The 280,584-nt window shown below is 40.8% G+C and overlaps 13 protein-coding genes across 22 annotated transcripts; 9 read left to right on the forward strand and 4 right to left on the reverse strand.

Moving 5' to 3' along the window:
• The first annotated feature begins 1,736 nt into the window (after positions 1-1,736).
• On the forward strand, positions 1,737-33,253 carry pdxdc1 (pyridoxal-dependent decarboxylase domain containing 1). 5 transcript variants are annotated; one of them, XM_051073797.1, is made up of 24 exons: positions 1,737-1,984; positions 5,807-5,984; positions 6,204-6,272; positions 7,018-7,101; positions 7,262-7,408; positions 8,212-8,401; positions 8,523-8,591; positions 8,698-8,776; positions 8,956-9,040; positions 9,769-9,817; positions 10,885-10,986; positions 11,304-11,429; positions 12,075-12,125; positions 13,266-13,310; positions 18,534-18,594; positions 19,667-19,737; positions 20,417-20,522; positions 20,655-20,829; positions 21,998-22,116; positions 22,230-22,351; positions 24,410-24,502; positions 24,691-24,787; positions 26,374-26,472; positions 27,597-33,253. In XM_051073797.1, the coding sequence occupies exons 2-24, from the start codon at positions 5,908-5,910 to the stop codon at positions 27,881-27,883; spliced, it is 2,403 nt and encodes an 800-aa protein (XP_050929754.1). In that variant the 5' UTR covers positions 1,737-1,984; positions 5,807-5,907; the 3' UTR covers positions 27,884-33,253. The 5 variants fall into 5 exon arrangements, with proteins under 5 accessions (XP_050929754.1, XP_050929753.1, XP_050929752.1 ...); XM_051073796.1 differs by having other exon boundaries at positions 1,739-2,017; positions 7,259-7,408; XM_051073795.1 differs by having other exon boundaries at positions 1,739-1,984; positions 7,259-7,408.
• A 457-nt stretch (positions 33,254-33,710) lies between these two features.
• Positions 33,711-49,648, forward strand: gspt1l (G1 to S phase transition 1, like). Its single transcript, XM_018697990.2, is given in 16 exon segments — positions 33,711-34,147; positions 35,261-35,305; positions 38,543-38,794; positions 40,200-40,233; positions 40,349-40,426; positions 40,695-40,875; positions 41,113-41,154; positions 41,156-41,268; positions 42,640-42,780; positions 42,898-42,991; positions 43,566-43,646; positions 44,493-44,516; positions 44,518-44,667; positions 46,780-46,869; positions 47,931-48,099; positions 48,976-49,648. Coding segments are annotated over 16 exon segments (1,740 nt in total). The 5' UTR covers positions 33,711-33,954; the 3' UTR covers positions 49,029-49,648.
• Positions 49,649-54,359: 4,711 nt separating this feature from the next.
• si:dkeyp-72e1.6 (transmembrane protein 238-like) lies at positions 54,360-56,794 on the forward strand. The gene is given in 2 exon segments (XM_051073786.1): positions 54,360-54,924; positions 54,927-56,794. Coding segments are annotated over 2 exon segments (528 nt in total). The 5' UTR covers positions 54,360-54,557; the 3' UTR covers positions 55,088-56,794.
• A 2,812-nt stretch (positions 56,795-59,606) lies between these two features.
• On the forward strand, positions 59,607-67,139 carry rrn3 (RRN3 homolog, RNA polymerase I transcription factor). The gene is given in 18 exon segments (XM_018697977.2): positions 59,607-59,949; positions 60,121-60,177; positions 60,264-60,353; positions 61,519-61,648; positions 61,818-61,877; positions 62,123-62,186; positions 62,821-62,890; positions 63,078-63,176; positions 63,313-63,408; positions 63,622-63,745; positions 63,984-64,114; positions 64,359-64,489; positions 64,645-64,801; positions 64,804-64,834; positions 64,977-65,085; positions 65,694-65,846; positions 66,374-66,458; positions 66,807-67,139. Coding segments are annotated over 18 exon segments (1,833 nt in total). The 5' UTR covers positions 59,607-59,853; the 3' UTR covers positions 66,957-67,139.
• A 13-nt stretch (positions 67,140-67,152) lies between these two features.
• On the reverse strand, positions 67,153-133,542 carry si:dkeyp-72e1.9 (syntaxin-binding protein 4). Its single transcript, XM_051074076.1, has 21 exons — positions 133,103-133,542; positions 106,893-106,966; positions 101,113-101,208; positions 96,850-96,919; positions 96,673-96,747; positions 92,812-92,891; positions 91,219-91,342; positions 90,724-90,865; positions 83,771-83,877; positions 83,473-83,614; positions 82,978-83,050; positions 78,656-78,744; positions 76,070-76,166; positions 74,812-74,939; positions 74,544-74,636; positions 73,898-73,963; positions 73,542-73,739; positions 71,332-71,478; positions 70,762-70,811; positions 70,505-70,635; positions 67,153-69,593 (listed from the first exon to the last, which is right to left on the reverse strand). The coding sequence occupies exons 1-21, from the start codon at positions 133,165-133,167 to the stop codon at positions 69,535-69,537; spliced, it is 2,106 nt and encodes a 701-aa protein (XP_050930033.1). The 5' UTR covers positions 133,168-133,542; the 3' UTR covers positions 67,153-69,534.
• Positions 133,543-151,810: 18,268 nt separating this feature from the next.
• On the forward strand, positions 151,811-171,511 carry ppl (periplakin). The gene is made up of 22 exons (XM_018697911.2): positions 151,811-152,094; positions 157,013-157,112; positions 157,748-157,902; positions 158,893-159,013; positions 159,307-159,432; positions 159,683-159,724; positions 161,023-161,184; positions 161,301-161,408; positions 161,719-161,814; positions 161,897-162,019; positions 162,128-162,274; positions 163,212-163,363; positions 163,485-163,594; positions 164,708-164,865; positions 165,002-165,180; positions 165,329-165,467; positions 166,568-166,761; positions 166,884-167,034; positions 167,136-167,219; positions 167,318-167,434; positions 168,202-168,294; positions 168,375-171,511. Exons 1-22 carry the CDS (start codon positions 152,045-152,047, stop codon positions 171,045-171,047), a joined length of 5,280 nt encoding a protein of 1,759 aa, XP_018553427.1. The 5' UTR covers positions 151,811-152,044; the 3' UTR covers positions 171,048-171,511.
• A 1,475-nt stretch (positions 171,512-172,986) lies between these two features.
• Positions 172,987-188,885, forward strand: glyr1 (glyoxylate reductase 1 homolog (Arabidopsis)). Its single transcript, XM_018697898.2, is given in 17 exon segments — positions 172,987-173,106; positions 174,628-174,664; positions 174,767-174,846; positions 174,940-175,078; positions 176,871-176,981; positions 177,685-177,768; positions 179,418-179,471; positions 180,475-180,525; positions 180,634-180,707; positions 180,933-181,032; positions 182,061-182,081; positions 182,083-182,172; positions 182,271-182,372; positions 182,474-182,636; positions 183,452-183,631; positions 184,689-184,813; positions 185,750-188,885. Coding segments are annotated over 17 exon segments (1,524 nt in total). The 5' UTR covers positions 172,987-173,068; the 3' UTR covers positions 185,825-188,885.
• A 2,290-nt stretch (positions 188,886-191,175) lies between these two features.
• rogdi (rogdi atypical leucine zipper) lies at positions 191,176-199,526 on the forward strand. 2 transcript variants are annotated; one of them, XM_018697889.2, is made up of 12 exons: positions 191,176-191,336; positions 191,414-191,494; positions 193,287-193,358; positions 194,220-194,302; positions 194,578-194,632; positions 194,738-194,818; positions 196,270-196,365; positions 196,489-196,587; positions 196,965-197,078; positions 197,169-197,218; positions 197,405-197,531; positions 198,553-199,526. In XM_018697889.2, exons 2-12 carry the CDS (start codon positions 191,420-191,422, stop codon positions 198,592-198,594), a joined length of 894 nt encoding a protein of 297 aa, XP_018553405.1. In that variant the 5' UTR covers positions 191,176-191,336; positions 191,414-191,419; the 3' UTR covers positions 198,595-199,526. The 2 variants fall into 2 exon arrangements, with proteins under 2 accessions (XP_018553405.1, XP_018553398.1); XM_018697882.2 differs by having other exon boundaries at positions 191,288-191,494.
• Positions 199,527-201,273: 1,747 nt separating this feature from the next.
• Positions 201,274-204,823, reverse strand: smim22 (small integral membrane protein 22). The gene is given in 5 exon segments (XM_018697875.2): positions 201,274-201,673; positions 204,181-204,251; positions 204,687-204,717; positions 204,719-204,778; positions 204,780-204,823. Coding segments are annotated over 5 exon segments (249 nt in total). The 5' UTR covers positions 204,819-204,823; the 3' UTR covers positions 201,274-201,625.
• A 3,633-nt stretch (positions 204,824-208,456) lies between these two features.
• cog1 (component of oligomeric golgi complex 1) lies at positions 208,457-220,837 on the forward strand. 2 transcript variants are annotated; one of them, XM_051073787.1, is made up of 16 exons: positions 208,457-208,832; positions 209,482-209,729; positions 209,876-210,057; positions 210,296-210,472; positions 210,812-210,968; positions 211,992-212,202; positions 212,407-212,770; positions 213,478-213,932; positions 214,408-214,554; positions 214,651-214,812; positions 215,423-215,547; positions 216,851-216,959; positions 217,196-217,305; positions 218,114-218,195; positions 218,377-218,400; positions 220,611-220,837. In XM_051073787.1, exons 1-15 carry the CDS (start codon positions 208,527-208,529, stop codon positions 218,383-218,385), a joined length of 2,844 nt encoding a protein of 947 aa, XP_050929744.1. In that variant the 5' UTR covers positions 208,457-208,526; the 3' UTR covers positions 218,386-218,400; positions 220,611-220,837. The 2 variants fall into 2 exon arrangements, with proteins under 2 accessions (XP_050929744.1, XP_018553370.1); XM_018697854.2 differs by lacking the exon at positions 218,377-218,400.
• Positions 220,838-221,425: 588 nt separating this feature from the next.
• Positions 221,426-236,002, reverse strand: rgs9a (regulator of G protein signaling 9a). The gene is made up of 17 exons (XM_018697642.2): positions 235,908-236,002; positions 233,912-234,008; positions 232,554-232,604; positions 232,334-232,440; positions 231,596-231,647; positions 230,891-230,949; positions 230,065-230,141; positions 228,905-228,986; positions 228,714-228,776; positions 226,284-226,313; positions 226,072-226,133; positions 225,730-225,843; positions 225,474-225,589; positions 224,318-224,405; positions 223,467-223,605; positions 223,102-223,184; positions 221,426-222,355 (listed from the first exon to the last, which is right to left on the reverse strand). The coding sequence occupies exons 1-17, from the start codon at positions 235,974-235,976 to the stop codon at positions 222,199-222,201; spliced, it is 1,446 nt and encodes a 481-aa protein (XP_018553158.1). The 5' UTR covers positions 235,977-236,002; the 3' UTR covers positions 221,426-222,198.
• Positions 236,003-237,210: 1,208 nt separating this feature from the next.
• On the forward strand, positions 237,211-262,722 carry gna13b (guanine nucleotide binding protein (G protein), alpha 13b). The gene is made up of 5 exons (XM_018697844.2): positions 237,211-237,546; positions 246,877-247,106; positions 251,498-251,548; positions 254,097-254,297; positions 255,211-262,722. The coding sequence occupies exons 1-5, from the start codon at positions 237,264-237,266 to the stop codon at positions 255,580-255,582; spliced, it is 1,137 nt and encodes a 378-aa protein (XP_018553360.1). The 5' UTR covers positions 237,211-237,263; the 3' UTR covers positions 255,583-262,722.
• A 3,678-nt stretch (positions 262,723-266,400) lies between these two features.
• Positions 266,401-277,786, reverse strand: slc16a6b (solute carrier family 16 member 6b). Of its 4 annotated transcripts, none has more exons than XM_018697792.2 (6): positions 277,724-277,786; positions 272,977-273,215; positions 272,138-272,281; positions 271,190-271,318; positions 268,358-269,281; positions 266,401-268,252 (listed from the first exon to the last, which is right to left on the reverse strand). In XM_018697792.2, exons 2-6 carry the CDS (start codon positions 273,197-273,199, stop codon positions 267,978-267,980), a joined length of 1,695 nt encoding a protein of 564 aa, XP_018553308.1. In that variant the 5' UTR covers positions 273,200-273,215; positions 277,724-277,786; the 3' UTR covers positions 266,401-267,977. The 4 variants fall into 4 exon arrangements, with proteins under 4 accessions (XP_018553308.1, XP_018553299.1, XP_018553341.1 ...); XM_018697783.2 differs by lacking the exon at positions 277,724-277,786 and adding an exon at positions 275,799-276,143; XM_018697825.2 differs by lacking the exons at positions 272,977-273,215; positions 277,724-277,786 and having other exon boundaries at positions 271,190-271,483.
• Positions 277,787-280,584: the final 2,798 nt, after the last annotated feature.

Here is a 280,584-nt window from a genome sequence, read left to right on the forward strand (position 1 = left end):
CTGGTGCATACATGTACTTTTGCTGCTTCAAAAACATTTCTTTTTTTTACATTTAAAAGCAATTCCATACTTGTGTGTCAACCGTGTGTGTCAAGAAGAGACTGTAATAGATGTAAACGATTGCATGGCTTTCTCAGACAGATGATTTGGAATGAGACTACTTCATTGTACCCTGCACAGGTCAGATATTCAGATATTTGACTCAAGTAAAAGTAGCTATATTGCACTATGGAAACACTCCAGAGTAAATGAAGCCCTGTGTTGAAAGTTTATGTAAACGTATATGTTAGCAAAGTGGACTCGTATGGCCTATGCAGTTAATGTGACTGTTTCTGACATTATTGTATTATCATTACAGATGCTACAGATGCACATTTTATAAGATCATTCATCTTCTGTATGTAAAATTGAAATCTGTAAAGAATTAGTACGTTGTCAAATGTTTCTGTTTCCCTCTAAACTGAGGTGGAGTAGACATAGTACCTCAAAACTGTACTTCAGAGCAGTACTTGAATAAATGTACTTAGCTCTTCCAACACTGTCAAAGAGGGGTGGCCACCCCCTGACCTCCCATTGTACCTTTATTTTGACACCCATGACCAGACTAACCCACCAGAGGGCCCGGGGGCAAAAGTTAGCTGTGGGACCAATGACTCCTGTTGATCACATATTTATCAGAACAGACTGACCTGAGGACGCTTCAACATCTGAAGTGTCATGCTGACTCCAACAAGATCAACAAGCTCATCAGGATAGTTGGCTCTGTCCTGGGGGGTGGAGCTTCAGACATGAAAGTAGACAGCAGCACCTACAGCAAGTGGTCCTCCACCAAGACTAGGGATGAGGTTCTCCCAAAGTCCCTCTTCAACAACGACATCTTGCATCATCACAAAGTTAATTTAGGAAACTGTCGTCAACAGAGCAGGTATCTATTAGCAGAGAGCAGAAGTCCTGCTACAAAACGTTGATAGTAAACTATTTGAATCAGCTGATGGGTGACGTTGTCTTTTTGTGCTGTGCTGCTCTTCATCCAGTTTTAAAATGAACCTGTGCTAGCTTGGAGGATCTAGATAATCTTAATAATAACTTTAACATAATTTCAAAATAATTGTAATTTTAATTTACATAATTAACATTGTCTTAAGATGCTGTTGCCAGTTAAAGTTTAAGTTGACTACTGATTTCAACAGTTATAATGACTGTTGCTGCAAGTGGATGAAACAACAATAAAGAAACCTTAAAACATCACTTTTGTATGTCATGGTTGAATTTGAATATTATTGAGTAACATTAACCAGCCTATGTTCCTAACACTTTCAATCTTAATAAAATGAAGCTACATCTTCAGTTTTCAACAGCTGCATAACTTTATGTGAATCTCCTAATTTAAACACCATAAAATGAAAGTAACTGCAATCAAATATTTTAAGAGACTTACAGCAGCTGAAGTGACAGAGAGTGCCTCACAGTTACTAAGTGTACCAATATGGACAGGTAATGGTACACATCTAAACATTTTCCTGTATTAAGCCGTGCACTGTCTTAAACAAAAAAAACTACGATGCTATTTTTAGTCTCTTAATAAGTAAGTTTATTTCTACCGTCGGAATGAGGCTTTTTTTTTAACAGACTAAACATTTCTTACATGTTCGTTGGTATCGTTCCACGTTCAACAAAATAAATCAGTAATTTAAAAAAAAAAAAAAAAAAAAAAAAAAAAAATCCGTCGTCGTCTTCTGTTACCACCTGACTGGCCAGTGAGTGTGACGTCGGCGCTGCCAACGTGGAACGCACGTCGCACGCTGGTTCAGGAAGTAAACTGTCCGGTTCAGACTCCGGGATACGGACACAAGTGAGCAGTAAATACGTGTCAAAGTCACCATTCCAACACGCCGTCCCGAGGCTCTCCGGAGGGACACCGCGGCGATTCCTTGCCACAGATTTCCCGCATCTCCGGTCAGGCTGTCAGTTGTGTGCAGTGTCGGTAAGAGGAACGAGAGCTGCGAGAGCGAGCTTGGTCAGTTGGTGTGAAGCCGTGCGTCTGTTGCTAGCTAGCCGTCTGTGTCATGCTCTTCTCCGCGGCTGTGTGCAAGCTCTGTGAAATGTGTATTTTATTGCAGCTGCTCTTGCCGCATCACTAATAGGAGAGACAGCCGCTAACACTGCGGTTGTGCCAGGCGAGGAGGAGACAGCAGCCTGATGAACAGTCAGAGGATCCTCCTCCATTAGAAAGACAGCAGCAGTGCACCTGCCACAGCCACGTCTGTGGAAATAGGCAGCCTTTATTAGAGGAAAATATGAAATATCTGTAGGCTTACTTTAAACTTAATGCCTTTTCTTGTTGGTGTAACAGGGTCATAAAAACCTTATGATACCCATGACAACATCAACAACAACAATAATAATATTATTATTAATAATAATGATAAATCTGAATTCGTATAGCACTCTTTAAAAAATAAGGTTTGCAAAATAAAGATAAAACATTTTAAAAGTGTAATAAAACTGTTAAATAAACATTCACATGTATACAGTACAGTGCACATTACTGTGAAAAAGACTTTCTTCTTGTGGACAACTAACTAAGTAACTAAGTCCAACTAACTAGATGTTTAGTAAATAAATAAATTAATACTTTATTAGTTTTTCAGCAGCATTTTGGGCAAGTTGTAGACAACCCTTAGACGATTTGCTGTGGTAGTAGGAAGTTACAGCAGTCAGGATGAGAGGGTATAAAAGCATGGATTTATTTTTTTTTAAGCATTTCCACCTCTGAGACATTGTGGGCCTGAGATTTGCCACGTTTCTCAGCAGGAAAAAGCAAGACTAGATCAAAACAAAGACAAACATGTTGGTCCAGAGTCAGAGCCTGGCACCTAGATTTCTTACGGATGATTAGACCAACAAACTGAGAGACCAAGACCATCCATTATTTTAGGGACAAGACCAGGAGGCACAGAAATTCATGGGTTTTTTCAACACTTAGCTGTAAGAAATTAGCATCCATCCAGTCTTCTATCGCATTTAGGCAGTTATTTAAAACTGACAATGTTGCTATATTTTGAGGTCTGAATGAGACATATTTGAATATCATCTGCACAGCAGTGATAGGAGACATCTTTAAAGTGCTCTAGGCACTATTGTGACTGGTGGGATTACATGGGTTAAGTGTCCAAGGGGAAGCATATACTGTACAAGAAACAAACAGAGCAGGACACGGCTGAACCTGAGCACACCACAATACAGAGCTTCAGTTGAGGAGCAAAACTGCCAACAGAAGCCTCCTGAACTTCTATCAGAGAAGTAGGAGGAGAACCAATGCAAAGCTGAACCAGGGAGACCCACTCAATGTCCGAGTCTATCAACCAAGATCCGGAGGTCCACATTATCAAAAGCAGCACTGAGATCCAACAGCACAGACACTAAACATTCTCCTGAATCCTGTCACATGAGGAGGTTTTCAGATCACAGTTCACCAAATTACTAAGATCTTGGAGAGCTATTGGAGAAAACCTCTCCAGGACTGTAGGCTGAGAGGAATGAATGAAAGAAGGAAAGGGACCACTTTATCCAATGCAGAAAGGTGTTTGTTAAAAGAACGTACCAAGTGGTCACCATCACCGTGCATATCAAGGTAAAATAGGGAAATGGCAGAAAAGTTTGTGTCAGAAAGGTGGTTAAGGACACTTGAGCTAATGATATTGCTGCAACATAAAGTAAGGAATCCAGATTACACAAAGTGAATCTACCCACATTTTACATTTTATATCTGTTTAAGTCCAGTTAGATTGACTGATGGAGTTATAGATGGCAGTAAATGAGGGGTCATCCTAGAGATAAAGATAAATGTACTTTATTGATCCCATGAGGGAAGTTCTGGCGTTACAGCAGCAGAGACAGCAACAACAGGTAACAACAGCAAAATGAAAAATCTTTAAAATATATACAGGAAAATTAATTTAAGTTACAAATTTACAAATTCACAGTAACCATCTCAATGATGAATAAATATAGTTGTGTGCAATATTTTCATCTGAGAATGAGAATGAGTGAAGTATGATGAAAATATAGGTAGAAAATATGTAGAAAGAAAGAAGAGAAAAAAAGTATGACATATGTACATTACAACATGTGCAAATCTTATTATTATATTGTTATTATATTATTGATATGACTGTTGTTGCAGCTGCTGTTGTTTTTTGACTGTGAGAACACTCATTGTTCCTACCGAGCTTATAGTTTATAGTTATAATGTAAATATTACCATTATTTTCTTTCATCATTGCCTCATTCCTGCTGTGTGAATTGCAGTACTGTTCTGTGCAAATGAAAGCTGCTTAGTACAGCCCATGTACAGTAGTTCAGCTCATATAGCAATATGAAGATGTGATAGTTTCACTCTTAGCCTATATTGCATTCATTGCATTCCTATTACATTGTCAGACTATCAGTAGGATCAAATTTGATGCAGAGGACTCAGAGATATCCTGTTTGTTGGAGTTTGTGGCTTACAGAGGTCTGGTGAGCTCACTTCTTTCCTAATCCACACCCTCTGATTTATTTACTCACTACACTTATAGTCTTAAGACTCAGCCCATACTGACTCAAGTCACTTCACTTGAGGCCATTTGTCAGACTCCACAGCTCCCTCTGGAGACAATAAAGGCTTCCCAGAAGTTTTCTGGTGTACAGTATGCAGCAAAACACACTTTATGTGTAAAATTGGTGGCGTTCCCCTTTAAGTTCTGGGGAATATTTCATTTTTAGAATTCCTCCTATAATTTATTTGTGTACTGTAGATACCTACCCCTAGGGAAGTCATTCATCTATTTACATTGTGTTACATATCTTGAAGCTCACATTTGCGTAACACAGTAATGATAACAGGTTTCATTAGACCTTATTATATCGGCATCATTATAAAACAGGTGACTGAGTGAAGCAGACAGTAGTCCTGTCCTGTGAAGACAGAAACATGCTGCAGTGTGCCAACACAGGTCAGCAAGAGGAAGACTAAAGTCTGGGATGTAAATTATGCTGCATTTAAATTATTATACATTTTTGGAAATATTTTATGAGGAAGGAAATAAACTCAACACATTTGTTAGATCTCAAGGGTACACACAGTGTGTTTTGGTGACTATACTGATGTAAACAGAACTTTTATTTGTCTACAAGAAAGCAGAGTCCCTTTAACTGCTGGTGAGCCTCCAACACATAAACACTTGGACATTGAAGGATTTTCCATTGTACATAAACAGTACAAAGGATATTTTAAAAAATAATGCCATACTTCTTAGTCATCAGTTAACTTCATACTGAAAAAAAACTAAAACAAATCAACATTTGCTGTGGTCAGCTTTTATTTGTAGACTGATGTGAATGGTGAGTAGCAGGGCTTGTCTTTATAAAACCTCTAAAAGTTGACTTGAAGTGAAAGAAAGCCTTCACTTTTATTCTTCCAGGGTTCATTTGACCATGTTCCCTGTTATTTAATACTAATTTTAACACTACATTTCTGAACTACTCTGTATTAAGAGCCTTGAAGAGATTTTGTGCTGCTACATGCCTGTTCTTCTCTCACAACCCAAGGGTCAGACACAACAGACCCTTGGGTTGTGCTCTGAATAGATCACTTCAAGCTATTCTTTGGTCTTTTTATTGCTTGGGTTTCTCCCTCACTGCCTGCTGCTTATTTAATGCCTTTGTAATTTGAATTCTCTATTACACAACTGAAAGTGTTGTAGCCTATTTAATGATTGATTCCAAAATGATTGTCCTAATATTCTCTTTAACTCTCTCCCAGCACACACGCCCACTCACCCCACACACACACACACACACACACACACACACACACACACACACACACACACACAAAAACATATACACACACATAAACTTTAGATGATGGTGGACTCCACACTGGCTCAAGTGGGCAAGAATCTGAGTGACGCCATGAGGATCCTGGAAGACGGGCAGAGGTAAGACTAGAGCCTGTTGTCCCAACTCACATGCGACAGCGAGGAAGTGACCAAAAGTTATGCTAATGACTTTCTAATGATCTTGTGATTTCAGTGAGTGTTCGTAAAGATACTGAAAAGTACCACAGAGCAAACTTTCAAAACATATAAAGCATCTGTACGTCTGTTTTAGGTTGAATAGTGTAATAGTCGATCTTTGTGTGTTTGCAGTGTGTTTAGAGAGCTGGAGACAGGAACAGAGAGGCGGCGTTTCAGCAGAACCAGCATCCCCGGACCCCTGCAGGGAGAGTAAGACACACACACACACACACACACACACACTCACACGGTCAGTCCAGGTTGAAGTTTAAAGTTTTATGGTGATTCACAGCTGTAGATCTCTGGAGTGATTCTCATCCACTTGGTGATATGAGAAAACTGAGACCATAACAATATTTCATAAAAGAAGCAGGATTTTTTTTCCTCCTTGTACAAAAACTGACCTGAGTCATTGCTAACATTTTCAAACTAATGAAAGCCTGGTAGAGACTTAAAATGACTGAAAATTGATTTTCAAGGTACTTTTACTTTTTAAAAAAAGTACAAGTACATGCACAAAAAACAACTTTGTTACTGTCACGTACTGTACTGTCATTTCTTACTTCCACCCTGTCCACTCCATACACTATGAGTGGTGAAAAACTCCACAATGTAGCTTTAAAATGTTCTCAAGTCAGCCATTACAGTGTATTATTTCCACATAATTAATGGCAGAGTGCTGTGTAGAGGCCACTGATAAGGCTCTGAGCTCTGCATTTTAAGTAGGGACTGATCACAAACTAAGTCAAAATGTATCGGCGTTATTGTTAATTTAATGATTTAAATAATTGATTAAAAATGGTGAGAGCTGGAGAGTTTGTCAGTGATTTTAGGCTGACAGTACATTTTCTGTGGTTTGTGTAAACTGTGGCAGTGGGAAGAGTTTGAAGTTTGTGTTTGGAGAACAGTTGAGGAGCTGAAGCTAATCATTGGTTTCTTTATTTCTCCTGTGCAGTGGTCAGGATGTCACCACTATACTGCACCTAGTTCACAACCTCATTCATGAGGAGGAAGAGAAAGAGGACAAGCCCAGCCAACAGTAAGTACGAGTGATAAAAATGATATAGTACTGTACATAGCATAGTAGTTCCTGAATAATATATAAAAAACACAGAACAGGTAAGGAATGGAGGAAATAGACGGCCCTCAGTATAAAATGCATGATAAAGCTGCTGTTTGTTGTTTGGTGTCTCCAGTAGGATGCAGAATGTGGGTGAACAGGGTCACATGGCTTTGCTGGGTCACAGCCTGGCAGCCTACATCTCAGTGCTGGACAGAGAGCGACTGCGGAAGCTGACCACTCGGATCCTGTCTGACACCACATTGTGGCTCTGCAGACTGTTCAGGTGCGCCTGTGGCTACAACCCTGCAGAAAAGATTTGATTCTGTAGAAATAATCTCTGTTTTGTGTTGGTGACGTGATGACTACACAGTGAAAATGAGTGTCAGCAGGAGCAGAGTAGCTTACTATTAAAGCCGTTATAGAAACACAGCTCAAACATCCTCATTAAAGGGGTTTTCTATTGTGTTAAGTATGAAAATGAACCCTTCTACAAAGACAAGACAGAAGCTGTGTGACTTTACTGCCTCTCTGACTTCCTCATTGCTTGTTTGCATAGTCAGTGACTGTGCAGCGAAGTCTGCATATTTTTGACGCCCGTGCATAGCACAATAATGTTCCAATAATAGGAATCATAAAACAGCATAAAACAGCAGATCAAGCCAGAAATAGAAACACTGCCACAACTACTGCTACTCCTACAGAATAATGCCAAATACACAGCCAAAGAAAGTGCAGCTAGGATAGAGCACTGGTGTTCAGGACTCTTTTAATGAAGAGATTCAGTCTCTTACTGGCTGCAGAAATAAACAAGAGTCTAAAAAAACTAGTAGGCAGAAATAAAGATTAATCAGTCAACCAAAAAAAAAAAAAAAAAAATGCTTTCACATTTTTTTCCTCCACAAAATGTTCATGTTTACTGTAGAACCTCTGGGTCCTGTTTGTTTGGGTAAAAAATAATGTTTTCTCAGATTCTGCGGTTTGACCATTTGTTGGTGGTGGAGCTTGGTTAATGTTACTCTCTGCTTTCAGTGCCTTGTCTTTAAACAAGTCACTGTCTCCTCCATAATAATCTAATCTGTCTCTCAGGTATGAGAACGGCTCAGCTTACTTCCACGAGGACAACAGGGACGGCCTGGTCAAAGTGTGTCGGCTGGTCATAAACGCCCGCTATGAAGAATATGCATCTGAGGGGTATGCAGTCCTGAGCTCTAAACAGCCAGTCATCTACCAGAGTGCGTCCAGCAGGCCGGGTCTGGGACAGCACCTGTGCAGCCAGGTAGGAACAGTTACACACAAAAAACACACACACACTGCAGAAATGATGTGTGTGAACATTTAATGTGATTAACTGCCATTATGATCTTTGAAATATTCATATTCAGTTTCTGTGTCATTAGCTCGGCCTGCCGCTCTCCAGTTTGTGTACAGTCCCATGCAACACCATCTTTGGATCCCAGCACCAAATGGTAGGAGAATATAGATGAGAGAGAGAGAGGGAGAGAGAGACACACATAACTATCAGATAGTTCAAATGAAAAAGATTTTGCTCATACCCTGGTTTGTCACTGTCAGGATGTCGCCCTGCTGGACAAACTAATCAAAGAGGACGTAGAGGCTGGGAAGCTTCCTTTGCTGTTGATTGCCAACGCAGGTGAAGGACAATCACAGTCCAAACACTGCACTTTACACTCTGTATACATGTGGGACATTACATTAAAATAGTATTAATGATAAATCAGTAAATCAGCAACCTCTGAGAATTTGATCTGCACTTTCATATGTTCATTTGGACCTTTTGTGGTAATTTATATGTGTTTTTTTTTTTCCCAGGCACCCCTGGGGCAGGCCATACAGACAAGTTGGGTCGTCTGAAGGACCTGTGTGATCAGTACAGCATGTGGCTTCATGTGGAGGGGTGGGTCAGTTCTCTTCCTCTGCAGTGGATTGTCTTAGTTGAATAGTTGAATGTTTTGGGGGAATGCGCTTTTTTCCTCAGAGTGAATCAGTCAGATGAAAATCAGTCTCATCTCTGTGCGTTAAGTACAGAGCTGGAGTTAAGTCAGCTTAGCTTAGCATAAAGTCTGGAAGCAGTTGGCAAATTGTATCTTGTTTAAGACATTTAACAATGACAAATTCTGGGTTTATGTAAAGTTACATGCTAGAACTGTTTCTTAGTCACCAGTTTTGTTCTTAGTCACCATGAAACCATCTACCTTTTGGTAAGAAAGCAAATATACATTTCCTTAAATGTCAGACTAGACATGTAAAACTAAAACGCTCACCATTTTTAACATCACTTATTCACAATCCTTTGATATCCTTATACATGTAGTTATTACATTGTGTTAGCTTTAGTGCCACAAAACGTTTTTTCTCATTGCCTTAAAGCATTCCAGATGTGAACAGATGGCACAGAATATGCAGTGTGGTACTAGATGCAGTTAGTCTCTGCATTGGTTGTATCTGTTTATGGTAATGATACCAATGTCATAAAATGAACATCATTTAAAATGTTTTTTTAATGATAGACATACAGCATGACTTTTAAATTCTACAAATGCATATGAGCATTACTTTAGTATCTCTAGCATGTCACCACTAGTATAATCTTTATTGCTTATGATGTTGTTTTTCTGTTTGCAGGGTCAACCTGGCAACCCTGGTACTGGGTCAGGTCCCTTCTGCTATCATGGTAATCTTATGTTTAAACTTAACTGTATTTTTTTTTTTTTTCTCCACAAGAAGTAGATGAAGTCAGTTTAATGTAGGGAGAACCAGGTCGAATGTAACAAGTTGATTTTCTTGGAGTCCATAAAAGTCTGAAATGTCTGACTGTGTCAGCAGGTAGAGAATGCAACACTGACCAGAAACATAAAATATTGCATAGATATGTCAAAGTCTTGCTGTGTTTTACCCGGGAAATTGTTTTCAACTGCAAAAAGTAATTTCACTTGAGCTGTAATTTTTTTGAATGACATTGTTTCATGTGTCATAAACATGATCTGTTGACAGATTATTCAGTACTTTGACACCTGAAGTTTGCAGTGTCTTGAGTTTTTCAGTGTGGATGCCAGTCAGGTTTAAATGTCTAGAGTTACTGTTGGGACGATTGTAACAGCTGATTCATTCACCTCCACTGCTAACACAGTCAGACTGTGTGTGTTACAGAATCAATTACATTTATCAAAAAATATCATTTGTAGCAGGAATTTAGGCAAATGCAAAGTGTTAATAGGTATGAAAAAATGCGCATTGATCATTACAAGTACGTTTTCAAAATGAAAACGAAATCGAAATGTATTATTTATTATATATTCATTATACTCATGTTACATCAGTGTTTAAAAAAATATGTTTCCCCTTGTTTTGCCTTGAAGGGTCAAAAAAGCTAAGAAACAAAAGTGATAATCATAGTTTATTATCAACACTATCTAATAAATGATGGAATGTATGGTGGTCATGATGGACAATGGTCTGTAACAGCAAAATAAGTTAGATAGATGAAGCCAACAATGAGATATTCTGTGTTTAAAAATGCTTATAATCACATGTGTACAGTGTAAAAACCTGGAGGAGAAAGATGGAAGAGTTGGAAGAGAAAATTAGACAAACATCTGTGTCTCCATACTCTACACCTGCCAGTGTCAGAGCAAGCCCTCCTGGTGTTATTGTCTCACCTCGTGTTTTTTATCATAGAAGTCAGACACTCAGTAAATGTGAAAATGTCTTTATCTGTGTGTATTATTCTTTTCTCTCTAGGCAGCCACCAGAAGTGATAGTATGACACTGACACCAGGTCAGTGGCTGGGACTGCCTGCTGTAACTGCTGTCACCCTCTACAGACATGAAGACCCAGCACTGGTAGGCTCATATAATTGCATACAAATTGATTAACCACAGAGCGTTGTATGTTTTGGTAGCGTTTTTTAGTGATCCTCTTGATCGCCTGTTAAAGAGATGTATCACCCTTGCTACTGTGACCTTTATGTCAGTCTGAATGTTTTTAAAATTACACCCAGTGGTAGGAGGTGTCATTTTCTGTTCACAGTCAAGACTTTTTTAACTACTCAATATCCACTAGTTAATCTATTCAAGATCATTGCTGTAATTTCATTTAGATCAGTTGTATTCTGTTCAGCTCTCTGCTGCTAACAGACTTGCCTCTCTGTGTCTCTCAGTCTCTGGCAGCAGGTTTGACGTCCAGCCAGCCTGTGGAGAAGCTGCGAGCGCTGCCGCTCTGGCTCTCTCTGCAGTACCTCGGTCACAATGGAATTGTCCAGAAGATCAGACAAGCCACAGCTCTGGTGAGCATCACTTGAACCACAGACCAGCATTTTAACTTTTTAATATTATTATTATTTTTTTGGGCAGTCTTTATTTGATAAAGAGAGACAAGAAATGTGGGGAAAGAGCAAGGGAGAGACAGCAAAGGGTCCGGCTGGACGGGTGTTGAGCTGGGGACCAGCTGCTCAGGGCGTGTTCCCACATGGTCTGCACCTTAACCATTCAGCCAACAGGTTCCCCTCACATTTGTACATCTCTGTTTGTATACGGATTAAACAAACGAGACACAACATGTTAGTTAGGAGTTGTTAAGCGATGGAACAATTTCTTTCAATACTGATAAACTCAGAAATCTCTCGGTCCAGTTATCATTTTGATGTTTCTCTTTGTGTACAGACCAAACAAACAAGATTCTGTGTATCAGTTAATGTACATCAGGTGTTGGTAGATGCTGTTTTGAACAGGCAAACCTTTGGACTAATGGTGTCATGATTTAAATACATATAACCACAAGAAATGTTATCAATCTCAAGAAAGCAAACAAGCACATTTTCCAAAAAGCTGAGCTAGTTAAAATATTTTTTAAGTTTTTAGAAATAAATTTTGGTGCATCATGTCGCAGTCATATTTTACACATTTCATCCTTACCTCTCTCTTCCCTCCAGAGCCAGCAACTCCTGCAGAAACTGAAATCTCTGGCCTCCATCAAAACATCGGTAGGTGGTCTCTTCATGTTCTGCCATTTATAAATACATAATATCTGCCATAATAAAAGATGAACAGGCTGCCTGGTCAGGCTTCAGATATTTTATGAGAAATAGGTCAGGGATACTGCACTGTTAATCAACTGAAAAATACCAGTTAGTAAGAGATAGTGTTTGGTATTTTATCATAAAATATGATGTGAGTAAAAATACAGCTGCAGTCACCTCCTCACAGCACTGCTACATGCTGCCCTGCCTGGTAGCAGTGACTGACAAACTATACTCCTGAAGCCATCCTTCAGAAGAAGATATTAGGTGTGATAATTGAAGTATATATTTGCAACCAAATATTATGAAATACCTGCTATCAAAATAAATCTTGGTCATATTTTTGCTGATATCTGACTATGGCCTCTAGCCTCATGGTGGTAAACTGGTGGTAATGGTGTCTAATGCTGGGTGTGTCCTCTTGTGGTGATCACTCTGTTCACCTCTGAGTGCAGCAGTAGTGCGTTTGACTTCTCTGTTGTGTGAAGAGCCTGTGGACAGAATGCACACACTGACACTCACTCTAATATTAGACTGACATCATATGAAAAAATATAAACTCACTGCTTAGTAGCTGCGACAGAATATCAATATATGCTAAAACTCTGACGGAGCAGGCTGGAGGTAGTTGCTGGTAGTTGTCAGTGTTGAACTGGACTTGGACAGATAAAGTCCTGTGATGAAGTTCATGACATCAGCAGCAGAGACAGCTGGTAAAGGGACAGCCTACTCAGGTCATTATAGTCTTAACTAGCCCTGCCTCATCAGACCCACCATACCACCATGAAACTAGAGACTGTTGTTTGTTCAGACCTTGTTCTAAACACACTAAGTGCAGCATATGTGAAAATTTGATATTTACAACCTGCATATATTAGAGGAAGTGGTTAGATTCTGGTGCAGTTTGACTTAGACCAGTCACATGTAAAATGCCTGTTGAAAAAGAAATACTGGTTAGTTAATTATTTGCATAATGGACAGCTTAGTTGTCATGTTATGTTTGTGGAGAAAGTTTACAGGAGAACAAGGGATCAGAACCTTGCTATGTTTTAATAAATAACATTTGGAACATGCTCAAAGAAAAAAACCCATTTGTGTTTATAGGATGTGCTTGAGACAGAGATCTCTCTCGTCGAGGCTTTGACCATGGTAACATCAGAGTTGTGTTGATACTGAAACAGTGTCAGCTGTTCAGACTTGGCTTAAAGCTTGTTCACTGGCATCCACTAAGACAAACACTGTATCCATACAGTCACTGAGATGTCATACAGGTCTAAACCTAGATTAATAGCATGACACATTAAAACTACTGTAAACAGGATGCAGTGAACAAGAGGGTTTGGGATCAGAATCATGACACAGTGGTACTCAACCTCACTGTAACTTGATAAAAGGATGAATTTCAGTTTTGTCTTAGTTCAGAGACATTCACTGTGGACATGCAGCAGTTTGAGTTTTTAGTACCACTGTGTTAGGAAGATGTGTATGAGCCTGCAGGTGTCTAGTGTGAGTATTTTTCTGTGTGTGTGTATAGCTGTAGTTATAGTCAGTGTGGGTTGCCTTGGTTCCAGGGCGTGGTGTCGCCGATCCCGCCCATCTCCGGGGCTTCACTGCGGGACGTTCTGGGCTCTCTCATGCTCTCTATTGTAGGTGGGACCAAGCCTCTGCCCGTCTCCCTCACTTCCCCCTTCCCCTTCCCCTCTGTCTTCCCTTCTCTTCCTTTTCTTTCTTCCTATCACTCCTGACCATTTTCCTTCACCCACATCAGCTCAGCGGTGTTTGGGTCTCCATTGGCTGATGGACTGTTCACTTCTTCCTAATTGTTTAGGATGTGGACCACTCAGGCATGTTCTTTGAGGTACTTCAGGGAATGCCTCTCCACACTCATTAAGTTTTGTTACCTTTGGAAGAAATACAAGGGTCATGAATAATTAATGAATGTGTCACGTGTTGTTGCATCTCATTACTTCTTTTAGTTCCAAATCCAAACACATGTAAATGTTATTAGACCACTGATGGCACTGAGGTTTCATTTTGACCTAGAAATATCCACAGTCCACTAAACTATGAGTCGATGGAAACTTTGTGTTCCTGATGAAGGGCAAGCTGGTTACTCCACCAAGTATACTGTCCTGTCATGCTCACAGCTTATTAACTGTAGTTATTTGCAGCAGTCAGGGACAGAGTTCATCTTTCTGATTGTTCAGAGTCTTTCTGTGTTAGACTTGTGACTACAAAGGTGTTTACCTGAGTGTAGAAGCAAGAATAGTCAATTGCCAGGGTTGGGAAGATCTTTCATAGTCCTCCTAGTTGTGGTTCTGCACCCTTCTGATTAGGGCAGCACAGTTACTATAAATTATATATTAATATCAATCACAGTCATGATTTGGCTTCCCACAATTAAATGAACCTGATTTCTTGCAATATTGATATTTTAAATGTGTGCTCCACTCATAGAAAGCTCTGCATATCAAACTGCTGCACACACACCCTGCAGCGTCAGTTCAGAGTAGAAGAGTAACAACAGAGAACAGACAGACCAAACAAGAGCGACTGTTGTTAAGTAAGAACAAAGAGAACAAAGAGTGACTGTAACACACAACCTGTTCAGCCACCTGAGAAAAATACCACCTGCAGTAAGGTGTATGCAAATTTAACTTTGCTAAATTTACCTCACTAAATCCCTGTCTTTGTCCAGTCTCACCTCATCCATAACAACAACTTTTGACATGTCACTATCCATCCAGCTCCCAAAGACAGACTGACATAATCAATGCGATCCCATTTCATTTGGCCAGAGGTATGTGTCCAATAAACACTGAGTGACAGCAGTGCTTTGTTGGTTCATTTTTGGGTGAAAGGTTTGGTACAATTATATTTTAAATTAGCAGCAGTGTAACACAACATGGAAGTGAAAGCAGTGCTCAGTTTATTTAATGAGAACGTGCAATGAAAAAATTCTGTCCTCAAAATCAATGAATAATTGCGAAACATAATTGTGATTTCAATCCTGAACAAACTAATCATGATTATCATTTTGGCCATGATTGTGCAGTCCTACCTCTGATATATGTGGCTACATTCAGACTGGCAGTAGCCCTGCATGAAAAAAAATTCACTCCTCTCATTCATTTAAATAGAGTCAGGTCAGCAGCACAGCGACATGCCAGCATAGAGAGCGGCAGCAAAACAACACAGGGTTATCTGGCAAAAGAGTTGAACTTGGCTCAACTTTTGCTGCAGTGCACGTCATCTGGCAAGGTGCACCAGTAACATATTTCCTTCCTAGACCGTGTTTTATTGTCTCAGTGTTACCTTAAACAATATGCCTCCATCAATTCAGCCCCTGTTTTTGGTCTGAGTCCCTCCCTGATGGTAAACCACTCTCTGTAGGTCCCTGCGTAGGGCAATTCATAGACCACACCAGCAAAGTAGAAGGTGCTTAATCTCTGTGGGATGCAGAGCGTCCTGAGCTGGTCTGAAGTGGTTCAGGCATTAATGATTAACGTAGCCTTCTAGCCAGTCACTACAAACATGACAGAGGAGTTAGAGCTGTTTCTGACCGCACAGTTGTGTGCACAAGGAGTACAGTGGACAACCTTGGCGGCATCTGTATTGAGGGATTTAGAGGTGTGAAAGCCCACCCTGACCCCCTGAGTTCAGAAACTTACCCAGGCACAGAGGGAGGTGTTAAGTCCCTGGTCCATCAGCCTAGCAGCTAGCCCAGTGGGGTTAAACTGAAGTTTCTAAACAGTCCACAAATCTTAAAATAATATCTTAGTGTTTTATTTTCTTTCTTTAAACCCTGGTTATTGTCTTTCGAACCACTGTATGTCTGATTTGTTCAGCAATTCAGACTGGTCTGTTGTGCTCATTGGTAGCTATCCTGTTTGGAAAATCAATCAGAGCCTTGTAGGCAGAGTTGAGAATGGAGACATCATCTTTCTGTCTTTCCTGGCTACATCCATGAAAATGGTGACAGAAAAATGGCCACAAGTCTAGATGAGATTTGTATTAACTAGTCAGAGCAATGCTGTTGGGCTGAGTAATGAAGCGAAATGAAACACTTCAGTCTGATTATCAGGCCTTTTTTGAGTCGTTCGTTAACAAACATCCTGTAATATATTGCACATGTAGGCACACTGAACATGTCACTTTCCAGAAAGAGGTGGTTCAAAGCCTTGTCATGAAATTTGGCTCGGACATGTTACTAACAGGATGAGTTATTAGAACTGTGGTGAGCTTTTTTCGTGTGCAGTCAGCATTTCAGTTTGTCTGAGACTTTGGTCTGATTGGTTTTTATATTCAAATTTTAGCACGCTGAAACGTTAGGTTAACATTAACATAACATTATAATGTAGCTCAAACCACAGCGGCACCTTAATACAGCCCTAAGTGCAGCTATTAGTCATTTCCCATGCAGTTATCCTCTTTGGAGGTGGCTGGAAGGCATCCTAATCAGATGCCCCAAAAACATCAACAGGCTCTTTTCAACATGAAGGGGCAATGCTCTTAATCTTACTGGCATCCTCTTGACTTCTAATGAAATTAAATGCAGCTGTAATGACTGTCACCCATTCTCTGTTGTCTGGGTAGTACTGTGGGTTGTGTTTTGTTTGCTACAGCTAGCCCCTAGCAGTTGATGTTGTCAATGTGTGTATGTTTTTGGTATCCAGGAGACCAGGTCCATAGCATCCATTCAATCTTTTGTGTATGTGTTGAGAGATAATAACTTCATTTGGAAGATAATAACAACACAATTGAAACCAACCTCAACTGTGTCGGCACTCGTCTTGAATCTGTGGTTAAAATTTTTTTTTTTTTTTTTATAAAGGTGTTCCCCCTCCTTTACAGTTTGTATCAGCCCTACTTATCTGGTTTTCTAGTTTGTGCTTTACTCTTCTTTGTCTCTTTCTTCTTCCTGCTTGGTTGAAAACATCTTAATAGTTGTATCTATGGGCTTTAGCCTTCTTGAACCTTCACTTATCTGTTTTAGCTCACATTGTTAACTTCTGGGTCCTGTCTGAGTTTGTTGCTTCATCTAGTGCTGGGTTCCTCCGGTGGTTATATACTTAGGATTCCAGTAATGAATTAACTTAACCCCGCTGGTCTGTGGGGTCCAGCACTAAGAGGAGAGAACCCTGGAGAAGAGGCCGTCTGAGCTGGTGCCTGTGCCCTACCAACAGTCTAACTACATTAGATACACTGAAACCCTTAAGGTCTTAGTATGCTTCAGATGAACTTATCGTGTCCAAAGGTAGAAGTCAGTATATCTGTTCCAAATGTCCACACTCAAAGGTGTTGCCTAATAAAGAGGGATGCAACAAATCATACAATCGCACACGAGAGAGAAGTTCAAACCCTGTCTACTTTTACACAGCTACACATTTGACTGTCAGATTTTCTGTTTCGGAAAGTTACAGAAACTGTTGGACACCTCCATTGGGGTGGGGGGGGGTCAGATGCTACTGATGCTGATCCAACAAGACCTTTGTTTGAAGCATACTGAGGCCTTGAGACCTGACTTGGATGAAATAACCTTTTGTGTTTTATTTAGTAAAGCTAATTTTTTTTTTTATAACCACACATGCACGTGAATTATTCATGACCCTCACATCAACACCCCAGAAACAGTAGCCTTTCATTTCAGCTTCACTCAGGCATGATGCTTGCCTTAACCTTTCACCTGGATGTCATCAATGATAGGCTTCACTATGGGTTTTATTTCCTGTCTTAGTGTTATAACACATGTAACTTCACTGAGATCAGTTGTTTGTTGAATCTGATTCAGGGTAAATGACATAGTTCAGTTTGACACAAATACTAAGCTAATGCTAAACAGGAGACAACAACCCCGGGTGATGTACTGAAAAACACAGGTATGTCCAGGTACTGCCTGCATCAAGAACCTGATTGCATGGTTCATAGACTTACTTTTGAAATATTTTACAATGATAATGGAGTAAGTGGCCAGTGCCATATATTAATCTGTTTGCTTAGTTGATTTTAATCAAGTGTCAGGTTGGGCAGTTTGGCAGCCAATTCATCATCCAGCCAAATGTTTTCAACTGAAGCTGTAACTTTGGTTTGGGCTGGTTTGTACCACTGAGAGGCAAGGACCACCACCTCCATACAGAGCAGTTTGACAACTCAAACAAAAACTTGTATGTGACATACAGTTACAGTTACCATGGACATAACACATAGTACTTGCAGTAGGCATGGATGCAGAGCAAACTCGTAAATACATGTTTACATCGCACCCTTTCAGCTTATGATAATTATTTTGCATGTCATAAAGAATATCACTTGATAAGTGTTATAATAATGAATGTCTCAGATGCCTGATTGGTATCTTTGTGTGTCCAACAGGTGGAGGATGAACATAGCTCTCCTGTGGTGCTGTTCAAGTTTTCCCAGGAAATGAGTGCTGGTAAGGGTCTGACCGCTGACTCATCAAACATGATGATGAAAATGTCTTTTAAAACTAAAAGGGATTCATGTAATGATAAATTCTAACCTCAAAGGTCCAATTACTAGTTTTTGGTGCTTTCAACCAAATCTCATGGTTGTCATTACTGACGGGAACTTGCTCAGTTTTCAGCAGATGAACTAAGTACAGAGGTTTGGTCTTTTGGTCATATGTAGGGGGAGGATGGTAACATCTGTCTGGTCATCTGCCGACTTCTGGTCAGTAACCTTTGACCTCTTCCCAGTACATCCAGTGTTAACTGACAGCTGATGTTGTCTGTTTCTGCTGTGATCCTGCATCACCTCAGTTTTCCTGTCAGCATCATCATCTTAGGATAGATCAGGGATTCCCTTGCACTGGTTGACCTGGAGTGCCCCTTGCACCTGCTGCAGCTCCCTCTCTCTATCTTCCTCCTCACTGATAAGATGTGCTTTGTGTAGGAACGTCCTAACAGATCTTTCATGTCGATAAGTTGTTGTGGATTCAAAGGTCTGTGTGAGTGGGTTTACTGTACTGTTATGGTCTTTTGCTGAAGGAGATCATAAGATGCAGTTGAAAGCTCTGAAAATCTAGTAAATTGACCTTTTGAGCTTATATTATTTTGTCACACTTTTCCCAAATGTCAACAAAGAACCTTGTTATTTTAAATGATGATGAGTAATTATTGAGATAATACCAAGATGGTGAATGGATGGACTGCACTTATATGGCACTTTTCTAGTCATTGCGACCACTCAAAGTGCCTCACACTACAGGTCACCCATTCACACACACATTCATACAGTGTTTGTTCTGTCAATACAGAGCTCTCTAGGCACATGCACACACATTCACACACCAATGGTTTTGCCATTGGGGGTAATTATTTAGGGTTCAGTATCTTACCCATGGATACTTCGGTATGTGGACTAGAGGAGCTGGAGATGAAACCACCGACCTTCTGGTTAATGGGCAACCCGCTCTAATAATAATAGTATCATCATCTTAGTGTATTGTTGTATTGTTACTTTATAAATGGATGCTATGTTTTTAGCATCCAGTGGGGGCTCAGTGGAGGGTTACTGTGCTGGGGAGAGAGAGGTCCTCGACGCTTTCAACAGATGGGTGAGTGTTTTTTCCTTCTGGAGCCTGTACTGTAACCAGTATTTTTGTGTCTTTTGTGTTATTTAATGCTGCACCAATCAGTATGTTAGGTATTAACAATTGATCAAATGATTTTGTGTAATGTAAAAGCTCTCCACAGGGAATTGTAACGAGCTGTGCAGTTCCTCTCAGTTTCAGTGAATTTATTTCAGTCAGGCCTGATGCAGGTTATTCATATATACATTACAGATACAGATTTTATTTGTATTTCTTTTCCTAATTTGCATTTTGTATGAAGTTAATTAATATGAAATTAATTAACTAAATTAAATTCAATTGCAGGAGGTTAATTAATAAATCAAATATCCAATATCTGAAAGAATCTCACTAATTAACACTAAACCTTGCTCACAGTTTTGTATCTTCATATCCCAGTGAGATACTTCTGTCTGAGAGCTCTCCCCCATAGTCCATAGCTATGGCTACTTGTGGTTTTGTTGACAGTTTCATCAGCAGGATAGTAGGAGGACATTTTGTAACTTGGCAGCACCTTTCTGTCCCACAACAAACGTTCAAAGAGTCAGAACTAAACCCTTTCTGGACAAAACAGGCAGTTTTGTGGTCAGTATGTACAACACTTAAGTCCCAAGTTGACCAACAACACAATTTAAGTATTCCTTTTCTGTGTTCCTGAGTGTAGCTGGGTGAGCAGCTGGCCCGGTTGGTTCCCTCCAGTGGAGTAGAAGTAGTGGAGCTTGAGGACGAGGGTACCTGTGTTCGCTTCAGCCCCCTCCTGACTGCCGCAGGTAACATGAACACACACAAGCACATAAACACAACACTGCCTCAATGTATTTTTGATATTATTAAATACTACCAGCAAGATTTAGAACATCACCAGGAAACAGTTGTGACTGTAATGTCTCCCTCCCACCCAGTCCTGGGGACCCAGCAGGAGGATGTTGAGGACCTGGTGGAGAAGCTGATGGAGCTTGTGCCTGTGATGAGCTCCACTATGTGCCTCAGACAGGACTTCAGAGAGGAGACCCACCGACACGCAGCCTCGCTCAGATACATAGAGGAGCTCAGTTGGCCTGGTCTGGGAGCTGTCCGGTAAGGCTGATAGGCTTCAGGCTGTTCAGAGCTCTGTAGTAAATCATCTTCTCTGCACATAGGAAATAAAATCAGTTTAATGAACCTTCACCAAACCAAATGTTTTTAACACCAGACCAGCACTCTCCTCTTACATTTTTCATTTTCATTCATGCCAACTGCACAAATGGTTCAGGAAACTATTTGGCAACTTGGAGACGAGGGTTTGAATCCTAGATGAAGCACTTGGGATATGGTCAGTAGGAGTGAAGTTGATTAACTGATGATTAGACTTATTAAAGAAATTCCATAGGTGGTCCAGGTGGATAGATGGTGAGATCAGACAGTTGATGATGGGACCTATGAGGATTGTGGCTCTGGGGGTAGAGTAGACTAATGTTGGATTGACCCCTGGTTTCTCCTGTCCATGTTTCAAAGTCTTCTCCTAAGACACTGACCCTGAAGTTGCTGCCTTGCATGGCAGCACCGCCGTCATCAGTGTGTGAGGGAATGGGGTGAATGAAAGGCAAAAATTGTAAAAGGCGTTGTCCGTTAAGGTAGAAAAGCATTGTATAAGTGTAGTCCATTTGTTTAGGTGATGAGCTGTATTCAGCATGGATAGACCAGGGGTTAGGAATGCTGGGTGATGAAGTTGTGAATAAGATCAGATGGCCAGATGGATGATAAGAAGGTTAAAATCAGGTAATACAAGTGGTTAAGTAAGCAAGGTAAGTAAAACAAGTACAGTAGAAGAATTAGGTAAAGAACAATGATGAGATAGTTGGTAGTTCATAGTGGTGGTTCTGCAGATGGTTAGGTGGCCCAGTTGAGTAATAAACAGGAGCAGCTGGATAGAGTAGGGTTGTAGAACACCACTTGGTACCTGGGTGATGAGGATTTGAATTCTGATCGGAGCACCTCCAGAAGTGAATGAGGTGGCACGTAAGTGAAGGACAGTGACAAGTGAGATAGGTTTGGTGAAAGTGAAACGGGTAAATTAGCTTGAATGTGGGAAGAGCTGATGATAAGGTGAGAAAATGTATTTGTAGATTCACTTTGAGAGGAGGAGGTAAGCATCCATCCCTTTCACAGTGGTTATTAATGATGACATCAACAGCACAATAAGTCCATCACTGATGTGGTCAGTACAGTTCAAACACAGGGTTGTGACAGATGTGCTGATGTTCAGGTATCAGCCACAGACTGAAGGAGTGGATGAGAACAGGAGGAAGCAGGAGCTGGAAAAAATTAACACTGAGCTGCTGAAGAAACTGCAAGAACTTGACACTGACATCGTCTTCTCCACTGGTTAGTACTGCTTCACCTCAGAGAGGCCTCTGAACAATGTGACTTGCAGTGTGTATCTTACTCAACTTTTCTGTCGTTCCTTTCACCTTTTCTATCTCCTCCTCTCTACCCAGGTCCTGAGTTTGGGACAGAGGAGGACTGTATCTTTGTGGGTATGGTGACTGAGGACGTTGACGTTCCAGAGCTGGTGGATACAATAGCTGCCCTGGGGAGGGACATAGAGGAGAGTGGAAGGGTAACTGCTATATTCACTTTAAATGGCACCTGAGGGTCATTAGACAGTTACAAAGAATATTCTCAAAGATTAAATGAATAGTTTAGATAATGTTTTTTACATTTATACATCAGGCTTAAGCTTATTTTATTAGCTTCCAAACAATATTTTCTAAATTAGCAACTTAATCTCATGTGAGCAGTAAAGTTAAAAAAAAAAAACAAACTTAAATTGATTTATAAGGGCACATTTCTAGATCAGATGTCATAAAGTGTTTCACGAAAAAGACTAAAGAAAGACTTAGAATAGAGACTCAATGTAGAAATAATAAAATAGATCATGTTTAAAAACTGATCAAAGGAAAGTCTAAATAGGTTGGGTTTGAGCTGCTTGTTAAATTGTCCAATGGGAGACAGGCCCCAACCAACAAACCCTGATCCGAGGACCTTGGAGATATTTGGATGATGTAAGGCTGCATTTTCTCTAATGTTGTCAGCTTTATAACCTTGTAGAGCTTGAAAGACGTTTCTTGGATTAACTGATTCCAAAAATGATATTTTATTAAGGCTGGTCAATAGGGTGTTAAACAGGAGTGCCTCAGACACTTAACGTTACAGATGTCCTGAGCTGATTCTAAGGATCAGGTCAGTCTGGGCATATTTTAATGTCTAAAATAATTTAAACTTCTTTATCATTCTGATCTCTGCTGTGTTTGTCCACCTCAGCCTGCTGCAGAGCTGTTCTCCTTTACAGTAGCTGGGATCTACACTACAGCATTTCACTGCATGTGAAAGTCAAAATTAGTGTGTGAATGTGAAAAATGATTTGGACACACTGGTGACTAACTCTGAATTCATACACTGAATTTTGGCAAATGCACTGACACATTAAGGTATAACACTAATTATCATTATCAAGATGAGATATTCAGGTAGCAGCTTCTCCTTTTACCCTGCACCACCTGCCACTTTCACTGGTTAGAATAACAAACCTGAGGCAGCAGATCATATCAGCTGTCACTAATTCATTCTGAAAGTAACTTGATAACAGGCCAACATTAACTTGTCCTGTGTCTGGTTAAAGTTCTCTTTACAGTCATGGTCTGTATACAGACCCCTGCTCTGTAACACCACTGTACACTTATGAATTCACTGAGTGTTTTTGTAGTTCCAACTATCTAATAAACTCTTAGTGATACAATATGTCCTCTCTCCAGCTAACTGCTTCACATCAGTTTCAGGAGATGTATACTCCCAGTTATCACTTTTGTTCATATTATATCACCTTTATTTTGTTTAACCAGGACCTCCAGTATTTGGATTAAATATCTTATGTGAGTAGGTTATACAGTAGCTGTTATTTTAATATATCTAATTAACATTTAGGTAAATATGTAAATATAGGATTGGACTTGGATCAAGTACAAAAAAAAAAACATGAACTGGGAGAAAATTGATCTGGTTATTCCTACTTAACACACAGTCAGATAACAACAGTCAGTGTAGAGTCAAAAGTGACATGATGTGTTTGACTAAGGATTTAACTGGTGAAGAGAAAGAACCAAGGCTTTCTTCAGGGAAAAGACCAGCAGCGACACAAATAAGGATCTCTGTTTTATCAGCATTGAACTGTAAAACATTTCAGCCCTCCAATTTAATAGCAATTAAGACAAGTCATGTAAGATACTGTGGTCTACAGTGTCAAAAGCTGTGCTATGAGTGGGTGACACAAGTCCTACCAGAGGAGTTTGACTAAAGGAAAGGCTCAGACTTCTTAACAGTTCAGTTCAATTCAATTCAGTTGTATTTGTATAGCGCTGAATCACAACAAAAGTCATCTCAAGGCACTTTTCATACAGAGCAGGTCTAGACTGTACTCTTTAAATGTCAGATTTTAGTGCTAACTATGTCCATAAGTAATGCAGGGCTTCACACACACAGTAGCACAGAGGTAAATCCATCACAGTGATCCAGGATGTATTAATGATCATAGATTGATCATATATTAGTGAAAAGAAATTATTATCCAGAAAATTATATGTTGTCTTTTTCTAAATGGTTGTTATTCTTTTCTGTGTAGTTGTTGGAGAACATGACGGAGGTGGTGAGGAAAGGCATCCTGGAGGCAGAGCTACAGCTGCAAAAGGCCAATGAGGAGAAACTCATGGAAGAGGTGAGTGAGTGAGTGGGTGATAAATGAATATACTGAGTGATCCTCAGTATAGTAAGACTAAGCCATGTTTGTTTGCTTTCTTGCGTCACTGTGTGAGTGTGGTTTTGGGTGTGTGTGAAAGTCTTTATGTGACTATACAAGTTCATTCCATCTGAATGTGAGACTTGGTTTCTGTGTCTGTGTTATAGGGGGTGCTGAGGCAGCTTCCTCTGGTTGGCTCTGTTTTAAACTGGTTCTCTCCAGTTCAAAGCTCCATAAAGGGAAGGACCTTTAACCTGGCTGCAGGTACTGTGTACTGTGTATATATACAGTACATACATGTGTATGTCTATGTGTTTATTACAATGCAGTGTCCTGCTGAGAAACCTGCACTGCTGAAACCACTCCAGCAGCGCTAAAGAGAGGAGGCCAGTGACTGATCCTGGGTCAGTGTCAGTTTGTTTCAGTAGTGGTAACACCTGGGGAAACGCAGTTGTTACGTCAAGTGATGAACTTGTGTGACTTCTGTGACACTGACCTACAAGGCTGAGGAGGAGTGAACCAGCATGCATTGCGAGGTTGTGACGATATTTATGATCTTTATCTTCCATACTTTGTCTATGTTTTAGACCACTCCACATTTGTTAAGAAAATGTGCAGTGTAAAAAAAATCTTACTGTAGACACTGATGACCTCAGCACATTTTAGAATCATTTACTGAAATCGCATTGGCTCTGAACAGCCATAAGAGGGTTTATAGGCTAACAGTGAGTGAGCGAGGGAGACATTTCAACTCTTTGAACAAGAGGTACTGGATTATGGTGTGTATACATATAGTAGGTCAGCATTCTGGAAAATGTGTCTGTATCTGTGTCATGTCTGTTTACTGTTTACACCAGTGAACCTGCATGTCTGTTTACAGACATGACACAGATACAGATACAGATACAGATACAAATGACCATTCTGGACAGATAAGGTATTTGATGTGCTCTGCACTGCTGGAGAACTGAGGAAAGCTGAAAAATAAGAACACAGCAGAGAAAGAGCCCTGCAGCTGAATGGCTGTTAATGTAACCAACTGTATTCAGAGCTGCAGGTCACCTCCACCAACTGTCAAATCACTGTCCAGTAGATGTCCTGAGGTGCTCTTATTACTTGAGTGATTACGACAATATCTACTGATTGGTTATTTGGCAACTCATCTTCAACTATCTATCCATTCAACCATTATCTATACCACATCCTCAAGGGTTGCAGTGGGCTGAAGCCAGTCATATAGAGGCAAACAACAACTCACACTCACATTCACACCTACGGGCAATTTAGAGTCACCAGTGAACCTGCATGTCTTTGGACTGTGGGAGGAAGCATCTTCAGTTATTGTTAATAAAACTAAATGATTGCTTTTTCATTTTAATTCTGTTAGTCCAGAAAAAAAGTAGTAGTAGTAGTGAGTAAAGAGTTACACACACACACACACCACACACACACACACTGTGGACTGCATGTTTGGGTGGATTGTAGCAGAGTCTGTTTAATGGATGTTTCTCCAGTAATTAGCTTAGAGCCTTCAAAGGTTAACGTTTAGGACTAACCTTAATTCAGATTCCCTTGTTGTTAGCTTATACCAAAAAAATGTATAAAATATATACATGACATACACTAGATACACCTAAATTAAGTTTTTATACACAAGTTCTATACTTAAAATTGTGCAAACTAAGTGCTTGTAAAGAGTACATGTCTAAAAGTGGACATACCAGGTTGTAACCACATCACTGTGTGCTTTATGCAAGTTAACCCTCATAAAACATATATGTAAAAGTATGTGAGTGTTTGTCAGTATATATGTGTACATACAGGTGCATGATAATGGTGTGTGTCCATAGGTTCCCTGGACTCCACAGAAGGGACATATTCCACCAAGGCCCAGACAGACAGGCCATCCCTGCAAGACACTCCCACCTCCTCATCAAAGAGACTGCCAGGTAGGATTGTGTCTGTTGCTGACTACTGTATATTCTCAAATAAAAGCTGGTATTCAAATAGCATCCGGGTCTCAAATAATAGCACATTGTGGAGTTAGCCGTACTCTAATAGCTCAAGTTCAGCAAAATGTCCATTTCTACAGCACAAAGTCCATCAATACAGCAACAGTCATGACATAGTCACTATTCTGCTCCTCTCACTTTCTATCTCTGTTTTCACTCACTGGTATGAGAACTGAACTCCTGCAGATACTGTATGTCAATTTAAATACTTACCAATAAAGAAATGAACCATACTCTTAGAGCCAGTTGACAGCTTTTATATGAAACAGGAAGTAACTTAACAACAATCTAAAAACTGCAAAGCTCCGTTCACAGCAGACGTTAAAAAAGAGAATTTCACCTGTGCCCCCGTGGAAACATTTAAACAGATATTTCCATATACATTTTCATGTTCCTACAGCTACCCCACAGACCAGTCTAGTCCTATGAAAATGACAAAAACAATTCTGTCATGTCTGGTTTTATATTTAACATCTTGTATCATGTGTCCATTAGTGGTAGAGTCCTCAAATATTTGCACAAAATTTTAATGACAGATTTTATTTGAAGAGAATGATGATTGATGCCACATGGTTGCAAAATATGTGTTTGTAATACTCTAAATATCACTGTCATTTTGCACTTCTTTCCCAAATCTAAGGCCTTATAGAAAATTAATAGGCCATGCAGTATAAGTTCTTAATAGTTCATTCAAAGTGAGAACATGTTTGTCCTCCATCCTACAAAGTTTGACAAAGAACAATACTTTTTCAAAATATTAATACTGAAAAACCTGGTATCCCAGAGAAGGTGTTTTTGAGTGTAAAAATTTAAAAAAAAAATCAAGGGTCAAAAACATATAGAAACAAAAATACTTTCTTAATGCCTGTATGTCTTATTTAAAGCACTTTGAATTGCCTTGTTATATAAAAAGTGGATGGTGTAAACACACATAGGCTACCACAGCTTCCTCCAATTTAGACTTTTCAGCTTCTGCAAGTTAAACTTGATGTGTAGATTTTTCACAGATATACTTCACCCCTATCCACTGATTGTCTGACTGTCTTTATGTTTCTTCACAGGTCAGAGGTTATTCCGGCGTTCAGGGGCAAGCTCTGACTCCTTCAGTGAGACCAGCTCCATCGGACAAACTGATGAGACAGCCAGGGAGGAGAGTACCACTGTGAGCAGTAGCACCCTCCCTCCCACTTCTCCAGCTGTACCAGAGGAGGACTCGCACTCTGCAAGTGATGTCTCAGCGGAGAAAATGGAGGAGTCTTCTGAGCAGGTGCTCACACAGGTGGAGACTGAGGAGGCCTTAGAGGAGAGGCAACCTGAAGGCCAAGAGGTGGAGGAGAGCAGGAGATAGGACAGCTCTCTGCACAGGTGTCCTCCAACCGTCCTCTAAATTATACCAGCCTAACAGATGTTTAAGAAAAGCCGTTATTACATTGTGAATCTAACTCTTCCAGTTTTGAAGGGAAAACCAATGGAGCTACTTTGGGCTGTTTGTCTCTGTCTTATGTTTCAGAGCAACAAGGATGTCAAAGTTAATGGGAAAACTCCACCCTTGAATACACTTACATTGTACCCAGTGTAGTACAGTGTACCCATTCTTCTTATTTAGTAGTGTAACGTGATACCTTTCCTCTGCCTGTGGCTGAGAAGTGTGCTTTTCCACATTTTTCAGAATGCCTTTTAATCACTCCTAAAAAGAGGACATGAGCATGTGTATTGGCATACTTGAAACGGTTATGGGTGCATTGCATTATGGTCTGTTGAGGTTACTGGCTTGGGGGGAACAGGTATTCTCTACCTGCCTCTTCTCTGGTCAGTTGCCTCTTGTATGATTGTTGCCTTTATTTTGATGTTGTAGGTTGATGTAGTTCTGCTGTCAAACTACTTTGTAGCTGCACTAAAAATATTTTGACAGTGTAATAACATGACTCATGTCATCTCTGATTTGTCATGTATTCAAGAATACACCTAACAAGAGAATGGAGTGGAAGTGTTTTGGGTGGATTTTTCCTTTAAATGTAGGCTGGCGTTCAGAGTGACATTCAGCCCAGCTTTATGTTGGTTTTAACACTGATCTCTCTGTCAGTTGATGACTTTGGGTGTGCTGTTGGATCATAGAGCAGATGAGTAGCCATATTGCACACAGGCTTTTTTTTTGTTTTTAGATATACAGAGAAATATCATTAGATAATACTCCCTTCACTTGAGCACTCAACTGGAAATAAAGCAGCTCAACATTAAAGCAACAAGTGTTGCTGCAATTAAAATGTTTAGATTCCTCACTGTAAATAGTCTACAGTACACACTATATACAATATGTGTAACTTGCTCAACTAGTCACTAATAATTTATAAAAAGAAATCTGTATAGGAGGAGTAGAATATCATCACCTATTTAATTAAAAATGGCTACTAACAATAGCAGTCTCTTGCTGCCAAGCTTCAAACAGTCCCTTCATGTCTGCCCCACAATACTATGGTGGAGAATTAGAGTCACTGCTGGGGAAAAAAGAAATCTTCAATTAAAAATAAAGGCCAAATATTTTGAGATGTCAGAATGTTATGAAAATGAAATCACTATTTTAAGGGAACAAGTCACAAAATTACAAGAATAAAACCAGAGTTTTCCAATAATAAAGTCATACATTGCAAAAATAAAAAAATAAATTAAAAAAAAAATATATATATATATATATATATATATATAATTTTTCAAGAAAAGGTCACAATGGGACAGGACAAAACCATAATCTTACAAGAAGTTGATGATTTGAGATTTAAATTGTAATTTTATGAGGAAAAACATTATGAAATTAAAATTTTAGGATTTTTTTATGAAAAACAAAAAATTCTGTTACGAAATCAAACTCATTTTACATTAATTGGTCATATTATCAAAATTAAAATGTTATTTTACAAAAATTATAACGTTAGAATATTAATTTTACAAGAAAAAGTTGTGATAATTTGAGATAGAGTTGTAACTTTATGAGTAAAGTAAATAAATGACAGCAACAATCTGAATCTACAGGATAAAACTGTAATTTTCTGTTTAGAATGACTTGTGTTTGGACAGCAGTCATTCTCCTACTGATGCACGGCTGTATGAGTTCCAGATGTCATATAACTAGTTTCATTTCAGTGCCCTAACTATGTGATAAGGTGCTTCATTCCTCATTTTGTAAATGTAAGTACATAAACCATTCTCTGTTTACTATAGTATTAAAGTGGATCTCATAACATTTCTAGCTTATTCTCAATATCATCATCAAAGTTTTTCTTGTCAAATTGCGACATTGTTCCCATAACATTGTGACCTTTTCTTCTAAAATCATGACTTGTAATTTTGTGACTTTTCTCCTTTTCTCTGAAGATTTTGTCAAAATATTAAGATCAAATTCAAAATCTCAGTGGCCCTAATACTCTGTCATACAATATTAGCTCCAGCCGCTGCTTTGTAAATCAGAATCAGACTCCCTTTACGATAACACACACAGTTGAGGTCAGAGTGATATTTAGTTTTTCATTTTTATGTAAGTGTATTTTTATTTTTGTCAGTAATGAAACCTGAGCAAAAAGTAGCCTTGTTTGGTGTTTATTTACTGTATGTGGAATATTTTTTTTCTTTGCCAAAAACATCCTGCCAGACCTCGGTCTCAGTACTTCCTGTTCTGGATTACCCTTTAAATATTTTCAAGTGCCATATTAGACAGCCAAACGGGTGTGTTTTTATTTGTTTTTGCTTTTTTGTTTTGTTTGTGTCTTTTTTTCTTGCACTTTGTCTTTTTGAGAAACTCAGTAGATTCTGCCAGACTTTGAAATCCACCCACCTGGCACTAACATCCCATCTTATCCATCTGATATCCTTTGGTTTAACTAATCACAGGCGGCACAGGCTGATTATGAACGTGTTGTGTGCACTTTATTAATGTTCCTTATAAAACATTCTGTTTTACATGACTGTAGATTACATTTTAGTGTGTTTATCCCACCATGATAATTTGACAGACGTTTTTAGGGGAGATCCTAAAAACCCCTCTACTGTGGTTTTAACCTGTCCCAGATGAAAGTCAGTCAGTCATAAGGTGTTTAGTCCTAGATCTCACTGTGAACTCATCCACTAAAGACTGATTTGAGCTTTAGAAAGACAGCCTGCTTCAAAATCCTGACAGGATCAGAAATACAGGAGCAAATTCTCACCATGTAACTGCTTGTCATGACTCATGCCTACAAACCAACCAATCAGAATACAGTATGACACAAAACACCATTTAAAGTGACACTGTAACCGCCTGTAGACATGCCCTCAGTACTGATATTATGCTGTACTGTCTGACACAGGTTTTGACCAAGATTGTACTGAACCATCTCACACAGTGTAACATGTAACAAACCGCTAAGATCACTGTTAGTGCAGACTGTGTAGGGGACTTCATGTATCACTGACACTGTTGAACATTTTTGGGGAAGAACAGGAAGTGGAAGTGTGTCATGAACATACACTTGATATGAGACTGATGGGAACTTTGAAAACGTGCAAACTTCTGTAAACAACATAATCGAGAGCTTTTCGCCGGTGAGGGATTTTTTATTTTTTTTACTGCCATTTGGAATTGAATGGGAGCGAATGAGCTGAGGTGCAGCAGAAACTGTTTAGAATTTGCCCCCACGGTGCCTGGATGTAAAAACACAGCGTTAAAACAAACAGGAAATGTCTAAGAATGAAAGCCAAAACACAAATTTGGCCGGACTTATCCTTCAGTACTTTGAACTAGGTACTGATGGAACACTTACTGTAAAGAGCTATAAAATGTGGATTAAATACGGTTTAATGAGGAATTAGCACAGTGGGACTGATGATTACAAAAGAATGGATTTAAGCTTTATTGCACTTGTTCTGTAGATAATTACTACTGTATTTAATTTCTTATATGGTGTAAATGAAGCAGAATCTTCTTAATGATTATTTTTGTCATGGAATTAAAATGCAAAGCTAAATCAATAACTTTCTAACCGTACAAGAACATGTTTGATGAAGACCTTTTGATTTGTTCTGAAATGTCCTGGACCGTCCTGCCTCTGCCTCTGTCACTGTCTGAATGACTGATTGTATTTAATCATCAGAGTCCTTTCTCTTGAATGTTTTCTACAATTAGTTTACAGTATAGAAACACACTGACATGTTCTGTGTAAATTCTGTTTCTCAACAAATTAAATTCAAAGTTTTCAAGTCTTAATGTAAAGCCACAGCTTTCTGTAGTTGCTATAATTCTAAAAACATCATTCCATCTGACTTTCAGTCTTCCTCTGTACAATTGTGAGTTGGTCAATCAATGCAGCTGGCATGTTTATGGTTCAGTTAGTCAGCATACACACTCTTAAATACATCTGATTGTAATTGTGCTCGAGCCTCATGTCTGACAAACACAGCAATAAAAGAAAGCCAAAGAAAGCAACAACAATGTCAGGCCTTAATAACAAAAAGCACTTATAACGACAAAATGATAATTACATTATGGAAAAGTGCTTGTGTCTGTATATGTGCTTCAAGACCTTGTAACAGTGTATTTGTAATGGAGCTAGAAACAGACCCAATCTCAAACTAAATCAAGGCATATTCACAGCCTGCCCTCTGTATTTGTGCAGTCTCGGGAATTTGCAACCACAACAGAAGATAAAACTTGAGTCAAATCAGTACAAATACAGATGATTGAAAAATACTGACATGAGTCACATGGCCCAGACTCAAAGCAGATTTGAGTCTTGAATCTCAAGATTTAACAGAATCAAAACAGACCTGCAACAAGGTTTTGACCCATAAATTAACTTGGACCTTAGCCATTGGACTTGATGTCCTCCCCAAACCCAAAGATTAAAAATGATGTGTTATGGAACCTAGCAGCTCATTTTCCTTTGAATCAGTCTGACAGCAGCCAGGACTCACACACCAAGACACGCATGATCAGTTTGCTTTGAAATATTTTGATGTTTGTGTGAAGCACACAATTTAGGACGGGACCTGGTTTGGGATTTGCTGGTCCTGACGTGTGACTTTATAGCCAAGACTTGAGACTTAATTTTGACTTGCAAAACTGTGACTTGTCAATTGTCCCACTTTCTGTACTGCCAGTAACAGTTATTTTCTCACATACACAACAGCGAACACAGCAACACTCGCACTATCTATAATTTGAATTGAACTGTAAGGTGTTCCTGTTATTTTGCCCACCTCTTTTATGCACAGGGAGTGTGTCCTAGGTTGCATCATATTGTAGAAGTGAGTTGCTTTTATCTTAAAACTAAATTAGTAACTAACATTTTTCATATAATAATAGCCATTCATAATAAATGACCCCATCACACTTCATATCCTGCTAACCTAAAAAAGCCTCAGGCACTTCCTTTTATGAATAAACCACTTTCTCTGGTTGATTGGGTAATTTAATGGTTGGAGCACTTTAATGCCTCAGGGCATATTCAAAACCACAAAATATTTGGAGATGATAGATTCATACCATGTATACCACAGCATATGTTCCAGTTGATTTTATAAGACATGATTATCTCAGAGGATTTTTTAATGATTCATTTAGAGTCCCTTAGTGTAGTTTGTATAACCAGTGGATAGAATGAAAAAGGGACTGACTTCAGATAATTAGCAGTGATTGAAACTGGTGTGTGCAAATCCCAACATATTTTTTATTAAATCATGAACTCAGTAAGTTGCTGTTGTATTGTCATCATTTTCCCTATAAGTCTGAGTAACAGGGCAATTGTTAACAACGTTATTGCTGTTGTTAAAATTAGTGAAAAAACTTTCTCAACAAATGCTCATGAAGAGTTTTTCAAATCCCAGAATATGTAGGAGATTCAGTGTGATACTTAAAAATGCTGTACCTAAGTATAATGAGCTTTCCAAACAAAAAATTAGTAGAAATTATATTAGTTGGTGAATTAAATTGTATAATTAAAGCTATAAAAGTCGTTTTATATTTGTTTCAACAAAACCTGTCTCGAATCTGCGGTTCCTGAAAAGGTCAGAAAGTACTGACGTAAACCGTCTGCCACTAGTATGTGGGAAATGTAGTTTTTTGCGCTCAAAATGCGTTCAAAGCAAGTGTTTTCCGTTTTTGAATAAGACTTCATATCCCAGAGGTCACCGCGGGTAGCACGTCGACTGACGGGACGCATTAGCTCACGCGGACTGTCTCTGGGAGTGCTGAGTCGAATATCCTCTCTGGCGTCCGTGCCGATAGAAGCCGGTGGCTTCATTTCACCTGAGTCGGAGATAAAACATTACACTTCGAGTTGGGACGCTCTCGATCGCTCCAAGGGGTGACCTTAATATCGGGTTTTGGGCGGACATATACGTGGACCAAGAACTGCGTAGAAATCACACAGTAGTGAAAATCCAGGACCCACGATGGACCCGAGAGACACTGCCCCTGATTCCTGGGAACAAGAGGACGATGTGGAGGCCACAATCGACGGACAACTTGAACCAGCATTCACAACCCTAAATGTGAATGCTAAACCGTTTGTGCCCAATGTAAACGCCGCCGAATTTGTTCCGGCTTTTGCCATGAAAGCACACTCGGAAAATCTCGATTCCGCTGGTAAGTTCACAGTCACGTTGGGGAGCTACGTTAGCTAGCAGCTAGCTAGCCGCTAACAGGAGCCAGGGTTGGGTAGTTGCTAGCTCACTAGCCACTATACAGACACGCGTTCCTTGAAGCGCGACAAACTAGCTAGCTGCTGTGATGTTTGGTGTGGCACTAATATTCATGGTGCACCTCTCAACTACTACCTGCACATTCTCTTCACGTTACTTAGGGATTCGGGTATAGAATGATATTCTATAGCTTGTTGAGCACTGTCACAACTGACTAAAAAGTCGTCAGCCTAACCGGCATTAGCTTGTGGAAACCAACCGGCGGTAGCCAGTTAGCATGTTCGTTAGTGGTGCGGTTTCACAACTGAGCACCGAGCTCTTGTGTCGCTTAGTGTCTAGGTGATAAGTTCTTATCAAGTACTGTTAATTTTCCATCCAAGACTGAAAATGGAACCAAGAAGGAAGGTGCTTTAGACATCTCTGTTGTCATGCTCTAACACTTCATCTGATGATTAAAGCTAAGCTTGTCTTTAGAAAGAAATTAGTGGGAACGTGAGTGTTTGGTATGACGTGGATATTCTGACGCACTGCTGGTCAAGAGTGGAGCGAAATGTGTCACTGAAAACCGGGTGAAGGCGGACTAGAGACCTGGACGAGGTTGAATGCAGTAATAATACGGCAGTCACCTTAGGAAGCCATCATCATTTTACATTGGCGCGTCCAATATCCACTGAACCTAAATACATTGGTTGAAAGACAGTTTGCCGCTCATACTGAAATCCACTATCGTCCTCAAACACCATCTATAGACTGCATTACCATATAGAAGTTTGTACTTCAGAGTATCGAGAGGTGCTTGACATAAAAACTGTTGGGAGTCCTGCATATGTAACAGTCTCGGGTGTCTCTCTCTGGCCTTGACTTTAGGTGGCCTCTGAGGGCATAATGAAATCTGCCTTAATCTGACATAAAGGAAATAGACTTGTTTTCTTTTTTCTTTAGTCAGTTTTCCTTAAATTCTCACACTTTTAAGTGATTTCAGCCTGCAGCTAGTGGAACAGGTTAGACTTCATGAAAATGAACTGAAACATTGATGAAACCATTGTTTCTTTTTCAGTCGCTGTTGAAAAAATATCCACCATGGAGGTGTCAGAAAGCACTGGTATGTATGGAGTCTGTGTTTAAGATGGGTTCCCTCTATGCCATGTGTCACATACATGCTGTTACTGCTCGCCTCATTGTCCTGACTTTTGTGAGCCCACACGGAACAGATAGGATTAACCAAACCTAAAGTGACTCTCACATCATGACTTACTGAGGCCCAATTACAGAAGTTCAGTTGGTCTGAAAGCCCCATTCCCCCTCTCTGAAGTTTCGTGTCAGTATTGGCTACAGGGTCCCCTTGTGCGAATAAAGAATCCAGTTCACAGTTTGTGTGACCAACTGAATAGTGAGTTTCGTTACAGATTAGCATCAGTTTGTCTTCTGTTTTGTCTCAGGTTGTGTTGGTCTTAATCTGTCACATTCACTAGGGCAGAGTTTCATTATCATTTTAAACAGACATGGTCTTATTTCAGTGTGAGATAACATGACATAATCTACAGGAATATTTTAGAGAGGTTTGCAGTAAACCCACCATTCAGTTGAGTTGTAAACTGGTGAAGTGTGATTGTTATGAATTGAGTTTGTTCTTCTTGCAACAAGCTGTCTTACACGTAGTGGTGTGCAGCTATATTGTATAAAATTGTTAGAAATAGTCAAATATTTAATGGTGATAACCGTGCATGAAAATTTACCATCAGGTGCAACAACACATACAGCAATGGCCAGTCAGGTCTGCAGTCATTCAAACAAATGCACCAGAATGAGTGACTGCAGTATTTGTTTTACACTTTTTCATTTGAAACTATATGGGAAACACAGAAATGTGGTTGGATGTTAACAGCTGATGACTGATGAACAGTTGGGGCGCGGCCACCTTGTCTGGGTTGTAAAGCTTGTTCGCTGTGCATGTATGGAGCTAGTTTATGTAGCAGTCATTATAAATTGGTAGTTCAAAGAAAATATAGTCTTATAAAAGATCCCTAAATGTTTGGAAGTTGTAAAATCTACCATTATAGTGAAGTTCTGTGTTTTTGGTAAAGTAAGGAAACCTCTCGTCGATGGACTAAAGGTCTGTGGTGCTTACAAGACATAAGGTAAAATATGGACAGCACAAAAGTGTTCTCTTGCAAAATATTTAGTTAAAATGTAAAATAATAGACAATGCAATTATATCAGTATATCAATGCAATATAATTTTAAGCGAGTTATCTCCAACATTTGGGTCAGCACCCACCAAAGGGGTTCAGAGGAAGAAATCTGGTGTGTACTGAAAAAGAAAAAAGCAAACAAACTGAGGAGCACAAGTCTTGTTGATGAGCAAAAAATTATTGGTATGGTGAAAAAAAGCAACCCTTTACGAGCGCACAGCAAGTCAAGAATGTTCTTCAAAATGTAGAAGTGTTTCCGTTGTCAAAGATTCACCACTCAATGCAAACCCCTGGTTAGCCTCAGAAACCAAAAGGCCTGGTTCCAGTTTGTATAAACAGAGAAAAAGAAAGCTGTGGACTTCTGGAACACAGTTTGATCAACTGATGAGACAAAAATCATCCTCTATCAAAATGATGGAAAGACGGAAGTGATGGAAAAAAAAGAATAGCTCGTGACCCAAAGCCACCCCTCCTCTGTTGAACATGGTGCTGGGTCTGTTAGGGCTTGGCCCTGTATGGCTGCCATTGGAACTGCCATTTATTGATGATTTCACTGCTGACAGAAGCAATAGAATGAATGCAGAGGTACACAGGAACATTCTGTGATCAGATTCAGCCAAATCATCAAAACTCATCAGACATTTTTTTTTTTACTATTCAGCAGGTCAGTGATTCTAAACACACAGTCAGGGCCTGTTTTAAGATGTGACCATATCAGGTCTGAGTGTGAGCAGTGCATTCATATGAACTCTTGTACTGTTTGTAATTCAGAAGCGCTGTGTGATGTGTGGTTCCTGGGACTGAATAGGTGACATTTTCTGGACTCTGAGATAAACACAAAACAGGAATACATCTTGATCAAACAGAAGACAAATAATCTTTGTCAGAAGTTTGTCCATCGTGTATAGCTAGATTTACTAGTGTCTGCACATGGAAGTACATAACTTAATTTTTTCAAATCAGATTAAATAGATTTGTAAAAAACCCAAACTGGTTACACTCTGGACCAGGATGTGTTCTCTGCAGTACTGCTTAACTGTGTAGGAGGCTTTATGTCAGAGCGCTGTCATTGTTTTCTATTTTGTCTCCTCCTTTGGTGCAAAGTGTTCATTGCTGTGCTGTTGTTGCACTGCGCATCATTGACAGAACTTAGGGTCCCTAACCCATCAGACAGTGTCACAGCACTGTGGTGGCTTTAGCTCTGATTCACTGTTGAAATACATGTTTCTATGGTACTGTTTTTAAAATCATTGCAAGCTATGGTGGGTATCACTGTTTTACTACTCATACAATGGCATTGGAGGTGTAGTGTTTGTCAGGCTGTGTTCAAACAGGAGCATGGACACAAACAAAATTCATAAATCACTTCCTGATTGGATAAAAATTTCATAATCACAAATATGGAAAGCCTCACTGGCAGAGGCTGCAACTACAATACAGTGAGTTATTTAGCAGATATTTATGTTAATGAATGTCCACGTAAACAGTGAAACCTAGCCAAACACTTTTATTTTCCTTTTACAAACTGGAAAACCAGCTGTGGGTTCAGACCTTTTGGTCTCACTGTGGTGGCACAAATCCTGCAGGTTCTCAGGTTTTTTCTCAGCTAGCTGAGAAAACATAGCTTAACTTAGCTTTTATATCCCATCACTGGTAAAACAGGTTGTCATTGCTTTTTGCAGTAGGTACATAGTAAACTACAGCAGTAGTTTGTTTTTCTCGCATTAACTCCGGTGCCTTTAATACAAATCAGGATTTTCTTTTCTCAAGTTTATTTGATTTGCCTGTTGCCTTTCCCTTTGCATCAAGACACCTGTCAGTGTGGTTTACTTTTAATGTGCAGTTTTGTGCCAGATATGGGGAAAATGCAAATATGCTGCAGATCATTGATATTCACCACATGAATAAACACAAAGCTAAGTTAAATGAAGTAAAGCTAACCTTTTCATTAATTAAAGCAAAACCATGTAACTTTTGCTGAGCAACAGCAGCCTCTGCAGCCACAAGTGGTAATAGGGTACAGGGCACTGGCACAGGCGAAAACAATGACCGTGTGCATATTTAACCCAGTTCAGTTGTTGTAAGTGGTTTGTCAAAATGAAGGAAAAGACAGGTGAATAACATACACTGTGTTTATGATTGCCCAGCTCCAGTGGAGAACGGTGACACAGAGATGACCACAGAGGAGCCGTGGGACCAGAAAGAGGCTGAGCCAAATGAGGAGGAACCAGGAGGCGGGTCTTGCGGGGACCGGGGGCCAGCAGTGGCCGCAACAACGGAGGAGACGGCTCCAGAGATGATGGAGGAGGAGGAGGAAATGCCAGTGCCCAAGGTTCCACTCATACAGCCAGACGCCCCCAAGAAGGAACACATCAACGTTGTATTCATCGGACACGTAGGTCAGTGCAGACACCTGTTTGTTATAGTTCTGTTAGTGGATGGTACTATTCACAGGAGGGAGTTTGAAGAAATAAATATGAAGTCAAATTGTACTTGGTGGCATTGCTCTTAAGAAAATTGGACCACAACCACCAATTTGATGATCTGCATTTGTTGGGGGCTACTCTCACTGTGAGGTTAATCTACATTTGGAGCTCTAGTGAGTGTTTCCATCAGGAGAACAGTGTGGGCTTGAGTCAAAATAAACCACAGTGTGTATGCATTTTGTAATGAAGGAGCTTGTCACCCAGTTAAACAGTGTGGCTCAGTGATGTGTTTGGAAAACAACAGAACTCTATGGCTCAGAGGAATCAGATATATCAGGCTTTGAATACACACACAATGTGTGTTAGCAGGATACATTTCATTGTTGGCTTGAATCTGCATTTGCATGTGGCTTTTTACAGAAAGTACAGAATATCAGCCGATGTGCTGTCTGATTTGTAGATCCATTGACTGCCTATGTGGGGACAATCCTATAGACAAAGATTTCCTTTAATATTGATACTGATCATGCTGCTCTCTGTGTGCTAATGTGTGTGTGTGTGTGTATGTGGACTCAGAACATTCAGTTAATTGCATGATGACACCATATCTCTCATCCAGGCTGTTTTATTTAGTATCACAGATGTTTTTATATCATTCCTGTTCTATTGTTACACATTAGGACTTGGGTGATATTCTCTTGTAGATTATCAGCTAAAGATATAGTAGATACAGTTAAGAAACCATATCCACCAGAGGGATATACCACTTGCTGCTACATTGTAGGGGAGGAGACTTTTGTGCCCCTCTGAATACTCACACATGCAGGTCATAGCAAAGAACAGATGGGGCAAAACAATGTACTGATGTTTCAGTCAGGCTCAACTCTTTCAGCTGCCATGTTTATATTCCATGTCCATTGTTGTTTGTTTACTCAGCTGTCCAGTGTGCAGACACTGATGTGTCTGTCACCAGCTGAGAGATTACACTTCACCTTCACACTGTGTCAGCAGCAATGTACCCACTAACAAGTGCACTCATTAAAATCATTCAACGTAGGCTATGGTCTGGTGTTAGCATGGTACCTGCTGGTACACCACAAATGACACTGTCTCACTCAGTGAATAGTTGCCTGATTCATAATAAAACACCAACCTGTCCAGTTGTATACATGTTAGCACAGTCGGTCACTGTGTCTCTGTGTAACAGTTCAACCATGACAAACTGACAGCGTGAATGAGGAAACAACCTGGAAAGTTGATTGTGTTGCTTTAGTCAAAAGGTTTAGGAACTTTCTGCTGATCTGGTGGCACAGACAGTTTAACAAATAATGTCACAGTTTTGGCTGATCTAAAGCCACCCTGTGTGTTTCTTCTCCAGATGCTGGCAAGTCCACCATTGGCGGACAAATCATGTGAGTCTCCCTTTTTTGGTTTTCTGCATTTCCTTATAATGAGCAATCTGTTCACCATATTGGGCATTTGATGTGTTTATATGTGTTTCTTAGTTGTTTCCCTCCTCTCCAACAGGTACCTAACAGGCATGGTAGACAAGAGAACCTTAGAAAAGTACGAGAGAGAGGCCAAGGAAAAGAACCGAGAAACCTGGTGAGTGGACACACTGCTGTGTCTGAACATGAAAAATGCCCTTTGCTGACTGAGTAAAAATTGTGAAGCACATTGTAAGTGTTAAGAAAAGCACTATGTACATAAAGCTAATATAAATGTGTGATGGCCTAACACTATAGCTGTGAAACTGGATTTTTAAAAGATTATTGTAGATATATCAGTACTGTTGTGTATATCAACCCAGGCTGTCTCTGGTTTCCCACTAGTGGCCAGAGCAACAATAGAATATCACTTTTCTTTGCCTCAGGTATCTATCTTGGGCTTTGGACACCAACCAAGAGGAGAGGGACAAAGGCAAGACTGTGGAGGTGGGCCGGGCATACTTTGAGACAGACAAAAAGCACTTTACCATTCTAGACGCTCCAGGCCACAAAAGCTTTGTGCCCAACATGATTGGAGGTGCATCACAAGCAGATTTGGCTGTTCTGGTAAGTTGAAAAAAACAAAAAAAAAAAATCCAGCGTCGTTAAACTGTTGAGTTGAAGTGAAACATCAGTTCAGAACTTAACTAAGCTCTGTTTCTACCAAATACCCATACAAACTAAGAGGACATGATCCTTTTTGTGACATATTTGCTATAGCAAGGAATCACCTCTCTAAACATCTTATGATTTATTAGGCCTTGTAGACTAAACCATTAATGGAATGAATGTGCAATTCCTCAGGTGATCTCTGCCAGGAAAGGCGAGTTTGAAACTGGTTTTGAGAAAGGGTGGGCAGACACGGGAGCACGCCATGTTGGCCAAAACAGCAGGCGTCAAGCACCTGATAGTTCTGGTGAATAAAATGGACGATCCTACAGTCAACTGGAGCCTTGAGAGGTGGGTAGATGGATAATAATAATCAAACAGTTTTGAGTGTAATCCCCCTGATCATACTCCGGAACAGGCCCAGGCAGTGCAGTTGTAGTGTGCATAGTTCACACAGTCACAAATTTTGGTCTGCGTGTGGAACATTGGCACAGGGGTTCACACATACCCTCACATACGAAATTTATGTCACGTGGGCCAGTTGCATATAAACCAGGAATTAGCCTCAACACAGTACACAAAATGGTTTGTCACTTACCTAAACACTAGACACCTGTTTATGGGTCACAACTGTGTGTACACCAAAAACTCAAGCAGGTATGGTACTATGCTCCAACTTAATTACAAAACAATTTGCATGTGACAGAACATTACAACATGCTGGACTCCTGGGTTCCTCCTTAACTGGTGGAGTCACATCCACAGCACAGCTTTCTGTATAATCTGATTTCCTTTAACATGATAGGGTATTAGAGATGCCAAATAACATAAAACTACATTTTACTGCCAGTAACTCAGTTTCTAATTGGCTCTTTACCTGTGCATATGTGCCTAACAAGCTCTTGAGATATGGAAAGCATTGTTGTGAGTGCAGCACAGCAGGATGAAAGGAAGGGTCCTTATATGTAGAGGTGCATCTTTCTTTTTTAACTGTTCAGACATATTTGTTGCACTGTAGAGAAAACTGTGGATCTCACTCCACAGTCTGCCTCACCCCAAAGACTGATCTGCTACTTATATATATATACACACAGATTTTACCAGTAAAATGGTTACTACACTGCATGAAAATATCTAGTCTCATTTCCTGTGTAACCTGATTTCTCTCAGTAGCCTGGTTTAATGTGCAGGTGAACAGTGCCAGTTGTTACTTTAGTCCCTCTTGCGTTAACATGATTTGACTGAAAGTCAAGTTAAAAAAACAGTTACATCCTTTCAGAGGTCAACGTGACATTAAATATCTATTTTGGTACACTTTGAATGCAGGGTGATAGAAAGGTAAGGTAGAAAGGAGTAGTGAGCTAATTTAAAGGGACAGTGTCCTGGGATCAACAGGAAAAACATTGAAGTGGACTGAAGCATGTCAAGGCTAACTGTCCTCTGGTGTCTGTGGCCAGGTGTAATGCACCCTAAGTAAACTGTTTTATAATCTCATCAAAGTTCAGTTCACACAGGCAAAACACTTCCTGTCACTACTTCAAAATGACCCCTTCCCCCAAAAGACCACAGCAAATTGCCAAACACACTTCATTTGCTTCATCTATAACTTGATGTGTGTAAGTCTGTCTGTCTGAAAGTCAGTTCAGTGTTGCAGTAATTGTGCAATAACTTCAGCTCTTGCTTTGAATATGTTGACATCCCCCCTGTTGCCTGAACCCACAGGTATGAAGAGTGTAAGGAGAAACTGGTGCCATTTTTGAAGAAGGTGGGCTTCAACCCGAAGAAAGACATTCACTTCATGCCATGCTCTGGGCTGACAGGAGCCAACCTGAAGGAGCCCACTGACATGTGCTCCTGGTACACGTAAGTCCTTCAGCTTCTTCTCAGCAGCTCTGCTGTCAGTATGTAAACTGCATTGACAGAACTGATTTCACGTGTTTATCCGTCCCTACTGACTGTCCATATCTGATGTCATTGCAGAGGTTTGCCATTCATTCCACATTTGGACAGTTTGCCAAATTTCAACAGATCAAGTGACGGCCCTGTCAGATTGCCCATTGTAGACAAATACAAGGTAAGAATCTGTTGCCCCTCTTCAGATTCAATATTGTCTAAATGTAAGATGTATTAAATAAAGGCCAAGCTGGAGACATGGATAACAGCAGCTTCTAAAACATGTCTAATTGTTGGAATCTGTAGAGAGGTCTGTATTACTGTTATCAGTGCACAGGTTTTGCTTCTAAAATTAGCACAGTTTACTGCCCTGTTTGTTAAAGATTGACTCCCTGAGTTTTGGCTCACTGTTTATGTCTTGATACTGGTTAAGGGAGTGCATGTTTAATGTAAATGTGCTATTACCGAACATTTTCACCTCATATATTTGTGTTTGTACAAAATCTTTAAATCAGTCTTCTCTTAAAACTGACAAACTAAACTAAGCAGTGGGTTAGTTTATGTGACAAATCATTTCTTGCCATGTTACATCTGAAGGTAATTCATTTTCTTTGCAATGGAAACATCAGCTGAGCCTCCCCGGTGACTCGGCTACACAGGAAACCCAACAGACTTCCTGTATGAGATTGACACAAACACATGGGTCCTCTCTCACCTGCTCTGTAACACTCACTGTCAATCTGTCTCATCATCAGGACATGGGTACGGTGATTCTAGGAAAACTAGAGTCCGGCTCCATCAGTAAAGCACAGCAGCTGGTCATGATGCCAAACAGGGTAAGATATCCCACAATCCCTTTCTTCTTTTGATTGAAACCAAGACAGATGAGAGTGAAAACTTAACTGATACTGAATTATAGAATAACTTCAGAATGAAAATGCCTCACACTAGCAGGCAATATTTTTATTTCAGCCATATTTCAACCACATCTTTGTCATTTAGTAGTAAGTCTAACACATTGGCACACATTTGTTTGTAACCCATACAAACCAAAAGTCTTTTTTTCTGCTGAGGTCTCCAAACATTGAGTCTGAGAAACACAGGATCTGTTGTCACTGTTGTCTGCCCTATTATGGATAATGCTTACACTCTGGAATTAACTGATTCATTTGTCTTCCTGATCGCTCCCTAATAGCTGCAGGAATGACTGCTTTTTGCAGGCCAGCCCAGAAGTTAGCATCACCCTGGTTGCCTTGACAAAAAGCCAGTGGGATTTTTTAAATTGACTTTTTGATTAAAAGGACATAAACTCAGACCAACAGAGGTTTATGATACTTGATAAACCAACTACACCACTGTTGCATGACTTTAGCGTCACCACCTCTCAGCTTCCAACTTGTAATTTGATTTAGATCTCTTCTACCAAACCCTTTCTTCTTAGAAAGTTAGTGATAGTTTTAAAGAGTGTGAGTAGAAACACAACAGGGCTGTAAAGGTGGACTGGTGAGATCAGTTTTCATGTGCCACATGGTGACATCAGCACCCTCTGTAGCGAAGTGTGCAGATTTTTCAAAAATCTACTTTACACCGTCAAGCACTACAACTACACATCTTAATCATTTCCTCTGCCTCTCTCCTTGTCTCATCCTGTACTTCCAAACCTTTTGTCTCTCCTTATGCAGCATGTGGTGGAGGTGTTGAGTCTTCCTGTCAGATGATGTGGAGACAGATGATGCTGGGCCAGGTGAAAACCTCAAGCTGAGGCTGAAGGGCATTGAGGAGGAGGAGATCCTGCCAGGCTTTATCCTGTGTAATGCTGAGAACCTCTGCCACTCAGGGCGCACCTTTGACGCCCAGGTCAGTCCACACAGCAGCCCTACACTCCCTTAAATACACTTGGCTGCCTTAATGTTACAGCAGTTACATGTCAGCTAATTGATTAGTGTATTGACAGAATATTCATTTGCATTTCAGTTTATCTGCAACTACATATTTCACATAAGGATGACAAACATCCCAGCTTCTCTAATTTAAGGATCTGATGAATTTCTGATAAATAAAAGAGACATCACCCTGTGCTGTGGGAAATAATTACAGGCATTTTCTGACATTTTATAGACAAAACAATGAATAGAGAAAGTAGTCATCAGATTAATCAATGATTAAAATCAGTTCATATGCATAAGATTTCCCAGAGGTTTTATAATTAATTGTAATGGGTCAAAACAAGAGTAACCAACTCCATGTCACACAGCTGCTCCACAGCCAGGGTGGATCTCCACTGTTCAAATTCACCACTCACATATCAACTGAGGATACATAATTAAAGCTCACACTCAGACTTGGGTGCATATCATGTAGTAGTAAAAAGAATATATAAAATATCATTAACAAGAATTATTAGATGTTGTGTTGGATTTTATGTTAAGATTTTATTTCTGTAAACGATGATCAAATGCTTAAAATGCTAATTAGAAATGTATCTATAAAACCCTTAAAAATGTCCCCCAGACAAGTTTTAGGATATCTAAAAATACTCCTCTGTGAACAGTAGCTTTTGTCCAACAGGTCAACTGCTGCATAAAACATAGTGTTGTAAATACACAGTTAAATGTGCCAGACATTGGGTGAGCGTTCCTGTGGAAGCCCAGCATTTATTCAGCATTGATGTTTTGACCCCACAGCTGTGCCATCATACATCTCCTGTGTCCCATGACAGGCGACATCATTTTCTAGCCCTGAACCCTAAAGTACCTTTAAACTGACCCACTGTACCTTTAAGCTGCTTTTAGCTCCTCCTCCCACCCAGGCAAAGAGCAGGTACTCAGCAGCTCGACTCAGCCTTATACGTGTTCACACCAAGCTGCTGTCACCCCACTAACATCATAGGTAGTTTCACCTGAAAATTATGGCCCGCTCAGTAGTTTGACTCCCATCCATACTTGTCTAGCTCCACTAGTCTCACCAGTGGTTACTAACTGTATCAGAAAATAACCACTGTGACGTAGTGCACCTTTGAAGCCTTCTTGAACCTTTCCTCATCCAAAGAAAGAACTGATACATGGCAGCATGAACGAGCCTTATATCTGCATTATATTTGCTCAGGTAAAGCTATAGTGGCTGGTTTAACACTCTCCATTACACAGCTTCATCTGAGTGCCACGCCCGCTCAGCTATCCATCACTGTGTAATTGATTCAATATCAATATTGAATATATCAATATATCAATATGAATTTGTGTGTGAGAGTGCAGGGGAGTCTACAGTGTCATCAAGTGGGCACCTTCTCAGTAACTGGTATTTTAGTAGTCTGGCTCACGATACTCAAAATGCTCTTCATAATCTTCTGTAACATAGGTATATTCACTTTTGTCTGCAGTACCACTGGCTGGCTACCAGACTGACTACAGCCAGCTAACTCCATGTCAAGTCAGGTTGCTGAACCCATCAAGAATCACATCTGCTCCTTCTCCTTGGTTGAAAAATCTATAATCTGTTATAGTCTGAATAGTCTGTTCCATGTCTGACTAGTTATGGTGTCACAAAGTCATGCTCATAGGCACATACACTGTACAACTTAAACTGAGGCTGAGAACAGAGAAACTGAACAGAGAAGCTCAAACACCCTGATGAACAATTAGTAACAATAGGGAAAACATATTTTGAGTATAGGGGGACTTAAAATGCAGTCAGCCATGTAATGAGCTTACACACCTAAATTGCCAGTGTAGACACCTGGGTTCACTTCCCAACAACAGTGTGCCTGGTAGTGTCGGTGGGTGAGGAACCGTAGGATCTGTTATGTTGGTTCATCCTGCCCATATTACTTCTGTGGAGCTCCCAACAGCTCCTTAGTGGGTAAACAGGGCAGTCAGTGAAGAGGCTGCTGTAGTGGGAGTGCTCATTAAAGTGGCAAATGTTGTCTGTAGATGTGCCCTCATATAATACATGTAACTCTTTTCTCCTCAGATCGTCATCATTGAACACAAATCCATCATCTGTCCAGGTTACAACGCAGTTCTTCACATTCACACCTGCATTGAAGAAGTGCAAATTACGGTAAGACCTCAGACTAACTTAACTGATACTAACTACTAACTGAGACATCCACAGAGTGACACACATCTGCCCTCCAAAGAGATTTCTTGAAGCATGGGAACAGTGTTTGTTTAAAAACTATTTAAACAAACGTAGTGTGGTTTGGTTTTTATAGATGTTGTTCCTGCTCAAAATAGTATTGTACATTAGGGCTGCCCTGTAAAAGTCATTGATGCATCTGCTGGGAAGACCCTGATTTGACTCCCAAAATGTGAATTTTTAGCTGCCTCACTGTTCACACACACAGCACTGCAGGAGCTACATAGTGACAGGTGGTAAACTTCCCAACCCAGTCCAGTCTTAAAAATGGTTGAACCATAAAACTGTGGCAGAAACGGTGATGGAAATGAAGGGCAGAGTGACACCAGACAGGTGGCAAGGCAGGGCAGTGTATGACTGGTTTCTGTCAGCTGCACTGATACTCTCAGCTCTGGTGTCAAGTGTTATGTTGAGTTTTGCTGGTCTGCTGAAAAATGCATGCCTGTCAGGTACACAACTGGTGTAATGGCGAGTAAAAAGTGGCTTACAACTCCCACAGCAGCCTGGCAGGAGAGACGCTCTGCTGTGCAGTAAGATGTCATAACTAAGATATGACCAAGACACCAACTATGTCTGCGTCCCCTATAAAACATAATATATAGTAGACTAAGAATTCTGTCATTGATATCATTGTGTAGAATAGAATATAGCTTTATTGTCATTGTAAGCAGGGCAAGCAATGAAATTATCAAGCAACTCTGTTGGTGTTGGCATAAAAACACAGCGTATAAGTAAGTAAAAGTATAAAATAATAAAATGATAATATAGCAATATTAAAATATGTACATATGTACACTTATAAATACACTATATACACACACACACACACATGGATATGCCATTGTAAAGTGCAGTTTTTAATTTTATTACATTTTTTAAATATTATTAGAATATAGCTGTAATAACTGCTAATTCAAAATGATGGTTAATTCCATTATAACTGTATATGTGCTGAGATTCTGTTCCCATGTTCTCGCCTGCAGGCCTTAATCTGTCTGGTAGACAAGAAGACAGGAGAGAAGAGTAAGACACGACCACGATTTGTCAAACAGGACCAGGTCTGCATCGCCCGTCTGCGCACAGCAGGAACCATTTGCCTCGAGACCTTTAAAGACTTTCCTCAGATGGGACGGTTTACCTTACGGGATGAAGGTACGTGACACCTACAGACACTGCACATAATACATACACAGGAAAATACTGCACACATCTATACTGAAATAAGATAGAATAACTGTAGAGAAAATAAAATAAAGGAAGGGACAAAATCCAAATGAAGGTACAGCATATTAAAGTGCAAAGCACCAGTTATGTTCTGTACAGAGAGGTGTATGTAGGTATTTTGTGTAGGGCTTGATTTAAAAAAAAAAAAAAAAAAAGAAAAGAAAAAAGTGTCGAGATGGGCCCTGACAGCACGCATGCAGTTTGGATTGCTAATCCCCTCTGTTTATTAGTAAAGATCAGTGCACAAAACATTCAGGAAGCAGCTTCTCAGTTTTATCCAACTGTTGCTGTTGCTAAAATGCCATCAGTGGCAGCAGTGGAGATCAGCTGTAGGTAATTAATGTTGGTTGCAGTTTGTGTTCTCTTAATTAGCTGCCTGCTGCTTGTGTCTGTATTCACACAAAGGACACATCACTCTGCAACACCAACTGTGTTTGTGGTGGTGACACCACATGAAGTCAAGAGTCTACCAGATCAACTTAGTTTCATATCACATCAACATGTTAAATAGTTGTGAATCAGGATCCCACAGCTGTCACTGAATGTGTCAGATAAGTTTGATGAAAACATCAGATTTTGCTGCTCATCTCATTCTCAGGTTGTAGCTACAGGTGAATATGAATTAGGCTGTCAGTTAACACTGTAGTTTCTGCCTTCTCAGCTAACAGCAGCTGATTACACATCTTTGAGTTAACTTATCTTTTACATCCAAAAGAATTTGGATTTAACTGGTAGATTTAGTACTGGATATGAATTTTATAAAAGACAGAAGTGTGATTGTTGCTTTTTGTGTGTGTGTCTCAGGTAAGACCATTGCCATCGGTAAGGTGCTGAAGCTGGTTGCTGAGCGGGACTGAAGAGGACGGAGCTGTCTGAGAGTCCTGGTGAGAAGGAACGGGCAGAGCTTGGTCATAACCCGCCCACACTGTTGTCAGCGGCGACGGCACCTCCCTGTCACGCCCCCCTTGTGCGTGCCGAAGATCAGCTTCAGAATAAAAAAACTCATGTGAAAAAGAAAACCTGTTTTTAAGCAAATGACAAACCAAGATGAAGTCCACACGAGTCAGCTTTCTCATATTGAGAGCTCAGCTATGCCATTTCTGGGTTAGCCCTCCCTCCACCTCTCCCCACCTCCCACTCTGGTCTACTCATCATTACATGATATTTTTCTTCTAGTTATTTTTTTTTTCTGTTTTCATAAATGACAATGACAAATGGCAGAAGTTATATCTGTAAACAGATGTGGACCAGGATTTTGCTTGGAGTATAAAAATGATTTTCAGAAGTAAATTGCAAAATAAATTGTTTGAGAGAACTTAACCAGTTGAAACCAAATGTTTATCTTGGGTGTACATGTCTCCCTTTGCTTTTACCCAGTTTTTGGTTTCTCGTGGCGTTCTGGCAGTGTGCTTGAGCGTGTTCAAATGTTATTAAAGCAAACAACTATGACAATAAAATAATAAATTGGGAAAACAAAGTGTGTTCATTTTCAGAGCACGTCCCAGTGGTTGGTTTTATATTTCATTGTTCATTTTAAAGTGGGTTACTTGCTTAACATCGAAGCATCAGGTGGTTACATCAGACTCCCGACAAGTGCTCACTTTTAAATGCACTCTTCAGTTCAAATGTTGTCGGCACATGTTGGTGAATAACTTTATTCTTGACATACTGTTTTACAAATAAAAATGTTTAATATTGTTTTTAATAAACAATTCTTAGCTTTTTCACAAGCTTAGAACAAGTCCCGGGCTGATTCAGTAAACTGGCCTGGTCTATATCATGAGCAGTCTGTGATTTGTCACGGGTACCTTGGTCAGTATGTTTGCCATGTGATTATCAACAGCTGTCAGTACACAAGTGCCAAAGATATGTTTGGGTTCATTTAGAAACACTACACTGTCACTATTACATCTTACTCAGAATTTTTAAATATCAGTATCTGCTTCAAAAATCAAATATTGGTGTGACTGTTAATAAAATGTGCTGTTACTTTTGCATCAGTCTGAGCAACATTCAAGATAAGTGGAGACTTGAATAAGTGACTGTAGTGAAACTGGCAGCCAGCAGGCTCACAAGATTAACATGTTTTTTATTTATTTTTATTATATTTCATACTTACACATCACTCATTTAGGCCTGATTAATTCCATAATAGTAAGAAAATCCACCAGCAGGTGGTGTCTAATCCCTGCTCACTGCCACAGGGAGATATGGAGTGGGTTCACTCGTTCACTGTTATGATTATCATCAGATGCACTCCCTGATTTATATTTTAAATTCCCTCATATTCCAGAAATATTTCCAGCTCATTGTCGACTGTTTTCACCCTCAACCCAGTTCACACTCATGTATGAAATCAGCGTGTATGCCTTTCACCTACAGCACTCAGACCGACCTCACTGTGTGTTAATGACGTGTGAAGGTAAAAGATTTGAATTTTAAAAAAGGATTTTAGCCACTGAGGAGCAAGTTCAAATATTAAAATGAACAGAACCTAGTTCAGATGAAGGTGAGTGCAGCTGTATATGTAAATGAAATGATGATGGCTGGAGGGGGATGGTGGAGGTTGAAGGGTAATGGATGGCGGGGGAGCTCAGAGGAGTGGGCGTGGCTATGATGGGAGCAGTGGTCCAGCAGCAGTCACTCTGGCCAGCCGTCAAACAGGGAGACACACAGAAAGGCTTAAGGTAAGACGGAGACAACTTTTCAACTTTTTTAATGCTTGCATGTATATTTTGTGTACCTGATAATATTTTGGGTTGGTTTAGCTGATGGTTCTGAACTGACTGAATCCATACAAAAATCTGTTTTCTGCCTGTTAAACTGAGAAGATGTTGCAGTTGTTTGTGTATTATATTATAATATAATATTGTAGAGTCCTGGTTTCTTGCAAATGTTACATTTTGCAGAGAGGCTTCCTGAAAACTAAAATAGAAACATGCATTTTAAAGTTTGAATGTACGGTATGTTCTCAGTGATTTTAGTCATAAAATCATACGTAATAACTGCTGCATTATCATTTATTTTTCTTACTGTCAACAAACCCAAACCAACAAGCAGCTAAATGGAATTCAGATGTATTTTCACCTGTGCTTTTTACAGTCCTGGAAAAAAGTCTCAGTGATAAAGTTTCATTGTTTATCAACACATTAATGAGCCACTGGACTGAGCACAAACACTGCACACACTTCTGCTGCCCCTAATTCTACTACTACTTGGTACTGAGCATCACTGAGAGACAGACTAACACATTTTTGGTTTTGGTCTTTTCATAGTCAGAGCTTTCTAACCTGTGGTGTTATCTCACCTCAGCAGTGTTGTCTAGTGTGACAATGCTGTCCACAGATGTCGCCATATCTACCATGGATCCTTCCTCCCAGGACAGGGAGGATGCTGAAGCCTCCACCCCACTCCACCCTCTCCAGGATGGGGAGTCTCCTCACTGTCAGGGTGGTGTGGCTCCATCCTGCTGGCTCCTCTACTTAAAGCCCATCGTGGTCATCAGTGTTGGCGTGCTGCTGTTTGGATCTGGCACAGCCCTGTCCCTGCTCTACTTCACCCAGGTGGGAAATGTCCCTTACCTGCTGGGGCCGCTGTTCCTCTCTGTGGGTCTGATGTTCCTGGCCACCAGCCTGGTCTGGATCTCCATTCTCAGACAGAGTGTGGAGCACAAGGCTTTCACCACAATCAGCCATGGCACAGGGCTGAAGGGGAGCTCAGACTGAAACCACCACCATCGAGTAAATGGCATTAGCTACAAAAGTGCATGACAGTCAAACTTTGGGACAGTGTTTTGATGTAAATGACCACACAGGTTTGACACTGTTGAGTTGCATTATGGGAGGTGTAGGATCCAGTGTATGAGCTCAACCCATAGAGTGGAGGAAAGGTCAAAATATCTGTGTCAGCTGCTTTGACAAAACAATGACCTGCCATTTCTTATATCTTTATTTCTTCATTCACCTGATTGTCCTGTTCTGTGAAAACCTTGTGTCTTAAACATCAGCTTTACATGAGCTGAGAAAAAACACATCTGTTTTCATCCATTTTCACATAAACCAATTGTTTATTTTGCCTGAGAATACATTTTAAAAAATTATCAGCAAAATTGGAAACTGGTTTCAGTCAGAGTTTAATACATTAATCTAAATACTTGTGATGTATATTATATACTTTCCCCAGGTTACTAAAAAATTCAAATAATGAGGAAGTGTCCTCTCAGTTTTAGTTATAGTCTTGTTCAGTCTGCTCAGAGGCTGTGGCAGTGATTAGTGGTATGTAAGTGTATGATCCTCACATCTTTACGTTCCAAATGATCATCCTCACAGGAGAGAAAAAACAGTGTTAAACATTCATTTTCAGAACTGGCAGCCTTGTGATTTGGTGGGAGATCAGTGTGGTAAGACTGGCTCTGGCTTCTGTTGTGTTTCTATGTACCATCTTAGCACTTTATGACTGCCCTCTGCTTCCTGTGTCCTTTACTATTCAAACTTCAAACAATTGCCCAATTCAAACTACGATTGTTATTTTTAATGATACATTTTACAATAGAACATTATAGAACCAGTATGTATGGAAAGCTTATCAGCTGCAGACTGATCGACAGAGATCAATGAATGGATCACTGTTTTCACTCGCATCTTTGGGTTGAACAAACTTAAATCCATCACTGTGGACCACACCTTGTTATCAGCACAGCGGCCATGTTGTCCTCGCTGTTTTTCATCTCGTCTGTCTGTATCTGACTAAATGGATCATTCGCTGAGTTCTCTGTGGTCACAAACACTGGACCTGAACACTGACTGGAGGGAAGTTACACTGTTTTCTACCCTCCATCTTTGTTCATGTCATGGCTCTTTCAAATGGTGAAGCTTGATTCGTTTTTGAATTGGATGTTTTTTTTTTTTTTTTGCTGCTCCATCTGTCTCCCTGTGATCCACAGAAGCTGCTGTGTGTTCTTGTTGTTCACTGTCATTTATTTATCATTTTTTCCCATAAGCTTCTCTGCTCATTGTGGGCTGTGTAATCCTCTAAAACAGGATTATGGAGGCAGAGAAATGTTACTGGATATATCCATCTCTGATTGTTCTGAGATCAGCACGGCCACTGGTTGCAGACCCTCAAAACTCCACCCCTACACACACACACACACACACAGAGAGAGAGCTTTGTGCTGCGGCTCCAGGCCAAAGACAAGCAAATGAACTGATCTGACCTAATCTAACCTGCAGCATGTCCATCTGTCTGTGTGCACTATGCAAATAAACCAGAAAACATCCTGTTAGAGAGCAGCTGTGACGGCACAAAACACTGATGCAAACATGTTTGTAAGTCAGTAAATGTGGCCAGTTTGACTTCACACTCATGCTCCAGCTGAATGACTTGAGATTAAACTTTACTGTCTTCGCTTTGATATGAAATGCAGTTTTGAAAAAGGAAACAGTTCTGTGTAAAGGGATTGGGTGCCTGTGAAGAATGCCTCCAAAAATAATGTCATGAATAGTTTTTAATCAGTGAACTTCATCCAAAGTGCAGTGAGGAGAAAAACCTAAACCAGATCAGTATGTGCTGTGACCATCTTTTGTCTTTTCTCCTCAGTACACCATGCACACAGTGTCTCAGGTGTGTGACAGGTACAGTAGGTTGTTCCACCGTCTTGGAGAAGTTGCCACAGTTGTTTTTCTGTGGATTTCAGCTCAGTGTTTCTTCATGTAGTCCCAGACTGACTCCATAAGAATACAGATATCAGTATTATCTTCAAGAGTTGTGTAAAATAAATGCATTTCAGTTACTGTTTCTGTTACTGTTCCTCATCATTATGTCTTCAGAGTGACTTTAAAATGTGTGTTAGAATACAGATATTCAGAATAATGTTCAAATGTAATAGAATAAACAAATAGATATTGTTTTATATTCAACCATAATGCCGTGTGTGTTCTGTTATTCATACAGGTATGTATTTGTCTATCATTTTTTTGTATGTCTTTTTATTTTGTTGCAGTTTAAGCACTTGGATGCGTTAGCTACTGTTTTCAGTTTGAATAATCATTTCTCTTTAAAACCGTAATAATTTGTTAGTAGTTGTAGATTAAACTGTTGAATTAGCATGTATCATAAACTGCACAGAGTACTGCAGGCTCTGTATTAAAAAAAAAAAAAAGAAAAGAAAGAAAGAAAAAAGCCTACCGGCCAGGTAGTGCTCTCGGCCCCTCCTCCACCACGCCCCTCCTCTGAGAGCCTCAGCCCGGCGACCTGAGCGGGACTGAGCGCCTCACCTGGCTCACCTTACAGCCGCGCTGAAACTTAATGCCACAGAACAAAGGTACCGGGAAATAAGCAGTTATTGTCAGAGACCTCAGGAGTCACATATCCTGCTCTATGTTGACATGGAACCAGTGTACCGGGGTCTGGGTCGCTGTGTGTGCTGTTTCTGGCTCGCAGTAGCCTTTGACATTGTGGGGCTGCTCGTCCTTCTCATCGGGGTGTTTGTCAACGTGTTTTTCTATGACCTGCTCATCTACGCGGGCGCCATCGTCATCTTCCTCAGCCTCATCTGGTGGGTGTTCTGGTACTCTGGGAACATCGAGGTGCCTCCGGCGGAGCTGGAGGATGATGTCGGGCTGCTGAAGAAGGACAAGGGCGGTCTGAGCGGTATCAGCGGCGCGGTGAGGCGCCTCTCCAGCCGCGTGTCCAGCGGCTTCAGGAACTCTTTCCGCAGGAACGGGGGGCCGTCTGGGACCAGCGGCCGCGCTCAGGGTCAGCCGCCGGGCCGCCGGTGGCCCCACAGGCGGAACAGGTGGTCGTTGCTATGGCAACAATGAACCCGCAGGAGAATACCCCACACACCGCTGTCTCCTCAGTGGCGGGCTGTGACATAGAGATGCCGCACACTACCACAGAGACTTCACCTACATAAATAGACCTAGGCCGACAGGTGAGGGCCTGCACACTCTGCCTTTACTCCGTATGGGCCTAAAGTAACACACCAGGCTGAGGACATGAGGAGCGTGGAAACGGGAGGGTTCAGTGTTGAATCCTGACTGGTGTGACCCCTACATTTAAAACCTACCTACAGTGTGGTTATGTTTTCTGTAGGTTTTTGAAGGCTAACTGTGCACTTCCGTCTCTAAGTGATACTGAGGTCGTTTCAGAAATATAATTCTAATTCTAATGAAGAAACTCAAATCTTGTTTCACTTCATTTTTTTCAGTATGTTGAACCTAAAATCTGTCAAATTTAGATTAATATATATATATATATATATATATATATATATATATATATATATATATATATATATATATATATATATATAAGATCAAAACAGCAACAGTTTGGAGTGTTTGTGTGTTTGATGCTTGATATGAAACTAACAGGTAAAACGTCCTGACATTATTGACACAAGAAGATACAATGGTCCTGTTTTAAATCAGTTCATTTTAAGAGAGTTTAACAGCTAAAAATCACATTAATGGTCTTTATTTAATGTTATATTCTATAATACTGTGGTAAAGGTCTTGTTTTAATGAAGGCTCCCTCTTCACTTAGTTTAACATTATTCTTTTTTTCCTGTTTGATGTAGGTTAAATGTGGAACTAAAAGGACTACCTGTAGTTATGGCAGTAAGTCTCTTATCATTGGATAATCATTAACCACTGCTCAGTAAAAGACAAGCCCTTAGTTTAAACAATAGCAGGCTTACCTGAAACTTCCTCGAAAACCCTGTCATTTCCACTCTGTGCACAAGTTTTAACTTTTTATCATTAGTTCTGTGCTGCACTGAACAGAGGACAGCCTGCCCTACAGTGTCCTCAGCTGTCTTCAGCTGACTCCAGTTGATGCTCAACCTTTTTACTATTTGTGTGTTGAGAAATTAGAATTTGGCAACTTGGATTCAGTCTGAGATCAGTAAGGATCATTGCAGCAATTCCATGACGGTTGCAAAAATGATTACATTAAATAAATTATAGTGATGTACATGACCCAAGAATTACATCTTCATATCACTGTTTGTTAGAAAAATCAGAATGAACATGGGTTCAACCAGAGCAGCTTTTTACATCGAAGCAAATAAACCTCAGCAATTATCCAGAATAACTTAGTCTGAACTCAAAGCTTCAGTGTGTAACTTTTTAAATCTTTTGGTTGAAACATGATCCAAAACATATTGTAATGAGGAGAGGTGCTGTCAAAGCTTCTGTGTTCCTGACTCATTGACTCCATTTACATCTATCATTAAAGTGTCTTGTATCCAGATTGTTTCTATATATGATTTTAACCTGATTGCTGATACAAAATGTGCTGTGACACTTTCTATGTGAACAGAAGTTTGTAGTATTTTTAGAAGAGCAGAAAATGTACAGTCTCATGGCTGGAAAGAATGCCTCCTCATACCAACTCTGGGGAAGACGGGTTTCCAGTAACCTACTCCACACCCTTCACAGAAATGAACTGCAAAACAAGCAGTATTTAGAGGGACTTTAAAAGTTCTAGTCACTGATATTTGTAATCATATTTCTGACTGTTTTAATTAGTATATATGCTTTTATGTAATGATTGTTTTGTGTGACTGAATTGTCTTGCTGTGATGTTTTATACAGTATATCTGAATTGCTGTAAGGTTCTCTCTTGTAGAAGAGGTCTTTGTCTCAATGACACTCCCTGATTAAATAAGGCCTAACTGACAAACAATGCATCACTGTATCATGAGATGAAAACATCCTGTTTTTATGGGATGATCAGTCCCAGATCAAGTCAACATTTATTACATTATGTTGTTATAGCATCCAGGAATGTCATACATCAACTGAGTTTCATTTGTATTGAATGATAATGTTGAGGTTTACTGTGGGGAGGCCACATCCTATATTCACCTTGTTAGTGCCATGTCCCTTTACAAGCTCCACTCGTCTCTACAAACCTGAGACGGTCCATCCATCTCAGGTTTTCATACGTCAGCTGCAGCTGACGTATTACAACAGGGAAAACAGAATGAAATATGTTATGTGATCAATAAGCATGGTCCTGGTGAACAGAATACTGCTGTGGAAAAACAGGTGCAGCTGGTGACGGGCCTTCTTGTTCCCACCCATGGTGATAACAAGCCTCAGTGTCTAACCTTTGGAGCCAGCTGGCTTTATTATCCTGCTGTTTCCTGTAGCTGTGCTCTAATTCTGTACTTTCTGTCTACATGATCAGTTCTACAACCAAGCACTCACTTTCAGTGTTGAAGGGGAGATTGAAACATCTACTGTGATGACTTATGTCATTTGTTCCAGACATATAAAAGCACATCTGGAAGCCAAATGCTGAGAGAATATTGCATTGCAATGTAACAAAAGTACTTTGTACATTTTAACACTACATCAGTGTCAAAAAAGAAAACAAAATAGTTGAGATGGTGATGAGTTTTCCTGATAAGTAATGGAGGTTTTACAGCGTGACGCACACTGAATTCTACAGAGATTATTATTATACAGAAATGATATAAAATACTGGACTAATACTGTTTCACGGCAGACATTTTGACTAGTCATAGTAGAAAAAACGCTGGTGTCTTCTCTGCCAAGGAAATCATTGTCATTGAATGAAAGATATACATAAACATGAAAATATCACATATAAAATAGTAACCACCTTTAAATGACAGACAAAAACAAAACAAAAAAAAGATCATAACACTACTGACATGTTCCTAGTCCCAATCACATTTTCTCAAAGTATGCTGGGAAGTCCCACCCTCCTTCTCCTTAACGCACTACAATATTATTGCCACAGATGAAAATTCCCAGTCTACAACATAGTACTTTGATTTCATTAACCATTTGTTTTATTTATTGCATGTTATTAAAAAGTGATTGCTTCAATTATTAACATAATCATATCACATTTAAGCAATGCTTAAGCAATGCTTAAATGTAATTATGCAGGTCATAAAACCTTTAAATTAACTATTTAAAAAATAATTAAATTCTTAGGTTTATCTTTTTTTTTTCAAATAACAGAAAATATCTGTAAAATTATAATTAAACGTGTCAATAATTTTGACACATTTCAATATGGTAAAATGATGTAATGTTATTTGTTATTTGACAAAACAGAAAAAAACCTGTAAAACAACATTAATTTTTGGTGAAATTTCAGTTTCAAAACATTTAAAAATATGTTTTTTTCTTTTTAAAGTGTGGCTCTGTTCCATTTAGGTGTCCCATTGAGTAACAGTGAGCCAGCGTTTACAATACCAGGGCCTTGAAACTTGCACACCTAAATGGAACAGAGCCATTATTAATGTTATTAGTGACACTTCCTCTTTTGCTATTACATTATCCCCCTGCTGCTATAACGCTGCAAATATCCCTGCTGTGGGACTAATAAAGGATTATCTTTAATGACTGCCTACTGTGCAGGGTGACCCAGTGTTGCTATTAATATTCCTTTGTTGCTATAATCATGATATATTATGCTAGTTACTGACATATTCCAGCCATGTTGACATTAAGTATGTTCCATCTCTGTTTTTCATGCACAGGTCACAGGAGTCACTGAATGGTTTGATGAGTATGATATGAAATGATATGAATCATTACACTAAGGCCTTAACAGTCATCAGATCTCAACCCAGAGAAGACAAGGAACAGTGACCTTGTTACTGATTAGAAGAGCATGAATAGTTTGATACACTGAAAAAGAAAAAATGAATGGGCTCCAGCAGAACAGTGTCCTGTCTCCAGTTTGTTGCTGATCTGATTCCAAGCTAATTTCAGAGCCTTATCCTCACCATGATAACAGATTCAGAAACCCACTTCAACTACGCTCTGATGCATCTTACAGTAGAAAAGTCACGAGAATCATCAGCTAACTCTGACCATCATTAGCTACTCATGTTCACCTGTCACCTGAATGGAATCCCTCAACAGACTTCTGAGGTGTAGGACCAGGTTCTTGAAGGCTGACTGAAATATAAAATGGTGGCAATAAATCTCAGCTTACTACTACACAAAAATTTTGGACTTTTTACCATTGTGCAAGAGTCTCTGTCTGACATTCCATGTATGGTTGAGATCAAATGGCCTCAGAGCACAGAGTCTGGCAATGTCACTTTTAGCAGCTCCTAGTGGTATCAAAAAAGACTACATGATTGGCACATAAGTAACCTATACCTCATTTTACTACCCTGAAATGTATTTATCTAGTCCATCAACCTTCAACAGAAAAATTTGATCTCTAATTCAGAAAATGACACCACTTCTCTATTCAGTTTTTCATATTTAAGTTTTATGACAAAAGTGCATGAGCACATCCAAACCATGCAGCGTTTAATCCCTAAATCTTTACCCATTATCAAGAGTAGCCTGAGCACAGGGCCATGAACGCCAACCGGAACCCATAACCCTGTGAGTCGAGCCTAGGGGACGACTTTTAATGCGACACCGGTGTTCTGTATTCACTTCCGTAAATACTATGTTCATTTCCTCTGGTGAAGAGAGTTCACACATGTGCCTGGTTATTCACAATGTTGTCTGGAATTCGTTTACTTATGTGGTATTATCCCCACACATTCAGCCGTGAGTGACGATTTGTAACAATGAAGCCAGCTCGTTTCTTCCTGCAGCTTTTAGCGTAAGGACAGCTAACGTTAGCTTAGCAGAAACAAGCGTTACTTTTCGCACGAGCGCAGTGAACATGGAGATAGACGGTTTGGACTTTATGAACAGTCCTCCGGTGAAGACCGTCCGGTTCGGTGGCAGCGTTGCAGAAACGTTAGCTAAATATAAACAGGTGAGTGTTGACGCCATGTCCGTCTGTCTTTACCTGTTAGCGGTTGAAAGTTGAGAGCTGCTCCACCAACTTTCATCTGAACACTGACAGTTCAGGATCTTTGTCGCTGAATTAACAAGCAAGACGAGCACATTCCCGTGTCTGATCTGCTGTTTCTTTTATTGTTTGAAGGGAGACTCGAGTGATTATGAACTTCTGAAACATCAGCTGGCTGATCCTGAGATAAAGGTACAGCGAGGCATCAGTGTGTTTGGGCTGACCGGGGGTCAGTAGTGTTGTAGCTGTGTTTGACAGTGAGCTCTCTCCTCTGACAGGACGCTCAGATCATCAGCTGGCTGCAAGAATTTCGCAGTTGTGTGACCCAGCTAAACAAGGACCATGAACAGCTCATCTACACTGTCTTGGTGAGTATTGAACCGTGAGACTTTTACCATGTTTTAAACTGAAACAATTAGATGATTAATAATAGTATGGAATGAAAATCACTGATTTGCTTAGGTCATATTTCGAGCAAAATATCAAACGTTTTCTGGCTCCAGCTTCTTGAATTGTATGAATTATCTTCTTTTCTTTGCCATAGATCATAATATCATATCATCAGGAGGATTAGTGTTATAAGCAATAAAATAAGCAGATTGATATTATAGTGGTATATACTGTGGTGTCAGGGGCTCTCTTCAGCATCTATGGCTCTTGTTACTTGTTACGTTGGTTTCACCTGGCCCTTTTAAAAATGTACATCTTAATTTATATTCGGTGCTGCTGTAACAAAGTAATTTCCTGTCAAGGATCAATAAAGTATTATTCTATTCTATTCTAATCAAATTAATACTTATCATATGTTTTTAGAGTTTGGTCAGTCAGATAAAACATCATGCTGTACTATATCATTATTATATGAACATGTAAACATACATGTAGCATGGTAGAGGATTATATCCAAATTGCACACTCTAATCAGTAATGTCTGCATAACTAATAAATCATTTAGGTTTGTCTGTACTACTGAACTTAGACGAAGATCAGATCACATTTCACGACCAACTGATGCAGAAAACCAGGTCTGCTGAAAGAGCTCATACATCACCACAGGTGTATAATGACACAGTGAAGTGTGATGAGTGAATTGGGAAATGTGTTTTTAGCTCTGGATTATCTGTCTTTACATGTTGTGTGTCAGGTAGCCTGTTCCAAACATGATTCATCAGACTCTGAGTATGAGATCAGATAGGGGGTGTCATATTGGTTTGGTAATCTCTCTGTGTAGCTTAAATCACAGCTGGTCCATATGGTACACATCTCCAGGGAGGTCAGTGGGAGGCAGTGGGAGACTTCCAACCCATGTGTAAACAGTCGTCCGTTAATCGTGCACAAAAAATTTCATCTGATCCTACGCACATTTCTGCTCAGAGTTTGAGCTTCTCCCCTCAGGCAGACATTACACAGTCTCACAGTGCACATCAGATCACTTCAAAGTGTCATTCATCCCAAACTATCAAAAGTGAAGGGCCAACTAACAATCTGATTGTGTTTACATGCTGAAGCTCATCATTGTGTGTGTTTTTGTAGAGACTTCCATGGGTGGGCCGGAGTCAGGCTGTGGTGGAGGAGTACATGACCTTCCTCAGTAACCTGGTGTCAGCGCAGACTGTGTACCTGTGTGCCTGCCTCAAGATGGTGGTCTCCCATTTCACTCCCAGTACGTTCCCCTCCTATCACGTCTCCAGACTCATCTCATTGCGATCGGAGTGCATTTTCAGTATTGTGTGTATTTATGTTGAAAGGCAAAGGGTGAACAGTAACCATATATTACATCACTGCACTCCATCAGTGACTCGTGGAGAAATAACATGTTTGTTTGTTTTCAGAGAGAGTGACCATCTGTGAAGGAGGAGTGGATATCTCTGATTCAGATGATGAAGATGAGAGTGGGTGCCATCTTTTTTATTTCTAATGCAGTTTCCATGCGTTAAGTGGTTGTTTCAGACATCAGAAACCTACCTATGGTTCAGGATTGTGAGCGTGTTGTATGACATGACATGACATGAATTGGTGTTTTTGGCTTGCTGAAGTGTGGGGAGATTGAGAGGGAAGTTGTGAGGTGTGAATGTGAAGCACAGCAGTGATAGTGAATAGCTTACAATAAATTAAAACTCCTCTTTTTTTTGTTAAGACCTCCCAAGAAACTTTGATCAGTGTCACCAGGCGTTGCAGCTTATCGCCAGATACGTCCCATCGTAAGTTACCTTATGTTTAATTCTCCCAGTCTTGATTTTTGTGTCTTTACTCAACAAATGTGGACACTCCAAGTTTCTAGTTCTGAATTTCCAGCAAGCAAAATGTTTTTATTCAATAAACCAAATCACTGATTACTGCATCTGTTTCAACACAGCCATTTGTAAAAATGTATGACATAATATTCAGAATTGTTACCTTGTATTCATGCTGTTCTGCCCTGGATGGTTGCTTTGTGATCTGCTCCATAGAGAGAAAACCTTTATAGATACTGTGACAAAAGAACAGAACAGAACTCACACTCCAAAGAAGGCTGTTCTGTGTAGTGTGGCCATGCAGTGAGATAATTGACCATTCTTTATCTTTATTTATTAAAAATAGCTGAAAAGATTTCCAGTGAACCACCAGAACATATAGTGAAAGTATATTATTTGTGTTGTGATTGTTGGCTGGTAACCACCTGGTAATTGCTTTAATGTATATGCTGCAGTATTGAAAGTGTATGGATGCTAATTCAACAGTCCTGTGATAAATCCTCCTTCATGTGGAATCTAATGAAACTATGTTAGACTAAACTAATTTAAAGTCCTTCCATAGGTGGTGTTCTTACTTTAAATTTTGGCCTTCTTCTTTCAGCACGAGTCGTTTCCTAATGCCCATTCTGCAAGAGAACTTCCCCTTTGTACAGAAATCCTCCAGAACCCTGGTAAGAGATACAGGCATCACAAACTCATCCTTTTCCTCTAGAAAAAACTTGCTTTGCTGCTGCAGCCTGACACACATAATATTTCTATGAATGTAAGATTTTGTCTGTCTGAACACAGTTAGGCTCAGCTAAAACTTTAATGAGCATCTTGGTGTTGTGGTGATTGATAGCTTGTTGTTCTTTACAGGAGTGTTATGTCCACAACCTCCTGAGGGTGACAGTGTACATACCATCCATTCGACGAGACATCCTGGAAGTGATCATTGGAAAGATGCTCAAACTGGATGTGAGTGGTTCACCCCTAAATAATTCTACTTGAAACACATGTGATCCAAAGTGCCTCAGAAGTCACAGGTTGATATTTGACTTCTGTTCTGATCTGTGGAAGGTGGATGTAACAGTGTGTGTACGGATTATTTCAGGTGAGTGCGTCCAGGTCAGACATTGAGGAGGCGGAGGAGAACACAGTGCAGAACCAGAGGGCAGCGGAGCAGACTGAGGAGGGACTGTTTGACATGGTAACAGACAGCACTGGATATAATATATATATATATATATATATATATATTCTTCCTTGTATATTGTTTTTGTTTGACAGTCAGTGTTGAAATGAATCTTTGATTTCTTTTCTGAGTTTGTTCAGAAAAAAGCCAGTTTCCTTCACTCTGTCCTCCCAGCCTGATGCTCTGTCTCCATCTGTGTGTGTTTGTGTGTGTGTGTGTGTGTCTCAGGATGAGGATGTAGCAGCAGATCAGCCCTCCAGGACAACTGCAATGGCCCATCCGGTGGCTGAGAGGCTGGACACACTCATGGCTGTGATGATGGCTTACATCAAGGACGTCTGCTACGTTGACGGTAGGTGAATGACACAGCTTTTACACTGATGACCAGTGTTGAGCCTACATTTCATCCACATGACACTGACCAGTATGAGGGAGCAGGCTTTAGGGACGCTCACACCAAGTAAAACACATCACAACCTCTTGTCACTTAAGACATTTTTGAATGAAAATGTAAAATTTGCTCTGTTTACTTGGATGTGTTTGCATCCTTGTAAAGGTTTCGTTAACACTTGTTGTTTTTTCTCTTTTAGGTTCTCTTCACGTGGAGAGGACTAAGGAACTGTACAAAGATTTGCTGGGGGTGTTTGACAAGCTCATTCTGCCAACGCACGCTTCCTGTCACGTCCAGTACACGCTCTTTTACCTCTGCAGCTTCAGACTGGTCAGTACTACCTACACTGTGTCTGTGTAATGATAGGAAACAGCAATATGAAGCATTTAGCAGTGCGACACATGAGCCAACTCTTTGTACTGAGCAGCCAAATCTAATTTGACTGACAAAAGATTTTTTTGATAAAGTCTTCTTTATTTAGTTGTATCATCTTTTTGGATGTACTGTGTTTACTCCTTGTTAGATAAGGCATTTATGTCCTGTATACATTGTATTTCCTGGTATCTCTTCTCAGGCCCTGGCAGAGGCCTTCTTGGATCACCTGTGGAAGATCCTGCAGAGCCCCTCTCAGCCTGCTGTCCTCCGCCAGGCTGCTGCTGGATTCCTGGGGAGCTTCCTGGCCCGGGCCAAGTTCATCCCTTTGCCGTGAGTTCATGTTTCTGCTTAAGAAAACACAAAGGCATCTGAAAGCCAGAGCGAGGAGTTTATTCCTCCTCGTCCAAGATTAACCAGCTGTTGTTCTAATCCAGTGTTGTCCTCCTCCTCCTCCTCCTCCTCTGTCTCCCCCCCCCCTCCCACAGCACTGTGCGGGCCTGTCTGGACCTGCTGCTCTCCTGGATCCATCGCTACATCGACAGCCAGGACAGCAGCGGCAAACAGGCCTGCTGTGACATCAGCCTGCACGGGCCCTTCTACTCTGCCTGCCAGGCCGTCTTCTACACCATCGTCTTCAGGCACTTAGAGCCATGCTGGAGGGCAACATGAAGAAAGGTACAAGACACACCTCTGAACTGTTTGAACCTGTTCAAGCTGTCATCAGGCCAAAACTGAAACATGGCAGCAAATCCAAATCAAATAACATCAGACCATCAAATTTAGTTTGTGTGTGTGTGTGTGTGTGTGTGTGTGTCAGGTCTGGAGTACTTGCAGAGTCTGAACCTGGAGCGGGTGGTGATGTGCCAGCTGAACCCTCTCAAAGTCTGCCTGCCTTCAGTCACCAGCATGTTTGCTGCCATCACCAGGTACACACACACTCTGTCCCTGCTTTGCCATTGGCTCCAGTCATCCATGCTGACATTTGGCATGAACTATGCTGAGTGGTTGTAATTACAGATTTACATCCTGCCAGTTCAGTCTTGACCACCAACCAAGTGCTTTTTGCAACTAGACATGATATGTTAGCTGAACGTTCAGATGTATCCAGCTGGTGGAGGAAGTGCTGATACCACAGTATAAATCTGCCTTAACTACAATACTGAAGTATAAGTACAGGTGTTTTATCATAAAAATACTCTGAAAGTATTAAAGTAAATGTACTCATTCTGCAGTAAAATGTCCCTGTGACTGATATTACTCTTCATGATATTATTGAGTTGTTAATATCATCAATATTTGAGTCACTGATGCTTCAGCCACATTTTAGTGTTGTAGCAGCTTCAGGTGGAGCTAGTTTAACTCCTTTAGAACCTGGGGGGGTTGGGCTCCTCCATAGAGCCACCACATTAACTGTTTAACTTAGAACAGGCGTCAGTGCACACAGTGACCAGTAGAGTGCAGTGCTGCACTATAGCCACAGCATCAATGAGCCCCCAGCAGCAGCAGCAGCAGCAGATGTGTTTTTGTTTTGCAGGAAGTATCAGGTGGTGTTCTGCTACACCATCATAGAGAGGAACAGCCGCCACATGCTGCCGGTGGTCCGCAGCTCTGCAGGTGGAGACGGTGTGACCACCAACACCAACCCTCTGGACAGCTTCTTCCCCTTTGACCCCTACCTGCTCAAGAGGTACACTGACTCACTATTCTCAGTAGTGAACTGTTTTTGGGCCAAACACCTACCTACTGTTAACTCATATCCATAACTTTTTACAGTCCTAGCTGATGTATGATCATTAACTTTAACTCATTACATTCATTCTTAATGCAGATTAAACTTACTTTAAGTTTTTTTATTTTTCTCATTCTGTATTTCTCACATTTAGACATATATCATTGACTGTGTTTTATAGTTTTTTTTTTTTCTCAAAACTCTGAACATATTTCACAATAACAGATGAATACTCTCATTTGATGACCTCCACTGTTACACCTCCCTCCCCCTGTGCCATACCTCTGCCCACCTCAACTTTGTAAGATCATGTATATCAAAGCTTCTCTGCATCTGTGACTGACCCATTCCATCAGTTCTGCAACTCATACAAAAAACAAATCAATCTCATCTCTCTCTCTCTCTCTCTCTCTCTCTCTCTCTCTCTCCTCTCTCTCTCTCTCTCTCTCTCTCTCTCTCTCTCTCTCTCTCTCTCTCTCTCTCAGGTCTGGTCAGCTGATTGAGCCGCTCTACCAGGTCTGGGAGGAACTGGTAGATGTGGAGCTGCTTCCTGCCAAAACAGACGGACAGGTGAGACGACAGAAAGTTGAACACTGTTGAAGGAGATGAGTGTTTTTGTTTGTTTTATTGAAAAAACAAAATCTAATTTTTGTGAAACTGGTGTGTGTGAGTGTCTGTCCCTTTACTCTCTGGTCATATGATGTAAACATTTATGATAATATAGGAAAACACACACAACTGAATGACTGATAAATCTAGATACATTCAGTGTATGAACATGGAATGAAATAAAAACAGCTGAAAATATAAAATAGAAATGTTTATGTGATAGGAATGTGTGCTGTTGTGTACTGTCTGACATGGATCTGGGCTTTATGTTCAGTTTTATCTCGCGGTTGTTCATTCTGTGTCTGTCAGGGCTCAAAGGAGGACGAGGATGACTTCCTGTGTGGCGAGACACCCCAGAATGAGGGCATCGTGGGAATGACTCCCAGCTCCTATGACTCGAACCTCCGCAGCCCAAGCAGCGTGGGTTCACCCCCCTTCACCTTCCAGAAACCATTCTAGTCCCTCATCGTCCTATCATGCTCTGATGAACCACTCTGGTTTTCTTGAGTCCTTCCTGCTCCGTGAATTCAGAGGCTTCTGAGGATCCCTCACAAACACTCTGGGTTGGACCTTTTCTTTACTTTGAGCAGAGAGAGAGTGGCCCCAAACTGTACGGACAAAATCTCTTCTCCCAATCATGCACATTATGTCAATTTATAAAGATTCAAACACAAACTGAGCAACAAATGAGTTGAAGAGATGTGACTGACCTCTGTTCATTCAAGACTCAGCCATGTTAATCAGTGAAAGCAACAGTATCAGTAAGAGAACCCCAAACTCCTGATGATCAGATTCAGGTTAATGCTCTGAAGGAGGATCTCAGGTTTTAAATCCTCGTAGACTGTTGTAGAGAGGCCTTCACTTTGGATCCAGTCTTGGCCTATCACAGCCAGTTTTCTAGTTTAATCACACCACAACATGTTACATTTTTCTCATGGCTAAACGCAGAATGCATTTGTAGTTGAAGCACCTTAGGAATGAGTGTGAAATGGAAGAGAAATAACCAATGAGAGTGCAGCAGGAACCTGTAGGCAGCAGGGAGGAGGCAGTGGATACACACAGTGCAGCCTACAGCCACCAATCATATTATGAATGCAATAGGATTCATTAACTGAGCTTCATGGGACATGAAAAAAAGCCCCTGCAGCCAGAGAACAAGTCAGCACAGACACTGGAGGAAGGAGATGGTGCTGATGGGAAACGCAGTCACAACATCTTGTAAAATATTAAAGGACGGGGTCATGTTTCAAGTCTGCTACAACTCATGTGCCCAGATGTCCTGTGAGACTCGAGCAGTCTGACTGTCATCTTCCTAAGTTGGTCCATAGTGTACACTGTTGGAGCTGGAGTTTGGCTGAACTTTGGAATGATTTCTTCATAGAATGAGGGCTGTGGTGTTTGTCTCCCATCACTTACACTGGAGTTGCAGTGACATGATACAGACACGTGAGTATTTAGACAAGACTTAACATATGCTTTAAGGAACAGGATATTGTTGTTCTCCAGTTCTTCCTAAGGATTAGTTTTTAGTTTATCAATCTATTTGTTCTTGTTTAGTCATTTTTAGTTGGCTGTATATTTATTTGTGTGGCGTCTTAACTCTGATGTCTCTGAGATTTCTGTAGATTAAAGTTCCTGTTTCTTTTCTGCACCACCAACTTTCCTTGTGTAAATCTTATCTGTGCTATTTTTATGCCACAACTGCCCAATAGTGATTTCTCATCATCTCGCTTTTCTTTGACTGTTGCGATCTGGAAGAATACTGTCACGAGTTTGAGACCCTCATGCACAGACAATGTCTCGTTACGAACTGGCTTTTCTTGTGTCTGTGGGAAACTGTAGGCTCGACACACACTGTTTGTTTCAGATCACTTCCTCACATTTTGTAAAACTCACCCTGTGGAAATAAAACGTTAGGAAGCTAATAAACACCACATCAGGTTCAGTCATCAGTTATTCCTTTAATATAAAACAGTAACAGAAAGAATATGAGGCCACACCAAAGATGCAATCTGGCTGGATTACAGGACATGTCAGAATTTTTTTTTAAAAGCATTTGCAGCTGTCTGTATAAATAAAATCAAAGTTCCACATGTAGCCTATGACTGATGTCTGCCCTAGAGTCTGCGACTACTAAACACAAGTTTACACAGCTGGAGTCAGAGCAACATTAAAGCCACTCCTGGATGCAGGAGACACATCAACATGAACCATGCAGTGATACGAAGCTGCAGATGACCCACACTGCTCAAGTCCATTATTTGAATCACTTCATTCTTTGCCTTTTATTAATGAATAAGGGCACAAGGAGAGTTAGCATGATGGAAGAAGGGACACTGTTGTTGTTTTTTTTAAAATAGCTTTTGCTCAACAGTTCGTTACCTCTGGCAGAGCAAACAATGTGTGTGAGGTGTGTGAGGAGGCAGATGGCGGCGAGTTATTGTGACAGAGGAAGACAGACCAGCTCAGGATTGTCCTTTCCAAGCAAACAAGTCCCTCCTTTACATGCAATCCATGGAGTGAATCTATGTGTGTGGTTAGAAAAGAGGAGTATTAACAAGGTTTACAGCAGCATGTGTGTGTTGTGGACTCGGGTCATGCAGCTCCTCCAACACCACCTGCTGTTAGACTAACACAAAAGAGAATTCCAGCAATTTTTTTTCTTTATTTGGCAGAGCACTTCTCATAGAGACTTCTGTACATATGATTTGTTGTTGAATGAGAGTCCTCGGGTCACGGCTGAGTTCAACACACCCCACTGCTGAACCCTCAGGAAAGACAGATGATTCAAAGGAAGACACTAATTTGATTGTGTGCTAGCAAGCTTTGGCATTAAAACATTGGCTGTTGTGTTGTGTTCAATCTGTCAGCGTGAACTGAGGATTCGGATCGATTGAAGTGATGTCATTATTTCCAGGAATTGTATTGGATGGCATCGTGTCTGGCTGTCGACTGCAGGGTATTCAGACGTGGGTTCTGTGGCTCGTTCGGCCCTCTTCAGCCTGCCCGGGCCATCCCATTGTCCTCTCTTTGTTGCTCACATATGATGAGGAGTGACATCTGGGACTGACGCCGCCTCTGACGCACTCTCTGATGCTGTGGGTCAAACACAGGTGGACAGAAAAATACGTTGAGTGTGTAACAGCAGTAATCCACATCATGCTTTTATTACTTCCTTTCTGCCTGTATAATATAATGTATGCTATCACCACAGGTATCTGTCATGTGGATTCAACAAAAAAAAAAATGAACAAGGGATTAGGAATAAATTCAAAGAATCATAACTACTTTAGGAAGGATTTAATTTTTAAACAAAAATATTCCTTTTGTATTTTCAGTATCATAGTCTGCTTTGGTTCATCATTTGTTGGTGCTCTTGAATTTGATGCATCCTCACTGAGGATGTGAGAGGTTGATGAAGACAGACAGGTGATGCCGTAAACAAATCAGTCAAACCTGAAAGATGCAGAAGCTGCTCTTGCTCTCGAGCTCACTGTCAGCTTTGTGCCTTCACTGTATATAAACTACATTTTGGCCTGAAGTTGATCTATTTTTCACTGCATGACAGACAGTGATGAGAGGTGACATGGAGGTTTATGCTCCTGATTTCAATTAACCACCGACCTGACCAAAGCATCTCAAAAACTAAATGGAAAATTGTTAAAAAAATATTATATGTAGCTTTAGTACTTTATATTTTATATCACATTGTTTCTAGAATTAATTCTGTCTCTTATTCTTATATTAAAATGCCCCTCACCATTTCTCTGAGTCTAAGTTGAGGTCTTGTTTGTTGGACTGTCTGACTTTGATCTAAAACCCAAATATATTCAGTTTCTTATCTCAGAAAACAAAGAAAAGCAGCAAATATTTACATTTGGGCAGCTGAGACCAATTAATTAAAATCATAGAAAATAAATTAAACAATTAACCAGTCAGCAAAGTGATGCAGATTCATGAGCAACATCTTTTTCAGCCTGTTGTTGTGTACTCTGTGTAGTCTGTACCTTTGCCATCAGCAGCGATGCTGCAGACTCCCTCCACCAGCTCCTTGGCCTCCACAGCCAGTTGGAAAGCAGGATCAGGGAGTGGTGACGGGGTCTCGGGGCTGTCAGTGGCTGGAGACGACCGGTTGCTCCTGATATGTACAGAGCACACACACACACACACACACACACACACACACACAGGAGGAAGGATTACAACAGAGCTGAGGGGAAACTAATAATGTGATGCTGAGGAGTGGATGTTCAGGGTCTCTTACCCGCCCTCTCCTCCAAACAGGCTGGGTGTTGTCAACACTTTGTGGACGTTCTGAAGAGAGAGATAACAGCTACGTGAGAAGCTGTTTTATCAATAACTCTGAACCACAACAGACATCAGGTCTTTCTGTAACACCAAAATAAAAACGTTTTCAGACGAAGCTGAGAGAGGAAAGAAATGATGCACCCAAGTAGGACTGGGTTCAAAACATACTCCATCTATTAGGGTATGGTAGAGTCTTGTTGTATTGTCTCAGTCCATTCTGTTCTGGATCAGGTCTCATTATCTTTTCAGACTGGGTCTGTCTTTCCTCAGGTCCTTTTGGGATTGGGGCTGCAACTTTTGAAAATGAACTTAAGCCCTTTACAGTTAAGTAACCCGTTCCATTGGTCTGTGTTAGATCTGGACCAGTTTTGAACCTGTGAGGATCTAAACTTTGGTGTTAATGTCCCCCATGGTAATTTATGTCCAAAGTGTCACACACCCTGTGTAGTCAGAAAAAAAATCCATTTAAATAAAACAACAGGACAGAGTGGACTTTTTATGTGAGTGTGTCCGGTGAGTGTTGTACCTGAGCAAAGCCCAGTAGTTTCTTGTTGGAGATCTCCAGGTGTTTCCTGCTCAGCTCTGACTTCCTCAGCTGGCAGTCAACGGTTGTCAGCCTCCTGTTCAGCTCCATCACAGTCCTCCTGTCAAACACACACACATATCCACTCACTCATTTGTGTCAGTGTGTGTACTTGTACTCTTCATGAGGTAAGAAAAACTCCAGCTCTGTGCATTTTTCCAGATAATCCAGAGGGTTTTTAAATCGCTTATTTTACATAAGAAGACAAATTTTCTCAAACCGAACAGGAACACATGGTTTTCCCTGGACAGTAACAATATGCTTTAATTGTATAACATATGAACCAACTTCAAGTTCTGTAAATATAATATCCAAAACCTCTTCTCAAGTGTGTTTTCAATTTAACTATCCTCAAATAAAAATGCTTTAAAAAAAGCTTTGATTGAGAGGAGACTCAAATGAATCAACAAATGTGTTTTCTTTTTGTTTGCAACATCATCAGTCAAGTTTCCATCCAAATGCAAATTGTGACTGAATTTCTAGATAATTAGCAAATAAAATGTGAATTAATGCAATGTCATGTCATGAAATCATTGCAGAAGAAGGGAACACGGTGCGTTAAAGTTCCATGCTTCAAGCACGTCATCGTTTATTCACTACGTCTATTTGCATTGTACTTTGTCACATTTTTTGCATTTCCAGAGAATCCACTCTGTTTTTTGAGTGGAAACACTGAATGAAGGAGGAGAAAGAAAAGGAAGAGGAAAGGAAGAAGAGGGAAGAAGGCATCAGCTGATCAGACTATACGTTTCAACTCATCTAACCATGTGACCATGTGACCATGTGTTGCAGCTGCTGTCACTTTTTCAGTACTTAGAGAATTCAAAGACTCTCTGTCCTCAATCCTGTTATTTGCCTATCTCCTTTGTCACTGGGCACTGCTTTGTCTCACAGCTGATTCCTGTGAAGCATTGTGCCAGTGCACAACCAGAGGATTTACCACCTGAGATGAAAAGCCACAGGTTGTGAGGCAGTAAGCCTGAGAGCCAGAGGAAATAAATATAAAGCCTTCTTTTCATCAGAGCGGGCTGTTAGTGCAAACAGAGGCAGAGCTCAGTGGCTCAGTCAGTAAAGCTGTTGGAAATGCAACTTGATGTGTTTCACAGAGACGAGGCTACAAAAGCAGGCGGCCTCCAGCCTGTGATGGAGGATGGAGGGAGGACACAGGAGAGAGGAAGCTTGACTCCACATGATATCACACAGTCAACTGTTGGCTCTGGGCCTGAATCCATACAAACTAATGAGGCTGTTCTTACAGGCAGTTGCTTTTTCTGTTTACCTGCAGGTGATTAATGTGAAATCATCCAACAGAACATACACTGACACAATGAACAATGAATCACAACCTACACACTTGCATCAAGCATAAATCCATCTTAACTTTGCACCTTCCTTTAGACCTCTCAATAAGATAATTCCCAATCTGGTACTAACATCTGACCTGTACCTAGATGCTTGTTGATAGATGATAATCTGGATAGGAACAAACATGTTGGTGCAGGTGTTAACATGTGAATCACTTATTCATTTTCAGATGTGAAAACATGAATTTCACGTTTGTTTGTTTTTTCATTATCTATATGGACAGAAAGGTCACTTCACTCTTCCTGCCTGAGGCTGCCTTTCAGAAAGCTACAGATATCTCTTCTTCTGCAAAGAAATAATATGTAGACTCCATACAGCAGCATCACTTCCTTTGACCTGGGAAGTTTGTTCACAAATCCACCAACCACCCTATTTAATTTGCATATTGAGGTCTGACCAAAACAGAATTTATAGCTAGTGTTTCCTACTGTCAGGTGTAAATGCAAAGACCTGTGATCAGATGTCATTATCAAGATACCATTTGCAGATTAACATCAGATTGCAATGATGTCTGAATGGATTTGAAATGTCCAGTAGACCACTCAAATCTGTTCCTTAAGTACAAGCAGTAATACCCCTAGGTACAATACTCTGGGCTTATTTTTACCCAGCACTGCAAAATATACTGAATGTATCAAAAGTAACAGTATAACGCACTCAAATGCTAAATTATTATATATTAGATTATGGGACTATCCTTATTCACGCGTTAACAGGTAATCAGCATTTTAATGTTGGTCAATGCAAAGCTAATTTAAACTAAAGGTAAGTATGTGTTTGAAACTCACCTTGGTGGCCTCCACTCCTCGTGCTTGCTTTTTGCTGGCCAGCTGGTTCTTCAGGTCTCTGATTTCAGCCTCCAGCAGCTGGATGACCTCCTCGTAGTCCTGCTCAGCGCCGCTGGTGTGACGCTGCACCGCCTCAGCCTCGGCTGCCTGCAGACGACTCTTCAGACGGGTGTTTTCCTCCACAGTCAAACACGCTTTCTGGGAAAGACAACAGAATGTTCCAAGGTAAATAACAACTTAACAAATGAATAAATGAAAAATGAATCTCATAATAATAAATCTCACTGGTATTTAAGTAACTGGTTTCAACATCTTAGGTTATGCTCAGTGTCTTACTGTCCTGGCTCGTCTCTCACCTCTGAGGTCTTCTGCAGCTCCTCCTCCAGGTTTTTCTTGCTGTGCTCCATGTCCTTCAGCATCACCTGCCAAGAGAGGCAGCAGATGAAGCCCAGGAGGATTTTACAGCTGTATCATCAGACCTGTGGGTCTGAGCCCGGTGTGGCTGGGAGAAACCACAGCATCTAACAGAGAAAGCACTTCCTTCATCCCTCCTCCAGGTGGCGCATTTCATCTGGTCAACGAGGACGCTGTCTTCCAGCCGAGCCCGGGCTTATCCTCCTCTCACATAGTCTCAGTCACTCAGCAATTCCCAGTCATTTTTCATGTTCTGAATCTACTTCTAACACGACAGGTCTAAAAACGCAGGCTGCAAACACACACTGTTTACAGCAGGTAAACAAACTGTGGGCTGAGAGGATTCATCACCTCATGTCAGTAAGAGAGAGGACAGTCAACAGTGTTGTGTGACACAGTAACACTGAACTCATCATTAACTGTTGTCTTCCACAGCACCAGCACAGTCTGGTACATGTACTCATGTTCTGACGTCTCCTGCAGCTCTTCCAGAGAAACTTTGACAAATTAGTAAATTACAACTGTTTGATATAATTGTGGCCGTTAGGAGGTTACTTTGTGTGAGTGTGAGTGTGTGTGTGTGTTCACCTTGAGCTGCTTCATCTGGGTCTGCAGCTGCTTCACCTCCGTCTGAAACTGCTCCATCTCCTCACTGCTGTAGCTGCATTCTGATTCATATGTCTGCACACGCGCGCGCACACACACACACACACACACACACACACACACAAATGTAAGAGAATGTGTGCTTATGTGTTTAAATGTGAGCCTTTATGTGTTTTCAGATCAGACTGTTTCTTCCAGCGCACTGTCTCTCTGTCTCTATGGCATATGTGAGGCTGTGAGAGCTGCTTACAGGTGAATGGAAGGCCGATGTGTCCATCAGACTGGCTGCTTCATGATAGGAAAACATGAAGGGACCTGCCCCTAAACCCAGCTCCTCCAGGTTCTCCTGGAAGACGTTGCGGGTGGCCTCCACAAAGTCTGAGAGCCAAAGACAAACACAGACAGACAATGTTTGCAACCGGAAGAAACAATGAACACAACTAAAGGCAGAAATGTTTCATACAGACACATGTAAAATCTCACAGATCATCAAGAGAATATGAAGAGCAGAATAAATACATCATTAAATCTTAAGTTTGCTTCTCTACTACTCAGTTTCTGTGCTTAATGCAACAACTGGAAAGTTTGTTTCAACACTCGACAACATGAAGAACGTGTCTAATCTAAACAGCTCGAAGCCAAAACTCCTCCGAAAAAGCCTCGTTCCAGGTTCAGATGATGAGTGATAAAGCAGTTTGGTTGTGTTCCATCACAAACCTGGGTGCTGTCTTTGATTGACAGTCATTAGATTAAATAGTGATGAGAGAGTGTCAACATGCCAAACTCTGGCAAAGAAAAAGAACTAGAGAGAATTTGAATACACAATTTGATTGGTTTGATTGTTGCAATTTTGAAAAAAAAAAAAAAAAAGATGGCAAATGGCACTGCAGCACAGAGCAGTGTGTAAGCAACAGTGTGTCACGTTCATTTGAAATTTGGAACTTAGGAAAAACACATTCATAATATTAAATATCAGATCTCTAAACAGCTGTAATAGCTCTGGTCATTGAGGGCACATCTGGCTCAAACACAGAGTTTATGGTTGTTAGATTCCTTTGTTACCCTTCTAATCTGGAGTCAGAATGTGATTTGTAGCAATAATTGATCAATATATCACTTACAATCCTATAGATATGAAAAAAAAAAACTTAAATTAAGTTACTTGCACCTCTAAAGCGTTTCTGAATATGAACCATTTATTGAACTTTGAATTTTTATATTGTAAGTGCACATTTACAGGTACAGACAGGTACATTCAGCGTGGAGTCATAGAAATGCTGCACTGGGTACAAACAGACACAGAGCTGCCTCATGGTTACACAATGTGACACTGCACACAAGTGACACAACCAGTAAGTGACATGCAACCATCACATGGAGCCTGTGATTTGACAGGATTTCAACACAGATCTTTCACCTTGCTGTTGACGCAACTGGATGAATGTGTGTGTGTGTGTGTGTGTGTGTGTGTGTGTGTATGTCTGTATGTGTGAGTGAGTGTGCTTCACCTCCATAAGCCACAGTGCCTTGTGGGTCTGTGGTCAGATTCTGTCTCAACTTCTTCCTCTTCTCTTCTGTGACATCCAACCCAAGGAAGGACAAGGCCTGAGAGACAGAAACAGAAAGATGAAGGAGGGAAAGAGAGAGAGGCACATGGAAATAGGTAAATAAATAAAAAAATAAATTACCCCCCCCCCCCCCCCTTTTTTTTTATTTCTTTACCATGGAGCCAGTGTAACAGAAGAAGAACTACAGTATGTACTGTCATTAAACTGCAGTCATGTCATTTGTGTTACAGTAAAAAAGATAAATGATAAATAATATTTACATATACACAGTTAGGGTTTTAAAATATGAGAAACACGTCTCAGAATAACACAGTACAGTTCAACAGCAGTACAATCTACATCCTCCAAATGCCTTACTAAAACAGTTTCAGCAAAAATGAAACATTAGAACCTTTGTCAGCGGAGGACGTAGCAGAGGACTGTTGTATTAGACTGCAATAGTTTTAGCTAGGCTGTCAGCTATCTGTCAGCTACATGTATATTTTCACTTAAGTGTATAAAAATTCCTTAAAATTCTCTTTAGGACTTGCTTGCAGAGCCATGTGTAAAGAATGAACTGGTCAGACGAGTCCAAATTCTTCCAGAACATCCTTTAACTCTTGCCTTGGAAATTACCTACTAAAATAAGTTTTTGAATCTCTCTCTCTCTCTCTCTTTTCCTTTTCAAATTTCATATTTCATTTTTATTTAACATATACATGTTAATAAACAAATATCAGAATATACCCTTTATTGAATTATAGAATTACACTCAAAGGGTAAAGAGCTCAGAAAACAAAACATTAACAACCACCACCAGTGGAGGTGGTTTAGGACAGTGAACACCCAGCTAAAAAGGGAAAAGAGAAAGACTTTAAGGAGCCAAGTCGCCCCCCGCCCCCAGTCCTGTGGTGCAATTCAATCTTTGAACCAGTGACAAAAATTTTGTAGAAAAGCTGACCTTTATACACTGTGCTTGGCGAAACAGTCAATCCCTGTCAAAGTCAACCTTACACAAGGTTCATGTACAGTCATGTGCACCAACATCTTAATCTCTTAACAAATGAGCAGACAATTGTTTTCTATTCAACACTTTCAAATGTTTGTTTCTCTCTCCGTTCCTCTTTCATTGGCTTTTTGTCCTTTGTGACATTTCCTTACCTATTACACTATCTCTCAAAGCTAAAAATACCCATAATCCATCTCTCCCTCTCTCTATTTTGCATTTGCAAAGGAGCCAACAGATCAAGAGAGAATGCCCATATTCAACGTTTAAACTCTCTCTGTCTCTCTAATCCCATTAATGAATTGGTAGATTAGGGTCAACCTACGGCTGAGCAGGATCCGGACAAAATTCAAATCAAAGCTGAATAATGGTAACAAAACTGTAGAGAGAGACAGTCAGAGAACAAGGCAGAGGAAAAAGAGAGCAGAGAGATGGGAAGCTGGACGGCAGGGGTGAGAGGGGGAGCAGAGAGGAAATGTGCTGATAGGGTAAAAAGAACGTACAAATGAATACTGCAAGTGTGATAGAGCAAGTGGAGAGAGACTGCGAGAGAGAGATCAATAATTAGATGAAGAAAGAGCTCGGGGATGGGTGTGAAAAAGTGCTGCAGCGGTGAAAAAGTTGTAAATCAGGACAAGAAAAAACCTAAACAGATGAGTGTAGATACATAACAAACTGTAGATACTTTAAAACAGGACACGAGGCTCACTGAATGGTTTGATGAGTATGAAAATAAACTGAAAAATGAAGCTCTCCACTGCCATCATCACCACACTGAATGTGGGAATATGTTTCAGAGGAAAGCTCCACATGTAGACAATCTACGACAAGGAGCACTGAAGCTGTCTTGTGGTGGAAATGTAACTGAATGTTGGTTTTAACAACTGGTCAGGTTGTTATTAATGCTGGCATGGATATTTATGGTGCAAAGGGGATGAATGCTTTTAGTAAACCCCCCAACCTTTCCTCCTGTGCCACCATCATCCCCATGCCTTTTCATGCACGTATGGGAGTAATGATCACAGCATCCTGACCCCAGTTAAAAGAAATGAAACATGTCTGTCAGTAGTCTGGCACAGCAACTAATGCTCTTGTCACAGCAAAACACAGATGGTGGAATATTCATAATACTCCCACACCAGGACTGACACACACAGCTTGATGGTACTGACCAAATGGGAGAACACTTCCATAGAGATATCCCTCAATTACTGCTGAGAAACTAGAGGCCTTAGTCTTGGAATATCAGATTTTTGGTTAGAAATGTTTCACATCAGTCCAGTAATATATAAGCATAAACTTGATGGTTATGTTTTCATAAAATTTAGTAACAATATACTGTATAATATAGGACTTGGTATTTATAATATTATATAATAATATTATATAATAAATTATTATATAATAATTCACTGACAAAAAGTCTCTAAGAATCTTCATCAGTTCAACCTAAATGACCTACTGGTGCATGTGGGTCTCTATCTTAAAAATTAGAAAACAGAGGAGGCAGAGAGCGTATCTGACCAGAAGACAGGACTCACCAAGTCTAACTTGTCTGATTTGAGCCGTATGTAGGGGTCCAGTGTTATCTTGGGTTTTGCTCCTGTCGGCGATCTCTGGCTGGTTGAACCTAGAGGACGACAAAAAGAAACAAGAGAAGAAGAGAAGAGAGGAGAGTGGAGAAAAGAGGAAGAAGACAAAGGGGAGAGAAAAAAAAAAACATGGTTAACATGGTTTACAAAGGGGAGAGGCACTGACAGGTTAGGAGGTGTATGAAAAACATTCCCATGTAGAGATATATATATATATATATATATATATATATATATATAGAGAGGAGAGAGAGAAAATACAGTATCTGTATGAGATATTACAGCAGGAGTTACTGGCTTTTCAACAGAATGAGGAGAGTGTATGTGAGGCCACAGTGCACCTAGTAAACAACAGAAGGAGGAATATCATTGGATAATCTGTAATATCAGAGTGGATGGACAGATATTCTCTGTGGATTTGGTGGAGGTGGGTTGTTGTGGTGATAGGGGAGGTGTGTGGTGAGTGTGGGATGGGGGGGGGGATGAGAAGCAGATGATTAAAAAGAGAGGAGTGGGGGAAAGGTGGATGATTATATAGATGATAGTGAGGGAAAACAGTGAAAGAGGGGAGGGCAGAAAGCCAATGCCTAATATTAATTTGATGAGTTTGTCTGTCCCAGATTTGTGTGTCTGCTTGCTATGGCGACGCCACGACCTCTGAGCGTGTGTGCCTGCACACGCACACACACCCCCTCTTGCCGGGGGTTTGAGCTGATTGTAGTCACTACCCTCCGCCTCCTCCTCGTCCTGCCCAAAGGATTTACACTAACCCCCCACCCCTGGCTGGTGGTGATGACTGACAGACCTGCTGTCGTGACAGCAGTCATGCTTTAAACCCTGGTTACAACCAGATACCACATCATACACTTTGTTGTTACTCTATAAACACTATATAAAGTGGGTGTAGGGAGACAGAATAAATGTGCTGTGATCTGCTCAAAGGCATCAAAACAGCTGGTAAATCAACCTTGATGTGAGAATGTTTTGTAAGCTGCTGTTTTTAAGGTCATGAACAAAGTTTGAGACTCAGCTGAGAGAGAAGAGAAATGTTGTTGTTAGGACCCCAGGTGATCATAGTCGCGTGCATCAGGGTTTTGCACATATTGTCGCGAGTAAATTGATCTCCCTAACAGGATTGAACACCTTTGCTGACCTGTCCCTGTGCTGCGCGTTAGGCCGGGGGTAGACATAGCAGGGGAAAAGGTCACGCTGTCAGTTAAGTCAACTGACTCAAGGAGATGAGCATGCATGTGTGTGTTTGACCGAACGTCATCAGTGGGGTGAGGAGACGTATGTTGAGGAATAAGTACCAAGACCTTTTCTGAGAAGTGTCTCTCTGCTGTCCTAAGTACAGCAGTATATACAGCTGTCCCCCGTCTCCCTCTCTCTCTCCTCTCTCCCCCATTTCGCTCTCCTTAACCCAAATGGTCGAGGCAGACAGGTGCTCACCCTGAGTCCAGTTCTGTCAGAGGTTTCGTCCTATTAAAAGGGAGTTTTTCCTCTCCACCCTCACTAAGTGCTGCTAATGATGGGAACTGTTGGGTTTCTCTCTTTAGTATTTGAAATCTTACTCTGTTAAGTTCCTTGAGATAATGTATGTTATGATTTGGCACTATATAAATAAAAATTAATTGAAAATCAAACCTTAAATTGAGGAAAAGTGACAGTGACTCCATAAGACTGCACCATTGTTTCCATGACCTGCAAGATAATTCTGGAAACATTATTCATTCAGCCATTATGTGTGTCTGCTCACCTCACCACAAACTGCTGACATCTGTCATGGCTCCCAACTATCTTAACCAACAGGAGCTTGGAGGGGAGCTAAGTGGTCACAGTACCTAGGATATAACCTTAGCTGGGGTAATCCAGGCCAATAGGATTGGGACAGGCTGTCCAGTGGCCTTGAGCTGAGGCCTGTGGGCGACCCTTAACATTAGAGCTGCTGGTCTGTTTCAAATTGTTTTGTTAAGCACTTTTTCTTTTAGTGAAAAAAGACCGTTTGATACTGTTCCTCAGCAAAAATACGTTGTTTTCATGTCCACTGGTTGGACCCAAGTAGGTATTTATTTGAGGTATTTATACCTAGGACATTTTAATCAGATACTTTTTGCTGTATTGATTGATTGGCTGGTTGATTTTACTGCAACACCGATCCAGATAACAGAACTGAAAACTCCCACTGTGTCTTCTCCTTTTTTCATGAGTTTCTGACAAAAACAATTACTCCTTATTCAACTCAGCATATTATCTTGAGACAGTCTAATACGTTGACCACGTCCCTGTGTACTTGGAGGTCCCCTACTGTGCTGAGGTTTCATTTAAATCCCATCCTCTCCTCTCCACCTAATCCCCAATCTCTGTAAGGGAGCAAATGTTCCCCGTTTTTCATTCTCGGATCAGCTGGGTTTATCTAATATGTGTCCAATTTGAGGGACTTCTGGGACAAACCACTGAAAATCTCAACTCTGATTTGGCAGGTGTTTAATAGTCCTTTAAAGGTTATTTTCTGGCATATGCTGCTTTGTTAAACTATATTATACAACTAAACAGGATGACAGAGACGGTGGAGGGAATGTGATGAGTGTTATAACCTGTGATGTTGTGTTTGCCAAAGAGCAGTGATCTTCACAGGACAAACAACCACTGACACATACAGAAAATACTCATATATGCATACGTCATTATGTATTTTCTAAGCACATCAGGCTGGTATATTCTGTATTCTTCTTATTGTCCATCAAGTTGGATGAAAATATCAAAACCAACTGTGTGTAAGTCTGTCTCTCAGCATAAGTCTTCAAAAACAAATATAGAGGTTCATCAAAAGGTTCAGCAGTTTTCTGAAACAGGTGGTCACTGTAGATTAATGTTATTAGTTCTTAGTAATGTTAGTAATGTTATTAGTTAGCTCTAGTAAGTATTTCAGGCAGCAGAAGGGTGGATGAGTCAAAATCAACTACAGTGTCTGTGTTCATCAGAGTTGCAGTGATGCATACGCAGGTATATGGTGTATATCCACCTCTGGGCAGTATAGACCGACAGTGGCAAGGAAAGATTTCCTTTTAAGAGGCAGAAACCTCGAGCGGAACTGGACTCAGGGTGGGCGGCCATCTGCCTTCGACCGGATATATATATATCAGTGCACATCTTGCAGGCTACAGGCAATCATGTTAACCTTTTCTGTACACTCATGTGTGGCCTTAACTGCAAACAGGGGACTTGTTTGCTGACTTTAGAGCAGTGCTTCCCTCAGGCAACATAAGCACCCTGTTAAACCTGCACTGGGTAGCCTGGGGAGAGGCGCTGCCCAAACTCACAGAACAAATGACTCTTACTGATATTCCATAAGTCATGAGCTCCACAGCTCAAAAAAACAAGAAATACATGAGGAACAAGTAAAAACCACCTGGTTACATGGTGACAGGTGGGAGCTGGATGGACAAGCACCTTTAGAGGGAGACGATGAGATGAACAGAAGGAAACATACCAGCAGTATATAAGTATCAAAAGCAAAAGTAGGCTGCTCATAATTCACACAAGTTACCCCTGTGACTGTTATACTATTATGTGTTATGGAAATATTATTACTGATACATTAATGTGTGTGTGTGTGTGTGTGTGTGTGATACTTCACTGTTATAGATCTAACTGTTATATATACTGTTGGGCAGAGTAATCTATAACAGTGCATCATATTTCATCCATGTGTAAAGCGTTAAGTGTTAATAAAGGAAAGCTGACAAATAAATAGAGTGGAGTAAAAGCTATAAGAATTCTCTTGAAATTCTAGTGAAGCAGATGTAAAGATTTAGCCAAGTGGGAAATGTACAATGTACAAGTACCTTTAATTTATATTCATAGTACTTAAGTAAATGTACAGTTACATTCCACATTACATTACATTACCTTCAAGCTAAACAGGTGTGTGGTTGCAGTGTGTAGTCAGGGTTGAAGCTCTGGTTTTGATGGTAATGAAGGGACATGTTACTGAGTGGCAACAGTGTGTTTTAATAGGTTTAGGGAACTCTATGCTCATTGCTCATTGTTGGTTTGGGATTCAATTTCAGTAAGAAAAACTGATTTATCTTTTAAAGCTACATTAAACTATATTAATGATTAGTCCGTGGTGATTCTTAGAATCTCACAGTGAATCAACAGCTCACTCTGCACCCACACACAGCTCTGAGCAGCAGAGCAGAGGATTTTCTGATAAATAACAGAAAAATGCAGGAGAAACAAAGGGAAGAGTGTGTAGTGAGGTGTTCTACCTGAAACATGAATGTCTGGTGGGCAGATGTCAGGAGAGGGTGAGGACACAGGGGCTGGCTCCTCTGTACAAATCTGCACAGAAAACACATACATATAACTGAAGAAGAAAGAGATTAAACACTGTAATATGATTTTAATTGATATTTGATTTTGAGAGAAAGAAACAGACTCAACTGTAAAATCAATTAATATACTGGTCAATGTAAGCTCTTATGAACTGATCTGTTCATTTAAATGAACATCCAATGACGCTAGTAAACTTTTTCAATCACTTTTGCAAATTGATAATTCTCTTTGCTTGTCCTGTCTCTAAATGATTCATTATTAATAACATTTTCAAATGGAACTGAAGTCTATCATTAGTCTTTTTTTTTTAATGTATGCATTTGCATGCAAAATGAATTTATAAAAGTTCATCAGCTTATTATCATCTGAGACTTCATGTTAATAAAAGTTCCAGGATTTCCAGAAGTGTAATGTATTGTGGAGCTGACCTCAGGTGATCTGATGTGGACTTTTAAACGTCCCGAGTTGTAGCTGTTTCCTGCAGCTCGCTGGACTCCATTGTGCAGGGACGTGCTGCTTGGAAAAAGTCCTTTACCTGGGATGAAGGCTATCTCCACCGTACTGTCTTGGCTAGAGACACAGAACATAAGCATAAACAGTGACGTACAAATAATTAGAGGAATGAAGTAAGACAACGGTACAGTTTACTCTGTAGCTGACTAATCCTCCCTGTTCTGTTTCTACAGATTCACAGAGTAATATCTAATAAATACGAGCACCACCCACCTGAATTTGACTTTGTTCAGCATGCTTTTGGCCTCCTCATGGGTCACACCTATCAAGGACTCTTTGTTAATGGCAATGAGCTGATCTCCAGGCCTCAGACGTCCGTCCTGCACAACAGGGACAGAGAGGCTTTAGTAATGCTGAGCTGAAGAACCACACAGGTGCCCTGTGGTGACCTTCTGTGTCCTCCTCTAAAATCAAACAACATAATCAATAGGATTTTTAAACCTTCTTGATTCATATCCAGTGGGCCGGGCCTGGATCAACATATGTGCCACTGCAGAGACTGTTAGCACTTATCCAGATTTAGTCACATTCACTCTTTTCCATGTCAAGAATTTAAATGTAACAGGGAGCCATTGTCACATGTCCTACATCTGTTTCCAAAGATCCACGATCCTGGTGTTTTTTGTATTGTGTGATATTAGCTCTGTCTGTACTTGTGACTTAGATAAAGATCAGATCACACTTTATGATCAATAAATACAGAAAAACTAGCTCATTCCAAAGAGTTCACTGACTTTTTCTTGCAACGTAGCCTCAACAACACTGCTCACATCCACCTCTTTCACTTATCGACCACACAGCACAATAAAATGACAGTTTGTGCAGTACAGTTTACAGGTTTTAGCCTGTATCGATTGACAGCTAGAAGTCAGAACAATCAGAGAACAGTGGGGAGGGTTGAGGTGTTTCAGTGACTCACCAGCTCTCTGCAGTCTTTGTGAACAGCTGTTTAAAACTGGAGCCATACCTGTTTTTTTTTTTTTTTTTAAATCTTTTTAGACTTATTTAAACTGAGTTTAAACTGAAGTATGAAGTATATGGATCTGGACTGTGTTGAAAATTGTTGTGGAACAGCTGTAAACAACTACTTTGGATAGAAATAAGCTAAAGCATGCTGGAAAAGGTCGCTTAATGTCACAAGACAATGTGATACGTCAGTTAGCATATTCATGATGTCACTGTCATATTTGCACTCTGTCTAGTGGTTTCAGTCCTTTATCAGTTTGTTCCCCTCCTACTCTCTGCTCATGTACACAGTGTTTAAATACAGCCACATTTCCAATAAAACAGTTCTTTTTCTGTTTCTGTTGTCAATGGAACAAGTGATTTTTTGATTTTATAACCATGACATCATCAGACAAAATCAGCACACACACACACTGTGCTGTGTTTTCAGCTGTATTTACTTATAAAATCTTCAGCTGCCTCTTCACCAAAAGATGAGAAGGGGTCACACAGTGACCCTCACTGTGGATATTTATGATCTCGATGGGTAAATGTAGCCACTGAAGATCTCCCTGCTAATTTATGTACAGATCTCTCATTCACGTTTTATATGGGGTTTTGCAGCTCTGATAGATGCATTGCTGCATAATCCCCCTGCTGACTCATCCCATACAGCAAATCACTGTGCATGAAATGCTAGCTTGCTCCCTATATGCCTCTAGGGATTAAGAGTTGGGATTTGGGGGAAATGGACAAACTGCTTCTATAAGCAGAAGGCCGAGAGACAGAGAGGGTCAGTGTCAGTCGCTGTTGTTACAGAGCCAGGCATTAGTGTACAGTGTTGAGTGAGTTAAAGAGACTTAATGACAGTAAGGCCATGCAGCTTTGCTTTACATGCCCTGTCTCTAGCATGGTTGCATGTATTCTTACTGCTCTGTACCATTCACCATCTGTTATTGGGGATTTTGAGTCCACAGGTCAGTGAACAACAAATGGGCCCATGCACTGCAGCTTCATCCCTGGGAATATCTTCCAGTGGCCTCCTGATGCTGCTGCTGTGTGCATTTCATTTGGTTAGGCTTCTTTGTTGTTGTTTATTGATTTAAAGCAATGCAACAATTTACCTTTATTCAATTACTAGTTAAATTACCACATTCATTTGACTTAAGTGAAAGTATGGGAGTACTGGCAGCAAAAGTACTTAAAGCTCTATTTTCTCTCCTTTTTCTAGGCCACTTGGTGGCAGTGCAACAAACTGAAAACACAACAATGACATATTATCGCCTCAATAAGTTGTGTTTGTTCACTCTCCTTTTAGCTCTGTTTCTAGTCTCCAGCAACTCAGTCATAAAATTTATTAAAGAGCTTGAATTTTTCAAAAGCTTGTTGGAAATATGACTATATCTGTTAAAGAGATGTATGTTCATGTGACTGAGAGATTTTCCAATCTAATGCACTTTTATTCAAACTCAGAGAAAATCTCCTCATAGTCCGCTAGCAGCCCCCTCTGCGTGTGTGCTGAAAAAACCCTCAGCGTTTCTAAACAGCCCTGGCTCTAGAACTGGGATAGAAATGAAGTGGATTGGTGCGATCATTCCAGTCAATCATGGTGTTTGTGCTCATGCACAGGAGGTGGGAGAGTATAAAGGGGACAGTGGGAACAGGAAAGATGGACATTTCAGTGCATGCTAACACTACGGAGCAGAGATAAACAGCCTGAGAGGAAACAGACAGAAGAATATGAATTTAAGAAGAGAAGCTGTGATAGAGACTGTAGCTCAGTATTGTTTTGTCCTGTTTGCTCTTGGTGTAATGTTTGTTAGACTAGGAGGAGAGTTGTGAGTGTCACGCCACTCTGCTAGCTCGGAGAAACTGTCTTGTCCACTCTACATGTGAGCTTCACTGCAGACAATGTAACACACAACCTAGGTGCTCCATTGTTACAGTACATCAGCAGTCTTCCTCCAGTTTGCCTGACTTTAATTTGTTATTGTGAAGACAGAAGGAGTCTAAACATGTACCACAGCTCCAGCACATTAATGACCACAATCCTACTTTTATTTGTAGCAAAATGTCACAACACTCATAAAATCCCTTTGTACAACTTGTACCAAAAGGTACAGGCCACTGGCCATAGGCCTTTCCACAGGCATCATGGGATATGCTCTTAGCTCTGAGGCACTATAGCCTAACATAGTCTCTGTGCTTCACTGGCACTCTTGAATGCAAATGATGTAAAACCGTGCAGGACATATGCAACAACACACATCTACTACACAAACACAAGTGCAGATCCCTCTATTCTCTGTCTCTCCCCTTCATTCTCCTTCTTCCCTTCCTTGTCATATTGGCCACATTTGACAGTGAGTGGGCGGACAGAGAGGCGAGGAGGATGGGATTTGGGAGAGAGAAGCAGGGGAGGCAGGGGGACGAGAAGAAAGGCAGTGATATGTGTAAACAGGAGGGCTGTATAAAACTGCTTGAGTGTCTTGCCTGTAGGATCATTGTCTCTCTACTTTATCATCATTTTTATTCCTCCTCAGTATGTGAGAGGATAACTGACTTCTTGACTTCTGAGAGAGTTACTGCCTCTTTGAAAGTGAGGATACCCAAGATTCCACAGATAATTCTGCCATCTCTTTTGGCCTTCACATGTGCTGCTATATTACTATAGCATCTGTTTTGCCAGTGCCATTTTGAACTGTTTACTGCCACCCGTCTCAAATCCACTGTAGAGACAGAAAATGTTCATCTAAATTAAGGCATACTTGAACAGGTGATTCTGTTTTAATACAACTGGAGTATTATTTTTAATTGACTGACATCGTGACTTCGTATGCATTCTGCCACTGCTGCAAATTCACATGGTTCATTGATATTCTCGACCAAAAGTTCACCACCACAACTTCAATACAGCTGAAATGACCCCACACATCCACAAACAAACACACACACGTCACCTTTTAGTAGGTCAACATAGGCCATTTGCAAGTGCGAATGAAGCAGCAACCAATTCAGTTGGGAGAAGCACCACATGGTGACAAGGCAGATCTACTTCTCCTGACAGAAGTCTCTTACTCAGCTAACTTCTTTGGCAAATGCAGTAGAAATGTTAGTTACTACACAGACAGTATGATAGTGTACTGAATTACTGATGTATGTAGGGAATGCTAATGAGCCTGTGCATCTCCATGAGAATTTATCTGACATGAAATGCTCCTAACTTGAGAATCAGTGAAGCAAAGATGTTTGTTTACTTACATAAATGTGCACAAACAATGTACAATTGAATGAGTCACCACCATGGCTGCAGAGGCATATGTTTAAAAATGTCCTGTTTAATTTCTCAAAAACAGTTTGAGTTGGATTTTGCCTGCAGAAACACTGCATGCCTTACTTTTATTGGAATGACTGGAGTGTGATTTTTGAACATGGCGTCCAGTCTTAGTAGCCAGGCAACAGTTTATCCAGATTATCCAAACCACTGCTTTTCAAAGTCGGAAGTCAACTCCAAGTTGCAATAAACTAGAATGATCCGTTCCAGGACAGTAAACAGCCTGATGGTTGATGCAAAGCACAGTCAGCATTATATAGTGTTATGTCACTTTGACAAACTGGAGCATAATATCCTGATGCTGCCTTCATGTTTACCAACTAGCATTCATTTGCTACTCTCTCTCCCCCACCAGACACAGCAATCCTAAAGGCCTCCACTGAGGTTATGAGTTTGCAGTATCCAGCACTTGTTGCCTTGTTTGTGTCAAGCATGAATGGCTGAATGTTCCCTCTAACGCGCTGACCACTGCGCGGGGCTCATCCATCATGTTTACCAGCCGCTTCCCGTCGGGACAAATGGAACACAGTGTCAGGCTCTGAGAGCAATCAGCTGCTCTAAGGATATAAAACCTGAATGTGTAATGATACAGTGGTTAAAGTATAAGTCTGGTGATGTTCTATATTATTCTTTCTGTAAACAAATCCCTCACAATGAACACAATCAACAATAAACTGATCCTGTGCCATAGAGCTCCATTGTTGTCCACCAACTGTAGTTTATTTTGACTCAGTCCTGGTGTGTGTGTGTGTGTGTGTGTGTGTGTGTGATAGTGGAGCAGCAGCAGGGTGATGCCCTAAGCAGAGTCCTAGCTTGATGGCTGACCTTCACACTTGGTGTGGTGTCTCTGTTCTGGGACTCTGGGACTTGTCTGTTAGAGCAGTACTGACACCAAAGCAACACAAATATTCAAGCAATGTTTAATATTCTTTAATCTACCATGAATTCCTAAATATTCATCAGGATTTCATGAACCGACAGGACTGTATTTGTCACTTCATGGTAATTTCCTTCAGACAGTCAAGGTGACGCTGCAGAAATTCTGCACATACTCTGTGTTTTAGGAGAAACATCAAGGAATTTTTTGGCAGTTTTTAAGGTGATATTATTTCTTCAGTATTATTAACATAGCATTAATATATTATAGAGGATGGTATTGCCAAATTGTAGATCAGTTAAAAAGACATAGAAGTCATTAAAAACCAGGAACTGTTGCTGTATTGTTGTAGATCCACAATCAAAAAAGGTTGGTACATATCATTAACTGCATCTTTACCTGATAGAGAGGAGCTCAAATAGCTCTAATCCACTATGTCTGTGCCCCATGGTCTAATATCATTAACCTAATAAGGAGTGTTTGCAACCTACAGCACTCACTTTACTTAATTCCCCATTAACACCATTTCAGCAGTAGTAACAGAGACCTGTGACGCTGAGACTAAGATTAGCTGAGGTATCCACCTCTTACTTTCTATTACTTGAATATTTTGTATACAACCACAACCATAAAGCTGTGGTAAAGACGTGGCTCACTCACTTCTCTTTGGAGAAAATATTCAATCAATACTTAAATAAATATTCAGTATTCCAGTCCATCATGTTTGTAGCAGGATGGTTTCATTTTCACTCTCTTCATGCACCATCTCAGATGTTGGTGCTGGATGATGCTCAGGCTGATGAGACCACGGCATCTAATTTCCATTATTATATCAAAGTATGTCATTTCCATTGCTACAAGACTGATGAAATATACAATCGACTTTTGTTAATAAATAAAAGTAAGAGTCCCATGAATGAATGGAGCAAAAGATACACTAAAGTAAATGTAGTTGTACTAATTTTATCATTACAACTATCATTACATTAGCCTTGTTAATGTTAGCATTACCTTGGTTTAAAGTAACTTTCAGTTAACATTACTTCATAGTATTACTTTCAGCTTAAGTTGCTGTCATTTAATGTAACTTAAATCAACTTGTATAACAGTTATACATTTTCATTAATAAACTAAATCTGAAAATGAACTATCAGTTTGGGATGCATGTTTTATGTCAGGGGCCTCTCTATTCATGGCACTGCACAGATAAAGGTATGTGCTATGTTTGAACCCAGTGAGTGTGGGTCTGGATGGTCATATGTACGTGTGGTGGAGGTGTCTGTTATCATATGTCCATGTGAGACAGATGGTTATAGAAACAGCAGCAGCAAGACTGCATGACTCAGCAGTATTTACACTAATCTGAGCCAAAGCTGCAAATGTATTCTTTCATTCCCTCTTCATCTCTGTCTTCCTCCTACCCCCCTTGTTTTTGCTTCATTTCCCTACAGGTAGTCCCTTCACCGCTGCACTGCATCCATCTCATTTATGTTTAATCCAGGTATCCTCATGGTCCTCCAGTCAGAGCTGAGGGGCTACAGTGAGCACACTGAGCTGTATTAAGTTTTTACAAGTGACAGATGATTGGTGCTGTTGTCACCATCGTAAGCTGTAGACAACAGACTGACTTTCAATTATTTTTAAGAAATCATGTTTTATTCCTAAAATACAGCTACAATCTCCAAATAGACTTGGAGAATTAATAAAAACAAAGGGAAGTGAAGTCAGACCAGATCAGTCAGTCAGATGTTTCTCTAGCCCCAAGAGACCAAAAGTCAGTTATTATATGTTGAAAAATGCACTCTTGATTTTGTTAAAGTTCCTAAAAGCAGCACTAACATCCCCAGATTTCATCCCAGATCACCGCTGATGTTTTCAGACTTGCTGCTCTTACTTATTTTTTTTTTATTTACTCCTTCATACCCTCATCTTTGTCTCTCACTCAATATCTACAGTTTTGGGGGTTTCATTTGACTCTGTGTATTTGAAGCTGCTGCTCTCAATTCTTACCCGGTGACAGTCTCCTCCAGACAGGACCTCCTGAATGAAGACCGCAGGGCCATCAGGCCTGTTGGAGCCTCCTCCGATGGTGATGCCTAAACTGCTGGATCGTGCCACTGAGAGAAGTTGAATCACTCCTTCACCTGGGTGACTGAGAACATAAAGACACATAAATGCATCAAACTCAGGGTGGTCAGTGGAAAACATGGTCATCTGGAGTCACCAGAGTCACCATAATACTACAGCAGGATAGGTGAGGAGAGAACCTCAGCATGGCTCAGGAAAATACCACATGACCAGTGTGGAGCCGGTGCTTTGTTACTCCACATCTGAACAACAAATACAGCCCAGGATGTGACTGAACTGAGAGTATTGTCTTGGAGAGAGAGTGGCTAGTGAATTTAAAGACAAAACGTATAATCAAAAGATATGCTAAACTAAAAATATTCATCAAACATTTTATACCAGTGTGATGGTTCATGTCAACCCTGTATTAAGTCCTACCTGAGGGAGCGCAGCATGGGCCCACTGTTGTTGTATGTGTTCTGAGAGCCTGCTGGGCTCAGCAACAAAGGACTCTGAGAGCGGGACGAGGAACCAGATGATGTACTATCCAGGTAGCGACCTCCTTCGGAAAGAAAAAAGAAACACAAAACAAAGTTTAAAGGTGGAATATAACTTTCAAACTTGAAGAAGTATCTCCATGCAGCCCAGCTTCAGCTGTTACATGGATTACAACAAAAAAGTAAAAGGGGAGGCACCAGAAGGAGATAATCCAGTGGTAGAAGTGATGGTTGTAAATTACTGTATTATATCATTGTGTAAGACCTTTAATAAGAAAACTGTAAACAGCCTTACTAGCTGTAAAATGTAAGGCAGATGTTGGCAAAACCAGTGGTGACACATCACGCAGAATCGACACATGCCACTGGACCAAGAGTGTCATACCATCAGCAGCTTTTCACTCTCTTAACGTGTGCTTTATTGCCAATATAGCAAAAGAATGCTAACCTGACAATCCCCGATAATGCACTTATCTAAATAAATGGGAGTAAGCAAACATGACGGTCTGTTGATGTGTGTTCTGTAAGAGGAGTAGTGCAGGAAATAAACTTTCCACTCATTTCAGACATGCTAAAATAGAAGCTCTGATCAGTTCTCTGCTACAGATGGCTCCAGTAGCACTGTCTCTCCACTGAGAAACATGTATCGTCCTGTCAAACCTTTATTAAGCCTGAGCGACTCTAAGCACCAAATAATACCCAATATGCTGACCAAACCAACTGCCAAGCAGCCCAAATATCCCCCCGAGTTTTTTTCTTTTCTTTTTTTTTTTTTTTTTTGTCCATTGCCTTGGGTAGACATCTGCTTCTTTCCTGTCCTCAGAATCAAAGGTAAGTCACATAGTGGGGAGGTTATTCATGCTGCAGCTACAGGGATGCTATGGATTCTTTCATAACACGAGTTGAAAATGCTTCAAACAGAAATCTGCCATTACATGCTTGTACCCGGATTTCTGCAGCTCTATAATTTTTGTTATCATCAAGTCATCAGTTTTAGTGTTTTACCATACTAAAAACATGTCATATTTTAGCTTTATATCAGACGGGTGGCCTTAAATCCATGTCTCCTCATTCCAGAGTTGGACCGTGATGTATCATCACCATCCGTTGCACAGAGCACACACGACTGCTCACGTGCTGAAACCCTGTTTTAACAAATCTGTACCAGCTGGCTGCCTCCTTCCCAGCCGAAACAGATGTTGGCAATTGTGTAATGGACAAGTGCACTGTCATAAGCCATTTTTAAAGGCCCACTTACTCCATCTACCCTGTAGGCTTAGTACTCTATCAAATATAGAAAGGTCATTTGGCAACATCGGGAAGTTGCTTGATTCCTTAATACTTCATACATGTTTATTTATGTCTGTAATGTAATTTTAAAGTGTTGGTCTATTCTGTACACATGACATCACTTTCACATCTGTCCATCTGGCAGGTCAGCCCACATTAAATGACAGTTAGTGCTTGTGAAAATTAAAAAAAAAAAATGAATGTGGAATGCTCCATACAAAGGACTAAGCAGTGACTTGCCTACCTTGCTGGATGGGAGAGTTGCGTGTTGATCCTGTGCTTCCATTGGATCCATATTTCTCCAGCAGCTCAGCAAATTCTCTCCTTTTCAAAAAATAAAAAGAAAATGTTAAGAATATTGCTGGCTGGTTCTGCTGGATTGATGAAATGACTTCCTCACTACACCTGACAAAACAAGTGAGAGGTTTAACCATCATTGTCTTTCACTTTACTCTGTGAAGATGAATATCACTGAAGATTGTATTAACTTGACCACTGTCTTTTTCACTGTCTTTTTCAACTGACCAGGTTTTTAAAAACAAACATGAACACCTTCTTATTAAAGGAAATGGAGAGAGGAGAGAGTAATGTTGTTGTTGTCATTCTTATGGAAATCTTTCCATTAACTGTGCTGTTAATTTAATACCAATATCAAGTTATGTACATAAGGTAAATGTGATCATTGGAAAGTAATGTTTTCATGAACAGTTCATACACCTGTACACAGGTCACTCACCAACACCCTGTGTCAGTCAGATAAGATGAGTTAATCCTACTGACATTTCAAAAACATGCTGAAGACCTCAACAAAATTAGAAACTGTTTTGCTCATCTCAGAATACACACGGACTGGAAGCGGTGTGTCTGCGTCCTGTTTTTGCGAGAATATTACCATCTACAACACAACAATACCATATCCCCTGTGGATGATGATTTGAATTTGGTGTTTCTAAGCAGATTATGATAAGCGGTCACATTGGATCCTTGGTAAATTGTTCTTGGACAACACAAAAAGACGACCTCAGGCTGCACCTCTTTCATAACCGTTAGCAACAGATGATTGGGTTAAAGGTTCCACCGGCAGGACTGGAAATGGAAATAATAATAAGAACGAAGCAGCCTTCATAATCTGACAAACTGTCACACTCATTCTTTGATCGTGATGCTGTTGTTGCTGATCCTGACGTGCTGGTTGTGTCAATTTATTTCTCCCTCTACCATCCCAGCATTTCTTTTTCTTTTATTTTATTTTTTGTATTTGAACTCACTTACATAAGTCTATGACATATGTTCATGTTCCTATAATCATATCATATTGAATCCTCTGGCATTAACCTGCCTAATAAAACGTGGAATCCAACCTAAAAGGGTATCCTGTGGAGTTTTCATTATAACTAAATGTAAAAAGTGTTTTTGTACATTTAATCTTTCTCCTCAGCATACATTGTGTGTGTCCTTCATGACCCACAGAAACAAAATAATACATTTGTCTTTATTTGAATTCCTGCAATATGTTAGAATATTTTCATTGAATCATGTTGAACTCGGGGGTGTATACATAATTTTATTAAATCACATGTGATTTGGGGCAACTAGTTAACATCACCCATCATATAATAGCTCTTGGCCTCATTAGCTCATGGGTCGTTTCAGCTAGTGGTGACATAATGGGTTGGAAATGGAAGTTTGCAGCTCAGTTGGTAAAAACTTGGGTTTCCATTTCCGTTGTTGCTTATTCATTGTTCCCTTATCCTCCACCTCCTGATAACATGGCTGAGGGAGGTAACACTATAATTGCTGTTTCACTGGGGCTAAGAGGCCTAACAAACAAACATGCCATCTCAGAGCAAATAGCAGTGATTACTGATCATTTATTAAACGTATTACCACCCTCTACAGCAGAAATCTGCATCACATGCACATGGCATGTATTCAGATATATGAATCTGTGACAAGTGACTGTGCTGTGGTTTATAGCACAAGGGTTAACCACTACAGCACTGATTGTGTAGACAGCAGAGCACACTATGCATTCAGGTATGGCATTTTTGTACCATGAGTTGTACCACACAAACCAGTCTGACGCTCTGTATAGCATCATATTTGTGTCGTAATACTGAGAACAGAAAAAACATACATCTCTGCTCGACAGCTGCTTTCACTATTCATGCTCTCATAAACTCTGAGTCACTGTATTTCACAACTATGGGATTATATCTATGACTTATTACCAAAATACCCCAAATCAAGGCTCTGAAAGCCTGACTGTGCTGAGTATTGATAAATCCCTGGCTCTGTCCGTGGTGCTGAAGTAGCAGATGGAGCCTGCAGCCTTTCTTTTTTTTCTTTTTTTTTTACTATATTGTAGCTTATATACTTGAGCGAGAAGTATCACCTTCATGACCAAACCCTTGAAAAAAAAAAAAGACTAATCACCCACCGAGTTTACATTTGATAAGTAAAACCTTGCTGAGGTCATGATAATTGTAAGGCAGTGATTTCATGTTATCATAATACTTTCCAAGGCTCTCACAGCTGGTAAGCATGTGGTGAGTGCTAAGCTAGTTTTGACTTGTTTTTACAGACAGACGGGCATAATCCCCAACCCCTCCTCCTCCTCTCCTGTCGACCACTCTCATCCCCTCCAGCTCCTCTGCTCTGGGCTGCGGGGTAGTTAAAGCACGGAGCGCAGATTAACACACATGGCTCATCTCGTCAGGAACACTGTCCTAGGTTAAGCTCTTTCCCCTCCCTGAGTCTGCTGTCACTCCTCTGCATGCAACACAAAGACAAGGAAGGGCAGTGGGGGGGCGTGGGCTCAGGTTACCTCACTGACACCACTTTGTGAGAATACATTGCTATATGAGAGTAATACTCACCTTGAAATTACACTACATTCACACTTATGCAGCTGTACATGTTCCTACTGCCTGCTAAATCCACAGTCTGTTACTCATGGCTGTGTCACATTGCTATTACCATTATTGACTTTGAATTCCTGACATGTATCCTCTCGAACAGCTGAGGTGTAAATCCTGCCTGTGTCAGACTCTCTTCTCTGAGGATTTACGTGCAGAACACGGCATGTTCATGTGCAACAGTCTTGCTCATTTAAATATGCAAAACCACCACCACTAGCTTTGTCACCTTACAGTTAAGGATCATGTTGTCTGAAGAGGATTTGAAGGGAAGAAGAAGAACCCAGAGTGCCTGTGGTATGATTAGAGAGCTGGTTCAACACCAACACTACCAGCATCTGTCATCAGTAACACTAGTATTCATGTATTACATGTGTTGTATACAAGTTTTTGAGTTGATTTATTCACTTTGTTATTCACTAGTCAGTGACCAGTATCATTAGACAGTTTCTGAGATGTCTTCCTGCATCTTCAGTGTGTATGGACCAATCATTACTAAGCAGTCTAACTCTAACTGATGCGTTTATGTTCTCTGTTCTCTGTGTCACTGAGAATTCAAAAGCAAATAACTGAGAGTCTGAGTTCATCAGTCAAGACTGCAACTGGACCTCATTTGTCATGACCAATAATGGACAAGTAGAAACCGATGAAAAAAGGCATCTTGCTACATATTACTGTGGGGACACAGTTACCATGTGTGTTTTCCTGTTTTTATGCACATCCTAAAAAACTGAGCACAAATTTTATTTAAAAAAAATAATAATAAAAATAAATAAATCAGAAATATCAGATTTTCATCATGTTTTCCACATGTAAGACTGGAACTCTTTTAATACATCAAGTGGTGTGCTCTTCTTCTGCAGTGGTTTAATGTCACTGACTGAAGAATTAGCTCCACCAACTGTTTATCTTGATGTGGTGACTCCTAATATTCAGTGAATGGAAATGCACCTTAACACACCTCTCTTTTAACTGCTTTTTAATGGTTACCAAGGATACCAAATGATCCTGCATATACAGATCGCTTCCCGTGGTTCCGATGTTTAGCAGATGGATTTGGCAGAAGCTGAACTTTTTAATTCATGCTAAAATCACAGCTGTACTATCACAAAGTCATGTGGTTGGTCTGTTTTGCCTCCACATCAGTGAATGAGTGTACAGTACAGTATATACAGATGTCTGCTTACTTTGCTTCCTCATCTCTGGCTATGAGAAGGCGCATGTGATTGGTTGCAGAGGCGGCTCTCAAGATATCCACAGCTCTGTGAAACAAACAGAGACACAAAAACACATTTACATTGTTGTTACATTACCATCTCCATCACTCACGGGGTTCAAACAAAGACGAGGTGCAGTACGATTACCTTTCACTTGTGACTCCTACTAGACTGTCCCCGTTCACCTCCAAGATCTGGTCCCCTGGCATCAGGTTTCCTATCAGAGGTCAAAGAAAGGTCAGATGATGATGCCCTGTGTACTGTGGAGGTATCAGCTCTACAGTATGTGAGAAGAACAGTGTAGTAATGGGAAACATCTCCATTTTCTTCTGTAGGGCTTAAAGCTGTGCAGCATTGGAGACAAAGGAATCAGTCATCAGGTATCAACAAGACACTCAGACCAACACTGGTGATGTCCAGATTCCTTTCAGAAAGACTGTAGTTTGTATGTAAATCTGTATTTATATGTATAGTCTATATTTGGACAAACAGCTTTGTCTGTTCAGCGAATAAACAGGTGACACTGAAAATGGATCATTACACAGATCACTTCACACTCAGGGATCAGTCACGTGGTCATGAGGTCTGATATTTCATTGTTTTGTTTGAAAGTGTTTGTGTCTGTAAAGTTTTGTGTTTTAATGTGTGTATTTAATGGGTGTATATATTGTTATTGGTTGTGTATTTAGTGCTGTCCTATATGTATTTTATTGTTGAGTTTTATGTCTGCTAAAGGTCCATCACAGAACAGGCATTGAAAATTATCCTAGGCTTAAACATGCTGTGACAGACCATATAGTATGCTAATGCTGCCTAGTTTCTGACTATGGATTTTGGTCTACAGTGTACAGCAGACATCAGCAAGGGAGGCTCCCTCCTGCCGAGAGCACTGCTGTGATAAACAACAGACAAACAACACTGACGTGTATCCGTCCACCAAACCAGACAATGCACACCGGGGACTTCATCCAACTCTGTCTTCAAACTATTATCAAACTGTGTAATCTATCGTTATGACGTGGGAGGAGCTATGGGCACATCTAGTTCAAGACATAAAAGACAGATAATGTTATAAGACTGACAGTTGGAGTCCTATAACATGACTCTCTCAAAGTTCAATCATCAGCACAAAAGATTAAGAACTGTGTAAGAAAATCAGCTTTTTTGATAAAAAAGGTACAAGTCAGTGTATTTAAATTACTTTATAATACAGACATTAACTACGACTCCTAAGGTGACATGCTCACCACCTTAGGTCTACACACTTTTAAATTCTGGTTCAGTTCAGCAGCTATGGTTCTAAACTGTAAACACAAAGCTTTCTGAAATGAATTTCTCTGCCTATCTGATTCCTGCCTCTACTGGATTCTTCTCAATGCCAATGCCAGCCAAGGCTTTTGGGTACAGTAATATTATCTAAATATACAGTATATACTATAGTATGGCCTGTAGTAACTTCCTTCATCTCCCTCTCTGGTGATATGATGAGTAATAGATGCCAAAAACAGTGTATTACAATTCAGTCTGAAATCAGGAAAGTTATGGAAATCTATGGAAAAACTCCAGTTAAATGTGTGTGAGGTGTTTCAAGACTAACCCGCTCATCAGTAATGTAACCTTACACGGGTTATGAGAAAGTGTTGCTGGATTAATAGTTGATTATATATGCAATCTCAGTCAGTGAGAGGAGGTGATGTAGGTTGCTTTGTAAAAAGTTTCCAGCGATTCTAACTGCAGCAGAGACGTCACTTTGGTGAGTCAGGAGCAGGTTGACACAGGGACGGCAAAGCAGAGTCTTTGACTCTCATACAAGCAGCTAAATGAGACAGCAATATTAAAGTATTGGATATTAAAGTCAAGCATCTGTGGTGTTCTAGGCAGGTTGAGGAAGCTTTAATAAAAAAATAGTTCGGCTGGTGTTTTCTTTTCTCCTGTAAACACTGAATGCATAACTTGAACTTCACTATAAATGTAACAAAAGAATCTCACAAACAAAAGCCATGAAGGTTTTAAGTGCAGGGAGTTCTCTGTTTCATCCCAAAATCTGTGCCCTATATCTATCATTTATGGCACAGAGAAAGTAGGCCGTGACAGTGCTGTGGTGTGTTTTATTCATGTTGTCATACGCACATGAGAGAAGCTCCAAAAATACTTCTATCTATCAGTCCAGAGGTCATCAGTCTGTCACCATGTCATCTGTGTCTAACACCCACCTCTCTGCTACTTGTAATTCTGTAATGATGTTGATGTTTAAAAGAGATACACAGTGTAGGAGGATATTTACATTTAAAGAATGGTTGCCAATGTTCAAACACTAAACATTCACACGAGCATGTGTCCTGGTGTATTACAGGATTGCATCAAGGTTTTTGCACAGGTAAAATAAATGAAAATGTTGTATTTGGTTTCATGTGATTTTTTAAGGCGTTCTTCTAAAACAGGGGTGTCCAAAGTTTTTTTTAGTGAGGGCCAAATACGTAAAAATAAACCATGGCCCGGGCCACACATTAGAGGTGACATATTGATACATGAATACTGTGTGTATTTCTAACTTACCTATAATGTGAAGAACATTGCACTCAGTGGGAGCAGTGATGCTGTCCTCTGGATTGAAGGATGGCTGACATGTCAGGAGAAAGTTTGGTGGTTGAGACACGAAGGACTTCACAGAGATGGCTATCAGTCATTCTGGTTCTCAGTCTGCTTTTGTTCTGATTTAACAGAGAAAATGTTGAGCCGAACAGGCTCATCATTCTCTTTGCATGGCGTCTCATCAGAGGAAACTTGGCATTATCCAAACTCTGATAGAAGTCAGGGAGGGAGAGAAGCTGATGTTGACTCTTCAGAGAATCATCACATTGCATTTCAATCAGTTCTAACTGCAGACTTTCTTCCACTTCTTCTGCATCCACCAGGAAGGGGGTTGAGAACAGCTTGATTTGTTTTTCATTGACAGAAAAATCTTGGAAACGCTGGTTGAATTCTGTCACGAGAGATGCAATCACAGACACATATTTCTCCTTTTTAGCAGAAAGGTCGACTTTGATGAGGCACTGCTTTATGAAGTCACCGTCTGAGAACGGTTTGCCGTGCTGGGCAATAAGTTTAGCGACTTCATAGCTTGCTGCTGTGGCGTTTTCCTGTACTTTGTTAGCACGAAAAAAAACTGTTGTTGAGCTTGCAGGCTAGCTGCCATTTGCTTGAATTTTTGTGTTCGTTCGGCACCGGTGTACGATGCGTAGCTCTGATGCTTGGTCTCATAGTGGCGACGGACATTATACTCTTTCATCACAGCAACAGCCGTTGATTTCTTTGAAGAAATATTCATTTTCCCACCGTGTTTGAAATCTTCTACACTCACTTGCTACTTTGCGTTTCTTCGGTACTGCTGCCATTTCTGCTGACTAACGGTAAAAGTTTTTCTTCGCTTACCGGAATTTTGTTTAGTGGAGAAGCACCGTTTCCTTGGCTGGCTCCATCTAGTGTTGAAACTGAGAAGTGCAACAGAGCTGAGCTCAAGCTTCTTGTGCGGGCCATATTCAATTATATTTTCAGAATTTGCTGCGGGCCAATAAAAACTGCCTCGCGGGCCGCAGTTGGCCCGCGGGCCGTAGTTTGGACACCCCTGTTCTAAAATATGGAAGGAAATGGAAAATTATACAAATAGCTGCTAGCCTCATTTATTCCTGCTGACCAAACTGAACAAAACGCAAATTAATGTTTATATTTCCTGACTTTTAATGTTTCACAGCAGCTCCAGTCCAGTCTAATACTGTATGACTGAAACAGCCAGTAATACTTACTAAGTAGGCTGTTGTATTTGGCAAATTGTTATCTGTTTACAGGAGTAATCTCATGAGTTTCTCCCACAGTGACAGGAATACTCACTTAGTGTTTAGGGGGTTAGAGGAAAAAAAGGAAAAGGTGACACTCAGTCATTCATAGACAGACATTGTTTACACAGCTGGTTCTTGGGATCATCTCGAGAGGGTGAAAGACGACCTCAAGACGGTAAATAAATAAAATAATTTAAAAAAAAAAAAAATATATATATATATACACTGATCAGCCATAACATTATGACCACTGGTGGATGAAGTGAATAACATCAATCATCTCATTACAACACAATGTTCTACTGAGGAACCTTTGGTCCTGACATTCATTTGGATGTTACTTTGTCACATACCACTCACCTAAATACACACCCCTCCAATGGCAACAACACTCTCCAATGTCAGGAGCCTCCCCCAGCAGGACAATGTTCCCACCACACCACAAAAACTGCTCAGAAATGTCCCGAGGGACACGATAAAAAGAGCCAAAGCTGTGGACCTGGGCTCCAAACTCCCAAGATCCCAGGACAACATCATGACAGGACAACATACACTCAGAGGGTACAGCATTTACCATCACTTGAAGCAAGGCCTCCTGGTAAAATCCGTTTCACGTAGACTCCAAACTCCTCTCCAGTTTGCTCCTTCACTCCACCGATGACTTTAATTCCTGTTGGAAGACGAGAAATCACTTTATAGACTGATGACTGTGATTATAAAGACAGAAGATTCTCTTCTTGCTTATTGGTCATAGGGAGAACATTTGAATCTCACTGTAAAGTTTCAAGATTTAATTGAATAAAGAATAATTTAATAAAGATCCACACAGCAAGAAAAATACATGTACAACAGTCAACTTACTATCTAGGTACCATTTCATTGATATGTACTGTATCATAGCATTAACTAACAGCTCAGCGAGATTTATTTCACCTATAAGTCACCACTGCACTACTTCATGTCTGTATCACTATTTATACAAACAGTATTTCCACAATAAAAAGCTGGTGAAGTCCAAATGGAACAAATGCTAATTAGTGTACATAAATGAATAATGATAACTTGGTCCAGATGGAATTTTGAATATTGTGATCTCAGGGAGGTGAGGGTAAGGTCATTTGTCAGCAGCTGCCATTTTATTGGCATACTGCTGACAGAAGAGGAATACGAGGGTCACATAAGTCAGCTCTGCGGTCATTCTTTGACTTCAAGGACCAGGACTGTGCTCATTCACTAAACAAGTGTTAGGTCCTCTGAGATTGGGGAAATTTATTTCAATTTTGAGTTACATGGTCAAAATGTTTATTTACTATATGTGGTAGATTATTAACACTAGGTTTTGTTCTAAAGACAGGTGTGTAATAACAGTGAAGTGACCCCAGCTGTACTGTAGCTAATATCTGACAGCACAATCTACTGGTTAGAATGAATTAAAGGCTAGGTTTAGGAGTCTAGTTTTGGGTTTAGTTTATGTTGATGAAACACCTTTTTGCATTCCCTTTTTCTCCATCTTTAATTTACTGTTGTGTTGTATGTATTGATGTATAAACTACAGAACAAACAAGGAATACTGACATTGGTCATTGCCCTGCGTGGCTTCTTAGATTGGTGTCAAATGGCAAAAGGTCTTTGTGGATCGTAGATAACACATGCAAGGGAGACTGTAGCTCAGGAAGTAGAGCAGGTCGCTCATTAATCAGAGTCAGTGGGCCCATCTCCAGCTCCTCCAGTCCACATACCGAAGTATCCTCAGGTAAGATACTGATTCCTAAATTACCCCTGATGGCAAAACCACTGGTGTGTGAATGTGTGTGCGTGTGCTTAGAGTGCTCTGTACTGACAGAACAAACACTGGATGAATGTGTGTGTGAATGGGTGAATGTGACAGGTAGTGTAAAGCACTTTGAGTGGTCGACATGACTAGAAAAGCACTATATAAGTGCAGTCCATTTACCATTTACCATTACTGTACTGACCTCAATCCTCAATCCTCAACATCCCAACCAGCTTCTGGGTTACAGGTGTAAGTGGTACCAGTTCCCTTCAGGAGGTCCTGACCATGTTTTTCCCTGATCCAATATTTATTTGAAAAATATACTGATACACAAAATCCTTATGTACACTGCTCACTTGGGGTGGGGGTGTTACAGTTGTGCATTAGTGGTTACAGTGTAGTTACAGTGGCTTCATGCATACGCTCCACAGCTGACATGCAACTCCTCAGAACTGGACTGAACCAACTGTGATTGGTCAGCTTAAGTTTCAGCTGCCAGTGGAGATTTTGCAAAGAAATGATAAGTTACATAATGAAAGAATAATATGGCCTGTAGTTGTGGTCATATCAAGGGATGAGAGCCAACGACTGCACAGCTGTTATATCAAATATAAACCCAGTTTTGGTTTAAAATAGGTCTACTATAAACTGCTAAAGTATGTACATACATTTATCTGTTGATTAATTGCATTAGAAAATACACTCAGGTTCCAGTTTATTAGGTCAACAATCCTTCTATTGTTAATGTTATAATGTTCAGTTCTTGTTGCAGCTGTTTTAGAGAGGTGTGGGGTCAGTTGGTCAGCTGAAAGTGCAGCACACATTCCTGCAGCTGCTGTGGCATCTACACCATTCAGCTGATGGACAAACAGAGTGATTTAAAGTCTGTATGAGCAGATCAACCTTCATTGATCATTCGCCTAAAATATTCCTGCACACACTGAACAGAACACACTTAAACCGGAGAGTTTCTGCATCTCTGACAATCCTTCAGATTCCCCTAAATCCATTTTCCATCACTGTACTTGAAGTACATACAGTGAAATCACTGAAGCCTAGCTGGTACAGTCTACCTAATTTAACTATTAGATCAGGGCTTCTTTAGCTTAAGGCTGCTGCTGGCCTGTAACCACAGAGACAAAATGGTAACACTAATTGGGTCTGGAGTGAAGGGGCGCATGTTAATTATCGCCTGTTGGAAGAATGGGGTTATATTGTTCTTCGTCTCAGTCCTTCCTCCTTTCTTACTCTCCTCTGAGGAAAACAGTCTCTTGTTCTTCTGTTCAGCCTCAAAGCGTTCTCCTCCCCTCGCCTATCATCAGATAAGAAAAACATCATTCTAATGCATAAGCAGTTGGAGCAACTACAAAAGCCATACTTCTCCTCTCTTCTTATTCAGCTTCATATTTTGTTTTCCAAATTATTTCCTGCTTGTAATGTGTCGAGGGCATGTTTGCTACCCAGGGATTAAGTGTCCCAACAGATCTTGTAAAGATCACACAATTCAAAGTGATGAAAAAGACTCAGTTTCTTCTTAACATGGTTTACCCCAGATGACAGAAGAACATAATAAATAACATTTTATTGAATCACACAGAGCCATTTGGACATCTGAGGACTGAAAAACTGTTTCTTTAAAGCAGTAGCACTTTTGCAGATTCTACCAACACGTCGACAAAATAAACTGTGACAAGGATGATGGAAACTACCTCCCACTCACATGCTGAGGTGGTACAGCTTTCAGCTGCATTAACAAAGACATTAGCACATTAGTGCTGTGTTCAGTGTAAGACAGCAGAGTGTTTGCTACAGCGTACCTGATGCTGTGGAAGCTTCAGGTGTACAGAAGGGGGGTCTTTAGGCTTTATGTATTGGAACAGTGTGCACTTGAACATGCTCAGCAACAATAAGCTGATTTGCTTCTCACACGTGTGCTGCTATTAGTACTGTGGGTCCACACACACACACACACACACACACACACACACACACACACACACACACACCTTCAACCCTTCCTCCAGCTCTCTCCTCACATGCTCCACAGAGATTTCAGAATGCTCAATATTCACACTGATCACATGGATATAAGCTCATTATTAAGACATTAATGTGTTATAAGTTACTATTGAATAATAACACCTTGTATATAAATTGGCTGCCAGCACCTGTTAACAAAACTAATTCTAGTCATTTACAAAGTACTCTGTAATGTACATTGTGTCATTATGACTAGAGTTTATAAGTTACATAATGTATTCATATCTATACAGCCTCATTGACCTATATTATATTATTATATTAATAGTATATGTCTGTCACTGCAATTAGAACAAACTCTATTCAAAATTCGTTGTGCTAAATATTGCACATCATGATGACAAGCACGAGCATTTGTATACAGTAGAAATGTCATGTCATATATATATATATATATATATATATATATATATATATATATTATACTATACTCACTGTATCAGTTGTTTTAATCATTCTGGATACATTCACAATAAGCAACAATTTAGTTTTGAGAGGACTGTGTGATTATAAACATATCTCCTGTTATGTGCAGCACCTCTTCAGCAGGATATTTTAGTTTTACTGTAATTGCATGTTCGGGCACAAGCTCCACCACAGTTGTGTTGTGGAAGTGAAGCAAGGATAAAAACAACAGCAGCTCCTGCATTCTTAACCCAGCTGAGTTAAGTGGGTTAGGGCTTTGCCACATGACCTACTTCCCCTCTCAGGCAAAAACACTGATACAAGGATACCTACTCTGCAGAGAAAATCCCTTTAAAAGTAGGACTTATATCATTTCAGCTGTTCAAAATCAGGCTTCATAGCCAGATAGTGGAGGATGATGGAGTAAGGCTTTGCACTGTTTGATTTAAACTGAACAACATGATGTGCACTTTAATAAGATAAAATAACTGTTATGATTGATTCATCTAATATAGGAGAGTTGCCACACCCAATATCTCCAACAAGCAGAATAGCAAACTACACACTAACAAAATTAGCTGCTATGAATTAATGTAGGCACAGTACCAGGAGGACAAAATATCCTGAAACAACATTAGTGGGGACATTTGTCATCTCAAATAATGTTATGTGGAGGTTTCAGTGTAGCCATAAATTTAGTCTAGAGCTGACACCAGGAGAGAAACTTCATGGAAATATCTAGATACATTCCTCTGCTAAGAATCAGACTTCAGTTGGCCCTGCCTTTCAGAATAAAAGCAGAGCAGATTTTAAAGGATCTGGACTAGATGTCATCTGAAATACCATACCAAAAACAATGATTAAACAATAAAAGACTCTGTCTCTGGTAGTCATGAAACCACTAAGAATGATGTGTTTTTTAAATGTGTTTTTATGTGTTATTGTAAATAAACAACCGTTTGCTAACACATTCACCATAACAATTTTACAACAGCTTGTTCTGCTGCCCAAATTTTGCTATAAAGCTGTTATTAACATTTTAACAAAAAGCATATCTTCATCTGAGCTTCATCCCTCCCTGTTGTTCTGAAGACATGCTTGTTATTGAAAACATTGCTGCTTTGATATTTAGCTATAATTGGTGCTGCTTTAACTTTAACTGTGTGTGTGTGCGACCTTGTCTCTCCAGATTCTGCCATGTTGTCTTGTTTTGACTTGTGCAACTTTTTAAAGTAGATACTATGATCTGTATTTTTTTAAAGTAATTTGTTATATTTTCTGATGCACGGATATGTCTAACTACTAACTACTACTAATATACTACTACAGTCTAACTTTAACTGTGAGGATGACACACATATGTATGACGCGACACATCTGTTCAGTTGTGCCAAATTGCCAAAGATGTCTTCCACAGTTTATACTGTGAGTAAAGTGTTTTATGTGGAATTTACTTGTACTCCTACCTGTGTGGGTTTCCTCTGTGTGCTCCAGTTTTCATCCACAGTTCAAAGACATGCAGGTGAATTGGAGTAAGTTTTGTCTGTGTGTGTGTGTGTGTGTGTGTGTGTGTGTGTGTGTGTGTGTGTGTGTGTGTGTGTGTATTAAGCTTTGATCATACTTTGGTACAGATGTGGATGGCTGCAGCTGCAGACTTACAGCTCCACACATGCGCACTACTAAACAACGTGGTGATCTCTGTATTTACTGTATTTAGCTGAATGACAACAAGAAGGAAAAGTCAAAAAAAGATGGTGCATGGTCAGAGACTTTAGATGTGAGGGTGTGTCCTGTGTGGACATCTGCACGGACCCTCACACCACAACAAAGAACTGGCCTTTAGCTGTAAGACAGACTGGCAACCTGCTCAGAGTGAACCCTGTCTCTCTCCTAATGAATGCTGGGATAAGCCCCAGCCCCTGACGACCATGAACTGTATAAAGAGTTATAGTGAAATGCAGAGAGAGGACAGAGCACATACAGGAACAAAGTTTCCTACATGTTTGCTTTGAGAAATCTTTGAAGGGGAAGAGCCCGGGCAAGTCACAATTGGAAAGTCACTAATGAAACACAAATATGACATTTCCAACCATGAAAAGACAGAAGTGGATGCTGCAGAGAAAATAATGACTTACCCAGGCCATTCTCACAGTCTGTAAACTCCATGGAATGAACAGCTCGATCTACTCCATATGGACCCATTAGTGTCCTGTTAGAGACAGAGGGATGAAGAGAGGGAGGGACAGACAAAAGAGACAAAAAGACAAAAGATAAGTATACCATAATCTTAACTATGACAGTTAAATGTGATTTTCTTGTTTTTCTGTCACAGACTAGGCCCTTTGGTTGTAAAGATACGCAGTCAGACCATGACTCTCCATGTGTAGAAGCAATTCACTGGAGTTTGAGGTGAATACTGAGCATTATGAATACTGAGGTATGTGGAGGCACTTTACAGAACATTTCCATATGCCAGTCACAGAAAACAGGGAGTGTGCCCCGGTATCCGCTAAACACATTTACTTGTACAAATAAATGTCTTCCGCACATCAATAAATACTGTACATGTAACCATCAAAAAAGTCTTTTAACCTCGACCTAAAACTGTTTTCTCATTCATCATTGTGCCATGTCAGATACACAATTGTGCTGAAGGGTGTTTTTTTCCTCTCTTTCTATATAAACAGCTGACACTGAAAATCTGGAGGTAGGGTGGGTAGTCTAACATGTGAATGGAAGAAACTGTAGCTGAGTGACACAAGTTACAATCCTCTTGACAGTTTTTGTTGCGCCGGTGTGGAGTAAATGGTAACATAGCTCATGCAGTCCCTGGACAAATACAGTCAGTCACTGGTGAGACCACTGTTCAGTTGACACCGCCTCATATCACTTGCTGGGAGTTGCATATATACACCTCTGGATGCAACACTGATGGATAAAGATTCAAAGCATGTGACTCCTCCATGTACATTTTTAGCATAAGAGCAATCCAGCACTGAGCTCTGACTCAAGAAAATATATTCAGTTTCAGTAGTGTTGAAAAGGAATCTTAGTGCTGGTCTGTGTGTCTGCAGTTTCCACCTCAGTCAACAATCCACCCAAGAATGAACCAGCAGACTTTAAAATAGTGCAGCAGAGGCAGTGACAGTCTTCTCTCTGACAGGTCTCACCCCCAGATGCGTTCATTTAGCATACCGAAAATACTCACCATCAAACACACAGCATCTTGTTTTATTAACCCCTGAGAAATGTAGAGCGTGTGTGGGATTCTTTGCTTCACATACATCAAATATGATGTCTGCATGTGATCACATACTATGTAGCATATATGAACACAGCTGATCCTGTCTGTGGGATATCAAGACTATTTGTTTTTAATGGTGCAACACTGAGGACAAAGTGCTTTTTCCAGTCACCCACAGTTAAATGAGACAAAACATTTTAAAAAATAATAAAATAAAAAGCATCTTGGTCAGAGCTCACACGCTGTACAGTAATCTCTAGTAGATGAGGTTGGCAGAAATTATTGTAGCCTTATGTAAGAGTACTGCACAAGACCACTCTGCTTCTGCCCAGTTTTCCTAATCCATCTGACATTGGCTCAAGTAGCAATTAAAGAACATCCATTTACTATGACTGCACACCACAAAAGATAATGTAAAACACTGGAGATGAATAAAATAAAGCAGTTGCTTATCCGTAAATATTATTAGCAACACTTTGTTAGTCAATTCAATAAACTGTTGTGTTCATTTTGGGAATCTGGAACAATGTCTTCTCAGCAATGACACTTGCAGTTCCCCGTTTGCTTGCCACCCGAATGACAAGAAGGGTTATAAATATTTCAGCTGCAGAGGGTTCACCAGTAACAACCTGTCACTTCCCTCCTATCAGTGAAACAATGAGGCTAATTGAGGACACGCTGAACTTCAAATGAAAACACTGTCCTTATGAATAAAAGCAGCAGCAGAATGTACTATTCATAAAATGTGGGGACAGAAATTAGAGTGAAGCATTATTCATATTACCAATGATGTGGAAACACAAATTCAGATATTCTTAAGACAGAGACACTCTCCTGCTTCCATTCATGTGCATGTTAAATCTTAACAGTTTCCCAGTATATGTGAATCTCCATTGGAGATCTTTACTCGAGATACGTTTCTCTCTCTCTCTCTCTCTCTCTCCCTCTCCCTCCTGGAAAACGCCTGGACAGCCTCCCTTTCAGGACTAGGAAAAGCAGCTGTATATGAAAGAATGTGGTATAATCCTCTAAATAGAGAAAACAGAATAAATACAGATCCCGCTATATTGCCGTTAAAGCGACCTCTGATTATGCCACCTTTGCTTGTTTACACTGAGTCAAATAAAGCTGGTGTAATGTTGTCCCAGTGCATGCTTTTAGATGGCATGCTGGTGTAGCAGAATCAGAGGTGTGATGTGCAACAAAACAGCGTCTGTCCTGACATACTAACTCTCCAAGGGCCTTAACACTGTCACCATCACTGAATTATATTTTATGTATGTTTTTTCCCATTAATACTATAATTAATACTATAATGTATTAAATTGTTCCCAATAGTCTATTTTCTTCATCTGATAGCTTTCCTCTTGGTTGTGCTGCTTCCAATACAGTCTGTTTATGTTAGAGTTTTTATCCAATCAGATTTCAGCCCCGTGTTGCTAGGGTAGCAGAAATCTGCCTTAAGGCCTTCAGAATCAACAGTGCATGCCCCTGTAATTTAAAATGAATAGCAATGAAGCTGTTGCCTCATGGATGCTTCGGCATTTCCATGACTTTTGATTGGATGGTCAGACAGCGTGTGCTGGTCAGAGCTAGCAAACCTCATCTATAGCTACTAGTGCAAGCTAAAACATGTTAGTATAGATTTAGTGGCTGTTTTTTTTAACCCACAATGGCTGAAGGAGGAGGAAGAGTTCAGTGACTCTGTAGTAGAGGTTTATCTGTGCCTCTCAGTTCCAACAATAAATCCTTTTCTATTGTCATGGAGGCTAACACTGAAAGTCGAGTCTGCCTGATTGCATTTCTCGCAGTAGCAGAGACCTATTGAATTGTGTTAATTGGGTTTTTATAGAATTGATTTAGTAATGGAATTTATTCTGGTTACATGTCTGTGATGCAAAGTTCTGTTATACTGTGTTTCTGTATCATAATGACAGTATTAAGAGGTGGGTTAATTCAGGTAGGACACCAGTGAAGGCCTAGGTCTTCCTACATTCCAAATGCCTCCATCATGAAACACTCTGTAGGAGACTAAGCTCCAACTGAAAACTTTCAGGACACAAAGATTAGACATTAACGTACGACAAGTTTTTGTGTGTTATTTAAAAAGAGAAAAAACGTTAAGTAATGATATCATAAGCTGAAATCACCTGTCCTTGTTGTGTTATAGGCTACAGGTGTTCCTATAACCATTTCAGCATTCAATATATTGAGTGACGGTCACAGGGTTAACATAATTAAGAAGCCTGAAGTTTCAGTTACAAAAAAAAACTACACTAGACTACTGGGTGAGTACTGAGTATGAGAATATTGGCTTTTTACATATTTTCTACTAGTAAAGATGATTTAAACAAAGCATTAAAGAGGCAATCAGTTCATATTGCTTCATCATTAATGTTCAACAGTAGAACCTGCTATGACTCCTCAAGTGACTCCAGATCAAATCTGTTATAATGTTTTTTACTGTAATAGTCTCCAGAGGTGCGTCACACCGTCTCTTTTGAAAGGAAACAAGTTAGTATTGTTTTTAAAAAACAAAACAAAACAAAACTCAAAACAGTAAACAGAATTCAACAGCAGAAGAGGAGATGTTAGAGAAAGGTCCCACTTGTTCACAGCTGTATTTGGTCAACAGGACGTCATTATTAAGAATTCATTTGGTATTATCCTGACTCCTGATCTGAATTCATTCATTTAGATTTGTCGACAAACCTACATCTGAACTAGTAGGCAGCTACATAATCAGATGAACTGTGCTGAAGGATAATTACACTACATTTTAAGCTATAGAATGGCCACTAATGCAAAAGCAAACCTAAGACCACGAGCTCTCCGTGCGCACGAGCGCGACAGACGACAGATGGAGGGAGGTCGATCTTATACAGTTACCAAAATAACAGCAGAAAACACACACACACACACACACACACACACACACACACTTTGTTCAGCCTAAGTGTTGTTTAGGCATTAGTTCCTCTTCACACCCACATTAAACACATTCTGACAAAGCGCCTCCGTTTCCAAACACAGTAGCATGCTGCACCGTGTTTACCGCTCTACCCAGCGACCGAGTTTACCGCTCCGCGCGCGCGCGAGCGAGCGCCAACGAGCCCCACTTGAATTAAACCTTGATTTGCCACAAACAGTAACCACTCCATGTCACCTGTTCTTCTAGAAACAGAAGCCGTTAATATACAACAACACACATTCAACACTTATCTAAAGTATAAAAAAAAAACAGCGGCGTCGACCCGAGAGTTCCGTCCATAAACACCTTCAGAGACCGCGCGCCGTTTGATTTTTACCTGCTAATGATGACAGCTCCTTTATACATGACTGAAAAGGTTGGCATCTTGACATGGAGCCCGCTTCTCCGGTGAGACGGACGGTCGGTCGGAGCTTCCCCAGCCTTCAGCCTTCAGCTTTCAGCCACATGATGGTCTGTCTACACAGGCAGCCTGCCTCTAATTCCAGTTAACCAGGCTGTCGGTTCCAAACATCTCCACCTTCATCCACACGTTTAATCTCTTACATAACTGAAGTCGCCGAAAAATTAGAAAAGGGCACAGAGAGCACCGAGACTGCAAATGATTTTGGCGAGGTTTTTCATTCCTCATCCAGACTACCTGCCAGCTGTCTCTACCTGTTGGACAACAAGTATTTAATTGTTGCATGAACCAAGAGCGGAAGTTACATGAGCACTGAGGAATACTCTCAGCAAAACCTGTTCATTTTAGAAGCTTATTGTTGTTGTTATTAATAATTCGCAGTTGCAGTAAGTGTGTTGAATATTTTACATGTTTGTAAAAAAAATGTATTTACTTAGGTTTATTCAACATTGTTACAGGGATTTTTTTTATTAACACTTACATTAAAAAAAATCTGATCATCTAAAGCTCAGTGTGAAAATAACACAGTCATAAAGGTAAATGACATTTACACACAATAGGAAATATGTGGCATGAAATATTTCCTCTGCCACCCCACTACACTAACAACTGTTTGTTGAGCCAAAGAGAATTGTAACACAGCAGGAGGGGCTTAGATGCCTTTAAACACATTAATGCATAAGTGCCCCACTCTCCATTTAGAAACAGCAATTTAATCCTCAGTTCTCATCCATTACTTAGAATTGTCATTTGTCATTCAAGCCTGTGGGCATCTGTTTTACCACTGCAGGCTCGGGCTGCAACTCAGCTATTTGTCATTGTCAAACAATCTATTGATCATTTCACACACATACACACACACATATGTTTCTATAAACTAGAGATGGAAATTATTTACTGTACTTAAAAGCAGAGGGGAAAAAAGACTTCTACAACCTGAAGTTGTATTAAGATCCCCATTTTTTGTGTTTCTTACTTTAAAATTATTGAATCATCTGCCACCTCTCTGGTCTTGAAAAAAAAAACAGGGAGGTAAATCAGGATCTGATTAAACAGGTCACAACATTGCTTTGTTTTCAGGATGTACAAGCCAGAACACATGGGAGTCATTTAGAGAAATTTGTTTACTGTTCTTTCATTAAATGTCATATATCAGGCAATTAATGGTGTTCACTTGTAATATGACAAATCACTCTCTACAGTGACAATAAAACAATGTGTAGGACAGAATTTTGCTTTTACTTTATCTTTTTAGCTATTATTAAATGCTTCCCATCTATTTATTTTTATACCCACTTTGTATAGAGTACCACAAGCTCTTCCAAGCAAGCAGTGGTCAAAAAGCAGGGAAACACCCAACCCATCACAGGCCAACACACAGACAGAGAAACATAGTACACATGAAGACCTTACAAACTTATAAAGTCCAGGTTTACATCAGTGAAAGGTGTTTCTCTCCCATTAAACATCATTGGTATTGCTGCTCATCTACCTTAAACCTGGTAGCATTTTAATATTAGCCTCTGTTCAGTAGAATTAAGTGTCATGTGGTCTTAAGTGCTGCTTTAGAAGCTTTTCCAGTCAAACACATATTCTCATTCATCAATCTAATATGAAGCAAAAATTCTGCAGATGAAGTAATGGATTTCAGGTGTACTGAAAGCGGACATAAAATATCAGCAACTGGTAGCTTTAATGCAGAATACACTATCTCTGGATGAATGAGTAAGTCCACGCAGAATAATACTAATTCAGTGCAAACGTGAGTAGCCGACAGTTTTACTACCGGGTTTAACACATGAAAATTTCCTGGAATACCAGTCTATATCAGGTCAGAGTAGCCTCATAATCCCTGGCATGCAGGCACAGGAAGTATCCATGACTGAATCTGGCCTAACTGACTGTGAAACAGCTGAAAACATACCTGGCAAAACCTAGAGGCACTTTCAACCTTTGGAACATGTCTCTTTTTGTGGAAGAGCTTGGATGTCTGATTCTCCTCATTAACAATGGCTCTGCATATTCCCTGCCATGATGTGCTGCGGCTGCCAAGCAGATATGAAGAGTGTCAGTTGATGAAGAGATGATAAGCTTATGGCAAAAGGATAATACACACAAATCCATATAGCACAACAACAACGTGCTAAATATAGACCTTCATAATAGGGCTACTCAATTACTCCAAACACTATAAACACAGATTATATCATATTCCTTCAAATTGTACACACACATTATAGTGTGCTATTACTAGTATTCTGTTTTATATTTTACACTATATTACTATGCTATACTACAATATCTTTACTTGCTTTGTGTTTTTAGGAACAGATGGTTTACTTCAGCTTCCAGATCCAACAGCTGTTAGTTCAGCCACTGTATATGTAAAACTCTATTAAATTCATGCTGTTAAAAATTCATTTATTGCTTTGTTTGTTTGATTTTTGATTGTTGTTCTTGTTGTTTTGGCCACTTGGGGCAGTAGAACAACATTTAAACTTCTTATGGTGAAGGTCTTAGCAAATATAGTTTTACACATGCAGCAGGTATTGAGTAACATTAGCATTCATCATTCATAGGACATGGCATGAAAGTGATCATAATAATGCCTGTTTGAAAGAAAGGATTCTGCTGGATCTTGTATAATTCAGTACCTTAAAACGTAATATGGTGTTGGATATGGTGACCAATGCACAGAAAATAATCACCAACTCTGCAGAACTCTTTTAACTTTCTGTTTTGGTTCTCTAACCCACAGTTCCTCTCTCATCAGCAGGTTTCAGAAGCAGCAGCCAGTTGTTTTCAGTCAGATTTTAGCGACTGAACCTTGGCTCTGATGTCAACTTTTTGAAACTAAGACAACCTTGTTGGATCCCTGAGCTCTGAAATGAAATGGAATTAAATAAACCATTATTTACAGTAACAGAAGCTGTTTTAACAGTTCCCACCTACACACAAATGATTCATCTGGAGGTTTCTGATGTTTACCCAGTTGTTGAGATTAGAAGAAGCTGGAGGCTGTCCAGCCTCTTACCTAACCCAGAGGTCTTGTACGGACTCCAGAGACAGGCTTTGAGAACACAGTTGTAAGCTTGGCTAAGACTTGACTGCTATGGTAGCCAACTTGTTGTCACTGCTGTCATCTCATTTGGTAATGCAAACAGTTCACGAAAATGTCCTTTGATTTATCTCAACAAGGAAATTATTTGTGAAAATTGGATGGAAACCTGAAATATTTACATCAAACGTGCAAACTAATCTAACATGACCAACTAGTCGTGCATGTGTCTGTGTGGTGTGACAGATTTTACAACCAAATTTCATCATCTTGGTGATGTAACACACACCAACTTCTGTGAAATAACACCAGGACAGAATGAATGATAGAAGACTCCCACAGCAGCTCACTGACACACAAAAACCCTGACATATTACTGTAACTCCACAAACTCTACAACTAGAGGAACTAGCTGCAGACTTTGAATGGGTTTTTGAAAGCAGATGCAGATCCCTCTGTTGTTGTTATCTATAGCTACAACAAGTTCTCCAACCAAACTACAGAAAACATTATTTTTCTCCACCCTCTTATAGCATCTCCATCTGTGAGAGGAAGTCCAGTGATTTTCCAACCGTCCATCCACTTCCTCCTTACACAGACTTTGTACCTTTTTGACAACATCACCTTTACTCCTGTCATAAATACTACAACCACTAGAGGGCTTTGTCACATGATGTTTTGGGGCATTTGTTGAAGCAAAAATACAATCATTTGAAGTGAAAATCTAATGTTAGGCTATGAACAATCTACACCATTCATGACAGTGGTGTCACCACCACTAAGCTTCTAAATTGTAATTTGATTTAGCTGCTTACCTCCTCTACAAAGCCTGCTTTCTTTGAAAGTTAGTGATAGATAGAAAGAGCATGAGTATAAACACAACAAGCTGTAGGTGGACTGCTGAGTAAGTTGATTTTTGGGTGCAGCGTTATGATGCCAACAACCTCTGTAGTCTCATTTAGCCACTTGCTAGCAATAGACTTTTTTGAGACACGTAAAAAGCTTTAAAAAAAAAATCACAAATGGGGTATTTTCTTATGTATTTTATGTTGCAGAATAAAACAAGACTGTGTCTTGAGTTTGTGTTAACCACAGACCTTATTTCAGGCATTTAATCAAAAAGCACACTCAAAAAACCCATTGACTTTGAGATGAAGGAGCCAGAAGTGCTGAGATGCTAACTTATTTCTGGATTTTAGGACTAATTCCTGCACCGCTCTATTGCAGCTACATGGATGTGGAAAGTATTATTCTGGCTTTACCCGTGATGTGCACCGAAAAAAGAATTTTAGGACATACCTGTGATCCTGAGTTGATAAAAAGTACATTTTTGTTGTTCGCCTCAGTTCTCTTAAACATAATTATTTTTTAAATTTAAGTGTGTGAGTAACTGGTTTCTGAAAAATCTGCCTCTGAACAATAACTGGTGCTAACTGCCTGATCACACCAGCAGTGCTTGCTTCCATCTTCCTAAGATCTTTCTAGTAGTAGTCATATGTATCTGTATCTGTATATGTATCATCTGTATCAGTGGTTAGGTAAATAAAGAGTTGATTTGCTGCACAGTAGTTATTCATTATTTGCTTTATTTAACCTGGATACGTTAATAGACATTTCTGTAAACACACCACAGTTAATTATAGGACTGTTTTTTCCTCTGCAGTCAGTAGACAGATGTTTTTATGGCATAGTTCTGACTGAGACCCAGGTTAGGAGAAGGTTAACTGACGTGCTGAATCACTGTGTCTGTCTCCACTGTAATTCTAGCAGCTCTAGCAGGTGAGAGACCCATTCATACAGACATACATTACTCCCTTTTAAGTTCAGACACATTTTAAAAATCTTGTTGAAAATGAATTGATTACACAAACAATATGCTGTATTCCTTCGGGAGATTTTAAACAGATTTTCTGCTGCTGTGACCATATGGTCTAAACCTGAACTTGCTGCTCTCTCAGTGGAACAAAAACACATTCTTGTTCAATGTCAAGAAAGAATTCCAGTTGCCTACAGGGCAGTTTGTTCCTTTCATCATGTTGACATGGCTCAGGACCTTAAGCCTCACATTCATCAGCATCTTCTTCCCCCTGCTATCCATGTTTCAGTAGTTTGGTTTGTGTGGTTTTCAAATGGCAATCCAGCGTTAGGGGTAAGCCACCTAATGTCATTCAATGAGCATTTGATTTGGGTGACTTGTGTTTACTTTGATCAGCTGCTGGATTACATAATATATAAAATCCTGCATTAAAAAAACTAATACCTAGAGAAGCTTAGCAGTTCTTCAAAGCATCTCACAAAGATGCTTTGAAGAACTGAGGGGTGCTTTAAACCTGAACCAAAAAGGCAGAGGGCTGCAGGGTGCTGCCATATATTCACTGACTTCAATGCAGAGGTCGAGCATTCTGGTTTTTTGGTAGCATGCTTTGGGCTGCCAGGGTCTTATAATATTTTTTATTCCTTTTTATTTTGAGGATGATTTAATCAATAAGTCATTCAATTAAAATTGAATGAAAATTTTAAAGCTGCATTATTTGTGTTTTTAGCCACTTGGGTGCAGTAGGAGCAAGATGAAAACATATTTTAAAGCTGATAGGGTGAACATGTAAGTTAGGAGGTTGCCTATTAATACATCCAGAAAATACAGCAACATTATTATTCAATTAGAGTGGTGTTTGTTTCTTAATGAACCTAAGTCCAATGTTCATTCTCTGTTAAGTTCTGGTTTGGTCTCTACCAATTCCTGAGAGATAGTTCTGGTTCTAGAGCCGCTAAATGCTCTATGGTGTGGTTCACCAGACTGTCACTAACTCAGTCTGCTGATTGATGCTAAGCTGGTAGTGAACAGTTCATTTATCAGAGCTGCCTGCTGCAGCTGGAAACAAGGTTGATGAGTGTGTCTCTGAGGCAGAAAACCAAAGAAGTTAAAAGAAGCTTTAAAAAAGACTGTAGAGCTGAAGAAAAAGTAGAATTGAAGACTGCTGAAGTCTCTGAGAACAATGACAAAAAGTTTGATGATACACTCCATAAGGCCAGTCTAACTAGATCTTTAACAGAGATGCTGGTGTAATGTGAAGCACCCATACCATACCTATTGCCATCTCAGACAAATAATGAACAGTGGAAGAATTCATCTTCAGGGAGTTAAAATAGAACTAGAGACAACTGTAAGGCTAAAAATATTCATTATATAAGTGAACAGTGATTGTAAACCTGAGACTCTCTCTTAAGACATAAAACACCATCAATCTGTTAAAATGACTTGTGTCGTTCATACATAGCTTCTTTCACCCAGCTGTTTCTTACAGATTTGTTCAGACATGACGGCACATTTATGGAGCCTAATGCTTGTTATTATAGTTATTACTGCTATCTAACTTATAGACCACTGTGAGCATGAGGAAATCATTCAATCAACATGCAAGCATACATACACACTGATAATAATAAATATGTTTTAATAATGAATGTTTACCACAGATGTATATGTACTGTATATACGACAGCACATGCACATTGCAGCACAACTCTGTGCATCAACAGCCAATTCACTCACATTCCCCCATCCACACATACTTTCTCGTCACACAGATTTATTCTCTTCTTCTATTTGGCAGCCATGGCAACAACCATTTGCCTCAGAACTTTAATCACTAAATCTGCACAGTGGGTCGTTATCAGATTATGGGATTATCCAATCCACACTGAGAAATCAAACAGACCCGGACTCTCAATCACAGAGAGGCACAAGCACGTATGCTCTCTCTCTCTCTCTCTCTCTCTCTCTCTCTCTCTCTCTCTCTCTCTCTCTAACACACACACACACACACACACACACACACACATGCGTGCACACACACACACACGCGCACACACACAAAAATAAATATGTGTGTGTGCGTGTGTGTATTTGTGTGATGGAGAGCAATACAAGGAGAAGACAAAAACTAAAGAGATGGGTGATCACCAGAAAGTGTTTCCAGTAACGAGGCTGCCCTCTATAGATGAGGAAAACAAGCTGCACGTTCAGTGAACAGCTCACTACAGGTCCTGGATGCTCCATCCATCACTGAGCGGGATTCAGGACTCTTGGAGGTGGTTCCTGGATGACCCCAGCAGGATAAAGAAATTAAGGTTGCTGTCAATTAAACAACCGCAGTTATGTTAATTTTCAGTGTTTCTCATCATATCATTGCCATTTGTTTTTATAACTTTTTTGGGCAGACTTTTTCATGCATATATATATATATATATATATATATATATATATATATATATATATAGATAGATAGATAGATAGTTACAGTGGAGCAGACAAAAACACAGTGAAAGAGAATAGGGACCAGCTGGGACTCAGGGCATTCACATCCACGTAGTATACACCCTAACCATTCAGCTATCAGGTCACCTGTGTTTTCCATTTTGTAAAACAGGTGGGGATTTTGGTGCTGAGGAATTTCATTTAACAGCTTCTGTTTGTGACTTTTCCTCTGTGTAATATTTAAAACTAACGCACTGACCATCTAGTGCAGAACTGGCCAGATCTGATAGACCTGATGAAACAGCACCACTGACTCTGTGTCAAATAGACTAAATTTCACCTAAATTTCTATGGGTTTGACAGTACAAATCTCTAAGTGGTGTGCCCATGGTAAACTTGTGAAGCAGTGAGAGACAGAAATATAAGAGTTTTTTACATCAGTCATTGGATGGCAAACATGAGGCACAACAGCAGCCACAGGGCTTAATTCAGAGTCAGAAAGCATAATAAATGATTATCAAATATTTGAAATGAGCAAATTAAAAAGTTTTCAATATTTTTAATTCAAGTTTGAATATTACCTCAAACGAAGTTGAGCTATGAAATTAACCACAAAATGAATGTATTTTGTATTCTCTTTCCTAATGATCCCACCACCATCTAATATGAATCAAATAAGTGAATGTAGATGTGAAAGTCAAATTCAAGGGATCAGTTCTGGGCTCCTTCTCTTTGCAATATACATAATGTACTTGGGTCCCCTTATCCGCTTGCATGACTTTTCACTGCTATGCAGACAACACCCAACTATACCTATCATTCCTGCCAGCTGACCACACAGTCTCAGACATATACACACGGGTGAAGAAACGCCACCTTCAACTAACCCTCCTCCTCCTAGAGCATCGATCTTACAGTATCACATCACAATATCAACATCAAAATCTCCTCTTCATCTCTCTCACCCCAACCAGGGTCAGGAGAAACATGGGTGTCTCCCAGTAATGCTGTTTCACGCTATCTCAGTACGCCACCCAAGTCTTGGTACAGGCCATGGTTATCTCTCACCTCAACTAGAGGGAGGGAGGGAGGGAGGCCTGTCCTGTCCATGGACAGTGGAACCATTGCAAATGGTCCAAAATGCCACATGGCATCTGGTCTTTCATCAGCCCAAGAGGGCACATGTCACTCAATTGCTCATTGACCTCCATTGGCTACCAGTAGAAACCAGAATCAAAGTCAAGTCACTAATGCTGCCTACAGAGAGACTTCTGGGTCTGTCCCCACCTACTTGAACTCAGTCAGGCTTATGCTCCTTCTCGGTCACTGCGTTCTTCCAAGGACCATTGTCTGGCCCTGCCATCTGCACACAAAGCATTCACAGTCCAGACTGTTCTCATCTGTGGTTCCCTGATGGTGGAATGAGCTCCTAAATGCTATCAGAACAGGAGGGTCCCTCTATATATTAAGACTCGAGGACATCTCATCTCTTAACACCTCTAACACCCTAACATGCTCAAATTGCTCTTACTAAGCATGTACACTCCATTATTTAATTGATTTAATATTTAGCATTTACTTCAAACTCTCCTACACCACTGATACCTTAGTGTTGTCCCTCACTTGTAATTTGCTTTGGATAAATGCCTCCACCAAATGAGTTAAATGTCAATGTAAATATTATTTCACTTGAAGCTTTCTAAGATGAGATGTTACATGGGAGAAGAAACAGGGGATTCTCTTAATCATTTCAATGATGAAAATAGCCAGGAGCTGGAGGGGAGGAAAACTGCACATATCTGGCACCAACTCACACCTGCAGGCAAACCAGACTAGAGAAAAGGAGATTATCATGTGTTATCATGTGATATATCAATACGGTCTGCATTTGGGGTAATATAATTAAAGAATGGGTTCAACATTTTTCAAGTCTTTCTTTTAAAAATGGTGAAATGCCCATATGAACACTGACACAGGTTTTGCTCGCTGTGATCTGTGGGGGCAAAATCCACAATCCTTATTTTGAGTAAAAATGTATTTAAAACTTTATATGAAGTTAACACAAGGCTCCAGCAGTCTGTGTCTGTGTTAGCCAAGTCATGGTCTTTTTATTTTGAAATTCTCTCTTTGTGTTTCTATGAACATTAACTGCAGCCGAGGGCAGGTAACAAAAACAACGCTGTACTAAAAAAAAAAAAAACACATATAACTTTGAAAGATGTCCAGTTGACTTGTCTAACTCAGATCAGTTTTTGCACAAATGAGGACTGTGGTTTTGTCTCCCACCACAGAGGGAATCATATCAACAGAAGGAGAGTTTAAATTAAGTAAAATCTGTTTAAAGATTAATATAACATAACCTAGTCTTTTAATTGCTGTGCTCTCTCACTGAAGCTTTTTGCCTGTTCTGCTTTTTCTTGAGCCTGGTGAAGCACTGTGTGCAGTCACTAGTTTGCTGTACTAATGATCTCAACATCCTAAAATAACCAGTCTGTGATCTTGAGAAACAAATATAATTAAACCTGTGGCCTTTTCGGCCTTGTGCAGGAAAGTGGGAAAACAAGAATAAAAAAAATATCAAAGGCTTCTCCTTCCACTGAAATATTAATTTAAAAAGTACCAACAAGTCTCCATTAGCTTTTGAATATTTCAAGGACTACAATGCACTACTGATGTGTGGATACACAGCTGATAAAGAGAGGTTCACCTGGGAAATTTGTGTTTAGTATGAATGAAGAAATATCAAAACATTTAAGCGCTGAGAACTAAAAGACATAGTTTCCCCCCAAATGATGTTTAGGAGAATAAAAGAGGTTAATAACATCAAGCTGGACAGTTACAGGATGAGGAGCGGTAACATGCATTAGAGATTGTGTCTGCTCCATTTAATTTCCTGTGAGTACCTGCACATTTTTTAAACTGCTGCATAAGCGGATCAGAGGGAGAATCAATGTGATAAACAAGGAAGAGCTCTGAAGAGCTGTGTTGAGATTTAATATTAGGCATCCTTTTCAGGTCAGCACATACAGACAGACATACTGTATACTTGCCAAGGTATGTTTGCACAAGGTGGGCACAAACCACCATGCAACCAGAATCAACTGGGACGTCCTCCCTCACAACCTCTCACACAGTTAGGAATCATGTACCAGTGATCCAGTGCAGTGTTCAGTGCCTCATACAGTAGCACTACAAATAGGTCTCAGATGAAAGATATAATTTAAAATATAGAATTCTATTAGTAGACATATGACCAATAATTTGTGAGCTATGATTTTATATGGAGACTGATTCCTCCTCTCTAAACTGTCAGTAGCCAATTCACATCGAGACGTCTCACAGCCAAGTCCAAGTGCGAGTTGGAAGGAGTTATCATAGAGGAAACTACACCTTCCACTGAACTGCTACTAATCAAATGTTTGGATGGTTTGGATTTATCAAGACAGACAGACAATTTGACAAGATGAATGCACTTTGCAAAATATGCCATGCTGCTATAAAATATACAGACAGCAGGACTTGATATGGTGGAGTATGGACTGCTTTTTTTAACAGAGGTGTTATTAAGGTGTAACTGGAGATAGGGAACAGGTAAAGAAGGACTGGTTTAAGGCAAGTTTTTAATTTATCTTTGTTGTTCTTGGACTTGTGAAAAGACCTGTTTGTGAAGTGTTTTCAGAAGTCAGAAGAAACAGCGTAAGTGAAATGCTTATTGCTTACTGAGCTGCCGTCTGTAACATACTGAATTGATTGCAACATATTCTTTTACAATGCACTGACATGAGACATCTTCAGAATGTTCCTGACTGCAGCAGATTGACTCGTTATTCTCATAGCCTAAAAAGAAAAATAAGCCAACACATGTTGTTTTACTTTTACCTTTTATTCTTGTAATTTCTTTTCAGCATTTTCAATTTTAAAGAATAGTAGCCTCTCGTATATCAAAAAGCCTTCACTGTTTTTTCTAGCAAACTAATACCAGGTTTATGTTTTGTTTAGTTTTTTTCCATCAGGGATGCTGGGACAGGAAGACCACCAACTGCTGCAGGACTGGTGGGAGAGGGTGTGGGTCCTGGAGAAAGGACTGGCTGATAGAGGAAGAAGTGATGAATAATTTCCATCACATGGAACATCAGTCTTTACCTCATGAAAGATTGTGTTTTTAAATTGTATTCGCTTCTAATGTTGACATAAAATAAAATTTGTTTTGCAGATCATCAGTGTGACTTTATTAATGCCTATAATGAGAGGTGGATCTGATGTATAATATTTTTATCCTATACCTGTGAAACACAAGGTAAAATCTACATACTCATTGATCTCCTCTGCTGTCAGCATGATGGGATCATGCCATAGTCCTAGGACACTGTAGACTATGGAGGCAACATATCAAAGCCTTGGGAGCAGAGCCAGAGAGGGCCTACAGTGGAGTGTATGCATGTGACTTTGTTATAGTCTCCAAAAGTGTATGGATAACTGACATTGATGGACTTACCCTTTGCAGATGTTTGTCTTATAAATTGTCTCTGCTCTGGCTGGGTAGTGGACTCAGTAACACCTCTTCTCACGCTCCTCCAGAATTGAAGCCAGTAGTGGAAATGTGGAGTTAACATTGAGACACATTTGTTTACATGACTCTTTTTTTTTGCCTGAGAAGTGATGCATCTCCAAATTTCCCTTTGATTATGACTCTAGTTTTAAGCATGCCCCACAAAGGGCTGTTTATATACACACTGGATGATTATTTGATGAGGTGCCAGACACGCTGAAGTTGATTAGTATTTATATTACACACAGACCCATCTCTGTGGAGAGAGTGAGAAACTTCCAAGTTTTTGAAAAGAGGTAAATCTAAATACAAAAGAAGACTGCTACATCTTCAGGACAAAATGGACACTCTGCATGAGTGAGGACTTCCTTAATCACTTAATTAGCCTTCAGTTGCATGAAAGGCATTAAGCTAGTCTCAGCTAATTACAACTGTTAGGGCACACACCAGCAGCCCACTAACTGTCTATTTTCTCACTTGTGATGACGGGACAGAATAGTGTCTGACACCTCTGACACTCCTTAGCAGACGCAACAGACCAGTCAGCTAAGTAAAGAAACGTCAATAGTTTGAGAGGGAGAGAACAAAAAATCAGCAACAAGCAAACTTCCCTGGAGGCGAAACCAGTCAGCATTCTGTTTCACGATCTACATCTTCTATGGAGAGAAAATCAAACCCAATGAAGTCATTTCCAGCAAATCGATCATCACCAGAGGGAATGGGGACAACAGTAGTCCATAAGGGGTGAACTGAAATCCCATTACTGATCATTGATTTTACCTGACAGGTAAGAATGGAGCTGATTCTCACAGTGTCTGTTAAATTTAAGAGACAACTACATGAGGAGGTAATAATGTAGAGGTTGAGTTTAGAGGGATACAGGCCGGAGCTGAGAAGCATTGTAAGACATTTCCATCCAGGACTCTGAATTTTAAAAACAGATCCGGGCATAAAGGGCAGCCATGCTCAATTTAGCTGGTGAGAGAGTATGTGAGGTGGCCTCATGAGTCCATATTTTTCCAGTATGTGGTGGAGACACTGATACATTGGCCAGGACACGTTGTTGGTCTCTAGGTCTGATGTTGTGCTGACTGATGACCGTTCTGGAGAAACAAGTGGCCCATCAGAGCTTTGTTGGATGGGATTAGGACTGGGAAAGTCATCTTCCCACATTGCTAGTTAGCTAGCTATCTGGTTATTTCCAGAAAAAGGACCACATTTATCACAACAACTCTGGATTAGATGTGTAAAAGATGTGTCAATTAACGTGTCAATTAAAGAAATAATAACTTTTAAATGACATCAGTGTGATTATCAGGTAGTAATTAAGTCCAGAGGACTCTGAGGCAGAGCTGTACTGAGGCATATATCTAGGCAAGCATGAAAAAAAACTGATAAAGCATTGAGGGCTATCAAGGCTGTCGCTGAGCTTTCTCAGGAAGATGATCAGGAATCCAGTGATCTTGTCTAAAGCTCCTTGCACAACATTCACAGAGCACTAATTTATTTATGTACGAGATGCGTCTATATTCACACACCACCAATGCTGCCAACATTCTCTGTTGCCTACAGTTACTGGAATTGTACATGCACATCGACAAAAGAGCATCACACAGTATGTCCTGATGTTGTGCTTGCTAATAGCTGTAATGTAATCTGTAATCTGTAGTGTGAGCTACATATTCCCTCTGCACTCTTTATGGTAATATGCTGTTAAATGCACATTTACAGTGGCTATCTTCAGTATTCCACTTTGTTTTTAGAATTTTTGGCACACATTATTAAAGATAAAGAACTAAAATCTGTCAGGGCGGCACGGTGGTGCAGTGGTTAGCATTGTTGCCTCACAGCAAGAAGATTACTGGTTCGAACCCTGCTACACCCGGGGCTTTTCTGTGTGGAGTTTACGTGTTCTCCCTGTGCCTGTGTGGGTTCTCTCTGGGTACTCTGGCAGTCCAAAGACATGCAGGTTAATTGGTCTATATATGCTGGCCCTGCCATGGACTGGCAATCTGTCCAGGGTGTACCCCACAAAACAAAGTTTCTAGCAGCAAGGCTGGTCAGGAATGAAGAAATAATGAATGAAGTTAAATACAGAGACAAAGGAAAAAAAAGTAGTCCCTGGCACACCACTTACAGCTGGAATAAAGTTTCACCTTTCAGCATGGTGACCCAGAGCGTGCAGACAAGCAGATTTATGGCAGGCTTCTGAATGTCCCAGAGTGGCCGCAGCCAAAGCCAAGACTTGAACCCCACTGAGAATCTGGAGAGACCTGAAGATAACAGTTTACCAGTGATCCTAATCCAGTCTGACAGAGGATACAGTAAGAGGATAGGAACTGGAGAGACTGCGTGAGGCATACCCAAGACTGAACGCTCTAATCGTTTATGTCTTTAATGATCAAATATTTCTTTTAGATTCATTTAAAAAAAAATACTTGCAGACATTTTTAAACATATTTCCTACAATTCAAAAAAATCCTTTCAACAACCTGTTCACATCAGGTGGAGAGGCCTCGTTTAGGACTGTCTCATCCACAAATTCCTGCAGAAAAGCTCAGGAAAGTGGGTGTGAACTACTCTTTATCAGAAATGGGAAAGTTAAGCAGACATTCATTTGCCAAACAAACCAGTTAGCCCTCATCACTGAAGTTTTCTCATGCAAAACTGGTGTTAGAAAACACTTTACAATAAGCATAATCAAATTTGTGTTTAAAGTATAGAATGGGCTCACTGCTGCACCTGTGGCTCAAAGGAAACACAGGACACAGTAATGAGCCCATTGAGATGAGATGAAGAAGATGCACATGAAAACGTACCTGGACAAGCCACACAAAGATGATGACAAAGATTATCACAAACACCATGTGTTTGCAAACACCAAACACACTCCTATGCTGTTAGTAGCCGCTTGTACAGGTTTCTACAGCCTTTTCAAGGTAGGAATGTTGTGCCATCATTCCACCTTGCTGCTCTGTAGCATAACTGTTCCCCCTTTAAGGCCACAGTGGAGATAGTCACAGACCAAATTGATGTCTGAGTAAAAGCGGGAACCAGCACGGCGGGACATCAACCGACACCAGGCTGCTGTGTTACATGTGACACCTCTGATTCCATGATGCAGATATCCTATCTAAAATCACACACTGGGGCGGCATTAGGCTGGCTTTGTTTAGTTCATTGTAAACAAGAAAAAAGTAGCAAAACGCTCTGTGTAAAAGCGACGAGTGAGACAACCCCAAACTGGTCTGAGAAGAGACAACAATTAAAGCAGCAGTGAAAGCAGCATGAGAGCGATTTCCTGAATAATTTACAGAACAGCAAATTTTACACTGTGTTATAACCTTGAAATAACAGGATAGGAAGAAAGGATAATATGTATATCATGACAGTGTGTCCCAGATATAAAGATGAGAGATGCTAAGACTAGGTGACTTAATGAGAGCATGTTGTTTTCCTCTGTCACAGCAGAACTGAAGTGATGTTTGTTGCCACCAGAGGCCTGAATTCCACAGGACAGGAGTCGAGTAAATAACCTGTCAAAGTGCATCCAGTCACACCTGCCACAACTGTCACAGCCTGTGGTCAGTTTTACAATAAAAAATCAAGTCAAGGACACCAAATAAAACGAACAACGTGCTGAGGGTTTTGACCAGCGTTTTAGAGAAAGATCGACAATATTCAAGATCATTAAAGTGAGACGTTTTAACAGTACAAGAGCAAAGTATTCAAAAGCTCTCTGGTGAAGTCACACTGATGAAAATCCTTCAGCACAATTCCAATTTCCTTTGAGGAACTTTTATGGACTGTACCTGTGTTTTTGTAGCCTTAAGACATTTACTCCAAATGTCATTTAGCATAGGCTACTTTACATCACAGCTGACTGTACTGATTGCTATTAAAGTTATAGCACAATAAGACAGTAAGGCAGTGTGGACTATAGATGCAATGAACATTTACTTTGGTTATTGAGTTTTTTTTTCAATAACTCAATAAATAGTTTAAAACTATAAGACTGAAAAAGCAAACTGTGAAAAATTCCCACCCAAAGTTCCTTGAACCCAAATGTCTTGTTTTGTCCCACCAACACTTCAAAACCCAGAGATTTTCAGTTTACCGTGAAACCAGACCAGAAATATTCACACTGACAAGCTGTAGCTGATAATTGTTGTAAAATATTTTCCTGTTTGCCATATAATCAATTGTGATTCCAGCTCTTCACAAACTGTGATAATCTAACAAATCATTTGAGGAACAATAAATGGACAATATAACCAGACACGTGTTTAATTTGATGGATTAATCAAAAACATTCCTGACATTCCTAATCAAGGTATTTCATCACAGAACAGTCTTACTCAGTGATGGGATTACTAAAGATGCAGATGATTATTGCTCAGGATAAACATGCAGGAATGCCACAGCATGATGGAGGAGCACTGGGACTTTATTGTCACTGAGAATTATGTGAAAACAGATGTAAATTGATGCAGGGTTGATCACCTGACAAACTGCAAGTGGCAACCAATGAGCAACAAGCATACAGGACGACCAACATTCACACCTGTCAAGTTTGTCACTGTGGTGCGTTGCAGCAGCTCTGCACTGCTCTATCTGACCTTTCAGCCAAAACGCCACTTGTCTAAACTCCAAGCAGACAGATCAGAGGGCATGAAAGCCTCTTAACCTCTCTTCACTTGGCTCCGATAAGAATGAGCCGATACATGGTGGCTCACCTGAAGATGCAAATTTGAATGTTGAGGGTTAGTTATAACAGTACCAGGACATTGTTACTTGAATGAAGGTTGCAGCTGTAGACACATATACATCTCAGTGTTAATCAGCTACACCTACAACTACATCTACATTCATCCTTTATTCACAAGGTGACTGAAATGAATGAGTTAATGTCCTAATGGGTTTAACTGGGATGGACATTTCCAACAATCAGTTTAGCTAATAATATTACCAAACAAACCCTAACCCTAACCCCTGACCTGCAGGTTTGTTTCCAACCTGCCTGATGGACTGGCTGCTTGTGTTTCTTCACCTGTTGGACTTTATAAAGAGTAAAATGTTTTATAAAATACTGTATAATTAAAACTTCATGGACTGATGCTGTTAGCTTGCTAGCCATGCTAGTTCTTGCCACTCATATTTACAACCCAGCCCAGTCTGTTTCCTGTCACCTCCACTCCACCAACTTTTGGTCACAGCACACAACTTCATTTTGCCTGATGAGATCTGGTCTGTTTTAGCCTCCAGTTCTACCTTCTCATCCACCACCTCCATCGCCATGTCTGCTTTATTCTGTGTCCTTTGCAGTCTGCCAGTGTCTCCATTGACCATTTAGTCCATCCTCCCTCACCACCTGCCTTACCATTACACCCCCAGAGCCTCTATTTACCAGCCAGTCAATTCCCAATAAAGCTAGCTTTAAAAAATCGGACCAGCTTCTGTCTTGTTTGCGTCTGATCCAGAAAACATTTTCAGTCCCATCTGAAACAGGATGAGCTAACTTTCATCCCAGGTTTTACTGCTGAGTGAAATCCTCCTAGGAGACATTACATAAGTCACTTGATAGAAAAATAATACAAACACAATGTGTCACTCCTTTCATCATATCAGAGTTGAGTGAGACTGACAGCCTGATATCTGAACTTTAACAAAAGGCCAATACTGGCCCAATGCTTCTGTCTAGCCAAGCATCAAGTGCCAAAAGCAAAATGTGAAATAGAAGTGGAAGAGACAGAGATAGAAAAAGAACAGTGTTTGCACTCAACAGTGCACCATCTGTCTCACTGTCTTTAACATCTTGTTTGAGCTGTGTTGGCAGCTGCAGTGTGCGATTCATGCTCCATGTATCACTGCTGAGATGTTTCAGGACACATCATAAAACATAAGAATCGTGAATTAGGACAACTGGAGTTCAATTAAAACATCTACCTGACTAGGCACAGGCTGGTATGAGATCCTGACAGTATGATAAGGTTCAGCAAAAATATCACAGTACAGCTCTAAAATGAGTTATTTTGAAATGCCTAGTAAGAAAAACAACGTTTTTATTGATATTGAACGGGTTTATCTGGGTCACAAGCGCGATAGTCACACTCTCTCCTCTCTCCCTCAGTGCAACACAGTCACAAAACACCAGAAAGCCAGCAGGCTGTTTTTAAAAAAGGCTCGTGATTTTGAACTTCATGACATTAGTGGGGAAACTAGATGATGTTAGTTAGTTCACTGTTATCTGCCGTAGCTAGCATGCTAATTCTCATAACTGTTAAAAACGTTCATTTCAGGACAGCGTTAACTTGAATTTGGCACAGAGTGTGGGGTGGTACTCCTGTAGAGGTTTGAAACACGTCCTGCAAGTCGGCTGCTCTAAATCGCGGCCATCTGGGTCTTTTTTTTTTTTTTTTTTTTTTTTTTTTTTTGGTGGCACAGGGCCCCTTCCTCCATCATGATTAATACAGGTAGCCTGAGCAGAGCTGACTGCTCGCATGAGCCGGAGGTGGAGGGGTCGCATTAATCGACCCAAGATGCACCTGTACTTTCTGTCTTTGACGACTAGGAGCAGTATGACGTAAAATATTAGTGGTTTTGAAACCTTGGCTTTTTCAAACCTAGCCTATACCTTGAAACTGGTAACCCTGCCATGCCTATACCTGACATGTATAATTTGCTGAATGTCTGCAAGCACTATCCCCAGTATACAGTACACTGTGAATTTCAGCCTTTGTGACATTTAACTACTAATGAAGAGTTTCACATGGTACCAGAAAGTTGCCTAGCAACATAGTGGAAATAAAGAGGACAGATCCTGATATTTGATATGTTTATAACACTTATGATTACCACCTTATGATTATAACCTCACATATTCATATACAGCACAGAAAGTCAAGGTGCTTTCACACCTAACCAGTGTGGTGCTGACATTCACTGTGTGAAAGAAAAGAATTCCAAACCAGTCCCAGGACTGTCTAATAGGAGATTTGTGATTTTAGCGTTAATTCAAAGCTAGACAACAGTTAAATACGCCTGCTGGTCATGAACCCTCAATAATATGATCTATAAATCAGCGATCTGTATAATCATGCAGCATCATTGGGAAACCATGCTAAGCCAGGGAGTCTGGCTGTGAGTGTGGAGATTTTCTCTGATACATTAAGTGAGGAGCAGGTAGAGTGTGTCCCTCTCTATGTATCTTAACAGTTCTTGAATAAAAATGAGTATAAATTATAAAGTGAAACATATCAACTACACTGTATTATAAACTACTCCCCCCGTAACATGACATTACTAATGGCTCTTTTTGTCTTGTTTCTGCTAATTTGTCCTTATCCATGTTCACTTCAGGTCCAGGTGTGGTCTTGATTAGTATTGCTGGTAATTCGCCTGAGTGTTTCTTCCTGAGCTCTTTGCCACACAAGCAAAGATAAATACATACATCAGCTTTAGTAAAGAGCTGCTCGACCTGTGTTCAGTCACTGGAATTTAATGCAAGTCTATAGCACTAATGATACTTGATGACATCAACAAAACTGTCCAGTGACTCCATGTTCACAGAATCTGTAATAAGTCAGGATCAACAAGAAATGAAGCAGAACTAAAAGGCTGATCTTTTGGCTGATCATATGAATATTTTTCCTAATGTATGATTCCATACTACAATCAGAACACAAACATGTGACCAGATCCAGCAGAGTGGCCTCTATTAACACATTCTTTGTGGCTTCAGAACAAGAAATGACTATTTTCATTTTACAGGGATCACACAAAGGGAACTGTTGCTGTAATGATCATTTCAGAGTGCAGAAGATGCTAGTGATACAATGGTCTCCTCATTATCATTTGTTCAGTTGTTTTTAACTAATCAGTGGCTTCACTTTGAGTCATTCCAGTTCCACAGTGTAAATAATCACTGTCACAAACAACTGTTCATATATGACTTTAATGTTCAGTGATAGATAGGCAACTACATGACAGCCTTTGTATTTTAGAAGCATAGCATCAATGGAAAACTTGAGATAAGCCAAGATGAACATGAATCATTTCTAGTCCACCCAGTCACTTCTCTCCCTACCCACCATCTGCAAAGCCCTAACTTACCTAAGTTCCTTTTACAAATGTGCAAATGGGTTTACCAGCCTTTCACACAGACATTTCAGGTTATACACCATTTTCAGAATTATGAAATTAATACACCAAAACTCAAAATTAGGGCACTTAAGTAGTGTAGTACTGTGTTTAATTAAGATTTTCAATATAGATTAATGATGCAGAGTCTATCATCTTTTATTGCCTGAAAGATGACTGAGTACAAAGACGTGAAAGATATCCTATCAAAGGCATATATTTAACAAACTTGTCTCTAATGTTGTTGGAAACAGCCCATTTTGAACACCACAGTGCACAATAATCACAGAGGTTAGAATTTCTTTTCTTCAAATCTGATAAGCATCCACATGTGCTGAGTACAAATGATTCATTGTCCTTTTTTCACAATATATCCCTGAAGTGTACTGGTGAGCTACACTGCATCAAAACTATCTAAAAGTCAGGTTTGAGATTATTTTGATTCTACAAAGCCAACCCAAAAGCAACCCTAACTGAACTTTGGGAGCGATGTAAAGCAACAGTTTCTCAGCAGATTATTCAGCATCCCTCAGAACCACTGCTCGGGTCCCTCCCTGTGTCACACCTACCTGGTTTTAATGGTGGGGTTCATCCTGAGAGGGAACAGTCCCAGGTCTACGTCTTTGCTGTCAGGATTAAATTCTAGGGCTCCTGAGACGTAAATCAGAAAGTAGTCCCAGAGCTCGGGTAACTTCTGGGAGGAGAGAATCATGAGGGAAACTTTAGGGTTGGTTCTGTTTGTGGGAGAGACAGCTGAAAAAAGACAGGTGTCATCCAGAGAGGGGGCACCCAGCAGTGTTATATCACCTCCCCTCAGCTCGCCTTTAAGCGTTCCTGGCTGACCCAGCCTCAACAGTCCACTCAGCACCTACATTTAGCTGACTGACTCCTCCCCTCGGGACATAACACAAGCACAAAATGAACTTGCCCTCTCCACACTGCCCTACTTTCTCATGGGATCATTCACATTTGTTATTTTTTTAAATCCTGTATGGCATTTCATTAGTGTCACAAAAAGAATAATAATAAATCAGTGATTGCCACTGTGTCATGTTGCCTTATTTAGCCAGTGAATCTAACATTTCAGTTCCTTAAACTTTAAACTGCACATATCAATTTGCTTAATCTGCAGGGTTTTACATTGATTAGTTACAGAATCAGGTAAACAGGACAGGTGCTCCAATCACAGTGGAAGTTCAAGCTTTTCTAAAACTCCTTTCCTTTTGAAACTTGAAGCTGTTTGTCTCGTTATTCTCCTTAATGAGACAAAGAAACAACAGCAGTAACACCAACTGTTTTTCTGTGAGCGCACAATTCAAAATACAACTCAGCACACACACACACACACACACACACACACACACACACACACACACACACATTCTTCATCAGGTGGAAATTATTCATGTCTTTAAATATCACTCTAACAATAATGTATTGTAGGAATATGAACAGGAGGTTTTCATAATGTCACCACTGTAATTACTGCACTATATTGTCGTGTTGTATTGTTGGTTGTGGGAAGAAACAAACCCATCAAATTTCATTAGCTAAAGATCAGGCGGTAAGTCTGTCAGGGCCACCTGTTGCTTTGTTAAATGAAATGTATCATTTCCCACATTTGTGATGAAGTTTTGTGTTGCACTCTCACTCTCACTCGCAGAGCGCGCCCCACGCGCCAAAACTTGGTTCACTTTTCACGTACCAGTAGATGAGTGACAGTCCGTCGAAACGCTCGAGCTCTCTCCCCCGCTGTTTCAGCAGAGACATATTATCCAAATGTGGTGCAGGTGTTCAGCCCTTACACCGCCGCTGGTCACGTTTCAGAGTGGAAACACAGTGCCCCCCGTCCCAGGAACTCATTCCTCCGCCCGCTCCTCAACTGGCGTCGCGCTGAGAGGCTGAGCCGCGTGTCTTCGCTGACTGCGTGGATGTGTCAGCACTCATTGCCCATGAAATCGATGAGACAGGCACTGCTCGCCGGTAACGGGACGCTCTGTCGACCCGATTCTAATCTTACCGGCACGTGGGCCTTTTTCTTCTTCTTCTTCTTCTTTTTTTTTTTTTTTTTTTTTACTGCTGACTGACCTTACCGCATCTGTTTGACAACATGCAGTGTCTCTCCACCCGCGCCACCGCTCTGACAGCTGCTGCTGTCCGCACGGCAGGAGAGGCAGGGTCAGTGTGGCGGAGACACACCGGACAGTTGACTCCTGGATCAGTGACGCTGCATTTAAAGTCCAATTAGGAAAAACGGCCTATTAACGGACAAAGCTCCCTGGAAAGAAATCACAACAGGCACCTCATTTAACCTCATGACGTTAAATGAGACTCCATTTAATATTATGGAGTCAGACAAACTTAGAGAGACACAAATGCCATTTTAAAAAGAATATCAATCACTAAAACTGGTGTTGCATCAGCCACTAATGGTTACACACAACCAGCAGCAGAGTCTCTGGAGAGGTGGGATGCAGTCAAAGTTTAATTAAGAGCAGCCTACACAGTGTCATAATGCTGCTACGTTTATATACAGTCTATGACCTGGAGTCAGTTTACAAGAGAACAAACTAGTCTACATGCATTCAAATATAAGCTGACATTCAGACAGCTGAATACATCAGACTGAAGTTCGGGAGGCTTTATAAATACCCTTATATGTTTTAAAAAGTCTTGTTGTTTTGTTGTTTGTTGTAATGTATGTACCCTCGGAGGTAAAATAAAGTAAAGTAAATGCCTTCATCACACCTGTAAGTTCAGTACTACCACACTGTGATGTCACAAAACCCTGCTCTCTGCCTTCATTTATTTTTCCATTTATTCATTTGGCAGAATGAGCAACTTACAAGTGAGGGACAACACCAAAGCTTCAGTGCAGTAGGAGACTTTGAGGTAAATACTAAGTACTGAATCTATAAGGCAAAGAGCAAGGAGATAGATTAAAGGAGTGCCCTGTAAGTGCTAGCTTAGAGTGTAGTGGGGGGGGGGGGTGCTCTTGGAAGAGATGAGTCTTTAAGAGATTCTTGAGGATAGAGAGGGCTGCTCCTGCTCTGATAGCACCAAGGTGAGAGATAACCATGGCCTGTACCAAGAGTTGGGTGGTGTACTGACTGAGACAGGTATGGCCTGATTTTACTTATGTTGTATAATGGGAAACAGCACGACTGAGAGACAGGTACGGCATGGTGAGAGAGGGATCGCTGCTCATCAAACATGACACCGAGATGAAGAGGAGATTTTTGATGTTGATATTGTGATGTTGATTGGCTGGGATGACTAAGTATTCAGTTTTTTTCATCTATGTAGATACGCCTGAGAGGTGTCATCCGGTGGAAACAACAGGTATAGCCGAGTGTCATGTGAGTGGATAACGGGACCCAAAGAGAAGGGGCTCCAGCACTGATCCTTGGGGTATCCCTGTGGAGAGGGGATAGGATAAGGATGTTTGTCCTTGTCATGACACACTGACTGAGCACCCAGTGAGATGGGGTTAAAACCAAAAAAGTGCTTTGCCCAAGATGCCCAGATAGCAGGATGTGGTGGTTCTCTGTATCAAAGGCTGCTAATAGACCCAGCAGGATAAGAAAGAAGTGCTATCTCTAGCTACCCTTGGAGCTGTCACAGAAAACAGAGCCATTTCAGTGGAGGGGGCCACTCTTAAAACCTGACTGATTTGGATCCAGGAAGGCATTCCATGAAAGGAAAGGACCTTTTAATAGCCTTAGATAAGAATGGAAATAACAAAACTGTCTGACAGTTCTCGACTTGAGCAGGGTTGAGTGAAGGCTTTTTGTGCAGAGGTGTTACCAAAGCCAGTTTGAGTGTGATTGGAAATGTTCCCAGTGAAGCATTTATCACATATGATTGCTGGTACGATGGCTGTTCTTAATACAAATTTAGCTTTCAGTTGGGAATAGGAAGACTCCTTCATGATTCTGGAGGCCTTTAATAAGGACTCCTTATCACTTTCACTTTCTGTGGTCCTGGTAGAGAAGAGAGAGCCCTAGTTATCCCCTCATCTGTCCTCACTATCTGCTGCAGAGTCTTTACAGTATTCCCAACAGTTCTCAGTGCTCCAGCTGTTCAGGACACTCACAACAGTGCCCCGGCGGTAAAGATGGAGGAGAGGAGACTCGCTTGCTTCAGTCGTCTACACCTTAGCCAGACGGGTGGTGGTCAGGGACCAGGAGAGATCATTGGCAAGGTTCACTCCCAAGAAAATTTGGTTTTACTGACCTGATTAGAGAGGTCTGCCAACGTCCTCCACAAAATATCTACATCACATTTAATATTATATCATATCAACAGTGTGGGATGTAGCTGTAAAAGAAGAACAAGAACAGAACACGGTTTTGAGTCAGCACTGATCCTAAGATAATTTATTATTATTATTATTAGCAGTTTCAGTTTTGTGAGTGCAACAGAAGACAGATGGGTTTGTATCATAGATGCTATGGGCTGAGAGATAGTTTCAGAGTTGGATGAAGATTAAAGGACTTTAGCAGGGAATGGGAGATTAGAAATTGGTGGGTGATTATTAAGTAGGGTTGAATTAAGACCTTTTTTTCTTAAGTATTAAAATGCAGCATATCTTAAAGCAGTAGTGGAAATTTCAGATATCAGATATCGTCCATTGAGCAGGTGGGAGATGTTCAGGCTCCAGGTCAGGTCTTCAGATTCATGGATTCCTATAGGAGCTTGAAACTAGAAACCCTCTCCAGCCCAGTGAGGTGTGTGTTCTTGTTTTTTCTCAAGTTAAGTGATAATTTCTTTAGTTTGCTTTGAGGGTGCTGACTATTTACACAGACCCTGTTGCTCTAGCTTGTTTGATGTAATTTATCACTCATTCCTACATTTACCACAGTTAGAATTTGTAAAAGTTTCAGGTGTATTTGTGGTGTGTTCTCTAACCAAGCAGGTACCTTGAGGCCAGCTCCCTGCTGGGTGTCCTCAGAGGACTACCTAGTTATCCACCTGGTCCCTGCTGTGGACCATTTACCATCCCACTGTCTTTAGAAAAAGCATCATAGTATAGCATCATGGAGCTACAGCATCAGACATTAAGACTCAGGCAGTAATCATCTTGAGAAAACAGGTTCACTATTGTTGATCAGTAACAGCTCCTGGACAGGGTCCCAGCCACCACTGAGAATACTGAGGACCCGTCCTCTGTGATTTTTCTGGTAATTTGAGGGTTTGAGTTGACATTCTTCAGTGGGCCTTTTTTACACCAGACACTTTGACAGGTTACATGTTATGTGGTTGATGGTGATGTTTATCAGACTGCATACATGTGGCTTATGTTACATATATTTCTCATAGACTGCAATCTGTTATTTAGAGTCTACTTGATGAATATTACTGATTTAATTTTGAAAAGTATTAGTGACACAAAATGTTTTGGTAAGTGGGATGTGAAGAATCTCTGTGTGAGATGTTCCAGCTCTGGCAGTCTAACATATCATCAATGAAAACTTTTGTATAACGTGTCATCCTTGTGTAATTTCATGATCGATTTGTATTTATGTTGTCTTAGAGGAACAGGTCCTCCAATCAAGTCTGGTCGGCTGATTTATATACAGCATATATAGCATTTTAATAGGCCACGCTGTCATACAGAAGATAATTAAAACATCACTTAGTCTACTGGAGATGGAATACAAACTGATAAATTGGTCTGATAACATTTTATTAAATCTGGATCAACTCTAACATGAAGTGAGTTTCTCTATGACAATGGTTCGTATCTGAGAGTAGCGAGAAGTGACCTAGATGGTCATTTAAGTAGGAAGACTTGTTGGACTGTGAAGGCTGTTGGAAACTGTCCATCTTGACTGCAGCGTTTTGGTTTTGCCCCCTGCTGCCACTGCCTGCCCTCATACACTTTCCAGGCAGGACACAGTTAATGTCGAAGAAGTCTAACGTCCTCTGTGAAAAAAGTCTTACATAATGATTATATTAAAGGCTGACTTCAGTATTTTGACAATTTGTTTGTTCAACAAAAATAAATAAAGGATTCAGTATTTCTGCACCAGAATATCAGACTGTCATGCTGGGAAATAAACTATAAATAAAGAATATATAATTACACTAATTAAATAGATAATTATGATTTTAAAAAATAAATAAATAAACTGCAAACTTTTAAAGACCTTCTTTTTGGTGTTAGGTAGGGGGCAATGCAATGGGCAGACTCATGGCCCTGTACCCAGAAGATAATAACATTTAGCACCACTGTTCTGTCAACATTCACTATTAACAAACAGTGGGGCTCAGGACAGGTTATTGTCATCAGACTAAATGTTCATGTGTTTTATATTCTGGGATGTTTGAACGCTGTAGCCTCTAGGGGACACTAAGACTTCAGACTTAAAGTCTTGTCATATTTGAAGTTCTGTGAATGCAAATCCATGAATAGAAATGTAACCACAGAGCTCAGTGTTTACATGCAATGTCTATGACTGTTGAACTTGAATCTTAAACTCTCACTGAGACCAGTAGAGCCTACCAGTCTTTTCAACAATGCTCTTCTTTGTTTGACAAAAGATCTCAATGTTAATATGTCAGTTAATGAATAATTGATGTTAAAGTAATACATAATTCATTTGCAATTATTTCCATCATCTTAACATCCAGCAGCCTTGTGTTGGACCTCGTGTGGTGGTGACATCCATCATCATCGCCTGAGATGGAATTAAAACCTTTCTCCCATATGTTTCTTATCAGGGAGTCTGTACTCCAATCCTCCTGTTACCTTAATCCCTCAATGGACCTCAGAGGTTAACAAGCCTTGGACCAAGCATCAGTGCTCTGACTCTCTGACTTGTAATGGCTGCAGATAGGATTGGGGACAGGGAGCTGTGATCTGCTATTATAGGAACCTGAGACCAGCTAATCCAGTCAAGTCCAAGATGTCACTCTTTCAAACTCCTCAGCCATCAACTATAACAATTAAACCTAAAATCATATATACAGCTTCAGTCACAGCATGTGTTACAGCTGATCACAAGCAGTTTGCCTTGTTGGCCATGTATCACCGAGTCAGAGCACTCCTTATCTCAGCTGATGATGCTGATGTTTTCACAACTTGCAGTGTACAGTTACCTTATCCTTATGGAGATGCATTTCACACCAGGACAAGAAAAAACAGATGAAATGCATGGAATGAATTAAATGAAAACACTCGTGATGTGTTAGATACTAAATCAAAGTGATAGTGATTGGCTCAAACTGTTGGAATCAGGGCCAGCAAGTTCAAGAGTAGAGTTATTTGTAGATCAGTTCAAAAGACTTAGAAGTCATTAAAACCCAGTGCTCATCTCCAGTATTCGGTGGGGAAACCTTTTAAATATCAACAATTAGAAACAGAGTTTGGTGTGTGAGCTTCTAGGACTTATAGGGGTGCACAGCCAGACTGAACAGCTGGTTACAAATGTAAGTATTTAGTGTTAGATATAACACAGTGATGACAAAATAAATATAATTTGGATCACTGTTAATGTTTAGGATACCACCCTTCCACAGCCTGTTTATCTGTGGTGCCAGTTTTATTAACTTCATTCAGTCACAATAAATTCATGGAGAAGGGACATTTGCACAGACTGACAGCAGCTGTATATGAAACTATACTGAGTGTCATGTAGTGCAGAACCCTTGGTGCTCATAAATATTCAGCAGGGTTACATATAATCAGCTTGAGAATGAAGGGTGTTAGACTAGCAACTGATTTAATAGGGTTTAAGACAGCTGTCTGTATTTCTGGCTTTTCAGAAACATACTCACTGGTTTATCTATCTGAGATTAGGCAGTAGGTGACTCCATATCTCATCTCTGTTCAGCCAGTTTCTCTTTAAAGCCTTACTGTGTGATAACAGCTATCCTGCAGGTCGTAAGATGGGTCTAATAAAATCCTGGTAGCGCTCTGTGCCAGCTTGTACAGTACCAGTTTTGAGGCTTGTCAGACTGTGTGATGAATGTCTGGTAAATCAAAGGCTCATGTGGAAGCAAGAGGGACTTCATCAACTAATATCATCCATCCATTCTTTTTTTCAAACGCAGCAAAACAACATATGACTGAGACTATTTTCTTATCCTTCCTCAGTTATCCCAGTCCGTACCTTTTCACTCTCTGATATCAGGAAAAGCAACAGTACACAGTTTTTTACTATTGTCATAGCTGTGTCACTTTAACGAATAACAGATGTGTAAACTATAGCAACAAGCATTCAGTCAGCCTATACAACACCTCTCTATAACAATCTCCCTAACAGCTGCACATTAGAACCTTCCAGGAAGGCAGGGTTTGTTGCAGGAGTGTTGTGTTAGACTCTATAAGCTTTGGCTATCTGTGGAAATTACACTGATTTTTCAACCAGTTTCTGTTGAGGTATCCCAAGATTCAAAATATTTGTGTGCCACCTGGACTTACTGGATTTATTGAGCTTCATGTCAACACATCAGACAGCCTCTATGAGTGTATCAAATCAGTCTATAGTCTCCTGTAGGAAAGACTGTAGCTCTAAAAGGCCTACAGGTGAAATGACAATGTACTGAGTCTTACTGTGATCAGCACAGGCAGACAGGCAGGAATGTAGCGCCCTCTCCTGGACAATCTCATTACTATGTAGGCAGTCTAATGACACCACCTCTGTTATCCTTCCCCATCAGGCACCTGGAGCCACAGCACACAGTTTACAAAATAGAACCCCCACAAAACATGTGTCAACACTGCTGAAGGAGGTGGCAAAACAGGAATAATGACTGAGTGTCTCTAAAATGTGTCACAAAGGTGCATGTAAATACAGCATGCTGGATTAAAACATAAGTCAAATGGAGTGAATGAATCCCCTCACTGTTTATGGAAAAAGCAACAGTTTAGACTAAGACCTTGAGTAGGTATCAAGACTGATGAGAAAAGTTGCATTTTCAGTTAGCCTGCGGTGCTGACAGTGTGCAGGGATTCATTACTCTCTAAAACAAAAATATAAATCAATCAAATGAAGGCAGTGAAAAAGAGTGAAAGGAGTGGAAGGGGAAGAACAACCTCGGTGGTAGCCATGTTACAGTGAAAGTGTCTTCCCCTCTGTGTGAGCCAAGCAGGTTCACACAGGCAGGTCTCAGAGGTAAGTATGCACACACACTGCTCATGTGACATACTAGTGTGAGGTGTGGTTTGCACACACTGTCAGGTTTCAGGTGTACAGAGACAGCTATGGGAAGTGAAGGAGTGTGATGCGACTCTCCTCGCTGTGATCTGACCTCTGGTGGCTGCTTTGAATCTTAAGATCATCAGGAGGAACAGAGGTGAAGCGCTGCCTTCCAGCAAGGTGCTCATTGTGAGGTCAAACTGAGAGGAAGCTCTTACATGAGTTTAAGAGAGTCAAGGCTGTGCTGATGTTTACAGTGGAGAGTCTGAAGAATCATTTTACTGTTCACCCTTGTTTGTTAAGTTTGGCTAAAGCTGCAATGAGAGCTTTTTTGTCCACAGTACAGTTTGTGACATATGTTAGCAAACAGTTGATTAGTTATGCATCAAGTGGAGGATGGTAGAGAGTGAAATAAGCAATCATTTGATGTTGTGTTTGTGTCTACCTGATGAGTGTAATGGACTTGCCTCATATCAGCCTCAGGCAGACTTAAGAATGCATTTTTGAGTCTTAAATCATTATGAACAGATGACTACAGATGACTAGTATTTAAGATGACTGCAAATCAACCTATCCTGACAGCATCCATTTTTTTAGCCACTTTGGAGCAGCAGAAAAGTCTGAAAACACAACATACTGTCAGCCTGTAAACACATCCAACAAAGAGAGAAACATTAGCATTTAGAATGAGGAGTCCTGGAGCAGCCAAGTCATAGTAAGAGCTGTGGAATAAGATGCAGCAGCCAGTGTTTCAACTTAAAGCATGTCTTCATCAGAGGAAGAGGAAGCAGCAGCTGCAGTGCAGAGAAGTCTAAATTCTCTGTGTCATTACAGCTGTCTCTCATAGGATGGTCACCTCTGGGCTGCATATGTCTAGCCAATACCAGCCTTTCAACATTAGCATTCATGCAGACTGGTGTTTGTGTCCACTTGATGAATATATGAGGTTCAGTATTCAGTCTGGGTTCAGCTCTGGTTTAGTCCCAACCAGCTCCTGAGGAAAAACATCTGGCTGTGTGTTCACCAGCTCGTCTCTGACTCTGTCAGTCTGCTGTTTGTAGACCCTGATTTCCAGGAAGATAACTGCATTGCATGTAAATAGAAAGTCTGATGGATGTCTGTCTGGAGAATAGATTTTCATAAAATGTAACTTTACACACACAAGATATCAGTAGATCTCATGGGTGAATTGCCATGAAATTTGATGATGACAGTCAAGCTGCCAATGGTATGAACCATTTTGATTTTAATGACTCTATGACCTCTCTGAAATTGTTAATCTAATGTAAGTGATCAAGTTAGTATGTTTTTTTTTTTTTTTTAATTTTTTTTTTTTATTACTTATAAATGCTTTAATGTTTAGATTCATTTATACTGTATGTCTGTGACTATGCCTGATATCAGTTGTTCTTTTCTTGTTGTTGTAAATTAATAAAAATATAATTTGTGGTTTGTATGTGGCTGCTGTTTTGTGTATTTGCTGCATGTGACATGTGTACTTTCATCATCTGAAGTGTATGCATGCTACATGTGTGGCTGTGTCGTTAGTGTGTGTGCTGGGTGGTGTGTGTGTGTGTGTGTGAGTTGTTGGTTTGGCTGCAGACTGTGACCAGGGATGGCTCTGTGTGGCTTAGCAGCCCGGACAGACAGAGCAGCAGTTTCCTGTCAGAGTGGCTTTGCTGGGGTTTTGGGGGCTTTAGCTTCTGCTGGTACAAGGACCTTATACAAGTGTGCATGCACCATTACACACATGTACATGATGTACAGCATATTGCCATATTCTGTAACTAAGAAGACTGTTTTGCTTATTCCTTGCTTCTCATTGTCTTGTTATTTTTGCATATATTATTGTTCTTTTTTACTTTTGTTAGAATTGTATTTTAAAGCAAAAATAAAATAAAATAAAATAAATAACATGCAGTGTATCAGAAGCGTGCTTTGTTCTGTGTATGGTAAAGGTTAAGTCATTTATGTCTTGAAAGTTCATCCTGTAGTGGACTTTGTATCCAACTATATTCAGGTTTGTATGTGTACACACAAACTAACACACCACACACACCTTGCTTATCATAGGCTGCAAAGGTCTTCAAAGAGCTTAAAAGAAATATCATTCTGGCACACATTGTGTTAGAGATTCTGTTCAGATCTCTCTGTTGTGCCAAATAAATGTCAATAAATAATCAACACAGGATCAAATATCGCTTCAAAATATGATTGGAGGAAATTATACAGCTGGTCTCATTCTATACTATTTTTATTTTCACAAATCAAAAGATCCCATGAAAAGCCCAAAGCCCAAGTTATCAGGTGTTCCTTTTGTTGATGCCATAACACCACACAGTATTTTATAATACCAGGAGAATAATAACTGCATCTAGTGTCTCTGTAACTTTAAGGTAAACAGTAAAAAGTTCACGTATCGCAGCAAAGTCATTAAGCAGGAATGTGATCTTGTGGATGATAGTAGATGATAGTGAACTTGTTTCCCCTGTCTGTGACTGTCAGTCTCAAATCCACTGGTTCCTACTAAAGACAGTAGGTACAGTTTTTTTTAACAGTGCTCACAGATAAGACAAAAAGCTCAGTGATTTCCTGAAGCAGCTGCTCACTGTAGTTTTTTTTAGAAACATGACTCGAACAGGAGGCTCAGCATGTGGAGTTTGTTTATAAAAACAATATACAGAATATCACCAAGCTTATTCACATGACACATGACTTTATTGTCATTGTATGCTGTATCACTGAGTGATCCATGTGTCCTCACCTGAGGACAGATCATTAGGCAAATCAAGCAGTTTTTCTGGATCGCAGGAGTGTTTATTGAGCAGATCACATATTTGAAGGCAGGGTGGAGTCAAGTGGTTGCTAACAGACTCTTTTAATAATGCAAAGCAGCAAAGGGCTTGGCATAGTTTTGATGTGTGTGTCAGTGTGAGTGTGTGTGTTTGTATGCAGAAATGCCTGCATAGATCTGTGTGAATGCACATTCCATGGCAGAAACGTGTTTGTTTTAAACCTGAAGAGTGGGACACTCCTGTCATTGACAGGCTGTTGCTGCCCACACCCTTCACCCTGCTACAGCAGCTGTAAAAGAATCCTGCTGTCAGAGAAACTGCTGCTTTAAAGGCTCAGTTCACCGAAAATGTCAAACTGATTTTCTCACTTAGTCCAGGAAGTATCATTTGCATTAAAATGACATTTGAACAGCTCAGCAGCAGCATGTCTTTCCAGTGATAATGTCCCACTTATTCCCACTTACTACACTGTGAGTTTTCAATGGAACTATTTCTTTGGTATAAAATATTTCTGAACATCACCTCCCTGTGGACAGTGATAACTCTGACCCTTACTAATTACATTTATATACTACAAAATGGTCTTAGTGTAATATGTTTTGGCAGAAGTGTAATTGCTGAGTAGATTTTTTTTCCAGTGCAGGAAGTGCACAGCAAGAGGTACTGTACATGCTACACAGTCACTTTAAAATTAGGGGAAGACTGTGGTTTGGTTAAATCCTTTAAAAAGTACACACCCTGCTCCATCTAGTATCAAAGATGACAATCTTTTATCTAACCTCAACCAAGTGCTTTGAGTTGCCTGAACAGAACCATAAAAACATGAAATGCTTATCCTGCTTTAGTTGTCATAAGCAGTACTAATAATGTACATTGTATGTAAATGTTTTGCTGATACATGAACATTTTAATTTCATTTCTTACTAATTCTTACTGACTTAATGTTTCCTTATTATGGTGAAAAAATGTGGATGGCATAAACATAACTTGTCTGAGACAGTGTTAGTGTCAGTATCGACAACAAATTTCATTGCTGATTTATTTCCAGTGAAAATAAATCAGAATGAGCAAATTACCCAAACTGCAGTGACTCCATCAACATGTATTTATTCTGCTGCTTTCTCAGTTCAGTCTGTACCACAGAATAAACAGTGTTTGCCACACCTGAACTATCATGTGAATCTGGAATGACATCCACACCCTGTTCAATTCACCGTTTGTGTGTGTCCCCGTGCATGACCGCAACTGGTTGCGGGGTCACGGTGCTGGTTTGACATAGTACAGTTTAGACATAGAGTCGTTTACTTTGGTCACGTGGGAGCTAATCTCTGTGACCCTGTCAGATCTCCACTGCGTCCATCATTATAAATCTGTTATGCTCAGCAGAAGAGTTCAAACCTGTGGAACTTTTTATATGTCCAGTGAAATGTAACATTTTATTCTGTGGCCTGTGTCTTGGGTCTCAAATATTTTTTCTCAAAGCTATGGGGAAGTATGGCAGAGCAATATGATTACAATGCACTCATGCAGGATTTCCAGGCGTTAACATGAGCCCTCCTGAAGATCTATGGTAGTCAACACAACAAATCAAACATCAGTAGACATCTCAAATACTTTCCCACTGTATGGCACCACCCAAGGCAACAATGTGGCCAAAGCTCCACAGGTGTCATACTTGTCATACCTGCAGTGAGCCCACCTCCACCAGGTAATAAAACTCTGGTGACAGGCAGACACACCTTAAAGTTACTCAGGTCACACCCCCCTGGGGAATGTGGACTGCGAGCCTGACAAAGGTTTGTATGCTCTTCTGTTTCTCCATGTCATACCTGCACACATTCATCCACACAGTATCACTGCAGCATAAACACCTGTCCACATTTTCAGCATATCACTCACCTGGCTACGTTGTCATGGACACGCATGCTTCAGCAAAAAAAAAAAAAAAAAAAGCACTCACACAAGCTCATGTTGTTTCACAGACAGGTATGTGTGTTACATGCCAAACGGTCTGACTGAGTGTCTGATTAACTAATGTCACACACAAACTGTGCACTAAAACTGGATGGGGGAAAGACTAAGGCAGGGAGCTGGATAGGAGACTCAGATTCAGGAAGAACAATGTAGTTTTTGTGCAGGGTGTGGAGGTGGTCCAGTTTTTAACCCTGTCAGACACGACTAAAGAGCCAGGAGAGTCTGCTAATCTTGTCTGCACATTTTGGCCCACACAGCATCCACAGCTGCAGGCCATTCAACCCCAACAATATAAAAGTGAGAACTCGGTTTGTGTTATTGGTCTTTAGTCAAGCCTGTTCAGGGCTGATGCTGGTCCTCTGTTTGTTGCAGGATGTCAGAGTTCCTCCTTTTACATGTACAATTTATACCTCTGCTCTGCTTGTACTTGTATCTGTGCTTTTACTTTTACACTTCTACAGCGCTTCTTTTCAGTTCTTGAAAACACAAAATTGCGCCACATTGATTTTATTTCATGCAGTTCAGGGTGTGAAACATTTAGCTTTTTATGTCACTGATTTTACATAGTTCAGGTGAGTAATATATCAAATGCTGCAGTTTTGTTCACTAGGATCAATTTTGGGGGGAAAAAAGGCAACTAGAGTGAACTGCTGTGTTTTTCCTTTGAATGGCAGAGTGAGGTGCTCTGGACTGTCCCTCCCAGCAGAATAATCACTGGGAGGATCCCCTGAGGGAAACCTGCACTACATCTTCCTGCCTGCCTGGGAGGAGGAACTTGACCGACTCCATCTGTCAGCATGCCTGAGGTGACAGGAGAAAGTCAGGGCAGAAGACAATGTCATGACTGCTCTGCTTGGCCTACTGCTGACCAGAGAACAATCATGACAGTGAACATGTATGTGGATATGTTGTTTTTTGTTGCGTCCGTCCTCACAGAGGTCAGAACAGCCAGCCAGAGCTGTCAGCTATCCAGGAAACTTAAGCAGCTGAAAACCTGCTGACACGAGAGAGTTGTCTAACATTTATCACTCTCTCCTCACTACTCTCACCTGCCCTGTTGCAGTAAATTAAATACACACTAGATAAACATATCTTTAAGTTTTATACCTCATCAGCGTCTTCATTAGCATGGGCAGTGTATCAGCCGCTCCCCAGTGTTGAATCATGCCCATGCTCACAAACAGAATGCTGCTGTACCAGTTCAACAGTCCAGCCAGACATTCCAGTCATGGTGCAGTATCTGGATCTGCCTCCCAGACTACACCCTGCTGGAATGCTTTACCTTTCATCACAAAGGCAGGTAACTTCTGTCACATTAGCGTTACTGTTGCAAAGAGCAACTTTGAAGAAAAACTCCATTGGACACACTCTTGACTGAATTGAAGGGCTACTCCAACAAATGTATAGGGAGGCAGACTTGTTAACCCTGATAAAATAACCTTTATGATGTCTAATGAAGCACGCTTTAAAGGTGTATTATGGGAAATGTCAAGTTGTGACAGTGTGTGAAGCATCAGTTTTGAATGACTAGCATCTTTATTTTAAGACACATAATGTTTATTTAGGCCATTGCCTCAAATCATCATTAATACTGACAATTGTTAAAAGTCCTTATACCAGTAAAACAGGTTTCATTAGTCTTTACAGTCTGTCCATGTAGCTAGCAAGTAAAATGTATTTCGATGTAAATCTCATCTTTAGAAATTCACATCATCCTCTGGGTTACAGTTGTTTTTCCTTAGTAACATGAAAAATTACATTGGAATGGAATGTCAGATTAAGTTAAATCATTAAAAGAAACTCTTGGATCTCTCTAGACGATTGTTTGATTCCTAATGAATGTCTCTTGGTGTGACCTTAAACATGATTTTTAGTTGTGATTTCATGCATTTTATTTTTTGTTTATCTTTTATCGTGTTATGTATTTTCTGTCACCTTCTTCACATTTCTATACTTTATTATCTCTGTCTATCTTGTCCTGGAAATGAGTCAAAAAAGATATTTTTAATCACAATGCTGCTTTCTTTACGTAAAACATTTTTCTTCACATGTAATTTAGCTTGATGATGCTTTAGAATGTAAGGTTATTGCAGATGTTATGTCTTTTTTGTGCTAACATTTCATTATGAATCAACTCCAGAGTTTCCCCTGCCATGTACATTTAACCATATTCGTACATGAAACCTCTAAGGGAATTTGAAGGGAATTAGGAGATTCTGTTCCCCAGTTAAAACATGTTAATTAAGGACCAGGTTGAGTTGGTGTAAAAGCCTCTGTGAAGTCCAGATAAAGTGCACATGTTGATACATCAATCCACCAGTCACACTGTTATATCCTATCATTCACCAATAAACGTGGTTTCAGGTTGCAGTTTAAGCTGCTCGTATGTTTGCAGAAGGATTTGGCATGTTGGTAATGTTTAAACAGAAATGGACTGTAACCTTCACTGATTTGTTAAATCCACAGATTCTCACCCTTGTATCAGTAGAGGAATGTAGTGGTGATGGGGTTGGGGTTGGGGGTGGCAGGTGGAGGTCATCCCTGCACAATATCACTGTTAGCGTCTGATGACAAGGCATGAGATAAGTGCAGCATGGTCAGATACAGGCTTTAAAACAACAAAACTAGTTTTTGAGATTAAAAACTTGATTTGAGATAATGTTTCTCTGTCCCTGTCTGTACTGTTTGTCCCTTTGATTGATCCCCACTGGTGCTGTTTGTGTAAAATCTGATACGTTCATTCTTTGAACTGACTCAGAGATAGTGTCGGGAATGTCATCTACTTCCAAATGATCACACTACTCCCTCAAATGGCAAACATATGATGATGATGTAATGCATTTCGCCTGCATATATAATTGACTTAGTAGATATCACTGTCCTTCAGTTGAAGAAGAGCAAAACCACATGGACCATCACTGAGGAGTTAATTCTTCACTATTACACATAGTCAAAGTCCTATCCAGTGAAGTCATCATACCATGTCTCTGTGGCAGGAGTAGATGTTCATACCAGCCCATGCTGAGTAGAGTTCTGCTACCTGACACAAACCCAACGGGTCCCGACAAAACAAGTGTCACACTTGAGCCATTTTGCTGATAATAAAGACTTTACGATAATGTAATATCTGGGGGAGTATTTCAAAAAGCTTTTGTCCAGGGTGGAAGAGGTCAGACATAATCCGTCTTGCTAGACTGAGGACTGCAGGGTCCTCAGTCATAGCATAAACTTATCATCTGTATCTGGACATCAGGAAAATGTAAACTAATACAGGTCTAAATGTCATCAAAATGCGATCAGATTGACCACACCACTTCTGGATGTGCATCTGGCTTGCATTGCAATCAGAGGTGTAAATGACAACTCTACTGAGAGATTACATTTTTTAAAACATTCCCACAAGCTGAAAGGTCATCGGACTCTGTCTCTTCTTGCCATCACAAGCTGCCTCTCAAAAAGCTACAAACAAGCTCTTCCTTTGCAAAGGAAAAAGAAGGACAGCCCATACAGCAGTGTTGCTATGCGAAGCTTCTCCACTGGAACTACCTACTTACTTAGAGTGTACATAAATTTAGCTGAGTCAGCAAGGCTACTGAAAATGGAGTGGCGGAATGATCAAACACAGCTAGTCTTCCAACCTAAACAACCGTGTGGGTTGTTTGTCTCTACCCTATGAAATAACCCATGGGAGCTTTTCCTGAATTAGAATCCATACTGAGGAGATATGAATCACTGTTGAAAAATAACAGTGACCAGACCTTTACAATGTAAAAGATGTAGTTAGGTTTGGGGTAAAGATCATGATTTGGGTTAAAATAAGCAGTAGTAATTAAGGTTAGAGCATATTTGTTGTCACAATAATAAATATGTGATTAAGAAAGAAACATTGTTGACTATTGGTTTGAAACAGGAAAATGAACAGTTGAACAGTTGTAAACATGTTAAAGTTACTATATGGAAGAATTTGAAGCAATTTACACACTAATAATTTCTTTTTAATTGCCAGTGTCTAAAAAGGTTGTAAAATATATATATATATATACATACAAAATGATGAGTTGTTCTCAGGATGCTCACTCCCATGAAGCTAAACAGGCTTCATGAGATAAAGTTTCTGGTTAACCTTTGCTTGTTTGTTCAGTAACATTATCGCCTTGTTTGGACTGTGACTTGTGCACCCCCAGCAAGCACACAGTGAGGGCTGGTAAAGAGACTGACAGGGTTGAACAGAACTTTATGGATGCTAACATTAAAGGGAGGAAACATGGATAGAAGGGAGGTGGAGTGAGCAACAGGAGGCAGACTGCAGTTCACTTAATCGCCACAGGTGTCAGTAAGGGTTTTTTGGTTTCCTCCATACAGAACCTTTATAGTCCAGTGTTTTGTCAACCTATCCATCCACCCTGACCTCTTCCATACATGAACTTTGTTGCTTCATAACAACATCACAACTTCCTGTTTTCCTCCTGTCATAAGTACTGTGGCCACTAGAGGACTTTGTCACTTGAACGTAAACATGTCATTTTCGGGCATTTGCTGAAAAGAGATGCTGTCTCACAAACCCCCCAGAGGTCACTTAACAATGACATACAATTATGGGATGTAATAAGTTACTTGCACAAATGACCTATGGAGTTATTTTTTTTATGGGAGGACAGTTTCAGCAAACAGGAAGGCTAAGACACACACCAGTCAAGCAGATGGACTCAAAACATGTCTTAATATTGCTTAATGGAGACAGGTCAGTCAGGTGGCAGCAATTTTTGCCTCTTGGTTTGAACTCCTTTAAACTCAAGTTCCCTGGGGTCAAAGGTCAACAATCATGACCTCTGGGGTCACTTACTATTATGAGAACAAACCATGGCAAGAGTGGGAAGGGCTTTTAAACACACACAATAAAAATACTGTCTCTGAGACATAAAAACCCTCACACTTTGAATAAGATTTCCCTGTGAACATGGGCCCTGTGAAGAATTGTTTGAATTTGCCTAATACCTGTGCTGGACTATAATACACTCACAAAACATGTTTTTATGCTTATAGTACTATTCACATGTGACCACTGTTGGCTGCTTGTCAGAGTAAGAAAGGTTTGCCGTTTGCATGGAGGGGAAGAGGTGTCAGAGGAAAAGATAGAACTCAACACTAAACTGTTGGTTTCCTAAACTATGGAAACATGAAAACACACACACACACCATTCAAATCCATGGCTGCTAGTTCTGACCCCTCCTTCCTGCTGATAACAGTCTTTCCTTCCATGGTTGAGAGGTCATGGCCACCAGCCCAGATGCTGAATGACACTGCTTCATTCTACCAAAAGGATGGAAACAATGACCCTGCTTGAGGAACACTCCACTCTATACAGTCCTTAGAAAGTTTCATGTTAGGAGAGGACAAAAACTCAGTGTTCACATGGCCCAGGTCTACACGCAAGTGCTTTAAATTGTCATGAATTAAAAAAAAATTAAAAAAATTACAAGGCTATGTTCAGACTGTCAAAAGCCCTCCAGCTAAACAACACAAGGGGCTGCAGAGGTGTGGGCGTGGTGCTACAGGTTGAAATCAAGTTCAAAGAATTATCAGACAAGAAGACAGTGCTCTCCAGCATCATCAGAACACTGAATTAGGGAATATCACTAGAGGCTTGGAGAATCAATGCCAAGGTGCACTGACACTGCTCTGGTGACTCTAGGTGGCCCAACACCTTACTTAGACAATTTATGTTGGTTTTCATGTAATTTGCCACCTGTCTGTAGTTTGATGGAGCATTACTTTCTAATTCTTGTGGAGAGTCACACAGTCACACAGTCATTCAAACTTGTGGGATCCAGCATTTTAGTCCCTGCAAAGTTGTCAGACCCCACAAGGATAAAGGGCTCCCGGTTTTCAGACCCCATGAATATAGTAAAACAAAACCACACACACACACACACAGAGATCACATTTACATGGTAAGATGACACTATTGAGTATGACAGGTTCAGCCAGTGTAATGGTGGCCAATACCTCCTCAGCTTCAAAGCAATTCACCTACCCACACTACACACCTACACGCACACACACACACACACACACCAAGTATGTCCATGTGGTAATATGGCCTTTATAATTGATCTGTATCGAAGAATACACAGAATGATGTCATTAATGGTAATCCATCTATAAATCTGTAACACTACAGATAATGTAAATCAGCAGAAAAAGAAACACAAGCTTTTTCTCAAGTACTTTTTTTTTAAAGACACAAATAATTTGTCACACCCTGTCTTTGTTTTGTTTTGCATTTGCTTTGCAACATGTTTCAATAAACTGTCACTTAAAAGTATTTATATGTTTTCAGGACATTCTTTGTTATTAGTTGATACCTCTCAGCCTACAGTGGTTATTACCTGTGTCAGTATGTGGGAGGGTCATTGAAGGGCGGGGCTTGGCTCTGTGGCCTCGCCTGTCCTCACTGGCTGACAGGTACACAGGTGGAAAGTGAAAAACTAAGAGTGAATTCCCCAGGTGATGAGTCCAGTCCAGTGGTACAGTGTGTGTGGGAGGGGAGGCTCTGACATTGAGAAGGGTGTGTGGACACATTAGACACACGACACATTCGCACCGGGACCAGAGTAGCGAACAGAGGACAACACACACACACACACACGCACACACACACACAGCCGAGGTTCACCTGTCCTACTGGGATTGTTTTCTCGACGGAAGCGGCTGACAGGTGATCTGTCACCATGTTCAAGAAAAAGAGCAAGTCCACCGTTATAACGCAGCCAAAGCAAGCGTAAGTAGAAGACTTTCCTTTACAACTAACTATGGCGTCATCTGGAAGCAGTTTAGCTGCGTTTGGAATCGTTTCTGCTTTATGTTCCTTTAATGCCGAACGTAAAGTCTCCTCTCTAAAGCGAGTTTACTTCCCGGTGAAGTCACAGGAATACCTTCAGGTAGCACCTGTACTAACTTTACCTAAACCCTCAGTCTCCTCTCGTTTAAACTAAAGAGTCACTTTTTTCTTTCAACACTTGGTTCCAAAATCGGTGGAAAGTGTTGTAATGTATACCTGAACAACGTTTAGATGTAGTGAATGGATGCGAGGGTGGAATACATACATGCCGAATTAAACATCATGTTACATTTATGAAGAAAGCACCTCGAGTTCTTTTTAAATAATGCTTTATTTAGCGCACAGATAAAGTCATTTGAATTTAGTCCATTGTTTAGCGGACTATGGTGCCTGTGCTGAACATGCAACAAGCAGAACAAGGCGTACTCTATGGTGGACGAACTAGTTTTCATATTAACTACTACAGGTTGACTGTTAGCCAGGCAGATATGCCTGAGCATGACTTAAAACAGTTTTAATCCACTCACCGAATGAGCAGTGTGGATGTAATGAGAAGAAAATGAGACGGTCTCTGTATGATCTGTGTTTAAGACAGAGATCAGAGAAAACTGTAAATTAGATTGCATAATGTGGAGTTGAACTCAGCTGAGGGTGTGGCAGATAGGCTGTGTAGTAAAGTTGTAGTAACTGGTTTGATAAGTATTAGGCTGTCCTCCTTAGAGAGGCAAAGTGTGAGGAATTGCTTGCAGCCTCTCCCACAGTATTGCTGCACCAAGCCCAGTCCCTGTCGCTGCCAGTCTTTTCATGGGGTTTGTCCAGCCCAGGTGAACTCACTGGGATCATCTGCTCCGCAAATGACAAACTGGATAAATGTATTGAGGCTCAAGTTGCTTTATAAACTCATTTTCGTTTCAACCAGCTGCACTCAACTCTCAGGGTGGAGGTCTTTAAAGACACTAGCCAGATAATGCTCTCTGTCATTCAGCAGGTATTAGGAGGACCAGGGGGCCTCAAAAATAACACCCTTTAGTGTCAAATACCAGAAGATGAACTAATCTGTTTTTCAGATAGTGATCCTCAAGTGTAAAGTGTGTTCCTCCCACTGTCACACCCACCATCAAGAGGAAAGGAATGCTTTTTCCTCTTCCAGAGGACTGCAAGTCTTTGAGCTGTGCTCTGCACTGGCATCACATTTATTTAAAGTCACTTAGCTTAAAACGTTCACACCGGTCCTCTGATAGATTTGAATTTATGTAGCTATTGTTGGTTTCTACTCATCCGACAGTGAGGATGCCATAGTCATTATTAGAATCACTCATTATTGTAATCACAGCTAAACAACTCCCAGATAACACAGATAACAGTCAGTAATGGAATCCTAATAATGCAGCTCCACTCTCTTCATTCTCTTCATGCTACTCTTTTCATTCAGGTGTTAGGTGGTGTGTGTGAGAAAAAAAAAGTAGTGAGTCTCAGACTGCTGGTGAACCATCAGTGTGAGCCAGGCTAATGACAGCTTCAGGTCAAAACATGAGATCCAAATATGGCTGGATCACCAAAGCCTCAGAGCTGGGGATTAGTGCTTACCTTTACATCCCAAAATAATAGGTGCTATGCTAGTTTAGGCTTCAAATCTCTGTATAGAAAGTTTGGTTAGAGAAAGACAGACGTCATGGATGGATTTCTGAATGGGCCTACAGAACACAGGGCCACTGCCCCAGGTGTCAGGGGGCCCCAGGGCCACACACAAAACAATTACTAAGAACGCAATGCTCTCATAAAGGAGTGGTGGAGTGGGGCGCCTTTTTGATTTGGGGTCCACTGTCTCATACGACGTCCATGTGTCCAGACTTCAAACTTATGGATGGAGAGCAGGGCTGCTGGGACAGAGAAAGGCTCTGGGCTTTGCTGTGACGCTCACTGACAGCAGCAGCCCTCCACACCCTCTATGACTTAGTACTGGAGTGTTCTGGTTCTAATTTGACCCTCTCCCTGTGGAAACATGTGAGTTGTGTTTCTCAAGCTAACGCTCCACTGCCAGTTCCTTCCCAGAACCAACACAGCCACGGTCAAAACATTGAATTAGAGCCAGTGAGCCTCCCTGGAAACTATTGACAACATGTTTGGAACACAGAGTACATAGTAGAGCAGGTAGAATGATCTTAGAATGATCTTTTATCTGCTTGAGTTGTGACTCTAAAGTTGTATTCTGGGAATCAAAACAAATGGCTGTTTCTTTCTAGTTATGCAATATATTGTATTCCCCTTGAACACACCTTTGAACACACTCAGTGGGAGATCAGAGCACGGCTACTTATCATCTGTTCTGAATTTTAAACCGATGAAGTTTCTTGCATGTGTTCTGTACAAACCAGTGCTGTTGATCATCAAATATCATGCAGGAGAATTGTATTGACAACTGTGTTATTGCCTTGTGTTTAACAGACCAGTTCATGGCAAAAAAACCAAAAAAACACCATGTGATTAAGGAGACGTGCAGTCTGTAAAGGAGTGTTGTGCTTACACAAGGACCTGTTGGTCTGAAGGTTTCAGTGAGAAAAGAGAACTGTACATGATTGTTATTCTGTGTTCTAATGTGACAGAAAGCCCCTTCAGGCTGTTTTTCATTTGGATGGGCCTCAATAATTACCTGCTACTTCTGCAGAACTCTACAGGCTATACCAGTTCAAACTTGTCCTGTCATTGTTTCATATCAAAACCAGTAGAGGCTTTTAAATTAAAGTCAGTGTCCAGTGTGCATTCAGCAGACGTTATGTAACTTGTGTACAGATGATGAATGGGCGTGGATGTGCATGCGTGTGTGTGTGTGTGTGTGTGTGTGTGTGGGAGTTAATGGATGGTGGATTTGAATTGACAGACATGGAGTGTCTTTGCTCTGTCTGTTACTTGCACACACACACACACACACACACAGAAACAAACACACACACAATTGTTACTGCTTGTGTCATAGTTCACTTGTAACATCAGTGTCCTAACATTTACTGGTCTCATGTGGCCGTATTATTTCAGGGACACTGTAGAAACTCAGTGTTAAATGGATGTGTGAAATGGTTTAAATAAAGAAAAGACAATATCTATGTTGATGTGCTGTGTCACAGAAAGTCACATTGAATTGGGGCAATATGAGTGGGAAAGCTCACAAGAGAGAATCCACTCTCTAAACAACTGCTGCCAATTAAAGCCAGCTGATACTGGATTTTACTGTATATATAATATAAATACTCACTGACTGTCATTAGCAGCCAGCATTAGCTTATCACAGATATATCAGTACGTGTGTTGACAGACAAGTTTGTCCACCGTGGAGCACTGACAGGTCTGTTCCTTGTCACACATTTGCTTGTGTGTTGTTAGCAATATACCATTCTCTACCTCAAGAGTTCAGTACTCACACATAATGAGAAATGATCTCTTAAATTTGTTGACTCATCAATAGTGACCAACATACACACTGTACAGGACATTTTTTAACTTGCCAGTGCTCTCTGGTGGACAGACTGTGTAATGGAGACACTGCTTCCTAATGACTTAGAACATATCTTTGGAATTTTTGACTTGCAATGTCTTGTCACTTGGTATACACGTAGACACCATATATCTCTGACAAGCTAAAATCCCCCATGCTAATATATCAGTCAGGCATCAGTGTCAAACTGCTCTGGAGGTTGGCAGTCATAGGAATACATGGCTCCAGTGCTCCATATTAACACTATAAACTTCATATACTGTGAGTGATACTGTGCTTCACAGAGACACTTGAGCATGCAGGCAGGCACACCCTACAATGGCTGATAGTTGTCACAGTGATTGGATTAGGTGTGTCTGCTGCATGATATCAGGCAAAAACCTGCTGGGCCAGTTTCCTTGACTTTAAGGAACGATGTGGGCTGTGTCTCATAGAGCTTTGTCTCCTCACTGTCCTGTAAGGTCATTTAACTTTGAGAACTATGACAGTTGTGCAAATTTGTGACTGATGGTTGTCTGTTGACATTATGGCAGCTGGTATGTATTATGATTCTCAGGAAAAGGCTATGAGTCATCTGCTTGGTATTATGATGCCAGAGGAAACAGAATGTAGATTAGAAGCAGTTCAGTTATGACTCATAAAGTCATTGATGTCTATAAAACTGGACTAATAGCTAGAAAACTGTGCTCGTACATTATGCACAGTTGATGTGTACAGTACATATCGCAGTGTGATAGAGGCATGGCCCTTTTTTCTGATATATCATATCATATCATATAGATTAGTCAAGGCATATGCAGGCAATAAATGTGCCATAAATGTAACAGTGGATATTCAAGGTCATCAGGATGAATTGTAAGATTTTTTCTGACCACATGACCTCTAGCCTGCCTCAAAAACACAAAACATAAAAAACCTTAGACTTTACTCAGCAGGTTCCCTGGAGTCCAGAGGATGAAACCTCACTATTCTGGATCATGTTTTGTTTTGTTTTTTGGATAGGTAAATCATCTAGTCTGTGAGAAGCTGGATCCATGTTTCATTATTCAAATTGTTGTCCTCTGATTCCCTGTTGAATAATTTATCATTTCACTGTAATTGTTCTGACACTGGGATCTTGTACAGGTCAGTATTTGACCCCTCAGGATACCGTTCTGATGAACTGAATGCAGACTGCTGTGATGTCGATCAGTGTTACAACATTTTGACTGAAAAGCTTCCACAGACTGTCTGATGACTGAATGTAGTGACTGTTATTGTTATATACTGTAGACCAGTATTGGTCTCTTGTGATAACTAAGGTTGGAAACAGTGACAGCTTGTGGTTGTAACACACTGTTTCTCTTCCTCTCTGTGTTTGTGTTGCAGGGCTCCCTCCACAGAGCTGAGCGCTCTGATCGAGAAGCTGCAGAAGAATGCTGATAAAGTGGAGAAGAACATCTATGACGTTGAGCAGAACCTCAACAAGGTACAGTCTGAAAACAAACAGCGTCAGAGATCTAGTCACAACTCCATAGATTTTAACAAGCATTAATGTAATAATTTGACAAATAAAAACTGGATAATGGTGATCAAGAGGTGCAAGCATTCCGCCTCATAGAAAGGTAAGTGAGTTCGGAGCTTCAGCTGTGTCATATAATAGAAATCCATATCTTACATAGTAAGTCAGGATTCATATCAGGTCATTTAAAGGACTTTGCAGTTTATGCGTTTAGAGTGAATGAAATTCATCAATACATCACCAGGTTTTACTTCATCAGACTTTAAAGAGCAACTTTGCACCATGTGTCATCTTTACAGTGTCCTTTATTTACTTGTTGAATAATGGAGACAGTGTATGTCTTTTGCACTATAGGTCCTACATATCATACACAGAACAATGATGATAATAAATGTACTTTTCTGCATCTCTTAGTGTTTTCTGTAGCTAAAAAAACAAGGTTGCCACTGTAAAAAGACAGCAGATTGTTTTTTAAAAGCATTTTCAGCTTCACCTTGTGTGTTTGTTCTGCTGCTGTTTACTCTGACATTAAACAGTAGCCAGCAGTGTTTGTCTGACTGCAGCAGACTGACTTTGTCACATCCACTGTGTTTTTGCTGCAGGATGTGAGTAAGATCAATGAGGGGAAGCAGCCCCTGTATCAGGAAGACACCAATAAGAGAATCCTCAATTCTCTGGAGCTGCTCACTGGCCTGGATGAGGACGCCGTCAACGCCAAGCGTCTCAAGCATCCACAGGCTGAGATGATAGAACAGGAGTGAGTAGCACCCAGCTCCTGGAGGATGTACTGTGCTATGTAACACTGAGAAAATATCCTAACTGGCAGTATCCTTAAGCCATGCACTGTATGATACTGTCAGCAAGCTGCACACAGCACAGGGTAGACACTGTTTATTCTTAATTCCCCAGTTTCCCAGTTAATGCCAATTCATTATGTCCTCCATGTTTACCTGTTGTTTTGATAAACTCAGTGTAATGTACATTTCTACAACACCATCCAACAAAAGCATCCTGTCATATGTCTCTGCTGCTTTAGGGTTATCTTTAGAAATACAGTGAAACTCGTCACTTCCTGCACAGATGTTCCACATTAAAAGTCTTGCCTCCCTTTTCTGGTTTAATTTGAGAATCTACAGGAAATGTTCAGTTTCATTGACAGCATTAGTATCATTTAAACAGCAACAGAGAAAAAATGGCAATGTCGAAGTGATTTGAAAATCTGTACATTTTTGTATAAAGGCAGTATCACAGTTCAAGGCAGTTCACTCTTCTGTTTGTGTGCAATAACCACACACCACTGCCACAGTGCAATAATCTAATTTAACCACAGGCCATATACAGTTCTCCATATTTATCTTATTTATCTTATTTTATTCTATCTATACTTTGTATATTTAGCTAAGAGTTTACTGTTTATTATTTATCCTGGAAGAGTTTACTGTGCACTGTTTATTGTTTATTCTTTTATCCTATTTTGTACCTATGAGCTGCTGGAAATTCAGTTTCCCTGAGGGAGTCATCCCAAAGGGATCAATAAAGTCAAGTCTAAGTCTAAGTATTCAAATAATGACCAAATGGGTAATGGGTAAAAACCACATACTTGCTAGCCCACTATAACATACAGAATGCTCCTGATCAAATATCATAATTATTTGTGTAATCTCTATACACATAAGCTATGTTATCTTGTCCTGCTGAATTTAAATAACATTACTCATGTATTGTCATGTACTGTGTGTATATTCAGCATGAGACAACTGCGTGAGAGAGTGATGAAGCTGAGAGAGGACCATGACCGTATCTACCACCTGATCCGCACCGAGGGCAAGCCCAGCATCAACTGGGGCAACATGATGGATGAGAAACTGGTAGGAAGCTCTCACAGGGACCACTGTGGACCTGACATTAACCTCTGTGATCCTCTACGAATCAGTCAGAGTTCCCATCATGAGTTGTTTTTGATGTCTGGTTCGGAGAGAGAGTAAAACAAAATGAAAAATCCACCTTGATATATCTAGTTAAATAAATTATTTGTACACCGTCCTGATGTTCCTAATATGTTTCCATGGAGTTCATCAAACTTGATGCACACGCGCACTCTCGTCTGCCCACAGTCTCGTACAGTAGTTGCTAAAGTGTCTTGTTTTGTGTCTGTGTCCAGGACAACCTGAACAACAAGGGCTTTGGACAGGACCTGCCCTCTGTGGAGAACGAGGTGGAGGAACACAACATCTTCCACAGCGAGGTGGAGGCTCTGGCTCCTCACATCTCCACCAGCGGTGACAAGGTACAAACAGAAAACCACAAGAGCTGGTGATTGGTGAATTGGTGATTAATAGTGACTGTAAATGGTTTAAATTTCATCAGCAGTAGTGATCATGAAACTTTGATCATTTATTAGAATCACAACAATGATAGCAACACAACAACCATAAAACAAACACAGAAGCTTTTAAACTAGTTGTTATTTTTGCTTAACGTAACCACCCACCTAACAATATTTGTGGGTTCTCACTCTCTTTTCTTTGTTTCTTCAGGAATACGTCAGTAGCCTCCAGATGAAGTACAACAAACTGCTGGTAATAAACCCACACACAAATTCACTCTCTAAGCCCAGAGGTGTGTGTTTTGTGTGTTTGTATGTTATATATCTGTCCTTGTGCACCTGTGTACATCAGTGTAATCAGCATAAGCTGTGACTGTAGGCTGGTCATGTAGAGAGGCCTGTTCCATCTGTCATCAGCAGCTTGCTTTCAGCCCTGTGGCTAGTTTCTGTGGCTGCAGAACACAAACACGTCATCGCAGGCTTACTTTATTTTGATAAGACATACATTTGCAATACAGTTGTTCAGAACTTTAAAGAATGTAGATTTCCTGTTCCCAAATCCCATGTGCAGTTATTAAAAACACATCAGTTTATTTTGACTCAGTCCCCCTCAAACACCTTCCTGCTGCTACAGATAGTCAGATAGTCAAATGTGGATTAATCAGCCACTGACACACACACACACACCACACACCACACACACACACACACACACACACAACACCTGTTTTTTCCAGCAGTTTGAGTAACATTTGATAAAAACTACATGGACCATGGACCTTTTTCAAAAGTGAAACTATTATTAGCGAGCTATTTTTAAGATTGACATCTTCAGAAGGAACCAGTGACAGACACACTGTTAGTTTAGGCATTTTCTTTGGATTTGTTGACAATAAGAAAAATACAGAATAACAGCAGCCTCATCCTGAAACATAAACATGACATTAAAATGTATCAAGAAAAACAGCAGCAGTTGAGCTGGAAAAAAATCATTCAGCTCCGGTGCTGTTGGATTGTTGTTGTGGTTCAGCCAGTTTTGCTCGTCTTTATGGCTGCTAGCAAGTTAACAAAACAGACTTTTCACCATTAAACAGTTTGAGCACACAGTATGTTATTCATATGTATTTTAAACACACTGCAATGAACACTGCTACAGCATTTTATGGGAGAAATCATTGAAGCTAATTCTTTATGTGACGGTGTCAGTAATGACACTGGCTCAAAGGTCTGTGAAGGGGAGGAGCACGGCTGAGGTCAACACATAGACTGCACCACTTCTCACTGGGACTGAAAACCAGTCCAATGATTAAAAGATGATATAATCACAGAAAGTCTGCACCTACGGTTTTAATGTGACAATACAGAGTTTTTAAAATCACAATGTAAAGTAATCCAGCATTTTAATTACAATAAAATTCTGTAGATTTGCACTGCTTATGTTGGTAGATTATGTGTGAAAATATACGTTTCTCAAATGAATCTGTCAGCTCAGTGGACCAGCTTCCAGGAGGTCCAAGTCCTTTCATTCAAGTTTTTCTTTTTCCTGGCTAGGCTGCTTCCAGCGCTCGTCAGCGTAACCTGCTGAGCCTGCGCGACTACATGCAGCGCTGCACCAATGAGCTGTACTGGATGGACCAACAGGCTGAGGAGAGGATCAACTACGACTGGAGCGACACCAACCTAGACTACCCTGCCCGCCAGAGGCAGTACGAGGTAGCTGAGGGACAGACACACACCATGCATGAAAGCAAGTTGCATGTAGATGACAAGGGCAAAAAAAACAAAACATGATCCTCAGTTTACTCAGCACGTCTGTCTCACTCCAACAGAACTTCATCAGTAAATGTCTGGAGTCCAAGGAGGCCACCATCACCAAGCTGAATGATGATGGAGAGAAGCTGATTGCTGCTGAGCATCCAGGGAAAAATGTTATTGAGGTACAGACTCATCCATCCACTGCATTCACATGAATGCTTACTGTCTGAGTCATTTTGTTTTATTAGATTTTGTTTAATCTTATTTATCTAATATTTCACTGTAATTACTTATCTAATTGTTCTTCTGTTGCATCATCCAAAACATCCTGTGTTCTATATCTGTGTTGCCTGTTGTCACGCATTTGATTTTTAACCTTGCCTGCAAAATCTACAGCACTTTGGTGAAGTTGTTCTGTTTCAAATGTGCCTTTTATATTAAATTTCTCCTCCTCATTTTCACTAATCAAATAACCACACACATTGTTATCAGGCTCATATGGAGGCGGTCCATGCTGACTGGAAGGAGTACCTGAACCTGCTCATCTGTGAGGAAAACCACCTTAAACACATGGACGAGTACCACAAGGTTAGACACAGAGGACAGATCACAGGAAGTTACACACACATATATTTAGACATGTAAAGTTCATCATTGTCTGTGTGCTCAGTACCATAAGGAGGCACGTGACACTCAGGACCTGCTGAAGCGGATGGACACGGAGGTCAACCAGAAGTACAACCCAGAGTTCAAAGATGTGTATCAGATGGAAGGTCTCATCAGGGAGCTGGATGTGAGTGTTTCTTTATCTGAACATGGATAACAACTGACAGTACCATTGACTCTCTTTACAACAGTGGATAAAATTCTTCACTCTTTGTGTGTGTGTGTGTGTGTGTAGGACCAAGCCAAGGCCATGGACCACTTTGATGAAAGGGTAAAGGCTCTTCAGAAGCGCAGCCTGCAGATTCTGCCTCTGAAGTACCGCAGAGAAACCCCGCAGAAGCTGCTGCCCGTTGAAGCTCTGTGTGAGTTTGACGCAGATGAGGTACGTCCTGTGTTTGTGAAAGTTAACACCAATATCTATCTGGATTGTAGCTGCTGTTTCTTGGCAGTCACTGCTCATTTTTTCAAAAAGGTCTTTGAAAGATTTTTTTTAATGTACCGATGACAAAAACAAGCAGTTAACTTAACATTAGTAAGACGAGGGGACCACCTTATGGAATGCGTAACATACAGAAATACTGCTTAATGTCTGGTTTTGTCTGATTTCTTTGTACATTTCTTTGTACGGTTTTATTTCCTTTATCATGTAATTTTCATTCTGCACTGAAGTGACCCCATTTCAATTCAAAACAGCTCATCTCTGTGTTATGTTTATTCTGGCACTAATCCCAGGATGTTTCCTGGTATCAGAGTTCGTGACTAAGCACTCTCCCTTTGTGTTGCATTTTCTAAATACCAGGCCTGTAACTTTTGTGTTTTGTGGTGTAATGTATTCAAATCCCTTCAAAGGGGAGCCCAGCCCGAGACTCTTAGGATCTTATTTAAAACCCCTGAGGATCAGAGCACATGGGATTTAAAGTAGTCTGTACTTTCACTCAAGAGGTTATGGAACTTCTCAGGTTAGGTGAAGCAAAGCTCTTGTTTATGTCGGTTCGTGGATTTGGTTTATTACCACAAAAAATTAAACCCAAAATCAAGTCCAAGTCCTGTGCAAAGTAGCAAGAGCTTTACTGGCTGCTCTGATTGGCCAGCCCTATGTGTTGTCAGCGGTCTGGCCAATCAGAGCAGCCAATAAAAGAAAAAATAAAATGTAATTTAAGCTCTTTAGATGAATCTTTTGTTCCATATAAGTCAGTTTTCACTCTGCTAACCACATTGTGATGAAAACTGTGTGTTGTGAATGTGATTGTTTTAAATTACTACTAACAATACTTGTGGTCCAATAGCCAATGACAGACTGTGATTGTTGATGTGTGCAGGGGCAGATTTTGCGTGGAGAGAGTTACACTCTGCTCCGGAACAATGGAACCAAATGGGATGTGAAGGACGCAGCTGGACGTAAACTTACTGCCCCGGCTGTCTGCTTCATGATCCCCCCTACCGACTCCGAGGCAGTGGCCATCTCTGACAAGTGAGTGTGTACAAATATGTGTACAAAAGCATGTGTCTTCTTAAAATCATTTAGTAGATGAACTCCAGTATTTCACTCCAGTGCAGCTTTAACAGTATGTTACGCTGTGTTATACTTGCAGCCTGGCCAGCCAGCAAAAAGCTGCCAAACAGAAGGTAGCAAGCAGCAAAGGAATTCTGCTGAAACGCTTTGATGAGCTGAAGAAAGAGAGTGGGAGTGGCACAGCTACAGGTACAGAACACATCCATTTCTTCTTCTTTGGAACTTTTAGGAAACATGATGTCTGTGTTGATAACTAGGCTGACAGAGCTGGATTAGTAACCAGGCCCTAAACTTCAAGCTCCAACCCCAAGGTCACAGGGCCTCGCAAAAGAACTGGTGTCACCATGTGTCAGCTGATTTACAGCTATTTCATTAGCAGCATGTTTTCTAAGGAACTGATGAGTACCCAGAGGTGGGCCCTTACTGCATCATCTCAGGATCCAGTGTCCAGGCCTGTTAATATTTTAGCTGATATTAGGCATATCCCTTAATAAATGTAAGTTTGATCACATTATCACAAATAAGTGAACATAGTGAGTCATACTGGGGGCTGGGTAGCCTTACGGCTTCATTAGTTACAGTTTCAGTAGTAGCGTCCCTAACACTGATTGAGCTTGAGGAAATGCACAATGTATAGCGAGAGGAACTACATCAATCACAGTGCAAATTCATGTTTTTCAATAATGTTTGATAATGGTAGCTAAATTACCAAAGGCTAACAAGGGTGATGAACACCTGCAGCAGGTAGCTGATGTCGACCTAGAACTCAACAAGGCCAATAGTTCAGCCGAGTGTCTGTAGCTCTGTTAAGGTAAATGTTATAAGATACAGTTACAGTCAGGGGCTTGACAGTGGCAGTGTATAATGCAACACTAGTGGAACAAGAAACACAGGTAGTCAGACGGTCAGACAGGATGTATTTTAGGTTATTTTAGTGATGTCCAGATCTTAGCAATTACTTTGCAATTTTACAGGTATGTTGTAATAAGTACAATGTTATCACAACCACAAGCAAAAAACTACAAAAACAGAGCCATCCTGTAATAACCTGGAACCATCCTTTACATTCTAAAGAAAATGCTGCACTGCCTCTTGCTGTAAATTGTGTTCCACATTATCGACTTAAAAAGTTTTCTTACAAAGCTATGACAGATTTGCATGAAATCTGGCATAATTTGATGCTGTCGCCCTGTAGGACATGTTCCACTGCCGATTTAAGTGTTCATTCTGTGCCACTGAAGAGAACAGATGAACCCGAATAATGAAATTCATCATGCTGTGTGTGATTGTGTGTGACCTCAGACAAGCAGGAGCAGCAGTGCCGCCAGCTGATGGCTGGTCTGGATAAAGTCATCAGTGACCTGGACAAACAGGAGAAAGCAATTTATGCACGAGTGCGCCCGCCGCTGGAGCAGAACAGGCCACTGCAGGACAGCGCTGACCGCCTGCAGGATATGAGGGTATGACCGCTGCTTCATTCTTGTCTTTAATTTAAATGCTGTTTCTCACGTTGCATCATCTCTCAATTTAGCCCAAAAAGCTGAGAGGGAGTATTTATGTATTTTCCAACTCACCAACCCAGACGTTTCCTTTCAGGATATTGCCACAGCTGTCAGTAAGATTGAACCAGAGAAATCCTCTAAAGTGCAGGAGGCAAAGAGCTTCTTGGTTTCAAACCCAAATTGTGCCAGTGCTCCTCAGCTTCACAGCAAGGTGGATGAGGCCAGCAAGAAGTACAGCAAGATCGAGCAGCTTCTTCAGTGCTCTCAGGAGAAGTATGGGACTTGATATGTATCTCAGTATTTCATTGTCTGAACCATCTTAACACCTTGTTTGAATGTGTTCAAATCAAGCATGAAATTTACATTTGTCAAATGACATGAATTTCTACTCATCTAAAAACTGCACTCACTTTTGTTTTAGACTGAAGAATTCCAACCAGCTGGAGACATCCCTTCAGAATGGAAAGACTTTTCTGTCTACCTATGAGAACAAACTGGCCAGGGAGGAGGTTGCCCCAGCTGACATCTCTTCACTGGAGAAAACACAGCGGGATCTTGCAGTAAGCTCTTTCTTGGTTCTGCCTCTGATGGTTTTGTGCTGATGTTTGGCAGTGGCAGGAGTGTGTCAAGAAACATAGCGATGTGTCCAACAAAGCTGGAGAAGAAAGATCACCAGCTTGTAAAATAGTCCAGAAATCAGCTTTATGAATGTATTCACTGTTTATTTGGTGTTAGGAATATCCATGATGTATTTGACAGGGTACCTTTAATTCCTTAAAATGCAAGGGTAACACACCAGAAAGATAAAACACTGTGGTATTCAGTTAACTGTTAAAATACTAATATTAAATTAATATGGTGATAATAGTAATATCTTAGTCAAGTAGGTGTCAAGTAGGTGCTTGCTATTATACCATGGACAGAGTAAATACCGGAGGTATTTTCATATAACCACATGGCTCTTAAGTAGCAGAATTGTACATGAATCCTTTAACTGGACAGCTGCTGGTCTCAGTTGCAAGACTACAGTTGCTCCAACTTATTGGAGCAGAAACATTTACTCTGAGGTCTCCACAGATAAGGCACCTAAAGCTTCTCTTTAAAGATTGTATTTTCCCCAAAACGTGGAGAAACAATACTTCAATACAATATCTAACTAGTGAGTGGCCATTCTATAGACTAACTGCTTGGTTAGTTTTTTTGATAACTACTCTTGAACAGCCCACCCAAAGGCCCTATGTTTACTGCATAGCAGTAAGCTGAACATAATAAAATACATTTTTAGTTTATGTAATTATAAATAAATTACACAGATTTTTGCAGGAATTTGTGGAATTCTTTGTAACATCAAGTTACAATATCAACAAAAGGGGATCTGGGTGTCTCTTGTGAGCCTGTCCTTTAGAGGGGTCCTGTGTTATAATCTAGTGTTCACTGGGCCTCATTAAAGTGTGCCTTACATGTACAAGTAAAAACATGGTGCCTTTATCAGCAAATAAACTGTGAAATTACTGCACACACATAGTTGCAAATGTGAGATATAAACTATAAAAGGAAGAGAGCCTCCACAAGCTCATTGTATTGTTGACTTGTCTGTATTTTTCTTACCTAAAGAATATATTACTGTGTATATTCATTTCATCAAATTTGCCACCCACAGGATGTTGCATCAGACCTGAGGTCCAAGAGGTCATTGATCTCTGAGACAGAGCAGAACCTGCGCTTGGCCAAAAGCAGCTGTGACAACATGGCCACCAAATTCCAAGAGCACTGTCCTGACATTGAAAGGCAGGAAGCCGATGTGCAAAAGCTCAACAAGCGCTTCAACAACCTCAACAGACAGATTGACACCAGGTGAGAGGGTCAGGTCAAGGATGGAAAATTAACTAGAACTGTCCATCAATAATTACTGGAAGAAATAACTTAACATTACATCACATGAACTGCACACTGATCTGTCTTATTGTGTGTTGCAGGTCTCAGAGTTTGCAGAGAGCCAAGATGGCATATAACAATTATCGTAATGACTATGACAATCTGAACAACTGGCTGTCTCGTGTCCCAAACTATGAGCCACGTGAAACTGATGACTTGAGACAAGTGGAGACTAAGCTGAAGAATCAGAGGGTGAGCGTTATAGCAATGGGGCAAATTTTGCTGATGTAGCAGAATAGTCTGTCAGTAGTGCTGTATAAAAAAACTTATAACAACTTCTCTGTTTTCTGCAGAACTTGCTCTCTGATATTGCAAGAAAGGAGTCTGACTTGAACAATGTTTCCAAAAATGCCCAGCTCTACCAGCAAGCTGTTAAAGTAACATATTCTACATTGATTTTACCACCACATCATTACCCTTAATTTGCAGATATACAAATTAAATAAGATTTGATTAATGGTTTACCTCCTTGCAGGACTACGAGACTGAAACTGAGAAGTTCAGATCTATCCTTGACCTTGAGGATGGACTTGTACCTCAAACATACAAGCGGAGCAGACTGGAATCACCTGCAAATGCAGTCAAGGCAGAGGTGGGGCACAACAATCAAGCTTTCATGATATGTCACTGTCATGTATTTGAAAGTACACAAGACAAACAACCTGTCCCTGTCTTCTTCATTGATGCCTACCATAAGCTCTTCTTCCAAATGTTCATGCATGTGCATGTTTTTTACTCACGTGTAAAACAAGTCTCTGCTAGCTGGTTCGCAGCATAGCTTAGCTATTGCAGCCACCAACACACAATAAAAGGGGTAGCTCTGAAATTTAGTATTGTATTTAGAAAAGAATATTCATTTCAAAGCAGCACATGCTGAGATATCCTGACTCACTCTGAGTCATACCCTCAGAACAGTCAGAGTTAATTTTGCTGAATGTCCTCCCTCAAATACCAAGTGTTGCTATTATTTTGTGTACCCTGTTTATATCAATGGGTGACGACTAAATAACAAAAAGACCTGTCTGTACAACAAAATACAGTTCAACAGTACCACAAACTATATCTTCCAAAATTATCATACAGTTAAATCAACACTTCTCTAAAAAACTTTCAATAAAAACTGAACATTATAACCTTTGTGAATAAAGGATTTATTGAAGCAGTGCTGTATTAGACTGCATTTGTTTTAGCAAGGTGTGCCAAATAAACAGCCAACTGAGTGTAGACACATGCGATATTTGATAAGATCAAGGTCAAGTAGAGTTAACTTCGCTGTTAACAGCCATAAGACAAAAAAGTCCAAGAACTTAAGGTTTTCCTGCACGTGCTTTGCATGACATATTATTTCAATGTTTACAGGAAGCTGCTATTGAAGCCAAGTTTACTGAGGTGAATGCTGTGAACCAGCAAAGGTTGCAGACTCTTGAGTTTGCAGGAAGTCTTCTCAATCAGGTGAAGTATTTTCACATAATAATATGAATAAAAATAATATAAACATAAAAACAACAACAATAATAACTTTCCTTCTACAGCAACCTGAGATCCCCATAATCCAGTCTACAAATGTCAGATCAGTCCAGTCTGCTGCCCCAGGAGAGGAGCCTTGGAGAATCAGAAAACAGCTGGAAGATGAAATCCAGAGGAGGGACCAACTACAAAAAGAGATTGAGACCATCCAGACCGACATCTATGTCCTTGAAGGACAGAAGCCCCAGGATACAATTGTCAAGAAGGAGCTGATCAAAAAGGTTCCTGATCCCCAGCTTGATGAGGAGATTCACAAAGTCCAGCAGAAACTCTCAGAAGAGCGCCGCACTACCCATGTTCTTGAAAATGACCTTGAGGTACTAAAGTTGAAGCTGCGTGGCCTTGAGACAGAGGTCAAAGAAGGGGCACAGCAATACACAGTGAAGGAGGTCCTGCGTATAGAAAGAGACCGTGGTCAGGAGGAGGAGGTGCGCAAGCTTCGGGAAGACCTTGATGAGCTAAGACGACACAAGGTGGTGAAAGACAATGAGCTGATTCATATACAAAAGCAGGTGACACTCCTAGCTGAGGAGAAGAACAAAGAACAAGAGGTGATCACTGAGGAGGAGGTAATCAAAGTTCAGAATGACCCCCAACTTGAAACCGAGTACAGGCTGCTCCTTGACAGGAAGCAGAAGGAAATGGATGGCAGGAAGCAGCTGGAGGATGAACTGCAATTTCTTCAGGAGAAGCTACGAAGGCTGGAGAAGGAGAAGGCCATGGCAGAGGAGAAGATTTCAATCAAGGAGGTACTGAAGGTAGAGAAAGATGTTGCCCTTGAAAGGGAGGTAGAAAACCTCAGGAGACAGTACGAAGATGAGAAGACCAAACGTAGATCATCACAGCGAGAAAAGGCTGACCTCCAGAGGAAAATAACCAGCCTAGAGGAAGAGAAGTCCAAAGTTGTTATTCAGGAGAAAGTGCGGGAGATTGTCCGCCCTGACCCCAAAGCTGAGAATGAGGTGGCAAATCTCCGGCTTGAACTTGTGGAGCAACAGAGGCGCTATAAAGATTCCGAACTTCAGCTTAGATCCCTGCAGGATGAGCTGACCATGCTGAGGAACAGAGGACCTCAAGTGGAGGTCAAAGAGATCATCAAAGAAGTCATCAAATACAAGACAGATCCACAGACTGAAAGAGAACTGGAGAGACTTCGCAATGAAATTGTAGATAAAACCCACCAGACTGAGAAATCTGAGATGGAAATCCGCCAACTTCGTGATGAAATTGAAAGATGGAAGGACACCAAACCACAAGTGCAGACAAAAGAGGTGGTAAATGAAGTACTGCAGTATAGAGAAGATCCTAAGACTAAAGAGGAGATTGAGACTCTCAAAAGGAAACTGGCTGATGAACAGAAGAAACGCCTTGACCTTGAGAGAGAACGGTCAGCTCAAGAGGACAAGATCAGAGTAAGGAAGATTGATCTGTCTCAGGTCCGCGAGAAGATTGTTCAGCAAGAAGTGGTCAAGATGGAAGAAGACCCTCTCCTCAGGTCAGAGTGTGACACCTTCTTACAAAACATCAACAGTGAGCAGAAACAAAGGGAGAGCCTGAAAACTGAGCTGTACCAGTTGCAGAGACAGAAGGCTGATCTAGATATGCAACTAGAAGAGCTAGAGCGTGAGCGTAAGGCAAGGCGTGATGCAGAATTGGAGATCCAAAGGCTTCGGGTCAGACTTAATGAACTGGAGATCCGTGACAAAGAGAACCGTGAGAAGGTGACAGTCAAACAGAAGGTAGTCCTGCAGCAGGATCCCCAGCAGGAGAAGGAACACTCCATCCTCAAGCTACAGCTTGATGAAGAGAAGCACAAACGCATACTGCTGGAGAAAGAGTTGAATGCCCTCATCCAGCAGCAACTCACTCTGGAGAAAATGGATGTGAAGGAAAGAGTTGTCCGCACTGAGAAGGTCCAAGTTGAGAGGGACCCAGAGGCTGAGATTGAGATTGAGAACCTAAAGAGGACTCTGGAGGAAGAGAAAAGGAGAAGGCGAGAACTTGACCAGGAGTTGTCCACCATCACCTCCAGGCTCTCTGAAATGGAGTTCTCTAACACCAAGTCTTCTAAAGAACTGGACTACATCCGTGATGAAAGTAGCCGTCTGCAGCAAGAAAACCAAAGGCTGCAGAATGAGATTCGCAAGCTTCGGTCAGAGATTGAGATCACCAGCAAAGAGACTCGACTTATCACTGAGTCTTCACCAAGAGAGGATGGAAAGAACCTGGAGTTGAGGCTTGATTCACTACAGAGAGAACTCATAGAACTCAAAGGCATAACCGCCCAGAAGGATGAGGAAATTGAGAAGCTCCAAAAGAACCTTGCAGCAGTGAGAATGAAGAGGGAGCAGAGGGAGAGCCATCTCCGTAGGTCTATCGTTGTCATTGATCCAGATACAGGCAAAGAGATGCGACCAGAGGAGGCCTATAAGCTAGGGCTGATCGACTGGAAGATGTTCGTCAATCTGCAGAGTCAAGAGTGTGACTGGGAGGAGATCACGGTCAAAAGTCCCAAGGGAGAATCCTCGGTTCTTCACGACAGAAAATCAGGGAAAAAGTTCTCCATCGATGATGCGTTGCGTCTTGGACACATCACAAATCGCCAGCTTCAGCAGTACCTAAATAAAGAAATCTCTATCCAGGAGTTTGGTGTAATGGTGTCGGGCAAAAACAAGTAAATGCTAGCATTCTAAGAGAATGTATTTTTGTTTGATTCTAAAAGCTTTAATCTGTTTCATCTCTATTGTTTAAAAGCCTCATTGCTTTTCATTGTAGTTTTATTCTGACTTTAATACTATGGTGATTTGGCACTATTTTGTACTTTAACCATGATTTCTCAATGCACTACGTATTTATTTGCTTATGCATATTAAATTTTGTGGTACTGCCATGATTGCATGGATTGATAGTACTTTCGTTACAGCTCACTACATAATACTTCAACATAATACTGTGGAATGCTGGTATGGTTTGCTCATTTGATCGTTCTTTTTTTAGACTGGGTACTAGGGTTGAGAACATATCTTTGATTTGATATTGTCATTGAAATGCTACTAAATGTTTCATTTATTTTTGGGATCTTCCCAGGTTTATCTGATGTGTGCTCTGCAAGCTTCAATAAAAGTAAAATCAAACTGAGAAAGCTGTATGTTTTTGTGTGTCATATCATGGTTAAACATGTATAGATTTTCATGGTATCACTGATAATAAACATTTAATTATGTGACCTATATTTTGCTGATAAACTCCCAATACAAAGCAAGGAAAACCTACAGTACATAGACTAATAAACTGAAGACAGTTCCAAGACTGAGTGATGGCCATACACCTACAGAGCTGCTGTAGTCTCACTATTTGCAGGAAATGCTAATTTAAAATGTGAAGATGGTATCCTAGTGATTATGTACAGTAATTAAATAATTAATTAAAATATCCCCTGATGATATTTGACCAGTCCTCTCTACCCTCCACTGTAAAATGAAATTAAACTGCCCAAAATCATATTGAAAAAGAAAGTAGACAATTAGCCATGACAACAAGTTCATAAAGTAAGTTGGAGGTTCCTTTCTGTCATACCAATACATGGTGTTATGACTCATTCTACCCAAATTAGATCTCAAATAAAATAACTTGATGGGGATTGTGTCTGATTGGAAGGTATGATTTGATCATGTAATATCTGTAAAGATCGATATAGTCATGGTCTATATGGACAAAAATAAAATGTGCCTTGCCTTGCTGTAAAGTGTTTTATCAGGTTAACACTGCAATGACTGCTCTTTCTACAAAGGAGTGAAATCTTAACATGTAGTGCATGTTTTATCAGGTATTATAGGGGCAAAATAGTTAAACCTCTGAATACCTGCACAGTATATTTTTATCTGTATTTCCCTGTGCAAGTCACTATAAAGTGGTGGAATAAGTATCGATGTCCTCCATTTAAGTAAAAGCAGAAATACCACAGTGTAAAAACATACTTGGAATGGCTCCTTTCAGTGTTATATTATTATAGTATCTGATAATTATTACAGATGCATCAACATGTAGGCAGCATTTTAATGGGTGGTCATTTTGGAGTCACGTACATACTATACTACAGGCTGTAGACGTAACTGTCAGGTAAATGTAAGTGTAGGTGTAAAAGTGGATTTTGAGTTAAAATTATCAAACTTCTATGCAAGTTCAACTTTAAATGTTGTGTTTGTTGTTTAAATCCATCAACATTCATTATATCAGTAACTTTTTACGAGACCCCCAGGGTCCCCCCAGTGGAGGTCGTCCTCCCACCAATAGATGGCAGTCCTTTTAAAACAGAGCTGAACTTAGAAGCATCCATGCTGTGACCTAAGATTTAGATAGAAAGGAAATATTTGTAAATACGAATATATGCATATCTATAATGCTTGTTTGTGGCGTGCAGATTTGATACCACAGCTTTTTTTTTTTCATTTTTGTTTAGTTATTCCTCTCTCTTTTATGTTCGTTTTTGTTTACAGCGCTGACGCTGTATTAAATGACTATATATCCTTCATGTGCTTGGGCTTGTTAGAAACTTGCTTTCAACATCATGCAAAGTCATAATAAACACAGTAGCGTACCGGATGTTACATAGAGAGGAAGGGCTTGTCCTCACATGTGATTAGTGGGTGTGTGTTGTCTTCCCCCCTCATTCAGTGCGACGTTTTATTAAAGTTGTAAGATGGCGACGGTGCATCTGAGGATCGGGGATCTAGTGTGGTGAGATAACCCTCTAAACATTGTTAAACGCCTCCATTTTTGCTAAATGAGCCTCCATTACCTGCAGCAGAGTTGTATTAGTTAATTTAATGCCAATGTCTCTTGTTGGTCGTAACCAGATGTAATTCATGGAAGTATTCGCGTACTAGGTTAGTTGATGGTCAACCCAAACAAATTGCTAACCAAGCTGACTCAGCCAACAGCCGTCGTTAGCTGCTAGCTAGCGAAGAACAGACAAGGTTTAGACTTGAAGGAGATAGTTTTTCCGGACACATGTCTGTTTGTTATGGATTAAATTCTTGTGAGGATGTGTTTATCTACATAGCTTCACCAAATACTTTACATTTCCTAACACGGTAGAAATGTTGTGGTCGCTGACAAGCTTTGCTAGTACCGTAGCTTAAGCGGATCTCTGCTGTAGGTGGCTGTGCATCTGCTCTGCTTCCGTGTTAACTGTAGCAGCTCTTTCTACTCTCGTTTGTCTGTGTTGATCTCTGTGTTGTTTTCCTTAGAGGCTGGACTTTAGGTCAGTTTAACCCACACATCTGACTTACTGTACGGAGAGTAACGTCGAACCGGTCGTCCCATGTTCGTTTTGTAGCACCAGTTTCATGATGGTATTATCTCCAACACTGCAAAATATACGGGAGAAAGTAGGGCAGGATGCTTTGTATATGAGCAACGCGCATAACGAAACATTGTTGTGCCTTTGTTTCTTAAAACCGCATTAATTGGTAACTCAATCAGCATCGGTTTGTTTTCTCTTATTACGTCTTGTTGTCTGCTGCTTTGCATGTCCTGTTAGTAAACGTGAGTAGTTGTCAGGCTTAAATTAAAGCTGACACGTGAGGACTACTAAATAGTATTCAACTTAATATGTGACCGACAGACACTGCGAAATCATGTCATGTGGCAAGAGGAAATGTTTGTATAACTTCTGCGAACATAACGGCAAACTAAGAGCCAAAGAAAGAACAGAGTAGAGCCCTATCAACACTGACAGAGAAACACCATGGGATAATCATTTATCAACAGGATAATAATATTAAACATCATGAGACAACACTGAACTTCCATTGTTGAATGCTGAAGGATTTTGCTATTTTTGTCCTCTCTCTGTATTCCAGGAGCGTGATACAGTTGACTGCAATTCTGCTTCTTTTTTTTTACCCAATATTTGTAGCCTTAAATTGTAACAAGCTGGGTATTGTTTGAAATTTTTGATACAAATTCAGATAACTGTGATTTGGTACAGATCCAAAGAAAAATATACTTTTTCTATAAAACACACACAGTCCAATATTATGTAAGCATAAGTAGTTGTTTTAGTAATTTTTAATCATCTAAAACTGCCAATTGTTTGCTTTCAACTGTGCTATCAGCTGAATAATACTCTGGCCAGTTATTTCATGCCGCCTTTCTGGACTTCCATACTCAGTTCTTTGGACGCGCTGGATGAAAAAAAATGTACTTTCTTGCAAGGCAGATATTGCATGGCTAAACGTATCACTCTTATTTCAGGGGGAAGCTCGGTCGTTACCCACCATGGCCAGGAAAGGTAAGGGGTGATGACACTTAAATGGCTGTTACAAATAAATTCTACCATTTGCATGACAGTTCTTATGCTAATATTGCACCAAAACATTTATTCACATTTCAGATAGTAAGCCCCCCAAAGGATCTGAAAAAGCCCAGGGGCAAAAAATGCCATTTTGTGAAATTCTTTGGAACTGAAGACCAGTGAGTATATATTTTAAGGTGCCTGTTTGGATTGACCTCGCAATGCTTTGTCCACCAAATGTGTAAGAGCTGTGTTTCTGTGTGCATATCCAGTGCCTGGATCAAAGTAGAACAGCTGAAGCCTTACCACGCCCACAAAGAGGAGATGATCAAGATAAATAAAGGAAAGCGCTTCCAGCAGGCTGTTGATGCAGTGGAAGACTTCCTCAAGAAAGCAAAGGGAAAAGAACAGGTGAGGGGGGCTGACTCCTAACACTTACTCCAGCACTTCAGAATGGATTTTGCTTTTGTAGAAAGTTTGTATTTTTCTTTCTTATCCAGAAAAAGCCATTCAGAGTCATTCTCTTTGTACTTTAGCTTGGTGGTTTTTATTCCAATGCATGGATTTCAGGCAGGGGGTGTTGCAAAGCACACTGCCGTCTCAGAAAAAAATAGTTTACAGGTTGAAGTGCAGTGGGCATACCATAATGAAAATGTATTACACTGAAAACACTTGCAAATTAAATAATCTAGGAAAACCCTGGGCATCACATTTTGATGAGATGTAACTTTGTTAGAGAATTTCAGAGTAGATCTGTGTGATTGGGATCAGAAAAATACAGATTCCTGTTTAAAAATGTACAGAAATAGGGATCAGGAACCCCTTACTGACTTAACTAAACAAATGCCTGTGTTTTTGGTAAATTAATTTATTCAGACAGGTTGTCCGATTATTGTGCATCCCTTTAATCCACTTGAAAGTACTAGATCTGCCCTCTAAATGCTGATGATTCGATGATTCATATTATCGATTGAGGAGCTAACAATAAACATCAGCATCACAGATGATGATGGGCGCTGAACTGCGCTGTAGGTGTTCTGGGCGGTGACCATAATTGTGGGTAGCATGTAGTGTTTTTTGTAGATGAGGTGGTGTAGACCATAAACTTCAACATTTTGCATCTGGCCCTGGCACCATTGTCTGAAACACACCTATGTCATACATGATTTAATGCTGATTTATACCTGCAAACATTCTGCTATGTAAATGAGATAACACAAGTTTTTAAGGTGTCACTAAGCCTGTCTCATTTGGAAGTCACAAGGTACATACGCAGCCTATTTTGATTTTCTATTTAATAAAACATATGCCTAAATGTATTCTTAACAACTGCGTATGTTAGATAATAATGTAATACTTATGCAAATAATAATGATAATAATACAGTGTAATAGTAATAACATCATAAATACTTTATGGTTTTATGTTTATTAGTCAGTATAAGAGCGCCACTACAATGATGTTTAAAGAGATACAGTTTTATCTTGTTGTCAAGGTACATATGACAGTTAATTGTAATATTGCCCAGTCCTGTTGTTAGGCCACCACAACACGTAGCATACACATAGCAAATACAGCACACTTGAAAGCAATGATTATTTGAACAATCCATCAATCTGCTGATTTTTTTTCTGGATAATGGCTTAACCATTAGTCAGTGATATAATGAAAAGAGTGCGTCCCAAACAGCTTCATCATTATGCAGGTTTTGACCAACCAATAATCTAAAAACAAGCATATCTTCACATTTGAGGAGCTGGAAAGATTTGCATTCTTGTTTAAAGACAGTGCCAGAAACAATTAATCTGCAAAATAGTTGCAAAATAATGTTTGATCAGCTAGTTAGTTAGTTGGTTCATCATTGCATTTTTAGTTTCCACCAAAGAAAATGATGGAATCAAATGAATGAATAATGAGGTGAGACTCCTCTCAGTGAGTCCTGACCTTCCAGAACTCTTTCATGGAATACTCCCAGGTATCACATCCAGTCTAAGCAAATATTTATTCAGGTGGACACATGCAGACCATGTGTCCACCAGAATCAGTGCATTCAAGCTTGGGAGAAAAACATTTTCTCAGCTGAGTGCATGGAACCTGCCTGGTCAAAGCTTATTTTAAAGCCATGCTAAATTCAAAAAGTTATCCAACTGCTCACAACCTGTCTAATATGATAGAACTACACGATAATCTTTGTTTTTGACAGAATTCAGATGGAAAAGGAGACTCAAAAGGAAAGAAGACACCTAACAAGCCACTGAAAATACTGGAGGAGGATGATGAGGATCTCAGTGCCTTGAAGGACCCCTCTGAGAAGGTCAGTTGGTCACTGACAAGTTAAAAACTTTATCCATCATAAACATTCTATCATGAGTTAAATAGATTGTTGTACAGTATTTAGAAAAGACAGAAAAGGTAACAAGTTGGAAAGCTTCGGGGTGATGTGTTGTTAAGTTCTTGCATTAAAAAAGAGTCAAATCACATTCTGTCACATTTCATCACTCCATTTTTTCTATGTTGTGTTTTCTGATTAGTTTCTGTAGTTCAGAATTGGAACTGTCATTTTTCACTTCATTTAGTTCTTTAATCATCTTCACTTCATAAAATACATTTTTACCTGGTTTTATGATACTTTCAAGTAGGACATGTCAACATGGGTGATACCTGCAGTCTAACAGCAGCAGTGGGCTGTGAGGCTAATGCTGTCAAATAACTGCTGTCTGACATCCAGTATATTACATAAAGGGTCAGTACACCCAAATTACAAAAAACATGTTTTCCCTCCTATCTGTAGTGATATCTATCCATGCAGATCAGTTTGGCGTTGTTTGATCGGGTTTGAGATGCCTGTGTGTTTTGGATTTCTGCCTCCACCCTAATAGAGTGGAGGTGATTGGAATTCACTCAACATTGTCTCCTCCATGTATGACAGAGAAACATCCCCCACTACAGCAGACATGGACTTCTGCAAATTCACCCTTTGATTTAGAAGGTGAATATGTGTCTCTCTCCTCCTTAAGGACTTAACTGACTCTGACCCCGAGCCATCCACTATTGAGAGGCTGGGGGCTGGACCTGGCTCAGGATTCAAATGGGAAAGCAGTGTAGGTGAACCCCCCCCCACCCCCTTCCCACCAAGCCTGCCTTGCCTTGCTGTTTTTCTACCTGACCTTAACCTTTGGCTTTAATCACCAACAAATGCAGACCTTTCCCTTCTGACCTGTTTGGTGCTCACTCTTGACTACTGAAACTCTTTGTTTGGCGTGTGCTCTTGAGATGGTCACCAACTCTGTATGTGGAGGCCCAGAAGTAGGCGTAGGTTTGGTTGAGTTGACCCAGAAATATGGGATTTCCTGGTTGGCCTCCTGCTTTTTATCAGCAGCCTGCTCCTCAGGACCAGGGTTGATGACCACCCTTGGATAGAAAACTCTTAAACCCTTAAGGGCACCAGGTTTGTGTATGTGTGTGCGTAAAGAAACATTCCACCTCCAAATAAAAGATAAGTCATTATCATTTTCTTTTATATCAGTGGAAACATTTTCACAACCATCAAAAATGGTGAGTTTGCTGCTGGAGTTACAGCATAACCACATTGGAATTCCCAAAAACTGCATAAAATGATGTGCTGTGAGTCCCAAGGGCTTAAATTGACATCATTTTAAGTAGTTATTCTTCATTGTGGAAATGGTGCGCCCCCCTGCTTTCTAACTTCTTTGTAATGCAGTGTGTCACTTAATCAGTAGAGCTTGCACTGCCAGCTACTGCTGCTCTCAGCCTTTTTCATGGGCTGTTGGGTTGCAAACAAAATCAGCCTATTTCCCAGTTGTCATTCTATGTAAAACATCTACAGTAATGCATATTGTGGGGAAAAGTCTGTGCCTGATTTGTGGTCGTATTCTGCTGCTTTAGAAATGGAAATTTGGTAAATTTTTGTAAAAAGACCAAAATGAATCTTTAAAAGCTTATAGCTGTGCATTTGGGGGTCATACAAACTCAACCAGTTTCCACTTGCATTGGGAGAAACAGACGGTGACTGTCTTTGTGAGTTGAACTGATGATTTTAATAGAGAGTAGCTACATCTGACGTTTTGCTGTCTGGTTTCAGAGGACTCATATTCAGGAATTCTCTTACACATTTTATCTTACTTTAACATTGCTAAGCCCACACTTTGATGAGTAATAATAATTGTCGATAACTGTCACTTCAGGTCAGTAATTCTACTCACTATATTAAGCACACAGCAGTTGTGTCAGTTGTAACACTTTGCTATTGGTGCATCTCTGGTTCTTTTGAATAATAGAAACTGTGTTCTTGCTCTGTATTGGTGAGTTTTCCAACCAATGTGGCTGAGCTGAGAGACTTTTTTTTTTTTTACCTGAATGAATGCACTGCAGGTGAACACACGCAGGGCTCTCATTGGTTATGGAGTTTCTATTTTACTGTAGAGTTTTGAGAGAATTGACAATCAAAATTGTATTCATCTGGAGATGAGAAGAGTTTTGATTAGCCTTTTCATCATCAACACTTCAGGGCACAATCCAATTTTTAGGCCACAGATTGAACCACTCCCAAATTTGTCACCAGAAACTGTAGAAAATCATGGCACTTTCTAAAAAGACCATGATGGGAGCTCTGATGTGTCAGCACTGTGCTGTGTAGATTCAAGCGTTTCAGCGCATTATATTCTGACAGGTCAGTACATATCCATATGCAAAGAGAGCACTGTCCAACTGAGCTCTTCTTCTGTTGCAGCCTGTGAAGGACGACCCACATTTCCATCACTTTCTACTCAGCCAGTCTGAGAAGGTATGAGGAAGCATGCTAGCTCAACATCGTCACTTCTGCACCATATCATCATCATTTTTCCTTTTCCTTTTCATATTCAGCCAGAGAAATAGGTTTTACATTGTCTGTTACCTCTTCACATCAGGTCTCATTTCATCTTCCGTCTGAGACACTGGCCCTGTTCATAGCTGGCATTAACGTTCATCTCTGGTGGGTGACGCATTGAGATCCAAACCAATCCCAATGTGGTCTGAGCGATCTTTTTAAAATTTCCATTAGACTAAGCACGCAGAGTGCATTGCTGCCTCCACCGGTTAAAAACAACGTGTTTATTTGCATATAAAGCAGGGCAGTGAGATCTCATCACAAGTGGTCACTGAAGACGCATGTGGAGATGTATTCTAATGCCAGGATGTACAGAGAGCTCTTCACCTGCGATTGTATCACCTGTCATGAACAGGGCCTCTGTAGGCTTGTGTTTGTCTGAATGTGGCAGTGTGGCTCTGATTTGATTGGTAGAGATAGCTAGAGATAACATACCCAAGCTGAGTTTCCAGAGGCAGTAGTGTTTTCCATGGCACGAACCACCCCCTGCCCACCTGAAACCCACCCCTAATGTATGCCTGTAACAGTTCAACTGAAACAGCCTGCAGCTAAACTGGCAAATCCTCTTTCTTTGTCAGCCTGCTGGGGATTTGTTCAATGACATTTCTACATTCAGCACTAAATGTCCCTGGGGCACAGATCCATGTTTAAGTCATTTTTTTTAAAATACCAATGAAATAAGACGAAGCAACAAAATATACAGAAATAAGTGAAATTATAAAGCACTTATCAAAAGTAGTGAGAACGATATACTGATCAGGTATTTACGAGATGTGACTGATCTGCATTTAGTGCTGTTTGTTAGTAATGTAGTTAGTACTACTTAAGATACAGAGAATCTGATGTGAACTTGGCATTACAGCATGACCTGTGTGTTGAATATATTCATCTCGTTGGATTGTTTTCTCTCTGCCCACAGCCAGCCTCATCAATGGAACCCATTAGCAAGCGCCTGAAGATCATTGAGGAGGTGAAGTAAACAATTTTGCTTTACATTCTAAACTGTATTGGGTTAAATAAATACCATATTATACACAGTGATGTAAGACTGATACTGACTGTATTTTTTATTATGCAGGACACAGGGTCAACATCTATCCAAGCAGCAGACAGCACAGCCATCAATGGCAGTATCACACCCACAGATAAAAGGTATGAACACATCCTCACGGCAGCATTACATGAGCACCATTATTAAAATTACTTACTAAATCTAGCTAGGAAACAGATCACAAGGTTAACACCTAGGATTGTTGTCACTTTGTTGTTTATTGTAACTTAAACCACACACATACATATGAATGCAAATTTTTCATTGCATCAGTTGTTTGCTCATGTTTTGATTTGTTTGTTTTTTCTGTGGACTTTGCCCTCCAGGATAGGGTTCCTGGGTCTGGGGCTGATGGGTAGCGGTATTGTTTCCAACCTGCTGAAAATGGGTCACGTTGTCACAGTGTGGAATCGCACAGCAGAAAAGGTGCATAATACAACGCACAGTGACTGTCACACAGGACACTACATCATCTGGTCTGAAATCACTGATCACATGAGTCTCACTAGCATCAGTGACATGTTGCAGTGTTGATAATGTGCTGATTGATAATGTTTCATTTGAAACTTACTCTGTCTCTACTGATGTTCACTGTCTTCAGATTTGACCACTTGAATGTCTAGAATGGGATCAAACATTTTCTATGACTTCACATCCAAATGTTTAAACTGTATGTTTAAAATGCCTTTTCATTGTGGATCAACTCCACAATGAATATTGTTTTCAAGCAGCATTATGTTTATTGTAGTTGAGGTGGGCAACACTAATCTGAGGCCCCGTTTTTAGTTTGAAAAGTCTGGGGTTGTGTTTTAGCCTAGACGAGCAGAAACAGAGACTTCTGAAAACAATGACACAAACACCCATGTTTGCTTCCTGATTGGTTCTTATCAGCTTTGACCAGGGTCTCGACTACCAGTTGTTAATGCGTGGATAAAGAATTCCAAGCACTCCTGACCTCAGTGTCTTTGCTAGCAGCTGTTGTGCAGTTAAACTCATGGTCTAAAACACAGTTTAAAATGACAAAGTATTAGTGTGGATGTAGCTTGACTTTAAAAGATTCTATGTCGAGTTTCTGACCTCTAGTACCATATGGAGCAGTTTTGTCTGTCTCGCACATGCATATACATTCCATGGTCTCGCGCTTTTCCAGGGATCTACTGATGTCAGTAATGCGCCAAGAATCACTGTTATGTGGCAACAATGATGGATGTAAACAATGCTGGATTTCAAACACATAAAAAGTCAGCCTCTTGAAACCTTTGTGTGTATCCTTGAAGTCTAGCAGTGTGTCAGTGTGTAAGTAACACTGAATGTAGACATAACTTTTGTTTGCAAGAAAACTCCACAGGGCACCTTCTAAAAAAAGGGTGGATATAGTATGTTGTCAACCTGTAGAATGATCATGTAAATTTGTGTTGGCGTGCTGCTAATGACTCCTACCTGCTGTGTTCCAGTGTGACCTGTTCATCCAGGAAGGGTGCCAGATTAGGCCGGACTCCTGCAGAGGTGGCTTCCATGTGTGACATCACTTTCTCCTGCGTCTCTGACCCAAAGGCTGCCAGAGATGTGAGTATCATCTCGACTGCAGTAAATAGCCTCCTCTCGAGGTATGAATCACTGGCTTACAGGGGAAAAACATCTCCATGTCTTTTGTTGCTCTGCAGCTGGTATTGGGACCCAGTGGAGTGCTGCAGGGGATCAGGCCAGGCAAATGCTACGTAGAGATGTCCACTGTAGACCCAGAGACCATCACAGAACTCTCACAGGTATACACCAGGACACACACACACACACACACACACACACACACACACACACACAGACACCAAAGTCTGTATTAAATTGTTATTGATTGTTTGAATGTTAGGTGATCACGTCGCGGGGTGGTCGGTTCCTAGAGGCTCCAGTGGCAGGAAGCCAGCAGCTCTCCAATGACGGGATGCTGGTCATCCTGGCAGCGGGTGACAGAACAGTCTACGAGGACTGCAGCAGCTGCTTCCAGGCCATGGGCAAGACCTCCTTCTTCCTGGGTATGTAGGGTGTAATGATGTTTACACCTAGTAGGTTTACACCAGTAGTTTATATGCAGCATACAGATGAAACAGGCTTCACTGTTCACTGATACACTCGTGATAGTTCTACCAGAGTTGGAATGAACACAAATAAACAAGGTTATCAAATCCATCCTTGTCCATAGAATTTTGCAGAAGAATCAGACTGGTAATGTCAGGTTTGTTTTTCCCCATATTGCCAGTTGAAATACAGAGAGGAAACTTAATCTCTTTGCTTTTTCCAGGTGTGTCAAGACCTGTGACCCCACATGTAAACAATTCTGACACGTCAATCTCACACACATCTGACAAATGAAAAGATCTAAGCTGTAGTTTGGAAGACCATCAGTACTAACAAACATCCATTGGTAAATGGAACTGTATTGAATTAAAATCACGGCAACCAACATCTTGGCTTGTTTAAATAGAATATCAGTTGAAGACTGATTGAATATGGGCAGTTTTGTGTCAAATACTTGTTGATGGACTGTGTCTAGATTGTAAATCTGATGACACAGTGTTTCTTGTCAGTGAATGACCGTTAATACACTCAATGAGCAATCTGAGGCTGCAGTGTACGGAGGACCACAGAAATTATAATAAAGCATTTCATTAATTAAGAACTAATTGTAAAAAATAGGCATTAATAAATTTGTGTAAAAACAGATTTATTTGATATTAAGCTATAAATAAATAAAAAGACTAAAGTACAAAGTATTTCATCATTTAATATTTTTATAGTCAATAGGAATTATAAAGAATTTGCAAATGAATATGTGTGTATGTGTTTTAAGGTGAGGCAGGGAATGCAGCAAGGATGATGCTGATCCTAAACATGGTGCAGGGCAGCTTCATGGCCACCATTGCAGAGGGGCTAACTCTGGCCCAGGCCACTGGCCAATCACAGCAGACCTTCCTGGACATCCTTTGCCAGGGCCAGATGGCAAGCACCTTTGTGGACCAGAAATGCCAAAGTAAGTTCACACAAAAGAAGTTTAAATGAATTTGTTTACAGGGATGCAAGTGACTTTATTTTTGGAAAATGTTGGGAATGTTGGGTGACGGACGATTCTCTGCAGAGATTCCTAGTGTAGTAATCAGTGGGGCCACACATTAAATCACATGGTGGTTTACTCTTGTAGTTGTTGACTCTGGACAGAGCCTGACAGAGCAGCACCACTCTCTCCCTGCACTGTGTAGATCACTGGGGCTTTGGGAGGAGTCTTTCATGTTACTGATGTTATATTTTTGTGGACTGTTACAACACAAGTTACACTCCTCAGGTAAAATGCCAACTTAACATTAATATTAGCAAGGGTCACACAGCCATGATGTAATAAAACAAGTTGCTTTTAGATTTTTGAACATGAGAGTAATTCTTAAATTGACCTCCATTACTTAGAATGTGGTTCAATCTCATGCTTTCTGCAGCAGCCTAAGTATGTCAGTTGAGAAAAGGCAAATGCCAATCTCACTGAAAATGACACAGGCTGAATTGGAATTACCTTGTGACAGTTGTTTGACCACAGCGTCTGAGACAGCCACGGCCAGAGCAGTTTTCTGTCTGTCCTTGCATCCCGTTCTTGTGAACGTGATATCTCAGGAACGCTTTGAGGGAATTTTTTCCATCCACTTGGACTCGAGGGTGAGCTGATTATAATTTCGTGGTTAAATGTCAATGGTCATGGTCACAAACAGAAGGGGAGATTGTGATCGTAAAATCTGCATCTTGACTGGTTGGTTGAGATTGGTAATTCTAGTTCTTGTTGTCATATCTAAGGCCTGTCTTTTAGTTGGCCAAACAGAGATTGTAATAACTGGAAGGAGAAGAAAAACACATTAAACACCCCGCCACCCCCCACTCTGTCTCCTTTCTCAGCCCTGATGTGTTTTCTCTGTCATTGGCTCACCTGCACTGTGCTTACTGCTTGTTTACTGTATTCATTTGTTCATTTCTCCTTTCAGTCATTAATAGTCAAATTTGAGGCTTGAGGTCAGGCTCATGATAACTATTCTTACTGCATCTTCCAGATATTTTACAGGGCAACTTTAAGCCAGACTACTATTTGAAACATATTCAGAAGGATCTGAGGCTAGCCATCTCCATGGGCGACATGGCCAACCATCCAACCCCAATGGCTGCAGCTGCCAATGAGGTAACACTATGTGCTTTTATGAATCTATTTTTTCAGATGTACACTTTTTTTTTGCTATTGTCTATTTTATGCTTTTATTCTAGAATTTCTAGAAAGTCCTGGAAAGTCTTCACAACAATAAAGTTGAACGTTTTTTCTTTTTTACTTTTAATTGATAGCCAAAAAACTGTCTGCCTCCTCTAAATACTCAGGTGTTTGATTGTGTGGTAGGGTAGATTCAGCATGCTGTCAGAGACACACAATGGATCCATTGGGAAATACTATGGTTTTGCAGATTAGTTAGTAGAGAACAGTGTGACTGACTACCTTGAAGGGATTGGGGCCAATACACTTCATCTGGATTGCTGGATGGTCAGATAGTTTGAGAAGCCCCCTCCACCCACGCCTCTAACATCAGACTAAAGGGGCCTGTGGTCAACCATTTCTGTATCTTTAATGTAATGACTTGGTTGTATTAGGTTCATGGACTGAATCACCACAAGTGGAACATTAGGTTCATTCATTAGTAGAAAATACAGCGGATCATGTGTTTTGATTCATGTTGTCTTTCTAATGTTCCAGTTCTAACTTTCCATGAAATTTGGCGTGGGTACTGTAAATAGGCCTTTTCACAATTATGTCTTGTTATTGTAGGAAAAGCACACATGTAAATAATAACCTCACCAATGGCCCTGTTGTGTTTAAATGTCCCAGGACCCTGAAACTGAAGCAGTTAAATGGAATTGAGCCACCATCAGTTTGAGTATTTACTAGAGCTGCAGTGATTAGCTTATTAATCAGTTAGTTGAGTGAATGGAAATCAGTTACCAACTATTCAGACGACCAATTGATTTATGACTTTTTAAAATAAAAAAGGAATCAAAGCAAATATGCCAAACAATATGATGGTTCCATGTTATAATAACTGAAACTCATGTTTTTTCTGTTCCTGTGCAGGTTTACAAGAGGGCTAAGGCACTGGACCAGTCAGACAATGATATTTCTGCAGTCTACAGAGCCTACATTCATTAGAGAGGGTGTGACCTATCCTCTGGACCACACAGTCTTTAATCCCTTCTTATTTCTCCCTCATCATTTACTGAGTTTGTTTATTTTAAATTCTAATCATTTTTATTTCATTTTGCCCCAGCACCAGCCATGTTCCCCGCCCCACAGGTCATGGGATGTAATTCCTTTTTAGAGGCAACCTTGAGCATTGTACTGACTGTAGCGGGGGAATATACGCTGTGAGAGCGCTCCAAACGAGGCTGTACTACTGTGCCGCCGCAGTTTGCCGCGGGGGGGCAGTTTGCCTGGTTTCTGACGACTCAGAAAACGGTAGAAGTAACGCAGGGTGTTTGGCGAGGATGTAGGGTCCAGTGCTACTGTGAAGAGCAGGGTGTCCCACTCAATCCAGAGAAATTGCTGTCAGGTTTTGTGGATGTAGAAACCCTAAAGATTTTGTTTTGTTCATGTGCAAATGAAGAGTTTATTTAATTGAGTGTGATATTTGCTTTTCTTTTTAAATGTCCAGAATTCCATGAGAAAAAAAACACCAAGAACATGCCACTGCATTGCCTTAATATTGTGCCCCCTCAAGTCTTTCAATAATAGATGTATTTATTTATGTTTCTTTCCAGGTCTTCTTGGTGCAGTTTGTTCATGGCTTGTTTCTGTATTTGATGAGATGATGTATGCTTTTATGTTGGTGTTAATGATCTTTCTTGAACAGGTTAAGGACAGAGCAACAAATGTGTTGAGGCCTTAAAATGCAGTAATAATTGATATGTCTCATTGAGACTTGAGATTTCCACATTTGAAACCCTTCTTTTTTTTGTTTGGAAGAGTTCTCATTCTCATCTACTGTGTTTTTCTTTTTTAATATATTACCCTGCAACTAGGTGAATCCACTTTTTGAGTTGTGTTTTAACTGAAGTCTAATTAATCTCCAGGGTCAAGATTTCTTTTTTCTTTTTCTTTTTTTCTTTTTTTTTTGGCAAGTTATGAAAACTGTGTCTGGGTTTGGGAGGCAAAGTTTAGATCATCATTGGACAAAATGACACAATTAAAAACCAAACTACTGAAAGAGTTTTATGTGGGTTAGTGGTGGAGAGGGTTCATCACTGTTGAATAAATACAACACCCTCAGCTCCACAGTCAGCAGTTGATTTTAGTTGGAGCATTATTGACAAACTGTTACATCAGTCTAATATATACACACACACACACACAACTCATTTCTGCTGAACTGTTCTCCAGTCAAACCAAATGTTAACGTGGATGGTTTTTATTTTTAATTTATTTCTTGCTTTGTCGTCAAAAAGATTTTAGGTCAAATAAAAGGAGGGACAGAATGTGGCCACGTGACAGTGGGGGCAATCTTAACTACATAGTAGAGGTCCTCACGAGTCCAGTGGGTTTTTAGTATACGAGACCTGTTTCAGGTCTGGAACCTGACTGATAAATTGGCCAACCAGTATTATCAGCTGATATAAGCTCATGACAGATTCATCACACGTGTTGACTGTTTATTAACATGCAACATCAGTACAGGAATACCAAAGAGAGGTTAGAGGTCATTTAAAAACCATGGCTCCATCACAGAGTCACAGTCCTGCTCACACTGCTTCAGTAAACAAATTTAAGGGGAAGTGAATGGTACCTGATATAATTTCATCACATTTTTTTTAACTCAAACCATTCTCTTCTTGAGTCCAAATTATCTTTAGTCTAATCAGGTCAGGTAGGGTCATGCTCTGTTACTGAAGGTTTCAGCAGATCTATAAAAAATGTGTTTTTTTTTAAACCAGGTGCAGTGCAGGAAAAATGTCTTTTAAAGTTCATTTGTGCACACCAGGTTTCTTTTGGGGCTTGTTTTGGATAGGGGCTAAAAATTTTGGGCCTGTGAAGACCTCTACTACGTCGCCTAAAACATACCCTGTATGAGTATGCAGATGCAAGTGACAATGCCCAACATATGCAAAAGAAACACGGCACGACTGTGTACGCTCAGCCAGAGGTGTTATGTCCCTGAGAACATGCCAACAGTTCTGTTACAGCCAGATACTCAAACTGGACTTGTCAAAGATCAGACAGAAGCACAAATCATAAGACGGCTTTAATGTGTTGGTGCCTGTTAGAGCGCTTCAGTCCTCCACTGAAAACTGCAGATGGATCATGACATATGAAATAGTCTGTGTTGGCATACTTACAGAGTGAGTTGCAGGGTTTATGCCTTGTTCCTTGTCTATTAAGTTTGGCCAGCTTCACATCAGCTCTGATCTGTCCTGCATGGTATCAGGAAGTAAGTGCAGAAATGGGTCTCTCGCAATGGCAAATATTACGACAAATCTGTTTTGTGTTTTCCTACGATTCTAAAAGAAATTAGAGAAACGGCATCTTGTGAAGGAGCACGTCAATACTTGACCCCACAGACTCAGTGACTTAAACAAGAGCAAACTGTAGCCCTGCTGTCCACTATGACATGAGGAAAGAGAGCAGAACTTTGATGGAGAGTGTGCACCATCAGAAGACCCAGAACTGTAATCGCTTCCTTGCAGAAAATAAAACCTCATGGCGTTTTGTTCCTTTACAGTTTTGATGAGTTGAAACTGTAAATGAAGACGTTCTCATTAAACAGAATCATTTTGTTGCATGTTAAGAATCCAGCATCCCATTTTAACAGATCTGTTTGCCAAACAAATGATGTTTAAGGTTTTTAATTTACACACTAAGTGTAAAGAACTGTTTTTAGAAGACAGATGTAAATAGCATATTAGGTTGAGTAGGGTTTCTTTTCTATCTACAATAACCAGGATTAATGAAATCAACTTCTTTTGGTTTTGACTCTACAGAGCGACTGTCTAACATCTTTGTGTCTTAATACTGTAGATTGTTCAGTTAAAGTGTAAATGGTTTATTAATATGTGGCTTATATAATCTGGCTTATTATCACATTGAAATGACAATGACTTGGATCCTGTTAAAGAAAGGAGGGTGTTACTTTGGTTTTGGGGATATTTATGATTTTGTGTACATGTGGAAATATCAAGACTTTTGTGCTGTTTAATAAATCCTCTCCTGATTACTGACATTTATGGATGTTGAATGACTGATCTGGTTTGAGCTGTTGTTCAACATGAATCGGCCAGACTCTCGATACTTTGTGACTTCTGTGGCTCTCAGCCTCAAGTTCATTGATAGTTGCTCAAAACAAACCTTTAAAAACGCCGCACAATATATAGTTACATTTTTAAAAAATCTTATTAAATACCTAAAGAGCTGGTCACTGTAGTTTTTAACAAACTTCACTCAAACAGGAGGACAAAATACATATTCAGCAGTGGATTAATCTACATTTAGTCTCGTGAGTACTTCCACGAGAATGAAATGTAGACTTTGGAGAATATAGCCCTTTGAGTGGAGTAAAGCCTGTATTATCCATTGTCCTCATTGAGGTGAAGCCTTCTGGAGGTATGTAGAGTTAAGATACAGTGTAAATACTGGTACCCATTTTTTTTCCTGTTTCAATTTATCTGGCTTCACTGAGCCTAACATCTGCCATCCTGGATCCCCTGTACCATGGACTGGCTCAGGTAACTCTGGGTTTTCCTATCCAGCTAAGAGTGTGTTCATGTGACAGAGGTGGGGTTGTTAATTACAAGCAACGTCTTCAGAATGAATGAAGTGCCAAATATGAGGTGAGGTGAAACTGTGATATATCTGTCAGTAAGTCTGCTTACAGCCACAGCAGAAAGGGACATTCAACAAGGTGAAATAGAAAGAATAGTGTCACTTAACTAGAATATAATAATTATCATCACAAAGTCTCAGCTGGATTGGTCAATATGTTTTTATTTACTGAGGCTTTTGCTTTGTTTAAAACTGCAGTGAACACGAGGAAGGCTGTTCAATAAAAATGTTTTCCCACTGATGTGACTCAGTAGTCAGGCAGTTAACAGGTTTTAATCTGATCCTCTAAAGTTAACCTCTTGTGGAGCAGGTGAGTCATGCAGCATGGGTTACCATGGTGATTTATCCCAGTTAAACATGAGCCAGCTTTGTGATACAAACCTAAGCCCTGATTTGACACAAGTCTGGAGGTGTTTTGGTTCTTCAAACCTCTACATCAAGCAGTCAGAATAACTCTCACCTAAAATCACAATTATAGCAACATTTTATCTCACAAAGGGAGCCATTTGTATCTGAGAATGAATTCATGTAAACATCATGATCACGATCAGGCTAACTGTCAATTAGCCACACTTTTGCAAGTTTGAGTGTAAAGGCTTATCTGACAACAGCTCCAGATCAAATCTGAAACCAGATTCAAAGAACTAATAAATCCAGACTCATGTCTCACTAACAATCTAATCCAGATAATTCAGTTTTCCATATATGAAGAGCAGGGCTATTTAAGCATGTTAAAACAGTAATCTAAGAAAATGATGTCTACAGAGTTATGTCTAGGAAAAGACATCAAAGCTCTTCCAGCTTGAAATTTTCACTAAGGGGAACTGTGGAAATCAAGACAAGATCTGGAAGAAAACATTTAGATAAAACTGTACCTCTGCTGGCTACAGAGACTGCAGCAGGACTACAGAGGAGCAGCAGGAAGGTTTAGCTGATCTCAAGTCTGCAAAACAACATCTGAATGAGCCAGAGTCGTTTTGGAAACAAGTGCTGCGAGCAGAGGAAGTTGAGACTGAGATCTTTGGCCTCACACACTCAAGGTGTGTTTGGAGGAAAACAGAAGTAGCATCTCATGAAAAGAACACCCTGCCATCTGTTTACGATGGAGGTGGAAGGCAATATTAATCTATTAACAGCAAGATGATAAAGTCATACTCGCTCAGTGTCAGGGGCCAGAGTCAGATTGTCTTATGCTCAGGGACTCTGATGTTGAGATCTCAGATGCCCACAGCCCGGATTTTCTATCATCCATGACCAAACTCTGAAATGCTTAGACACTAATAAAGTGTATTAACATTTTCCATGTCACCTGAATGCAGCATAGTACCGTATGCCTGTGTGACGCTGAGCGGAAGTTTAATTCCCAAATAAAACGCCTCTTAAGAGCTAGTGGGTGGGTCCACTTTAATAGTGAATGTGTGACCAGGCTAATGCTGCATTCAGGTGCTCCTCGTAAAAATCAAAAATACAATCACCTCGTAGTTGTTTGGTCGGAATTAATAACTAAATGCATCTGTCGCCATAAATATATTTCATTTATGGATTTTTTTTTTCAGGAGACAGACAGCACGTGACTGCCGAAATGGCTGAATAATTACGTGAAAATGCACGTGCGCACAATCAAAGCTTAAAATTGAAGACCTAGCCATACATAGCTAAAAAATATATACATACACCATTGCTGCCTCTATGTTTCCTGTCACTTACATTTTACATGTCAACAGATCGTCTCGTGATCTAAAAAGTCTTTTTGTCGTTTGTATTTGCCGCTGATTGTTTTTACTTCACTGTTCATTGGGCGCTCGCATTTTTTTCGACAGCCCTTAAAGGCAGCAGATCCTCCGCTAAGCTAGTAAGTAGTGAGACTCCTTCATCCCGAGGAGAGAGTGTTTTCGAAGGTGTAACTCGAGGGTTTGCTTCCGTTCACAGCACAAAATGCTCAACCCGCAGAGATCTCTGTCCGAGCTGCCCAAGATGTCCGCTGCCAGTCAAGTGGAGAGGGCTGTGTTGGTAAGCTGCTCTGCCTCCGTCCTGCAGCACTGCGAGTGGGCAGGGAGACACTGTGCTGTCTGGCTGTACGGCTAGCTGCTTCACTGACTGACCCGTCGGTTAATACGACATGTTTTGACAGCTGTAATGTATATTTTTAAAGAATGTGAATATCCGAGCTGTTCGTGTAGCTGCTGTTAGCCGAGAGGGACCGTTGCATCCCCGCGTTACAATGCAGGTGCTGCAAGCAGGGCTCGCGCTGTCAGTCACTGTGTTCTCATGTTGACAGTGGGCCTGTGTGTGTGTGCTGAGACCTGGTAACTCCTGATAAACTGAACATGTAGTGACCGTGACAACAATCATATAACCCGATACGTAACTGACAACTTCTACTCAACTGCTCAGCTCACTTTCTCGGACTTGAAAGTCAACCATTATTTGCATACTCATTGTCATTGTTTCCCATGTTTGCATAATTTAGCACATTTACTGAAATCACACGCAATAGTAACCTCAGCTACCTCAGAGGCAAACATGATGTTCGCTGTGATGAAACTTTGAAGCCTTTAAAAACGGATAGATTTCTACTCTGTGGTGAATGTAACTGTAACCCAGTGTCTGTCTGGTGGGACTGAAAACTCCATTAAAACATAGAAAGCATTGTGATATGCAGAGGATAAAGTCTTGAATGATCATAAGTAGACACCCCTTAAAGTAAACAGGCTGGGAAAATGTAACTAATGATTAGTTGTTATCACTGATTAATCTGTTGATCATTTTCTCCATCACAACTTTCCAAGTCCAAGGTGACATCTTCCAGTGTGTTGTTTTGTCTGAACAATCCAAGACCCAAACACATTGAGTTTATTATCATGGATAGCTGCTGAAACCAGAAAATATTTCCATTCCAGAAGATCTATATATTTTCTTCTCTATTATCAACTAACTGTTGCAGCTCCAATTCCAGTTTTTTCAGAGATCCTCAAGGTGTCTTATGATGCATTATGTTTCACCTTTTTCCTTTTAGAATGTTCTTAGTAATCATATGGACAAACACAGATGACATATTTACCCATGAAATTGTGAAGTACTCTTCTGCAGTTTTTAAAACTCAGCTCTTTATTAAGAAGTGTTCTTTCAGCCTCCCTCTTTTTTTAACTTCAGCAGCTTTTATTATGCCATTGCGGCAGTGACAGCCAGGGCTGGGTCATCTGTCCCATTACTGTGAATGCAACACTGCAGGAAGTGACCCTGAGGGGAGTTTCTTCAAATTTGGCAACATCCACTCTGACTCAGGGATGAATTGATTAGATTTTGGTGGGAAAAGGTCAAAGGTCGATACAATCAATGTACTTTACTGAAATCTGAGCATTAGAACCTTTTAGCTCACTGCAGGAATATTTGAACTTTTTTATCTAGGTGTACTTAATAAACTGACACGCGAGTGCATGCCTGAAGAATAAAACAAGGTGCAAAGTACAAATGATGGTGCAGCACCTGACTGACAGTGCAGAGTACAGGGGAAGGTGCACCTGTGTTATTGTGTTGCAACTGTTGCACTTTAGCGGCATTATAGAGTGTAAATGGGGAAGGGGGGTGGGGGGTCATGAACTGTGTCACATGACACAGTGAGACATGTTGTCTGTGATGCTCTGTAGCTTTATCAGTCTCCTCCACTGACACCTCCTCCAGAGAACCTAATTCCCCAGTACTCCTCAGAAATGTCCCTTTTGCTTTGTGTTCCACTTCATGTTCCTGTGTTTGTTTTTAGTCGTCATGCAGCAATTAAATCTGCGTTTTATCCTTTTGGTAGGAGGAGGAATTCAACTGGCTGCTTAAAGAAGAGGTGCATGCTGTCCTAAAGCAGCTCCAGGATGTACTGAAGGTAAAAGTTAAGATTTCTTATATACAGATGTATTTAGGGCTGAGTGATGCCATTGAAATCATTGTCATAATTTTAAAGGGTCTTTTCCACCAAACTACATGAAGATCAGTAAACTTGTCATGGAGGAGTCATACTCAGCCTGTGAAAATAGCTGTATCATCTCTGAAAAAATGAAGGAGGCCCAGAGAGCTCAGCACACTGCAATTTAAGAAGACTATTTGATGGCAGATACGCAGCGTTTAGAAAATGAGAAAACCATCAACCAAATACAGACGTGCTGCAAAAACAGAAAGCCCGCATTACAAAACAGTGGTTTTTTACCAGATAGGCAGAGTCTGACAGAGAGATGCTATCAGATTGCAGTACCGGGAAGTGTAATATTCAGTGTTGTTTTTCAGTTTCTCCATGTATGATATACAAATGCATGTAAAACAATTTATAAAATACATAAACTAAGTGATGTTTAGTGCAATGAACTTTCTCCATTTTGATGAGACCGTTTTTAGTTTTTAGCTTTTAGCTTTTATTTACAATTTTCTCAGAATCATTAATTTGGTCAACAACAGAAATGTGTAAAGATGATGAAAGAATATGATCATACCACCACCACCTGTTACCAGTCAAAGCTGATAAATGATCATATTATCACTCAGTCCAAACTGTAATGTATTTTCAGTAGGTGTCTAATACTTGCAGCTGATTTATAGATCACCAGTAGTTCTATAGATGAGAAGCATTCAGGAGAAGTCTGCAGAATTACCAGAAATGATGTATCTACAGTGTCAAAGGCAACAAGTACATTACACTGATTATGCTTTCATTCTAACAGTAAGTGCCATTTTGCTCTGCTTTTGTCAACAGGAGGCATCTAGACGTTTCTCGATGCCGACACCAGGCCTGGAGAGTCAGCTCAAACAGGAAAACTTCATCCTCGGCAGCTCAACGTAATACTTCATATCTCTAACCATTTCATTTTAAAGTGCATCTCTACAGCTGATGCTTTGGTGGTCTTTACCGAGACTGTTGCATAGCAGTGTCTTCCTACAGGCAGCCAGATGTTCAGTGATAGCTGGTTTGAATGGGTCATTTACTTCAGGTTGTAATCTCTCAGATCAGTTACCCTCTCTCCCACTCTGTAAAGACTTCCCCTGAAATAATCTGCCTTTCCTGTTCTTTCTCTGGGGATGTTGAAATAAAAATGTGATGTATTGTTTTGCAGGATGGATCAAGTGAAGGGGGTGCTGACTCTGCAGGGAGAGGCTCTGACTCAGGCTGTGAGTATGACCACATCTCATCACGACTTTATTCCCTTTGTATGAAAATCTAACCCTGATTTAAGATCAGCGTGTCTCATGTTAATGTTTTTCTCTTCTCAACAGGACATAAACCTGAAAGTTGCAAAAAGTAGTCAAGTGCTGCACTTTCAGTTCAGAGAGGACAAGCAGTGGAAGCTGCAGCAGGTACAGTCAGTCAGTGTGTAATGCTACCAGGAGAACAGAGAAGCACAGCTGTAGCTGTAAGAACTGTCCATCAGTTACTTTAAAAACTTCTTCAGTTATGAATCTTTTTTTTCCAGTTCCTCCTCCTTCTCCCGTGTTTTGGGCAGTGACAGCAACACAATCAAACAATAAATAAATCTACTAAGAATAAACAAAGACTTGAGTTCAGATTCATTAGCTTAAAGTCCTTTTGCCTACTGTTCCAGGAGCTGAGCAGAAATCATCACATTTTTCTCTCCCATCTCTGTGCATACATTAGAGACAGGCATCATATTAGAGCCACCTGCACACCTGCTTACACCTGCCACAATTTACCCATCTTCTAATGACTAAAGCAAACTGGTTTCCTCCTGAGTCATCAGATCTGAATCCAGTTGATGTGGTAGAACAGGATTTTGGCAGCGTGAATTTGCAGCTGGTAAATATGTGATGCAGTCATGTCAACATGGAGCAGAATCTCTGGTGTCATGAAGAACAAGCAAAGCAAAGGGAGGAACTACCCAGTATTAGTATGGTGTTCCTAATAAAGTGCTCAGTGAGGGTATGGCTGGTGTAATCTGAGATAAGGATAATGAAATAAGCTTGCAGAGACGTGATGGGACGTCACATCTTTATTATCAGATTATTCAGTTGAGACAATACAATGTCTAAAGCATAATACTGAATTTTCTCATTACTGGTTGTATAATCCATACAGTATAGACTATACATACTGAATGAGTAGGCTACAATGTGTTCTTTTCATCGCAGTCCATTCAGTAGTTGGGTTATTTCATTCTGAACTAAACTAGTGGACTGACTCCACTAGTTTAGGTGTCTTAGGTGTTCTGGTCTCCTAAGAACCAAATAAGAAATTTATTAGAGAAGTTCCATCAGCTGTTTTTTTTCCATTTGTTTTTATTCACAGCTGAGATCAGATAAACTGTATTGGCAATATTTGGGATTTAACTTAACTTAGCTTGAATATTAACATGGCATTGACATGTTTTATGAATGAAGTGACAGCGCTGACTGAACTGACACCATCAAACATTTCAGAATTAAATTTTAATATGATGAATTCAGTATGTTAATATTACACCCAATTCAACAAATATTTTATATTATCATATATTTTTTTTATGTTACTTAGTCCACTTCCTGTTTTGTGTCCTCTCTACTGGTGTTGAGTCATGCTGTGCTCTTGCCACCTGGCATTTTTGTTAAAATGTAACTTTTATTGGTTGGCCCGTCTACTTAGTGATGTAGCCAAAGTTACATTTTAAACTGTTTTCTGTGGCTGAGACAAACAAATATTGGATAATGTCTTACCATAGCTTCAAATATAAAATGGGTCTTTCTGTATGCAAATGATCTTAATGCTTAGCTCCTCATCCCTCTCACCATTTCACCACCCTTTTTTCTCTATTCAGATCCAGGATGCCAGGAACCACGTGAACCAGGCTCTGCAGCTGCTGAACAGCCGTGATGAGAGCTACCACTTCAAGACGGGGGCTGAGGTTAACAAGGTCTGTCCCTCCTCAGGCCACCGGTGCCTTCTGTTCCAGTCAGTGCAGAGCTGAACATGGACGAGGTCCCAGGCTTTTGACTGTGTCAGTCATGCTAACTTCATGTTTCTGTTGGTGCCGTAGTTAATGGATGCAGTGATGCTCCAGCTGACACGAGCACGAAACCGCCTTACCACCCCGGCCTCCATGACGCTGCCCGAGCTGGCCACCAGTGGTCTAATGGTATGGACCAGCAGACAATACACATTACACACACACACACACACACACACACACTGCTTTAACACACAGAGGACCAGAGTATGATAAACAATGGTGGTTTTTAGGGCAGATACCGTTCTGATAAAATATGGTGATGTAGATGAACAATTTATCTGCTAGTCTTTATTTCTCAATAGGAAATATTGGTGTCCACATACTTCTGGCCACTTAGTGTGTGTGTATAGACTTTATGGTTAAAAATAAACCTGTCCCTGATCTCTGGTGAACAAGGTACATCACAGCCCTAAAGGCAGCAGGCAGTTTATTCAGCATGAGGCCTGGTACTGCTCCATATTGGTCCTGACTCCTTTCTTTCTCTGTTTCCCTTTCATCACCAGAAAATGTTCACTCCTCCCATGCCTGGGGACGTGATGGTGAACTTTTACATCAACTTAAGCAAACTGTGTCTGACTGTCTACCAACTTCACGTGCTGCCCCCCAACACCACCAAGGTTTGAACCTGTGACTCAGCTACACCATATGAAGCTACACATGGTGTCATGAGACTCCCGTTGTTAATGTTTTCTCTCTCATCTCGATAGAATTTCAAACCAGCTGGAAGCTCAGTGTTGCACAACCCTGGGGCAATGTTGTAAGTCTTACTTCCCTCCACACAATGAATACATTTAATCCAGAATAAATTAATCAAATGAAAAGAAACAGGTAGTTACTGATAACAGTCTATTAGAGACTATACCACATTCAGGAAGTAGAAGTGCACCCTCAAGGCCCCCTTTAATCTGACTTAACTTTTTGCTGTGAACACTTCCCCTCGCAGTGAGCTCAACAACAACCGTTTCGAGGTGAGCCATGTTCACAAGGTGGAGTGTGTGGTGCCCTGGCTCAATGATTCGCTGGTGTTCTTCACCATCTCCCTGCAGCTCTGTCAGCAGCTCAAGGACAAGGTGGGGTCCTTGAAGAAGACTCTCAGTTAAAGGATAGGTTGCCAGTTTCTATAAGTCGATCTTAAAACAACACTTCTGCCTCTTAAAAGACTGAAACGGTTTAAAATCGTAGTCTTCCATCTCTCACATTACGAACAGGTGGCTACAGTGTTAGTATTTAAACATACATGTGTTGTGTTGAGATGGACTTGGCAAAATTCAAACCTATCCTTGACAGCATCCATTTTTTTAGCCACTTTGGAGCAGCAGAAAAGTCTGAAAACACAACATACTGTCAGCCTGTAAACACATCCAACAAAGAGAGAAACATTAGCATTTAGAATGAGGAGTCCTGGAGCAGCCAAGTCATAGTAAGAGCTGTGGAATAAGATGCAGCAGCCAGTGTTTCAACTTAAAGCATGTCTTCATCAGAGGAAGAGGAAGCAGCAGCTGCAGTGCAGAGAAGTCTAAATTCTCTGTGTCATAACAGCTGTCTCTCATAGGATGGTCACCTCTGGGCTGCATATGTCTAGCCAATACCAGCCTTTCAACATTAGCATTCATGCAGACTGGTGTTTGTGTCCACTTGATGAATATATGAGGTTCAGTATTCAGTCTGGGTTCAGCTCTGGTTTAGTCTCAACCAGCTCCTGAGGAAAAACATCTGGCTGTGTGTTCACCAGCTCGTCTCTGACTCTGTCTGTCTGCTGATAACTGAAGTGGTGACCTGCACAACACAACAATGTTGTGTTTACAGCTTGGACTCCATGGCCCTTTGTGGTTTAGGGAATCTGAGTGGGTCTAAGAAAAAAAAAAATGTATTAGACCACCAGTTTTTGTTTTTGTCTGTTCAGTGACGGCCTCATTCTCGTCATCATCTGCGTTGTGTTGGGTGTTTGCAGCAGCATACCTGCCTGCAGGTCTACTGTATTTCAGTCTTTTCTGGGTGCTTGGTAGTTAATACTTTGCTGGTGTATCTTTGTGTAATTGTAACTTGACTAAAGCCACACTAAGTTGCTCTGCTCATTGTCTGTCATTGCAGATATCGGTCTTCTCTAGTTTCTGGAACTACAGACCATTCTAGTCCACCTCCAGTCCATCCTCCAGACTAACCAGACAAGTGTAAGGGACATCCTGGGAAGGTTTTTATTTTTTTTATATATTTCTCATCCAGTCATTCAGTCTGTGTCTGAGGTGTTGCATGATTAGGTGAAGGAGCCAGTCAAACCCCAACAGATATTAATATTTGCCATTCCCAGTTGTGTTAGCCTCGTTGACTGACATTCCTCTTATGTGTGTTTTGCATCTCGCAGCACTGACTCGAACGAATGAATGTGATTGTTGTTGATTTATCAGTAGAATTATTTTTTATTACATTACATTCGTGCAACATAATTTTTACTGAGTATTTAACTGGCTCTTATCCTTAAGTTACCATCTGAACTGTGTTAATGTGTGGAACACTTATCTGTGTACTCAGGGTTGGAAGACTAAGCAGTAGTAAGAGTTCAGAGTGTTTTTTTTTTTTTTTTTTTCTGAAATACTTTTCACTTCCTTGCAAGTAAGTCTTCATTTTTGCATTCCCACATGAGATGTATGGTCCTGTATCCCTCTGCACATGTTTTAAAGGCCCTCCAAACACATTTGCTGAATCAGCTCTTTACAGTGAGTGATGGGGTCCTACACAAACAAAACATCTTTTGCCAAAGATAGAACAGGTTTGGTTATTTCACATGACAGAATGGTGCATTTGTGTTCTTGTCTTAACTCTTCTCACTGATTTGAAGTGGGCGGGGCTCGGGTGGAAAAGGGTGATGTCACACCCCTACGTGCACCAATTAGGATTTAGCAAAAGTTGTAATCAGATGGACGCTCAATACACAATCAATGTAGTTACCCACGTAAAGGAAACCTTCTGTTACATGATCAGATCATTACTACTCTCATGTCAGCATGAGAATGAACTACGAAGCTACAGCCAGCAGCAAGTTAGCTTAGCGTTAAGACGGGACACGTGTCGACCCCTTGCTCTGATGATTTGTTTCAGTTCCACTAATACCACAATCATGCTTATTTACACGGGGCAGGTAATCAGTACAGGAGGTGTGATCAAAGAGTCAGTAGCTGCACCTATAACAAGCAAAAACTATACCTGATTTAAGTTTGGCCACCGTCCCCCTCGAAGTATTTGCCTTGTGCAACGATACATCGCTCCCCCCGCTGCCGCCACAGTTGGTGCAGTAGAACTTGGTATTGACAGTCTGACCTTGGGGAACAAATTCACGGTGTGCAACCCTGCAGCTGTCACAGAAAACAGCAAGGCGTGCAGGTCGCACTCCTGACCTGACGTGTCCTCTCCACTGCGAAGACTGCAGTTTGGAGTCTGGGTCGTAGCCACAGACCCGACTCTTGCAACCAGTGATGGTCATCGACATGGCACAGGATTTGGTGTTTGCTCTCTACTCGAGTTCAAGGGCCGCAGCAAAATGGTGAATGCACATCTGCAAGTGGTCACAAAAATGCTTGTAACACAGGGCCTGATGTTGATCGCACAACACAACGCAGAATACTGACTCACAAGAGTTATTGCTCGCACCTGCTGGATCTGCATTACCGTATCACACTACACTTTGTATTTGGGGCTGAGTTCAAAGCATAATTCACTGCGCTGATCGATTATCAATGCTGGGTGTTGCACAAATCATATATGAAAACAAAATGGATACAGAGCGCGCCATGGAATGCTAAAAAACATAAACACAAAAACCAGGCCTGTGAGGAGATACACAAGTATGATGGAAACATTTCTCAGTGTGGGCTCTGTGGGGATAAAAAAAATGCCTCTGACAGTTGTTGTTTTTTCCTTTTTTTTTTAAATTGTTGATTTATTGTTGTCTGACGACGACATGATACTCACATTCCCCATTTGTTACTACATGGATATGTGTAACTGTTAAGCTACCAGTCATGTCTGTCGATGTAATCTGTGATTTCCATGTTTGTCTGCTCTGTGTTTATATTTATTTTACATATTTTGCACATGTTGTAGATTCCCTGTGAACCAAACACTAATCTAATCATGAACAAATGATTTCATTCCAGTAAGTGTTATTCTATTTTGAAAAGCTGCCTCTCATATAAAATGTGGAAATTATTTATCTGTGCAATAAATTATTCTAAATGATAACCTGTCTATGTTGAACTCTCTCTGTTGACCTGCAGTGAAGCTACATGTAAACACGCCTCCATTAAACTACACATTTTCTTGAGACTTCTGATGCACATCTGCCAACTGTGTTGCAGTGTTCAGTGTTCAAAAATGTCAAATGCATTCAGTTTGGTTTTAGTGATTTCTGGTTCTTGTTAGCACTTCTCTATTCACACAACTAGTAGTATTCTCCCTTTTGTTAGAATTGCACTCAAGTTTTACGTCCTGCTTTCAAAATTTTACTCAAGCATCTTAATTACAAAGACACTTTGGTGGGGGGCTGTTAGTATCATTACAGTGCTATGAAAACATAGTGGTAAAGTTACAGAACAGATATTTGGTTTCCATCAGTACTAAAGACTGAAGACAGAACAGAGACTGAGGTGTGTTCACATGTGTTTGCGCTCACAGAGAACAGGCAGCAGGCTCTCTCCTGTTTTATGATTTATGTCTTCATGTGCTTTCGTGCACTTCGTCCTCTTGTCAGAAAAGTGCTCCATAAGTGAGGATGGCACGATGAGAGGAAATACACCAATACATGAGCACAGAGCAAAGTTTACATTTTTATCACTTTTATATTTTTTATTACTACATAAAACCTTCTAATTAAAACATTAACATCCTTCTGACAAAGACAGTGAGAGGAAGTTGTATTCTACAGAGGCATGAAAACACAGACAGCAGAGACTTTCCATCTCCTCTGTGGTATCCTAGCAATAAAACCCACATAGCAGTGACAGTCAACAAGATCACGTGTGTTAGATTTCCATAATCTGGGTAGCAAAGGGCTTGTGAACAACTAATTCATTCAAATCAAAGCATGTTTTGGCACAGCAGTCAAACTGTGAGGCTCTGCTTCTACATTCCTCAGTCACCTTCACAATACTTGATCAGTGCAGGTCAGCTGTCAGGGCTCCAGAGCCATGTTCTCTATGCCAACCTTCCGTCTTCGAGGCTGTTGAAGAAAAGTACAGGAATCATTTTCTTTCATATGATGCTGTTATCAGAGTACATACAATAATCCTAAATGACCTCAGCTTGGTTTCAGTTCATCTCACTAAATGAGACACACTGTTTAGTCTGAGCTGGTTAAAGTCTGTATTAACCCTTTGACAGTCTTCTGACTGTTTTGAGTGGTGATATCTACTAAGAAAATGTGTTGTACTTATTAAGTACTATATGTCCTAGTAGTGTACAGTAGTACACTACTTATTAAGTACACAAGGACACTATGGCTCGCAGTCGAACAGTCTGTTTTGGTTTGGAAGGTTCCTAATTGAGTGAAGTGGCCTTGGAGTAAGTGAAGCTAATCAGAGGATCTGCACATGTGTTGGTGCTGAGTTAGAGGGATCTCTAACTTGCTTCTTTGCCTACTGTTTCTCTTCTCATGTTTTAAACACTGTTGTTATCAGTTCTGTGTTCTGAGGCTCTAAGTGGCAGCCATGGTCAGAGCTGGTCCACTTCTCCAAGTATTAAGGAAAGGAGCTTAAAGGCCTCCTATCTTATCTCCTCTAGAGGATACACGGGGAAACTTCCTTTACAAAAGGAAAGGGGGTAATACCGTCCCACAATTCCTTGCAGCAGCAGCATTTAAAGGGACACACCGTGACAGACCCACAGACATGTAGAAACAGCAGAGAAACTGTTTTATGTTTATGAACGATCCGAAATCCTTCATGACCATAAATCCAGACTTTCAGATCCAGTGAGGAGTCATCACGAAGAACAAACATAGTTCAATTTCTATTCAACATCATGAACAGAATACTACATATATAAATGTCATTTCACTAGATAATGTGGAGTGTACTGACAAATGAACTGTCTCCAGTTAATGGCTCAACTTTCTCTGCTTATATATTCCTTTCACATGGGTGTATTACTTCAACATTTTAATCCTGTTTGATTTGTTTCTGTTGTTATTTTCAACAGTATTTCTTTTGATGGTTAAATGTTCCCTCTGTATAAACTGAATAAACATCCTTTCTTATCAATTCCTCTTCACATCTTTCTTTGACCACATGACATTTTAGGAAAGGAGAGTTGTTTGACATCCCAACCATGGCCTATGTTAGGCCCAAAAACATCCCCATAATTCCCCAAAATTCCCAGGGTGCACCATAGTTTTCAGAGCCTGAGCTTTTCAGGTGGTTTTCTTGTAGGAATTTAGCAGCAGAAACAAATCCCTCTCATCAGTGTGTCCTGTTTATGATGGAGGTTTCATATATAATCCTGTTTGTTTGGTGGCTGAACAGACTGATGGATGACTTTGTTATCAGTTTTAAAAACTTGTAAAAACTAATGTTATTCCATTGTATACTTGTTGACGATGTTTCAGATGCTTTTAATTACATTATGGACAATAATTAAGTAAATCCAGGGTGATATTGATAATATTGGTAATAATAGTAATAAGTCAGCAGGGGGTTAGTGGGTCCTCCAGCTAATACAGAACGCCGCTGCGCGTCTTTTAACTGGCACAAGAAAGCATGAGCACATTTCACTTATTTTAGCCTCACTCCACTGGCTGCCTGCACATTTTAGGATCCATTTTAAAATTCTTTTATTTGTTTTTAAAGCTCTAAATGGTCTTGCCCTGCCGTACCTCTCTGAGCTGCTACTCCCTTTATATACCTACCTGTTCTCTCAGGTCAGCTAATCAATTCCCTCTAAGATTCAGTCTGTTACATTATTTATCTGTGACAGTTTTTCATCATCAAATCAGATCTATTCTGTATATAATTTGATCTGCACATTTTATTTAAATGTCTGTAAATATTAACAATGTATATAGTCCATTTTTTATTTGAAGACTGGTTATATCATGATTGATTTTATTTGATCTTTATCTTATTGTTATGTTATTCTGTTCCTCTTCATTTATCTGTACTTGTGAAATGGAGCACTGCAATGCAACAATTTCCCACAAGGGATTAATAAAGGATTCTAATTCTGATTCAGCATCTCCTGAGGGTACCTACAACCAGGTGTGAGCTCAGAGGGGAGCATACCTTCGCTGTTGCAGCCATAAAATTGTGGAGTGTTTTGCCCGCTGCAGATAAAACAGGCCTCTTCACTGGCTATTTTAAAACAATCCTCTTTTTATTTATCTCCTTATTTATCTTTTCTGTATAGTACTTTGTCCCTCTGTGGGTTTTAATTTGCTTTATAAATAAAGTTGGACTGGATTGGAAAATTTTGGTAAATTCAAATGGTTCACTTTCTTTTTCCTGATGCTGTATGTACGTTACAGGCCTTTATTTGGTATGAATGGCCTCTGTGTGAACTCTATATGGGCTCTATGTCCACAGTCAATTCACCCACTACTCCCCTCATAACAGACACTCACTCAGTCGTTCACTCTGTAGTGACACATCACCATCACCATCATCATCATCATCATGACATGACAGAACGTGAAGTGTTTTCCTTCAGGTGTGTCTGGTGTATGTGTGTATTTACCTTGTCATCATCGCAGCAGCAGCAGCAGCAGCAGCGGATGAGAACCAGGATGACCAGCAGCAGCACCATACCTGACACACAACACACAGCACACACACACTGACAAAACCTGCAGTGTTGTGGACTATCAAGCCTGCTCTTTGCAAACTTCAGATGCAGTCTAGCCAGTCAAAGCAGCTCTAACCCACACCTCCAGTCTGGTTTCATTGACTAGACTCCAGATTTGTAAACTCCTGACTCCAGTTAGCTTTGATTGACGTCAGTAGCTGAGAGGTTCACATACTTTTTCCAACCTATACACTGTGAATGTTTGAATGATGTGTTCAGCATGGACACAACTAATACAATGATGTGTGTGTTATTCATTATTGTCACTTCTACTTAAGACAGATTTATACAGAAATGGCAGTGGTAACAGGGAAACGTCTAAGTCTAAAGGTTTCATTGTTTTATGTCTAGTTATTTGTCTTTGCCTGTGTTCTCCCATTAGCTTCAGCTTCACTCACCAATGAAGATGAAAAAGATTGCAAAAGAAGCGAATGTCCCAGTCAGACTGGAAGAACTGCTTGGACTGCAGTCTGGAAACCACATCGTTGAAACTGATCCTTAAACTCCTGCTGGATGGCCCTCTGATCCATCTCTCAGTCTGCTCTCAGACACACACACACACACACACCACACACACACACACACACACACACACACACACAGGACGATACGTTACAGGTCAACAACCCTGCGTTAATGTAGAAGTTTCAGGACATGATGCAGAGACATTCTGGGGTAAACTCTTAAAGGAACGGTTCACAGGCACACATGTGAACACTGACAGAGTTCTTCTTACTGTGATTATTCCTCCTGTTCATACTGGCCATTAAAATTCGCTTCATAACACCCTTTTCCATAGAAGTGACAGGAGACTAAATTCTTGATCTGTGTAAAACATATATTCAAACGTTTATCTGAAGAGACACTGCCCAGGGAAACAAAAAGTGGGAATTCTATATTTAAAAAAAAAAAAAGTGTAACTTTGTAAAATATCCATCTGATCTGATGTGATTAAATCAGACTCATATCTCTGCACAAAATGAGGATTCTGAATTGTGTCTCTCATCGTTTCCATTTGGAGTGCCTTCAGAGGGGAAACAGGTTTTACATGATTCCAGGGTGTAAACACCTGTTTCAGTCTAATCATGTGCACCTGACTACTCTTTTAAGACAGACTTGTAAAATTGTGAACCTATCCTTTCATTTTCACTTTTTCACCTAAATTACAGGGATATTGTCATTAAGAATAACTTCAGTGCAGAACCTCATGTGAAGCAGAATTTAACCAGACATCCTCAGTATGTGCAGTTACCTTCAGGTGCATTATTATCAGCTATAGAAACAGGCAGGTGTCATGTTCTTCCTACAGACAGAAGGCTTCATCACGTTCTGTGATTCAGGTGAGTCAGATTTTATTTACACAGTTTGAGACAGACGACAAGCTTCTTTGTCTCTATTGAAATGTTTTATGTAAGGAATGATGTTCAGTCTGACAAATGCTTCACCACTGCAGCTGTATTTCTCGTGACACATGTGACTCTAAGTGTGCTGGGCAGTGACTAAAATGGGCGCAGATTTCACCATGACCCATTTATGTTATTTTTAATGAGAGAGAGAGAGAGAGAGAGAGAGAGTACTGACAGTGAACTAGTTTGTTTTGTGTGTTACAGCACCATCTGTTACAGCTTTCCATCCATCCTTAACTAAAACAACAGGCCTTTTTCACAGGTGGAAAATCTCTGGTGTAAATAATAAAAAGAGAGATGTCTGAATTCCTCTCAGCTGCTTCAGTTTCATCTTGTTTTCATCCTGTCTGGCTTTTACTGCAGCCAGAACAACACCTGTGTTTGGCTCTCTAAAACATACAGTACATCACCATCACTAACACTGCTGTTCACTACATGCTCAATATTATATCAAGAGCTCTGGCAGCCATATTTTCTCTTTGTCAAACTGTGAAACTTATTTATCTCTAACAGAGCTGAGTGGGATTAACATCTCGGTCGTTGCCATGTAGCCTTGTGTGTTTGCTCAGTGTGTGTTATGTTGCTGATACAGGCGACTGAACACACATTCTCTGTACATGGCTGTTTCCCGAGTAAATCAACACACTTGACTTCGTGTTGACTGGTAACCAGGCAGAGTCATCACACATCACTGTCGGCCTTCATTCACTCGAGGTTTCACACAGAAAATCTGACAATTAACATTTTAATGTGATCAATTCTAATGTTATTCATTAAAACTATGTCAACTATATTAGTTTTGGTGTTATTCAGAACAGCTGGTGCTTACCTGTATGTGGCGTCGCTCGTTTTAATCTTTTTCCTTCCGGGTACGAAGGTCTACCTGGCACACACCTGTTTACACTGACGCACTCGACCTGAGAGGGTTTTACCCGCGTCCCTTCGCAATCCAAACAAACGCTCCTCCACCTGTGTGAATGAGTTTCTGTTCAGCTCGAGGCTGATGCAGACTGACGGACAGAGGACAAGAGGAAGAAGATAACCATCAAGAAAATTATTTAAAAACAAAAACAAAAACAAACAACAAACAAAAAAAAACATGTTGTTGCAGCAGAAACAAAGAGTCGTTCTGTGGATCATTTCCACCAGGAAAAGATAAAATGGAATTATCAATACTCTTAGCAAGAATTCTTGATTTACCACATAAACTTTCTCTGTCATGAATATAACAAGTCAACATTATAATACTTCAGAATTATGGGATAATGTGTCAACATACGACTTTCATCTCGTCGTGTTGTGGTGCCACAGAGATGAGAGGAGGCTGTGTTGTTACCTGCAGGTTCTCAGGTGAGAGACGTTGACCTGTGGTGACGTCACTCCTCAGCAGCTTCTTCCAGATCCTTGGTGTCCGCTGCTGACTGTTCAGATGGTTCTGCTTTATTCCACTGACATGTAGATTACAACCTACAACCTCTGACATTAAATCAATCTACAAATAAATGTGTAGGAGTTCTGATTTCTCAATTCTAATGACTGATGAAGGCCAAGCTACCTGAAGGGTGTGGTCAGAGCAGGAAGACAGTGTTTTGACCTCACTTCCTAAGTCCTGGCAGCCACAATGTCCATCCTTTTCTTTTACTTTATCGCATAATCTTTAGTTTATCTTTAGAATCCTCCATTTTAGTCAAGTTTTGGCATTTTGATTATTCTGTTCATTTACATTTTTAAGTCAATAGTCCTAATCCTTTTGCCTTGGAATAACCACTGCAAAATGAAAAGAACATTTCGATATCATGCATGTTTGTCGTTAACCATACAGCTCTACTAGCTTAGCCAAAAGAAGAGATCAGTCAGATCAGTGATTGATGCTTTACTCATCTATGATACATTAGCCACAGGTTCTACACTGTAACATTACCTGCTGGTGGATAAGTAACATGCAGTGTACAGTGATGAGAAGTGGTGAGTGATAAAGGGGTATAAGTAACATCTTTGTAAGTGCCACACTGGTACAGTGACATACCACTCTGATTCAGCACAGTTTTTCTAAACACAAACAACAGATTATCAAAGTTTCACATAAATAAGAGACAGACATTTTAATAGCTGAAGTCTCTAATAATTTTCTCTAAATTATCGACATAAAGCTCCTACAGTATTTCTGGCTGGATGTTCCAAGTTAGTTAAGACGTCCAAGGTGGCAGAGATAATGTCAGACGTATGAATGGGGCCACGTATCTCAGGTATCTTCAGGTTTTTTCAGCAGATATCTGACTCCAGAGAGGGAGGGGTACACATGGGCAGTAAAAAAAAAAGGGGGGCCAAGTATCGAGCCTAATGGAACCATGACATGACTGTGATTCAGACTGAATTTAACTTTTCAGAAGACTTGAGATTTATTTTGATGTGCATAATGAAGTGAAATCAACTACATGAGGTTATGAGGTCAGGACTCAGGTCAGTATCCTCCAGTCCCCTGAAGACCTGAGTAGATGTGAGGACTGGGAAGTCAGTCTGTTGAGCAGGTTTTAGGTGAAACTTGTTATACAAGTGATCAACTGGCAGGTTTAAAAAATATTCATTCACATTTAATGTATAAATGTATGTAAATGTCCTGTATGCTTTGAAATAATTTGATTGGTTCAGCGGTGTGGGTGGGCGGCACCCAGCCTGTACGGAAACGTTCTCTGACAGACAGCTCTGGTAGCTAATGAACACGTCATCCTACGTCGTCGTCACATTTTTCCTTACGTGGAACTAGGAAGTGAACTTCCTCCCGGGCTTCCGGGTTGGAGTTCCTGCGGCAGCTGATCTTGTTGTGGAGGTGCGATGGCCGAGGATCCTGCGTTGTCTCTCCGGGTCTCGGAGATTAAGCACCCGGCGGGTCTCTTCGAGCGCTACAATACCGAGGAGATCCGCCGGATCGAACGCAAAGTCCGCGGGGAGATCGAGCAGAAGAAGGAGGAGCTGAGGCAGATGGTAGGGGAGCGCTACCGGGACCTGATCGACGCCGCCGACACCATCGGAGAGATGAGGCAGTGCTCGGAAAGCGTCGTCCAGTCCATCCAGGACATGCACCAGTACTGCCACAGGCTGAAACAAGGCAAAGCCGGTGTTAGCAGCTGCAGACAGGAGGTGAACGGTTTACCTAACTACATCTGTTGTAGTGTTAAACCTGCGTCAAAGCCCCATCGTCTTAGCAACACCGAACTTCATTTAAAAACGCGACAGTTCATTGTTTTATAAGTTTTACACAAATATTCTCCCCAGTTATATCATTATTACACATGTAATGAGACTCAAAGCGAAACGCTGATCAGTTCGGCGTGGACAGACTGCTGCTCAGAGCACATCTGTCAGCTCACCACAACTCCTGTAAATGTCCAGCGTCAACTTCCACGTCTCTTTGGAGACAAAACACACAGTGGAGGGCGGCGGAGAGCTTCCTGAGCCAGAGCTGAAACGTGAGACTGGTGGATCACTGTTCTGCTAGCTGTGTTTCTGTTTCTGTGCTGACTTGCAAGGGAACAGTAAATCATAATATATTATGATATTTTCCTCTATATGTCTTCATAACAGAGAGAATTTAATGTACTCGGTTTAAACTACAATCAACTTGACCTGAAATTCACACACATCTAATGCATCATATTACTTTATATCATTATTGTTTGGTGTTTGTAGTTATTAACCTCATATGCCTCGAATTAAATTTAATACACACCCGTTATCTAAAGTCTTTTTAGCCTTCTACAAAACATGTGTCTGTGTCGTCTTGTTGTAGAGCCAGAGGCAATGGCAGGAGAAGTTCTACACCATGGCCTCCCAGATAAAGCTCTTGCTGGAGATCCCAGAGCGCATCTGGAGTGCCATGGAGGCATCCCAGTACCTGCAGGCCACCCAGCTCTACCTGCTGTGCTGCCACCTGCACAGTCTGCTGCATCTGGAGACCTCTGCAGCGGGCCACTACAGCCCTGTCCTGGCCCGCTTCCCCATTCTGGTGCGGCAGGTAGCCACCACGGGACACTTCAGGTATCAGATGTTTTCTTACTTGTCACAAAGTGGAATTCCTGCTCTGATTCTAAAGGAGAAACTCCAGGCCTTAGTAGTGAAAGAATTAGTGATGGATCCACATGTGAAGGTTAGTGAAAGTCAGTAAGCAGCCTGTCCTCCTGTAGGTCCACCATTCTGCTGGACAGCAGGTCTCTGCTGCGGGGCCGGGCGGTGTCGGACCAGGCTATCGCTGAGGCCCTGGTGTCCACCATGCTGCTGGAGGACAGCTCACCACGCCAGGCCCTGGCTGACTTCCTGTTGGCCCGGAAAGCCTCTATCCATCAGCTGCTCAACCAACCACAGCACGGTATTCTACTATTTGTACCATTTGTGTGTCATAGCATTTTTATACAAGTGGCATGAAACAAGAAGACTTTTACTGCAGAGCAGGACATTTTGTTTTTTGGTGTTGTTATTTTGTAATGCTATATAAATAGTATGGTCTCACCTGCTCTGTATGAAAAATGCCTTGAGATAACTTCTGTTGTGATTCGGTGCTATATAAATAAAGTTGAATTGAATAAACATGTTTTTTTTTTAACCAGGTGCGGGGATCAAAGCCCAGGTATGCAGCTTGGTGGAGCTGCTGGTCACCACTCTGTTCCAGGCCTACGCCGTCTTCTATCTGCCCCCAGAGGGAGGCCCCAGGACAGGGGAGGGAGCCCTGAGCTGTGGCATGCTCTTCTCTATCCTGGAGAATGTTACCTCCACCACTCCTGCAGGTAAACAGCAACACTATGGCAGCTCACCTTATAAAAGGTCAGATGGAAGTCAAAGAAAAGCTGACATGTTTATCCCTGACGGACATCAGAGCCTCATACAGACGTCAGTCATACAGTCTGTATGACGCAGTTTGAAATATCATGCAGAGAGGAGGAGGAGCATTTTTTGATGCATTTGCGTCAGTTGTGTTCAAAGTGTTTAAATACACTGCCAAGTAAGAACATCTAAGTCTGACTCAGACACTGTGCATTCTGAAGCTCAAAAATCAATAGTTAAAGAAAACATTATGCTTTAACAGTGTGTCAAGGACTCTGATGTAATCCCATCTCTCTCCTCAGCTAAAGTCAGGAAGGTGTTGCAGGAAGAGACGAGTACAGGCAGCTGGTTCAAGTACCTGCCTCCCTCCATCACTGAGTTCCAGCCCGCCCTTCGCACCCTGGCTCAGCCAATCCAGAGAGAGCAGCTCCGGGACACCCTGCAGCAGTGGATTGATACGTGAGGACACTGCTCATCTTTTATTTTCTGCTCATATACACTGTTTCCTTTGTCTTAGGAAACAGCTTTTAATCTTCCTTTTTTCTTACTCAAAGAGCAGACAGAGTCAGACTCCTGCTCCTGTCCATAGAGGATTTACACACTGCTGATGATAACACTGCTGTCAGTTTCCGCTACCATCATATTTGCAGTTTGTGTTGTTTTCAGAGGCACTGTGAACACATCACAGCACGCCTGCCTTAGCAGTTGTATTTTCTTTAACTACAAGGAGCAAACATTGGCAGAGGCAGCACAGCAGAACCAGAGCAACAAGCTCCTCGTCTGTCTGGCTCTACAGTAGCTACCCTGGCAGTGTTAACATTAGCTGTTAAGTGCAAACAGTCATCACATTAAAGGAGAGAGAGAAGAAATAAAGAGAGAGAAAAGCCGCTGCAGCTTTTGAATATTCCAACAAAGGTGAAGAATACGATTCAGTTCAGATTCGATCCAATCCAAACATGGTGTTAAGCAATTTTACTGTATTCCAGCTCCAACAGCAGTATTAAAGGAAAATTTGATGAGATAACATGAAAACCATAACCCTGATATTTCTGGCCACAATAATCACTGCGTTAATCTGTAACATTCTTATCATCCAGGGGACATGATACCCCTCTTTGCCAGTGATGGCAGCATGACTGTGACTAAGAAAAGCTGTTGTTGAATGAAACAGTGTGTTGTGTTAAAAAGAGAGAAGCAGCAGAGTGGTCTGTCAAACTGATGGAAATAGTGCTGTGGAAGTGTATATTGTACAGTATATATAAAATACAGGTGATTCATCCTCCACTTAGTGTTTTTTTTCTTGCCTGGCCTGTATGTGTTTGTGCTGTTATTTTGACAGTTTTGCAAATTTGACAAATACTTTTATTTGAGAATTTACAGTATGTTAACTTTATGGATTGAATAAGAAGAACAAGGTGTTTTCTTGGCCTTTTGGATTTAGATAGTTAATCAGTGCCTCTCCAATGTGTCCTGTGTTCTCAGGTGTAAGGAGGACATTTGCCGTGGTGTCGGCAGCCTTCTCGTCTATGTAAAGAGCCTGAAGGGGCTGGCAGCCATCAGAGATGCAGTCTGGGACCTCCTCTCCACTGACTCCATCAGTCAGCACTGGAGCTCTGTGTGCCAGCGGCTGCTGGAGCGCCCCCTGGCTGTCTGGGATGACTTCCTCCAGCAGCTCTTCCTTCAGCGCCTGCAGGTTGGTTCTCTTCTAGCGTCATGGATATTAGAGCAGTCAACTGTGTGCAGCGTCTAAATAGGTTTGTCTGTTGATTTTGTATGTATTTGTACCTGAAGATTAGTGTTGCATTCAGGCTCACCACACTGACAGACCTGCCTGCTAATGTGATAAAAGTTGTACATATTGTAGTATTCTAATGATTCCCTCCTTCCATTCCCCAAGGCCATCACCAAAGAAGAAACTGAAGCCATCTCGGCGAGCTCTGTCCAGCTGCTGACTTCGGCTGTGAGGGATCTAGAGGGTCAGACCATCCATACTTCTTTAGGTACCAACCCTGGCTCCAGCCGCGGGGCCCAGTATGAGGTAGATGTGGCCTCCTTCCTGTGGTCAGAGTCTCCAGGGGACCTTCTTAGTGATGCGGGGTGGGTCAGTGTGACCCAGAGGGGGCAGCAGCAGCAGAGGAGCGGCCTGGCCATGAAGACTCAGGCTCTGACACCCTGTGTCCAGAACTTCTGCTCTTCCATGGATGCTAAGCTGAAGTCCAGGCTGGATGACCTTCAACACTACCTTCCCTCCCAGGATACAGGTACAGGTCTTAGACCTTTGCTGTGAGAATAGCTGTGGACTCACCAAAGTCAGAATGATTTACCTTTAGAGAGCGATGTCCTTTACAAATGCCATCATTGTCTGGCTGCTTTCTTGTATATAAATGGATAAGAAGGCCTGTGAGGAATGATAATGTAATGTCATCTGGGGGGCTTGAAACTGATTAGTACATTTGATAGACATCAGCTTTTTGAAATAAGTTCAAGTGGATTTTGAATTTGCTGTGAAATTGAATTGAGGGTGATGACAGAGGAAAGGTCAAAAGGTTTAACCTCTAGAGACCTGACAGTTTCTGACAATTCAGCAGTTGTACATGTTGTGTACAAAGCTGACATTTTGTCCCGACAGTAGTCTCAGAGCAAAGTTAACATATTTTTGAAAACGGTTTCATCTTTGAGGAGCATGGATTGTAAGATCAAATGTCAGCCTGCCTTTTAGAGTCCGATTTTTCTTGTGTAAAGGTAGAATGTTTCACCACTTGTCCAGTGAAATATGTGGATGTATACTGTATTTGGTGGATTGGAACAAAGCCGTGTACACACAGTCATGGCTTAGAAATGATGGTGAACCTCTGATGGAGCCACCAGCAGCTGGTTCAGAGTGAACGATTATTGAATGCGTTGTCATTAAAATTTGTGCAGACATTTAACGTGAATAGTGATTAATGTCATCTTCCATGTTGGGCAGGGTCTGACTCCAGCTCAGTCACAGCCTCCTCCTCTGGACCTGCTGAGGTCTCATCAGCCGCCTCATTTAACCGCTTCATGGACTCACCGGCGGTGGAGGAGGCTTTACGTGAAGGCTCCCTGGCCTGTGTCCGTCACATCCTGTCCTCCATCCGCTCCGAACTGGCCGCAGCCTCGCCCGACCCCAGCCCCGCCCGCCTCAGTTCGGTGCTTTTCATGGCCAGGCTGTGCCAGTCCATGGGTGAACTCTGCCCTAACCTGAAGAACTGCATCCTAGGAAAACAGAGCGGGTCCGAGGCCACGGCCAAGGGGACCCCCAGGCAGGCCAAGAAGCTGGGCAAAGCCAAGGCCGCCGCAGAGGTCAGCCCTGCCCAGGCCAAGTGGGCAGGTCTGAAGGAGGAGCTTCTCAACTGCAGCATGGAGGCCTACCGCATCTGGAGCTCCGCCCTCTCCAAAGTCAGGCGCTGTCAGAAATGTAGATGTGTATCTGTGAAATTGAATTTGCTGTGTGTGGTATAAAGTCTTACTATCACCAAATCTACAGTGCCTGTCAGCTCTACTGATTTTTTTTAGCCTCGTTGATTTATTTTCCTGGTGTGTAAATTCAGCTCTCATGAATCTTGTATCCAGCAGCAGTTAGCTATCTTTAGTGAAAACCTCCAATAAACCCACTGTAGCTAAGTTAGCAAGTAGGGCTGTAACAATCAATCTGCAGACCTACTGATTAACTGGTTCATAAAATGTCCGAAAATTGCTCATCAGATTTAGACTAGAGTCTTTGCTGATGTCATCAAATGTCTTATTTAGTCCGGCCAACATTCAAAACCCAGACACTCATTGTGTTGTTTACGGTGTGTATCAGTGCGTGCATGTGAGCAGAAAGAGTGATAACACAGCTTTAAATCAGTCACACTGTTCTGTGTCGTGACAGGTGTTGCTGGATAAGTTTGGCGCAGTGCTGCATGCAGAGTCAGCTGGCGCCATCCTAACAACAGCAACAAACTGGGAGGATCTGGAGATCCAAGAGGAGGCGGAGTCCGGGAGCAGCGTCACATCCAAAATCCGTCTTCCAGTTCAGGTCAGCCGCTCAGCGCGACCTCCAACTCAGACAGCAGGCGCAGTGATTTCTGAATCCAAATCAGAGGTCTGACGTGAAACGTTTTGTCGTCCGCAGCCGTCTTGGTTTGTCCAGTCGTTGCTGTTCCAGCTGTGTGTGGAGGTGAACAGGGTCGGGGGTCACGCCCTGCCTCGGCCCACCCTGCAGGAGCTGCTGCAGGCCTGTCTGGCAAAGGCCCTGCACCACTACCACAGCCTCTCACAGCAGGCCCGCAGCAAGGTGACTCACACGCTCACACACACAGACCAACCTTGAATTACCAGGGACATACACTGCCTGGCCACTTTATTAGGTACACCTCTACAAGCTAGTTCTAGTACAACAGCTCTGCCACATATTCTCCCTTTATCAAACTTAAAATGGCCAGTTTTCAGAGATTAACAGTGACCGCTCAAAGTTGAACATTTTTATCTTTGTAAAGGTAAAACCTATGGCTGAGCTCTTGTATTGCATTGTATTAAATTTCACAGGTGTCCCTAAAAAAGTGGCCACTGAGTGTAACACAGTTCTGGATTGTGTCAATATGGTTTTAAAGCCACGTGTTCTTAAGGCTTCATGTTTTTCTGGTTCTTGGGGCAATAATAATCTCCATGGTGGTCATAAAGAAATATGTCTTAGTTTTTAGGGACATCTACAGGTAAGGAGGAGATAGAGGAATAAGGAGAGGGAGTAAAAATTAGAGAGAAGGGATTGAGAGAAAGAAGAAGTAGAATAAAGAAGGAAAAGAAAGGAAGGAAGATCAGATAAAGGAAACCAGGTTTGGATTTATCACATCACTATTAGCTTCATAAATTTCTCTGTTTTTGTCTTTTTTTTTTTCTCTCTCCAGGAAGGAGTGTTCCCCATGACTCAGAACAGAGCCTTGCAGTTGCTATTTGACCTTCGTTACCTCAGCACCACACTGGGCAGCAGACTGGAGGAGGGCAAGAGCTCCCGATCCCATCAAGACCCCAGGTATTTGTCACATGGAGGCATTTTGGTGTGTTGTTGGCAGGCCTGGAGCTCCAGGCCAAAGGGCAACTCACGGCAGGGTCTTTGCCACAATGGCACATGGTATGTGGAACACTATGTCGTCATCTGGCATCTATGATCTGTGACAGTAGAAACTTACCTACTTACACCACAGGTACCCCATGTTGAATGGATGATCTGAATTTAGAGCATCTTACTGGATGACCAATGAGGGTGCACTGAGTTCCTAGAAATTGTTGTAACTTTTTAAAACTTTATTAAAAGTTATTACGAATGATAAAGCGCATGGTACCCACTATGGAATAGATGATCTGATCAGACATGGATGTGCCTTGCTGCATACATTTGCATATTAATGAGCAAAGTAAAACAGATTTTAAAAATGTTAACTTCTGTTAGCATTCTCAGTGACAAACCACTCGTGTTGTGATCATATGTGTTCTTTTGTCATGGGTGTTATAGTTGGACACAGGACAATCCAAGTGTCTCTAGTTTTTATATTTGATTTAACATTTTTTTCAGGGAAATTTTAGCCCTGGCCACACCTGCACACGTTCACACCTAGAAACTGGCCAGCACAGCCTCAGCCTGACCTGCTGGGGTTAAGGGATCTTGTTCAGTGTTGGTAATGAGAGAGGGGCAAATGCTGTCTTTTCATGTTCCCAGCCCAGGTTTATCCTGCCAGTGCTGGCAGCCTGCTTCTGTAAGCTTTAGGTCACCGCTGCCCACAGTTGTTCAGCTGTTACTGATGCCTGATAAAATTGCAAAGGCTTTGAGAAGCATCTTTGTTTCAGTACATGTGATACAGACACAGAGCACACATTCATGCAGGTATTTTTCCTGCCAAAATGGAGCTGATCCCCCCAGCTGAAACTGGAAATAAATACATTTTGGATTATGCACCACTAAAGCAAAATAATACAGTAATGAGTATGATATGAGACTTAAGATGGCTCCTGATGAATTACTGAGAATGGAGCTGGTTTTGTCTGGAATTCCCAGGAAGTACAGGATCAATCTCCAGAACTGAAACCAGGAGCACACCTGACTTTGTGAAGCTATGCTGAGTAAGAGGAGTGGATAGAAGACAGAAAGCATTCCACTAAAAAGAAATAAAAAGCAAGAAGCATGAAAAGTGGACCTGATTTGTGTTTATATGTATATATATAATTCCACACCACATCTGTTTTCACCAGCTGTGTTTTTTTTTTATAGATATCAAATTAGATTTACATATTTATCCTCTGCAGTATTAAGAAGCTCATTGTGCTGTGTGTCTTTCCAGATTCCATGAGGTCTGTGATTGGCTAGAGAGCTTCATCGACCCCTTTGACCTTGACGTGTTCACACCCCCGCTGAACGCCAACCTCAACCGCCTGTCCCAGAGGACCTCGGTACTTTCAGCCCCTTAAACATCAATGAAACACATGCAAAACACAGAAAAACACACTCTTCTTCTAACCTGATCAACATGGGAACATCACCTGATGTATAGAACCTCCACTTAAGGCTGCAGTGAGCGGAGGATGCCACTACTGACCAATATTACCCAGATGTAAGAGCAGATGTGATATGTGGTGCTCCTGTGTTCCTCACGTTGTTGACAGGTCGATGTGACGGTGTGTTTCAGGTGTTGCTGGGGCTGCTGACGGGCTCAGAGAAGCAGTTTGCTTCACGGAGCAGCAGTGTGAACTCCCAGGAGCCTTACAACATCCTGCCACTGGCCAGCAGCCAGATCAGGTTAGAGGTCAACACCAGGTCATTGTGGATCAGAGATGCTCTATGTGACACTAATGACCACATTAAATTAATGTCACTTGTATATATAGGAGAATTAAATTGCACCATCACTGAGAGGGGACCAGCAGGCTCTGCAGGCAGGGGTTAGGTTCAGACCAGACTGAATCCACTTTAAAAGATCCTTCTCAGACATGTTTTATGACTTATTAAATAATCTGCTTAGAATAACATTTTCTGTCTGATGTAGGTTTTTGGATTTGTTGCATCATTCAAAAATCCTGAATTTATAAGTATAGCAATATGTTGGACACAAGTCAAGTCAAGTCCATCTTTATTTATATAGCACCAAATCACAACAGGCTGCTGGACTGAGTCCACATTTGTTCATTTTATGTAATTTAATTTTAATGAATTATATTTTTATGACACAAACACAACTCCATACAGTTAGAAGTTCATAACAGATGCATCCAACTGTGTAGCCATATTTAAAGGTCTGTAAAGTGGATCCTTTCTGTTACATATCACCAAATGATACTTTTTTCAGTACCTCACTTGAAGGAGTATAAACTTGTTTTTCTTCTTTTTTTTTCAGCAAAGAAGTTAAACTTCAAATGTTAATAATGTCTAAACTCAAGCAGCAACAAGAACTTCACTAAATACCCAGATAAAATGGTCTATCTGTGGTGTCACACACACATTTCAGGCAGTTCAAAGAAGTATCACACTTCTGTTTTTAATCAGGTATCTTTATTTGGAAAGCGTTGCGCTGACGTAATTCCCGCTATGACTGTTCTGTCCTCTGCAGGTTCGGACTGCTGCCTCTCAGCATGTCCAATGTGCGGAAATCCAAGTCGGCCACCAGGAGTTCTGATGCTCCTCACCAGCTGGTGAGTGATACAGCTGGGATCCGGTAGCTGAAGCTGGTCTCAGTCTGACTGCTTTTCTTGTGTAGTACATTTTAGTTTTGTTATTTCATTTACTGACAACCACAGTGTGTCTTCATTTCTCTGTTTCATTGTTTTGTTCCTCCTGGTGTAAATGTATATATTACACCTTCTGCCTTCCCAGCGTTTCTGAGTGCGAGAAACCCAGGCAAGTGAATCAGTGTGGGTTTATGTGTGTGTGTGTGTGTGTTTTAAGTAGTGCCTTGGTTTACCTTTGGTGCATTTGCAGTTTGAGAGTGCATTATTAATTGATTAAATGATTGTTGAGGGTGGATGGCTGGAAACCAAAGAATGCTGCTCTGATCTGCTCTCACTAATCTCCCGTGCTCTGCCTGGGCTCGTAAAGTAGCTTAGGATCAGACTACGGACTGGAGATTTTCTTTGGGCAGCAGTACAGCGGCAGTGACCCTGGGCCATTCTCACCTGTTTGAGTGGACCAAACATGAATTATAACTGACGTTTGTGTTGCAGCCATTTGAAATAAAAACAGCAGATGTCTCAGTGCAGCTCAAGTTTGCTTTTTTTACTAATAGTGATGTGATAACATCATGTCGCTTTGCTTTTTCACTATTTCTGCTAAGCTAGTCAAAACATGCCCCACATCTGTACTGGATACACAGAGATAGAACTGGTCCCTGTGAATTTCTGCCTCAGGTGTTCCATAGTAACATTTGTGGTGATGATGTGAAACTGTGTAAATGTTGCTAGCACTTATTATCATGTTCTCCTCTGGCAACAGTGGAGGTAGTTCAGTACAGCAGGGCTGCTGTTGTGTGTGAATTCACAAGCACCAACACACACCAGTGCAGAGGAACAGCTTAATGAATAGTTAGAATCATTACAGACAGGATTACTCGTGTTCACCTTGTCGTGTATATGTTAATTTACCAGGAGCTTTTGACACTTGACGCAGCTCTGGAGGTCCAGATAACTGTAGTAATACATTTTCAAAAGGGAAGAAAACTCTAAAACACTATTTTTATAAACAGAAATAGGTAATGTAAACTTAGTGAGCCAGTTTTTCAGACTCCTGTGAAAGAATAAAAGTCACTAAAGCTTTGAAATATTGAAATGTTAGCATGGAGCCCAGAGCCCAGGGCCAAGATCTGCCTAGTCCTGATCCAGGTCCTATATGCTACCCATCACGGTCCTGGCTTAAGATTTACTGTACACCATGGTGAAACTTTTTTTATTATTTTATTATTTATTTAATGATAATAACATCCCCAAGTCACTGCCTCAACTCATTTTGCAGAGGACACAGTGAACACAGCAGAGTACTCCTGCCTTCAACAAGCAGTTTTATTTTGCTTAACCACAAGTGAGCACCTGTGTGCAGGTCAAACAGAGGCAGATGCACCACAGCAGGACCAGCGAACCAGGCTGATGTGGCCATGACTTGCAGTGTTAATATTAGCCATTTGACCTACTGGAGCGGGGCTGGTTATGGGTGTGGTGTTTGTTTGTAAAGTTGTAGAGGGTGGTGCTGGTGCCTAACAGCTAATTAAAGCTGAATAATAATAGAGTTACAGTCACCAGTGTTATTTTCTCTTTGCTTTTATGTTTTTAATCATTAATACCACAAAGACGTGTATGACAACATGCACTGGTACTAAGAGATACAGACACACTGCTACAGTCAAATAAACTGCCAGTCAGCTGTTTAATAACCAACCTGCGTTTCTTCATTGTGTTTAAGTGTGTTTAACGTTAGTTCAGCTGAAACATTCTGTGGGGTCCACTGATTACATTGTTAGGTCCAGTAGAAGAAGGCATTTTACTATATTAATATCTAATGGCAGTGTTTCAAAAAACTTGGTAGTGATAATATTGTTTATGTTGGTGTCTGCGGCCGTAATACTCATCACAGAGAAGTCTCCTGGTACCTGGAGATTTTATCCCCTCAAGGCATCATACAATTCACACTCACTGGTTTTCATGATCTTCTCAGTGACTTTTAAGTCAGAAAACTGGTCAGAAGTAAAAATGACAAGATCACAACTTACACTGACGAGAAAAGGTCTTCTCCATTTAAATGTAAGATAAGTTACAGAGACCAAACATAGTGAAGGATTTCTCCTTTGCTCACACTCAGACTTGAGTGTTGCTGCTGGTAGTTTCCTCACACTGTGTATCTCCTGGTTACCATGGAGATGACCTTTCTTGTTCAGAGTATTCACCTATATTTACTTTATTCTTCCCGGAAGGAATTTTAAGAACCCTTGAGTGAAATGTCCAGAGTCCAGGAGATGGACCTCCAGGACTGTGAAACTTAGTGTGACCAGGGTGAATGGCCGGTGGTGTTGTATGTTCTACCAAAGCCTCAGCAAACCTGATGTTTTCTCTCTCCTCCATCAGGCTCCTCCATCCTCCACAGCAGACAGTGAGGACAGCTTCCGGCCAGGCAGCCTGTTCAGACAGCTCGCCGATCAGGACGAAGACACGGCAGCTCCTTCTCTGTTCAAACTCAGCTGGCTGTCTGGCATGGCCAAATAACCCTTTAATGCTCAAGACTTTTTATTTGCCTTTGCAGAAACTTTGTAAAAATAATATGTATAATAAATATAATTTTCTCTTTAGAAAAATGCCTCGTGTGATTTAATCAAGTTTATTTGATTCCTTCATGCAGCCGAGACAATAAAAATAATAGATGATAAATCATATAAATCATAATTTGTGTGTACCTCAAGGAGCAGGTGGGAAACTGTGTTGACAAGGAGGAAGTGAGGGCAGATATATATGTCATCTCTGTCTGACACCAAAATATCTTTGACAACGCATCTTAAAGGTATAAACATGGATCTGCCAGGAAGACTGGGATAAACTGTCCAATCCAGGTGTGAAAAGTCCTGACATCCCCAAAAAGACTCAAAGCTGTAACTGCTGCCAAAGGGAAGTGAATGAAGGATCTGAATACTTTTGTAAACTAGCAATTTCAGTTGTGGATTTTTAATTAGTTTGTAAAAGCATCTAAAAGTGTTTGTTATATTATAACCTGTTCAAACTGTGGCACTGATGAGTTGATAGATGTCATTATCATATTCTGCCTTCAAACAGCTTCCTGTGGAAAATGGCCAGTGATCATTTATAATAAACACAGAGGGTTTAAAGTCAATAGGATTCATCCTTCAAGTTAAACAGTTTTAAGTTGAAGGAGCTCACACACACATACACACACACATACACACACAAAATGATATGAAGTCTGATTTAACTTGACCTCATTTATTAAACTCAGGCAGTAAGATTTACATACTGTACAAATATCCACATGGAATTCTCTTAAACTCGAATGTACTCACACTGTTGTGCATTTTAATGAGAACTGATCTGACAGTTTGTAGCAGGTACAGACAGTTTAGTAAAAATCAGTCTGTCTTGTAGACAGCCACAGTGATTCTGTTTACATACATACTGCAGCAACTAAAGCTACAATACAATAACTTGTTGTATGGACTAATATACATGGAAAACATAACTATCACACAGTCAGCACATAAAAAGCAGTTTAATTGGCTCTAGTGAAAATCAGATATTAGACAATAGGCTTGGCTTTGGACAAAGCGTCTAATTTACTGATAATAATAATAATAATAATCTTTATTTTAAATATTTACAATGAAATCGATTTGAATTGATACAAATTTTGACATTAATGTGATTTGTACAGAACACAACATAGATCTGGAAATAATGCATCACTTTTAAAAAAGCAGTCTCTATGGCATGTGATATATCCCCTCTGATCCTCCTCTTATCTTTCAAATACATATCAATGAAAACTCCATTTCTCATGTTTGATAATTTTCTAAAACAGATCAACACTTACTGGGATGATTGTGAGGAGCAGCTGGTACCTGTGCTGATATGGTGTGTGTCACATGACAAGTACTGCAAAACCCTGCATACACACACAATCACACACTCACACCTCCACTCTACACTTTTACTTCTTCCTGTCTATTTTGCTCATCATGGCCTTGACGTCGACAGGAGCGGAGGCAGCGGCAGCCTTTGCCTTTTCTTCCTCCTCCTGCTGCCAGAGGATTATGGGATGGATGCCCGGGCTTCGGTTCTGAGCATTTTGCTCCAGCTGGGCCGGACTAGGGTGAAAAAAGGAAATATGATTAAAAACGATGATAGGAAGGTTTTTTCACTAGATAGGGACAATATTCTGATAAGTGGCCTTCATTGGTTTTATTATTCTTCTCCTTCTTCTTTTTTTTTTTAATACAGGTGTGAAGCGTTAAGTGGTCAGTTCACCTGCTGATAACTGATACTGGCTTTTTAGGCATAATTGACTTGTATGTGGTTTTATTTGGAGCTCTGCTGAAAAATAATAATACCAGGTATAATCCAAAATACTAATTGCTGTCAAAATGTAATTGAAGTGGTTTGAGTTTGATCCATGTACACTGTATGACACTGCTTAAATCTCAAACCATTTACCACCATGTGTTTTCATGTGACTTGGGTTCCTCACTGAGTGGAGGCATGGGAGATACACCAGGGTGTATGAGATGTGTTATCTCTAATATGTGTGAACCAGTCGTTTAAACTTTAAGCTCCATTTCAGTCCTTGATAAAGGGTTTTTTTTTTTTTATTCTACTCTTACTCTTACTTTATTCTGCTCTCCAGCTCTAACCTGCATGTTTAACACACTAGCATTTTTCCAATCAAGTCAATCTGACTGTGCTAACAGCTGCTGTAATGTACCTGTAGTTTTGTATGTTTGAAAGACTAATAACTGCAAGCTGTACACAGTTTATTGAACATGAGGTCAACGTCTTTTCATTCTAGATGTCAGAGAGAACAGCAGCATGGAATAAAATCATTTTAGCCACCAACCTGAAGTTATGAGGTTCAGGGTTCAGTGCCTTCTTCTGGATGTCTTTGTACACCGGTGACTTGAGGTAACGGAAGAAAGTATCCTGTACCAATGAGAGCACATGAGACTGCTGGTAACCTCAGCTTCACCTAACAAAAGCACCTTTAATATCCATCTGAACATGTGCACACACAGGCTCTGTCAAATTATAGTACATGTCACAGCCTTGACCTAAAGGAACAGTGGCTGATCTGGTGACTGCTGTAGACTCAACAGGAGTAGCAGAGGTACCTTCTACCTTTCCTGTCCCATTAAACAAGAAGTTTTGGGTCTGAACAAAGAATTTTAGATCATCAGTTTCCCCTTCAACAGCACACAGACACACCTTTTTCATGAGCAGGAAGACGTGTGTCTGAGCTGCTTCCAGCACGTAGCGGTGAGGATGCTCCAGGCCTTTCACTGTCAGACCCATCGTCCTGCCATCAATGTTGATCCAGCGGGGGGCACCTGGGGCCAGGAAGGTCCTGAACACACACACACACACACACACACACACACACACACACACACACACACACACACACAAAAGTCAAATGGAAGAAAGTATCTGTATTGGAGCAGCTTGTAACACTGTGTTTAATGGAAGAGAAGTATTCTCATTCTTTACTTAAGTAAAAGTACCGCACATGTAAAAATACTTCATTAGATATAAAAGTCCTGCACAAAAAAAATCCCACTTAAGTAAACATACAGAAGTATTACAAATAAAATGTAGTCATAGTATTATATCAGTAAAAGTGCTGGTTTGATCATTAGATGATTAATACTGAAGCATTAGTGTGTAGCAGTATGTTACTGTTGTAGCTGCTGGAGGGACATGATGGCCATCACCATGACTACACACTGCTTTTTGTAAGACATCAGAGGCCAAAAAGATTGGAAACCACTGGTTCAATCCTCAGCAATGTGCTGTGTTTTCAAGCCTGTTATATTGTACTGTGTAAGACCTTCATCTTAAAAGTAACTTGTAACTAGAGCTGTCCAATACATGTAGTAGAGTAGAAAGTACATTTTAGTAGGATAGCCACAGAGGCAGATTGATGTCTGTATAAGAGGGGGGACCAGAACAGTGGACTGACACATCACGCAATAGACACACACATGCACACACACACACACACACATAGAGAGAGAGAGAAAAAGAGAGAGAGACAGTCCTGGTTTATTATGTCTTACTTGAAGATGGTCTCAGCTTTTGCTGACATGGAAGATGCAGTGCCCCACTTCAGTTCTTCAGCTGCTTCCCAAAAAGCCAAGTTCTCCCCTGGGATACACACACACACACACCACCACACACACACACACACACACACAAGATTAGGTCTTCATAACTTTGTGCTTATTAGCAAAGATACAGTCTCTAAACACTTTATGAGAAACACCATACTAATGCTGGGTAGACCCTTCCTTTGCTCTGGATTCCTTCAGATGTTGGAAACTTTCCTGAGAGATTCTGCTCCATGTTGACATGACTGCATCACATTATTTCTGCTGATTTGTCAGCTGCACATTGATGCTGCCAATCTCCTGTTCTACCACATCCTCTGCTCTACTGGATTCAGATCTGGAGACTGGGAGGAAGTGAACTGACGTTCACTGAACTCACTGTCATGTTCATGGCTTTTGCTTTGTGACTTGGAGCATTATCCTGCTGGAAGTAGCCATTAGAGGATGGTAAACTGTGGCCATAAAGGGATGAACATGGTCAGCAACAGTACTCAGGTAGACAACAGCATTCTGTTGCCTCAGCAGAAATCCAGGTCCATCAGACCAGACTACATGCTTCCACTCTTTAGCTGTCCAGCTTTGGTGAGCCTGTGACCACTGCAGCCTCAGATTTCAGACAGGACTGGAACCTGATGTGGTCCTGTTGTAGCTCATTCACCTCAAGGTTGGAGCTGTTGTTCATTGAGATGCTTTTCTGTTCTTTACAGTTGTAAAGAGTGGTAATCTGAGTTACTGTAGCCTTTCTGTCTGTTGCGTGTCTATCAATATCAATGTGTTCTGCCATCCATCCATGAACTATACTGCTTATCCTTGTCAAGGACAACCCAGTCAGCCAATTGGTTGAGAGGCGGGGGTACATCCAGATCACTAATCTATATATCAGGGCCGACATGTAAAGACAAACAACTATTCACACTCACATTCAGACCTAGGGACAATTTAGAGTCACCACGTTAACCTGCATGTCTTTGGACTGTGGGAGGAAGCTGGAGAACCCAGAGAGAACCCACACAGGTACAGGGAGAACATGCAAACTCCACACAGGTTCAACACCAGAGATACATGATCCAAGCTGAAATGTATTTTAGGAAGTTTAGTAACATACCACTGAACTCCTTCTTGAGGAAGATCTTGAAATCGTCTCGGCCTCGCAGGTCGGTCAGGAGCTCAAACAAGCTGAAGGACCAGCGCTCCACTCTCATCTTAGTGGGGACGTCAACTCTGAACACAAACACAGGCTCAGTAACTCGCTCATGCATGACTTTTATCCATGTTACACTTTTACAAAGCAGTGAGACAGTGGAGACATTATGCAGTGACGATGACAGACAGACAGAGAGTGAGAGTGTGGTCATCCTCACCTTCTCATGTTGAGGGTCCAGTATGTGTCGTTGTCTGTTTGCCAGGGGTTGCTGGGTAGACATGGAGCCAGGAATGGGTCGTGGTTTTTGTAGGTTGTGATGTACTTGACCAGTCTGCAAAGACATAGCTATTAAGTAAGACTGATCCTATGTGTCAATGATAATCCAAAGATCCTGTTCTCATAATAACAAGATCCTTCATTTTGTATTAATGAGATTATTTTATCATAATAATAATATAATAATAATTTGCACATAAGAACAAGACATTAAGTCATAATTATGATAAAACCTTAAATTAACCCCAATAAAGTTCTTAAGAAAGGTAGCAGAGGAACTTACGCTCCAAGGGACACGCTAGATTTGACCTTTGACCTCATGATGGCTTGTTGATAGAACATGTTCTAGAATAAAAGAGGAACACAAAATGTAAATGTTCTGACAGTCCATATGAGAAAATGTGCTGCTCACTATTGTTGTTTTAAAACTCCAATATAATAAAATAATATATTATATCAGTCATCAATCATTACTATCTAAATATTATGACTTACCATACGTCTGTATTGGTCAAAGCTGATTTTCTGAAAAACAACGAGAAAAAAGTTTGTTGTCCTGGAAACAGTTTGTTAGGTGGAGTTAACTCACATCACTGTGACCAGTATATCTATCTATATCTAGTGTGACAAAGTGCAGAGGAACATTTGGATGTGGATGTGTTATCTATAGAAGATTGCTGCAAAAACACAGGATCACACATCAGTAAACAGTCACTCCAGGGTAAAGGTTACTTGAGCTTTCAAAGTTTCCTGCAGCCACATATCAATACTTTACTTTGAAAAATTGAAAAATGGAGCAGCTATGGCCCAGTGAGAGTAAAACTTTTCTATGGTTTTCTACGGGCTCAAATTGACAGAAATACAGTTTTGAGGTTGTGAAATAATGTTCATAAATAATTCCAAAGTTTGTTTGTTTTTACAGCATCATCAGATATAATTAACCCTGTTTAAACTGACAGGTTTACTTTGTGCAGGAATGTGGGGTCAAATTTCTCCCATGTGACCATTTAGGACAGAATTACTGCAGGAATAAGACAACATTTCAAGCTCCTCAAATATCATAATTGCAACTGTAATGTGGGCATTTCCTGGAGAGACTGATTAAAGACCACATGGGACATTCATTTACACGAGTGGCATTTACACACAAGAATAACAGTCTGGGCAAAACACTCTACACTAGTTTTCCTTTTGCTTATTTCATTACAGTACTCTCTCTTCATCAGTGTAAGGAGATCTGTTTGAAAGGAGAAAAAGACAGAACAAGGAAAAATGCAATGAATGAAACAATTACTCTTTATAGGAATATTTCTAATATTTCTGATCTTCATCCTGTACATTTAAAGAAAATTTACATCTGTCCTTCAGTTCAGCCTCAGCACCAAAAAAAAAAGGTTGAATCCTTCCTCTTAAAATTTAAGACACTATGATTGTGTGAGCCTCAGTAGTGCTCCTCATTTACTCACAGTTTCTGTAATGTGTATTAACAACAATATAATACATTTTCAAAGATTTCATTGCATTCACATTTACAGCATCACATGCTGTCTGACCAACAGTCCTAGAAGTCAAAGATATTCACTTTACAGTGATGAAAAGAAAATACACATATTTGAGATTTGCTTAAAAAACGTCATTAATCACAGGTTATTATTCTGTCGTTCCACTGAACAGTTAATCGACTAATTGTTTAGACCCTGTGAATATTATACTGTTACATCTCATTACATGAGAGTATTGTCATGAAATATTTTACAGTATAAACTGTTGGGTAGTTTAATCTATTAATAATATTTTGTAAACTCATCATATGTTTTGTATGTAATCTTAATCTGTAAAATCATTTATTTGTAATCTAAATGTAGAGCAGGAAAAGGCATGAATTGGAAATACCTGAATACAGTGTAAGTACCTCAAAACTGGTGTCCACCACTGTCTGGTGTTACCTACTCAACCACACTGTCTCCTTAATTTCAAACAGAAATATTGCTACAACTGCCATTTTACCAAATGTTATTGGATGTGTTTGAGGTAATGTCATTATAAGAAAACCAAACATTACCCAGGACTGAGAACAGGTGCACTGCCAGAGCTTTGTTTGACTATTGAGGATACAGCACATGGTGATCTAGCTGATCACAATGGGAACTCCCAAGGTTCACTGGGAGAACAATACGTGGCACATCCAGACAACACTATAATCTGTCTTCCAGCATATACAGTGTCTATGGAACAGTAAAGGTAAAAAGAGTTGTGTGTATGTCCTCTGTGTACTAATATGAGAGATGCTGAACTCTTGCCAAACACAAGAGTCATCTTAAGCTTTGCTGGATATGATAAGCACCTTAAGTCTCTTTACTGCTCCTTAGAAACAGTAAGCATCAGATTTGCCAAGGAAAGTAGATACAATAGAAGATGCTGAGACTCGCTTGAAATAGAATCAATCTGGCAGAGTTCCACTTTTCACTTTGTTTCACTTTTCACAGAGTTTCCCATTTCACTTCACACAATGACCTTAGTGTTATCTTCAGCAGCATCACATGAATCTGCTTGACACTTTTGCAACTGCAGGGTTACAGCCATTACAGTAAAATATGTCAGAAGATGCAAATGAGAGCAGTTGAGCACAACACTGTTATTAGACCTGAGGTCTACAGTACTCAGCCTATACTGTCTTCCACCATTAATATAACAGGAGAATAGATTTGAACAGGAAAGGAAAGGAAAAGGTGGGGAAGAGGAATGGAGTGATAGAGAGAGTGAACCAGAGAGGCAGGTTCTAGTCTCTAAGTGGATATGTCTGTAGAGATCAGCCCTGCAATACCACTCTGCATCTTAAGCTCCAGTAAGTTTCTTTAAAGACCAGCTGACCTCGATTTTTCCACTGTGTGTGTGTGTGTGTGTGTGCGCGTACTGACCTGTTACCTCATCTTCATTGGGATCAATAAGACGTTCTGGACCACAGTCCAAAGCACTGTGGGTACGACGCTGGACACACACAGGACAGGTTCATGACTGATGTTCATCACAGTAAAATAATCACATCATAATGAGATCTATATACATGGTACTGTATATATAAACACACAGAGTAACACACACACACACACACTGACCGGAGGCCTGTTCAGTATCCAGTAAGCCCTCTCCTGGCAGTCAAATACCACACGATCCGGCTTCTTCCTCTCCTTACCAGCCCTGATGCACACACATACACATACACACACACATACACACACACATACACACACACACACACACACACACATACACACACACACACACACACATACATGTGCACAAACACAAAAAGAATGGGAAGTGGGAGGTGTTATAAGAGGAACTAATCTACCAAAACCTAAAACCTCACAAACTAGGTAGTTGAAATGATGATGCTGGTCTCTGAGCAGGAGTAGATTGTAAGAACATATACAACAAATACATTATATATGTATGTACACATAAATGTATATATATGTACATAGGTCATAACATCAGTCATAACATTAATAACACTGACAGCTGAAGTGAATAACATTCATCATCTTGTTACAATACGATGTTCTGCTGAGGAACCATGGGTCCTTCATTCATCTGGATGTTACTTTGACATGTACCACCCACCTAAACATTGTTTTAGACCAAGGACACTCCCCAATGGCAGGGGCCTCCCCCAGCAGGATGATGCTCCCACCACACCACAAAAACTGCTCAGAAATGTCTCAAAGGAACACGACAAAGAGCCCAAGGTGTTGACCTGGCTTCCAGAGTCCCCAGATTCCAATCTGACCCAGCATCTGTGGGATGATCCAGAACAAGTCAGATCCACGGAGGCCCCATCCTGCAACCCACAGGACCCAAAGGATCTAGCTGCCAATGTCCCGGTGTAAGACACTACAGGAGATCTTCAGAGATCCCATGTCCAAGCCCCAGCAGGTCAGAGCTGTTTTGCTAGTATGAGGGGGACCTATGCAATATTAGGCAGGTCCCACAGGTACTGAATCAGTTTGGGATCTGGGGAGTTTGGAGCCCAGGTCAACTTTGACTCTTTTTATCATGTCCCTCGAGACATTTCTGAGCAGTTCCTGTTTGTGACAATATTTAGGTGAGTGGTACGTGACAAAGTAACGTCCAAATGAATGTCAGGACCAAAGGTTCCTCAGCAGAACATTGTGTTGTAACGAGATGATTGATGTTATTCACTTCATCCACCAGTGGACTGGAAACTGTAATTGTTTCACATATGTCTGTGTAGATAGACGTATGTTTCACGTACTTGTACTGTTCCGTGGCCTGCATCACAATAAAGTCCCACTTGTGGTTCAGCCATTCGTGGAGGTGGTTGTAATGTGCCTGTTTGAATCACAAATACAGTGACAGCATGATGCAACAAGTTGTTAATTCGCTCCTCATCTGTTTCTGCAGAAAGAGGCAGACACAACAGTGACAAGAGACACTGCAGCACTCTACAGAGGCGCAGGAATGACTGGCGTCCAGTAGAAACAATTAAGCCCTACTCTAGTTAAGCTTTATCCTCAGTTATAATGAAATATTGGGGTAAATTGAATTATGTGAAATATCTGAACAGACATTAAAGGGGCACTTTAACACATGAAGATTAGTTTACCAGTCATGAGGACTATCGCTCAGTCTGTGTGTACAGTTTACTGTATTCTGGAGGAGCTTTGTTAAAATATCATCACACAGCCATGTCTCCAGTCCCTGTCTATATTATTCCACCATCTGTAGAAATGTAACTTTCACAACTTTCCATTACACTTACCATCTGAATGTTGATAAAGAGTTATTAAAATGCTATTATTAACATCTATATCCCAAGTAAACCAAGAGAGGACATACTCCCTGGTTTTATCATAGCATCTGATAACTCTCCTCAGATACAAAGACTGCTCGAAGTTCACTTTTGATTGTTTTTGAAAACAGTTTAAAATTGGTTGTTCAAACATGATCAGAGAGCTGGGACCAAATTCATAACAAAGTCATACAGCTATTGTGATCTATGAAATGAAAGCAGTTGATTTTTTACACATGTACATACACACACACAGAAACACTGACATTCTCTACACCTGTTCATGTACCTGTTCGTAGGGTTCTAGCTTGCCTTTCTTACGGATGTTCCTTTTGGCGAGGTAAATGGCTGCAATCACAACAACAATCATTAGTTACTAGTTTCACATGTGCTAAAAAAACATTACAAGCAGTTGAATGTCCTGGAAACTTGGGAAATTATCTTACTTTGTTTTGTTTTTTGACATTTCACCCACAAGCAGAGAGGACTGATATCAGTTTCATATGCAGCTCATAGTATACAGATGGGTTTAGTCTAGCTGTGGAGTCAAAACTGAAAAAATAAACCTTCCTACAACTCCACAGCTGTCTTGTTTATAGTACATATAAATGGATTTGTTTAGTTACAGTCCTATCCCATGCTGCATGCTGTCACCTCAGCAAATCTCAAATTTTTCATTAAATGTGTCGCTCAGGAGGAGCTGAAATGCTTCCCATTTCAGATTTGCCAGATCATTTTTGGGATTCAAGTCCCTTCCTCTAAAACAATGCAAGTTGTTCTGTGTCATGTGAAACCATGCGCCATGTGAAATCACCCCCCAGAACCCAGTTTTCCCACTCTGCAGCATTCTCTGCAATAACAATAACTTCATTTTCTTACTAAGTGGTCAATAATAAATCAGCCACAAATATACTGTGCATCCCTACATGTGATTCAACAGTTCTAGATCTTTCTGTTCTACAGACCCGCACCTCAGACGACATATTGCACCCACCATAGTCAGAATCCTCTGCAACCCATTTCTGTGTTGGCCAGAAATACGGGGTCTGAACAGGTTGAGATGGAGACGACGTTAGTGATGATCATGTATAAACATAAATAATAAACAGAAGACATAAACAGTAGCTATAACCAATTCTGTCTATAAAAATGCTAATGATTTACAACAGCAATTATGTTTTCAGAGAAATGTGATGCAACATAGAGTACATTTTCTAACAACATAAATAGGGAACATTAATATCAATGCACGTGGTTCTGTTTAGTCACTGACAGCACTTAAATGACTTAGAGAATGATGGCCTTGCTTCAATACTGAAGAAGTCAAAGTGACACAAGCGCACATTGGAACACATTTACTGAAAGACATTTCACCACTAACCACATTCCTGAACCAAAATACCTTTGTTACCTGAACGTAATCACATATCGGACACATGGGACATTCATCAAGAGTTTTTGATATCAAAATCCACTGTCCAGCCAGTGCAACTTTAGTGGTTACCTCATCATACTTTATCATATATATTACAAGAAAATGATGTGAGAGCACCCCACAGTGTTCCCATATTGTCCACCTAGTTTAAAACACCAGCAGTGAGCTGTGCAGGAATCGATGCTCGAGGAGTTTGGTAAAGTGAAATTCTCTCCAAATTCTGTTTCCCTGTGATGATAAAGTGTGACACTGATTCCAACTATGGGCGGCTGAGTAGAAGTAAGGATTTAGTTTTACCTGGAAGCGGTAGAGGCTGGTGTCATTGCACATGACCAGTTTCTTGTGGTTCTGCAGGGGGTAGATGTAGCCATAGGCCACTAACATGGTGCCAAAGGCATTAGACTCTGAAACAACACAGACAGGAGGAGGCAGAGAAATGAGTGGGATGAGGTAGTTAACAACATTTGGCCATTGTTTCTGCTACAAGTCTTTGATTTTCATAGTTTACAGACTCTACCTTCTGGTGTGGTCTTCATCTTGTTGGCAATCCATGCAATTATGTCTTTACCTGTGAGGGAACACAGAGAAGAGCTGGAATGCTGCATAGACTGTATACATACCACAGACTCCAGTCTCTGGATGGATGTAAATGAATTCTTTACCAGCACAAGTAAATTTGATGCTGAGTGCATGTCTTGGGTCTTTAGCGACCTGTCTACATCATTCATGTTACTCAAACCAGACCTCAACTTCCTGCTATTCTTCAAACTATTTTCATTTGACACAGTCCTTTGATCAAATTGGTCAAAAATCATTGTATTGGGATGTTTTTGCATCAGTATAAAACTGCAAATCTTTCAAAGTCTTTCAGATTTTGCTTTTACTCCATTTATTAATGTGCTTAGCTTTTATATTCCATTCATTACACAATGTGTTGTTTTCTTGCTTTAACATTTACAGCTTCAGTTTCTGTGGTGGACCAGCCGAGGGGCAGTGCCTACTGAAAACTATCACAACATGCATGATGATGGTGGAACTTCAAATGAGTGTTATAGTTTCATGGCAAGTAATTATTCAAATATTTCAGCAGCAGAGTTTAAGCATGAGAAGTCGCTCAGACCACCTCGACTCACACTTGGCCCATGTATCCATCCTGACCTTTCCCTTGCTGGTCTTAGACCAGATTAAAAAGCCACTTTGGCTCCTAAAGCACTGTCCAGATCTCATCCAATTGTGGGTAGCCTTATTTAGCCTGTGTTAGCAGCTTAGGCGTTCATGGCAGCCTGTCAGGAGCTTCACACAGTCTGTGCTTTAAATAATGCAGTGACAGTGTATTGTCAGTGCTGTCAGGTGAATTTATACAGATCTTATGTTTGAACAATAAATGCACTGTCCTCTTTTAAAAAATAAAAGCAATGAGTATAACCTAGATATGCTGATAAAACAGCAGTGAAGTTTTGAGTATAACAACGCCAAACTTAAAGCTGCATAATTCAGTTTTTGGATAACATGACACACCTTATAAAGTTGCAGTTAACGGCACTTTTACACATCCAGCAGACACAGAGCAACATTAGCATTTATTTGGCATTGTGTTTGTGTCCATCTGATGAATGTAAGTCAGATATTTACTGTCAGTGGTAAGTGGTCAAGATAATTCTCTGTGGGTTTGTCACTATATAGTCAAACCGATGTAATCTTAATATAAAAATGTAGAGTGCAGTTTTAAAGTTTAACTTTAAATTAGCAGGCTGTGGCTCAGGAGGTAGAGTGGATATCAGTGATCAGAAGGTCAGGGCAGGATACTGAACCCTAAAGTGTTCCCTAATGCATACCATTTGTGTGTGTGTGTGTGTGTGTGTGTGTGTGTCTCACCAGTGATGACATGTGGGATGGCAGTGACATTGAGTTTCTGCTCCGAGCCCTTTACTCCACTTTTTGGGTCCTGCATCTCCACCACAATGGCTTCCAGCTAAAGGCAGAAGGACAGAAACCAGGATTCATTAGTGTGAACCAAAGAATATTGAGAATATCCAGACACACTGTAATAGACTCAGTGTAATCACTGATACAGATGGAGAGGAAAGGCACTGCTGTCATTTCTGTCATCTTCTTTAGTTCACAGCTTCGTTTTAGAGCATCATGAGTAAGCAGGGAGGATATTTAGGAATTTAAAATGGAAAGTGTGTCATTTAAAATATGTTTGTAGACTGTTTGAAGATTATCGTTTTCAAGTAATTATTGAGGTTATATGTTATTCCAAGGTCATATGAGCTGATAGAACTCATTGTTCATATAAAATGTGGATGGAATCTCAGTTAATCCTGTCTAGTGCATACATGATAACCTTCAAATACCTTAACATACATGATTAAAATACCACAATGTCATTGCTATTTCCACGTAAAGTCTAAAGGCTCATCCCTCCCACTCTGTGTATTGTGTACACACCCTGTTGCCTTGAAGTACCCATCAAGAGCAGTGCACTTAGTGGCTTCATTATTAGCCCAGAGAAAACTCCCTAGCACTGTTCTACTGGATACGTGCCCCCAGGGTTATCTGTGTGTCAGTTAGGGTAAGTTGATTAGCAAATGTTTGTTTTGGAGTATGCACAGTGTGAGGATAAAAATAATAAAACTACATTTAAACTCAGGATGGCTCTACAAAACAGGGCCTCAAGATTAAAAAAGAAACCTACTGTAATTTAAAGTTGTGATCATTTATGTAGCAAATGAGATTTAGTCATCTCCAAAGAAATTGCCATAATTTTGCCACACAGTTAATGTGGTGTGTGTGTGGGGTCTGTATATCCTGGATTGCTGCTTGTTTTGCCCAGTTGATATCCAGTTTGGGAACATCATAACAGGGTCAGTGAGGGCTTCTCCTTCATCTGCTGTAGCCTGGGTTTTACCTCACTTCTGTGTTGCTTTGGATAAAAGTGTCTGCCAAATGAATGAATGTAAATGTAATGTAACTTAACCTAAATATATTCCTTGCACTGATATTAGGAATGTAATTTAAAATAAAATCCAACCTTTAGCCAAAGCTAAATTATGACCAAACTGTTCTCCCAACCTCCCACTTGTTGTTTACAGTGGTATTCGCCTTATGTCTGCACAAAGAAATGAATAAGTGACTGTCTCGTGTTACCCTGAGGGCCCATCTCACGCTGGTATTATGGTATAAGAAAAATATCAGATTACATAGCCTTACAAGAGGCACAGACATACAGATGCACATCTGCTGCACAGTAGTCATACATGTAGTCATGTGTATGTATATACATATCCATTTTTTCTGTCACTGGTTCTGTCCTGACTTAATATGTCAGTGAGTATAAAAGTTTGTATCTTCTTCCAAGGAGCTGCTAAACTGTACAGTATATTTCGGCAACAGAACAGCAAAGCTAATTGGCTTTAAGGTGGAATTAGAGGTGATCTTTAACAATCCTCTGCTCTACTGCTGGCAAACAAATCATGTGTAAATCTCAAACAAATAATGAGATCCTACATGTAAGAGGAAAAGGAAAAAATAAATCTATTTCTGACAATGCTGAGTATGAGAAACTTAACTGCTTAAAAACAGTAACAGTATTTTTTTTATTATTATTATTGATTTTTTTTCTCAGATTCTGTGCTCATTTGTATTTTTTTTTCTTGAATTAAAGCAAATGTCAGTGTTCTCCAAAAATGTGAAGTCTCATTTAACTAGAATCATTTTAATAATTAGAATATCTGTAATGTAAATAATAATTAAATATTAATATTCAATACATTTATGATTAAATGAAGAATAATCAACATATATAATAAAATACCAACAGTTTATACAGAACTGAAACACTAAATAAAACCTGATGCTACAAACCCACCTTTTTGAGGCAATGTATACGGGGCCGGAAATGTTGTCCCCGGTTCGGACGGGCTGTTCTAATTGTCATATTTGCAGGCAGATGAAGACCAAATAAAAAAATGAATTAAAAAAAAAATGAAATCCTGGTTTGAAATATTCCAGTTATAATATACTGACAGAGAAGTGTGTGTGCAGTGGATGTGACCACACTCCTCCTGTGTGGGGATTGTGAGACAGGATAGGGAGGATGGATTTATCCACCAATCAGCTGTAGGAAACTTCTGCTCTTATCCCCCACCAATTACAGAGAAAAGCCTGGCTGGTTGGCTCTTAAATTAACTTCTGTGAAAATAGAGTCATGAAAGACTGAAACATTTGGTTTAGGTAGCTGTGTATGAAGGCTGGAGTGTGTCACCGTCACCAAAGACTTATAAGTGGTTTGATTAATTGATGAATTAGACTACAAAGAAAATAAGTAAATAAATAAGTCATGATAGGCTAACTATGAACCATGATCCTGAGCTAACTGGCCAGAATTCTAACTTGCCATTAACAAGTGTAGATTATTGAAAATGCAGACAACTGCTCAGGGGCCCCATAAACCCAGGGCCCCTAATTACTGTGTCCCCTAATTACAAGTGGTTTGTGCAAGTTTTGGAACTGAGTTTAAGCAGATCTGGACTCAGGTAGTGGCTGATTTTTTTGAACCTGTCCATGAAGTAAACCACTGTATTAGAGTGATCCTGTATATGTATATTGAATGTATGGAGAGATGATAATACAGGAATCTGTGCCAGCCGCTCAAACCTTGAAACGTGGGTGCGCTCACATACTTTATCGTGAGCGCGCTTCGCCCGACTCTGTGCCTCCGACTTGTGGTGGATTCATGTATATTGGAAAGGCTGTCTGTTTATTTTGCAGCACATAAACTACGCCTTATAACGGTGCATGTAACCGACAAAAGAGTATAACCGGAGCGTCATCCTATTAAATACCCTTGGTATGTTAAACACACACTGTTTTATGATATTTTTTTTTAGGAAGAGGTACTTTCTTTGGTTAAATACGATGGCAGTTTTCTATTTTACATATTTTAATGCACTGGTGCAGCCAGAATTTAGTTGATCAGAAAAATCAAGGTGTTGTACTTAAAAAGAAAGTTCCCACGCAGCATTTGTCAGAATCTGAAAGTTCAGCTTCAGCTCAGTAAGCTATTTACAGACTGAGGTTTGATGGTTGAACCAAGTGTGCTGGTGAAAGTTTGACTTGAACGTTACATTGGGGTGGGTTCCTACGACACGTGAATGTAGCAACGGGCAGGGGTGAGCTCAGCCCTCTAGTCCTCGCTGTCTGTATCGATGAAGTTGTTTCAAAGATGGCGGATTTCCTGCCGTCCCGCTCCGTTTTATCTGTATGTTTCCCTAACTGTCTCCTCACAAGCGGCGAGGTAGAACAGTTGCGGAAATCTAAAGAGATAGATAAGTGTATTAATCGAGATAAGACTTATGTAAAACGACTAGTAAAGATCCTATTACTTGGAGCAGGCGAGAGCGGCAAGTCCACTTTCCTCAAGCAGATGCGCATTATCCATGGGCAGGACTTCGATCAGAAGGCCAAAGAAGAATTCAGAGCCACGATTTTTAGTAATGTTATAAAAGGTAAGGCAAAATCGAGCACACGTTGTATTTCACATGTTGAGGCAGGCTTGTTTTTGACCTCTGTATCGGTCGTTTACTCTGGGCTCTAAAGAGAATTGAGTGGGAAGTTGGTAGCCATGCTAACTGCAGCTGAACCGATTGGAGCACTTTTCTGTGTTCGGCAAAGCTAGTCTGGTTAGCTGGTTTAGCGACCAAGAAACGCCCATGTTATTTGTGTTTGTCTGCACGGTGTGACTGAAGGGAGCGGTAGCGCGTGCAGTGGGGTCATTGTTAGCGTTGGTTGAGAGCTTCTCTGATATAATGCAAGTTCTCATTTCTTAATGTTGAGTCACACGTAACGTACACATTGGTTTGACATTGTCCGAGTGTTCCTCGTGGCTGCTTTTATCAAGGAAACATACCACTTCGGTCTTACAGGGAGAGAATATGACACCAAAATGAGCCTGTTTACTGTAAACTCACTTATCAAATGAGACCATAGGCAGTCCTCTCCAACTGAACTACAGCATGCCTGACCACTGTGAACCTTTTTCTGAAAGTTGACACATCAAACTGCTATGAAATTTATCAGAGGAGTACAGTGAAAGCAAACGCACCAGAGCTGTGTTTATGAAAAGTGAGAATGTTTGACACTTGATGTGCACGCTGGTCACTGGTCTCAGCTGTCATATAAAAGTCACAGTATCACTTCACTTAACTCATAGCCTTGTTAACAACTTTTCAGTCAGTGTCAACAGTTAGCGGTCTGTTGTGTCACCTGCTAACAGACCTCAGTAGTAAGCCAGTGAACCTGTATATTGCTTCGTAATGTATCATTGTGGAGGGAAACCATATACAGACACTTGAGCTGTTAAAGTCAATAACTAGAGAATATTGAAGTAAACCCATTGGGTGAATCAAATCATTTAGAGTAGGCTGTCCCAGACCAGTTGTGTTGTTTCACATGTGAGGTTGCTCTGCTGGGGAAACCTGGTGATTTCTAATCTGATCACTTGCACCCTGTTCAACACTGATTTGCCTCATCAGTTTCCCTTAGTATCGAGCTGTATCACAGAAATGACTGTTGTAAATGTATGTTGTTTATCTTTCCTCTGACATTGACTTTGAGAATACTGGTCTGCTTGCCTGTCACTGTCTCTTATTGCATGTATATCAACACTGACCTATCCCTCTTGTATACAAGTACCATCACAGTATGTGTTGTTTATATGTGCAGTAAGTGCCTTCTGCTGTTCACTTGTCCACATCATGATCTAAAACTGAGTTTAAGTCGTTAAAAATGCCATTACTCCGCTTCCTGTGGCTTCTTGGCAGTAAAAGATAGTTCTCTACATAGGGAAGCCTTTACTGTGAAAATCTACTACAGGAAGTGTTGAGTTTGCATTAACATCTGTCTTTTTTGTTTCTGTGTTTTTGTCCATGATGCTTGAGTTAAGTTTTTTTTTTAACTCCATGTTTTAGACAGTTTCAGAAGAACTGAGACAACTGTAGATTTGAAGTAGTCTGTTGTCCATCATTTGACATCAGCAGCTTCCAGCCTTGGTCCAGTACACTACAGCTGCTAGTTAGGCCAATTATGCTGTTTCAATTCCCTGACTTTTGTTCTGGGGTACATGTAGACACAGTGTTAGCTATGTGACACATGGTGTTGCAAGTTACTTTTTTCCACCTCCCATTGATGAGTTTCACTGAGTGGAGTGAGGGGAACTCGCTGGTGATAACTGATATTTGTATTTACAGTCATATTTAGCATCCTGATTTATTTCTTGACACGTACTTTGAGTCAGCTGCAAGTGGGAACATAATGAATCATCATTAAGTGTGCGATGCTGTGGAAACATTGTCATCAGTCACATGTATATCTGTCATAGTGTATTGACCATACTGTGCCAACCACACATGAAAGCAGAGGTAAACACTAAAATGGTAGTCACTGATCACACAGGCCGATGGCACAGTGACCTGGGTGGTTGTGCTCCTTCCAGTTGTCGTCATGTGACTTGAACATAGTGATTGTATGAACATCACTGGGCTCTTTACATTTTTCTTTACACAACACTATGGGTAACCCTCACTGTTTATCCCACCTGAGACATGCTACTGGGAACTTTTAGGTGGGTGCTGATTGTATATCTTGTCTTCAGGATTTCTTGATAGAAACACTGCTGCTACTTTTGGTATTAGCTCAGTCACAGAGTGTCTGTCCTCCGTCCTTCATATCAAAATCAACCACAGCCCTGTCATTCATTTCTATCAGCGTGTTTACATGCTCCTAAGTAGCCAGCTTACTGACAGCTTTCTGTGGTAATCTGATTTCCTAAACCTCACACATCTGTCAATTTTCTGTATCTGAGGTAAAGGGATTATAGAAACATGATTTCCCAGCGAGACTTCTCCTGTAGAACACAAATCTCTCGGCAATGTGTACGTATAACTGGGTTTCTAATCTGCTTTTTAAATGTGATCATGTGCAGAACAAAGACTGGAGACAGAGTATCACTGTGATGAAAAGTGAAGTCATTGCACATGGTATGTAATGACATCCTCATTTCCCCAAATTCAAGCAAACACAAAGGAACCTGTTTAAGTTTAAGAAGTCAGTAAAATTAGTTTGTAAAATCTGGATGCTTTGTACTGCAAAGACAATCTCTGCTCTCTCACCATGGAGCCTGTAGCATCACTGACCTGCTGCATGTGTTTGTCAGTTTACAGTAACCAGGTTATTACAGTGCATGGAAACATGGTGTTTGATGTCCTGTGTAACTTGATTTCTCTAAGTAACCTAATTTCCACTGTCTTGGCACAGTGGGGGTACAGATGCAGAGGCTCCAGCACTAAAGGTATAGTTATCTGGTTAAAAAAAAGTTGAAAATGAAATGTTTGCCACAGTGTTCTGCTATGACATCTGGTGTGCACTGTATTGGCAATGAACAAGTGCACGTTCGTGATGGATAGCTTTGTAAAGTGGACAGTGATGGGCTGCCCCCTAAATGACCATGATTCAAATCGTCAGACAAGAAGCAGATGTGTAGAACCTATTTTTACAGTGCTGCTCTGCATCACAGTCTTTCTGTTTGCTGCTCCAGCACTTGCAGCTTCAGTATTAAATGTTAGTAAAGTCGGCTAAACAAATTTTGAACCAGGCTTTGCTGTTCAGTGTGATCAGCGCTGCAGCACTGCCTTCTCACCCTGAACTCCAGGTAGAACCTGGATCTGAAGGTCTGCTGTACTGCAACTGAGCAGTGGGCATGAATCACTTTCCTCTTAGGCTAATTGTAGGTAAGGTTTAATGAAGAGAAAATGTCAGTAACAATGCAAAGTCTGTATGAAAACGAAAACATATTTGGTTTGGAAAGTTAGTTTTCAGGCCCAGCTGAGAATAACATCATTTTACTGTTTAACTCATAAATGTGTGATACTCAAACCAACTGTGGATCATACATTATTCAGGCCCTTGCACTGATTTCATGCAGGACTGTTTTCACTCTTAGGCTACATCAACACTAATGCATTTTAGTATTAAAAAGCATCACTGCTACAGTTATTGTATGCACTACTCCAGAGTTGGTGAGCCCCTAAATAGAGGGCCTTTTTGAAACTTTGTAGGCCCCATTTTAGTTTGAAACTCGAGGGTTGTGTTTTATTCTGCACAGGCAGAAGCAGAGACTTGTAGAAACGATGACTATTCACATGGTAATTGTGGGGACCTCATCTGCTCACTATTTACTCTCTGCAGGAATGGACTCTCTCTCAAAGCTGATGTTGTTTATCTTTCCACCTTTTTATAGTGTGGATATTTTTGTGATGGCATCACAAGTCCACTCCAAAATTATCAATTAAGTCTCAGTTTGGGTGAGATTTACCAGGGCATGCAGACCTAGTTTTAAAATGCTGATGGAGACACCGGTGCAGAGTTAGTCTGGAGCCTGAGCTCAGAGACGACTGGCTCCACACAATGTGAGGTGAATAACAACAAGCCAATGACGTAGCAGAGACAGAAGCGTCTATTTGTACTTCCAATTATGTCACAGTGATTGTGGAGGCAGTTGCGCGTAAACTCCCTGTGAATAAGTGCAAACAGGGAAGTGTGGTGTGTGAGGCTGGAAAGGCTTGCTCAGCTTCAGTCAGGGGGAAGTAACTGACGCTTGACGTGGTTAAACTGAAAAGGAAACTGTTGGTGTCGGTGTCATTTCAGGATAAAAGTTAAATCAGTCAGGGTGTTGAAGGGGCGGGGGGTGTGAGATAACATCATGGGGAAGTGTCTGACGCACTCTTGACACAGATTACACATGTCATTTTGTGTCTTACTTAGGGAGTAAAAAAAATGGTAAAGGCTGTCATTAAAATGAAAACTCTCAATTTGTGAAGCTGTGATGAGATCACCTGCCATGATGAGACTGTCATCACTGACACTGGGGATATAACAGGTCTCTTGTATCTTGTGTCTCATGTAAGCCTGTAAACACAAAGTACAAAGCTGTTGTTGGTAAATAACAAAACATCTATGACTTATGCTTGGAAACAGAGCAAAGCGTCTGATTGAATTTGTGTGGTGTGGTCTGCAGTGTTGACTCTCCTGGCTTGTAGCTGTAACCAGTGTGTAACATTTTGAGACCTTGGGTCAAAGCAGTGGTTGTCAAGTGTTGTAGATGTGTGTAGTTTGGTAATGATAATTGAAGAACCAGTCGTTAAACGGCTGATTCTCCTGCCTATTTTAAGATGATAAAAATTAAATAATGATAAAAATATATCTCTGAATTGTATGAAATTCTAGTCAGTCTAATGTTTTGACACATTTAGGACTCAGATCTGCTTCCTCCAGCCTCTATGTGTTTGCATTCACACTTCTGACAGCAGCAGCTTTTACTCAGCTCTGTCTGCTGAGAAATACATTTTTGAGAAGGGGACGGCTAAAGAGGCTGAGGAAATTATAATCTTGATCTTGCTCAGAATGAGACACACCACATCATGATTAGATTTAAGTTAGACCTGCAGAGATTAGTGGCTTAATCAATTACACAGTCAAAAGAATAATAATGGTCAGCAACTATTTTAATAATCGAATAGTTGTGTTGTTACTGGTTCTGTCTTTTTGAATGTGAGGATATGATGCTTTACTTGGTCATACCTGACTAACTTCAGGTTTTTAACAGTTGGGCAAACAACAAGACATTTGAAGTCAGTAAATTTAGAAAACTATTTTATAGACAAAATGAGTAATTGAGATACTGGATACTGAAAATAAGTTGCAACCCTAGTTTAGTTAAATGAATGGATGGAGATATTAACTGAATTTGATCTGATATTAACAGACTCCATTCTCTGAACTGACGAACTTGTCACGCAACTACAGCGCGGGGGTTACGTTCTAAAAATAACCCGCAATAGGCGAAATCTGTGAAGTAGTCAGCTTTATTTTTTACAATTATTATATATGTTTTAAGGCTGTAAAACCCCTTTATACACTTTTCTCAGACGGGCATTAACATTTTCTCACATTTCTCTCTTGTTTAAACACTCTCAAAATTCAAACCTTCGTAGATTTAAAAAAATATGCTGTAAAAAAAAAAAAAAAAGCATGCAAAATTGCACACAAAAAAAATCTGCGAAACAGCAAGGCCGCGAAAGGTGAACCGCGTTATAGTGAGGGACAACTGTACTACAAGACTTGACAACTACTGCTTTGACCCAACTTGGTGTCTCTCCCAGTACTGATTTTATTAAGTGGCTCAGGTATTGGCCAGATGTGACATGACATCTAATAAATAACATTCATTCAGTCGTAGTGGGATACTCACAGTTTTTGTGCCACAGCAATCCCTGCCTTCATGCTAGGTTACAGTTCCAGGCAGCATGATATGCGTGTTTTAAATTTGTGAAAAAGGGCCCTGGTATTTATCAGGAGAGAGATAGTTACAACAATTAATCAATGAATTATGCTGTCTTGTTATTTTGTTATCATTAATATAGTGAGGTGTCATGTCTTCAATTGTCCAGGCTCCATTGTGGTCAGTTTGCATCAGTCTTGCTGTGTCTCATCCATCCACCTGCACTCTGCGCCGCCAAAACAGCTTTGACCCATCAGGGTGCAGATACAGGACCTCTGGGGATGTCCTGTGGTGTCTGGCACCAGTACTTTGGATAATGTGGATCCTTTGGATCAAGTGGGTTGTGGATTGGGGCCTCCACAGACCTGGGAAGTCTGGAGGCCAGGTGAATGCTTTGGGCTCTTTGCCATGTTTCCTCTGCCCATTTCTGGGTGTGGCAGGTATATAGTCCGGCTGGGGATCGCTGCTGCTATGGGGGAGTGCTGTTGCCATGGTACCCAAGGTTTCCCAGCAGAACACTGTAACAAGATCATCAATGTAATTCACTTCACCTGTCAGTGGGTTTAACATTGTGGACCTTGATTGTTTACTGATTTCACCAAATTAATTAATTAATTGAAGGCAAACAAGCTGTTAACTGCTGTTGATTAGTGTGTGAAATCAGTGTGTCAGAGTGTGGCAGAGTTTTTTGTTCAAAACAGGAGTATTAACTTCATGTTTTGTCATTTAAACACTTGGGCTCTCACTAATGTAAAACCAGAACTGTGTGAAGAGGATGTGAGCTGAGCTGCATAATACAGCCAACTTCCTATTGTGCCTCCCTGTTGTAACCCATGATTTATGCAGTTGCTGGTGTGCAGTGAAACTATCATGGCAGGCCAGGTAACACACATATGCATTATTAGACACTTGAGAAGCTAGCATGAAGCCACTGGCGCTTATATGATTGTATTTTAAACATACAGTCATAAGGCATAGGGGTAAACTGACTTAACTAGGCTGGGATGCAGAGTCTGTTAAAACATTTTAGTCTTTGTAAGTAAGGATGGGATTTGTTAACACTTTATCTAAACTGAATTGGCTTAGCTTGTGTCTAGCTTCACACCGCCTTTCACTTCCATCACCCATCACCACTTCCATCACAGTTAGTTTTGTGGGTTGGTTATTTTTAGGGGACAGCCCCAGAATCCAATATGAAATTGGTCATTGAATCAATGTTAGTTAGAGATGAGTGATGACAGCTGACCTGCCATTCTCATCTTAACCAGTGAAAGCAATGAACACAACCAGCTATGGATAGGATTTCACCAATTCCACTATTCTTATCAATACTCTTTATCTGTCTTGACACTTTATGGGCACTCATATTGTTTTTTTTTTTTTTTATTACTAAAATAATAACACCGGTAGTTTTTGCTTTAGATGTGCACATTTCCGTGACAGGCATGCAGCTCTCAGCAGCTAAAACTTATCTTACTCACTCACATCTGCATTAAAATGTTTTTCGTGATCTGCATATCCTCATACAGGTTGTGTGTTAATACCAGGTGAAAATAGAGGACAAATTTACTAAATTTAATACTGATATAGGAGCAATACCTGGATGGATTTTCCTTTAAAAATCATTCCTGTAAACACCATGCACTGTAGCTTGGCCATTGTTGATTAAATTTAAACTGATCAGCCACAACATTAAAAGCACTGACAGGTGAAGTGTGACATTGATTACCTTAGTACAACACAATGTTCTGCTGGGAAGCCTTGGGTCCTGACATTCATCTGAATGTTATTTGACACATACTGCCCACCTAAACATTGTTGTGGCAACAGCACTCCCAAATGGCAGGGGCCTCCCCCAGCAGGACAGTGCAGGACAGTGTTTCTTTATTACTGAGTTCATTAATAGGTTTGAAATTCAGGTGATAATATTGTCTAATTTCAAAAAGCTTAAAGAGAATTAAAAGCCTCTGTGCTGTTTGAAGAGGTTTGCAATAATCCTGTCCTTTTTTAGGTCCCTGGTGTATCTTTTGTGTCACAGTTCTTTAGTAATATAGTTAGGCAGTTTTCCTCTGTGTCTTATACATACGCTATGTGTAATGTTAAATGTTAAAAAGAGATGTAGTAATGTAACTTATTTTTTGCCCTTTGCTCTTTTCGTCTATGTCCTTGAATATTTCTCATGTGAGGGCACCAGTGCCAGTGTATTTAGGTAAAATTGCTGTATGTCAGTATTGGCTTACTGACATCCTGTTATCTGTCCCAACTATGAAAGACAAGAATTTGACTGTCTGTGTTGTTTCCAGTTCAGAGCTGACACGGAAAAGTGCACAGTGCCGTTTGGCACAGGAACTGAAGATATGTAGACAGACACAACACATTCATCCTTGAGCTGTCAGATCACACACACGCACAGACACACACCCTGCAGACAGCTGGATTAACCTGTGTGTTGGGGACAGCCGAGGAACAGAGCACATTGTCAGAGCAGGCTTGTTTGAAGGGTTGAAGCAGAGTTCACAAAGCAGTAATGTAAACTCAGCGCCTCAGCTCGCTGCTCATCTCTGCCCAGTGGACTGCCAGTGTCAGCAGATTGTGCTCAACCAAGATGAGGTTTTGTTGGCTTTTATAAGTATTTCACTGGATCACATTTGTGGCTGTAATGTTAGTGATCCAGAAACTTGATATTTGGTATTTGTTTGACTGCACAAAAAAGCATTCAGTGTTCCTTCAGCCCTCAAATCAGGACTGAAAAAAGTTCTTATGACATAAAAGTGTCATATTCTGTAATATCACAGTCAGGGTTTCCCCCAGGAAATTGGTTAGTAAAGGTGGCTAGAGCTTTACAGCAGAAGGTCTATGTTGTAAACTGGAGGAGTGGAGGTTTAAAGGACATTAAAGGACATTTTTGTGTGTTTAGTATTACTGTTTGTTACTTTCAGACGATGTAGTGGGCAGTAACTGAGACTCATGCAGACAGAGCTGTTTGTGTCATGATGTAGACACTTGAAGGCTTCAAGCAGGGACCATGAACTTAAAGGCAGTGTGCCTGATACTGTTGATCAAGTGATAAGTTGATCAACAGAAAATCAAACCATAGCTATTCTGTTGATCAAACAATTGTGTAGTTTTTTTTACTACCAGCTTCTCAAATGAGAGAATCTGATGCTTTCCTTTATCATAGTAAACTGCATTTTGGACTATTGGTCACACAAAACAAGACATCTGAGGATGTTTTATTGAGTTTTGGTAAATTGCAACAGACATTTTTTTTACTGTCTTTTGACTTTTAATAGACATTGAATAATGCAAACTGTGATAAATCCTGCCATCATGAAGTTTCTAATCTTCAGTTTTTGTTGGAGCTATTTTAAAGTGAGGCTTGAAGAGTCTACCATGTGTCAAGACGACCTAAATATGGGGTCATGGGTTAGAAAAGAGAAACACAGTGAGCTTGAACAAGAGCAAGAACAAAATACTGACGTGTGTTTCTCTCCTCCTTCAGGTATACGAGTGTTGGTGGACGCTCGAGAGAAGCTACACATCCCATGGGGCAACCCGTCCAACCAGCGGCACGGAGACACCATGATGGCGTTTGACACCCGGTCAATGATGGCTCATGGTCACGGCATGGTGGAGCCCAAAGTTTTTCAGCACTACCTGCCATCCATCCGTGCCCTGTGGGCCGACCAGGGCATCCAGAACGCCTACGACCGCCGCAGGGAGTTCCAGCTGGTGAGTAAGAGTGTTCCCCAGTGTCCATACTTCTCTGACGTATCACTCCTGACCAAGTATCTTTATTGCATTTCTGGCACAATATTTGACGTTGTACACAAGTTCAGAGTGTCAGGCATGGGTCTGTGCAGTATCGTCCAGTGAATCTGTGGCGACTGGGGAAGAGGGCAAATTTCACATAGAACTTGCCTCATTTTGTGGATCAATTAAACCATATCTCTCAAGTTACCCTTCAACCCTTGCTTTGGTGTTTTCCCTGTGTTGCACAGTTTGACATCCATGAGACTTAGTTTTAACTCTTATTTGCATTTGACTGTGGGAGGTCCAGTGATTATTTGTGAGTAGGTTGAGGGAGCTTTGGGTGTACAGATGAGCATTGACAGTGAGAGATAAAGGCTCCTCCTCACAGTTGACTGAGGAGAGCTGCAGCTGCTGAGCGCACACAGATGGACACAGACAAGCTAATGAAGGCCTGCTTCTCTCTCTGCTCTCTGTCCCTCTGCCTCCCCACGCCCTTCCTTCCTCCATGTCTCCCTCACTGCTCTCCGCAAGTTTAAGTTGTGGTCTATTAGTGTCTTGATTACAGGAAAATTATCTCTAAGTGTCCTGCAAGGAGATTGGCTTGCCAAACATCGGTTTGGAGCAGCTAATGCTGAAATTCAAGGAGCATTAAGCTCACTCTATGTTGGTTTTTTGCAGTGTTACTCTGCTCTTCTAGGTATTAGCATTCCGTGATGTTGTTGTTAATAAACTCCCCTTTACCTGCCATGTCACCTCCTCATTTCCAATTAATTATTAATTAAAACAAGTCATATTATGGTCTGTAGAAGGAATGCATTTGACGACCAAAGTCACCATGGTTTCCTCCCCAACAAATCTGCCAGCATCTGTCAGCATGCATTCACATCAGGGTTGTCAATATCAACAGGTTTATGACAGTACGAGTAAAATTAATATGGTGTATTTAATACAGCGATACAGCAATCTTCATCAATACATCGATTCGATGATCAGCAATTTCATAGCATGAAACTTAAAACATTGATCAGACATTGTAGATATTGTAATGTCCCTCGCCAAACAAGCACTTATACGTCAACTGGTTTTGTCACAAATTTTATTAAGTGCCACAACACAGGTTACTGTGAGCTACTGTGTAGCCAACGTCGACAAAAATAACAAAAACACAGAACTTTTTCTCTGTGACAGCCACTACCTATATCGACTCACTCTCAGCTCCTTGTTCTGTGGAAAGACTCAAAGCTCACCTCCATACCCGGCTCCTAGCCAATTACAGATAGCTGACCTGACAGACAGGCTTCACTGTGTCTCAGCTGACAACATGTTCATTAACCCTGGAATAACAGTACTTTAATTTAACAGTCTGAACAGTGCCTCTTCACTTACCCAACACTAACATAACGTATAATATCACAGTCCACCACAATACAATTGTTTATAAGACACAGATTGAATCAAAATCATATCGTAGCAGACTTTGTGATATCTGCACACATAGAATTGTTGTTGTTGTCATTTACCCTAGTATTTAATGAGATAAAAATATATCACGTCAGGATGTTTCTGATATTGCAATGTATTAACATCATGACTATGCACAGCAGCCGTAAGCATGGTTGACAGGTAAAGTAATGTGGAAGAAGAATTTTAACCTTAAAGGATAAAGACACATCAAACGCCACACATGCTGTCATGTAACACAGATGTGCAGTCAAATTATATCATGAAACTGCAAGGTATTTTGTGAAGCAGTCATCTAGCACACCTAGGAACATTAAACAAAAAATATGAGCAACTGGTCAATATGGAACTTGAAACTTGATGCAGACTGATCAATAGTACAAAAAAAAAAAAAATCAAATTTTAGCTTTACATGTTTTACCTAAAACAATCTGCAATAATAAGATTAATTCATTATAATGTCCTGAAGTCTAAGGTGATGTCTTCAAATCTGCAGTGTGCAGCTCTGTCAGTTGCCGTGAAGCAAACATTGCAAGCAGTCAGTCTGCTCACTGAGTCATGGGCCCAGTAAGATGATAACTGATGACTAGGTATCCCCTCTCACTAACCACAGGCTTTCTATCTCAAACAGCAGTGCAGCTTCAGTGGAATGACCTCTCTTGGTTTGGATCAAGTAGACTGTTTTGAGAGAGGAAGTCTGAGTAAAACTTGCATGCTCTAGAACACTGGGTAGGAAAGGTAGTTAAGTGGATTTATGGTTAGCTTTATCAAACACTAGGCACTGTGGGGAATGTAGCCAGGAAGCACTTACTGTGTGTGTGATGGCAGGCATCATTGTTGATTTAATGGTTTGAAAGAGTTTGGAGGGAGTAGGCTTCAGAGGACATCTGGTGAGACAGCTTGAGAGCAGAAGTTTGGACACACGTTCTTCAGTGAGAGAGAGAAATGCAGTAAGTGACACGCCCTTAATCAGAGGAGGTTGTGGTTGGGGTGGCTCTCAGAATTGGTTGCTAATGGCTATTACCTATCATTAAAGAAGGACGAAAGCCATGAGGTCATCGGCTGAGAGAGGTAGCGGGTGGAGGACGCTTTTGAAAAGCTTCTGTAGCAGAACTGATCTTATCACAGTAAAATGCAGTTTCTGCAGCAGCTAAGCTGGAAGCAAAGGAAGATGGAAGGTACCCAGCTGATGCCTGTGGCATCTCGAGATCTACACTGTTATCTCTCAGTGAGAACACTGGACAACTGGGATGGAATAGCTCCAACACAGACATCAGGCATATGAACTTCAGGGAGGAATATGATTAGTTGAGTAGCAGAGTAGCACAAAGTAACGGGGAAACTCTGTTGTGCAGTACCTAATCAGGATTAGATCCACGTGTTTGCCAGCTTTGTAGGAGCAGGAGGTGCAGACCTGTTTGAGATCATATTGAATTACGTGTGGAAGAAAATCAGCTGATTGTTTGTCAGTGGGGGATGTTAATATCTCCCAGTATTATGAGTCGACTGTCATGTTCAGAGGTGAAACACAAGAGTATGTCCAGCTCATCAATAAAATTTCCAATAAAACAGATCTGGTGGTAAATAACAAGCAAGATTTTGACTGGAGCTGTCACTGTGATTGCATGGTATTCAAATGAGGAGTGGCTGCATACTGGGGATAGTTGGGTAAATTTCAGAATCAGGAAGACTGACCCACCTTCTCACCCAGATGTTCAGGGAATATGGGAGGAAGCACGATCAGTGGAAAGTGCAGCAGCTGGCACAGTGTTTTCTGGAGGTATCCACATTTCACCGAGGGCTGAACCAGCAGATCCACAGACCAACTGAGAAAGAAGTTCAACAGAGTGAGGACTGATGGGAAGTCGAGACATTATTAACATGATGTTGTCTTTTTTCATAGAAGTAAAGTTTCAGTTAGTTTTGATGAAAGATGGAAATATGTGATGAGAAGATGAGTGAAACCTCTGATGATGATAAGTAGTAAAGATAGGGAGAGTGGTCTGTTAAGACGGCCTCTTGATGTCCTTTCTTGGTGTTTCCCTTTGTGTTTATACATATAAGACGCAGGTATCACAGCAAAGTTTTGGTAATTGAACCTGTCACGAGACAGGAGGAATCAGGACCTGTGTGCTTCAGCTCAGTAGGTGACAGTAATTAAAAATGATTGAGGTTTGATATTGAGCAGCTGGGCGTTTTGTGTAGTAAAGTCAGCAGGTTAGTGTTGTTTTCATTAATGATTGATCAGGAATTTATTTAAAAATGAGTGAAGTGGACCATAGTCTTTTTGTAGATATACTTTGCGATCGACTAAACAAGTAAAATACACTGTGCCAAGTGAACAAATACATGCTTCTCTGAGTGAAACATGTTAGAAAATCGTAGGGTTTTAAATAAGTTGAATTGGTGACACGATCAGTCAGTTGATGGTGAATGAATCAGAAAGTATTTTGATACCAACCATGATGAAAATATTGATTTGATCTTTTCTTGATTAAACAATTAACTGTTTGGTTTGTAAAGCATCAGAAAATTGTTAAGTGTCCATCATATTTCCAAGTCCAAGTGGGTCTGAGGTCTCAGTTGCACTGTAGACAAGCAGAATGTCCTTTGAGATCTGTTTTAAAGCAGCACTTGGGCTGTCTGTCTTTGAGCTTAGTTTAGCATAACCATAGTGTCCTGGTATCCGCCTGTTTTGACAGTATGTATCGCAGCTCCACACATGTAGAACAGCCATAGTGAGTTTGTTTTCCCACTCAGTGGTGGTGAGGAGGGTGGTATCACATGAAAAGGTGACGTTAATATAACCCTCTTCCATACTGACGTGGACTGTAGTTAAAACCTTGTTACATATGACACTGGAGATTAAACTCATGATAAAGTCACTATCTCTCTTCTCTTTCTCTCAGGGGGAGTCAGTCAAGTATTTCCTGGACAATTTGGAAAAGCTCGGACAGTCGGTAAGTCCCGCCCACACCGCAAAGGCTCCACGAATCACAGACCCCCAGCAGGCAGGATGCTTGATGGATCAGATGGGTGTGATAGCACTCAGCTAGTTTGTTGAAAAGAGAAGTGAAACCGTTGCCTTCCTGTCCACAGTCATGTCTCCACACTGGTTTGTTCCAGTGTGTTCTCACTATTCCTCCATGTTGCCGCCTTCCAGCACGGCTCACTGACACTGCCCAGCAACAGGCTGAGTCAAATTTCAAATCAGATTTACATACCAAAAGTCCCACATATATCAAACATTAATCCAGTTTAAGAAGAGACAGGAAATGATTCGTGAAACACTGCTAATAGCTTCACTGAGACATTTAGAAACACATGATGTGGTCATGTGACAGCCTGAATGCTCATGACAAATGACTATAAGTCAATGACAAGATAAGGAAGCTAAGTAAAAGTTTCCGTCTTCACTCTGTACTGTCCCCCACCCAGGTTCCTATTGGTCAGTCGGTGCCTTTTCCAAGAAATGAGGAAAATTATTCTAAACAGAAGTAGCTGTCAGTACATCCTCCGGCAGTCATCAGTGTGGGAAAACACAGCTAGAAGGATCTGGTTAAGTGCTTTTTTTTGCACGCTTTATTGACATGGATGGACTGTGCCTGAAAAAATGTATTTGATGTTAACACAAGATCCTTTGGCAACCATGGAAACACAAATCTGCATCAGCATGTGAGTGCAGGGATTACCCCTGATTCATCAGTGTGAAGGAGTTAAAACAGAAGTGTGTCATGGATTTATGCCGTTCTTTATTAAAAGCAAGTGAAATGTAGCCACAAAGTACATTTTTCTACTTGTTTTTTTGATGATATAGTAGGCTGCAGTTGCAGTCTGGACTAATAAGTCTCTTATGGAATTTTTGCAGTTCACCAGAACCATCATGAATGGATGAGTCACCTGTCAGTGCACATGACTTCCTGTTTACACTTGATGTTTTGTTTGTACTAAGTCAGTGAAATGAACCAGAACTAAAAAAGAGAGAGTAGGAGGGGAATGAACAGATAAAGGGCTGAAACCAGCTGACACTAGACAGAGTGCAAATATGACACAGTGACTTAATGAATTACCCGGTACTATGTACTTTTTTAGTACATACTTGGCCGCGGTTTCAAACGAGCTGAGTTGAGCTGAAAATGTGACGTCAACAGACTGCAGGCCACTGATTGGCCAGGGAGTGATTGTCACTCGATGATTAATGAGAGCGACTCCTTCACAAGAATCAAACCCGCCATTTTTAAATCCTGGCAAAAGCGACAGCGCATGCAAACAGACGTCACAGGAGTTTCGGGCCGCCTTGCTATGATGACCCCACCCACGTTGAGGTGGTACTCAATTGCAATGGAAAATGAATGAAACAGAGTAGAGCAGAGTAGGGTTGAGTAGAGTCGAGGCGAGTAGTGCGAAAACTGTGTAATGTAATTATACATTTTTGCCACACTTTGATGTCGTCGCACAACTGGAGCGCTCAACAGCGACCACCAAGCTGCTGAAGTTGCTGTTAGGTAACACATATTCCTGGGATCAATCCAGTGCCATTCTGATTAACATGTCATAGGAGATGTGTAATTTATTTTTAGGTGTTTTACTCTGGCCCTTTAAACCATAAACACATGTAGTAATCCAAAACTGCTGCCTAATAGACATCTCAGATAACTCTTTAACTGATTGACCAACTAAACAATTTGACCTTATGCCAAGTGTTTCTCAAGAGAAGTAACCCAGAAAACACTGTTGGTCTGCTCTCTCAGTGCTGGAATTCCTCCTTATGATGTTCTTTTCCTGCCCTGCATGAACAAACAAGTGCACTGGAAGTCCTGCTGGGGGAGTGTGTTTGGAAAAAAAAAAAAAAAAAGGAGGATCTTTGGGAAAATATCCATTATTTGTGAGTGTGTTTGTGTGTGTGTTGGCATGCACACACCAGCATGGTCTATGTCAGCGGTGAGTCATCACCATTGGAATGTTAGGAATTTGGATCTGTCTTGAAACATACTGGTGCACACACGCACACTCACGAGTCAAAACATGAGTAGGAATAATATTACATCATATTTGATCCCATGTATAAGATTTACTTGCTTTATTGCAAAGTCTTGTCACTGCTAAGGTGAACTACCCAGTCCTGCTCCTCTCATAAACACACTCCAACACACACTCTGTGGCAGCCCAATGTTTGTTTATGTACTCTGGTATTTTAGGAATGCAGTATGTTAAACAGGGATGTCCCCACATCAGCTGCATGAGAAGTGTATGCTTTTATCTGCAACAAAAAGTTCAGCATTTCTTCCCCTAAACTCTTAATTTGCACTGATTGTGAAGTGTGTGTGTCTGTGTGTGTGTGTGTGAATAGAGATTTTTTTATATATCAAGAAAAATGTAGCTTTTTTTAACTACTTGACTTTAAAATGTACTGATACAAACATTGTAACTGAATATGCAAGTTTTGATGTAAATCTTGGATAAGAACTGTTAAATCTGTTAAACCTGTCTGTAATAATCTGCTTGCAGGACTACCTCCCCACCCAACAGGACATTCTCCTGGCCAGAAAGCCCACTAAGGGCATCCACGAGTATGACTTTGAGATTAAGAACGTGCCCTTCAAGATGGTGGACGTGGGCGGTCAGCGCTCCGAGAGGCGGCGCTGGTTTGAATGCTTTGACTCCGTTACTTCCATCCTCTTCCTCGTCTCCTCCTCTGAGTACGACCAGGTGAGTCAGCTGGAGGCCTTACCCTAGCCTTGTGCAGCGAGGACGCACAGACACTGGTGTAGAATTCCTGAATGTGGCAGAATTGAAAGTGGTGTAGTCCACTCAAATAAACCAACATTTCACACAAACTGGATTATCAAATTCATCACATTACACATCTAGAGAAAATCTGCATCATCTCCACTCATCTACATGAAATGTCTCTCAGTGGATTGAAATGAGCTTCAGGTTCCAGAGGCTGTTTTTTTTTTTTTTACTGTCAATCTGCAAATTTAAAGTTTTCCTCTAATGGTAACCTCAGTGTTCCTCAACATACCGTTTTCAATATTTCACTTTGTTTCTGAGGAATTAAGTTAATGACTGATAATGCAATCCATGCTAAGACTGGTGAGACTTAAAATGCATGTAGCATGGACCATATAGTCCCAGGAACTAATGAACCCCCAGGCAGCAGTGAGACCAACAACATCATTTTCATGTGCTTGTTAGTAGATGAAGGAATTAATGATCTTCTCTCAGATACTGAGAAATCTTCTGCTCCATCTTTTGGTCACTAGCAGCTGACTCCAGTGTCCACTAACACTAATACTAATTTGATATGTTTGCTTCTCCGGTCAGCCTGTGCAGTGTTGATATTTAGCTTATAGCACATGACTATATTACATTTCTTTTTTGGCATCACCGCTGGTCATAAAATTAGGCTAATAAATCTGCTATTGGATTAAAAAGAAACACAGGTAAGTGTCCATGGGTGGTAAAGGACAATAAGAACACACTGTTGTGATGCAGTTTTGATAGATCTGTGCTTCTATTCTTTGTGCAAAGCACAAACAAAGCCGTTGCAAATACCAGACATATGTTGCCAGAACCACCTTTGACCCCAGCACACACGTCTGCATTCTAACACCTCCAGGTGCTGATGGAGGACCGGCAGACCAACCGACTGAGCGAGTCCCTCAACATTTTTGAGACCATTGTCAACAACCGGGTTTTCAGCAACGTCTCCATCATCTTGTTCCTGAACAAGACAGACCTGCTGGAGGAGAAGGTGAAGCAGGTATCCATCAAAGACTACTTCCCCGAGTTCTCGGGCAATCCCACAAGCCTTGCAGATGTCCAGCGCTTCCTGGTGGAATGCTTTCGCAAAAAGCGCCGCGAGCAGCAGCAGAAGCCACTGTACCATCACTTCACCACGGCCATCAACACTGAGAACATCCGGCTGGTGTTCCGTGACGTCAAGGACACCATCCTTCACGACAACCTCAAGCAGCTGATGCTGCAGTGAGGGGACTGACCGAGGAGGCGGAGGAGGGATGGTGGAGGCAGACGGAAAGTTGGATGTCAAGGTGCCTTCTCCCTTACCCTCCCCGCCACCACCAGCCCGTAAGGGGAATGGGCAGTGTCACTTTTGAACTTTGACTGTGTATTAAAGCCACCACTACTACCGCCATTCCCCCCTCCCATCCACGCTTGCTCTCTGCCTTACTGAGCTTGTTCACTGTGACTTATAACAGCTGCCTTTGGCTCAGAGCCCCAACCGCTCTCTGACCCTTCAAACCACTGTAAATGACCTCTAACCCCCCCACGCCACCACACACACACACACACACACACACACACACACACACACACACACACACACACACACACACACACACACATACACATATACACATATACACACACACTCTGCAGTGGACCTCCCTGACATCTTTTATATTCTCCCTCTGTGTTGCTTCTGATTCACACACACACACACACACACTGTCCTTTTTTTCCCCCCTTGTGCTGCTCTGACCACTGTTGATAGGGAGGCAGGGGGGCTGGTTTTAAATTGGTGTTTTTGAGTAGCTGTCAAAGCCACCTGCGGGTGCCGGTGATATCAGCAGCTGAGCAACTGTTGCCAGGTGTTGCCTTCCTTTGCAGAACTCTTTTGTTTTTGTCTTTGGCTTTACATCTGTTTCCACTGGCGCTTGGTGATGACATCACTGGGCTGGGGTGGGGATTTCCTCTTAGAGCAGTGGAACAGGAAAGAACAGAACTAGCGCGCGCACACACACACACACACACACACACACACACACACAGATAGGAATTCCTGCATCTAAGTCCACTTAATTCTAGTTCTCTAATCATTTTGTTTCTTTTTCTAGTTTATGAATATACTGTATGTACCTATGCATTTTTCTTTAACTTATATTTTATAGGGGTTTACACTTAGTCGATTTGTGACTGCTGATGGACTCTGTTACAGTTGATTAGGGGAGGGCTGATGAGAGAGCACAGACACAAACAAATAGACCACTTGTAAAATAAAACAGTGCTATCAGGCTAGCTAGTGCAGGGCTAAGAGTGACAAGTCGAATTTAGCCTTTTCTCAGGGCACACTGTGAACCACTCTGTGAATCAAAACCAACCAGAACTCTCATGCTTCTGCCCTTCCACGAGTCAAATAAAGATTTTATGAGGTCTTTTCTCTCTATGTGTTAGCAGGAAAAAAACTCAAGTCATCATGCTTCTAAAGCAAAACTCTGGCCATCTTTAACCTGGAGCGTATGTTACCATTACGGTCTGGACTAAAAGACACATTTCATTTGTATATAGATGTATTATCTGAATGACACCATCTGGCCACAGACCTTTGCGTTTACACCTGGTATTGATAAGTTGTGTTATCTCAATTCTTTTCATTTTGTTTTGATAATTGATCATTTACACAATTTTAAGCAAAGATTCCAAAATTTGATGGTTGTAAGTTCTAGTCTTACATTTTAGTAAATAATATATACATAATCTCATAATAATTCTTAGTTGTCAGCCCTGATTGGATCTCTGTATTTAAATTAGACCTCCACACAGCACCCAACATAACTTTGGAACCAAAGACTTGCTGGGTCAGAGCATCTAGGAGCCCAAGACCTAAACTTGGGGCCATTGCTATCAGTGTTTAGACCCCTAAGGAGGTAGGCGGAGCTGACAGACCTGTCACCAAAGCTGGGGGGTTGCTCAAAAGAGTCCCATCTCCGAACACCACATCTGGATGACTTCCTGGACCACATTCAGATATGGTCAGCATATCTGGTAGCATTCCTATTGCTGTGTTTTCTCTCTGTCTGCATTCGTTTGTTTTTCCATCTCTGGTTAACATAATCCACATACAGATCACATGGTATTACCAGTGTTACGCTGGGTCTGTGGTGCACTTCCATTGAGAAATTCAGTTTTCATCTTACTTGCCTTGCTACATCAGCTCTTTGTTGCTGGGCTACTGGACAATACTAAAATCACCTAAAACCCCCTCTTTAATGAAAACATAAATATTAACTCGTGCTCTGGCAGTTGACTGCAGCTGCGTCTGTCAGTAGTGCGAACAACAGTAGAAGTGGTGCGGTCATAGTAGACTGAGCAGATGTCCAGTGTGCATCTGCATCAGCTGTACTGCAGAGGCAAGCAGGACACGAACATCTTCAAGTGAACACTGCTGAATCCATCACTGCAGAGATCCCGGTGTTTTCAGTGATACAGATATGTCAGGTCTGAAGTTTAGGGCAAATGATCCACAAGGTGTAGCCTGAAAAATGTCACACCCTCTAACATAAGGTTACTCTCAGGTGGAGACCCCACATGTCCCAAACTGTTTCTTTTCAGGAAATGGAAAAAAAAAAAACTAACATTTTTAGAAATAATTGAACACAGTGTTCACAGTCAGTATTGTGTCTTTGGATAGATATTTGTAAAGCCCACAGATGAATGTAAACCTTGGCCAATAGCATTGGTTTATGGAAAAAAAAACAAATGATGAAGTATGGAGATAGGAGGTCTTTTCCTGACAGTGACAATAAGTATGGTAGTTTGACTGTTGGAAGTGTTTTGCTACCGTGACCATTATCGCCTCAATTAACTGTTACTTGAGGGGTGATGATGGCTGACGTGGTTGAGGTTGAAAATGGCCAAATTTATAACTGAAGGCCCGTGGAATCTCACACCAGGCCTGTATGTTTTATCTCTCCACTGTATCTTAACCACCTTAAGTGTTGTGTATTGTGCTACAAGTGACAAGGTGGCTCAGTTTTTTTACTGTCTCAGATCTGTTTTATTTTCCAAAAGGTACCTGTTAGTGCTGTCCATCTTTCCCCTTCTTCACATCCTAACTTAAAAAGAAAAGGGATAAAGCCAGCCTGTATTGTTACTGATGATCCTCAGCAGTTGGTGTCTGCTGGCTGCTCTCACTGTTGTGTACAGGTTATGTATAGTTCACATTGTCCTCTTAACTTCTTCTCTAAAGTCAAATTCATTCACTCATTATGTATCTCTCACACCAACCTCACTCTCATTTCTAACAGCTGATGTAACCCCCCACACCTGTTTGTATTTATGACCATGAGTGTTTATTTTTATTTGATTTTATTTTCATTTTTGGATGGTGTTTTATTTAAAACAAAAGCAGGTGTTCAGTGGCCTGTCTTATGGTGTTTTAGGGGACAGCCCCATTAATCAGCTTCCTCCACATGTGTTGAGAACATGAACACTGATGTCCCCCAGATTTCCGGCTCCACTGGTTCATGCTAACACTTTGTCATACATTGAACGATAATCACCAGGTTGATAAAAGTGTATAACACAAGTTACAGATGAAATGAAGCTGACCTTTGGTTGAGCTGTTACATCCCCCCCCACCCACCCACTCCACCACTACCTTTAAACATGGCTGACAGAGAGGCTTTTACTGTTTTCGGTGTCACAACAAACAGGTCTTGTGTTTGTGTGGGAACACAGGCATTCTGCATACATAAGCATAGCCACAACATGTTTTTTTATTCTTATCTTTATGGTTGTTTTAATTCCTAATGGCAGCTAATCACTAAAAAGACTGAATAACCCTGTTTTAGCTTGAACATGGCTCAGTTACCCCCCCGACTGCTTATCTATACTGGAGCCCCCTTTGGTCTTGTGTCTCTGTTTTAATCAGTGCAGGTGGAATATCAGACCGAGTTTTCCTTGTGTGACTGTGACCTATGGAACCTCTGAGGGGACATGAGCCAGACCAAGAAACTGTCTGGTGAGCACCAGAAACTTGAAGGAAGGTTTTTGCTCATGTGTTTTTAGGGGCTTAGTAATGACCCAAACACTTACACTTACAGACTTAAAAATTTAACAGTGATTTTAAGATGGTCGACAGAGACTGTAAAGAATACCCGAGTCTCTAATGAAGTAAGTCATGAAAAGTGGATTTACCTTTTTTGCTTCATGCTGTTTAGGTATTCTGACATCTACCGGTGTCCATCCATTTCTGAACACTATGAAAATGAATATGCAGAAAAACAATGCTGACGCCATGGTCACTGTAATGGATTACACAGTTCACACAGTTCATTTTCTTTTGTAAATGAATGGGCTAAAACACACTGATATTCTTCTCTTACCTACAGCTAATCCAGTAGATTAGTATAAAATATAACAACATCAGCTGCTGTGTGTGTGTGTGTGTGAGCTGCTGCAACTGAAGGCAGAAAACAGTTTTCACACAGCTCAGCTCACAGACTTCAGTTAGTCACATGATTAGTTGCCTCTTCTCTTTGGGTCACGCATTTCAGTTTTATTTCTGTTTACGTCACAGTCATTGTGTTCCTCTCTTCTCAGTTTGATACTGGACTCACTGCAGCCCTGATATTTCCCCACCATTTAGATTTAGCTTTGAGGTTGTTATTGCCTTAATCAGTGACATGAAGGGGAAATGGAAACAGACCAAAAAGGAGTCTGCCCTTACTCACTGTGTGTGCTAGCATGGAGCAGTGAAGTCACATGGTTGATTTGTGGTATGTCTGTGTGTGTGTGTTCCCAACTCTAAAAGAGGAAGTTGACCAACAGGACTGGCTATCAAAACCTCTGTGAATTCTTTAAGTTGTGCAGTGCCAGTCAGCATGATTCTCCCTCCGTCAGTCTGTCTGCATTGGGATGAAGCAGTCCTGTGTATGTCTGTGTGTGTGTGTGTGTGTGTGTCTGTGTCTGTGTCTGTGTCTGTGTCTCACACAAACACACTGTGTCCTGTCTGAAGCCTAAAGCCAGCAGAGGCCTCATTGTCTGGGTTCAGACCGTTGTGTCATGTCATCACTTCAGGCCAGAAGAAAGCATGTAGTTACACAAACACACACACACACACACACAACACGAGGTCCTGTTGTGCCACAAGTCATGGCAGCACAGGCCTGATTCAGCCTCTGTCAGTGCTGAACAAACTTGGTTTTGATTATTGGAGCACAGACAGTTTACTGTTACACAGGAACATGAGCAGATGGGTGAGCGACGATGTCCCACACGCTGTTACACTGTCTCTGCTCTTTAATGGAGCCTGTGTGATGTCACATGTTTCCACTGTGTAGGATCAGGACTCCACAGTCTGACAGGCGCTCAGCGTTGAGTTGATGCCTGCAGCAAAAAGGAGCCACATCCTCTCATAGCACTTACTTTTTCAACCGTCTTCCTACACCTGATGGATTCACAACAGAATCTGGACTTAATGGAGGAAAAAAGGAAAAAAAAAATAGTTCTGAGATTGATGATCAAATTCAGAATTTGAACATTTAGATCAGCATTGCAGGAGGAAAATATTCCTAGGTTAAAGCGCCAAAATGAATTAGAATCTTTCTGGAACATTATGCATAATGAAGTAAAAGGTACGCTTTGCAGCATGTCAGAGCTTTCAGCCGCACTTCACAGGCTCTTCATCAGTGAATGCAGTCAGGCTGTAATTCAGCTCTGACCCCAGTCACTGTGACTGGACAGAGACTCTCTGCTCTCATGAGTCCAGAGCGACACATGAAGACTGGGAGACGTGTTTAAAAGCTGTGACAGAGCAGCTAAGCATTCATTTGAGTGTAGATCATTGTGAGGTTAAACTTGTTTTCTAAGGGGGAAAAAAAAAAATCACAATCTCAGAACATTTTCTTTTTTCCCCACATTTTTTTCCCCTCTCACAGACAGACCGATGGTGGCTCTGCTGTAAATGACTGGCAACTGTTTTTTTGACTCCTTAAAGGGTTCAGTATGCTTTAAACAAACACGCTTGTAAGACATGTCGTTCAGCCATGTCTAAAAGGAAAAGTGTTGTCAGTGTCCACAGTGGAGGTGGTGTGAAAAGCCTGCCATAGTGGCCTTCTCCAGACCGCACCACACTCCCCTCTCCATCTCTCTCCAAGAGCTCTCTGCCTTTTGCATGTCTTTGTAATTTTAGCACCATGAATCAGAAAAAATGAGACAGTCAGTGGTTCAGAGTATTTATGCTGTTGCCCTCTGTTGTTGCCTAGAAAATAACAGAAGTAGTTGTGTGAAGATGGAGTAAAAGAGCTGGAGAGAAAAGTTAAAAAGTAACCCTGCCTACTGCTGTGCACAATGGACCAGTCACTGTGTAAGGTGGACTTTATATTCTAATTGTCTTTGACCTGACACTTTGTTTAAAGCATACTGAAGTGTGTCCAAAGTGCTCACACCAAGCTAAATATCTGCCTTAAATCCCAGACAGGTTAGTCTCCGTTGTTATCTTTGTGCTCAGGAGCTGTGTGTGTCTGTGTGTGTGTGTTGGACTGTGGTCCAGGTGACTGCCGCTATTTTGTATCTGAGTCAGTGCAGTCACATGTTCACCATCTGCCTTCCACCATGACACATTGATTTGTCACCAGATCCTGAGATAGAGTGATTTCAGGACTGCTAGTGTTCTGTGCCGAGATCTGATCTGGGACCAGAGTAGACCTGGTTCCAGCCAGGAGGCCTTGTTTGGTTTCTGCTCCTTAAGCTTCATGTCGAGCACCGTCTCCGTGACCCTGCCTTTGACTTTGCCTTGTAACGTTTCAGTGATAGTGGTTTCGTACACTGCGTCCTGTGTGTTCTGTGAATCTGACATCGATGTTGTAACTGAAACAGAATGAATCAAAAAACACTTTTAAAAAAAGTGTTTGGTTGTAAATACTTGTGAGAGGAAACCAGTGTCACCTTACATAGTCCAAACTATGCAACAGCACTGCTCCACAGCCATGACTTGGTATTATGTTGTGTTAAAAAATAATCATGATCTCACTGACTGATGATTTAATACCAGTGTTTTATAGAAATATGTCTGTAATCACATCAGGAAAAATGATCTGCCAAATATACTGATGTTTAGTGCCTCCTTTTCCAAGCTCTGCCTCTACTGTCCAATCATGTTAACAAAGGTTTATACTGTGTCTTAGGTTTGTTTGTCTGTTTTTTTTTTTTTTTTTAAATTATGCCACACAAGCAGTCTGATGTCCTCATACTAAGAAATTCACATAAAACATTTCTCTTCCCAGTTTTGGTATTTTCAGATAGACAAGCTTTCAATGTACAGTCTAACTTATGCTGTTTTACCCTTCTACTCTCCTAAATAAATCCATCTGTTTTTTTTTTTAAATCTGTCTGTGCTGTTCTTAAAGTCCTGCCTCATATAGAGAACATGGCTGTTTCATACAAACCACACTTTTGGTGCATGGTGCTGATATATTATTGGTTAATTGATCAGTTAATAGACCACATTGATTATCCAGTGATAGTTCCTCAGTCATTTTTTTTTAGGGAAAATGAGAAATCTGCAGTGTAAATTTCCTTTTATATCATAAATGGAATATCTGCTGAATTTGCTCATGTCACTTATGGCTTTCAGATAATTGCAGCATATTGAAGGAAACAGAATAGATGTGTTAACTCCAAATACACAGCCACAACATTAAAACCACTTCCATAATATTGTGTAGGTCCTCCTTGTGCTGCTAAAACAGCTCTGACCTGTCAGGGCATGGAAACTGGACCTCTGAGGGTGTCCAGTGGTGTCTGCCACTGGGACATTGGCAGTGGATCCTTTTGGTCCTGTGGGTTGCAGGGTGGGGCCTCCAACATCTGGCTTGTTCTGGTCCCACAGATGTTCAATCAGATTTGGATTCTGGGGGATTTGGAGGCCAGGTCAACACCTTGGCTCTTTGTTCCTTGAGCTATTTCTGAGCAGTTTTTGTGGTGTGGTTGGAGCACCATCCTGCTGGGGGAGGCCCCTGCCACTGGGGAGTGCGTTTGCCATGGGGAAGTGTGCTTGGTCTACAACAATATTGAACTGGGTGGCATATATCAAAGTAACATCCAGATGAATGTCAGAGCCAAGTTTCCCTGCAGAACATTGTATTGCAAAGAGATGATGAATGTTATTCACTGTAGAAGCTATAGCCTTACGCTCACATTCTTTACATCAGTGCATGTAACTGTGCTTGAGCAGCAGGTGAGCTACAACACACACAGCGTCCCTGACTCAGCGCAGTTTGAGGTTTGAAACCAAATAACAGTGTAGTAATTGAAACATTATCACATGACTTCTATCATAGGATGAATGTTATTATTTGGATATAAGTGTGTGCTTTCTCTGCCATAGAACATGTTGAGAATGTTCATGTTTGTTAAAATAAATATGTTTATACAGTCATTAATATCTCTACATTTTTACCTTCACCAGTAGTAGTTTTAGGAATGAATCAGTCCCATCAGGAGGCGTCTGACTGGTTCATCCTGCAGCAGGACAATGAGTCCAAACACACAGCCACAGTCAGAGACTAGGAAGAACAAGGAGTCCTGCAGCAGGTGGTCTGACCCTCACACTGGAGATTTTAGATACACCTTACATATCCACTTGATGTCGTGTCTGAGCTGAGTCCATTTTGGGGTAAGGCATGAATCATGTCATTAAAATACTGTATCAGTCTTGTGTATGTTCCATAATGCTGCTCTCAGGACAGAACCAGTGACGTGGAGATGGGGCTTATCTCAGCATCAGCCCTGTAGACAGAACAAAGCTGCTCTCTGGGTGAGGCCTACATTACTGTGTGTTAACATGCACACTAAGTAGCATTGTTATGATCAAGGTTTTGTGCTCATGTGTCAACATATTCTGGTTCCAGAAACCTGAAAAGCCCTCTTCCCAGGTTCAGACAAGCCTAGCTTTGTTAGCTGACAGAAACCAGGACACTGTGACCTGGAAACACCTGATCCCTGATTCTCTGCCGCGCTCGCAGGTACGTATTCATCACCCTGCATTACAGTGAGTCAATTCAAACAAACAAACAAAAAAAGTGATGGTATGTGGTGTACTGATGACCAGCATGCTATAACACAGGTTACCAGTTGTTGAGTTAGTGGTGATGAGATGGAAAAGTAAAATCCAGCACAACGGTGACCAAACATCAGCTGCTGTGTAACTCAATACAATGCAACAATTGGATATTACTGTGCATGAAAACAAAGCTGGTCTAGGAACAGGGAGTGTTATGTTACATTATGTTCCTCTAACAGTAGACTGTATCGAGTCATATTACAGTGCTGCTCTCGAGGAAAGGATGGGACACTGACTTGTATACTTCTCAGCTGAGCATTAGCAGTAATACTCTCAGAACAAGACAACTTTAACTGCCAGCATGTATCACGTCATCCTGGTCAAAGAAAAAAGTGCACGGCTTTTTGCATGGCTTACACACATCCATGACGGTACAGCTCAAATACTGTGCATATTTAACATGTTGGATTTGAACAGGATTGTTGGGCCTTAAAATCAGAGTAAATCATTGTTTTTGTATTGAACATTATTCAGACTCATTTGTCTCTGAGAACATACACATGTTAAGGATTGCTGATGGAGAGAGGAGCCGGAGTGTCGGCGCAGTATGAGTGTGTTGAGGCCAGTAGAGGGCGCTGTTTCTCTACTTACAGTAGCACTGAGTCAGTAGTAGGAGAGCTTTGAGTCAGCAGGTGCAGCTCAGTAACCAGTCAGTTTTCCTCTCAGCAGCTTCAACCAGCAAGGCTGCGGAAAAACTTCAAGCTGAATCAGAGAAGCAGGTTTACATTAAACTGAAGTCAGGCTTTCTCTGGCTCATCATTAAACCCTTTTACAGAATACCACCATCCACATCCTGATCTGAAATTTCAACAGCACTTACTCTTTGTGTGTTGTTAACTGATTTATGTCATTTTGACTGATTATAATTTCCTGTGTTTAGTTCTGGTTTAGATTTGAATCCCGGGCTTATCGATGGTTATCAGGAAATCAACTCTCACATGAAGTCATTTTCAGATTTAAACAACAGCTTCTTTCTTTGAGACACATTTACAGCAGTGTCGTTATAATAATGATTTAAAATGAGACGATGAAGGTTAATGAGAAACAATCTGTGGCTATAATTATCTCAACTTAATCTCTACACAGTTAAGTTCCTATAAATGCTACAACAAACATTCAAATAAAGTTAGTACACTTAAAGTGGTACTTCACTAATTTAGTATTGCACATCTGTTAAAGTAGGGGATGTTGTGCAAGACATTGCGTCACAAGTTTTGATTTACAGTTGAGAGTCAGGTTTAACCTGCTGGTATCACCTCTATAACACTAGCTGCATGTGTTGTATGTGATCAGGCTGTATCATGCTTTATATTCCCCACAGTAACTGTGTTTATATTCTCTGATGAGCTGGTACACACAGAGCTTTATAGAACTGGGGTTACATCCAGGTGTCTAGTTACTGAAACATCATGTAGTCACTGTGTTTATGTTCATTCATTCATGCATAGCAGTGACTGACCCAGAAAACATTTAGACTCAAAATCTAGAAAATGTTCAGCATGAATGTATGTATGCCATATAAAATAACATGTAATATGGTATAATGTTTGATATGTAGGTGATATATGAATTGTTGTCATATGTGCAGATTATACAGAGACTTCATTTAATTTAGTCACTTTCTTAAGGGCTACACTGAAATAAAGTATTTCAGCACAAACTAAGGCTGCAAACGTCAACACTCTTATCACATCCATGAGATTAGATCACTGACAGTAACAGACGTCACCACACATCAGTTTAACCTGAGAACATCTGAGTTTTTTTCTTCTTTTCTGAATTAAGCCACACACTCCATCCGACTTACACTGGCATTACTGACAACACACACACACACACACACACACACACACACACACACACACACACACACACAGACAGATTCTACTACTCTTACTTGCATACTGTTGGTTCAGCAATCACTGCACCACACACAGGAAGTGAAAGGGTTTGGAGGAGATTTTATTTAAAAAATACATAATGAAAGCAGTACAGCACTTTAACAGGCAGGAACCTGCCTGGCACTCGATTAACTAAAAAAAAACTGAAAAAAGTTACAATAAAAAATGAACATCAGATCATCATTATAAACAGTTTAAATAGAGGTGGTTCAGTGATTAAGGAAAGGTTTGTGAGCTAAACTTCAAGTCATAGTGGAGGTGGGTGTGGAGATGATGTGAGGCTGCAGGAGGGACTCTGAGGGGAGCTGCTTCATGTGGAGTCTCTCCTGTCAAATCTGTCCTCCACACCTTTGCATACAGACATATACATCTCTATACCGTCTCTAGTTCTACACCTTGACATGTGCGTTGTATTGGGTTAGCCATGGCACTGGAATAAACAAATCACTGTAAACCCTTAAGCTCTTCTATTGTATCATCGTTGCTTTTCAGTTTGTATCCTGTTAAGATGTAACAAGGTCATTCTACAGTTCATTAAAAGGATCATGATAAGATGATAGTAGATATACAGTCAGTGCTTTTACTCAAAACAGTACAGAATGGAGGATGGAAACTGGGACTGAGGCTCATGCAAAATGAATCCCACAACCTCCAATATGATGAAATCACAGAGTACAGACCCTGGGAACAGAGACCAAGCTGGAACTCCTTAATCCATTCTTAACCATCAGTGAACACTGCTGCAGTATTGCTATTGTTACAATAGTTTCAGAAATTAAATATCAATTACATGAATGTACATGTATGTGGGACCAATAGACAGACTGTATGTACAGATTGCATGACTACATTTTCTTGTCCAGCTTCAGCAGTAGTGAGTATCGTTCTCCATGCATCAAAGGCATAAAGGCAGATTGTCTACTGTTCATTTTGCAAGGGACAGTTACATTTAAAAGCCACGAGGTGTGTGTGTTTCACTCTCCAGACTTTGCTGAAGAAGTGACTGTGTCATGTGGTGTGTGTGCGTCCAACGAGGGCGGAAAAAACACAACACGTGGGTCAGCAGGAATCAGAGCCGTTGCGGGGCTTTGATGAAAACGCATGGTCGAGACGTGCACGCCTGAGCACGAGCAGGAATCAACAAGCATGATAATAGAGGCTTCTGACACGTATCATGACTGTTTCATCTATGTCACGCTCACAATGCCTCACACAACGCTTCTTTCCTGAGATAGCAGTACACTAACTCAAAGAGAACACAAACTAATAATACACAGAGGATTGTGAACACTCGATAGTTGAGGTGAGGTTTTGCTCTAAACAGCTGGAACAGAATTGTTTGTAAGCTTGTTAAATAGCTAAGGTGTGACACCATGTACTCAGCATGGATGTGTCTTTGGTCTCAGAGGAGAGACTGCTTCCTGTCTGGGAAGGAGTGAACTTCAAGCTTGTCAGAAAGTGAGAGAGAGTGACACCTGAGAATCAGAACCAGCAGCAGCTGTCAAGACTGTGGGTTAGTGTCAGTGACACTGCAGCCTCTCGCAGTGCAGACGTATGTATTTGCTTTGTTGACGTCCTTGTCTTTAATTATGAGGTGATGTCATGCTGTGGTTGGGGTCATATTACAGAGGCGCTGTCCTGATCCACAGCCCGTCTAACGGGACTGTCCTCCGGGGCCAAGTCCACCTCCAAAAAGTCAGTCTGGTCACTTTCCTGAGATATTTTCTGCTCTTCCTCCAGGTTTTTGCCTTCTTCTTTCTTTCTGCACTGTCTTTGACACATGCCAGACTTGGCTGGACCGACCAGGCCCAGGCAGATGGCACTGAGCCCCATACCCACTGCGCAGGAATAGAAGGCAGCACCATAGTTCTGTGTGACATCCACCAATACACCTGGAAGGAAAGATGAGACAGCTGTCAGGATCTATAGAGAGTGTCACAGGTGAGTGAAATCACACAAAAGTGACAAAAACAGAAAAGGCAGCAGAGATCTTTTACCTCCTAAGGGGGGTCCGGCCAGTCCGGCAAAGCTCTGGATGAAGACATACACTCCTACAGAGGATGCCATCTTCTGGATTCCCACCACATCCTCCTCAGCCAGCATGGGGATGTGGGTGGAGCCCACGGTGCCCATGAAGTAACCATAGAGGGCGCAGCAGACCACCAAGCCCCAGAACTCCCACACAATAGTGAAAGCCACTAGAACCAGGCACAGTAGAACCACACACACCAGCAACAGCAGGGTCTTCCTGCAACGGACTTTGTTCAGCACCACCCCAATAGACAAGCGACCAAAGATCTCGGCCACGGCCATCACAGAGAGCATGTAGGAGGCCATGTTGGGCTCCACTCCCCGACTCTTGCTCAGTTCAATGATGTAGATCTGTGGAGCAAAGAAGCCCAGTGTGGCAAACAGGCCAAAGAGTGAGTACCAGATGAAGGCACAGTCTTTAAGCACAGAGAAGTCCATGAGTTTGGGGCTGGAGGGCTTGAGAGGACCCGCCTCTACCTCTGCCGGTTCCACCTCATCCTTCTCCTTGACTGGGCTGGGAGGTGTGGACAGTGATGGCTCCCGGCCCTCTTTGTCCTGCAACTCCCACTCCACTAGGGCCTTGGTTTCAGCTCCTGCAGTCCTCAGGTCTACATTTGAGGCAGAGAGGGAGGTGACACCTGAGTCCTCCGAACCTCTGGAGACTCCTGAGCTGATGGAGGTTCTGGTTTGTTCATTCTCCAGCTCATACACAGTCTGCAGCTGCTTCAGAGAGAGAGAGTCTTTGTCCGACTCATTGTCCTCCTTTACAGGTTCTGGCTCAATGATTATTGGGCGCAGAAGAAGCCCACAGCCAATCACAGAAGCCTGAAAGGTGCCAAGGACAACCAGACAGTAGCGCCAGCCAATGTGTTGTTTCAGTGTAGTGAAGGCTGTGGAGACATAAAGAACACAGCACAGGTTATCATTAGTGTTATTATTGTTTTTGCTTTTTTCCTCACCATTCTGATAACAGTATACAGTACTACGTCCTGCAGTACAGTATTGTCTTAATAATGCATCAGAGGGTGTAGTAACACAGTTTGTTCCTTTGTACAGACAGAGGGGTTTGGAAGTCATCTGTTTAGTCATCTGAACTGTTTACCTCATTTACTTCCATTGCTGCAGGAAAGCTGGAAGTTAACAAATTTCTTCATCCCTGAGAAAGGCCTGTTATCCATGAAATTCACATGACTTTCCAGGTTTTAGTGGTTCAGCTGGTTGTAGCACCATGGTGAGACCCTCAGCATTTTATCTCTATGTACCTGCCTGTGGTCACAACAGGAGCCCAACTGCTTTGGTGTAGTAAGCTAAAGGAAACGCTCCTATCAATACTAATACATAATAATTGGGTTTTGGCATGAAGGCAGTGGTAGAGGCCCTTCCTATGAAAACACCAGTAAGTGTTCACATGGTTAGCTGACAGTTTTAACAATTTCAAACAATGAAAAAAATGGATTCCTGATTGTATCTCTGATTAAGTGTGAGGAAGGAGAGTGGAGCAGAAGATGAGGACTGACCACAGTAATGAAAAACATCCATCTGGACTATGAAGTTAAAGGTATAATCCATAACACTTTCATGAAATCAAACTCCAGTTTTTTGGGTCAGATCAATATGTAAGGATTTCTTTATATAGTAGTTTTTCTGGTTTGTGGCAGGGTCCGCCATCCCTGCAGTGGATTCAAGAGGCCGTGATTCACAGGATTCTAATGTCAATGTTCAGTCTGAGTGATATCACCCTTAGGGTTTACTGTTTACTCTCCCACAGCTGTATCACAGTTGGGTTAAGTCGCCTCTGTTGTTAATACAACATTTCCTGCTGCTGTTGCTTCACATTAACACTTCAACTGGCAAAATATGGGGTGAATTTTATTGTGAAATAGTCAAAGGAAACAGGTGTTTTTGTCACTGTGGTTAGCACTGACTATGTGCATGCACAAGGCAAGACACAGGCTTGGTCTTTTTTGTCAGCTGTAAACATGTTAGGGTGAATGAAACACTGAGCCATCTCCATGATAACTGAGCAAGCTCCGCCCATTGAGGAAGATGTTGTAGAAATGGTGCGTTCCCCTGAAGTCAGAATTCCAACTCGGAAAGTTGGAGAAACCCCACCAACCCCGACATAAGAATTCAAGATGGCTGCTACTCGCATCAATAGTAGAGAACACTCTGTCTATTTTACTGTTTATGGCAGTTCTGTCTTATCAGTTTCAGATTTTGTCAGTCATACACATAGTACTGTTCAATGTTTGTGTTTGGGTGCTGTTTGTGTGTGCGAAATACAGTGTAGAGCGTTGTTATCAGCTGGTATTGCTAACAAAATAACAAAGACTGGCTAGTCCGGGATGCATTTGAAACGGCTCATGGCTTAACGTCTTTTTTTTAAAAATCCAACACTTACATTTGAAAGGTGTTTTAATAATGTTCTGAAGTGTTTACATTAAAATCTAATGTCATCAACTGGGGTGTTCCTCAGGTGGAAAGCATATTTGTTTAGAAGTCTATACTGCATAAAAGAGCAACTATGAATGCTCTGTGAGTGTCCATGTTTTCCCGACTACTCAACTTTGAGTTGATGTCACTGCCAGTTCCGAATTCTGACCTCCGATGTACATGGAATGCAGCAAAAGCCACAGAAAAAAGCTAGTAAGTCAACCTTTGATTTTCCATGTAAAACAATTTCCAATGTCAATATAATTATTATTTTTTAAAAATCACTTTGTAATGAATGGCATTAAGTCGAGATAAAGGTCGTGGGTCACAGGTCAAATTTTGCCTCTCTTTGACTGAACACTCACCTGGAGCAAATGCAAATATAGCAAAGGATTCTCCGGAGGAAGCAATGGAGGTGACGAGGGCTCGCCGTCTGGAGAAGTACTGGGCTAAGATGGTGACAGTGGGGAGGAAGGTGAGGCAGTAGCCGAGGCCTGTAAACACAGAGGAGAAGAGAAAAAGGGGACATGACAGCCACTGGCCCGCATGGTAGGAACACTGCATGGATAGGGGGGTGGGTCAAAGATCAAGGTGTCAGGTCACTCCATTGTCAAAGGTGGCAGGCTGCGTGAGGTGATTCAGCTTTGCTACAGCTGCTGCTGAAAGATGAAAGGGCATGTAAAGACAAAAAAGAGAGACAGGGGGAGAGAGGAGAGGGGTTGCCAAGTTAGCTGTGGTCCGTTTAAGAGGCAGACAAAACGGTGGGAGAGCTAGCAGTGCTTTCTGTCCAAAGAAAAAACAAGTTAATGTGCTGTAATACAAAACTCTTTCCACCAATTTGTTTAAAAGCCAATCTATTACTTTCATTCAGTTAATTTATTCCTTCCTCCTGAGCCACTTTCCTGTTCCATCAAGCCTGATCTGAAAGGTAATTTAGAGTTTTTTGGGGGCAAACACTTTGCTGCTCCACTTTTTCCGTTCTGTCAGTCCTTCCTAGAGAGTTAAGATAGTGGAGTAGACCTCAGTGCGTGCTGTTTAGAAGAGGCTGTTGACCTCTCAGACTTTCATTGGACAGTTCTGGAAGAAACAGATTTAGGCAGATTTTGTTGTTGACACTGCTAGGAGTCCCTTTAGTTCATTCATGACAGGCTGTTAAACAAGACCCACACGTCTGCAGGAGCAAAACAGTCATTCTGTATGTTACAATGATACACAAAGACACACACTGAGAGAGAGAGAGGGGGGGAGAGAGAGAGAGGAGAGATGTGGAATGGATGAGCGGATGGGTGTGGTGGTGTGACTTTGATAATTACCTGAGACAATGCCGATGGTGATGTACATCTCATTAATGGAATTGGTGAAGGCGGAGGTGATGGTTCCCAGACTGATGAGGAAGCCTCCCATCATCACCACTGGACGATAGCCAAAGCGGTTGCTCAGCATCGTGGACAGAGGGGCTGAGGCAGAACAGTCATTCTATTAAAATCATTTCAGTGGACAATATTTTGCTTTCTCAAACTAATATCTGCAGATATTAATATCTGTCTGCGGTGCCTGTGTATGCTCTGATGACTGATGACACACACTCTCCTGGTGCACACTTGCTAAAAGACGTTATTTGGTTTATAATTATTGGTCCAGTCTTAGCGTCTGCAGTGGTTTAGACCTTAACAAGCCCATGAAATGAAAAGCTCAATGGGTTGAGAATGAGGTAGTCTGATTATCCAAGAATAATTATATCTTTAGAGATTCTTGAGATGACACAGATCACCACTGAGGATAAAATACACTGCTCACTGGACTAACAAGGAACTGACACATGGTCAGGCATTGCTAATGGGATAGACACCTGTGCTGTATTACATTAGTTCATGATATATGTTACATTATTTGATCTTAATTCAGCTGACTAAACTAAGATAATCAAAAACTCATACCAGACTTACAGTAATATGTGAATGGAGACAAGTGTTTGATTTATAATGTTCACATTTCCTGATGTCATTTATCTTACATTTGCAGTTACACAGCATTTACAGTTTGTTAAGCAGTTTGTTTCTGCCAGAATATAAACTCCTCAGAAGCCATTAGAAGGGAAATACTACATGAGCACCAGAAAAATAAAACTCATGAGTAAAGCCAAGTGACTGACCAGTGAAGGTAAAGATGAAGACGCAAATGGAAATGACCCATGACACTCGGCTGTTGCTTTCTCCAAACTCCTCCATCAGGTCCTGGAGGAAGACGCCCAGGCTCTTGAGGGTCCCATAGGTGCAGACCTCCACCAAGAAGAAGGCCGCAGCCACAGCCCAGCCCCAGCCGCCATCAGGCACCTCTGGGTAAACATTAGGCCCCAAACAACTGGGCACCCTCATGGCTACAGCAGACCACCTGGAGGCAGAAACAGAGAGGACATCAGTGATGATGGAGGTGTTTTTGAAGTCCTGTTCATGCTGCACTGCACAGGAGAACTCCACCACAACCTGAGACACACAGAGTTTTTTTTTAGTAGAAACACAGCTGATGAGAGCAGTGGAGCTGAGTCTAACTCTAAATGTGTAATTGTAGTTCCGTTTTTACACAGTCATTTGATCCCTTGTTTCATAAGAAATATTGATTAATGAAGCTCTGGAGGTGTTCTATCAGCATGAGGAGAGTCTTATTCTCTTTGATGCTGATTGATTTATACAGCAGTCTAACCAGCTGTCATTTTTATTTTTGACCAGCTATTTCCTCCACAGATTAGAGTGTGCACTTGACTGTGACAGAATGAGTGACTGAGCAGTGAACTGTGAAAAGAGGACAGAGATATATGTCCTCTTTAATGACTCAGTGCCCATGTAAATGAAGGTGTGGTGACTGCAGTGGCAGCACAGGCAGCAACACTTCACAGGCTAAATGATGCAGTTGATGACATTCCTGAATCCTGTAACTTCTCAGTTATTTCCCCAAATCAAGATCTAATGATTCTGTGCGGCTGCGAGGTGGAAAACCAACATAGTGCAGCAGTACGATAAGCAGTAAGATAACAACTGCAGACTGTGAAGCAGTGCTGACATTTCATCACTGAGTGAGTGGCTGCTGTGTGCAGCCAGCTGAGCAGCCACAGAGACAGTCAGCCAAGGCTCAGGTCAGTCAACAAATGTCAAACTAAATTTAATGTGCCACCCTGCAGTAACTTGGCTGATGTGGGTTTTGGAAAGCTGAAACAGATATTTTTGTATTCACTAGAATTTCCTTTTTGGAAAGGAAGAAAAGGTCAATATATAACTCCACAAGTCTCCAAAGTCTCCCAAGGAAAATCCATTAAATAGCTTAGAACAAGATAAGTTATTATCTCAAAGTTACCCTCAAGTCATTCTGCTTATACAATATGGAAACCTTCACCTTGGGACTCTAATCTAGTCGTAAGTTGCCAGCTAGGACTCAGAAGTACCAAATGTGAGCTGGTAACTCACAAACATAGAGGGCTGTGTGAGCCTGTAAACACTAGGCTGTCCCATCTGCACACACTCATGTGTATGCAAACACAGTTCTCAGCTAATTTAGGGTGGATATTCCTCCCTCACCTCAGGCTGCTTCTAACTCATCCATTATGTGACAAATCCCATACACAACAGGTACAAGTTATTGTTATAGAAAATGCAGTGCAACTCAGATTTCTGACACATTTACTGCCCGTGTAGGAGGAAGAAAAAAAAATAAAAAAATCAAAAATCAAACCCAAAACAAAACAAATCAAAAAGGAGAGAAAAGATTCACTCCCTGATTTTGTAAAATAGCCAGATTTGAGGGCACCCCACTGAAGAAATAACTGATTATGTGATCAGGGTAATCTCAGGTTGGACTTGAGGCCCCTACATGGATTCGGACCAGTCTTCTTTAATCTGTCACTGATTGACAGGTGTCCCGTCTTATCACACCCAGCTGGGGCTGTCACTTCCTTATTCCTCCTCATCACCAACCAGGAAAACAAGTCTTTTTTGGTGGGTGTTTACATTGTTCCAAAGCTGATGGCTTGGAGTTGTGTTAGTATTAAAAAGGCCTGTAATTGATCAGGATCAACCAAAGCCTAAAAAAGTCAATGAAGATGTCTGAGCTAACAAATTACTACAAAGGTTATTCCTGTATGACCTGAGTGCAGGACTTGCCTTGCCTTCAGTCTCTCAGGTGCTGTGTTGCCAGGAGTCAGTGACTATAACAGCCAAACACCACAGCTGTAGTGTGAGTGCAGCTGTAGGGGTGAACAATTCATGTTTACTGTGGCACTCAGTAGCCAGATATGAAGAGCTGAGGGTATGCTGCCTTCTTTAACACGGTATCTGACATACCTGAGGAGGAGAGTCACTTTTATCTTCTCATCAGTTGTAGTCTGAATGCAGTTTCTTTGCCGTGTCTATGACTGAATAAACGTGTTCAGTGAATGACGTGTTTTTAAATGTATTTTCTTCCACTATTATTGCAATGTTTTTACTTAAAATTAATATTGTCTACAGTATTGTTGTCATGAGGCTTAACAGTCAGACCTCAGACCACACACGTGCCATGTGGTCTTATCCGCAGTGCAGTGGAGGAGGGATGATGTCAATGTGCCGCATCCCTGGGGTTTCTATCCCACTTGGTGCAGAGTTACACTGACCCCCTGCTGCTCTGTCAAAAGCCACGAAAACAAAGAGTTGACTAACGGTCGTTTTAATTAATCTGCCTGTCTGTCTGCCAGACTGGCGTAACAACCGGTTTCTCGGTGTGTCCGTGACATAACAGGTCTTTCAATAAAATATAGCCGACGTCTGGCTCTTTATTCACTCATAATAGATAAAGACCAACTAGTTTCCACTCAGACTGTCATTTCTGAGAAAACGGAAGAGCTTAAAGTGGAGCCGCTGTGTCCCACAGTGAGCAGCAGACTCTGAACACCGCGGTGGGCTGTACAGCATCCTGCAGCTGGAGTTGCCAAGTTGACATCTGACTTACCAGCAGAGCTGACCAGAAATGGAAGAAATGAGTCTTCTGGTGTAAAGAAGCCGGGTTTTCTATGTCGTCGTCATCTTGTAGCTTTAATGTATTGGCCTATTTTCCAAGCGGAAGAGAACAATAATTGACATAGAAAATGTAAAGCTTTTCAAAAATGATTTTAATATCTAAACCACTTGTTTCCCGCAAAAAAAAATAAAAAATAATAAAAGGCTAGTGGAAAAACCGATGCCGCTTTGAACTATTTTCGCTCTGCCACAGCCTTTCGCATCTTTTGTCTTCGGTGAATTATTTCCTGGCTGTCTTGGCAGCTCTTTACCGGCTCAAGCCGGTATTCAAACGCGGGCGCGCAAATCTCTCGGCATCATGAACGCGCAGGGCTTCTCTCATAAAAGACACGCGGAAATTCGCTCTCTGTGTTTCTCTCCGTCAGCAGCTTGTGCTGCGCTCATGCTGCGTTTCAGTACCGATGGAAAAAAAACCCCACAACCAATAAAAAAAATATTTAATTAATGGAGTTTTATTAATACAGAGTGTGTGATCGTATGTTACATCTCTCTTCTATTATACAACGAATTTAGGAGTGTCTGGTAGGCCTAATCATGATGGTCTATATAGTGTCTGACAATGTTATATTAAAGCCTACCGTATTTTTTTAATCTCGGGTGTAAAAAAAAAAAGAATTATGGTTTTCAGATAAATTGATGGATCACTAATTCCTCTGCAAAGCCAAAGCTGATGTGACACAGAGCTAGCATGTACAATGTTGTCATACCAAAAGCCTTAAACCTTCTTTTAAGCATTTTATCGTCGGACACGAATGCAGCTTCCTGGCGCGCGCCACAAAGCCGAGTAAATGAGGCGCGCGGCTGGGATGAACAGGTTTATTCCAGTCAAGAGGCAGCATCTACCCGTTCCACCCTGCAGCGTCAGCGTGGAAGTCCCTCTCCTATTGTGTGTGTGTGTGTGTGTGTGTGGTGTGTGTGTGTGTGTGTGTGTGTGTGTTTATTTGTTGGGGGACCTGACCTAATTGACCTGAATCCGAGACGGACTAAAGAGGCAAAGAAGAGAAGAAAAACAAAACAAAAACCAAAGGATACCTGTTGGTTTCCTCTTTTCCTCAATATCCCTTTTCCTTATTTCTTTTCTTTCTTTTCTCCAATCACATGAGGACTATTCATGCTCAGTATAATACCACATTTGGCAACAGTTTGGGCTAGCTTTTCCCAAACTGAACCACATGCTTTGGACAACATGGCTGCCCTGTTCTCATCAACTATTCAACCTTTTATTTAAGAGAAGGGTGAAAACAAAGTCAGCACAGTAACACAGCCACAACAAAGCTCCCTGGTTTCCTAAAAATGTCTACCTGGCCAACAGTGAGTGAGTGACAAAGGATTTTTAGAGAGGTTTGAGAATTGTCAATATTTGTTTGTGATGAAACATCTTAAACAGCAGCTCAAGGTATTACCGTAATTCAAACAGTGATGAGTCTTAAAGGCACTAAAGAGAGCACTCCAGTCTACTTCTAAATGTAGTCTCATTTGCTTTTGGTGAAGAGTGAAGCTGGCAACAGTCTGTCTCCATATTCACTGTGACAGCAGAGGATCACTGTACTCAGTTAAGTGTTGAAAACCTCCTAGTCACACAGTCTACACTGTGGCTGAGCAGTGGAGGGATCTTTACATATGTACTCAGAGCAGTGTTAGAAGAGAAAACATCATGATGTGATTTATGTGGCTCTCAGATGAAGGGGAAGTTTATGGTGAGACATCATCAATATAAAGCTGTCTGACCCTTTCAAAATAAAATACACTGGGTTTTGATTTAAATATAATTTTAATCATGCACACTTTTCAGAATGTTGATGGATTTCATTTAGAATTTAGCCAGTATTAGTTCTGTATAATGTATAAATGACTCACCCGTCTCTCAGCTGTGAGTGATCCTGAGACCTGCGCTGAGTGTTCAGAAATGCCCTGATCTGGAGTACTTTTCATTGTGATACAGGGGTGTGTCAAAGGGGTGGCCCGACAAGGTCCAGCCTTGAAACCTGATTAGACTGGTTAAGAAGCATGTTAGAGGTGAATGTGAGTGTTGGAAGGGGGGGGTGAATTGTGTTTAAAATTACCCTAACATTAGTGTTGCATGTTTTCCCTCGCCTGTCTTTCTCCTGTTACAGTCAGCTATTCAGACAGTAAAGCATGACTGAATCATGTTTGTGAAACTCATACTGCATGTTCTATTTCATATTGCGGTCAGTGGGATGCTCAGTGCCACTCTGCATCTCACCTCACACCGAATACCACTGGCTTGTTACACACTCACTGATAACATAATGATGTAACACAAGTCCCAAGTTCAACATAACGCAGGATGTCTGACTAAAGAGCAGATACAGTTTCAGTGGAAGTCAGTCAATGTGTCACTGAGAACTGACTGACTGCCAGGACAATTCTGAATATGATTCAATGTTGGTCCAGCCAGTTTCTCCTCTTGACTTCTGACCTGATGTCAGATTTTGTGTAGGATTAGGAGATTCCAGTAAAATACAAAAATGAGATTATCCTGTCAGAGATTTGTCTTAATGATCAAATTCATAGTGATATCCTAGAATGATATGTATAAAAATGAATACAGGTTCTTGTATACAATAGAAACTATCAGCTTTCTTACACTTTCCCATCGCGTCTGAGACCTCAGGTCCATTCCTCCACCCTTTACGTTTAACTGTCAGAGATTGTTTGCTACTGGTTTGTCTCCTGGGATCGTTTGTCTCCCCTTCAGCAGTTTGTTATCCCTACAGGTGTGAGCTTACAGCTGGTTATAATGGTGTTCCTAAGCCTGGAATTGTGTAATGTTAAGCAACCGCCTTACTGATAAAGGAAATACATAATGAGAAGACTGGGTATTAGTGTTAGTGTTAGTCATAAAAGTGTTGGGCTGGTGGACTTTAGAGTGACTGAAGTACTGACAGGATAAGAGACCTTAATCTTACAGCAAAGTGGGCCTACACTGTATTGATCAAATACATGAATACCTTGATGTAATCACTGTAAGCTAGTTACATGTGTCTGACGACATTCAGACTGAATTCAGTTACTTGGAGTCTTATTGTTTGTGGCAGGCAAATTCGGGTGCTATCCTGGTTAGCAGCATTAGCTGAGTCTGAGTCCATGAAACCCCAAGAAACCCGTTAACAATTCAAACTGAAGGGCAATATTCTTATTAACTTAAAGTGGTAAAAAATGATGTCAGGTGGATGCAAAGTAAAAAACATAATTTTTCACCCTCACTGCTGTAACTGCTCAGTAGTCACACAGTGTAAAAGAAAAGGGACTCTTTCATCGATCTCAGCCCCCTGGGGAAGAATGGACCAGAGGATTCACTGTATAAAGGAGGTTTCTTCAGTTGTGTTGGTGTAAAATAATTTATCTAATATGTGTTGGGGGGTAAAGAAGAATTCCAAAGCCTGTTTGATTTCATATGGTCTGTGTTGACTTTCTCATCCTGTTTTCTGCCTGGTGTCACTTTTCTACTTTAAGAATTTGCAAGTTGGCCACAACTTTTTAACACTCTCCCTGTAACAAGTGTAATGGGCCACTGAGTGACTGAGTGACTGACCATGGTGATAGCGAGTTGTAGCTTTAGAGTTCATCCGGATTGATCCACTAAACATGATGAAAGTGGTATCAAATAGGATCTACGAAAGCTCAACTCCAAACTGGTATCAGCCACCATCTCAGCAGCTGTAGTTAAAGAGAGCTATGGGTGGCACACAGTCAGCAACAGCTCTATTGCAACCAGCAGGGAGAAAAAGGTTCCATATGAAGAGAGCTAAGATGCAGAGCTTCATGGAAGTGCTGGTGACTTCTCTCTGTACAACAATAGAGACGACAGCTGTATGTGGTAAGCTCAATCTCTGTGTTTTACAGTTCCCTGAGCTCTTCATCTATCTGTATGTACTCATTCATTCATTCATTCATTCACTATCTATACCACTTAGACCATCACAGGGCATACACATAGAAACAACCAACCATTCATACTCACATTCACACCTACAGGCAATTTAGAGTCACCAGTTAACCTAATGTGTCTCACACTACAGTACACTACACACTGCTCAACACTGTCTCCTAGTGTTGCTGATGTTGGGAATTGTGTCTCTCTGTAAATATAATAATAGAAAGAGTACAGTCTAGACCTGCTCTGTATGAAAAGTGCCTTGAGATAACTTCTGTTGTGATTTGGTGCTATATAAATAAAACTGAATTGAATTAAAATTTAAATACAATGTCACGCTTAGTCAGAATGTAGTTTTAAGACTGTTTTAGTCTGCATTTAGGTGTGTATTCGTAAGTGATGCTATGTTTAAAAATTACCATAATTTAAAAACTTGGGGTCAGATAATACTCCACAGGAGACCATAAGAGAATAGGTTTGTGTCTTGGTCATGTTCCCAATTGTTACCTGACACAAGGGGTGGGAGGTGTGTTTGTGGCAGGTCTGCTGGGGCCCAAGCCCCAGCAGGCTTTTGGCCTCAGGTCCTCTTACAGGTAAATCATGCAAGGAGCCTAAATGAATTAAACAAAGAGGTCTGCTTTGGTGTTTGATGTTGAGACAGTGAAACCCAGGTATTAATCTGTAACAGCAGGCAATCATTGTGGGCAGAGCAGAGGGTTTGCAGGTGAAATATTAATCCATAGTATAATAATATCTTTCATTTCATTTTTTTCACCAGTATTGTGCACATATTTGTGTGTGGAGGTGAGAAAGTTTTCAC

The sequence above is a fragment of the Lates calcarifer genome, linkage group LG11 (genome assembly GCF_001640805.2).
Source record: "Lates calcarifer isolate ASB-BC8 linkage group LG11, TLL_Latcal_v3, whole genome shotgun sequence".
Lineage (NCBI taxonomy): Eukaryota > Metazoa > Chordata > Actinopteri > Centropomidae > Lates > Lates calcarifer.

Bases quoted from the DNA above. Each gene is read 5' to 3' on its own strand.
- pdxdc1 (XM_051073796.1), top strand. From the start codon at position 5,908: ATGATGGTGGACTCCACACTGGCTCAAGTGGGCAAGAATCTGAGTGAC. The intron at 13,311-18,533 runs GTAACATCAGAG...TGTGTCCAACAG, and splicing joins TCGTCGAGGCTTTGACCATG to GTGGAGGATGAACATAGCTC. The intron at 24,788-26,373 runs GTACTGTGTACT...GTGTGTCCATAG, and splicing joins GACCTTTAACCTGGCTGCAG to GTTCCCTGGACTCCACAGAA.
- si:dkeyp-72e1.9 (XM_051074076.1), bottom strand. From the start codon at position 133,167: ATGTCTCTGCTGAAACAGCGGGGGAGAGAGCTCGAGCGTTTCGACGGA. The intron at 101,209-106,892 runs GTAAGTCATTAT...GTCTTCCAACAG, and splicing joins AGACTGTGAGAATGGCCTGG to GAATTAAAGTCATCGGTGGA. The intron at 70,812-71,331 runs GTACAACACTCA...CTCTCTCTTCAG, and splicing joins AACTACTGGGCTTTGCTCAG to AACGTCCACAAAGTGTTGAC.
- ppl (XM_018697911.2), top strand. From the start codon at position 152,045: ATGTTCAAGAAAAAGAGCAAGTCCACCGTTATAACGCAGCCAAAGCAA. The intron at 159,014-159,306 runs GTAGGAAGCTCT...GTCTGTGTCCAG, and splicing joins ACATGATGGATGAGAAACTG to GACAACCTGAACAACAAGGG. The intron at 167,035-167,135 runs GTGAGCGTTATA...TGTTTTCTGCAG, and splicing joins CTAAGCTGAAGAATCAGAGG to AACTTGCTCTCTGATATTGC.
- rogdi (XM_018697889.2), top strand. From the start codon at position 191,420: ATGCTCAACCCGCAGAGATCTCTGTCCGAGCTGCCCAAGATGTCCGCT. The intron at 193,359-194,219 runs GTAAAAGTTAAG...TTTTGTCAACAG, and splicing joins AGCTCCAGGATGTACTGAAG to GAGGCATCTAGACGTTTCTC. The intron at 194,819-196,269 runs GTACAGTCAGTC...TTCTCTATTCAG, and splicing joins AGCAGTGGAAGCTGCAGCAG to ATCCAGGATGCCAGGAACCA.
- cog1 (XM_018697854.2), top strand. From the start codon at position 208,527: ATGGCCGAGGATCCTGCGTTGTCTCTCCGGGTCTCGGAGATTAAGCAC. The intron at 212,203-212,406 runs GTTGGTTCTCTT...CCATTCCCCAAG, and splicing joins TCTTCCTTCAGCGCCTGCAG to GCCATCACCAAAGAAGAAAC. The intron at 214,555-214,650 runs GTCAGCCGCTCA...TGTCGTCCGCAG, and splicing joins AAATCCGTCTTCCAGTTCAG to CCGTCTTGGTTTGTCCAGTC.
- rgs9a (XM_018697642.2), bottom strand. From the start codon at position 235,976: ATGACAATTAGAACAGCCCGTCCGAACCGGGGACAACATTTCCGGCCC. The intron at 228,987-230,064 runs GTACGTGAAACA...TGTGTGCATCAG, and splicing joins CAGGCCACGGAACAGTACAA to GGCTGGTAAGGAGAGGAAGA. The intron at 223,185-223,466 runs GTGTGTCTGTGT...TCATTGGTACAG, and splicing joins TCTTCCTGCTCATGAAAAAG to GATACTTTCTTCCGTTACCT.
- gna13b (XM_018697844.2), top strand. From the start codon at position 237,264: ATGGCGGATTTCCTGCCGTCCCGCTCCGTTTTATCTGTATGTTTCCCT. The intron at 237,547-246,876 runs GTAAGGCAAAAT...CTCCTCCTTCAG, and splicing joins TTTTAGTAATGTTATAAAAG to GTATACGAGTGTTGGTGGAC. The intron at 254,298-255,210 runs GTGAGTCAGCTG...TAACACCTCCAG, and splicing joins CCTCCTCTGAGTACGACCAG to GTGCTGATGGAGGACCGGCA.
- slc16a6b (XM_018697792.2), bottom strand. From the start codon at position 273,199: ATGAGGGTGCCCAGTTGTTTGGGGCCTAATGTTTACCCAGAGGTGCCT. The intron at 271,319-272,137 runs GTAATTATCAAA...CTGTGTTTACAG, and splicing joins CACCATCGGCATTGTCTCAG to GCCTCGGCTACTGCCTCACC. The intron at 269,282-271,189 runs GTGAGTGTTCAG...ATGTCTCCACAG, and splicing joins TATATTTGCATTTGCTCCAG to CCTTCACTACACTGAAACAA.